This window comes from Hyperoodon ampullatus (assembly GCF_949752795.1).
Source record: "Hyperoodon ampullatus genome assembly, chromosome: 1".
Classification (NCBI taxonomy): domain Eukaryota; kingdom Metazoa; phylum Chordata; class Mammalia; order Artiodactyla; family Ziphiidae; genus Hyperoodon; species Hyperoodon ampullatus.
Genome location: NC_136914.1, coordinates 222053359 through 222283254, shown reverse-complemented (window position 1 = coordinate 222283254; position 229896 = coordinate 222053359). Strand labels below are relative to the sequence as shown.

The 229896-nt window shown below is 53.3% G+C and overlaps 2 protein-coding genes and 3 pseudogenes across 6 annotated transcripts; 3 read left to right on the top strand and 2 right to left on the bottom strand.

Moving 5' to 3' along the window:
• Positions 1 to 8231: 8231 nt before the first annotated feature.
• On the bottom strand, positions 8232 to 146076 carry LHPP (phospholysine phosphohistidine inorganic pyrophosphate phosphatase; the record flags this gene model as incomplete). 2 transcript variants are annotated; one of them, XM_079704854.1, is made up of 7 exons in its annotated part: positions 8232 to 8369; positions 97757 to 97848; positions 115619 to 115711; positions 116680 to 116743; positions 125180 to 125333; positions 128746 to 128933; positions 145952 to 146076. In XM_079704854.1, 7 exons carry the CDS (start codon positions 146074 to 146076, stop codon positions 8273 to 8275), a joined length of 813 nt encoding a protein of 270 aa, XP_079560980.1. The 2 variants fall into 2 exon arrangements, with proteins under 2 accessions (XP_079560980.1, XP_079560981.1); XM_079704855.1 differs by lacking the exons at positions 97757 to 97848; positions 115619 to 115711; positions 116680 to 116743 and having other exon boundaries at positions 8273 to 8369.
• LOC307070170 (large ribosomal subunit protein uL2-like) lies at positions 142680 to 143694 on the top strand (annotated as a pseudogene). The gene is made up of 2 exons: positions 142680 to 143470; positions 143623 to 143694. The product of its transcript is annotated as a large ribosomal subunit protein uL2-like (transcript).
• Positions 146077 to 160796: 14720 nt separating the features above from the next.
• On the top strand, positions 160797 to 163475 carry NKX1-2 (NK1 homeobox 2; the record flags this gene model as incomplete). Its single annotated transcript, XM_079716360.1, has 2 exons — positions 160797 to 161007; positions 162751 to 163475. The coding sequence occupies 2 exons, from the start codon at positions 160797 to 160799 to the stop codon at positions 163473 to 163475; spliced, it is 936 nt and encodes a 311-aa protein (XP_079572486.1).
• Positions 163476 to 177902: 14427 nt separating this feature from the next.
• Positions 177903 to 181777, top strand: LOC307058650 (NUT family member 2D-like; annotated as a pseudogene). Its single transcript has 2 exons — positions 177903 to 178055; positions 179867 to 181777. The product of its transcript is annotated as an NUT family member 2D-like (transcript).
• Positions 181778 to 209901: 28124 nt separating this feature from the next.
• On the bottom strand, positions 209902 to 212125 carry LOC307058641 (NUT family member 2G-like; annotated as a pseudogene). Its single transcript has 2 exons — positions 211157 to 212125; positions 209902 to 211042 (listed from the first exon to the last, which is right to left on the bottom strand). The product of its transcript is annotated as an NUT family member 2G-like (transcript).
• Positions 212126 to 229896: the final 17771 nt, after the last annotated feature.

The window sequence follows — 229896 nt, the reverse complement described above, 5'->3', positions numbered from 1 at the left end:
CTGGCCGGGCCCGCGGTGCAGGGTCTCAGCCTTTCACCAGCACCGCACCCACGCTCCGTGGAGCTGCCACGGCCGGGAGAGAAGCTTCTTGGTTTCGGTCTCCTTCCCCCTCTTTCCCGTGGGACGTCGGCGCAAGTGTCCCACCGTCCCTGCTGGGCAGTCCCGTGGCACTGCGGCAGGGCCGGCCCGCTCGATGTGCTGACCGCCGGCCCGGGTTTCCGCCCGGGCTCGGGTCCCTCCGCTGGGGTCACGGCCCTTCTCGGCCTCCTGCTCAGGTTCAGTCGGGGGGCAGTCGGCCCACAGCGCCCTCCCTCCCTCAGTCGTATTCCGTGCCTTCTCTCCCAGGTCTCCCGCTTGGGGCCTGGGCGGGGTCGGGAGAGGCTTCCTTCCGTGGTGACACCAGAACCGTTTAGCCTTAATGCCAAGTGTGGGGCACAGCAGCCCTGGGCTGCCGGGCGGCCTCCACATCTGGACTCTCAGGGTCCAGGGAACACCTCGGGGCGCTCGTTAGAGGCCGTCTAGTTGGGTAGACATTTGGTGGCTCTGTTGGCCGCAAAGGCAGAGCCACGAGCCCCTCCTGCGGCGTGGACGGCCTGGCCCCGGGCTCCCTGGCGCTCTGGGGGCTGCTCTGGCAGGGTCGGCAGCTGGCAGCCATTCTCCGTGACCAACCTGTCATGGAGCGTCAGGTGAGTGGAGCGATGTCACCATAAAAGGGCGACCTCTTGAAAACGCCCTCAGGAAGCAGGACTCCTGTGCAGGCGCACAGCCCCAGGCCCTGCGCTCGTTTCAGGACGGAGGGCGTCTGCTGGCCGCTCTGGGGCCCCGCAGCCTTCACGCGCAGGCTCGTTGTCGGTGGGCCAGGTGGGCCGGGGAGCAGAGGGTGGCGAGTGCCTCTCCCCGCCGCGGGCACAGAGCGAGACGCGCGCGCACCCTCCCCGGGCTCCAGGCCCCCACCCTCGCCCCCCCGACGTCTCCCTCCCAGACAGCTCCTCTCCAGCCCCGCTTGCACACATGCCACCTGGGCTCTGCTGCCTTGGAATCCGGCTTTTAGCAGCTTGGCGCCTTCCTCAGACGATAGCAGTTGGGTCGGCTTGTGAGCACGTGGCTCTCTTTCCCGTGAGGCTAAACACACCTGTGCGTTCTCTGGAGTTCGCTGCCGCGACACAGGCTCTCTCAGAGCCACTGCCCCTGCTCACCTGTTCACGGCAGGTGCCTCACGGCTGCAGGTCGAGTACAAGTGGTTCTCACTTTCTTTCCACTGAGGAGAGAGACAGTATTTGGGAAACTTTACTTAAACCGTCACTTTTTTACATCAAAAGCGAGGGGGCTCAAGTTCTCATTTATACTTGGCTTTTCTTTAAAATCAGCCGTTAAGATGCTTGCAGAAAACCCCAACTCCGTGGCCCCCCAAGATTGTGCTGAAAGCCTCAGGTTGTAGAGCGTAACGGGTGTGCGGGTGCTGGGCAGGTCCCTCCAAAGGCACGTTCCCCTGGGGAGCTTGGGGAGTCGGGCCAGGCAGCCGGCGGCTCTGGGTGGGGAAGGACGTCTCACCTGATCCCCGCTTGGTGGCTCGTCGTCTTAGAGCTGATCCAGAGGAGGCTGGGGCAGCTGTTTGGTGGCGTCCAGTGACCAACGTATGAATTCACAGAGTACATGCTGGCGCCTCACGGCCTCAGAAAGCCTGGGGTGGGAGGTGATGACACCTGGCCCGCACCGAGAGTGGCCATAGAGGGCGCACGCAGGACAGCAGTCCTTCCTGGGGAAGGACAAGCAGGATCCCACCTCCCTCACCCACCGAGAGGGGCGAGACTCAGCCAGGATGGGCCTTTCCTCGGGGCCGGGAGGGAAGGCACGTGGCGGTGGGTGGGTGTCACGGGCCTGTGGTGCAGGTGACGCCCTTGGAATCTGCCGGTCACCTCCCCGCTTCCCAGGCCTGGTGGCAGGGAAGGACAAGCAGTGGCCCCATCGTCCCCACCTCCCCGCGGGCTGGTCCTATCAACCCAAAAGGCAGAAGGGGTCCCAGCCCAAGGCGGGGTTTGGCCCTTTCCAGCCGCCTCAGCCCCTCTTGGCTGTTCTGCCCCAGCCGAAGCTCCTCGACAAAGCCCACGGCGGCAGCAGGGAGGGGAGAGGATGGCCAGTGACCCCGCTCGGAGAAAGAGCCGGCCTTCCGGTGGCTTCCTGTCGGTCTAGATTGAAGAGAGCAGACCTCATCCAGAAGGTGCTGCCACGCTGCCAGAGGCCCGTCTGTGCGCTGCTCTTCTGGCACCGGGAATTCGGTCTTGGAGGGAGGCTGCCTCTGACCCCAGGGGGCTGCCCCTGGGGGGGCAGCAGGCGGCCTGGCGGGCTCCCCCCAAGCCTCACTTCTGCTGGGGCCCTGCCTCTTGGAGCCCATGAACTCCTGCCTCTGAGGAAGTTCAGAGCTGGGAGGGAGGGCCGTGCCAGGCTGTCCGCCGGCCCCGGGGGCCCTGAAGGACAAGAACGGGGTCGTGGGTGGGGAGGGGGGTGCTTCCTGTCACGGGGCATCCCTGCTCGCTCCAGAGGGAGCGCCTGCTAGAGCCGCTGGACTAACGGGCTGCTGCCTGTGAGGGCCGGGCCGGGGGCCAGGGCCACAGCCTCGCCGTTTACATTACCGCAAACCCTCTTGCCTTACTCACGGTGGAGGCCGGGGTTCAGCCCAGGGCCCACCGGCAGACACGGCATCCAGGCCACAGGAGAGCTTGTTCCGATCATGCATACGAATTTTCATTCTCAGAAAGCCTTACTTTTCAGCAAAATTTTTGTAGCGGGAAAGTCTTGTGAATTTGTACGCGGAAAGAAAATTTAAATAAAGGAGAAGTCCACCTTAGAAAAAAACAAACCCAACATCCAAATGGGTCTCCCGGCAGGGTTGGTGTGTGCGTTTCCACACTCCGGCTGGCACTGCCAGGGGCCTCAGCGCAAGCCCTGGATGCCCCGCCACGGGCTCAAGTCGCGTGTGCTCTGGCCTCGGGGCCGGTCACCCGAACGATGACCGCTTCAGGCCCCGCGGCCTGGGGCGCGAGCGGTTCCCCCCAACCCCGGCGCTGGGGCAGCAGCCGGGCCAGGGCGGTGCCCCCGTGTAGGCAGTTGTGCCGTGTCTTGCCACGGCCACACAGTTGGCCAGACCCCTCCCGTTGGTGCCAGAGAAAACCATTCCTCTTGAAAGAGAAAAGAAGAGAAAAAGATTAAAAAAAAAAAAAAAAATCCCAGACCGCAGCAGAGATCTTGTAGCCTAGGTAGGATAGTCTGACCTTCTAGCATAGTCTCTTTGGCAAAGAAATTGTGTTTCAGTGTGGGGGGGCGATGCCCCGGGGCACGGGGACGGCGAGTCGGCGGTCTCTGGGGCCGTGTGCGCTTTCCCAGCTGTACCTTGTGGGCACTGGGGAGCCTCAGGAAGTGTGGCGGCCAGGACGGGCAGCGTTGGGCCAGGCCCCTGCCCGGGGCGAAGCGCTGGGTGCAGAGGCGCTGGGTCTGTCCCCCACCTCCACCCACCGCAGCCTGTCCTCCGCACAGGCCGCGGCTGTCTTGCACTAGAGCCGCTCTAGTCTCTCAGGAATTTGCTTGTTACTTTTACTGTGTAAATAAAGCTTCCTGGTTCAATACCCAGCTGCTGGGAGCCGGCTGTGTGCTTTCTGTTGGGTGTGGCAGATCGGAGGGTCCCCCCTCTGCCGTTGGGACCTTTCGCTCTGGACTGGCATGGGCGGAGCCTGGGCCCTCCTGTCCCCTCCGAGCCTCAGGGTCAGGTCCGTAAAACGGGGACAGTGGACATCTCAGAGCTGTCGAGAGGCTCAGGTGCAGGAGGCTGTGAGCGACCACAACGGGGGTGCTGGCCGCTGCCACGGCTGTGATCCCGGGGGCCCCCAGCACCGGGGCAGTTAGTACCTGTGTGTTCCGGGTGGAGATGCCTGCCAGGCAAGGCCACGCAGCAGCTGCTCCAGGATGCGCCTGGCCTGGAGCCCTGTGGGCCCGCGGGGCCCCCTGTGGGCAGCCAGGGAGGGGGCGCAGGCTGTGACCCCATGCTCCTCGGAGGGCAGCACGGCTCAGATCTGTGCTGCTCGGGCCGAGGGGTCGCCAGCGCTCATAGCTCAGCTCAGAGTGGGCTCCAGGGCACACGGTCCCTGTGCCTGGCCCCCAAGTCAGGGACCCCTCGCTAACCAAGCTCAGGAGACCAGGACGTTTGCATCCTCGAGGACAGGCTTAGGGAGGCTTCTGTCATTTCTATAACCCAAGGTTGGCCCACATCATCTGACCGCAGAGGTTTTGCCTGGAGATCTAGTAGGTCCTGAGGGGATGCCCCCTCTGGGAACGAGACACAAGAGCACCCCGTCCAGGCTGTTTTTGTTTTCTCTTTAGCAGCCGTTCCTTTTTCAAACAAAATGGTCCATGAACGTCTGGTTCACGAAGCAGGTGAAGCAAGGCTGCTGTGGCTGAGGCTGGGGGTGAGAGGCGCAGCCTTGCAGCCCCAAAGCCCAGGGGCCCCGGGACCCAGCCTCACGTCCCCCCATGACTGACGGGAGGCTTCCACAGAGTGGCCCCGGATGGACCTACAGCCCTAATAGCTCCTTACCTGCCCCCCTCAGGTGACAACCCTAGCTGTGCTCGGGTCTGGATCTGGGTCTGGCGCCGGCCCTGCTGTCGGGGCATGGCCTGGGTGGAGCAGCATCTCCCCGACTCAGCTCACCCAGTGGTGCCTCCCCTGTGGCAGGGGGAGGACACCGTCTTGGGCACAGGCTCTGGGGCTCACTGGGCAGCAGCTCAAACGCCCTGCCGTTGGGTCCGGCTGCAGGTCCCTGGACCTGGCCCCGCTGTGGACCGCCTGCAGCTGACACAGGTACCGTCTGTGGGCCACCAGGACATACGCTGACTCCAGGCAGCCTCCTCATATGCAGACAGGGCTTGTAACCCTCTCGGGGCTTAAATGAGAGAATCAACACCAAAAAAACCCCAGTACCACACCAGACAGACAGTCCAGTCCAGACTATGTTAAAACATTTATCTCCACATGGAAAGAGGGGTGAAGGGAATTGCATCCAAATATTAACAGTGGTCAGGCTCTGAGTGACTTGTGTGGTTCCTCTGTAAACTTTCCTGTTAATGTTCCTATAGTAACACATACTGCTTTTATAATCTTACTTTTAAAAAAATCAAAACTTTAGAAAAAAATGAGATGATACAAAGTGTCCAGTTTATCATCTAAAGCGGGTCAGTTCTGAGCGGGAAAGCGGGACCTAGTGGATACTCACGCCGGGTGGGAGGTGGCCCCGTGAGCACCCAGCAGGCACCCACGCGTGTCCCTCCCAGCGTCCCCACCCCTGTGCCCCTTCCTCCTGCCGCTGCCCGCCCGCTTCCCCGAGAGGGGCAGGCGTGGCCCAGCGGGTAGGCCAGGCCTTTGCAGGGACCTCGTTCACCTGATCTGAGGAGGAGGGAAGCGCCGCAGCTGCCTGGGCCCCATGGTGGGCACACACCTGCCGGCGAGGACTTGGACCCCTCAGCCTGGCTCCCAGCTCCCAGCGAGAGGATGGTGTGGATGTCCTCCCGGGGCCACGCCCGTCTCCTCTCCCGTGTGAGTTTGGCTGGAGCCGCCATTGCCCTGCCCCAGGGTCAGCCTGGGACTTTCTTGGGACCCGGATCCAGCCAGGCCTGGACTTGGAAGCCTCGTAGATGATAAACTCTTGCTGGATTAACCCAGTTTGAATGGGGTTTTCACGCAGGGCTGGTACCGTGTGGACGCTTGAGCTGGGAGATCTGGGGGTAGGTGAGGCCCTTGTGCCCCCGTCCTGCCCTCTTCTTCGCCCCACCTGTCCCTACCCCTTCCAGCAGCTCTGCTGGGCGGCCCCAGAGCCTGGAGTGTCTGCTGGCCCTGTGGCGGATCTGGGGCGCGTCTCCTGACCACAGACAGGTCCTCACGCCACTGCCAGCCCTGAACTCCAGCCCTACCCGTGGCCTGTGGCCCCGTCTATCTCTGGCCTGAGAACTGGGGGTGGAGAAGGAGGGTGGGCATCAGGCCAGGGCCCGACAGCTGGAAGGACCCAGGGGTGAGGTAGGTCATCCTCACCTCTGGGCAGCCCCCGGCGCGGCAGCAGGCCAGGGGTCAGCAGCCCCAGTGGGGCGATGGGGCACCCTGGCCTGGCCGGGCCTGGTCCCCGGCAGGGCTCAGGGAAGGATGAGATAGCTGAGGCTCGGGGGTACATGGCGCCCCCAGAGTAGGGCTGGACCTCAATCCTGAGGCACATTTCATCTCCACCGGGAGGATGCCAGGGTGCCCCTCGCCTGGAAAGTCACAGCCACCAGGGCCACCGCAGGTCATCCCCTGTGGAGGGATCGTGGAAGGGACTAGAAAGGGCGTGGGATGCAGGGTCAGACCTTGATCTGAGCCTCGGCTCTGCCCTTGCCAGCCGTCAGCCCATAGGCAAGTCAGTGTCTCTGCACCTCAGTTTCCTTGTCTGCAAAATGGGGAGATGACAGTGTCCACAGACCCCACGGCTCGGGGCGGGTGGGCAGCGTGTTCTCCGCCCAAAGCAGGGGTCTGCGCCTGCTGCCCCTCTGAGTCCCTCTCCGTCCTCACTCCCAGGCAGCAGCTCGCAAGGGGAGGCCCCGCTTGTCCATGGAGAGCGGGACCCCCCAGCCTCCTTCCTCCAGAACCAAACCGCCCTGCCTGCAAGCCCCTGCTGAGGACAGCAGGCAAGGGCAGCCCATGAAAAAGGAAAGAAAGAAAAGAGGGAACAAACCCAACAGAAGGCTGCAGGCCCGTCCCCGCACAGTCGCCTTCCGAGCCCCGGTGCCTGCTGCCCGCACTGCGCTGGTCACCTAACGAGCTGGAATTAGGGGACTCCATCCAGGAGCAGGCCATCTGCATGTTTGCCAGCTAACAGGCCCAACGCCCCTCCTCCCCTGCAAGCCAATGACCCGAGCCTGGCAGGGGGCCCTCTCATCTTGATGAAAAGACTCAGCCACCACCATTTCTTCCTAATCCTGATTTAAGGGCGGCCGGCCTGGCGGGCAAGGCCTGGGGACCGCACAGACCCCCGCCGGCCCTGGGCTCCCGTGCTGGGGACTCCTCAGGTTCAGGGCCAAGCTCATCATCTGCCTTCGTTGAATGGAAATCCTGTTACGGAAGATTCACGACTTCTTTCATGAGGAGTCTCCCAAGATGTGTCAGTGGGTTCTGGATGGATTTGGGGAGAAACAGAGCATTCAAGTTATCTGTTCTGCTGATTGATGCTGAAACCTGAAACTTGGGCTGTGAGTGAATCTGGGAAGCCCGCAGCTCACCACCCGCCACCTCGGGCTGCTGCGTGAGGAAGGCCCACGCTTGCCCTGTCCACCTGGTCCCCGCGGGGCCTCAGTTTCCCCCTCCGTTAAACAAAGGGTTTGAGGCAGGCGAGGTGTCTCAGGGCCCCGGCCCCCTGATGTGCAGGGCCTCAAGTCCAGGGCAGGATCAGGGACGGTGCCTCCTCCCCGCCGCCCGCCCCGCACAGTCAGAGCCAGAGTCGCCGCAGGTCAGGGCAGAGAGTTGATTTAACCGTTAGTTTCCTGGGGGTGACACATTCAAATCTACCGAGTTAAGGCTCCAGAAGGTACCCTCCACCTGCCACCTGGATTCCAGAGGTTACAGTTCTCGCTCTGAAGGACAGCAGTCTTTAAAGTGCCCCTGGGAGCCGCTCCGTTTGGGCTCCAGAGGTGACTTGGGATAGGAAAGGCGGGCTGCATTGTTTGGGGGGGTCGTGGGGAGCGCTGAGCGGTCCCTCTGACACCAGGTGAGGGCAGGGGCCGCTGGGCAGTCCCGGGGAGGCTGGCTCGGCTCCGGCCGCAAGGACTCTGCTCGGGAGTCCCCGCTTTCTCCAGGCGCCTCCCTAAAACTCAAGTGCTGTTTGAAAAGAGGCAGTGGGCAAACGCCTGAGTCCGATTCGGTAGCGCATTGAAAGGACTGGCCGACTGGAGAGCGAATGGGTTTGGGGGTTCAACAGATGGGCCCCACCTCCTGACTTCACCAGGGAAGCACAGGCAGGGGATGGGCCAGCGGGTGGGGATCAAAGTTCGCCCAGGAGGCTGGGAGATGTGACTGGAGAGGAGGGAGGGGGGGTCGGCAGAGGGAGACAGCAGGGGCCGGTGGCTCAGGGGCAGGGCAGCCCAGAACGGCCTGGCTGGCACCCTCTCGCTTGGCCGTCCAGGCCAGAGGGCAGAGGGCAGTGCCTCGGGCGGTCTGGGTACAGGGGAGGGTGGCAGGAGGCTAGGGGCCCTCCCAGAAGGCCTGTCACTTGTCCGCGTGCTGCAGCAGCAGGTCCACAGCCTCCGCAAGGTCGCCCACATACCCGTCAGCCTTTACTTCCGGGTGATGCTCGTCACTGGGCCTGCAGAGAGCAGGACCGTAGGTTAGTGGATCAGTGACCCCAAGGTGACCCCTCGGAAGCCACTGCCTCCCAGCACCTAGCACAGGCCTGGCCTTGCCCTCAGGAGACCTGCAGGCCCTTCTGTGCCCCATCAGGCAGGCTGGTCTTGGCCAACGGCTGTCCCTGTCCTCCCCACGCCCCAGGCCCGGCCGCCGCAACTCAAGAGCGCACACACCTCCCTCCTGACTGTCCGTCCACCTAGACTCCTCTCCGTGCCCCTCCTGTTGGAAGCCTGCTCGGAGCCCTGTGGTGGTGACCACTGGCCCCGGCTCTGTCCGTGCTGCCAGCAGAAGGATCTCACCTCTGAGAGCAGGGCCCTGAGTTCAGTCCTCCTCTGAGTTTCCTGCCCAAACCCCAGGGGGCTCATGTACCATCTGTTCAGCACCCTCAGAGGCTGCTCCCACCCAGCAGAGGAAGGCTCCTGGCAAAGCTGCTCTCTGGCTGAGATTTGGGGGGCTAGAAGCTCCCAAAGCCTTCATCCATCCCCTGCTGTATTCCCTGAGGTCCCGCTGGATGCGGAGGACAAGGGGAGCGAGACCACATGATGCTCGTGGATGCCTGTGGGGTCCATGCAGCACCAAGGGGGCCCCGTGTGGGGGCTGAGTCCTGAAGCAAAGCAGGGCTCCAGGTGGACACACGCAGGGGGAGGAGGACTGCCGTGGGGCTGGGGCCCCGGCCACAGGAGGGAGGAGGGGCTCGGGCTGGGCTCCAGGGAACGTCCCCCAGAGTCGTGACAGTTGCGGGAGGGACTGGGACCTCATCCCGGGGGCTGGGGGCAGCCTGGAGGGCTGTGAACCGGAGCGTGGGGTCCTGGCGACAGGAAGGGCCGTGCTACTGCTCACAGGCTGGAGCTCGGCGGGTGTAGGGGCCACTCCGACTACCCCAAGGTCTGACCCGAGCGCCCTGGGAAAGCACAAGTCACCCTCCCAGCACCGGGCCCTCACCTCGGAAGCTCCCGCCCTGGCCTGGAAGGAAGTGGTTGAACTTGGCTCTGACACCATCATTAAAGTCAAGTTGCCCCTTTGAAGGATTTGGCATCTATGAAGCACGTGACCCTAAAATGCTGTCCTGGGCAACGGCACCTTTTCTTTTAAAGAGCTTTCAGCCCAGGAGCCTAGAAGCCCCCTCCCCAGGGGCTGCTGAGGCCTGGGACCTGGGCAGGGGTGTAGGGGGAGGGAAGTGCGGACACTCCTTATGACTGAGGAGGGCCCCCCCTTGACTCTGCGCGGCCCCCCTTCCTGCTGTAGCCCCCAGGCACGGCCCTCCCACGTCTCACGTCATTTTCTCCTTCCATCCTCGGGGAGGAGGCAGGGGCCCCCCTCTGACAGGTGAGGAAATGGGGGCTCAGCGAGGTTCAGAGACTTGCTCGAGGCCATGCCGCAGGGGGAGCAGGACCGGCATCTGACCCGGTTCCTCTGATTCCCAGCGACACTCTGGGTGCCAGAGCCTCCAAGGGCATGCCCTGCCACTGGACGCTCCCCCCACTCCAGGAGGGTCACAGTGGGCAGCGCCCACTCCACGCAGAGGCCACCTACAGGTGCCAGGGCCGGCAGGCATCGCTCCTCTGGTCTTCTCGAGTGTGGCCACCCTGCGGCTCAGGGATCGACACACTCACAGACAGGTGCTGCGGAGGGGACGTGACTCCCCCAGAGGTGAGGCCCCAGGCATGAGCCTTGGGGACAAGACAAGGGGACGAGTGCACAGGGACCCTCACCACCACCCACAGGATCAGCACCTCTCTCGTGGCAGTGGAGGTGTTTTAAGGGATCGTTATTTTATTCCTGCCAGATCCAGACCATCTATAGTGAACATGGGAATTTAAGATCCACGTTGTTCTGCATCAGTGCTGAAATGCTCGTTAATAGCGAAAGGTTGTACGTGGCACACACTCTGGAAAACCATGTGGGCACCTACTTGTGACACACAATTCCACTCCTAGGTATGCAACACAGCCAAAGCGCATCGACATGTTCACCAAAGACATGTACTAGAATGTTCCGAGCAGCTTCAGTCGCAATAGCAAAAAGGCAGAAACTGCACAGGACAGAAACTCCATCAGCGGGAGAACAGAGAGACAGAGGGTGGTACGTGCACATCAGGACAGCACCGGACACCACCACCCGCAGTGAATCACCTGCCACGCTGCAGTGTCCATCCACTCCCCCCACCCACAGACATCACGACGGGCCGAAGGACCAGGCGCGAAGAACCCAAACCAGACGACCTGTTTGTATCAGGTTCGGGAACGGGTACGACCAGCCTCCCGTGCAGAGGCGAGGCGATGGTTCCTTCCTGGGGAAACGGGATGGGGGTGCTGGCAGTGTTCTAGATCTTGACCTGGGTGATGATTACAGGGGTGGCACATGTCGGAAACTGCATCACATTCTTCAGTTTCAGTGCACTTTATATGCACATAAACATGCATATGTAACATACACTTGAGGTATATGTTATACCTCGAAAATTTAATTAAAAAGGTCGCATATAATCTCACATATATAAGGTGTCTATCTCCCATCACTGCGGCTATTCTCTATGGCCTATGGGTCAGATTCCTCCGGCAGCCTGTTTTCGTACAACCCTTGAGCTAACAATGGTTTTCATATTTTTAAAACTTTGTAAAAAGAAGAAAATGTGCAACAGAGACCGCAAGTGGCCTGCGAGCCTCAACCAGCTGCCTCTTGGGCTTCTGCAGCAAGGGCTTGGGGAGCCCTGGTCCTGGCCGTCCACCCTCCATGGGCCCCTTCCTTTCGGTCCTCCCAGCGGTGGGCGCTCACGGCCTCCCGGCCGCCCAGGTGCTCTGTGGACAGCCCGTCCTGCGGGAGGGGCTTCCTCCTTGGGAACCCAGGCCTTCCTGGTGTGCAGACAACCCCTCCCCTGTACAGACTGAGGGGCGCCCCCTCCCTCAGGTCCTTCCGAAGCAGGTGGGGGAGGGGGTACGTCTCTGGGCGGCTCCACCTGAGAGGGGCCGGCCTGGCCCAGGGCACAGCGAGCTGGGCTGGCAGGTGGGCAGGAGGCGCCCTCTGAGAAATGGAGACGGAGCACCTGAATGGGCAGTAAACCCACCCCTGGCAAACCATCTCTCTGCCTCAGTTTGCTCATCTGTGCCCTGAGCGCAGCAGGCTCCACCCCTCACCCACCTGGTGACCTCGGGTGAGCGCGCACACCTCCAGGCCGCGGCGTCCCTGTCTCTAGATGAAGGTGATCCCGGGAGAAGCGCGGGAGACACGCGAAGCTGGAGGGGCCCCGCAGGCCTCGTGCGGGCGTTCAGCACGGTGGTCACGACCACTGAGGGCGCAGCCAGCCGTCAGGAGGGTACTGTGTGACGGGCAGGGAGATTGGCCAGGACCCGGCCTTGGGCCCCGCCCTGGGCACATAGGCTGCCGGGGGGACAGACAGATGGGACACACGGATACACATCAGCATCCGAGGCGCAGGGCCGACAGTGAGTTTGGCGGGTGGGGTGGGCGTGTGTACCCACAGGCATTGCCAGCAGGAGGGGCGGGGAGGCCGGGACCCTAGGGGATGTCCCAATGGTGGTACCAGCGCCCTGGCCCCCTGGCCCCTGGTCTTGCCTCATGCTGGCCTGTGTGCGTGAGGCTGCAGCCCTGCATGGCCCGGGATGTGCCCTTATGGGTCTCCCTCAGCTGCCCCTGGGGCTGGAAGGCAGCCCCGAGGCCCAGCTACCCGACGGGGCGGTGCCCCAGCCACCACTCAGGAGGGGGTTGTCAGGGGAGGGGGACATCTTCAGGCTGCACCTGCCCAGGCGCTGACACCCCTTGTCCCCGCTCTGTGCCCCCTCCCACCAGTTCCCATCAGATTCCTGACTTCTCTCCTCGACAGTGAGGCCAGTGGCTGCTCAAAGAACCGGAACTTCTCCCAGCAAAACCCCCCAACCCTGATTCGTCATCCCTGTGATCCCCTGGGCGGCTGGCCCAGGACTGTCCTCCTTGGACCTTCACCGGCCCTTGGGCCAGGTTTACTGTCCGGTCAAACGAACTCCACCCCAAGAGGGAAGAAGAAATCCGCCCATAAAATATGCTTCATAGGGCTTCCCTGGTGGCGCAGTGGTTGGGAGTCCGCCTGCCGACGCTGGGGACACGGGTTCGTGCCCCGGTCCGGGAGGATCCCACATGCCGCGGAGCAGCTGGGCCCGTGAGCCATGGCCGCTGAGCCTGCGCGTCCGGAGCCTGTGCTCCGCAACGGGAGAGGCCACAACAGTGAGAGGCCCGCGTACCGCAAAAAAAAAAAAAAAAGAAGATGCTTCATAATGAGATTCAAGGCGGCCCCACTCAGCGTACGGTACCAAGCTGAATGGGTACGTGGCTAATTACGTTTAATTACATATCATTTAAATTCAAGAATCCATTAAAAGAAAGGATTGCATTAGCAGCCGGCCGCTGTTTGCCAACACACAGAGGAAATCGTGGACTTTTATGTCTTAATTACGTGATGCTGCTGTGGGCTGTGGCTCTCAGGGAGCCGGGGTACATGGAGGGGACTCATCCTGGGCCCGCCCCCCTTGAAGCCCCCGAGGCAGCTATGCATGGCCTAACTGGGCAGGAGAGGCCTCCACTGCACGCTGGCCAGTGACCTGCAACCCATGGGGTCTCAAAGATGTCACACTACAGAAGCTGAACCAAGAAACCCAGCAAAGACATGCCCTTTGGCAGTGGGAACAGAAACAGAGGGTAATGGACAAAGGGGCCAAGAGACGCCCTGGCTTTGAGCAGACCCTGCCAGGACAGGGCTGCACGCGTGGGGAAGGAAAGGGAGAGGCGGGCACGGCTGGGCCGGGAGGGCTGAGACGGGAGCGGGGAAGAGACAGACAGGCAGACAGAGGACACAGAGAGACGCACACACACAGGAAGAGAGACGGAGGGAGGGAGGGAAGAGAGACGGAGGGAGGGAGGGAAGAGAGAGGGTCAGACAGGCAGAGAGACGCACAGAGGGAGGGATGGAGGGAAGAAGCGAGAAAGAGAAACAGAAAGGAGGAGAAAGAGGGCACATAAAGGGGGGGAGCAGACACCAGAGTCTCCGGGCAGAGAGCGGGCTGTGCCCTGATCGCCCCTCCGCCCCCTGGGACTTAGGAGAAGCCCCCTCTCCCTGCACCCACAGGCTCAGCTGCGGCTCGGCCGGGGCCCCCATGGGGGTCACGGCTGCGCCTCCCCTGCCCCAGGCCCACACAGGGTGGGCTCCCTGCTCTATCCCCAACCAGCTGTCTCTTCACTTCCCTGAGCCTCATTTTCCCCATCTGTAAGGTGGGCACACGGCCTGGCTCTCAGGGTCACTCTGAGAATGAAGCACCTGGCACCTCGCCTGCACGTGCCGGCCCTCGAGCCGACGCCAGGGTCGGCCTCCTGCCCTCTGCCCTCGGCCCTCCCAGGGCTCACTGTCCAGTCCCACACTCACAGTCGTGACAAGGGCTGGGAAGGGAAGAAAAAGGTGCGGGGTCTGAGGGAATTTATGGGGGGTTGTGCGGGGGTCAGGGAAGCTTCTGGAAAAAGGGGCATGAGAGGCTGGATCCCTGCCCCCGCCATCCATTTGAGCATGGCCCTCAGGTCCCTCCCCAAAGTTGGAGGCAGAGGCAGGTTCCCTGGGTGCTTGTATGGCTGAGGGGCATGCTGCCTCTGCTCTCCTGGGCTCCTGTGTGGGGGTGGTGCCAGGTGTCTCCGGCTGAGTCTGAGCCTGGGGACCTGTGCGGATCCTCCCCGTCTTGTCAACAGCTCCCACCTCTCCCTGTGTAAACTCTGCTGTGGCTCCCTATCACCCATGTCACAGCCCAGCTTCTCAGAAGAGCAAGCAGACAAATCCGTCCCAGCTGGGTGTCCTCCCAGTCACCCAGTGTCCAGGGCCCACGCTCTCCCACACCTCTGTCCACGCGACGTCCTGGAATGGCATGACCACTAGGTCCTGCTCTACCTGCAAACTCCTATTCATCCTTCAAAGCCTCACCCACTTGTTCCCAACTCCAACTCTATGCTCCGTGGCGAGCTGCTCTCTTTTTCTGAGCACCCAGAACGTGCCCGCCCCCGCCAGACCCTCGTACCATTCTGGCTGGGCACCAGCTGACCTGGGCTGCCTAGAGGGAGGGGCCAGGCTTCCTGCACCAGTGGCTGCCCACACAGGCCTGACCCACAAGGCACCCAGGAAGTGTCTGCCGACCAGTAAATGAACAAAGGCCCCCCCCCCCAACCCAGCAGGGCGCCGCCTGTCATTAGTTATTCCGCCCCCTCACGCCCCTGGAGCCGGGGGAAGGAGGGAATGACAGAGGCAGAGAACAAGGCCAATCTGTGTCGGCCTGGACGGCCTCACAGGGACGATCTCTGTACCGGCAGCTGGACGCCCAGCAAGGACCGCCTCCGGGCCCACCCGGCTCCGCCGACCGAGGGGACAGCGGTGCAGCCTCTCCCCGTGAAGTTCTCGAGGAGACGGCGCCGCCCACCACCAGCTCCCCACCTGGTCCGCTCCAGGGCAGGGCCGGCCGGGCAGAGGCTCCTGAGACCGGAGGCCACGGCACTGCCCGCACAGGGAGGGGCGTGCGTCCTTGTCCCGACTGTTATCCAAGGGCCGGCCACACCCCTGGTGGCTGAGGGCCGGGCACTGGGGCGGGCTGGCCACGTGGATTCAGGGAACCGGGCCGTGGCTCTGGGAGGGTGACGCCACCGAGACTGACGCCAACTCCGGGCTGTGCTGACGAAGTTGGAGAAGAAGGACAGAGGGCTTGGATTCCCGTGGGGCCGGAGGTGACGAGGCTGGGCCGAGGGCGTCTTTCCCTCTGAGCCCCCGGAGTCCCAGGGCCAGGGCCCGAGCGCTTGTTTCTACGACGGTACAGGCCAGAGCATGGCCTCCAGCAAACGCCCGGGGGAGGGTGCCTGGTATCTGCCGCCTCCCGCCCTCATCCACGCTTTTCTGAAGGCCGATTATGGGATTCCTGCCACCAGCCGTGGCCCAAACATGAGACCTGTGGCACGGGGCTTCCTGCCGTCCACCTGCTGGCCCAGGACGCTCACCGTCAAGACGGCAGCTTGCTGGGACCCAATGGGGCAGCCAGCAATCCCCGGCCTGAGCTGGCTGCTGGCAGGTGCCACCTCGCAGTGGGGTGGCCAGGAGGGTGCTCACTGCCACAGATCTCAGAGGCAGAACAGGGCGGGCGGGGCAGGCCCAGGCCTGGGCAGACACCCCGGGCACCTCCGGGAACCGCTGTTCCTGCTGTTGACGCAGAGACCTACGCAGGAGCTGCTCCCCGCGGAGCCCACGCCCCGTTCTGCTGAGGTCCGCGGAGCCCTGCTTCACAAGGGGACTCTGACCCATCCCTGCTTGCAGGGAGGCCGCCCCGGAGACGGGGACTCAGGCCCTGTGCCGTCCTGCCTGGACCAGTCATCAGCTCCAGCCTCGGATCCCTGTCCTCGCTCAGAAACCTGCTCAGGCCTCAGGCCTGTGTCCCCCAGCCCCACCCACCAGACCCTCGGCTCCCACCGCCCCCCCTCAGACCACGTGCCTGGGTCCAGACTCGGCCCGACACCTGGCACAGGCCAGCCTGGAGCCCCCGAGCCCCACCTGGGGACCCTGCAGCCCGGGGCCCCTCCTGCCACTGATGGGAGAGACCTGCCCTCCCCCCGCCCAACCGGCTCACGCAGACGGGCACTTCTTGGGACGCTTTAAAATCACAGAGGGGGAAAAATACTGAGATAAAAACCCAGGCCTAGGATAGTCCTCGCCTCAGGCCCCTCTGAGGACCACGGCTCCCTGGCCTGGAAAGGGAATGGGGACACACTTCTGTCGCCTGGGATCCCCCTTGAGGTCAGAGCTCTGCCAGGGGAGGTGGCCGCGCCCCAGAGCTCCCTTTCCTGGCGGGCGCCCGGGCCTCTCCCGTCCGTCTGGCTGTCTGCTCATCTGTAACGGGCAGGGGTGGGGAAGGGGCAGGGGTGGGCTTCCCCCAGAGCAGCCCCTCCCCCTGGGAGTCTGTGCAAATGAGAAAGAGGTGCGCCCTGGCGAGCCGGGCCCCTGACGGAACTAACGCCAGTGGACGTCAGCCGGGGACGGGACGGGGCGTCGCAGGTTGGCTGCCTCCCCCTCCCCCTCCCCCTCCCTGCAGCCTCTGATGGGAGGAGGATCTAAAGATGGGGGAGGGTTCCTGTGCCCCCACCTGGGGGACACACTCTCCTTGCAAGGGCACGTGGGGCCTGGGGTGGGCCAGGGGTACGACCCAGAAGGAGGGGAGGCCCACGCCTGTGTGTTCCACCTTGCAGCCTGGGCGGCACGGGATGCCCCTTTCCTCCAGGCAGGTGGCGCCCCAGGGCCCAGAACCCCACCCTGGCTGACCCATCCTCCAGCTGGCAAGGACCAGGAGTCTCTCCCACCAGAAGGAGGCACTTGCTGGACCAGTCCCAGAGGCTCTGAGCCCTGGTGTGTAACCCAAGGCAGGAGAAGGAAGCTGCCACCGACTAGAGGTCCCACCCAGCCAGCAGGCAGGCTCTGGGGATGCGGGCAAAGCTCACCTGGCTTGGGGGATGGGTGAGCCACAGACACTGCACCAGGAGGACAAGGGGGACAACTGGGCACTGGCCCCCACGGCTGCTGAGGGAGGGCTTTGAGGAGCATTTCCCATGTACCCTGCACAACGCCCCATGATGGGCACCGTGACCGGCCTGTTCTAGAGGTGATGACACAGACCCAAGAGGGGGAGGAACTTGCCTAAAGTCCCACAGGCAGTAAATGGCAGCACTGGGACTTCAATCCTCTGTGTCTGGATTTAAATCCGGGCTCATTTTAGGGATTCGTCCCTTGGCACACAGGACATACTCTGCATCCGGGAATCACTGATGTTCTGGTCAACCTCCGGCCAGGCCGAGAGCCCTGCGGGCAGGGGTGCACCTCACCTCTGGCTCAGCTCCAGGCCAGAGGCGGGCCCTTGGAAGTGTTTGCCAGCTTTGACTAACGCCCGGAGGATAGCACGGTGTTTGCGAAAAACCAACAAGGAAAATGAAAGAGGAAATGAACGAGGAAAACGGTCCACACTGGAGCTGCACAGCCTTCCGTGGCTGGGCGTGCCCAGGCAGAGTGGCAGAGAAGCCAGAACTCCTTACCTGGGCCTCGGGGTTGCCAGCACCCAGCGCCAGGCCTGCTCTGGCCAGGAGCAGCCGGGCAGAGGGCAGTGGGGGCCTGAGCCCAGCGGGGAGGGATTTCACCGTGGACCCTGGCACCGGCCCTGGGGCCCCTCTGCCCGCAGGGAGGAAACGGGCCTGTTTACGGCGTGTTTCAGCCTGGTGGCACCTTGTTAAACAGAACTGACCCGACGCGCCAGCTGCTTCCTGCACGGCCCTCACTGCCCATCGGCCGCAGGCACCTGAGGTGCTGAGAACAAAGGTGGGACACGCAGAGATGCGTGGGTGGTGCCACACGGCCGCCCACCAGCACATCGGCGGACTCGAGAAACTCCCTCACACTGACAAACGAGGTCCCTTGAGCCCCCAGCCCTGGCTGGAGCCCCTGCCTCAGCCTTTGCCCAAGTCCTATGCACAGTGAGGGCAGAGTCACAAACCGGTGGCCCCTGGACATGTCTGGTTGGGCCCGCATAGTGTTTTTCAAGAACAGGAGCTGGAAATTTCGCTTCTTTTGAAAATCTGAAAGGTTCAGTAACTATGGGCCGGGATTCCGCAGGCAAAACTGAGCTGCTGCAGTGTGGCAGCCGCTCCCCTGAGCGAGGCAAGTGGCTTCTAGTTGACCACACTCCCAGCACTCTCCATTGCCTCCCTATTCTTAGACCAGGCCCAGTCAGTCCCCTACATTTCCTGCCTGCCCCTGAGGGCCTCTGAATTTGCTGCCCTGCACCGACCACTGGCTCTCTGGGACTCATTTTCCAAGGAACGAGTCACCTCCTCTAGGAAGCCTTTCCCCAGCCCTCACCTCGGTTAGGTGCCCATTCTGTGCTCCGTGGCACCTGTGTCGACCCCATCGGAGCATCTGTCACTCTACTGTAGTTGTCTGGTTACCTGTGTGACGCTCCCTCCAGACTGTGAGCCCCCTAATCAGGGGCATCCCTGTGGTGGCCTTATGCTGGGAGCTGGCAGGGACAGGAACAGTCAGCCAACTGCCTGAGCGGACGGGCAAGTGGCCTCCTTTCTTCTGACCCGTCCAGGAGCTGTGTGTCATCACCAGGCATCTGAGCCCGAGCTGTCCTAGAAATCTAGGCGGGGGGGCCAGTCCGTCCCCATAGCCAAAGGGCGATGGGCAGAAAGGCGGGTGACCGAGGCTCAGGGCCTGGGAGCCCCCGCCTGGCCTCACCGTCCTGTTCCTGCCTAGAGCCCAGGCCCCAGCCTGCGGGGCACATGCAGTCTGGACCCTCACCTCCCCCGGGAGGCCCCGCTGCCCAGCCCCCAAGCGCCGGAGCTCTCCGTCTGGGTAGCAGTGCCAGGCCACAGAGAACCTTCTGGAGAACCACTTACCAGAATGAAAAACGCCCTCTCCCCCAAAGCCAGACTCTCAGAAGCATGAAAATGTCAACAGCCAGCCTGGGCCGGCCCTGTTGGTGGCCAGTGTAACTGAACCCTAAGAGGCAAGCCTCCTCCCCACACCCCAGGCCTGCGGGGCTCCGCGGCTTCACGCTAAGCAGGCTCCAGCGTCCGAGGACAGCGTCCTAAGCAGAGCTGCAGGGGCGGGTGTCGGAAGCAGAAGCGCGTGGAAGCTGGGGGCTGCACAAAACCAGCCGCGAGGGGTCTGAGGGGGTCTGGGCAGGGTGCCTGTCACCCTGCGGTTCCCCACCGTCACCAAGACTAAATCCAGCCCCCCTAACGCGGCCCATGAACTGGCTCCAGAGCCCGCCAGCCACCCGTCTCGCCCCTCCCCACGACCCCCCGGCTCTTGTGTTCGTCCTGCCCTGTTCCCCGAGCCGCCCGTGCCACTGCCTGGAACATCCTCTCACGCCCACTCCCCTCCGCAAGGCCCGACGCAGAAAGCACCAGCCCCACCATGGTCTCCAGGACCCACCCCACCCCCTGAATGAATGAATGAATGAACACCCCCATGGCCTCAGGGACGCTGGGAATCCAGTTGGGACCTTCCAGTGTCATGGGAAGAGCACCCCAAAGTGGGTGGCTCTGTCCATGGAGCAGACGTAGCTCCCTGGGAGGCAGGGAGCCCCCGGGGCACCCCAGGTCAGGCCTGAGTGGTCAGCCATCACACACCCCCGTGGCTCCCACAGGCTGTCGAATAGCGCGGGCGGTTTCTCTCTTCTTCCCCCTGTCTCGTTCCCAGAAGGCGTGTCGGGCCTGACCCCAGAGGTCCCTGATTACAGCCACACCCGGGCCAGGGCGCGGGAAGGAGCGCTGCGGAGGGCGGTGGGCTGCCTGCTGGGCCTGGCAGAGGATGCCTGACCAGGGGTTTGGACTGGGCTGGCCCTGGCTGCTGTGAGACCTTGAGCAAACACTTGGAGACCTGAGTCTCTTGTCTGTAAGTGGGGCTGAAAAGACCCCCTCCCAGGGCCGTGGTGGAGACGCAGGGAGATGATGCATGGCGGGGCCCACCGCAGATGCACGGCCTGGGTAGGGGGATGGGCGGCAGGCGCTGGACAGGGCTGGATGAAGAGCCCTCGTGGGCCGCTCTGGCCAGAGGGGAGGGCAAGGCCTCATCTGTGCACGGGAAGCCCACCTTGGGCTCGGTGTCCGGAGAGCACGTACCACCTGCTGAGAAGGTCCTGAGGTCCTGAGGACCACGAATCTCAGGGAGGCCTTCCCCAAGGGACAGCCAGGCCGCCCGGGACAAAGTGCTGTGCTCCTGCTCGGCGGGGGAGGGGCGAGCCGGGCAGCGGGCGATGCGAGACCTGCAGAGACGCCGCATGGCTGGGCCCAGGGACTCTGGACTCCTCTGAGAGGGAAGGGGCAGCCTCTGGGGGACGCTGACCCAGCTGTGCCCCCAAGCCTGCCCTTGCGGCCGCGTCTCCAAGCTGACGGGATGCTCTATGCATGACATTATTCATAACAGTGACAGTCACTGAGCGCCCCCTCCCTCGGGGACCTGGTGAGGGAACATACATGCTATAGCTGCTTTGGTCTGTGCAGCAGCCCAGGAGATAGGTGCTACTGCCCCCATCGTACAGCTGACAAAACAGAGGTTCAGAGAGGGTCAGTGGCCCGCCCGGGGTCACAGAGCAGGGCCGGCAGGCCTGTCTGCCTTCCCAACCTGCCGGAAGCACTGTCCAAACCCCACCAGGAGCCAGAGGGCTGGGCTACCCGGCGGCGGGCAGGGGTCCACCTAAAAAGCTCACTTAGGCAGAGGGACGGGCCTGCTGGGGGCTGGGCATCTGGCCTCGCAGCAGAGGAGCCCCTGACAGCTGTTCAGGATATTTTGATAAAAACATGTTGAACACCTGGTGTGTGTTTAGATTAAAACAAGCTGGCCCAGACCCTTCCGATGTGCTCTCCAACGGCCAAATTCCCCGAGAGGTCCACCTGCGCCCCGACCCGGGCCCACAGGGGCACAGGGCGGGGCACTCTCCCCTGCCTTCTCCACAAATGTCACACATCCCCCTCCTTGGGAGGCTAGACCAGGTCAGGGAGACCCCGTGGTTAGTTAGTGCAGCCAGCCCTGGGCCTGCACACCCAAGCTCTGGTTCTCACGAGGTGGCCCAGGAGAGAGGGAGGGCATGGAGAGGTGGTGCCCCTCCCAGTCCTGGGGAATGGGGGGTCGGACCGTCCCACTCATTGGAGGCCTGGTGTCATCTCCACCAGGCGCAGACCTGGGTGTCCAGGCCGGGGGAGCTTGTGGACAACGGGGGTTCCTATACGTGGGGCACCATGCTGGCACCGCCCAAGCTGTCCTGGGAGGTGGCACCCATACCACCCCCCCGCCCCGACAGGTGAAGAAGCCAAGGCTCAGGACGGGTGAGGAACTTGCCCAGAGCTCGTGGCAGAGCAGGGCTCGCACCCAGAACCTCTGTCAGCTCGGGAGGGACATCTCCTAAGGCGATGGGCCAGGCCGCACCTGCCGGTGTGTTTGGGGACCAGCGTGTGGAGCTCTCATCCCGTGGAACGTGCAGCCTGAGCTCCAAAGTGCAGCTTCATCAGCTCCATGGCTTCCCGGGGGCTCACGTGGGACTTCTGGTCTACCAGCCTTTACCTACTTTGCTACGCCTGTGCCACTTAAAAAGGGTCAAAGTCGGCACTTCACAAACCAGGAGGTCCCGTGGCCACAGGGAGCTCAAAGGTGCTCAGTAGCAAGAGCCACTGGGGATATGCAAATTCAGAGCAGTGCACCCCGCACACCCACCCGAACGGCCAGAGGTACAGCACCGAGGGCTGGCAGGACGTGAGCAACGGGAACTCTCACCACGGTGCGGCGGGGGGCGTGTGAGAGGGTGCGGCGTTCCAGAAAACGTTTGGCAGATACAGTATCTCCTAATGCTAAACACATGAATACGCGTGACCCAGGGATTCCACCCTGGTGGGTGCCTGAGAGAAGTGAGGCCATGTCCACCGAGAGACGTGGACAGGAACGTTCCACCAGCTCTGTTCATAGCGACCCTGAACAAGAAACAACGCAAGTGCCCATCAACAGCAGAATGAACAATAATTGTGATCCAGTCATACAATGAAACAACACACACCGGCGGAAAAGACCAGGCTCCTGCAACATAGAACGACACCGATGAAATAAAGAGTTGGTTTTTTTTAATGGCCCAGGTAGCCTAGAAAGGCACACAGTGACGTTTAGGACAGTGCCAGAGGCCTAGGAGTTTGAACAACAACAACAACAACAACAAAAACGTAGCTTTGAGTTCCCCGGCAGCCAAAGCAAAGAGGGAAACTCTGTAGGTTACAGAGAAGCAGACGACTGTCCATGAGGGACAACCTTCCCAGCAGCACAGACCCGGAGGGCCTTGCCCCTGCCCACGTGAGGGTACGCGTGGCTCATGCATGGCGAGGACCCGGCAGGGGGTCTCAGAAGCTCAGAAGATGTTCTTCCCTTACGAGCAGACCTCGGGCCCTCTCACCCCAAGGCAGCTATTGCGTGGCTCCAAGACTGGCTTGAGCCGCCCCCCTGACTCCCTAAGGTCTGGCTCAGGGGGTCGCTGGCTTGTTCAGCCAAGGTTTTCCTAAACTACCTCCCACGTGCTCCCAAGCTCCCGCCTGGACAGGCCAAGTTCAGAGCGGTCCCCTCTCCTCTGTGGACTTCAGATTCTCCACTCATAAACCCGGGGCTTCAGCTGACCTTCCTGGCCTCCTGCTCCCTCCTCCCATCTGGGGGTGGACACTCCCGCCTCAGGGGCCAACAGGAGACCTAGGCGGACGCTGACCCAGGACAGATGGTATGCGGGGTAGGGATGGGGGCGGGGATGGGTGGGCCGGTGCAGCGCAGGCAGCGGCAAAGGTCCCAGGAGCCAAGTGAAGTCTTAGAGCCTGTGTTTAATGAGCCCCACAGGGGGATTTTACTGCTCGGTTCCAATCCTGCACATCACAGGTCTCAGAGGGCGCCTGCAGGGTGGGGTGGCAGTCACTCCCTCCCTGACAGCCTGCTATGCACCCCCTCCTTCACTCAGCCCCCCTGGGGCCCCTGAGAAAAAGGACCCGCAGCCAGATCGCTCAGGACCTGCTCCTGGTGTCAGCTGTCCTCTGGCACCTCTGCCTGGTCCCCACCTGCCACTGAGCTCGGAGCGTGGGCTCCTCCCGTGCAAGGGGAGGGAAGGAGACCCTCCTGGCCCCTCGGAGGTCAGCAGGGGCCACAGTGGGGCGGGCCTGGAGGGAGCACTTCGCACAGGGGCCCTGGGCTGGTGCAGCTGGGGTGCAAATCCCGCTGGAGCAGGTGACTTCCCCTTGTCCCCATGAGGAATGAACAGGACAGTGTGCACTGGTCGGGCTGGTGATGAGGTGACAGTGCTGATGGCCATCACAGACCAGAGGCCAGGCAGTACAGAAGGGGCCAAATCGTCCCAGGTGGGCATCAAGAAACGCTTCCCGGGGGCTGCTCGTTGAGACTGATGCACCTGTTTACGAGGACTGTCCCCCCACGGGGGGCGGGTCTCATCAGCAGCACCCCTGCCTCCGGGACAGCCTTCCCGACCCCTGCATGTGACTCTGCAGCGCAGTGGCCGTGCGGCCTCTCTTTTTTGCCATGATGCAGCATGCCTGGGGCGCAGACACACTCCGCTGTCCTCCTCCTCCCCAGGGATGCAAGCTGACAACACTCTGTTGGAGGGGAATGTGGCTGTAGATGTTAAGATCCTTTAAAAGAATCAAGTTCTTCAGCCCCATTCCTGGAAATCTGTCCTAAAGACGTCATTCTAAAGAGACCTCATACAGAGCATGGCATGTGGAAGGTTTTCAACAAAAGTGAGCTGAACGGAAGGACAAAAGCTATAGGTACAATAGAGGTGCTCACGACAGCAAAGGAACCAGTCCAAACCAGTCCAACCACAGGGGAGTATGGTTTATCTGCTCCGTAAAATAAGATGCGGCTATGAACAAGGACCAGGGGGAGATAAGAGTTATACATGCACGTGACCGTGGCTACAGAAGGGGGCTGGCAGGAACGCAGAGGAGATAAACAGCGGTCTAAGCGAGGTGGGATAATGGGTAGGACCGTTCCTCCAAGTTCCCTTGGAGGCTGCAGTAAAGCTGTCTTAATCATGTACATAATAATAGAAGCAAAGTTTCTAGTTTTGTTTTGCCACCACTTCACCGGAGGTATTAAGGAAGCTGGAAAGTCAAGGTTATGCTCCAGCCCAGCCAGATAAACAAGAGGCACAGCGGTTCCACCTAGGTCCTGCAGCTCACCAGCCGTGGGAGGGCCAGCCCGGGCCAGCCCAGACCTTGGGGCCAGAGACCCAGCCGGGCATGGCAAATGCCACCAGCTCTGCGGAGCGTATCCGTTAATTACAGAGCGCCCCCAGGTGAGCCGAGGTAACCTTGGGGCCGGTGGTACCTGCCACGTCCAACGAATGCCACCTGGAGACCACCCAGGGCTGGCCTTCACCCCGTCCCCTCTGCCCACCTACCCACAGTGCCAGACAGGCCTGAAGCCATTACCCTAGGGACAGAGAGCACTGGGGGTCCACCCAGCACATCCTTGGTGGCACCTCCTTCAGGTCCACCTGGAGAAGGCTTCGCATCTCAGCCCCTGGAGAGGGGGAACACAGGAGTGGCGGTTTGCTTCGGGCCACCTGGCCAGCACGTGGTGGGGCTGGGACTCCAACGCTGGCATCTTCCCTGTACCCACCGGCTGGAACAAGCCCCAAACACAGTAAACGAGCCCCCAAACCCAGGAGCCGGAGGGACTTTAGGGTACAACCCCTCATTTCTCAGGTGAGAAAACTGAGGCCCAGGGAGGGCAGATGCTGGCCCGAGGCAGCCCAGGGAGGCTGCACAGAGATGGGACGAGTCTGTCCTTCCAGAGAGCTGAGCCGGCCACCTGCCAGGCACAGGCCCGAGCAGAGGGGGTTCCTGGGCTCCCTTCTTGCCAGGACTCTCACCACCTGCACTTACAACACAGGGCTGGGCATCGGGGAGTGGGCGCAGATGGGGAAACTGAGGCACGGTCTGGAGGGCCTGGAGAGAACCAGCGGGGAGACCAGCGCCCCTCCCCCGTATTTACTTGGCACCTTCCACCCCGGCTGGGTTCCCCGAAAAGCTGACGGACGCCACCTCATTCATCACAGCCCAGACAGCACCTCGTAAATGGTCAAAGCCGCCCAGTGAGGGGCCATTCATCCCGGCGGCGTGCCCCACACTGGGCCGATTGTGCGCGCAGGGACCCCGTCCAAGCTGCCCCAGCTCCTGGCGGGCCGCCGCGCCCTGGACGATTCCTAGACGGAACCTTGTTTTCTTCGGTTTCGTCTCCAGCCCAGGAGGACCAGCTGCTCCTCCAGAACATTCACTCAACACTGCTCTGATTTTCCTCAGACCCTGGTCCTGCCCCACGACTTACTGGGAAGCCATAAACCAGCCCTGAACAGTCTGGCCCTCTGGCCTCCAGAAAGCCCTGGAAGCAGCTCCCATCTGGCTGCGGGGCGGGGGATGGTGGCAGCAGCCCTCAGAGGCATTTGCTCAGTGATCCTCAGGGGGGCGCTGTCTTCTTTACAGATGGGGAAGCAGGACCAGAAGCGGGAACCTGGCTGATGGCAGCGGTTTAGGCTCAGGATTCAGGGGTCAGGGCGTCCCCCACGTTCGGGGAAGCCCCAGTGACTCATCTTCTCTCTCAACCCCCTCAGATCCCCTCTCCAGTGACCTTTGGGACTTGAGCCCTAGGCTCGGTGTATTTGAAGGGCTCAGGTTGCCAGGACTGGAGAATGGGCAGGCTGGTCTGGCGATGGGTGGAAGGAAGCTGTGTAGGTTGAAGATCCCGTGGAAAGTAGGGCCCCAGGTGCCGTCTGAAATGCTATTCCTTCCTGGGCACCCGATTCTGGGCACAGGGCCTGGCACTGCAGGAACACCGTCCCTCACTGGTCCCTCAGCCCAGGTGTGTGTCAGGACCATACAGTTCCAGGGACTGAGGCTTTACACTATACTTAACATCTGATAGGGCCCCTCCTCCCTCCTGACCCACTCCTCCTCCTTCCCACCTCCCCCCAGTTTCCTATGTACTTGCTTATTGCCATACAAACTTAAGAATTAACTTTTCCAGTGTGTGTTACAAGGTGGAGGAAGGTGTCTTAAGTTACCCCTAAACAAGGTTCTTCAGCAGAAAAAGCCTAACTTCTTCCTCAGAACGCTAGGGAGTAGACTGGGAAGTGCTGTCAGCTCCATTTCCAGAGGCCCACGATCAGACAGGAGATGAGAAGGCTGGTTCTCAGATCCAGCTGCTTATCGGAATCACCTGGGGAGCTTAGAACAATGACTCGTGTGTGTGGTATCAAAGCTGTGGGATGCAGCTAGAGCAGGACCCAGAGGGAAATTTATAGCACTAAAAACACTTACGTAGGGGACTTCCCTGGTGGCACAGTGGTTAAGAATCCGCCTGCCAATGCAGGGGACATGGGTTCAAGCCCTCGTCCGCGAAGATCCCACATGCCGTGGAGTAACTAAGCCCGCGCGCCACAACGACCGAGCCTGCGCTCTAGAGCCCGTGAGTCACAACTACCGAGCCCATGCACCAGAACTACTGAAGCCCGTGCGCCTAGAGCCCCCGCTCCGCAACAAGAGAAGCCACCTCAATGAGAAGCCCATGCACAGCAACGAAGAGTAGCCCCCACTCGCCGGAACTAGAGAAAGCCCGCGCTCAGCAACGGAGACCCAACGCAGCCAAAAATAAATAAATTAATTAATTTAAAAAAAAAATGCTTACATAGGAGGAAAGTTCTCAAATCCATCATCTAAGCTCCCACCTTCAGAAATCAGAAAAAGACGAGCAAAACAAACCCAAGGCAAGCAGAGGAAGGAAATAATAAAGATCAGAGCGGAAAACAATGAAATTGAAAACAGAAAAACAACAGAGAAAAATCACCGAAACAAAGGTCTAGTCTCTGAAAAGATCCATTAGGGATGCTGATGACTGAACCCAACCCCCGCCCAGAGATTTCCCTTAGTTGGTCTGGGGTTGGCCCAGGGGTTGGCTGGTCTAATCTCCCCGTGACGCTAATGGGCAGTGAGGACCACCTTGCTGCCACATGCAGACCACCTGAGGGCTGCCCAGCAGGAAGAAAGAGCGGCCTGCACAAATGCTGCCTCAGTTTCCACCCCTGTAAAACGAGGGAGGCAGCACAATGCCAGCCACTTGCCATGTTGTTCTGGGCAAGTCTGCTTCCCACTCTGGGCCTGTTTCCATCCCAGGCTCTGTGCTAGACCTGACATTCTCTGTCTGCGCTGCTTGGAGCCCCGGCTCCCGGGAGGGCCCTGGGGGCAGCAGGATGGGAGTCAGCAGCCCTGCCTCCTCCCATCTTCCACCAGGGGTGGGATGGGCCCCACCCTGTGCCCCGGGCCCTGGGTCTGTGAATGAGGCCCCCCAGCTCCGCCCCACCGTCAGGAGCCTCCACCCGGTGCTGTGGTGGCCTAAATGGCCCTGATCACCTGGTGGTGGCCAAATTCATCTCCTCCCACCATCCTGCATGGACCTTCCCTGCGCATGCTCTTTTCTCCCTGTAAGCCGCTGCCCCGGCTGGACACTCAGGACACATTTGTTCACCAGGACACTAACTGGAGGCTTGCTGGCAGGCAGGCCGTCCTCCTGCCCTGCCTCCCCTTTAATTAACAAGCCCAGACCCCGAAATAGCACTGCACACAACACCCACCTCGACCTCCCTTTGGAGGCCTCGTATTCTGCAAGCGCCACATCATCCTTTAGCGGCTGCTGTGTCCCCACGCAGGGAGCCGTGGAGACAGGAAGCCCTCACGCTCAGGTCAGGTGGAAACTTCGCAAAAGAACAGTGATCTTGGGCCTCAGGACAGGAGAGATCTTTTCTATCTGGGACAGGGAATCCCATTTTCTGCAAAGAGGTGGGCGACGGTGTTTGCTAAAAACCACGGGGTCTTCTCGGACGTTACAGGGCACAGCCAATGCCACAAGCCCACTCTGCCCTCAGTCTGTGCAGGATTATGATCTGGCCTTTGATCTATGGATGAGGAAGCAGGCTCAGAAAGGGGCTGTGAACCCCTTGGTCCCAGAGCAGGTAAGTGGCAGTGCTGGGCCATGGACCCACTCTGTCTCCCTTTCCCGTTGAGTCACTGGGTGCATCCCGTGGGACAGGGGCCCCTGGGCAGATGGGACGGATGCTACCCCGCCCTCCTACACCTCCCAGCCTGGGGCTACATCCCAGTCTCAGCACAGTGGCCAAGGAGTGGGAGTGGCTGTCTGAGGAAGGCCTGGAGATGCTCGCCTTTGCCAAGGCCCACGTCACACCTTGACTCAGAATTCTGGGCCAGGAAAAGTTCTCTTGGCTCTGATGGTGCCTTCGGAGCACAAGAAAGACCCCTCTGACTGTGTGTGCCCTCGCCACCAGGACAGGCAAGGCCAAGTCCAGAGCCTGCAGGGCGCCACCCCTCCCACCGTGGGGAAGAGGCGGGAGTATAAATATAGAGATGGATTATTAACTAGGTCAGGTTTTTAAGACATCACAGGCATTAAGAGGAATGCCAACAGGCACATCCAGCTGCAGCAAAGCCCGCATGGAAGGTTCCAGCATTTCCCCATGGCCACCCATGAGTACCTCCATTTCCTGGCAGCCAAGGGCTCTTTCTTTTGCTTAGACCACAGCTAGCACTTGCTCTGCAGCCCCCATCCCCGAAATGCTCAGCGTCCACACTCTCCCAGTTCCAGCTCATGTGCATTTGGGAGGAGAGAGAGATAGACAGACAGAGACGGAGAGAGAGTGTTATGTGTGTGGACGAATGAGCTGTTCACGCTATTCTTTGGATAGAAAGAAGGATTAAAACCCTGCAAAGCCAGTCAACTGCACATCTATTTTTCTAAGGGGGGTGGGGTGGGGATGGAGAGAACTTTCCTGAAAGAACTTGGCCTTGAAACATTAAGTCAAACAACTGGATTTGGCAGTGGCCAGCGTCCGAGCACTGCCAGCCTGGAGAAACTGGCGGCCCAGCACGCTGCGTCAGGCTTGGGAATAATGAATTCATTCAAAGCCGAGCCCAGAGGCTGGAGAGCCAGTGCACGCAGGGGGCCTGCAGATCAGAGAGGCTGTGGCACCAGGGACCCCCGGGTCTGAACCGAGAGCCTGACCTCAGCTCTGCAGCCGCCGGCCAAGGCTGCCCAGTAGGGAACCCCATAGATCTGACCCCACAGATGCGGGAGAGCCAATGGGTCTGTCGGGATGGAGAGGAAAAGGCATCGTTCTGGGCTATTAACACAGGAAGGAAGCACCAGTGGACGAAAATTACAGGGGCCAATCCCTAACTGGTGATTAACGTTAGAGGGGTGAGCCCCCCAGCACCATGGCCTTCCCTGGAGGGGGTCTCGTGTGCCTTAGCGGTCCAGCTCCTTTGACCCTGGACAAAGGGGACATGCGGAGCCCACGTGGCTACTGCCCACACCTTCTCTCGTCTGCCATCCTGCGTGGGCCCACGGGATGGTGACGCTGTGGTTTGAGCCCACGTCACCATTTTGAAGCTGAATTTCAATTTTTGCTGACTGGCCTTTGTCTTTGGAGGTGGCTTAGAAGCCAGAATGGTGGGCCCAGCTCGATCCAGCAATTGGCAGCTCTTGGAACAGATAAAAAATTAGGACCTGCGATGCGTGCTCTGAACAAGCCTGGCCGCCGCCAAGGAGGCGCCGTCTTTAAGCTCCGAGCCGCCTTCCTCAGGCGGGGGAAGGCGCCACCGCACACAACCCACCCATCCGACCGCCTGCGGGGAGCGGCCCCGGTTAAGGCCGGACAGACACTCCTGCACACAGCGTCCCGGAGGCTGTGCGGAAACCCAGCAGCGCAGGGACGAGGTTTTGCCCGGGTCTGTATGAGGCTCGGGGGAAGCCCGGGTCCTTGCGGGTGACGCCCCGTTTTCTCTCCAGTGGCTCAGCAGAGGGGGCACCACGAGATCATTTCAGAGCCCTCCCCAGCTGCGCTGCTGGGGGAAGCCTTGATGTGTGGACGCTCCGCCGTCTCATAAATAACCGCCCTGCTGGCACCACAGCTGGTCCAGAAAGCGACGTCTGGCTTTCCCTAACCTTCGCTCCTGCATCTTCGGCCCCCAGAGAACAACGCAAGCTGTGGGCCGGGCCCTGGGCGGGGGCTGCCCCCCCGATGCCCCGCCCGGCAGACCTTGGTGTGTCCCCCCACCCTCGGAGGGCAGACTTAGCCCCTGCGAGCTATTGTCACGGTGGGTCCTGAGGAGCAAGAACCCACCAATACGGATGTTTCTGTGCAGACATTTATAAAAACTTCTCTTTGAAAAAATTAAACGGCCTAGGGCTTCCCTGGTGGCGCAGTGGTTAAGAATCCGCCTGCCAATGCAGGGGACACGGGTTCGAGCCCTGGTTTGGGAAGATCCCACATGCCGCGGAGCAACTAAGGCCGTGTGCCACAACTACCGAGCCTACGCTCTAGAGCCAATGAGCCACAACTACTGAGCCTGTGTGCCACAACTGCTGAGCCTGTGCTCTAGATCCCACGAGCCACAACTACTGAGCCCAACAGGCCACAACTGCTGAAGCCTAAGCACCTAGAGCCCGTGGTCCGCAACAAGAGAAGCCACCGCAATGAGAAGCCCGCGCACCTCAACGAAGAGAAGCCCGCGCACCTCAACGAAGAGTAGCCCCCGCTCGCTGCGACTAGAGAAAGCCTGGGCGCAGCAACGAAGACCCAACACAGCCAAAAATAAATAAATAAATAAAATAAATTCAAAAAAAAACTTAAACAGCCTAGCTTGCTGCTCTAGAGAGCAACGCTTCAGGTCGGCTGGGGACGTGGTCACCTTGGAGGCGAGGGGACAGGTGCTGTGCCCCTGGCTGCTCTGGGCCAGGAATGCAGAGTCCCTGAACCCTAACACACGCCCATCCAGAGGCCCGTATTTTCTCAGCCTTTGACTCTCCCCACACGAAGCACTTGCGGTGTGGCTCGCTGAGGCGGGCGTGGGGGGTGGGGGCAGGGCTTCCCCTCAAGACTGGCAGGCGGGGTGGCATTGTTGGTGTGGGACCTGTAGGTCCGGGGGGCCCATCACTACAGAGCCTGGCAGCCCTGCCCCCAACCCGCCCCTGTGCTCAGCCAGGGCTTCGACTGTGCAAGGTCAGCACCAGACCCCGAGGTGTCTCTGGGATTTTCTTTTTTTAACTCAGCGTGGGTTCCGGCCTCTAGAGAACAAACAGCTGGAGCAAAGGCCCTGGAAGCAGAGCGGGGGACAGTGGTGACGGCGGAGGAGTGGGGAGAGCAGGGCCCAGCGGGGCTGGGGCACATCTCGGGCCACAGGGGCACCGGCCGGGGCACTGGCTGCTGCACCGGCAGGGTCACCTGCATCAGGCTTGAAGGAAGGGACGGAGAAGAAAAGCTGGTCAGAAAGGGCGAAACAAACATTCAGACCGAATTCAGGAGCAGAAGGTGAAGTTACTGGGGCTGCTGTGAAAGAAAGAGGACGGCTGTGGCCAACGCGACAGGGCGGGGCTGCCCCCGGGGGAAAGCTCCCCCTGCCACGCCGTGTTGAGTGAGGGGAGCCTCACCCTTCTGGGGGGTCCGTCCCCTGCCACCCAGGGGCCCACACCCCGTCCCTGGCTCCCACACATTCTGGACCCACCTCCCCATTCTGAGTCCCGCGTGGCCGGCACTCGGGCAGGACCGAGGCGAGGGCTGCCTGGGAGCCCTCGTAAAGCCACCAAAGCACTGACAGGGGCCACTTCAGGGCCCTCTGCGCCCAGGCTCGAGGACAGACAGCGGATATGGGCACTCTGCATGCCAGCTCCGATGCGGGCTCCAGCTGGGGCTATGTCTTAGGGGCACTGCTGGCTGGGACCAGGGTCCAGACATCAGCAGCAGAGGTGCGTGGCTGTTCTCCAGATACCTGGCTTCCCCTCTGAGTGCTGCCCAGAGTATCAGACTTGGATGGCACAGGGGTCAGAGCCTAGCAAAGGCTCTTGCTGGGCAGCATTTCTTACAGGATTGGGAATTCTTAGCTCTTTCTCCTCCTCTCCCCTCCCCTCTCGACAGCTCCCCCGGAACCCCTTTGCTCTGTTCACTGCTGGCTGCTCTGCGCTCTGCAAAGGTGAGACATACAGTCTCCTCTCTGTGTAATCCCCATCCATCCATCCATCCGTCCAGCCTCCCTCCTGGGGCTACATCAACACAACCACAACTGCACACTGGGGATGAAATCAGCTGATGTCTCCATTGCTGATACTGGTTTCACCCCAGAGAGAGTCGTGGGATCACGTTTTCTTTATGAGAACATAAATTAAGTGAGTTGCACACAGCCGCGTGCTGCCCTGGTCTATACTGACCGCACACGTGTCTCTCCAACTCCATGTTCAGTGACATCATGCTGGTGGCTCAAAATCAGCCATGATGGGAGAATTTACACCATGGCAAGTGGCAAGTGCTAACCAATCAGGACTTCCCCCCACCACTACAGAGCTAGTTGTTACATTTAAAGCACTTGAACTTGTTAGTTCTCCAAGTTAACTATGTTTCCTCATAGTTAAAAACAACTGCATGGGGCTTCCCTGGTGGCGCAGTGGTTGAGAGTCCACCTGCTGATGCAGGGGACACGGGTTCGTGCCCCAGTCCGGGGGGATTCCACATGCCGCGGAGCAGCTGGGCCCGTGAGCCATGGCCGCTGAGCCTGCGCGTCCGTAGCCTGTGCTCCGCAACTGGAGAGGCCACACAGTGAGAGGCCCGCATACCGCAAAACAAAACAAAACAAAACAAAAACAATTGCATGAGATAATGATTTATATACTTATATATAAATACGCCAGGGTTCACAGATGCATGGTAGGGCAACTTCCAAGGTAATGACAATAAAACTTAATTACTATTAACCCTGGGAAGGTCTTTTGAGATGAGAAAACCTTTAGTTTATAACATTTTTTGAGCCATTTAATATTATATTAGCAAGGCGGGGGCCATAGGAGAGCTGTGGCCTCTTTCTCACCTGTGGACCTCCGTGTAGATCTTTTCCTCTGCTGGAAAGCCTTGACCTCTCTGCCTGCCAGAGAATCTGCCTTTCCTTCAAGATTAGGATCAAATGTCACCTCCTCCAGGAAGCCTTCCTGGACTTTCACAGACATTGCTGGCTGTGCCCTTCACAAGCAAACTCAGTCCTTGGCAGTGTGGTGTCCCCAAGCCAGCCTTACCATTCTGTGTTGAGTTTGTGTCTCTCTTCCCCACAAACCTGGGGGATCTTCCAGGGCAGAGGCTTGTCTCGCTCACATTCATAACTGACCACAGTCCTCACTAGATCAGGTTTGGATGGTGAGGGCGATCTCCCCTGACCTTCTGCTCCCCTGCCAGGAGAGATGAATACCGAGGGAATATTTCGGGCCTTTCTCTCCATCAGCCCCACCTCTGGAGAGAGGACTGATTAATCTCACTGATCTCACCGCACCCCCACCCCACCCCCCGGCCTCTCATTTAGACAGAAAGGAAACAAGGCAGAGACCCATCCACAACATCTGGAACAGCTGCTGGGCTAGCAGGGGGAGGGGCAAGATCCTTCAGGACTTACCTGCTTCACTACCTGGGACCATTAGCATGTTAGCCTTCAGCTTAAGAACAATTTACTCTAAAATGCTTTCTTAAAAACACATCTAACAGGAATGCAATTCCAATTACAAGAGTATCAACAAGAATAAAATATTTAGGAATAAATGTAACAACAGAAATGCAAAACTTATACTCTGAAAACTACAAAGTATTGTTAAAGGAATTAAAGATCTAAATAAATGGAAAAGTATCCCACGTTCATGGAATGGAAGACTTAACACGGTTAAGACGGCAAAGTCCCCAGAACTACAGACTCAAGGCAATCACTATCAGATCCCAGCTGACTTATTTGTAGAAACTGATGAGTTGATTCTAAAATTCACACAGAAGTGCAAAGGACCCATAATAGCCAAAAAAACAATCTTGAAAAAGAGAACAAAGTAGGGTTCACACTTCCCTTTCTCAAAACTTACAATGCAACATTGATCAAGTCAGTGTGGTATACGACGGATATAAAACTCAATGGAATAGAACTGAAGGTTCTAACAGAAATAAAACTGTGTGTGTAGGTTAACTGATTTTCAACGAGGGGGCCAGGACCATTCAAAGGGGAAAGAATAATCTTTTCAGCAAATCGTGTTGGGACAACTGGATAGCCACATGTAAAAGAATAAACTTGTACCCTTACCTCACATCACAGGCAACAAATGAACTCAAAATGGCTCAAAGATCAAAATCACTCAAATGTAAGAGTTAAAAATAGAAAACTCAGAAGTAAACATAGGGGTACATCTTCATGGCCTCAGATTTATCAAAGGATTCTTAGATATGACACCAAGAGCAAGAGCAACAGAAGAAAAAATAGGTAATTTAGACTTCATCAAAATTAAACTTTTGTGCTTCACAGGATACCATCAAGAAAATGCAAAGACAACCCACAGAATGAGAGAAGACATTTGCAAATCATATATCTGATAAGGGCCTTATATCCAGAATAAAGAACCCAGAACTCAATGATAAAAAGACAACCCAATTTAAATATGGGCAACAGATCTGATATATATTTCTCCAAGGAAGATACGCAAATGGCCAGTAAGTACATGAAAAGATGCCTGACGTCATTAGTCACCAGGGAACTGCAAATCAAGACAATAATGATACTACTTCACCACCCACTGAGACGGCCAGAATCTAAAAGTCAGATAATAACAAGTGTAGGAGAGGATGTGGAAGAATCAACGCTCACACGATGCTGGTGGGAATGTAAAATGGTACAGCTGCTTTGGAAAACAGTCTGGCAGTTCCTCATATGACCTACACAGTTACCATATGAGCCAGCAATTCCACTCCTAGGTATATACCCAAGTGAAAAAAGCCAGCCACAAAAGAGCACATATTATATGGTTTCATTCATGTATTTCTAGAATAGGGAAATCTGTATAGAGAGAAAGTTGGTTAGGGGCTGCTCAGGGCTGGGGAGATGTGGGGAGGGTAGCTAAATGGTGAGGGGGGTACACGGTCTCTTCTAGAGGAGATGCAAATGTTCTCAAATTGACTGATGATGATGGTGTGTGAATATACTACAACCCCTTGAATTGTACACTTTAAATGGGTGAATTGTACGGTTGTGGATTATACCTCAGTAAAGCTGTTTTTTAAAGACCACATTTAAAGAGAGTGATAAAAGCTAATATGGAAAGCTGACATATGACAGAGGTGGCATTACAGATCAGAGGGGAAAGGGTGGGCTATTAAAAGATGGTGTTGGAACAGCTGGCTATCCACATAGAAAATAAAATTAAATCCCCCGCCTCAGGCCACGCACACAGGGCAAATGTGTGTGTATTCAGAATCTGAATGTGCAAACCCAAACTTTAAAACTTCTGGAGAAGAATGTAGAAGACCAGTTTTCTAACTATGGGGAGGGGAGGACGTCTTAAACAAGATACAAAATGCACAAACCATAACAAAATGAAAATGAAAACTGATCAGATTAATACATCTGATTATAATTCAATTTAAAACTTTTGTTCAACAAGACACCATAAACAAGGTGAAAAGACAAACCACAGACTGGAAATAAATGTTTGCAATACACGTAACTGACAAAGGAGCAGGAGCAGAATGTATAAAAGATTATTACAAACTACTTTTAAAAAGACAAGCATCCCGGGCTTCCCTGGTGGCGCAGTGGTTGAGAGTCTGCCGGCCGATGCAGGGGACACGGGTTCGTGCCCTGGTCCGGGAGGATCCCACATGCCGTGAGCCATGGCCGCTGAGCCTGCGCGTCTGGAGCCTGTGCTCCGCAACGGGAGAGGCCACAGCAGTGAGAGGCCCGCGTATCGCAAAAAAAAAAAAAAAAAAAAAAAAAAGACAAGCATCCCATGGTAAAGTGAACAAAGGATATGAATAGGTAATTCACAAAAAGGCAACTTGAATGGTCATTAAACACTGAAAAAGCGCTCAACCACACAGAAAGTACAGGGAACGCAAATTATATTAAAACAAGATATTATTACACACTTTTCAGGTTTGGAAAAATTTTTTTTTAAATAAATACCTCACGGTACAAAGAACTGGCAAGGATGTGGGAAAATGGGATTCTTTTCCACTGCTGAAGCGGACAGAGCCGGGCGCATCCACTTTGGCGTGATTGGCATATCTAATTAGTCAACCGTGAACCGCGTTCGCTGAGCCAGTTCTCCTGCTTCGGAATCAGGGCTTGGCTAAACTTCCCTGATGACAGTAATCACTGAAATCCTGTTGAAAGAACGAAAAGATTCCCCGGGTCTAAAACTCAGACCCACCAGGGACAGACCTGGTAATATGTATACTTAACAAGCTCTCTAAGGTGATGCTTATTACCCAGCAAGTGTGGGGAAAATTGTTCTAAAGAAAACCTAGCCCATTTTCACAGGAGGCATGCCAACACGGCTCACCACAGTATGATTTATAATCGTGAAAAAACCAGAAACCATCTACACGTCCATCAACTGGAGACTGGAATACAAATTGTGGGACAGCCATACATTGAAATGCTCCCACATAACTCCAGCCTCTTTCCTGGCCAGCCCTGAAATGCTCATTTCCAGAGGCTGGCCAGACCTCTAAATAAATATGTCCTATGTGTGATTTTCCCTGTTGGTGCCATGTTGCATGAATACAGCTGAGGGAAACGGGAAGGAGTTCAGTGCTGGGATTCTTCTACCTTTCCAGTAGCTGACTGTTTCCATAAGAGGCGGAGGGACCCACCCTCGCCAGCTCCATGATGGTGGCGGGCTGCCTAGAGCAGGAGGACCTTCTGCAGGAGGTGTCCCAAACCCTGGTGCGTAAGATGCTCCTCCAAAGAAGGGTTCTGTGGTCAGATGTGTTTGGGGATGCGGGCTGCCCCGCCCTCCTCAGCCTCACAATGCCTGTCTCCTTACTGCAGGCACCGGGGAGACCTGCCTTACAGAGACTCAGACGCAACGACAGCGTCGGGACACCTTCGGGGATGCGGCTGGAATCGTGGGCACATGAGCCTAAAGCAGCCCAGCTTCTCCCAGATTACTCGCCTGCAAAACCCTTTCCACGTGACCGCCTTTCCTAGAAATCCCTCTGGCCCTCGATGGGGCCTCCAAGCAGCCAGACATGGGTGGGACCAAAAATAAGTGATGCAAAGAACTCTTTTTGCAAAGGCCAGAACCTAAGTGTGTGAGCCATGAGTAGGTGGCGCTGGCGGCCGGGCTGCCTGGGCGGTGGAGGCGGCGGGGGCGCCGGGGCAGAGGGCACAGGCCCAGCCCTCCGGGCACTCACAGCTGCTGCTCAGGCTGCGCCAGCTTCAGACGCGCAGCCGAGCGTGAACTTCCTGCGGCCGGCGGCCCTACCTGGGTCCCCTGGGGTCTGTGCCCCCTCAGCACCTGAGTGCAGTTCATAAATGGCACACAGGAGATGTCCTTCCTGACCACCTCTCTCCTCACCCCTGCCCGGGACCCCAGGCCATGACTGTGCCCCGTGGCTCACCTGCCAGGGGAGGGCCTGGCAGAATGTGGGTGAGGCCCTCGGCCCCCGCTCGGCACACAGCCGGCAGCCCCGTGTGGAGGTGCGCCCCAGGAACCAGGGCGGGGTGACGGGGACGGGTCTGCCAAGGATTCCTGGGGGTGACACACCTGGTCGCAGGGGCGGGGGTGGTGGAAGGGAAAAGGAAACTGGACGCACGGCCCAGTGTGCGAGCATCAGCTCCTGCCCTGAGGCCTGGGGGCTGGGGGCCGGGCAGGCACTGCGGCAGTAAGGCCTTCAGGCCCCTCAGTTGCCCCCAGGGGGCACCGGGGATGGCTTCGCACTGGGGCAGAGACAAGCGGCCTGACCCTCTGAATCCTGGTGTCATCACTCCCTCAGCCGGCTTCTCCGGCTGGACCGGTGCTGGCGACCTCGGCAACGACGATGACGTGGCCTCGCCTAGGGAGCTCATGCCTGGGTAGGGGGGAGACACGCATGAACAGACCGTCACAGGAGCTAGAGTAGCTAATCCCAGCGTGAGGGGGCTGTGAGAGGGGAAGTGCCGACTGCTGAGAAGAGGATGAGTGAAGGCGTGTCCATGTATATGTGTCCATGTTGCGTGTGCATGCACGGGGGGGGGGGCATGTGTGCACGTGTGTGCGCACGCGCGTGCATATGTGCGTGTGTGCGCCTGTACGCGCGTGTGGGCATGTGTGTAGCTGTGTGCATGCACGTGCACCTGTGTGGGGTGGGAAGGAGCCCGTCACAGCCTCACCATGGAGTGGGGGAGAGAGGTGACCCCAGCGCCATGTCTCGAGGTGGGGATGGCAGGGCCAGGCCCGGCCTTGAAGGCCACCTGATGTCGTCTGAAGAGGGAGGGACGAGGGTCCGACGTAGGCACTCGGGCTCCCCGGGGCCCTGGAAACCGGAGGTGGCCCCCGGAGAGTGTCGAGAGTGACAGTTTATGAACCTAATTCAGTTTTTTCTTTGGATCAATAAAGTTTCCGGTGGGCTCATTCAGAGGATGTTTTGCTTCAAAGAAAAGGTCGGACGGAGGACAAAGCCGCATTGCGGGGCCGGGGTGGGAGTGCACCCCCCTGCCCAGGCGCTGGGGTGCGGCCAGGGGCCAGCCCGTCTCCGGCTAGAGCTTGGGTGAGCCACCCCGGCCTTGGGCCTCAGGGCCCAAGGGGGCCAGGAGCAGCCAGCCCACCTGGCTCATCTCCTGGTCAGCCACAAACTGGGCAGGTTGGCACCTCTCTGGTCCTCGATCCCCCAGCTCTAAAGTGGGGAGGATAATGGTTCCTACTTCTTACGCACTCAAAGGGGACTATTATTATTATTCAATTTCCCCGATCATTAGAATGCGAATAATAGTGCCTCTGCTTTGTCTCCTCTAGTGGTGGAAAGGACACGCACGTGAGAACTCAGGATGACAAACGCTGGCCGTCACCTTGACACGTGCAGATGGAGAGTTGGCCTTGGTCTGGCGTTCCGCAGCCCACCTGGGGCACAGGCCAGATTGGGGGGGCGGGCAGGCAGAGCTGGGGGCTCGTCGGCTGTGGAAGGAGAGAGCGGGGGACGGCAGGGCTCTCCCCAGGCCGCACAGACGCTAGCCTCCTGGGACTGGCACCCCAGCCTGGAGAAGCTCTCCCCAGTCCTCTGGCCATGCCCTGCTCAGGGAGGAAGGAGGTTTGTGTGTGCATGTGCGGGGGGCCCGGGAGACCCCTGCACCCACGTTCCTGGCAGGCCTGGGGGCAGGCTGTTGGGGGGGGTCTGGCCCCCTGCACCTCCTCGCTGCCTCACACGTCGTACCAGCACTTTATGTTCTGCCGGGTTCTTAACGTTTTTTTCTTTAAATATATTTCTGGGAAAGCTGTATTTTTACTCTTGTCCTGCCAGGTTTGTGTGCACAGTAAAATCTCCACATGAAGTCATCCTCAGCAGCTCATAATCAAAGCGCCGGGTGTTCAGATAACAAAGCGATTAAGAACACCAGGCCTGAGCGCTCTGGACAATGTGGAAATGACCAGTGCAGTGGGGATCCACGTTTTCCTTTGGCTCGTACCTCCGTTTGACGACCGGCTGACGGCTGAACATCGCGGCAGACGCACAGGGGCTGTGAGCCTCTCCGTGGGCCAGCAGGCCGCCTGGAGTCCTTGCCCCGCCCTGGGCCCTGCTGTCCAAACGCGTCCCCACTCCTGCTCACACCCCGACTGCACCAACAGCATGGAACACTTACTACTGGGAGAATTCTACTCGCTCATCCACGCGCATGACGGCTTTGGAGGCCAGGCTGTGGACGACGAGGACGAAGAGCCCCCCCACCCCGCCGCAGAGCAGGTGACGCAGGTGGCAGCGAGTCTGGGGGAAGCTGGTGCAGGGGGAGGAGAGGACAAAGGGGACCAGGGGCTCAGGGGAAAGAGGAACACAAGAGCCGCCTCCTCCTTAATCATTCTTCCTACAGATGCAACACCTCGATCTTGGCTTTCCAGCCTCCGGAACTGTGAGAAGATACATGTCTGTTATGTAAGCACCCCAGTCTGTCTAGCCCGAGCAGACTAGGACATGGCATCTGAGCAGAGGAAGGGAGGGAGCCCACGTGGCATGCCCCTGGGAGAACAGTGACCATTCTGTAGAATGTCCCTCAATTTTTTTGTTTTTTAAAACAGATGTTTTGACATACAATTCACATAACCACGTCAATCACCTATTTAAAGTGTACAAATCAATGGGTTTTGGTGTATTGCATTACTAATTTTTCTAAATCGTGGTAAAATATGTAGAACATAAAATTTGCTATTCTAAATAGCAATTTACTTTTTTTGTGTTTTTTGCTGTACGCGGGCCTCTCACTGCTGTGGCCTCTCCCGTTGTGGAGCACAGGCGGGCCCAGCCGCTCCGCGGCATGTGGGATCTTCCCAGACCGGGGCACGAACCCGCGTCCCCTGCATCGGCAGGAGGACTCTCAACCACTGCGCCACCAGGGAAGCCCAGCAATTTACATTTTTAACAGCACAATTCAGTGGCACTCATGACATTCACAATGCTGTGCAACCATCACCACTGTCTAGTGCCCACGGGTTTAAAAACAGCCCAACAGAAACCGTGTCCCCATTAAGCAATAACTCCCCATCCCCACCTTCCCCCAGCCCCTGGCAACCACCATCTGACTTTCTGTCTCTGTGAATTTGCCTCTTCTGGGTATTTCACATAAGTAGAGTCAGAGCATTTGTCCTTTTCTGTCTGCTTATTTCACTGAGTGTAATGTCTCAGAGGTTCATCTATGTTGTAACATGTGCCAGAAATTAATTCTTTCTATGGCTGAATAACACCATCATAAGGTGTGACCAACAAGGGATTAGTCTCCAAAATTTACAAACAGCTCAATGCAGCTTAATATCATCAAAACAAAGAACCCAATCAAAAAATGGACAGAAGACCTAAATAGACATTTCTCCGAACAAGACATACAGATGGCCAAGAGGCATGTGCAAAGCTGTGCAACACTGCTAATTATTAGAGAAATGCATATCAAAACTACAATGAGATATCACCTCAGACCAGTCAGAATGGCCATCATCAAAAAAATCTACAAACAATAAATGCTGGAGAGGGTGTGGAGAGAAGGGAACCCTCCTACACTGTTGGTGGGAATGTAAATTGGTACAGCTACCCTGGAGAACAGTTTGGAGGTTCCTTATAAAACTAAAAATAGAGCTACCTTATGATCCTACAATCCCACTCCTGGGCAGAGAGCTGGAGAAAAATATGGTCCAGGGCTTCCCTGGTGGCGCAGTGGTTGAGAATCTGCCTGCTAATGCAGGGGACACGGGTTCGAGCCCTGGGCTGGGAGGATCCCACGTGCCGTGGAGCAGCTAGGCCGGTGAGCCATGGCCGCTGAGCCTGCGCGTCTGGAGCCTGTGCTCCGCAACGGGAGAGGCCGCGATAGTGAGAGGCCCGCGCACCGCGATGAAGAGTGGTCCCCCGCTTGCCACAACTAGAGAAAGCCCTGGCACAGAAACGAAGACCCAACACAGCAAAAATAAATACATTAATTAACAAACTCCTACCCCCAACATCTTAAAAAAAAAAAAAAGAAAGGAAAACATGGTCCACAAGGTTACATGCACCCCAATGTTCACTGCAATGCTGCTTACAATAGGCAAGACGTGGAAGCAACCTAAATGTCCACTGACAGAGGAATGGATAAAGAAGATGTGGTACATATATATAATACAACGGAATGTTACTCAGCCATTAAAATGAATGAAATAATGCCATTTGCAGCAACATGCGTGGACCTACAGACTGTCATACTGAGTGAAGTAAGTCAGACGGAGAAAGGGAATGCGGAATCTAAAAAAAAGAGATAGAAATGAACTTATTTACAAAAAAGAAACAGACGCACAGACTTAGAGAACGAACTTATGGTTACCAGAGGGGAAGGGTGGGAGGAAAGGATACTTAGGGAGTTTGGGATTGACATGTACACACTCCTCTATTTAAAATGGATAACCAACAAGGACCTACTGTATAGCACAGGGGACTCTGCTCAATATTATGTAACTGAAATGGGAAAAGAATTTGAAAAAGAATAGATGCATGTGTACATGTAACTGAATCACTCTGCTGTACACCTGAAACTAACACAACCTTGTTAATCAACTCTATCCAGTATAAACTAAAAAGTGAAGAAAAAAAATATTCCATCATAAAGAAAGACCACATTTTGTTTACCCATTCACCGGCTGATGGACATTTATTTGGGTTGCTTCCGCCTTTCAGCCATTGTGAAGAACGGTGCTATGAACATCCGCGCACAGGATCTGTTCATTTCCCTGCTTCCAACTCCCTCCTCACTGTGGTACAACAGAGTCTTCCCATGTTTATGGGGAAGGGCACCGGGGGCTGCGGTGCCCTGCTCAGCGCAGTGTCAGGAGTACGCGATGTCTTACTGCAGCTGACATCCGCCTTCATCACTTGGCTAAGGTTGAGTCTACCAGAATCCTCCACTGTAAACTCCCCATTTCCCCCTTTCTAATTGCTAAATATTTGGTGAGGGGTAGTTTAAGGCTACGCAAATATCCTGTTTATGCTTAAACCTCCAAAGGGCTCTGTTTTGAACCTGCCAGGCTGGAGATGTCGAATGATGGGCTAGGGTGGAGGTCACAAGGCTACTGATGCCAGAGGCCGGGAGGCCCGGCTGCAGGCCGAGCTTGGGGGAGCATCCCTGGCTGGGTTTACGGTCACAGGCCTGGGCGGGTTGCCTGGTGGGGGAGAATGAAGGAGAGCAGGTGGCCTCAGCCAAGCCAGCCTGCAGCCTGCGGCATCTGAAGACCAAGAAGGAGAGGAGGCTGAGAAGGAGCCCCAGGGATGATGACAGTGTGCTGAGGGCCGAGAGGACAGCGCAGCCTCAGCAGGCGAGAGCCTGGAACCCGTCCTTAGTTCTTCAAGACGACAGGCCCGCAGTTCCCCCGCCACCGACCCCTGCATCTCTGCCTGTGCCCTCCCCCCTCCCACCCCTCCTCCCTCTCTGCTCCCTACGCACCCTACCTCTCACCCTCCAACTCAGACGCTGCATCTTCCGGGACCACTCCAGGTGCCCAGTGGGAGGTGACCACTCCCTTCCCTTGGCCCAGACTCCTCAGGACTTTGGTTGTGCCCTTGGGACAGCTCAGAGGCCAGGCATCGCTCGCCGTGAACGTAGACCTGGGATGCAGGTCCCTTGTCTGATCTTCCACAGTCCTGATGCCCCCACCACTTCTGCACACAGGACACCTCGTGAAGTTTAAAGCCAAAGGTAAGCCCCCAAGAGCCCTGAGTCAGGCTCTGCGTGTGGGAAGTTCTGGGGATCCGAGGTGACTATGACAAAGTCCCTCCCTGGGGGGGCGCTGCTCTGGGGGAGGGAACCAATCCCAAGGGCACTTTCCTGGAGGGAGATGAGACGGTGTGGTTCCTGACTCCCACTTTCCGGCAAACCTGTAACCCTCGGCACCGTTCTGCTGGTTTGGTGTAGCTGTGTGTTGAGAGCCATATGTCAAAAATGACTTTCTGGGCTTCCCTGGTGGCCCAGTGGTTGAGAGTCCACCTGCCGATGCAGGGGACACAGGTTCGTGCCCCGGTCTGGGAAGATCTCACATGCCGCGGAGCGGCTGGGCCCGTGAGCCATGGCCACTGAGCCTGCGCGTCCGGAGCCTGTGCTCCGCAACGGGAGAGGCCACAACAACAGTAAGAGGCCCGCGTACCGCAAAAAAAAAAAAAAAAAGACTTTCTATTCTGTGCAACAACAAATATTTTGGCAGGAGGGTCTCATCTGCTTGTCTTGCAGGTTTCACACACGTGCACACAGAGAACACATGCTGTCCGACGGAAGATGTAACTCACAGAGGAGCCAGCACTGGGGTGTTGAGTCACCTGCTCCGAACCAGGTGTGACCACGGACACAGCTCCCAGGGCACCGGGGCCGGGGTGGCGGACCTGAGCCTGGTGTGTGCACGGGCACAGCATGATGACCCCAGGCTCAGGGCAGCTGCACTGCGGCACCTGGGCCTGTGTGCCTGCAGGCTGTGAGGGTGGCTTTTTGTTGCCCATGTCTCAAACGTGAACCTGGACCTGTCCAAGTCTCAGGGGTACGAAATCACCGTTTGGGAAGGTAGAATCTCTGGTGTTTCAGGCTGGGAGTGCGAAGTTGCCCGGCTCCATCCTGGCTCTGAGACTCAACGCTCCGTAACTGGGAGCAGTGACCTTCCCTCTTGGGGCCTCGCTTTCCTCGTCTACAAAATGACCGAGATGACACAGGCGACCCAGAGTCCAGAGTTCCATGCTCTCACCCTGGTGAGAACACTCGGCAGCTGGGGAGGGTGGGGGCAATGGGACCCTCCTCCACTCCGTGGGATGACAACCCAGCACCATCTTTCTTGGGAGCAATAAGGCAGGACTTAAACTACATGTTCCCTCTGACCCAGTCATTCCATTTCTGGAAATTTGTTGTATTTTATTTTAATTTCTTTTACTTTTTGGCTATGCCACGCAACATGTGGGATCTCAACTCCCTGACCAGGGACCAAACCCATGCCCCCTGCAGTGGAGTCTTAACTGCTGGACGGCCAGGGAAGTCCCTGGGAATTTATTTTAAAGTAATAATCAAACAAGTATACAGAAATATGTTTGTGGTGAAATCCAGATCAAGTCTGGAGTTTAGTTAACCATGTATGTACCAAATTCGGTTTCTTAGTTGTGACAAGTGGACGGTGGAATGTAAGGTCCTAACAAGAGAGGAACCTGGGTGGAGAGAGGACAGGAAGCCTCTGTGACATCTCGGCGACTTTTCTGTGCCTATGAAATTATTCCAACATGAAAAGTTTATTTATTTATTTATTTTTGGCTGCCCCGGGTCTTTGTTGCGGTGCACGGGCTTCTCACTGCGGTGGCCTCTCCCGCTGCAGAGCACGGGCTCCAGGCGCCCGGGCTTCAGTAGCTGTGGCTTGTGGGCTCTAGAGCGCAGGCTCAGTAGTTGTGGCGCATGGGCCCAGCTGCTCTGTGGCATGTGGGATCTTCCCGCACCAGGGCTCCAACCCGTGTCCCCTGCATTGGCAGGCGGATTCTTAACCACTGCGCCACCAGGGAAGTCCCAAAAAGTTTATTTTTAAAAAACATCCACACATATGTCTATATAAGAATTTTCACCTCAACATTGTTTACAATAGTGAAAAAGTAGAAACAGCAATGTCTTCGAGTCTGGGAATTATTAAATACATAACAGCCCAACTGTGTCATACGTGCCTTGCAGCTGCAAAAAGACGGTGGCTCCATATACATCGAGGCAGACACCCAGGGTATATTAAGGGGGAAAACAAGATTACTGAACTTTATGCTTATGGTATAATCCCATTAAAGTAAAAAAGTATGTGTTTATATACACATAAAAGAGTCCAGGGGGACCTATGTCAAACGGCAACAGTGATGATTATCTCGGGAGCACGATGATCCAGTGGACGTATTTCCGTGTTATTGGAACAGGTATTTTCTTTACACTGTGCTTCCACTACTTTGTACAAGGGACCACCACCTCTCAGTGGACTTCTGCAGAGGCCTCCTAACCGGTCTCCCTGCTCCTGCCCTCACCCCCCAGTAACCTCTCAACACAGCAGCCGAGGGACCCCTTGCAAACCTGAAGTCATCTGTGTCCTCTGTGCAAACCCCACCATGGGCCACCCTGGCAGAATAAAAGTAGAAGCCCTGATGCCTCTCACTCCCTGGACCGCTGCACCTGCAGCCACGGCAGACGGCACCCCACTCCCGTGCACACTGCTTACGGTCTAGAGCCCCTCTTGTCTTCCCGCGTAGAACATAACCTGCCGATTTACCCTCGCCATCGCCCATCCTCCTCTGCTAGCCCGCGAGCCCACGCAGCAGGGACTTCAGTCTCCCCGGCATGCTGACGGCTTCCGAACACCCATCCCATGAGAGCTGGTTAAAGGAGTGAACTCAGAGGAAAGACCATGAAAATACTTCCATTTATGAGTTTCTTTGATATCACTGATGGGCTGGACTCTGTTACCACCAACACCACGACGACCCCTCTACCTACCGAGGTCCTCCTCCCAGGCATGTGGGGACACGGCTCCCAGGTAATGCGTGTGGACCTTCAGGGATGTTTGGGCCAAGGCTCAAAAGGTTCACATTTACCATGTTATGTTAAGTTTCTTGAATGGAAGTGAATACATTTAGTCTTCTCCTTACACAGGCTTATCCAATCTTTAAAAATGGCTGCTTGTTCCTCGAAAAGTTAAACATGGAGTCACCATTTGACCCAGAAATTCCACAAGCAGGTATATACCCAAGACAATGGAAAATATGTGTCTACCAAAAACTCGTACATGGAATTTCAGAGCAGCATTATTCACAATAGCCAAAGAGGGGAAAGAACCCAAGCGTCCACTACTTGATGCACGGATAAATAAGATGTGGTATATTCATGTGGTGAAACAGCATCCAGTCCTAAAAAGGAATTAAGTTCTCATACACGCTACAACTAACTGTGTTTTCAGGCTGCCCCGCCCTCCACATTCCCGCTTGCTGTGGAAACCCAGGCTCTCACCTGGCAGGTGTGTCCCCCTCACCAGACTATGAGGACGAAGAGGATCGGACGCAGGGCTCCCCGTGCCAAGCACACACCGAGCAGAAGTGCATCTCACGTGTGCACAGGACGCACAGGAATGTTCCGGTGCCCCATTCCGAATGGCCCCCAATACCCACGTCAGTATAATGGAGAACTAGCAGAAACTGAACAGCAGTGAGTGGACAATCCACGCCTACACACAGTCACGGGAGGATCTCACAGAGTCGGTGCCGAGCAGGACACAAGAGAGAGCTCACTGCGTGGTTCCATCTCATAAAGTAAACACGTGGAGTCAGGAAGGTGGTCGTCCTGGTGATGGGGGAGTGACAGGAAGGGGGAATGTGGGGACTTCTGGGGGCCTGGAAATGTCCTGATTCTTGACCTGGGGCTGGTTACTGAAATACGTTTCACTCTGTGAAAATACATCAAGCTGTGCACTTATGATATGTGCACTTCTCTCCACTATGTTATTTTTCAATAAGGTTAATTTAAAGGAACTTTAGGAAGAACCATGGAACATTATACAGCTACTGAAACCATGTGTTAGAGGTTACAGGGAGCATCTGTGTGCATGCTGACATGTGTGTACACAGTGTGTGCATGTGTGTATACTAGCATCCACGCGTGTATGCATGTGAGTGTGCTTGTACTCGGTGTGCCTGTGTGTCCATGTAGTGCCTGAATGCAGGCATGCTTGTGCCTGGGTACCTGTGCATGCATGTGCACTGGTGTGCGCACGGGCGTCTAACCCAGGAGAATATCACTCCTTCGACCACAGGAGATCACGAGCCACAGCTAGTAACACAAGTAGCCACATGAGGCTGCCCCGGAATATTAACCAACAGTACTGTCCTGTGTCACCAAGACTGCTGCTTTGTGGTCATCCGGGGATATTAAAAGACTCAAAACTGCCCACAGAGGAGACTATAAAGGACGCTTCCATTAATAACCATAATACTAGTTACTACATACTAAGCACTGCTAGGAGAGAGGCGGTAGACCAAGAACTGTACTTGTGTCTCTTCTATCCTATTATTTACACCCATTTACGAGCGGAGGAGACCAAGGCTGAGGAGGACAGCCAAAGGCACGCAGAGAGCAGCAAGCAGCTGGGCTGGGGTCTGACCCACCTGTGCCTCTGGTCACCACGAGCACGTGCTAACTCCCTGGTGCGTGTCCTCTCTCTCATTTAAGGAACATTTATCACGTCCTGCTCTACCCAGGCCTGTGGACACAGAGCTGACCAAGGCAGGACTGGCCCACAGGGAGCTTGCAGTCCACCGTGAGGACAGACCCAAGCACACTTAGCCCCAACAGAGGCTGGGACAAAGGGCTGGGCTGTCCAGAGGGTGGAGGCGCAGGGTCCATGCCCTCTGGGACTTTGAGACCAGGGCAGGAGCCCCAGCCCGGGCTTCCGGAGTCGCAGCGAACTGCCCTTTCCCCTTCCCCTCCCCTGCTGGGAGCTCTGCTTGGAGGATAAGGGAGTGTAGCCTGGGGGCCCTCACTCCTAGAACTGGGGGTCGTGAGGTAGGGCACTGCTCCAGGGCAAAGCGAGGCTGCCTGGGGGAATCCACCAGAAAGGGTATGGGGGCCCAGATGAACAAACTGCCCTCCAGGCACAGCTGCGGACCCTCAGACCCTTGGCCTCCCTTGCCGAGGTGAACAGCTCGGCTGCCCACGCACCCCTCACACTAACAGCCTCATGGTGACCTGGCCAAGCTTCTGCTGGGATCCCATTAACTCTGCACAAAAGACCCCAAAAGGTAGAGGCGGGCTGGTAAACTGGCTCCTGGTGGGGTCGGGGATTATCCCTAGTTTGCAGCATTGCTGACTGTCCATACTTCCAGCACGGCCAATTCAATTTACCGACACGACACGGCTGGCCAGGGCCAGGGAAATGCGCACAACTGACTTTTTTTTTTTTTTTTTTTAAGATAGACCCATCTTATTGATTGATTGATTGTTGCCGTGTTGGGTCTTCGGTGCTGCGCAGGGGCTTTCTCTAGTTGCGGCCAGCGGGGGCTACTCTTTGTTGTGGTGGCTTCTCTTGTTGTGGCGCGCGGGCTCAGTAGTTGTGGCTTGCGGGCTCAGTTGCTCCACGGCACGTGTGATCTTCTGGGACCAGGGATCGAACCCGTGTCCCCTGCACTGGCAGGTGGATTCTTAATCACTGCGCCACCAGGGAAGTCCCCTGACTCTTGCAAGCTGGGCCCAGCTGCTCCAGCACTCCAAAGGCCTACATTACGGTTATGCCAGCAACACACGTCACCTAAGCCAAACGGCTTAGTGTCCATGTTGGGAAAACCGGGGAGAAGTGGCCCCGAAGTGGGCCCAAGGTCTCCCAGCTTACTGCTCCACCAGAAAACAAGTAGCAGTGTGCCCCTGGGGTACAAGGACAACACTTCCGAGAGTGCTGTCCTGGGGGACCCAAGGACGCTAACTAGACTCTGGGTACCGGGAGGGCGCCTGGGTGTGCAGAGGGGATGTGATGGCATGTCCTGTCTCCAGGATCTGGCCCCTAAGAGACACTGATGAAGGTGCCACCCCTGGGCCAGGTGCGCTGGGGAACCACCGGGCTCAGCGCACCCGTCCCCGGGCCTCACCCGCTGAGCGTTGCATGGTGACTGCCCACAACAAATAGTGCATGGTGGCCAAGCCCAGCTTTGTGGCCACCCAGGGGCTGAGCGGGCCGCACTGAGCCCACCCCCCCAGAGGCCCTCTGTGGACAGTAGGGGTTCTCTCCACCTGGTGCCTTTGTTTTGTCAGGTTTCTGAAGGTATAAAGTCCAATTTTCTCCACCACACACAAACGCAGAGAGGCAGCAGTGGTCCTCCGAGCCAGCTGGACCCGCTGTAACCCAGTCCCTGGGCTGGAGCAGGGAGCTGGCAGGCACAGTCCAGGCTCTGTTTGCCAACCTCTTCAGCTGCTGCCCGGTGACTCTGAGCAAGGCCAGATGCCCCCAGGTCTGTGACTGCATGCTGGGACAGTGGGAGCTGGGCTTCCTCCCCGCCCGACGGACCCAGACGTGCCAAGAACTGATACCAGAAAAGACCTTGAAATTCCTGGATGAAGGTGGCCACCCAGGAAGCAAGGCAAGGGGCCGCCTCACTTCCATGTCAGGTCTCTGAGCACTGGGCCGCTTCCCAGTGCCAACTATGAAGGACAGATGGAGACTCAGCTGGCGGCTCTCAATTTAAAAATAGTGCCCTTTCTAAAAATAGGTGCAAAACCCAGAAACCCAGCTTGATGCGTCCCACTCCCCCCAAGCTAAACCGTAACCCTAAATCTAAATGCATGTCAGCAGAGAAAGACCAATAAGTGACTTCTCGGGGACAGTGACCTTCAAAGCTGGCCAGCAGGACCTGTGTTCTTTACTGACTTCCAGTAAAGGATGCAAGGCCCTACTTACTAGGCCTTACTTCTGCACTCGGTCCAAGAACAAGCTGACAAACAAAACCCTCTACCTCAACCAAAAATTATTTCCAAGGGAAGAAAAACGCCCTCCTTATTCACACTTGTCTCTCGGTGCCACGGGACGCTGCAGGAAGGGGCAGCTCGCCCAGGGGAGGCCTCGCCCGTCACCTGGTGTGCGGTTCGTGCACATCTGAGCAGAGTGTGCTTTAAGGATGCGTGGAGTGGGGCTTCCCTGGTGGCGCAGTGGTTGAGAGTCCGCCTGCCGATGCAGGGGACGTGGGTTCATCCTCCCAGTTCGGGAGGATCCCACATGCCGCGGAGCGGCTGGGCCCGTGGGCCATGGCCGCTGAGCCTGCGTGTCCGGAGCCTGTGCTCCGCAACGGGAGAGGCCACAAGAGTGAGAGGCCCGCGTACCACACACACACAAAAAGAATGCGTGGAGCTTCCAACGCCAAGCAATCCTCCCACACCAGCTGGCTGTCCTACAATCCAAGTCAGTTCTGACATTGTCTACCTGGAGAGAGTGTCAGCTCCCATGCTCAAGGGCTCAGTCCCACAAGACTGTCCCCCACCCAACTTCAGATACCAAGGTCCAAGTGGTCACTGTGCTTCTGATCTACCCGCTATACATCCGAGGTGCACACAACCACCTCCTCAGGGTCAATTAATTAATTCGCTAGAGCAGCTCACAGAACTCAGAGGAACATTTGCCTATGTTCACGGGTTTAGTTTAAAGGGTATTATAAAGGATACAGAGTGAGGTAGGAAGAAAGGGGCAAGGAGCTTCCACGGCCTCTCCCAGCACACCGTTCTCCCAGCACCTCCACGTGTTCACCGACTCAGAAGCTTCCGGAAGCCCATCCTTCTGGGTTTCTACAGAGTCTTCATTATGTAGGCATGAATGACTAAATCACCCCCCCCAGCTCCTCTCCCCTCCACTGGGGTGTTAGGGGGGAAATGAAAGTACCAACCCTCTAATCACAACGTTGGTTCCCCTGGCAACCAGACCCATCCCTGGGACTTTCCAAAAGGCACCTCATTAACATAAACTCAGAGGTGGTTGAAAGGGGTTTGTTATGAACATGAGATACCTTTATTGCTCTTTATCAGTTAGGAAATTCCAACGGTTTTAGGGGCTCTCTGCCAGAAACAGAGAGGAAGACCAAATATATGTTTCTTATTATAAACCTCAATGTCACAGAACCTAGCATGGGACATGTTTGGGTGAGGACATCACCGCTGAACGGAGACATGGGCTCCTGTGACAGCCCCTGCCCCACTGCTGCCTGTAAATTTCCTTCTGGTTTATGGGTTTGTGGGAGAACAGTCTAGAACAGGGGTGTCTGGCCTGTGAGGCCCACCACCAGCCATCTGGTTCTGGGATGTGCTTGTGTCAGGGAAGTGCAGGGAAAAGCCCCAGCAGCAAAGGGCTCAGAGCAAATCCCACCCCACCCCCCGAGTCCCTAGAACCCAGAGCTGTTGTCAGACGACTGTGCAGTGACCCGTGCACCCTATGAGCTCCCCCAAGAAGGGCCTTACTTTGCTCGTGTGGTTTCCTTTTTTAATGTATAACTTCCTCCATCATAAAAAATTAACATAGCCATATCACGTTTGGAACTTGGAGATAAGAAGAAAACATTACCCATAATTCCATGCATAGTGCACAGACCCACCCCAGACTCAGCACCCTACGCTGCAACCACCCTCTTCCCACTGGAGAACCAAGAAGGACTGAAGGAGACCAATGTTCAGACAGACAGACAGACAGACAGATAAATAACAGGTTGACTTCAATCCTCTAACTCAACGTACGTTGCCTTCCAGTCTCTTTCCCCCAACAAGCATGCGTATTCCACAATTGTCATGGCTCTGAAACAAGAAAGTCTGTCATCGGCTCCTGTCACTTCAGATTATATCACAGGCATTCTTCTGGGTTGCTACATACAAAGGGGTTCCCCCCCGCCCCAGTTTCATTGTTTTTTTCAGTAAACTTTTATTTTGAGATAACTGTAGATTCACATGTGGTTTCCCCTAATAATAACATCTTGCAAAACTACAGAACAATATCAAAACCAAAGTACTGATACACTTACAGTCAAAATATAGAGGATTTTCATCACCACCAGGATCCCTCATGCTGCCCTTTATAACCACACCCACCTCCCTCCTACCCCATCGCACACCTTAATCCTTGCCAGCCACTAATCCGTTTCCATCACTATAATTTTATCATTTTAATAATGTTATATACAGTGGATTAGACAGCACATAATCTTTGGGGATAGGCTTTTTTCACTGGAGATCTATTTACTGTATCAATAGTTTCTTTTCCTTGCTGAGTAGTATTCTGTGCAATGGATATACAGTTTAACTATTCATCCACTGATGAACATCTGAGTTGCTTCCAGTTTGGGGCTTGGAGAAAAACTGCTATGAACATTCATGTACAGGTTTTTGTGTGAATGTAAGTTTTCATTTCTCTGTGATAAATGCCCAGGAGTGCCACTGCCAAGTCCTGTGACAGTTGCATGTTTATTTATTTATTTAGGCCATGGCACGTGGCTTGTGGGATCTTAGTTCCTCAACCAGGGATTGAGCCGGTGCCCCTGGCAGTGAAAACACAGAATCCTAACCATCGGACTGACAGGGGATTCCTGATAGTTGCATGTTTAGATTTTAAGAAACTGCCAAACTATTTTTCAAGTGGCTGTACCATTTTATATTCTCACCAACAATGTCTAAGTGATCAGATTCTCAGCATCCTCTTCAGCATTAGCTGTTGTCATTATTATTTTAGCCATTCTGATAGGTATGTAGTGATAGCTCATTGTGGTGTTTTGCATTTCCCTAATGACTAATAACATTGAACATCTTTTTGCAGAGGTCCCCAACCTTTTTGGCACGAGGGACTGGTTTTGTGGAAGACAATTTTTCCACCCACCGGGGGCGGGGGATGGGATGGTTCAGGCAGTTAACGCGAGTGACGGGGAGCGATGGGGAGCGATGAAAAGCGATGGGGAGCGATGGGGAGCGACGGGGAGCCACGGGGAGCGACGGGGAGCCATGGGGAGCGACGGGGAGCCATGGGGAGCAACGGGGAGCGACGGGGAATGACGGGGAGCGACGGGAAGTGGCAGATGAAGCTTTGCTCGCTCGCCCGCCGCTCACCTCCTGCTGTGTGGCCCAGTTCCTAACAAGCCACAGACCGGTACCGGTCCGCAGTTCGGGGGTTGGGGACCCCTGTCGTTTTGTGTTTATTTGCTATCTGTCTATTTGGTGAAATGACGATTCATCTTTTTCAGTCTATTTTTTCCTCTTCTCACTGTGTAACCTCTATTTTTCTATCTTCGTGTTCACAGATGTTTCCTCTGTTCCCTCCAAGGGGCTATCAAGCCCATTCACTGCGTCTTTTATTTTGGCTACTGTACTTTTCAGTTCTAAAATGTTCGTTGGTTCTTCTTTGTATCTTCTACCTGCTGAGACTTTCTACTTTTTTGTTGAAATTTTCTATTGGTCATTTGTTTCAAGCATATTTGCAATTGCTTGTTGAAGCATTTTTAAAGCAGCTGCTTTAAAATCTTTGTCCTAACATCTGTGTCATCTCATTGCTGGTGTCTACTGATGGACTTTTCTCATTCAGGTTGAGATGTTCTTGGTTCTTGGTATGACCAGTGATGTTGTATTGAAATGTGGACATTTTGGGTATCATGGTATGAGACTCTGGATCTTATTTAAACCTTCTCTTTAGGCTGGCTTTTTGGGGAACACACAACTCCAGCAGTTGAAAGAGGGTAGAGCTGCCAGTTGGGGTAGAAATCCAGGTTCCCCACTGGGACTCTGTTGACACTGAAGTGAGGGTGGGGCGCTGGTTGCTGCTGGTCCAGGGTGGCAGTTCCATCCTGGCTGGAAGGACCAGGAATGCCTCATGATTGCTTCCCATATGGCCTCCATCAACACTGTGAGTGGGGGTGGGTGGGGGGGCCTTTTTACTGCTGGTTGGGGTAGAAGCACAGGACCTCCATGTGGTCACCACTGACCCCCAGCTGAGGAGCCCTCCTTATCACCCTGGCTCCCTACCTACCCGGCCTCCTCTGACACCCCCCACCCCAGTGGTGAGGGGCTCATTACAGCCTCAAGAAGGTGGAAGTCGGGCTTCCCTGGTGGGGCAGTGGTTAAGAATCTGCCTGCCAATGCAGGGGACACGGGTTCGATCTCTGGTCTGGGAAGATCCCACATGCCGCGGAGCAACTAAGCCCGTGCGCCACAACTACTGAGCCCACGTGCCACAACTACTGAAGCCCATGCACCTAGAGCCCAGGCTCCGCAACAAGAGAAGCCACCTCAATGAGAAGCCCGCGCACCGCAATGAGGAGTGGCCCCTGCTCACAACTAGAGACAGCCCGCGTGCAGCAAAGACCGAACGCAGCCAAAAATAAAATTTAAAATAAAAGGTGGGAGTCTAGGCTCCCCACTGGGCCCTTGCTGGCATGGATGGGAAGAGACCACAGTTTATTCTGTGGTATTTGGCTGGTGTAGAGGGGTTATCGTCTGTAAGGTTCTGTCTTGCTAGGCTGCCTGAGAGAGCAGGTTTCCGTGGGGGCTTTTCTGCTGTGCCCACTGGTGTTTCCGGGTTGCTGGCCTCTTCACTTCCAAGTCTGGGGTCTACGAAGCAAAGAGAAAATCCAGGGAACTCACCATCGTTTCATTCCTTGGGTCCTGCGGTCCCTGGCCGGTCTGCCCTCTTCTCTCCACCTTTCAGAGTCTTCTTATGTTTGTTTCCTAGCTAATGTCCAGGGTTTTAGCTGCACTGAGCAGGAGGAATAGGGAAAGGACTTCTACTCCATCTTGTCAGAAGCAGAAGTCTCTCCAAGTGCTTTTCATGGTTTAGATTTTTTTCTCTTGTAACCAGGGTGGGTCCAGGGTGAAGAAGTAGTGGGTGTCTGACGGAAGACCCCTCAGCTCCCTGTAAAGTGTTTGCTTTCCAGAAGAGCCTGGAGAGCTCTCGAGGAGCTCCTCAGGAAGGGGCTGGGCTTGGCATTCCCCCCATGGCAGCCCCTTCCTTGTCTATGGCCTTGACCGAGAGCACAGCATGCACTCTGCGTGCGTAATCACCAAGCTCCCATCATGGGGGGGTCACTCTTAGTGGCTAATTCGGCCTTTATTTTACTAGAAGGAAAACATGAGGCTATGGTGTTCCTTGTGCAAAGCCAATGAGAAGGATATTTTTGGATTTCCTTCTTCCACAGCTTCAGCTAAACCTCAGCAATCTGGTCTTCTCCCTGCAGCCCATATAGAAAATGCAGATGAGCCTATTTCAAGGCTGACAAGTACAGGCTGTAAAACTGTACGTAAAACACAATCTCAATTATGCTTAAAAATACTAAAAAAAGGAGGGAGCTGGAAGGAAATATGCCATAATGTTAATTGATGTTATCGGTGGATTACAAAAGGATTTTTTTTCAGCTGCTTCTTTTGGATTGTTCATAATTTCCAAATTTTCCAATGTGAACATATTAATTTATAAAATTAAAAACAAATTTTTAAACCAAAATAAAATCTCTCCCATGAAAAACTAACTAGTGAGTATACGAAGCCATCACTGGCTGCTTGTCTCATGCGGACCTGGGTTTATACCTTGAGATCATAAGCTGTGGTCAAGACAGGACTCTGGGGCCACTGCACGAGACGCCAACCAGATCCAGGACCTGGAAAGTGGAAATTACGCCTCTTCCCTGCGTGCCAGAATCTGCCGCACTGCCAGCCTCGAGGCTTCCAGTTTTGGTGGCCCCTCGGGTGGCAACACCACTGCAGGGAGTCACTCTGCAGCCACCTACTCTCCACGGGCCCCAGAGCCAGCACTACGCACCCCACACAGGCACCCTCAGGCCCCACAACAGACAGTCAGTGTCACCGAAGGACCAAAAGTGCAGTAAAACCCAGCACTGCCAAGAAACAACCTCTGCGCACCATGGGCTAGACCAGACTCGCCGAAGGAAGTCCTCCAGCACGAATGCAAAAGAACAGCTCGTTATCCTGCGTGAAATAACTCCGCAGCAAGGTGGCCTCCAGCCCGGGCAGACCGGGGCCCACGTGTGCCATCTTTACCAGCAGATACACCTTCAGCCCCACCATCACATCCCCTCTGTGGCCTTGGTGGGTGGCCTTCATGTCGGCAGGCAACTCAGGTCCTGGCTTCCCTGGAGGGATGTGGACTCTGGGGAAGCCAGCCAGCCCCCTGGCCAGGAGCCTGGGACCCATAGCCAGGAGAATGCAGAGGAGTGAATGCAGTCAGAGCCAGCTGGGAGGCATCGCCAGCAGGTGCCCTCGGACCCACCCAGACTCCTCCAGCAGATGGTCAGTGCTGCCGGAGAACCAGAAGGCAGTAAAGAACCGACACTTCCAAACTCCAGGACAGACTGAGCGAACATTCTCAGACGCACCTTCCGATGGTACCGTCTAGGGGAAGCCCACCCCTTGGGCCTCCTGGGCGCTGTCCTCTGCCGCTCCCTCTCTCTTCAGGCCTCCCCTCTTCGCTACTGTGGAAACCTTGCTCTTGGTCCCTCTGCTGTCTGGAAATGATCGTTAACTTCCTCTCATAGAGGCAGGGCCACCGCGGGACCCCTGTGCTTGCTAACAGCTGCAGAGAAACCATCAGTGGCCAGTCGGGAGAGCAGGCCCGGCCTGGCCATTGGCTGCGTCTTTATTTATAACTTCTTTTACTTCCAGTGTTAAGGCCCCGCAATTTCAACCGAAAAGGTCGAGAGAAAAATGAATGCCTTGACATTTTTTCCAAACATCCTCCCAAAGAGCGCTTGGCAAGAGAACTTGGTTTTGCTGAGAGCATGAGAACGCCTGTGGCCGCAGAGCCCTCCTTGGAGCGGATCTATTTTTGTTTGGTGAGACATCTGTGCTCCACTAGGCTCGACACTTGGGACTATAAAGGAAAAACAAAACATGTAAATGGGGACTAAAAGCTCTACCAAAATAAAAGTGGGTCGTGAGCCGTTCTGTCACATGTTGGGCGAGCGCGGGGAGCAGCAGCAGCGTGGCGAGTGCCCCCTGCCTGCTCCCCCCCGGCCCCGCCCGGTGCAGGGCTCTGCCCCGACGTCCTCCGGCAAGCCTTCCCAGGAGGTTCTGCGTCCAAACCGGGCAAACCCGAGCCAAGCGCCGCCCCCCACGGGAGAGGCTGGGGCCCCCCCACAACTGAGAGGGAGGCGAGACGAGTGGCTCAGAGCACGGACGGCCTCAGAGTCAGACTGCCGAGGGCTAGGCCCCGTCCGACCCCCCTGTGGGACCTTGGGCAAGTGGCTTACGCCTCCCACTGCCCTTGACCTTCTGTAGAAAGTGGGCTGTGCAGAGCACAAGGCATGAGCTGCACGTAGGCCCGCTGTGAGTGCAGGGCGGACGGCAGCTCCCTGGGGATGAGGAGGCCCAACAGCCCTGGGAGGACGTCCGCTCAGGGAGGACTCGGGAAGCCTTCCAGCCGCTCCCTGACTTGGGGCTCAGATTCCAGAAGGGTCACTGTGCCTCCCTCCCCCAGAAGGGCTCTGAGAACACTCCCAGGAAGCTGCTGGGCCCGTTCCCCGGGCCAGGTGGCCCGGCAGCTGCAGGGCGGCCCCCGAGGCAGCTGATGCAGTTGTCTGTCCAGCTGCGGCGTGAGAGCTAAGGGCCACGTGGCTGCTTCTCTCTCGCAGCCTCGTGCGCCCTTGACTGTCACCCAGAGTCATCTGGGCACCTCTCTCCTGTGACTCCGCAGCGTCAGGCAGACAGGACAGGAAGGACAGGGAAGAAGCAGGTACAAGAGGACAGGCTCCATGTGAGCACGGAGCATCCGAGGACACACTGATGGGACGGGGCCGAGGTCACACCCCTCAGCTACCTCCGTGCTTCCCCTCCCCGACTCCTGCACCCTCCCCAGGCTCCCTGGGCTCCCCAAGGTCTCACGTGTTCCCTCTGTGTGCCAGGTCACTGAGCCCCTGCCCAGCACATGGGCCCCACCACCGATCAGCCACAGTCCACTCCTGCACAGCTTCCCCGACCCAGTGCCCTCTGTGCCTCCTTCCCTGGCCAGCCTGGCCTAGCATCTCTGCAAGGTAGGGATGACACCTGGCCCACAACGCCTCCCCAGGGGTGAGCCCACCAGCTGGGTGATGACAAAGTTCCATGAGGCTTCAGCCCTACCCCAAGACCAGCACCCCAACCCTCCTCTAGGAAATGGATTTTACTAATGGACTGCAACTTACTCCGAGACAGCCATCATTTAGTTACACATCCTTGTCTCTCCAATTCCTGGGGACACAGAGGTTTGAGTACAAAGCAAACTACACGAAGCTATCTGTTGGCCTGAATTCCAAACACAAACAAGGGGGCTGGTACACACGTGTTCCGAGGTGCATCCAGCGTGCTTCTGGGGCTGCAGCACGTGCAGGCCCCCTGGGCCACCACCCCTGATCCAGCCGGCATTTGCCGAGCACTGCTGAGCACTCCCGAGGCCCGGATCTGCCGACCATTCGCTTGTACGTTCGTTCATTCATTCATCAACTCAAAATCAGGTCTGGAGTGGAGGCCAGCCCAGAGGACAGAGAAATGAAGGCGCCCTGGTCTGGGAGGCCAGGTGCTCTTGGGCTAGTGCGGAGAGGGACCTGTCATGAGAACTGTGACGAAGAAAAGAATGAGCTGTCTTGGGGGATCCGACGAGGAAATGCCTAAATTTCCCCCGTGGCACCAGGGAAGGCTTCTTGGAGGAGGCTGCACTCACAGGAACAGTAAGAGTGTGGGATCAGGGACAGGAAGAGAGCATTCCAGGCAAGGGAGGCCTGGAGTAGCCTAGCTGTGGTTTGCCTGCCTGGAACTCAGGGTGTGAGGTAAGAAGAAAGGACAATGAGACCAGAATGTTTGGGGGGGCAGTTCTAGGAGGACCTCAAATGCCAGGCCCAAGAGTTCAGGCTCTGCCCTTTGAAGATGGTGTGGCAGATCCAGGATGAGTGGCCTCACCTTATAGTGGAACCAAAGGCCCCCCGGGTGAAGGCCACAGTCTCCTCATGTCCACTGAATCAGACTCTGCACAACGCCCGACGTGGTCTCAGAGCCGCCTGTGCACCTTCCTCCCTCTCCAGTCTGATGCGGTCTGACCCACACTGCACACACTTAGCACGAGAAGCAGGTCGGAGAGGCATTTGCTGGGCACAGACCTCAAAGACCCTTCACCCAGGGCCACATCGAGAAGGAGCCATAGTCCCGGCTGGGCCACTCCCCAGCTGTGCTGTCTTGGGCAAGCTGTTTTCCTCTCTGTGCCTCAGTCCCCTCATCTGCAGAATGGGGATAAGGCAGCGTTTACCACAATGCTCAATAAACATTAGCGATTATGAGGAGACCAGAGGCGGCAAACTGCAACACCCATTCTGCCCATCACCCAGCTGCAGGATTTCTCTGGTTTTCCCTCTCCTTGCCTCGGCCTTGGCGCATCCAAGGGCCCTGCTGGCTTTTTTATCACTGCTTGCCGATCTAATCAGCAGTGCCGGGCCCCCAGCTGGTCTGACACAAGTTATTTAAGCACTTCACCCTTCCCTCACTTGTCTGGCCTCTTACAGCATCAGAAGCGAGGCCTGACCCAGCACCAGCGACATCTGAACCCACCCCCCCTAGGTGTCAGGCGCAGCACCAGGCCCATCACATCCACCCAGACCTCACGTAAACCGCGCGGCAACCGCAGCGGTCCTCACTCTACAGCCCAGAAAGTGAAGGTTTTCAGGGGCTGAGGAGCATTCCCAGGTCACAGGGCTCGAAAGTAGCCGAGTGGGGATTGCAACCCTGGTCAGTGTGACACCAAGGGGCCTCACAACTTTGAGTAACTGGGATTAAAATGTAGTCTTCTCGGCTAGGATCCTTATACACACCGACAGTCCCACACGCAGAAATTAATTTGCCAAAATCTTGTCGTCTCAGTATCTGATTGGATTAGAGGAACAAAAGAGAAGCATCTTCTCTGGAGAATAAATGAGCCATAGACTCTGCATTCCATCTTTGATGAAATGCATATTCCTCATTAAAGAAAAGCCTTGGTTTTAAAAATATACAATAAAGAATAAGAAAGGATATAAATATTCAATTTACAGAAGGAGAAAAAAATCAGTGACCAAGGAAGATGAAAAAAAACTCTAGCCTCCTCAGCCATCAAAGACGGTAACTTTCTTCTATCAATGGAGATGATGTTTTTTAAAAAAATATTTATTTGTTTGTTTATTTTGGCTGCACCGGGTCTTAGTTGCGGCCTGTGGGATTTTTAGTTGCGACATGTGGACTCAGTTGAGGCATGCATGCAGGATCTAGTTACCCGAGCAGGGATCAAACCTGGGCCCCCTGCACTGGGAGCGCAGAATCTTGCCCACTGGACCACCAGGGAAGTCCTGGAGACAGTATTTTTAAATGATGGTATTATTTGTTGGCAAGAATGTCAAGAAACAGACCACTGGCTGTACTGAGAGCACGACTGATACTGGGAGGGTCTGCAGAAGTACCACCACCCTCAGAACTTTGCACGTCCCCCGACCCAGCAACGCCACACGTGAGAATCTGTCTTAAGGCAAAAAATCACTAGTAAGTGCAAGGCCCTGCTCCAAGAATGTTCATGCAGCCCTGTTTACACCAAGGAAGAGCTGGAAACAACGGACTATCTAGCAACAGTGTGTCCACATGGAGCAGGATGCAGCCATTGAAATGGTGACACAGGAGGACGCTACTGAGGTGGGACGGCGTTTTCGAACTGGTCGCCGAAGAGAGGAATTTCAAAAGCAGCACGTGTTGGGACTTCCCCGGTGGCGCAGTGGTTAAGAATCCGCCTGCCAAGGCAGGGGACACGGGTTCGAACCCTGATCCAGAAAGATCCCACATGCCGCGGAGCGACTAATCCCGTGCACCACAACTACTGAGCCTGAGCTCTAGAGCCCGCGAGCCACAACTACTGAGCCCGCATGCCACAACTACTGAAGCCCGTGCGCCTAGAGCCCGTGCTCCGCAACAAGAGAAGCCACCGCAATGAGAAGCCCGTGCACCTCAACAAAGAGTAGCCCCCGCTTGCCGCAACTAGAGAAAGTCTGCGTGCAGCAATGAAGACCCAACACAGCCAAAAATAAATAAATAAATAAACAATACATTAATTTTTTTAATCACCTAAAAAAAAATACAGCGTGTGCTCCTAATCTCATTTGTGGACGGAATACGTAACCCACATACTCTGCACAGAAGGTGGACCTCCAGATGTTATCAGAAGTCACCTCTGGATGGTGGGCTGGTCCAAGGTTTACTTCCTTTTTTGTTCACTTCTCAGGTTTTCCTAAATTTTCAACAGTGAACATGAGCACAGGTTAGGGAGCTGGACGGCCTGAGTTTGAATTCTGCTGCTGCCACCTCACAGCTATGGCCTTTGACGACAGTAGGGATCAAAGGAGCCAGTGCCTGTAAGCAGTGGGGTCAGCATCCCCACGACGTCCCAGCAGTGTGACCTCAGGCAAGCGGCCTGACTCATCTCTAAGGTGGATAATGACAGCACCCACATTGTGGGCTTGGCACGAGGGCTCAGCGAGGCAACACATGCGAACAGCTCAGGGCAGAGCTGGGCCCGGAACTCAGGAGCTCAGGAATGCCCACAGTTTTATCAGTCGACAAGAGAAAATACAAATTATTATACTGAATTTAAGAAAACGGCTAATGGTCATGATAGGGACCCCGGGCAGGGTCTCCAGGGTGCAGTTCTCATCCCCCTCGAGAGGGCGGCTGCCCCCAGCATCCTGCAGGCTCTTCCTTCCGGCCCCCTCCCCATCCCCCACGAGAGACAGCGGGTAGGGGGCTCCCCTTGGGAGGGAGTGAGCACAGTGGTGATGAGAACGGCTGGGTTCAAACCCTGGCCCAGCCACCCCCTGACTGGATGAATTCGGGCCGATGACTCAACCTCCCTCAGCCTCAACTTCCTCATCCATGAAATGGACTAAAATGCCAGCTACATCCAGCTGCTGTTGGAATCCGCGAATGAGTCTGCGCGGCGCTTAGCCCAGAATCTGGCATACAGCAGGCGCTCGAGAAGTGATGACTGTCACTAGGATTTTCATCTTCTCCCCCAACGTGTGTGCGCCGCTCCTGAACTACCACCTGGTCCCCGTGGAGGAGTCCCCCACGTTCGTTTGTCTCATTCCTCCATTAAAGAAACTGGTCCTACCTGGCCATTTCCTCCAGAGTTTCAGAGTCTCTGAGCAGAGACAGGAGAGTGTGCAGAAATGAAGGGAGAAGGGCCAGTGCCGGGTCCCCAGGTTTACCGGACCCAGAGGCGCGAGGCGGGGAAAGCAGAGATGCGGCCCCGCTAACAGCCCACCTGGCGCGCCACGCCCGCCCCCGTGCCCTGCACCTCCACTGCTCCTGTCAGCGACCGTGACGCCAGCAACGGCAGCAGCGGCGCTGGCCGAGTGCTGACTGTGTGCCAGGCCCTACGCTAAGCTTTCGTGCACGTTATGGAATTCAGTCGTCATCTCCCCATCATGTAAAACAGAGTCTTAAAGTGGTTAAGTAACTTCTACCCGGCCAAGGTCACACCAGCTCCAAGTGGCAGAGGCAGGGCCTGCAGCCAGGCAGCCCAGGCTAAGGCACACTCCCCGCTATCTACGCCAGCACCCCTCCCAAAGGATGCACATGGTGCTGTCTAAAGAGCATCTGGTTCCCGGAGGACGGGACTGCAAGGACAACGGGACGTCCCCGTGCCCCCTGGAGCGCCTCCCTGAGCAGAAAGAGGGCAGGTTCTGCCTGCGGGGCCGCTGCTTACCTCCTGCTCCGGACGGGGTCGGGGGCCAGCGGGTGGGCCTCTGTGGGGCTCACCAAGCTGCACACATGACCAGGAACCAGGCAACATACAGGAAGAGGGGCAGTCCTGGCCCTAGCATGCAGCTGCTGAACTCTTCCTGGGGTTGGGCAGTGGTGGCGAGAGGAGAGGGCTGTGGTCTGGAACATTCTGCATCAGAGAGGGTTCCTTTTTCCTGGACACACAGATCTGGAGGCCGTGCAAAAGCCGTGGGCTGTGACGGGCATGTGGATTTCCGGGCTGGCTCCCCTGAGCACCGGCCCACGATGCAGCCCCCTGGGCGCTGGCTGTGCCTCCCTGGTCCTTGCACCGCCTCCCCGCCCCGCCCCGCCGCCTGCAGCCCCACACCCACGAGGCCCAACTCTCCGTCACTGGATGGACCTGGGGAGGGCCCATGGGGACGGGATGCGGGCACAGCCAGGCCAGCATTCGGGGCAGTCTCATTCCCACCCCACTTCCAGCCCCAGGGCAGTGCAGGGAGCACGGGTGCAGCCCAGCTGCAGGTGTGGGGCGTGGGGCGGGAAGAAAGCCCGGAGGTGGACCCTCTGAACCTCGCAAGGCTCGTCACCACCTCGGGATGAGCTAGGGGAGGAAGCTCCAGACACCCCGGAGTTTGGTCTTGCCTCTAGTTCAACACGCAGATTTCTCATTCCCTTTTCTCGAAGAACTGCTTTGTCAGGCTGAGTCTGTTGAGCCAGAGCAAACGCTGAGCGCTAGGGACAGCCGAGTCACAAGGATCTGGCTCCCCTGGTGCTACCGTCACCAATCGGGTGCCTATCACGGAGCCCAGGGGTGGTAACGGCGGGTGCTGACCCCAGCCCAGTGAGGTAAGGCGCAGCCACTTGGTACCAGAGGCCCACTGTGCTGAGTCAAAGAGCCCTAGGAGGCCACGGAGCGCTGAGCCCAGCCTCATCATCAACTCAGAAGGCCAGCTTAAAGGATCTTCCAGTAATTGCAAGGTTTTCTGTAAATGTTAACTACGGCTGCCTTAATTAGCACTGAACCCATTGACCTATGGATTATATTAGGTTTATAAGCGTAATTACCTTAACAGGCATATGGATTACAGTCATGCTCCTATTAAACCCCGAGCGTATAGCGTACGAATCAGCAGAGGCGGCCCCCCTAATACTCAGGGTCAGGCTGTTAAAACACTGGTGCTTTAAGGGCCCTACATGGGGCTGGCCCCTCACAGGCTCGGGAGCACTTGGGAGGCGGGAGGCGGGGAGGGAGGGCGGTCCACGTGGTCTCTGGTGTTTTCCAAAGGACGGCAGCCACACGTCCAGCCCATCTAGGCGTGAGATGACTGCAGGACGGGCTCGGGGGGATGGCGGGATGGCAGGGCCCGGCCTGCGAGGCAGCGACCGCAGGATTAAGAGCTGTGCCCAGCTTGGCTGCTCCCTGAGGACAGCCGGGAGCGCCCCCTCTTCCCCCAAGGAAATCAGGGCACTCATCAGCCCGTTAATTATGACTCTCAGCCCCTCCAGGCTGGAGATGCTTTTCTCTCCTTACCTCCAGAGAGCGGGGGTGAATATTACTGGCCCACTTTCCAGGGTGGGGAGTGGCAGGCTGCAGGGCCAGCGGGGAGCAGGAAGGCGGGGCCCCCTCTTCCGAGGGAGCGTGGGGAACCCCCACTGACAGCCTGGAGGATGGACGGGGTGACGAGGAGGACAGCAAGGAAAGGTTCGAGCAGACAGCGCAGCGGAGCAGGGGACGAGGACAGGAAGTGCCTGCAGTCGGTGGAGGGGACGCGAAGTGTCCCGGGGCCTCAGGACACGGGACCCGCTCACAGAGTCCGTCGGAAAACCCGCTGTCGGGACGCCGGCCGCGAGACCGCAGTGCTGCCGGCCCGGCACGCTCCCTGGACATCCTCCGGGCGTCCTAGCAGCGTGCAGGGGCCCCCTCGCTGGGGTGGAGGGACTGTGGCCCCCTCACAGCTGCGGACCTTCTCCTGTGGAGCCCAGCCCGGCCCGAGGGACCACGGGCATCAGAACTCCGGAGGCTGCAGCTCCCCGCCACCCCAGAGCCCCAGGAGCCCTTTCCGCCTTGGCTCCTGCGGCTCTGATGTCCCACTCGGGATGGTGTCGCACCACCTGGCCCTTACCTTCCCGTGGTCAGGACGAGGGAGGACAGCCCCCGGCGAGGCTGTGTGGGGAGAGGGCTAGCTGGGCATCCGCGCACCTGGCCTTCCCCTCCGCCTGGTCTCGGACGCAGGCGAGTGTTGAGGCTTGGGGGGGCTGCCCCCTCAGGTTACCCCAGAGGGCGGGTGGGCGCTGATGGGCACGACAGTGATGACAGAAGGCGCCATCTCTGGGGAGACAGGATTTCATGGAGGCAGTGGCTCCTTGTGGCCCCATTTTAGAGCTGGGTTATTAGAAGTGGAGGCCCAGCAGGGCTCACACAGAGAAGGTTATTCAGTGGTGAACCGGGCATCTGCATCCAGAGCTGGGTTCCAGATCCCACCGAGACCAGCCCTCTCTCTGGGGCAGCCCCGGCTCCGAGCACGGACGCTGCCCTGGGGGCACAGGGAGGGCAGCAGGGCTATGGGCGATGTGGGCCGGCAGGCCACGCCCCACTGCCCTGGACCCCTCTCCTGCAGCTGGCACTCGAGAACCCCTTTCCCAGACTCGCGGCCTGGAAAGGGGACGCATGACTCCTCCGTGACCAGTCGCTGTGGAGAGAAGTCGGGCACATGCCCCTGTGCACACACATCCTCACCAGCACGGAAGGGCCCTGTGCACATACACACGCTGAGGCTGCGCCATGGCAGTCGGACCACCTCCTGCACGTGCAGCACACGACGTCCCTCCTCCCACCTGCACACGCTTCTAGAAATCCTACGAACGAACAAAAGCAGCTGCACAGTCTGGGCACAAGAACTACAGAGACGGTGGAGATGGGGCCTCTCACCTGATGGCACGGAAAGGGGTGTGTCACGGTGGAAGGGATCATTCTCAAGCAAGGGCCCAACAACCAAGACCAGGGTCACCCAGGAGCCCCCTGCTCCGCAGCTGCCTGAGGGCAGAGGCCACAGGCACAGGTCGGGAGAGGGTACAGGGAGACCGGACTCCCTCTGCCAGGAATGAGCCCCCAGTCGCTGGGGGTGTTCAAGCCCAGCTTGCAGGCAGGAAGAAGGAGAGGGGTCTGTCCAAGCCCCAGGCCTCCGAGGGGCTGGGAGCTGGGCCATCAGCCTAGCACGCCAAGGTTAGGACATCTGGGCCACCCTGCAAGGCAGCACTGTCCTCGTGGCCAGCAGTTACCCTGCCAGATGCTTTACAGACACAGCGCAATTTGATTTGCTCCTCATAACACCTGGCAAAGTAGGCATTAGCATCCCCACTTACAGACAAGAAAGTCAAGGCTCAGAGGGTTTGTCACTTGCCCCAAACTGCCCGGGCAGGCAGTGACTGAGTCAGGATTCAAACCCGGGCCTCTTGACTCCAGAGACCACATCCCTCCAGGCAGCAGAGGCCGGCCTGCCTGGCAGACTACTCCATGCAGGGAAGGTCCCCTTCCTGCAAAGCACACCACTGGTCACCACCGGAATCCACATCCTGTGCCCCAATTAAAGGAAAAGAGTACCAATGGTTTCTTCTATGAAGTTATAAGGCTTTACAAATAAGATTAGCACTAAAAAAGAAAAGAAAGGCTTTTTTTCAGAACTAGGGCTTAGAAACTGAGTTCCTTCCTTTCCCTTAAACTTCTGAATTTAGCTAGTTATTCATCAAGGGGCTTTCATGTCCACGAAGCATTGCCGGGAAATTGTTTTGTAGGAAAAATCTAATTAGACTAGATGTTCATATTAGAAATATCACTTCCCATTCAGGCCTAAACATGCTAATCACTACTGCTACTTAGAAGTTGAGGGCTTCCCTGGTGGCGCAGTGGTTGAGAGTCCGCCTGCCGATGCAGGGGACGCGGGTTCGTGCCCTGGTCCGGGAAGATCCCACATGCCGCGGAGCGGCTGGGCCCGTGAGCCATGGCCACTGAGCCTGTGCATCTGGAGCCTGTGCTCCGCAGCGGGAGAGGCCACAGCAGTGAGAGGCCCGCGTACCGCAAAAAAAAAAAAAAAAGAAGAAGCTGAGAGAAGCCATGTGTTTAAAAATGCACACTTTCATTCTAAAATGTCCCCCTTCTCTGTTCTTTTCAGGGAGGCTTCAAGCCACCGACCTTGGCCCATGAGAAGGCCACAGCCGAAAGAGCCGACCTCGCTGTCCAGGGCCCAGGTTCCGGCCCAGGCTTTGCTGGACAAGATTCATGGCTCATCTCAGCCTGGGCCTGTCACTCGGAGCTCCAGACTTGAAAACCCATCGTCCGCCAGGGTTCTCCACCTGGAGGTCCGACATGCCTCTCCATCATAAGGAGGCCAAGGCAGGACTACCCACAGCCCCCAGCTGCCCCGAGGGCCCAACCCCTCATCCTAACCCCCACCAGCTGTCCAGGCCCCAAACCCGCAGCCTCCCTGACCTGCCTCCCCACCCCTCCCCAGCCTGCCAGTCTCCAGCTCTGGACTGAAATGTCGTCCAACTAAATGACACAACGTCTGATATTTGCTTCAATGAGTCTAGACAAGCCTGGCTAATGCTAACTGTTACAAAGTACCACAAACTAGGGGACTTCAGGCAACATGAATTTCTTCTCTCACAATTGTGGAGGCCAGGGGTCCAAAATCAAGGTGTTGGCAAGGCCACACTCCCTCCAAAGGCTCTTCCTTGTTTCTTCCAGCTTCTGGGGCCCCAGGCATTCCTTGGCTTGTGGCCACATCACTCCCACCTCTGCCTCATCTTCACATGGCTGACTTCTGTGTCCTTCTGTGTCCTTCTGTGGCTTCTCTTCTTAAAGGACACCAGTCACACTGCATTAAGTGCCCACCCTACTCCAGTGTGGCTTCAGCTTAACTAATTAAATTTGCAGGACTTCCCTGGTGGCGCAGTGGTTAAGAATCCGCCTGCCAATGCAGGGGACACAGGTTGGAGCCCTGGGCCGTGAAGATCCCACATGTCACAGAGCAACTACTGAGGCCACAACTACTGGGCCCGTGTGCCGCAACTACTTAAGCCACGTGCTGCAACTACTGACGCCCGCGCACCTGTCCTCCGCAACAAGAGAAGCCACCGCAATGAGAAGCCTGCGCGCAGCAACGAAGACCCGACGCAGCCAAAACTAAAATAAACTAAAATTTTAAAAATAAATAAATAAATCTGCAACGACCCTATTTCCAAACAAGCTCAGGTTCACAGAGCTGTGAGCACCTCCCCAGGGTGCACAGCCCTTCCCCTGGAACTGCTTCTTCTGGGGGCAGCCCGGCAGCCCTGACCTCTCCCTCACAGCCAGGGAACTCTGTCCTCTGAGGTGATGCTAGCTGGAGCCACGTCGGGGGTCTCGGGGGCCAAGGGGACTCTTCGTGCGCTCAGCACAGGCCACGGGGAGACCCGGAGTGGAAACCTCACCCAAGAGACTGGGGACAGAGGCTGCCCCCTCCTGCCCACTCAAACCTCCACCTGGGGACACCATGGGGGACAAGACGTGGACTCCTCCAGAACTCTTCTTTCCTCCACAAACACATTAACAGAACTGCTAGAATCATTAATAGGATCTAAAGTCCAAACCATTAAGTGAGAAAATGGAAACAGTTTTAAAATATGAAAACAGCTTTAGAAAGCATAATTTTTTGTTTGTAATGGGAAGAGAGGCAATAGCCCAAATGTCTATTAACAAGGGAGCTGGAGGAGTCACCAGGAGCACCCACACCCAGGACACGCACGAAGCCACCACAACACTTGGCACGTGAAGGGCCTGAGTTAGCACCGCTGCTGTGGACTTGGCGGGTGCCCGGGATGTGACGTGAGAAAAGCCGCGTGCAAAGAAAAACAGTTTGATTCCATTTTTAAAACAACAAACAGGACGGCCCCACCCCTCATGCCGTGTGTGTGTGTGTGTGCGTGTGTGTGTGTGTACACTTGGGCAGAGACAGAAGCATGGCAGGTTGTTAACACAGATTATTCTGGGATGGAGGTGGGAGGAGGAGAGAGGAGGGAGGGTCCATACAGAAAAATTTTCAAGACCATAGGAAAACGGAATAACAGGCATGGTGTAGTGCTAAGTGAAAATGTGGAGTACCTAATTCTAACCATAATATTATAAGCATCTAAAAACCGATACAAAGGAGACCTAGATGTGCACCTGGAGGGAGAATGGAGTGACAGGCTCGGGGGACTTTTGGGGAAAGTGATGATGGAGGTGAGGCTGGAGGCAAGCAGGACGCGTAAGGACCCGAATGCTCCACGGGCCACGGGAACCCCACAGGGTGTTCAAGCCAGGAGGCGCGTGATCGAATTTGCATTTTGGCTCCTTCTGGCTCCCAGGGAAGGTGGACTGGAGGATGGGAGTGGGATGGAGACAGGGGTCCCACCAGCAGCCACCGCCAACGTCAGTGTGACTGAGCTTGGCGCACGGGTCGCGGTGCATAGGAGGGACGAACGCAGTGTCCCAGGAGGGTCACTGCAGGACACGGTCTGGGTGAGCAGTGGCACTGGCAAAGGTGCCCGGGTAGGGGGAGGAGGCAGCAGGGGCCACGCGCTCAAGGACAGGCGTGTGTCACGTGAGGAGCCCCAGGTGGAAAGGGCAGGGAAGCGCCATCCTGGATGAGGCGCGGGAGCCGGGGGAAGGCCTCGGGGTCCATGGGGAGGCATGGCCCCCTCCCCAGAGTGGGCACCCGCAGGGCCAGCTGGGAAGGGGCCCTTCCCTGCTGCAAACTCCAGCCTCCAGTTTGCAGCAAGGTTTTCGGGAACAACGCGGCCAGAGAGCGTGGGTCTGAATCCCGCCCCTCGGCCCCTTAGCTCTGGGACACTGGGCAGCACGCTGTGCCTCTCAGAACTGCAGTGCCCCCGACGTTCAAGTGAGAAGAGCAACGGCCCCACTGGGTGGTTTATGATGACTGGGGGACCCAGCACAGCAGCGCCCATAGCCCCCGCGCCTGGCCCGGGCCAAGCTCTCAGAAAACGGGAGCTGTGACTCTCACTGTTGTCACCACCCTCACCCACAAGGGAGCAAGGCGGCCTGGGCGGGCACCTGTACTGTCGCTGCTGGCCATGTGACTGGACAAGCTGCTCAATCACTCGGTGCCCAGGTACCTTATCTGTAAAATGGGGGTGAAGACATCGCCTGACTGTGGGGTTTTTTTTTTTTTAATTTTTTTTCTTTTTTTTTTTTTTTTTTGTGGTACGCGGGCCTCTCACTGCTGTGGCCTCTCCCGTTGCGGAGCACAGGCTCCGGACGCGCAGGCTCAGCGGCCATGGCTCACGGGCCCAGCCGCTCCGCAGCATGTGGGATCTTTCTGGACCGGGGCACGAACCCGCGTCCCCGGCATCGGCAGGCGGACTCTCAACCACTGCGCCACCAGGGAAGCCCCTGACTGTGGGTTTTAAATGAGGTGGAAACAGGAGCACCCCGACCAGTGGAAGTGCTCCCTCCGTGCCAGCCACAGTCACCACTGTCGACAACACCCCTGCGAAGGCCCACAGCCAGACGAGAGGAGGCTGGTGGGAATTCCAAGTTCTGTGTGGAGAGGGGACTGGCCAGAGCTAAGGCTGGACTGGCAGAGGCCAGCCAAGGAAAGTCTAGTGGACGACGGAGCAAATGAGTTTTGCCTGGTTTGGAAGGCAGCAGGAGCCGTGGAGTAGTTCTGGGCAGGGGAGTGAACTGTAGATCTGAACATCCAGAAGGCAAGCCTGGCTGCTGTTTGTTTGAAGGACGGGGTGGGGGTGGGGGGTGTCATGGAGGCAGAAAGGCTAGCTTCCTGGCTACCCTAAACCTAATTTTGTTTGAGGCAGCCATGGCCCATTCTTAGGCAGAGAATCATGGCTGCCTAAGCCAGCTGTGACAATTCCACTGCCTTTTGCCAAGTACTTCCTTCCCGAGAAGCCCTCGTCAGGCAGGGTCACATGATCCAGTTCCAAAGATACATCTGGAAGTTAGGAAAGGTGGGCAGCAATGGGAGAGCTCTGCATCCATTTGAACGGGACACTCATGGGGGGAAAGCTCACTAGCACTGCCTTGAAGGTGACCATGACACCCAGTGCCATGGCAGCCATCTTATGACCATGAGGTAACAAACAGAATGAAAAGCCAACGTGCTAAGCAAGGGTGGACTTACCACAAAGACTCTTCAGTTTCAGGCCCCTCAATGGCACAGGCACCTTCCAGGGCCCCAGAAATATGTTCACATAAATAGTCATTTCTTAATTGAAGTAAAATTCACATACCATAAATCCATTTTAAAGTATACATTTCAGTAGCTTTTAGTGCATTCACAGTGTTTTGCAACCATCACCTCTTTCTAATTTCAGATCATTTCATCACCCCAAAAAGAAACTCTAAACACATGAGGTAATCTCTCACCATTCCTGGCTACCCTGCAGCCCCTGGCAACCACGAATGTCCCTTCTACCTCTACAGACTTGCCTGTTCTGGACATTTCCTATAAATGGAACCACACAATATGTGGCTTTTGTGTGTCTGGCTTCTTTCATTTAGCATAATATTTCCAAGGCTCATCCATGTCGTAGCACGAGTCAGTACCTCATTCTCTTCTGTGGCTGAATAACATTCCACTGCCTGGCTAGGCCACATTTTGTCTGTCCATTCATCAGCTGATGGACATCTGGGCTGTTTCCACTTTGGGGGTATTATGAATAATGCGGCTCTGAACATTCGTGTACACATTTGTGCGTGGACATATGTTTTCAATTCTTTCCAAACGAATTTTATATTCATTAAACTTAATGTAGTCTTTTTCTTAAAAAGCCCCTCTCCTGCAAGTTGCCTAAACTTCAGGCCTCAGAAAGCCTGGATTTACCCTGATATGAAGGCTGATGGATCAAAAAAGACAGACGAGACAGCCCTTGCTGAAGTGCAGTGCCAGCCCTGAGTCTGAGACTCACCGACTGCTTTCTTTGGTAAATAACTATCCCAATGGCTGAAGCCACTGCTAGTTAGTGTTTTTTGGCAGCTGCAGCCAAAGCGGTCCTGACGGGCACTGGAGGCGACTGCAGGGACCAGATGCAGGACACGAGAGAGGAAGCCTCCAGGATGACTCTGGACTTCTCTCGGTGACTTCTCAGGCACGAGTATGATGAAGTCATTCACCGTCTTATTATTTAGCTAATAATATGAGTGAATACTTGGCAGGTACATCCCAGCGCGTGGCAGGGGCCTCACACAGAACAGACCTTTGATAAATAACACGTGAGGGGCTGACTGCCAATCAAGTGGCCTGACGTGTACGGCACCCAGCACAGCTCCGGGCCCAGCTGGCATGAAGCGATCCTCCCCGCCCTGTCTGTGAGCCGCCACCCAAGGGGTCCAGCAGAGGGTCCCTCCCACCCCACACTGCTCCTACAGAGATGCCCCCTCTGCCCCCTACGGATCCCGAGCCCCTCAGGAAGCCGTGCACACCTTGGACCTTCCCACCAACTTGGCTGGGAGGACAGCCCGGCGAAGCCCGGTTCCAGCAGCACACTCTGAAACAGACGCCGCGTCAAAGCCCCCTCCCCACCGCCTGCCTCTTCTTGAAGTTCAATCAGAGCTGCGATCATCGGTGTCCAGAGCTGGACTTAATGAACGCCTAATGACAGCAGGGGCGGTTGCACTTTCTCCCCGACTGAGCTTCCCATCTCACTCGAAGCAGAATGACAATGTCAGCCTTAGAGACCCAAATTGCACCTGAAGATTTTGTATTGATTTTCAGAAACATAAGAAAATCGAAAACCACAGGAGATACGTTTAAAAAAAAATCTTCCTTTATCCTCCAAGCGCACACTTACACATACACTTAGGCACTCCGGCACACACACTCACACACACATATACATATACATGCCCTCTCACACACACACACGCACACGCACACACACATATACATATACATGCCCTCTCTTTCTCTCTCTCTCACACACACACACACACACACACACACACACACACACGGGTGTGCGCCCTGCTGAGTCTTTCACGCTGCCTGTGGATTTCAGCCCTTCCTCTTGGCGACCTGGGAGCAGCTGCTTACATTTCCAGGCTCCAGAAAGACCCAGCAACTCCCTACCCATGAGCTAACGATCAGAGCATCAGGACTAGACGAGTGGCCTGGCCACTAAAGGCCTCAGAGTGGGCGGTGGGCTGCCAGGGTCACCAGTGGTGAGCCACAGAGGGGAGAGGCAGGGCCCCGCCTGGAGGCTGAGAAGGCCCCTCAACCCCCCAGGAGGAGAAAAGCCGGAGGCTGACACAGGACTGCAAGATGGCCCCGAACAGGTGAGTTGAAACAACTATCTGTTGGGAGGCAGCAGTGGCCGCCTGTGGCACTTCCACCTCGGGCCAGGCAGGACTCTCGACTGCGGTAGGAGCATTCTCTCATTCACTCCTGTGACGCCCGTGAAGTCCTAACAATCCTCTATCCCCATTTCCAGAGGAGGAAACAGATGCCTAGGGAGGAGAAGGGCCAGGTTCACATCTGGCTCATTCACCTGTCCATCCCCAGAGCTTCCTGCAGGTACGGGAGCCAGGCAAGGGCTGAGGGCTTCTCTCTGCCCTGGGAGGGGGTCCCTGGGGGGAGGCTGCCGGCAGGGCTCCCCCGGGAGAAGCTCCATCATTAACTCGCTCTAGGTGCCCACATCCCTGGGGGAGGGACGCAGCTGGGAGCCACAGTGCCCCCAGGGGAGCCGGCCCACGTGTGCAGCACAGCGGTGCACACTGACTGCACCTCCACGGGCGCAGCCAACCCACGGGCCGCAACTCCACGGATGAGTGGAACAGCTGGCTCCCATGTACTGGTATCTGTGCCAAGAGGGACGGCCACACCCTGACCGAAGGTCTGCTGGGCACCGGGTGCATCACACCTGCGATCTCATTTACCTGGGAGGGCCTGGGAGGTGGCACCCTTCTCCCCACTTCAGAGGCCCAGCCAGCCGTAGAGCTGAGGGTGCTCAGAGCTCCGGCCACCCTCCTCGCCTCACCCCACACAACCTCATGGTGATAAAGCATAAAATCAGGTGCCGGGTCTCCTGCAGTGAGGGGCTGCCAGCCAGCAGACGAATTTGGGTCTGTTGGCCAATCAACTGCTGTGTTGGCCCGAACAGACTGGGCCAGCCTGATGCCAGCATCCCAAAGGGGGTCCTGGAAGGAGGCTGGGCCCGCCCAGCTCCCCAGAGACGCTGAAGGGGGAATGAGGAGGGGGCTCCTCTCTCCAACAAGGACAAACGAGGATCAGTGGCCCCCTCAGAGCGTGAACCTGTCTCGACTCGGTGGCACTCCTTAGATGTGCCCTGGCCTCTGCCAAGGTCAGCGCCCACCCAGAGCAAAAGTGCAAATGGGCCACTGGCCCCTCCTGCCCCACTGCCTGCAGAGCAGAGCCTGTAATTCCAGGAACACAGCGAATCCGACGACAGCCCCTCCCACAGACCCCTACCCCAGGACCGAGCCCACCTACGCCTCCTCTGCACTCGGTCCCCTGAAGCCCAGCCACGGCCCCAGGTGACAGCTGAGCCCCAGCCCCAGCTCTGCCCCCCAGTCCTGCTTTCCTGTGTGCCCACCCTCCCTGCCCACCCACATTCAGGCACCCACGCCTTACAAGGGACGCTGCCCTCCCGCTCAAGCACTCACTGCAGGAGACGCAGCCTCAGTCATTCACACCACACGTCTGATCAGGGGGTGGCGGAGGCGGAGTGGACCTCAGAGACCCCTCCACCCAACTCCTGCCTCTTCCGGTCACAGCAGGGCCGTGGTACCCCATCCCCTGCCCGCCATCCTGTACTAGGCTGTCTCTTCGTAGAAGCATCTGCCCTAAGCCTTACATCTCAAGGTGGAAGAAAGAAGATGGGGAGATGTTTTTGATCAGCAGTTTCTTTCTCTTTCAAGGGCTAGGTGGGCACTGAGGACCACTCCGGCCCCTGACTTGACTCGGTATGTGATTTCCTGATCCCAGTCTCAATGGGGACAAGGCAGGGCATGTGGCCGGGTCTGCGTGAGCCAGGGTCCCCCTGGGAAAACAAACATGCTCCGCCTTCTTCCTGCCTCGCCCTTCCCCCAGCTTTGTCCCTCTGGCAAACTCTTCTTCATCCTTCAGAGTCTCACTCAGGCTCCACCTCTTCCAGGGAGACCCCGATCTCCCTCCGGGCTAGGTCTGAATCCTGTGGGCTCGGCCCCCATGCCTTCTGGCCCCAGAAGGAGAAGCTGTCCCTGCTTCATGGCCTGAGAGTCTCTGCAAAGTCAGGACTCAGTGTCCCTCACGCTGAGCCAGCGTCTTCAGGAGCATCACACATGGAGTGCCTGCAGAGTGACTGAACAAGCCTGCAGCCGGGAGTGGCATCACTGCCCACCACAGATGCCAGGACGACAACACACAGCCCAACCACTGCCTAGCAGAACCTTTAAGAAGAGCGCACGCACCATGATTCCATTTATAGAGAGTTCCAGAACAGGCAAACCAACCTCTGCTGTTAGAGGTGGTCAGCGTGGTGGTTATCTCAGGGGTCAGGGTGACTGGAAGAGACCCAGCGGGGTTTCTGGGGGGCTGGGAATGCTCTGCGTACACAGGTGGGTTCACGCAATAGGAACTGAAGCTGTGCACGTAAGTGCTGGGCAACTCCCTGTATGTCATGAATCAGTCATAGGTTTTAAAAAAAGACCCCTGACCACAGGAAACGAAACCCCCGCCCAGGGGCTGCTCACCACCCCCGTCAGCCCAGCCGACTCTACGACTCAGGGGTGGCCGGTTCTCTGTCCCCTGCCACTGCTGCCCACGAGGGTGTGGGTGCAGGCCACCCCGGAGGAGGGTAAGTCCAGGCTGGCTGTGCCCCACCGGGCCCGGCGGGGCAGGAGAGGCACATGCCGACCCTCCCCTGGATCTCCACGCCCACCCCCAACAGACACTCACTCCTTGGACGATGCGGGGACGTGGACACTGGAGCCTGCCTCACTACCCGCCTCGCGCCCTTTCCACTGTGCCCCCAGCCGGCCTGCTCCTGGGCCCGGACACCCAGGGCTGGCAGGCTTGCCCAGAGCCATGGAATGTTCATGGGGGGGTCACAGTCCCCCCACGAACTGTGGGGTTCCCACTCCGTTCCCAGGAGACACGATGGGGCGTCCACCTTTCCTCTCCACCCAGGGGAGGGGTGGGGGAGGGACGTGCTTGACCCAGACCTTCTCTCTCAGGTTAGCCCGGGGCAGGGGCGGGGGGTACCTCCAGCCTGCCCTCCTGCCCTGCTGGGCTGGTGGCCTCCTAAGCAGGCTCCACCCTGCAGGGCTTGGCTGGGCGGCCAGTGGGTCACAGCCATGCCCGAGGGGGGAACACACTCAGATGCCAGTGACTCTTGGTCCGTTTTTTTTTTTTTTTTTTTTTTTTTTTTTGCGGAACGCAGGCCTCTCACTGCTGTGGCCTCTCCCGTTGCGGAGCACAGGCTCCGGACGCGCAGGCTCAGCAGCCATGGCTCACGGGGCCCAGCCGCTCCGCGGCATGTGGGATCCTCCCGGACCGGGGCACAAACCCGCGTCCCCTGCATCGGCAGGCGGACTCTCAACCACTGCGCCACCAGGGAAGCCCTTGGTCCGTTCTTAAACCCCAAACCATGCTCTATAAATAACTGCATCTAATACGACGTTTTTAAAAAGAAACAGGCAGAACAAAATGCTAATAGTGGTTCCCTCTGGGAGGTGGGATTATAGATTATTTTCTTCTTTGTGCTTTTCTGTATTTTCCAAAGAGGGCACTCATTGTTTATATAATTAGAAAAGTTACATTAATTTTTGAAAAGAAAAAAAAAAAAAAACATTGGAGGCATAGTCAGAAACATAAAAATGAGGAGGATTGACAGGAGTTCTTCAGGGTAAAAATGGCTTTTCATGGGCTACTGTGCTCGGGCCCAAACAGGCCCCACTAAGCCCACCCCACGGCAGATGAGAAGCATGAGAAAAACCCCAGCGTGCGCGCCACCAGCGGCAGCATTCTGTGCTGTGAGTGGCCCTGGCAACCAGGATGCTCCATCTTGAGATAAAGGCCCTGAGCCCAGAAAGACTCCCTGTTCCCAAGCTCCTGTCTCGGCCCTCGTGGGGCCCCCAGACTTTGCCTTGCTGGGGTATCTCTGCAGACACAGCCGCTTGGCACCTGCTTGTCCCATGGTGGTCACTATTCCAGGATGGAGGTCGGATGATGGGACCTCAGGCTGGCCTGGGCCGGCTGGGGGCAGCCAGGGGCTGGAGGACAGGCGGTGTCTCCCCCAGGTGGGTCATGAGTTCGGGTCCCTCTGGGGCATGCATCAGTCAGGGAGACAGCGGACCCCAGTGCTGAAATGCAGACACCCCACGAAAGTGAGGGGAGGTCAGACGAGATGCAGGGTGGGCAGAAGCATGGAGGCCATCGGGAAAGTAGCCTGCAGGACAGCGAGAGCACGAGGAACGGGCACGGAGGTTGGATTCTGGGAAAGATGGGCCTCCAGCGAGGCTCAGCCCCAGAAGCGCAGGGGGCTGGGTGGGGGCCAGGGAAAGACCTGTTCCCCCTGACCATCAGCTCCCCCAGGCTGGTACCTGTCCTGCCCCTCTCTCTGGTCCCCACGTGCAGAGGCAGGAGAACTTCCACGAGGGTGGGAGCCCCTGGGCGCCCCTAGATCCCCCTCGGTGCCATCTGCCATGGAGAGCCCCGGCCTGAGCACACAGACTGGAAACAGAATGTCAGGGTAGAGATCCCACTAGCTCCTGTGTGTCCTCGGACGGGTCCAACCACTCTGCCTTAGTTTCCTCACCTGTAAAACGGGGATATATTCGTACTTGGTTCTTGGGCTACTGTGAACATACTTGTAAACATGTCAGTAAATCAATGGAAGTCACCCTGCAGCTGAGCCCCACTGACAGCCCCATTCAGGGTCGCAGTCTGGTGCCGTGGAAGCCACAGGCACTCCTGGGCCACAGAAGGCATCCAGACCTCCCTGCTGGCCCCAGCACCAGCCCTGGGCTCCGACCGCCCATCAGGTCTAAATGCAGGTCACAGGCGCCAAGAGAAGGTTCGGAGGGCATATGCGTGATGATGGCCTTTGGTGACTCAGCCCTCGGGACCGCAGGGCCTTCCGGTTCCAGGAGTGTCCACTGGAGGTGTGTCTCAGGAGAGCCCCTCAAAGCCCCCTCGCTGCTTCCGTTGCATCTCGGCAGGGACCAAGTGCGGGTACAGGCTACCCTGCCACCGAGCAGATGGCAGCATCTCCCCAGCCCCCTGGGGAGGTGGCACCCCTTCAAGATGGGAAGGTGGGGGTGAAGGGGACCACCTCGCTCCGCCCTCCAGCATCACAAATTTGTGCAGGTAGCATTAGAATCCCCCTGGTCCCCAGTGTGTTCGAGGAAGCCCTTGCAACTGTACTGAGGGATGAGGTCACAGGAGCTCTGTGCTGACAGGACCACGATGCCCCCCGGGAGGCCTTGGTGCCCCTCGCAGGCCCGGCATGTCCCCATCCTGGGTCCCCACTGCTACTGTGCAGTCAGACAGGAGACTCGTGAACCTGTCTGCCATTGGAGCTGCTGCATAGACCCCACCAGGGTGCCCATGGTCCCCCCTCCATCAGGTCAGGGGCTAGCTGGGGCTGGCTCCTCCGTGAGCCTCGGGGTTCAGAATTTCCATCACAGGTGGCCACTTGGAGCCAAAAGCAACATTCTTGCAGGCCAGAGGGCCCCGTCCCTGGTCTCTCCACAAAGCAGCTCTGGATAAAAGTTCGCTTGATGGAGTTAAGCTCAGACCTAAACTACCATCTGGGCCCCGAGGGCCTGGTGGGCTGTCCCCTCCCCGTGGCTCCGAGCTCTCATCTCACAGCGGATGCATCCTAATCCATGGCTCTCAGGGACTCAGGCCCACTGAGTGGGCGTGGAGGCTCTCACACAGCAGGGCAGGCCTGGCGCTTGACGACTTTAGGGGCCCCCTTTTCCATAAAAAGAATTTAAATAATTTAACAGATTTCCGTGAGCCTCAAAAGTATCATGTATTTCTGATATGAGAAAAAATGTTAAAACATTTTCTTTGACCTTAAAAGTTTGGGTTTTTTTTTTCCTTCTAATTTTAAAAGAAATTAAAACACCTTCATGAGCCCCTTAAGGTAGCCGGGACCCCAGGCACTGCAACCCCTGGGTCCAGTTCCTGGGAGGGTCTGGAGCCCTGCCAGTGGCCAGAACCTGGGAGTGGGCTCAGGGGCCGGGAGAAGGGATGAGTGTCCACTATAAACCACCAGGCACTCTAACCCACGGCCTAGGTACCCACCCTGTGCAGACCCTCGGGGCTGCTGGAGAAGACGCTTGTGTTCCCACAGCCCTCGGGCCCCTAGTGAAAAATCCATTCAACTTGCCAACGGCAGGACGGAATAAGCAGAACAGGCTGGATGGGGGGCCATGTCCACGGAGTCTGGGGCGCCCGGTGGAAGAAGCCAGCTGTCCGAGGCTCCGTGCTCTGTACTGGCAACTTCCCTCAGAATGCTGTGCGAGCAGCTCCAGAGGTCAGAGAGCAGGGGCTCCAGACCACAGTGAAAGGCCCCTCCTGCGGGGGGCCTGGGGGGACAGGGTGGGGCCACATGCCTGGGCTGCAGGTCCCTGCTGGGGGCGGGGGCAGGGGGGAATCCTTGTCTCTGGAGGCCTGACAGCACAGGCACACCTGCTGCCCACCCAGAGCACCTCCTCAGACACCATGGAGGCTCCCACAGCCGCAGAAGTACAGCCACGCCACAGGGACAGTGGGGCCAAGGGCCTGGGAAGTCAGGGGTAACCCAGGGCCTCCTTCCCAGATGCTCACACAGATGGAACACCAACAGAAATAACAACAGCTGGTATTTGCCGAGGAGCACACTCACTATGTGCCGGGAAATGCGCTGACTGCTTTCAGCATAACACTCCGTCTGTCCTCCCTCCACCTGGGGCGTCGGTGCTCTTATTATCCCCATTTTAAAGATAAAGAAACTGAGGCCTGAAGTGACTGGAGCAGGACATGAAGTCAGGCGAGTGGCTCTGACTGAAGATGCTTTGCTGCCTCCCCTTGGGGAGCTCAGGGGATGTGGCAGGGCGGAGGGGGCGCGTTTCAGTTTCAACATGGCTGATGAGCCACAGGGAACACTTGGGGGGCCCGGTAGGCCTCAGGGGCACCCCACACTTCCTCCAGCCATCCCACTCCCCCCAGAAAGAGGCCCTGAATAGCCGTCCTACACTTCAAGTTGCAGCGAGCGTATCGCCTGCTCCCATTAAGGCAGGTTAAAAATAATTCAATGCCTACAATATTCTGAGAAATAAAGTGCCTTGAAATATCACGGGAAGGAAGTGCCTCCTTCCTTCACCTTGTTTCCTTGCAGAAATAAGAGGTAGTAAGAGCCGTGCTGTTAGCAGACCCAGGCTCTTTCTCTGTAAGCCTGAGTCAGCTTCCAAAGAGCTGTGTCACCTGGGCAAGTCAGAAGCCACTCTGGGCTTACTTTCCCGCAGGACGGAGTGGGAGGGGAGAACCCAGACAACTCCTAAGGGTCCCTAGACCTGTGAGTCTCTCAAGAAATGGAATGTCTGCACGCAACCTCATCATCACTGGTCTCTTCCGGGTCCGAGTAGCAAACTCCTAGCGGTCACCAGCATGGTTCAGCACGGACGTGTATGGCCGCTGTCTCAGGGGAAGGAGGCCTGTCCACCACCTCCCCTTCGGCCAGAGCAGCAGCTGCTCTCCTGAAGCCGCTGGATGTGAGCAGACCAGAGTCTCTCCTGTCCTCCCAGAGAACGCCCTGATGGGGCGAGAAGAGAGGGCAGCCGGGAGGCCACGCGGCCGGGAGGTAGGAAGGCAGCGCCGTGCTGAGAGCTGGGACGGCCCACGGAGCCGAGACCTGCAGATGGCGGGGAGCCCCTGCAGACGGCCGCACCCTGTGTGCTGAGTCCCGCCCTGGGCACCAAGGTGGGAGGTTCTGGCGTGTCACCCAGGATGGGGGAACCGGAATGGCGGTGCCCAGAAGAGGACTCAGTCAGAGAAGAGTCCAGGACCTCTGGAGCCCTAAGAGGGTCTTTCATCCACCATGGCTCCTGGGCCACACCTGCCCATATCATGTCTCTGCTCTGTGGTGGTACAAACCCACACACACTTATCTGAGGGCTAAAGAAGCCCAGCAGCTTTTGTTTACGACGCAGCCTGAATTACTCACACCTGGCTGATACCTCCAAAGTCTTGGGTAATCTCGGCCTCCACTCTCCTCAGGGCAGTGGGCACAGAAATGGGGTCCACAGGAGCAGGAGATGGGGAGCCCGGCCCTTGGGGCAGGCCCTCACGCTAGCCACCTGGCTCTCTAGCCTCGGTTTCCTCATCTGTGAAGTGGGCGCGGTGTGTTGGGTGAGATGAGGCCCAGCCATTATCTCTAATGGAAACGGCCTTTAGATGCATCTCTTGATGGACCAGTGGAAGGGTTTAGGGGGGCTCTGGGCTCCTGGCCTGGGGCTGGGCCGGAAGGCAGAAGAGACTCTGAGCCCTGGTGCCAACAGCCGTCAACAGGTCCCGGCCTCCCCACCTCACCCAAGTGCACAACCGGCTCCGGGCTGGCATGCCTGCCACCCACTCCCTGCGGCCCAATTCATGCCACCCGGAGCCTCCCACCTGGGTCCCCACTTCCAGCAACAACGAGGAGCCCTGCCACATGGGCAGAGCTCTGACACCCCAGCATCTCCCTGGGCCCCGTGATACCCTGAGCACCATGTTCCCGGGACCTCTCACGGCAGCAGGGAGACGGAGAGGGCAGGTGGGGAAACTGAGTCTGGGCAAGCTGAGTGAGGGCTGCGAGCAGGGCTCTGGAGTCAGACCTACCTGGTTCGACTCCCGGGCCCACGAGGTTGTCACTAAATGTCTCTGATGCTCAAAACCCCGAGACACATATTTACCCTACAGGCTTGCTGCACAGAGGAAAAGTGCTCGTCCTGCACCAGGTAAGCGCTGGTTTATTCTAGAAAGATGGGGACTTCCCTGGTGGCGCAGTGGTTAAGAATCCGCCTGCCAATGCAGGGGGACGTAGGATCAATCCCTGGTCCAGGGAGATTCCACATGCTGCAGAGCAACTAAGCCTCTGTGCCACAACTACTGAAGCCCGTGAGCCTAGAGCCCGTGCTCCGCAACAAGAGAAGCCACCGCAATGAGAAGCCCGCGCACAGCAACAAAGAGTAGACCCTGCTCACCGCAACTAGAGAAAGCCCGCGCACAGCAATGAAGACCCAATGCAGCCATAAATAAATAAATAAATAAATAAATTTTAAAAATAATAAAATAAATTAAAAAGATAGCTATTATTTTTATTACCACAGAGGACAAGAGGCCTGAGCCACCAGTGGGTGGTCCATAGCAGAGCCAGGGCCACAGTCCAGGTGCCCAGACCCTCACAGCTCAGTCCATCCACCTCTCAGCAGCAAAAGGAGGGCTGACAGCTTCCAACATGACCCATCAAGGGCCGCTGTCCTAACCCAATCCTGGCCTGGTTCTCCCAGGCTTGGAGCTGCCACACAGGATCTGTTCTGAAATCACTCAGGTTCCCAGTGGTCTTCAGTCAAATGGGGCCCTGGCCTGCTTCCTGCCTTCAGAAAGCCACTTCCAAGGTGGCAAAGAAGCTTTCCCTGCCCTCGCCTCCCCTCCCTCGGCCTCACCAGCCCTGGGCTCACAGGACCTCCGGGAGACGGCTGTGGGGGCTCTGGGACACACCAGCTGGTCCCACCACCGGCCCTGAGCTCACTCAGGCCGGCAGAGAGGAGCTGGGACACGAGGAGGCGCTCGTGAGCTGCCGTCCGGCCCTGGCAAGATGGGTCTGGGGCGGCCTCGCTGGGGCTGGACAAGAGTTTATTTAAACCATTTCAGGTGGAGACACGGATGGTTCGTCTTTACTGGCAGGTTCCAAAGAAGGTCAACTCCTTCTTCTCCCTCTTGGCTGACGCTGGCCAGAACAAAACAGGGAGCATCTCAGACATGTCGCCTGGATCCTGCCAGGCCCGTCACAGCCTCCGTGAGACCGACGAGGCCTGGGGGTGAAACACCCAGAAACAAGCAGAGGGACAGGCCTGAGCCCATTCGGCTGAGAGGTGGGGGCCCTGGGGCCAGAGCCAGTGGCAGCCCCCGACTCAGCCAGCCTCAGCCTCCTCACCTGTAAAAGGGCCCGGGGGTTGCGGGGCACAGGGGCGTAGTCGGGAGAGCCACGCTCCTCGAGCTTTTAAAGTAGAACTTCCACCCCAGCCCAGCGGAATTTGCAAGGAACCCCGATACAGACAAGGGAGCTGCTTGGGCTGAACCAGGGAAGGGTCTGGAAGCCCCGCTTGGTCCCCCTAATTCCCTGAGGGACCAGAGCAGGACTGGGGCTTGGGCCCCGGCCTAAGGACAGACCCCAAGCCAGCCGTTCTCTCAGCCCTGGGCTCTGAACTCCTCTGGCAGCTGGGAGCAGCTCCATTTGGTGCCGGCCCCCGGCCCAGCAGGACTTCACAGCAGGCACCTCTGGAAGCCAACGTGATTTAAAAATCTACTGGACTGGGCTTCCCTGGTGGCGCAGTGGTTGGGAGTCCGCCTGCCGATGCAGGGGACACGGGTTCGTGCCCCGGTCCGGGAAGATCCCACATGCCACAGAGCGGCTGGGCCCGTGAGCCATGGCCGCTGAGCCTGCGCGTCCGGAGCCTGTGCTCCGCAACAGGAGAGGCCATGACAGTGAGAGGCCCGCGTACCGCAAAAAAAAAAAAAAAAAAAAAATCTACTGGAGTAACCTAGAATGCTCCAGAAACAAATGGACAGTACTCATAGGTAACACTGCACACAGTGGAGGGTTCAGAGTACCGGCTATAGAGTAGACTCCTAGGGTTCAAAGACCGGCTCTCATCAGCTCCGTGACCTTAGGGCAACCTCTCTGATATAATAGGTTAACCATCCCATATCATTGTTTTGAGGGTAAACGAGCTAATGGAACAATCTCTGATGAAGTAGGTCCTGTGTCTGTCACTGTCACAATTAGTGTTTTCCCAACAACCTTAGGAAGGAAACACATCTACAGTGAGGAAGCTGAGGCACAGAGAGGTTTAGTAACCAGCCCACAGCCACACAGCTGAGCATACGGGGGCAGCAGGTCCCAGAGCCTGTGTGCTTAACCACTAGGCTCCAAGGACCAAGGTACACGAGGCAATACCCAGATCTCGTGAACATCTTTAGGTGGGACTACGTGCGAGTCCTGACTGCTACTTTACACGCCAGATCAGTGAGCTCTTCCCAGCCCTGTGTAAGCCAGAGCCAAGCTACTGCCAGAAACTATGAGAGATGTGTGGTCAGGGAGGAAGAGGACAGGGCTCATCACAGCCTCACCTGTACCTGCCCAGCTCACCTGCATCTCACCTGTAACTCCTGTGGGATCTCACAGCACCCCGCAGGAGCAGCAGCATGTTTCTCACAGATGGGAATGGAGCACAGAGAGGTGATGTAGCCCATGCAGCGTCACACGCTGGCTAGGTGGTGGCTCAGAGATGTCATCCCCTGCCACAGAGCCCAAAACCCAGGCCCTTCCCCCTTCCCCCGCCCAGGCCCCGCCCAGGCCTCCTCCCCACGCTGCTGCGGCTTCTGACGAGCCAGTGCTGCCCCCTCCCTGCCACCGGCTCCCTCTGCAATCTCACATGCAGGAGACTCCAAAAACTGAAAGAAAGCGCCACAGGGCCGAGGTGGAGGAAGAAATCCAGGCAGATCCAGCACCTGAGCTCCCAGCACGGGGGCAAAGACGGTGATGCCAATCTCCCGAGGGGCATCCGCTCCCGAAACTCGGGGCCACGCAGCCTGCCGCACCCGCTCCGGCTCAGCACGCCCTGGGGTCTGGAGGGCAATCCTGCCGCAGCAGGGGCTCTGCTCCGGCCGCCCAGCACCTCCGGGCTCTTGGCCATCCCCACATCCTGTCGCTCGGAGCCTGCCGTCCTGTGACCCCACGAGAAATGACATCAACCGGGGCAGACGCTGTCCCTGCTGAGCAGGCGACCCCCGGAGTGACACGTCCCCCTTCCCCCTGCACTCCGCACCTCAGAGAGTCCTCCTTGGGCACCCCAAGTCCCCAGGACACACGCTCCGTGCCCAACGCTGGGCTGGGGACCCTCCAGGCCACTCAGTGCCCGTCGCACAGTGCTGAGCACACGAAGGTGCCTGCGAAGCTGAGCGCCTCCTGGGTGCCCTCTGGGTGGCAGGAGCAGACGGCCTGGCAAGGGTGGGATGAGTCTCCATGCATGGGGGTGGGGGTGGGGGTGGGGTGAGGGTGGCGGGGTGGGAGCAGCTGCCCCTTGTCCCCTCACGGTAAGCCAACTGCGTCCTATGTAAAGAAAGGTCAACTTTGTTAATCCAGAATCTATCCTCTCGGAGTGGCCGGCCCCATGACATGCCACGCTCTGCCCGGCTGCCACAAGGTCGTGAACAGCAAGGAAAATCTCACGCGGTTGTACCTGCATGTTTCCCTCCCCCCATCCAAGTACGTAAACTTGTGAGCTCTGCCAACCATTCCGCCACAAAAGGGGAGGCTGGGAGCACAGCTGGGAGAATGGGTTGGAAATCTGAGGACGTGGGCGTGCATGTTCAAAGCGGTGTCCTGAACGCCCCGGTTCATGACACCCTGTGATTCGACCCAGGAGCGCGGGCCTGGCCCAGCCTGCCCCCAGGAATGCCCAGGCATCTGGAGGGTCAGGCCAGCAGCCTCAGCTCTCTGCGCTCTGCACACACGTGGTTTCACAGACCTCCCTCCCTCCTGCACCTGTGTATTCCTTCAGCTCCTCCTGCACCGAAGGTGCTGAGGATACTTCCCCCAAATCTCCATTTTACAGATGAGAAAACTGAGGCTCAACTGGTAGGTGGCAGAGCCAGGATTTGAGCCTGAGGCCCTCTGTCTTCGGAGCACGTGATCGCCACAGAAGCACCAGCCCAGGTGATACTCTTACACCACGTAGCTAGGCTTTCATGGGGGCAAAGGGACAACCTTGACAGACATGCTGGCAACGGCCCTGGAACACCTCTACCCTGGGCACAGTGGGCGGCTGCTCCCACCCCTCTCACCCCCACGCAGGCGAGGCAAGCCTGGGCGAGTCAGCATCTTCCCCGGAAAAGAGAAGACTTTCCCTGCCTACCCGGGAGCCTTGGGTGAGAACCACAGACGTGAAAATGGTCTGGGAAGCTGAAAGGCCTCTCCCGGTGGGGAAGACCGTCGTTACTCGGCTTAACAGACCGGAGTGTCCACCACATGCGAGGCACTGGGGCGGGGGCTGGTGGTGGGGACAGCGAAACTGGCAAAAACCCAGTCCTCTCACTCAAGGAACAGGGAGGGTAAGGAGGGAGACAGATCAGCCAGCAAGGTCTGGGGTCTTCCTCCCTTGTGGAAGGCAGCCTAGCGCCCTGGCATGGGAGGGGGCAGTGAGAAGGATGGCAGGCCAGCAGGGCCAGAGACTGGCCACATACAGGGGGACTGAGCAATTAGGAATGCAGAGAGAGAATAACGGAGGCAGTCCTCTCCCCGTTGGCGGACAAAGGTACAAACGTGCAAAGGCACAAGGCTGGGATGAGCCCTGTGGTGCTGGACCAGAATCAGAGGTATCAGTGTGAACCCATGGTTTTCTATGGGTACCGATAGGAACAGAGACACAGGGACGTGTGAACTACACATGCACACACATGCATGTTTCCCACCTCTGTCCACAGAGAGGCTCTGAGAGAAGAGACATCCAGAGGCAGGAGAACATCTAGCACCCTGGTCTTTTATTCTAAATATCACTTTCCACTCAAAGGAACGGGGTCTCCTTGGAGAAACGGCTGACTCCAGGGCTGATGCAGAGACAGAACACGATGAGACTGAAACATCTTTTGTGCCAGAAAGTAAGGAAGGGCTGGAGAATCGGTTGGGGCGGTGGTGGTGGGGCGGTTGGTGTCAGAAGTACACAGATCCAGCTTCAAAAGGCTGCCACTGGCCACACCAGGGACCATCTGAGCAACAAAATCGATTATGGTAGTAACAGATTATAACCCACTGGATTAAATAGGAATCCATGAGTCTGCACTGGTATAAATGAGTAAGCGGGGAGAAGAAAACATTCTTCCCTACAGCGGAACATCTATAACAAATGTCAGAACAAATGACGGAATTACTTGGTAACCATCATAGAAATAATTAACTCAAGAAGCAGCAACAGACATTAAAACCAGTGGATGAAAGTACGACGACGAATGGGATTTTTACTCAAAGTATCTCCCCACGAGCAGTTATTAATTACCAAGGGAAGAAAACCCATAACTTGATGTCACTCTATGGCAGCCACGTTAACATCATTGTCACTTGGGGTAAACTGACACCGCAAGCCTCCTAATTTGATGCACTGAGATGCACGCAGCATCACTTCTGTGATATTCTGGCCCCAAATGCATAACCTGGGTCATTTCACAAGGAAGCATCAGATAAAATGACCGTCCTGAAATCTTCAAAATGGTGGGACTTCCCTGGCGGTCCAGTGGTTAAGACTCTGCACTTCCACCGCAGGGGGCACGGGTTCGATCCCTGGTCGGAGAGCTAGGATAGGATCCCGCATGCTGTGCAGCGAGGTCACACACACACACACAAAAAGCAACACGGTCAACACGATGATAGTCGAGGCAAGGCCTTAGTGCCCCAGATCAGAGTCTAGAGACAGGAGCATGGAGCTGCTTGCCCCCGGACTGGATCTCCCGTCTACAGAGGAGTTAGCGGAATAACCGGTGAGACCTGGAGCCGGGTCTGGCTCTGGGAGAAGGATACATGGAATCTGTCTTCTTTGGAAATCTCCAAAAGGGTTTGGAAATAAGAAGACTATGGGAACTCAAGGGAGGGCCAGATAATTCTGCCGGAGGCGAGGTGTGTTTGGGGTGCAACAGAAACGGCACTGGAGTGGGAACCCACCCAGACCCCAGACTGCCGCAGGATCCCCTTGACCTTGAGACAGGCCCTCTGCCTCTCTCAGCTGCCCATACAGAGCCGGGGGTCCCCTAAGGCCCTTCCAGCTAGGAAGACCCTGGGAATTCCATCATCAGAGAAGACCTTAAGGAGAGCAGGATTCAGGCCAGCCAAGGACGGGGGTGTGGGGACGGACGAGAGGGGAGCCTGGAGGGGCTGGGAGGCCCCGTCTCCCCGGCACCCACAGGGGTGCTAGGAGGCTCCACCTGCCTCAGGCCCGGGATCCCGCTGCCAGGAGGGTCTCGCGCAGCTGCAGGAAACCCCCAGGCCCAGCACCTCCGTGTTCTCCGTGAGGGGTGGCAGGGGGGCGGTGAGGGCCCAGGGTTGGGGGATGGGCTGGGGAGGCCTGGCCCCCGTGTGTGCAGGGGGCCTGGGTGTGAGTGTGCGTGAGTGTGCAGGTGTGAGCGGGTGTGCATCCCGGCCCTGGCATCGAGGCGCCCTCTAGCGGCCCCAGCGGCAAGCGGCGTGAGGAAGAAGGGAAAATGAGCGCTGACCCTGAAGGATCTGGAAAGAGGCAGCAAAGCCAGGGGCGGAGACGACGGACAGGAGGACGGACACAGAGGGGAGAGTCTGGAGGAGAAAACAAGCCCTGTGCGCGCTCCCCTGGGATCCTCCTCCGGGCACAGCACGTCTTGGAGGCTGACCCCCTGCCCAACCCTCTCAGGTCTTCACCAGGCTCCTCCCTCCCCGGGTCAGAGGACGCTCCCAGATGACAAGGGGCAGGTGGGCTTGGACTGGACACATCCGGGCGGGCCTGGGCCTGCAGCAAGGGGAACCCTGTCCACCTTCTGAGCCCCTCTGTCCAGCGAGGGCTGACTCAGGCCCCTCTACCCGGACACACCCTCACCCACCACCCCCAGCCTGGGGCCCGCCGTCCGCGAGTCCAGACACGACGGCCCTGGACGCCCATCCCGTGCTGGGGCGGCTGGGAACCCGCCCTCGAGCGGCCACCCATCCTCAAGTCCAAGTGCGTGCGTGCGTGTGCATGTGTGCGTGCGTGTGTAAACCAGGGCATGGGACCTGAGCGTGTCGGGGTGACGCTGTGGGGAGGAGGTCACAGACGGCTGCGTATGCGTGGTGGCCGAGAGAAGGCGCTGATTTCAGTCGCAGGGACCGGAGCCCTCACCCTGATCCCTTCCGGATGAAACACCTCAGAGGGTGTCCTTGCACCATGCAGGGAGGCAGGAGGGGTGGAGCGCCCCCTCACAGGCCAGGGATGGGACCGCACTACAAGGACGGCTGTGTCCAGAGACTCACGGTCCTGCGTGTGAGCGGGGAGCCCGGCTGGGCCTCGGGGGTCGGGGCAGAGCTGTGCGTGGACTCGGGGGCCTCAGGGTACTTGGGTTGGTTTCTGTTCTTAACGAACGAAGTTAACACTGAAACAGACATTAAGTGTCTGTTTGTACTTTCAGGTTGTACTTTCAGGTGGTCTTTCTTCTTAAGAATTCCCCAAATTCACAAACCTATGGGGGTGTGGGTGGCACAAGCGTGCTTTAAAAGATAACTGTTGTTCTGATAGGAGTGCTGTACTTTCATCATACGATATTTAGGAGACACCCGATGACGCAAAGATATAACCAAATCCTGCGTAACAAGCAGCTGTCTTTCCTTCCCATCTCTGCTACTCATGCACCTACCTACACACCTGCATCTATACTTGTGGTTTTAACCGCTGGGCTCCAGCTCTGATGCTAACAGCCCAGGACCTAGAGGGGGAAGTCAGGCTTGAACGGCAGGCCCAGCTGGAATAACCGAGTACAAGTGCCCCTGCCCTGCCTGGGCCGCAGTTTCCGCAACTGCAAGTAGGAGGTGGCGACACGGACATTTCAGGGTCTGTCCATGGCGAACTGGCACCAGAGGTACAGAAACGACCTGGCGCCCACAAGTGCCCATTAAATGTCAGCAGACTCAGAATGGGTGTGCGGCTTTATTTAGCCCTGGCCTCTGGCCACTGCAGTGCCGTCTTCGGCCTCCCCAGCCGGAGGTCTGCCAGCCTCCCCGGGTCATCTCCAGGGACGAGGACTCACCCCTCTCCAGGCAACCCGTTCTATTTCGGGACAGCTCTGACGCACCTTCATGGGCAGCTTCCCCTGAGGTTAAATGAGGTTCCTTCCAGCACCTTCCAGTGCCCCTTCCCCCACCCCCACCCCATACAGGAGGCGATGGGAAGGCTCAGGGTTCGCTGGCTTTTCACCACAAAGCCAGCGAACATGTGACTTCTGGGGCTGCCACCTGTCCCCTCCCGCAGCCAGGCCCTTGGGTGTGGTCACATGACCGACCTCGGGGCCAGACCAGCTCAAGTCACGGCTCATCCTCACGAGGCCCCTTTCCTCGAGCGGAGCTGAGTGCAGAGTGCCGTGCGAGAGAACAAGGAGAGGAGGGCCCTGCTCGGTCCTGGGAGCCCCACGGCGGCCACTCTTGGTCGTTGAGACCCAGCGCGGGCTCGGAGCTCCTGCGAGACTGGGCTACCTGGAGGCAGCAGGGTGCGAGAGTGCTCAGGACACGGGCCCTGGAGTCAGGCAGAGCTGCGTTCGCATCCCGGCTCCCACGCTGGTGGGCTGTGTGGCCTCGGGCAAGTTACTCTACCTCCCTGGGCTTCCATGTCCACACGTATAAAGTGGAGTGAGAAGAGGGGCAGCCTCCAGGGCGGCTGTGAGCTTTAGATGAGCCGAAGCAAGATGCATGTGAGCACCTGCCACAGGCTCTGGCACGTGAGACACCCTCTGGGAGGCACTGCCCTGTTCTCACGTCTTCCTCGCCGGCTCGTGGCCGAGCGGGAACCATGACCCCGGCCTCCTTCTCGGGGTGTCACACGGTCGAGGAGCAAGTGCGAGCGGCAGGTCCAGAGCACGCACCTCCCGAGGTTTGTTGAGGGGCTCCTGGAACGTACTAGCTGGGTTCAGGGGGACTAGAGAACCTGCTGGGCCTTCCTCCATCCCGGTCCACCCTGTGAGCCGTCCAGGACCCCCCGAGTTACCTGCGGGTTCCTAGGAAGCAAGTTCCTCGGGCTAGGAGGCTGCTGACGGGGTCCTAACTGGACCCCCCACCGGGCCTTGTGGCCTCACCCTGCAGCCACCTCCTGGCCTCCACCTGGGACGCCCCCCTCAGCCTGGAGCCCCCCGCCTCAGCCGGCTGGTTTCTCCAAGCAGCGCGAGGACTCCAGCAGGGCTGTATACAGTTTGGAAACCTTTCCCCTGTTGCCCTGGGCATGAAGCAGCCTTGGTCAGGGACCAAGACGGATAGTGAGAGTCAGGTACCAGACAGTGCGACTAGTCTGTCCCCCAGCGAGCAGCCAGTCAGAGGGCAGGGAAACCCAACCAGGGCAGAGGAAGTGGACTCAACCCAGGAAAGCGGTGGGTGGGAGGGGGTGGGGAGACGGGCGGGTCTGGCCCTGCCGCTCCCACCCTGACCCGCCACTGACCCCACCACCAGTGCCCTCCCACCCCAGGCCCCTGGGGGTCCCTCCTCAGTCTCCCACAGGGCCCAGGGTCTAGGCAGACTGAACCGCTGGGGGCTGGCATTGCCCCCCGAAAGCCCTAGGATGCAGGGGATTTGGGAAGGATGGCTAAAGGGTTCAGAATGATGGAGTGGTGTCTACCCAACTGTGGTGATGGCTGCACAGCTCTGTGAATATTTGAAAAACTACTGAATTGTACGACATACGAGTTATTTCTCAATAAAGCAGTTAGCAAAAAAAAAAAACAAAAGAAGGCATATAGGCTCAAATCCGGGTGTGCCCCCATTGACTGTGTGACCCCCGGTGAGCTGAGGGACCTCTCAAAGCCCAGGGGTGCCTCCCACAACCTCTATCCCCATGCAAGACCGAGGCTGCCTGCTGGGCTGACCGGCTGGCCCACCAACGTTCCACGGTCGATTTCCCCGGAGAATGGTTCCCGGAGCCCTCCCCCAGCTGGCAGCCAGGACTGGAGTCCGAGGGACCCAGGGGGGAGCCCCCAAGCCCAGCATTAAGCCGTTCTCCCCAGCTGGGCGGGCTGCAGCCAGGCAGTAGCTGGTCATCTCCTGTTTCCCTGAAGCTACGTGGAGCCTCCTCCCCAGCTGGGAGCGTCTTCCAGAGGCCTGAGGCTCGAGAGTGTTCATCTACGAGGGCAGGAGGTCCCTCCTGGTGCACACATGGCAATGCTCCTGGACGGGACACAGGGATGAAGGGCTCCCACCCACGACCTCAGCCTGCAATAGCCTCACGGTGACAACTGACTGCTGAAAAATCAACACCCAGGATCACTCACTTCCCTCAAATACCACCTGGCACTAGAAGAAAAACCAATTTCCTTCCGAAGGGGAACCAGAGCCTCCTCTTAAGGAAACTCTTTGAAGTCACTGGCTGCAAAGTGACGAGAGACGGGGTCAAGGGCCACGCTTTGGCGGCAGCTGTGCCAGGAGTGCAGCCCTGTCGGGCTCTGGGTAGTTCCACTCCAGCGTCTGGTTCCACCATCAAATTCTCTGTACCCCGCATCCTTCAGCCTTGTGCAGAGTGCCTGGAACCTCAGATCCGTCAGCCCCATTGCCGGGTGGACAGCGACCACGGGCACCCCAGCCCCAGCTGAGCTTCGGTGCGGGTGCAGCACCAGTCCCAGCCCAGGGACACCTGGAATCCAGGCCCAAGAAACTCTCCCTTGTGAGTCCAAAACAACAAACTGCTTGTCAAGAACGTTCTGGGCTCATAAAACATCTCCCACCCATGAGTAAATAACAAATAAGAGAATACCCAAAGCAGGCTCCACGGAGCTGGATTATGTACACAGCGCGACCAGCGTGGGCCTGGGGCAGTGACGCCTGCCACCGTGCTTGAGAACCAGGCGCCAGCTGTGCTTTGCAGCGTGGAGTGGAGGACAGGGTGACGGGGGAAGCGTTCGGGGTGTCCTCGCTCCGCTTCTGGCATGTCTCCGGGAGGAGGGTCAGGTGGGGACACAAGCAGGTATGAAGGGACGGTGAGATGTCCCGACCGCTTCCTCCTCCACTGGGGACACGCAGGGCATCTGGCTCCTGAGAAGGATGCCCCTCACCTGAATTAGCCAGAATGGGGGTACACAGGGCCTGGCCCCACCCCCCCATGGAAGATGAGGCCTGTCCTTAGGAGAGAAGGAGGGGGGCTATGGTGCCTGGGGGTGGGGACAGCAGTCCTCCCAGACGAGCCCCCCATTATTCAGACACCGAGACCTGCCTGTGCCCTGAAGTGAGCCTGGGACCGTGACTCCTGCAGCTCCTCAGAGGCTGACCCCCAAGGGCTGGATGTTCCCAGTAGGAACACGGTGGCAGAAGCACCCACCTGGGGTAAGAGCACCAGGCGTGAGCCCAGCCTCTGCCTAACCTCACTAGATGGCCTTGGGCAAGGCTTTAGCCGTCTCAACGGGAAAGGCCTCTGGCAGCGGTGGAGCCAGCACCCTCTGGGTCTCCGGGACTCACTGCGACCATGAGGATGTGCCAGCGATGGTCACAGGGCCCTGTGGAGTCGGGATGGCCTCTTGAGGAGACTGGAGGAACAGCAGCCTCCTGGCCTCAGGCTGGAAGGTTCCGCCAGCAGGCCCGGTGCGTCAGACATGCCAGGAAGGGGCGGGTGGGGAAAACGCCCGAAAGGCCTTTACCTGGCGGCCAGGTGAGGGCCACACCCTGGCTGGGCTGGACCTTCAAGGAGGGCAGGTATGAAAAGAAAGCCTTGGATGGCTCTGTCTACAGCTCCGCGGCCCGGCTGCCCGGCTGGGCGGGGGTGTGTTTGCAAGCTGTCTGCCTCGGGAGCCTCTCTGGCTCCAAACACTGGGGTTGCTGGAAGGGATCCAGCTTCCTTCCTGCAAGGGGCCTGAGCCTCCCGCTGGTCCTGGTGGGGCAGGCCCTGTGAAGCCCTCCTTCCAAAGCTCAGGGGTTGCTGTGACCTCTCCCCACTCTGAGACTTCACACTTTTCTCTTTGGGCCATTTTCTGATAAAACTAGAAAGAAGCAGGCTTCCCTGGTGGCGCAGTGGTTAAGAATCCGCCTGCCAATGCAGGAGGCACGGGTTCGAGCCCTGGTCGGGGAAGATCCCACATGCCGCGGAGCAACTAAGCCCGTGTGCCACAACTACTGAGTCTGCGCTCTAGAGCCCGCGAGCCACAACTACTGAAGCCCGCGCGCCTAGAGCCCGTGCTCCACAACGAGAGAAGCTACCGCAATGAGAAGCCTGTGCACCGTAACCAAGAGTAGCCCCCGCTCGCCACAACTAGAGAAAGCCCACGCGTAGCAAAGAAGACCCAACGCAGACAAAAATAAATAAATAAATTAAATTAAAAAAAAAAAAAAGAAAGCAGCGAGGGGAATGAGGACATGGAAGGTCACAGGGAGGTCTCACAGCCATGGGAAAGTCCAGATCCCACACCCCCAGCAATGCTGTGGCCTCAGACAACCTCACGTGTGTGTGTGTGTGTGTGTGTGTGTGTGCGCACAACTAGAAGACGCTGGCCTGAGGGGCACCTGCAGCGGGGCTGTCCAGAGGCCCTACGCGGCCCCCTCCAGCCTCCCTCCCTTTCCAGCACCAGGACGGGCAGGACACGCGGGTCTCCCCTGGCTCAGCACCCCCATCCGGCCCTTGGCCTCAAGCCAGTGGAGAAGCCACGTGGCCAGGTATGAGCGTCAAGCTCCCTCACCGCACGGCCCTCTGCCACCTGTGCCCGGTGACAAGGCCATCCTCCACCAGCCTCACTCCCCCAATTCAGTCAAGGCTGGACCAAGGCCACCAACAAGGGACACGGTGCACAGGGCTGATGCCCTGCTGACCCATCCAGTGGCCCTTGGCTCCTGTGAGGCCACTCAGGGCCACTCAGAGAGAGACCCAGCACAGTAGGGACGCAGACCCTGCCCCTGCCCGGCTCATGTCTGGTGCAGACATGGGCCACAGGGACCTTCAAACCTAGTGCCGCCGGCTCACAGAGGTGGCCAGAGGGGTGGAGAGCTACAGGGGCAGGCAGGGCAGCCCCAGGGGGGAGGAGCTGGGCGCTGCCGGGTGACGCTGGCCCAGTCACCAGGGTGCCAAAGTGCCAAGGCTGCTCACTGGCCCCAAGCCGGCTACGTCTACAGAGAGCACCGTGCGAGGTGCCATGGAGATCTCGTGCACCGAGACTGCCATCTGCAGGGAGAAGGGGGCGGTGCAGGGGCCCCGCTGTCCACCAGAAATGCACGAAGTGCCAATGGATGCGAGCCGTGGAGGCAAGCTAGGACTTTCTAGTGGCCACATTAACAAAAATAAGAATAGGGCCTCCCTGGTGGCGCGGTGGTTGAGAGTCCGCCTGCCGATGCAGGGGATACGGGTTCGTGCCCCGGTCTGGGAGGATCCCATATGCCGCGGAGCGGCTGGGCCCGTGAGCCATGGCTGCTGGGCCTGCGCGTCCGGAGCCTGTGCTCCGCAACGGGAGAGGCCACAGCGGTGAGAGGCCCGCATACCACAAAAAAAAAAAAAAAAAAAAAAAAAAAAAAAAAAAAAAAAATAAGAATAAGCAGGTGAAATTAACACAAGTCATCAGGATTGCAACATGCAATCAGTGTAAGATATTATGAATGAGCTTGTCACATTCTTTTTCTCCCACTAAGTCTGAACTGTTGTGTATGTGCACTTTTAACACGTCTCAATTTGGAACAGCCACATTTCAAGTGCTCCCCAGCCATCTGCGGCTCGTGGCTTCCGCATTAGACAGTGAGGCTCTAGAGAGCGGCCAGGGGGTCCTCTGCCCGCTTTGTCGGCACGGAGCCCAGCCTCCTGTCCTGCCACGCGGCCTCCCCCTCCGGTGGCTCCATCACCACCTAACCTGCACTGAGGCTCTTCTCCCTCCGCCCTGCCTGCTAACAAAGGCAGATTTACAACCTCACAACAAACAAATCAAAAGGTCTGAAATCTTAAATACCTCCAAGAAAAGAGACGCTAAGCCCCACCCTCTCCACGCAGAGCCAGGTGGGGCTGCACTGGGAAGCAACAGCCGTCACCCACAGCACCGGCATCACCTCCCCGTTGCCGAGGGCTCCCTGTGCACCGCGTGCTAAACAGCACTTACCTACCGAATTTCCTCAGCAATTTAAAATGATGAAGAACGGTCATGGGGAGATGCCACAAAACATTGTTCAAGAAAAGGGCAGGTTGTGAAATAACATAATACCGTTTTTATAAAGAGAAAAACCCAAAATATTATCCTTACATTATCTACACAGAGAAGGCGGTCTGGAATGATCTGGCCAACTGTTGATGGGGTTTGTCTCTCTGGGAGACGGGGTGATGGAGGACTCAGAAAAGTGCCAACCCCGGTGGTGTAAGGTAGGACACAGCCGCCTGCACGCCCACCTGCCCGTTCGAGGGCTTCCCGACTGTGTGTGCGGACCTTCCTCAGTGACCCAGCGACCTAGTGGCATGCTTGGGGCCTGGGGCAGGGGCAGTACCTTCTCAGTTTATAGGGGCGTGGCTTAGGCTGGGCCAGAAAGACCCCAGCTGTGGCTACATTTAATCGAGACAGACATGTTTTTCTCCCTAAGAAACCAGAAGCAGCAGCCCAGCGCACAAAACTACACGGCTCTCACTCTTCACCTCCTGAGCCTCACCACCGTGCTCTCAGAAAGGAGGTGCCGCTCTTGTGCTCATGGGTCAAAGGTGCTCACTGAGCTAGGCTGGCTACTGATGGGGCGGCACCAGGCGCCGGGCGGCACCAGGGGCCGGGGAGCACTGCGCAGCAGAGCATCAACCAAAGGGCACCAAGTTCCACTGCTCAGCAGCTTCGGGGGAAGCGGGCACTGGGGACCTCGGGTTTCCAGGCTGGCCTCTGGGAGAGAATGCTGATGAGGTTTCGAGTGGGGTCTCCCTCACTCCCTTAGGCCGGAGAGAGCCGAGGAAACCCAGGAAACCCTCGTTTGAGGACCTGGGGAAAAAAGGAGGTCCATATTTCAGGTGTGCTGGGGGCTTCAAGGTGGCCTCTGGCACCCTGGGAGGTCCAAGAGGTGGATGGAAGGGACTTTCTGGCCCTGGACCTTAGGGGTACTGAGACTTCCTCACTCACTTTGTGTCCACCTACGTGACCCAAACCCAAAGGCCGCGTGTGTCTCTCACACAGGAACGGGCCTCGGAGTGAGGGTCAGGCCCTCTAATCTATTCCTCTGACCCCGTCTAAGCAGACCACCCAGGACTGATGTAATCCATCCCTCCCCCAACATCCAAATGCCCCAGGGTAACCATGTTTTAACTAAGTCTCTCCAGCATACACAAAATGGTACTTTCTCTGAATGGCGACAATCAAAACCATCTAGAATAAGCCAAGACAACACTGTGATGTCTGAGATACTCTCAAAGGCTAAGCAAGCCAGGCCCAGACACCGCAGGGCACATCCACACGCCCCCAACAGGTGCCCGTCAGCAACCTGCCCGAGGCTAGGCTGACTTCTGGCCCAGCAAAGGAAACACTCTGGAGACAGAGGTTCAACTCCAAAGTGTCCTTGACTCGTCCCTGAACACGGACCTGTCATCTCTAGGTGAGAGATGGATACGGTGGAGGAAAAGGAGGGAGAAGGTAACCAGAGGAGCTGGGCACCCAGGAGCATCCCTTCCGAGCACAGTGAAGCATCAGCCACGTTGGGGAGAGGAGTGCGGCCCAAGTTCAAGCTGGCTCTCTGTGGGAAGCAGGCGCAACGGCTGGCCAGAACCTTCCATTTGTTGTCTCCGCATTACACCCTATTCAAATCTCAGTTTTGAAACTCAGACCCTTTTTATCTACCACTCTCTGCTACAAAAAGGCATCCAGGCCCGTCCTTAGGGGACAGTTACAAAAAACTCATCAGATGCCCACATACTGCTCTTCCATTTGGGAAAAAGTAACCCCCTTTATTTTGGAGAAGAAAACAAACAAAAACCTGGTCACCCCAGGAATCCACAAGGCAGGCAGGCAGATGGCGGGCAGGCTGGCGCCAGGCACTCACCTGAACTTCCCGGTCCGCACCTGCAGCGCTCTCATCCCACACCGCTGGGCACCGCTGACGTCACCCACGATGTCGTCCCCGATCATGATGGCCTGTCGTGCAGTGAGTGAAAGGCACTCAGAAGTGATGTCAAGACAGTTTTCTTCCTGTGCTGCCTCATCTTTTTTGACATAATAAATCTCTTGACTTGATGCTTAAAACCACCACCATACAAAGTAAACGAGGTAGTATCGTCATCACATTGATTAAAAGTCAATGTACTTGAATATATCTCCCACTGCCCATCATGGGCTGCGGCTCTGAATGGTGCATATTTGGGCAATTTAAAATCAATCAGCGGGTATTAAAGTGATATAGTGCCACCAGGACACACGGGGAGGCTGACGCTATCTCACCTCTAGTCGAGCACAGGCTGAATTTTACCTTCAGCTAAATACTCTGTAACCAGGTTATTTTGCCAACCGTTGGTTCTGTGAAAACTAAGTAAATTTCTGGCAAATCTTTGTAGCCCAAGTTTAGGTTTTGCTTTCCATGCTGAAGTTACTACCTATGAAAAGCAACAACAACAACAACAAAAAAAAACAAAAAGAAAAAAGAGGGCTTCCCTGGTGGCACAGTGGTTGAGAGTCCACCTGCCGATGCAGGGGACATGGGTTCGTGCCCCGGTCCGGGAAGATCCCACGTGCCGCAGAGCGGCTGGGCCCGTGAGCCATGGCTGCTGGGCCTGTGCGTCCGGAGCCTGTGCTCCGCAACAGGAGAGGCCACAACAGTGAGAGGCCCGCGTACCGCAAAAAAAAGAAAAAAGAGCAAACAAAAATACACACTCTAACACACACACACACACACACACACACACACACACACACACACACACGAAATGCTCACAGCCTGGATATCATTTCAAAAAGCAGCCCCTCCCACCTGAAACAACTAGAGAACCAGACAAACCAAATGCAATAACAGTTTTCAAGACACTGGACATCAGGCAATGAAGGAGGATTCCTGAGACACAGGAAACAAATGACATGGATCCTACAAATGCCGCAGCTCACTGCCTTCAGAGCTTCCAGACTGTGAGCACAGAGAGGAAGAACTAGGTAGAGCCCAGACTCCCAGAACTGAGGACACGGAGCTGAGAGCTGGGAGACTAAGGCAGGGCGTCCGAGAAGAGAGGGCTACCTGGAGAACTGTGCAGATCTACAGAGGGTCCCCCCCAACGAGGCAGTGTGGGGAAGACTGCTAATGAGCACAGGCAGGTGAGGAAACCACCCGAGGCCAGGGAAAGAATCACACCAAACATTAAAACAGTGCCGGGACCTCACACAGGGCTGGGTTTAGTGTCTGTTCCCACCAGCCAGACTGGAAAATCTCGTAATTCACAGGGCACTGAGTAGCATTCTCAGAAGCATCTTGCCTCAGCAGTGAGGAATAATTAGCCCTAGACTAAACCCTGCTCTAGTGCCGCCTCCCAAACCTTCAAAGCAAGATCTGGGAGGATCAAATTGTTTCCAAGTGATTTAACTGCATCCCAGAACAAAGCACAAAAATATTTATTGGCGTATAAAAATATCTAGCACTCACAAAAGGTAAAATTCACAACGCCTGGCATCCAATTAAACAAATAATCAGACATGCAAAGATGACAAATATCACACACAGTGAAGAGGAAAATCAACCAAAACAGACCTGGAACTGACACAGATGTGAGAATTAGCAGACAAGGGCATGAAATCAGCTACTGTAACTGTATTCCACATGTTCCCAAAGTTGAGTAGAGACACATGGAAGGTAAAAGATCCAAATCAAGCTTCTAGAGGTGAAAACTACAATGTCTGGACTGAGAAAAAGAGAAAACAACACTGGATGAGATTAAATCCAGATTAGACAATGCAGAAAAAAGATTTATGAACTTGAAGACACAGCAATAGAAACTATCCAAAATGAAACACAGGGAGAAAAAATAATTTTTAAAAAATGAACAGAGGAATGGTGAGCTATGACAAAACTTCAAACAGCCTGGTGTAACCGGAGTCCCTGGAAGCAAGATGAGAGAGGGGAGACAGAAACAATATTTGAAGAAATAATGGCTGATGAATTTCCAAACTCAACAAAAATGATAAATCCACAGCTCCGAGATCCCAATCAATACCAAGCACAAGAAACATGACGGAAACTGTATCAAGGCACAACATAATCAAATTGCTCAAAGTCAGTGACAAGGAGAAAATCTTAAAAACAACTGGAGGGGGGGCTTCCCTGGTGGCGCAGTGGTTGAGAGTCCGCCTGCCGATGCAGGGGACACGGGTTCGTGCCCCGATCCCGGAAGATCCCACATGCTGCGGAGCGGCTGGGCCCGCGAGCCATGGCCGCGGAGCCTGTGTGTCCGGAGCCTGTGCTCCGCAACGGGAGAGGCCACAGCAGTGAGAGGCCCGCGTACAGCAAAAAAAAAAAAAAACAACTGGAGGGAAAAAAAAAGACATGTACAGAGAGAAACAAAGATAAGACATCAGATTTCTTGTTGAAAACATGCAAATGAGAAAACAGTGGAACACCACCTTTGTGGAGCACCATCTTTAAAGTACTGAAAAGGGGGAAAATGCTTACCTAGGATTCTATATGGAGCAAAATTATCTTTCAGAGCAAAGGTGAAATAAAGACATTTCCAGATATCTGAAGCTAAAAGACTTCATCACCAACAGATCCACACACAAGAAATGTAAAAGGAAGTCCTTTAGGCAAAAGGAAAATGGTACTTAAATAGAAATACGGATCTACACAAAACGGAATGGGCAGCACCAGAAAGGGTACCCATGGGCACAGGGTGACCTTTCTGCCGCTTCCCTCTGTTCTTCTACTGGCCAACTCCTAACAGTCTGTCTGGACTCAGCTCAGGTGACCACCACCTTTCAACCCCCGGCTGGGTTTGGGGGCTTCCCAAAACATTCTGTGATTACCCCCTTGCATTGCACGCACCTCCTGTGTTATAACGGTCCCTTCATTTACCTCTCTCCTCCAAAAATGTGTGAGTTCCCTGAGGGCAGGCTGTGTGCTGAACCTGGAGCTCAGCTGATGACCAACACGGGTTTGCTGAGTGAATCGGTGCTCTGAAATAAGGCATGGCTGTGCATGTCTGGAGATACTTAGGAAGTCCAGCCAATAGAACTAACTGCTCAGTGGTTACCAGCCAAAAGAGCGGGGGTGGGTGGCACAGTCCGCATCCGTGTTGCCGAAACTTTAGTCACCGGTGGGTGCCCATTCGACATATCAACCTATATTAATATTACTGTTTAAATTGATTCATAATCTTTACATAAATAAATGTGCTTTTTTTAAGAAAAAAGGAGCAGCCTCCCTGACTCAACTGCCACACTGATTAAAAGCTTCAAAATATTTTCAGGAAACGATCCTGCTAGCGGAAGAAAAGTCTAATGCCTCAGACACCAAATGCATGCCAGATATGCTCCCGAGTTCGATCAGAAATGTCCTTGGTGGGAGGTCAGACAGGCCTGACAAACCGGGCTCCCGTAGCAGGGTGAGTGTCCTGACGTTGACGGGATAGAAGCTTTGAAACTGACAGTTATTCCACAACTTTCCTCTGGAATTCAGATGCTAGGTAGGGCTAACCAATGAATAAATACATAAACCGAAACCAAGAAAACTAAAAATGGTGACCGTGGACTTCCCGGGTAGCACAGTGGTTAAGAATCTGCCTGCCAGTGCAGGGGACACGGGTTCGATCCCTGGTCCGGGAAGATCCCACATGCTGCGGAGTAACTAAGCCTGTGGGCCACAACTACTGAGCTTGCGCTCTACTGCCCGCGTGCCCCCAACTACTGAAGCCCGCACGCCTAGAGCCCACGCTCCGCAACAAGAGAAGCCACTGCAATAAGAAGCCCACGCGCAGCAACAAAGAGTAGCCCCTGCTTGCCACAACTAGAGAAAGCCCACGTGCAGCAACAAAGACCCCATGCAGCCAAAAAAGAATGAATGAATTAATTTTTTTTTTAAAAAGTGATGACCGTGAAGCATTTGCAAACCAGGGGACACATTCATTTGGACTCTGCCTGTGAGGAGAGGAGTCCAGATGGAATTTGCCTTCCAGCTCGGAGTGGGAGGGGTGGGGGGCAGTGAATCCAGAGGCAGGCCCTATGCGACTAGCAGACTGGACAGACTGAGCTCAATTCGCAGACGGGGCCAGAGCAACTGGGCCTGAATCCCAGCTCTGCTATTTGCTAGCCCTGTGATCTTGTGATCCACTTCAGTCTGTAAAATGGGTACAATTGGTGTGGTGTTTAAACAAAATCACACAAGTTAAGCATCAAGGACAGTGCCTGGATGTAATAAGTTATCTATGCATGTTTACAAGGAAAAAATATTAGGAAATGCTCTGTTGAGGAAACTCCTAATCTAATCCTATTGGAGACAGTCCACAGTCTTTACGACAGGGCTCCAGTGCCTCAGCTCCTTTGTATCAGGTCCTCTATAGCCAGGCAGTGGGGACACAGTGAGTCAGAAACACAGTCTTCATCCTTGTGAAGCTCCCAGTGGAAGGCAGAAGATGGATGTTCATGAGGTAATTTCACAAACACAGAGCCAGGACCTGTGATAAAGCACAGGGAGGAAAAGTGCAGGAGGCTGTCAGGCCTAACCTTGTGGGGCTGGTGGTGGTCAGGGAAGCCTTCCTGGAGGAGGTGAGGTTTTTAGCTTGGATCTGAAGAGCAAGAGGGGTCAACCAGGTTAGGGGGTATAGGGGAAGGGGTGAGAGCCTTCCCCGAAGAAGACACCACATGTGTGCTAATCTTCTACCAGGGCAGGCCACACAACGAATTCCCAAAAGCACAGCCATTAAGCCTGAAGCACATGTCCTCGGAAACATCTCCCAAACAGGACTTCAAATAACGAGGAATCATGAGGAGCTTGTGGACAAGGACAAAGACTGAGCTGGTGCGGCCCCAGATGCCAGGGAGGTAGTTTTAGGTAAACACGAGGCTTTTCTAACGATCAGCATGGGCTGCCTCAGAGGTACCAGGCCCCTGTCACTTAATATATTCCAGCAGAGGCCAGAGAGGCCTCCGTCAGAGAAGCTACTGGGGGACACTGGCCCCCGGGAGAGCTTGAGCAGGTGGCTGATGACCACCAGGGCTGAGAATTCTGCCAACTGCTGGGAGCCACCGCCCCTGAGAGACATACGACGTACCTGAAATAAACTGCACTTTGTCCCAGTGGATATTCTAAACTTGATACTTCTCACTAATTTCCTCTGGTCCTTCCTCCACCTAAACCCACGTTTCCCAATGTGTGTTATGCATACTGGTGATATACTATTTGATTTTAGGTAGAACAGGACATACATTTTTTTTAACAGCTTTATCGAAGTATAATTGCTTTACAATGGTGTGTTAGTTTCTGCTGTATAACAAAGTGAATCAGCTATACGTATACATATATCCTCATATCCCCTCCCCTCTTGGGTCTCCCTCCCCCCCTCCCTATCCCTCCCCTCTAGGTGGTCACAAAGCACTGAGCTGATCTCCCCGTGTGATACAGCTGCTTCCCATTAGCTATCTATTTTACATTTGGTAGTGTACATAAGGACATACATTTTTAATGTAATTGTTTGTATTTATTTTTAGAGTAATCTATTTATGGTGAGTGATTCTGGTCTTCCATTTATAGTAGGGATCGAAAGTTTTTTTAAAAAATACATTTAAGTTTATAAAATGAATCAATTTAAAGAAACATTAAGTAAATAATAGTGCCAGGGGCAAGTACCCAGATATGGTAAAATTGGGATTTTTTTTCCTAGAATGACTGATGCTGGGGAAAACACTGCCAAATCCAAATGGGTTTAATTTTCGTGTCTACAAGCTCCCATGCAGCTGCAGCTGTGTGGAAATCATCAATCACCCAAGAGAAAGAGCCAGTGGCGACGCGTGTTCCTTGAAGTGGGACCCGCCATGAGACCACTGCACACACACGTGAGTCTAAGGGTATCTGCAAAGCCAGGGTCACCTGGGCAACCACACAGCTCACCTGGGAGGAGAGGGCTGGGGCAGGTGGGCACCTGGCTTAGGCAGCCGGGCCGGCCACAAGCCCCAGTGTGAGATCCTACTTTGCCCTTCTCAAAGAGTTGTCCTGACACTGTTAGGTCAGCCTCTAAACATCCAGAGCATTCCAGCTTAGGACCCTGTCCATTGCTGCCAGGGGTTCCGGGGGCCACCTTGCTAGAAGGTTCCTTGGAAATGAAATGGTCTTCCTATGATTAAATGTCATGCCTGGCATTTTCCATGCTCTGGGGAAAATAAAATTTTGTGCATGCACACTTGGGCATGAAGCAGAAATTCCTCCCCGCCTCAGAACAGAGACTGCTGGGTCTGCCTGGGTGAGGACATTTTTCGGTGTGGCCCACGGAAGTGGAACCAGAGAAATCTGGGCCATCGGAGGAAGAACACCAGAAGCAGCAGCTATGGTTCTGCATGATAAGCCACTGGCCAAGCCCAGGCAGAGCGCAGAGCCGTGTGTGAGGGCAGGGGCAGGGTGCGGGGACCCAGTGGGTGTGCGGCCGCCCGGCGCAGTGAGGCTTGTCTGGGCCAGCCTGTGGGCTCCGCATACCAAAACGCGTTCCAGCCCCTGGGGATTTCACAGATTTACTATCGGTGAAGGGCAATCACCACGCAAGGAGGAGCAATTATTGCCAAATCATTTAGGATTTAAAAAATCACTGGCAAGAAGATAGAGGTCAAGAGGTGCGCTGTCAGGGGAAATAAAAAAACCCTACCTGTCAGGTCTGGGTTGCACTTCCTTTCTGACTGCAATATGGTTCAGGGAAGCTGGAGACGCACACCAAGAGGTCGGACTCCCACAGAACAGAGATCCAAGAGCCAGAGGCGGCACCAGAGCCCTTTAGGCAGGTTTTCTGGTTTGGGTTCAAAATGTAGATTCATTCATCCTTCTTAAATATTCGTCTGCCCGCCATGGTCTCCTCTTCGCCATCCTAGGTGCCAGGGGGCAGAACCCATTCCAACAGGTGGCGACGTCTAGAACGCAACTTCCAACGCCAAAGAGCTTTCCCAAAAAAGCCCACGTTTCAGGAAATTTCTTTTTTTTTTTTTTTTTTGGCGGTACGCGGGCCTCTCACTGTTGTGGCCTCTCCCGTTGCGGAGCACAGGCTCCGGACGCGCAGGCTCAGCGGCCATGGCTCACGGGCCCAGCCGCTCCGCGGCACGTGGGATCTTCCCGGACCGGGGCACGAACCCGTGTCCCCTGCATCGGCAGGCGGACTCTCAACCACTGCGCCACCAGGGAAGCCCATCATGAAATTTCTGATTATTCCCAGGGCTCTGCCAGGAGGAGCACTTCTGCCCCCATGGGGCAACGAACAGCAGGGCTGGTGGTGAAGGAGCAGTGGGCTTGGCCTGCACTTCAGCCCCGAGGGACAGACACCCCCACTTGGAGAGGCCTCAAGATGACACCTAGCATTGGGGAGAGCCCTACACCCTCAGCCTGCAGGCTCAGAGCAACCGGGCCCCCTACGACACCCAGAGGTGGCTCGTCACTAAGGAATTTCCCCCACTGTCTGACACATTCGTAAGGAATAATACCAACACAGCAAAACTCGAGGAAACTATTTTATAAAAAGTAAGAAACAATGGTGTTGGTGAGGATGTTGGAAAATGAGCACTAGCATATACAGCTGGTAAGGAAGCTGAATTGATACCGTGTTTCTGAAATAGAAACGAACACTGTGCATCGTGGCCTGAAAACTATACCTCTAGGATTTCTAAGAAAATAATTTAAAATATACAAAAGGACATATACATACAAGGGTGTTCACTAGGGTTAATGTACAAGAGGGAAATTGGAAGTAATCTAAATGTCCAACAACAGGGGACTGGGGAAGCACATTACGGTAGCAAGGGGATGGAAGGTAGCCTCGGCTAAAGAACATTATGGTGATCCCTATGACAGAACGCTCTGTAGCCACAAAAATTACTTTGTGGAGGTGCTTGAATTCGCACAAAGAAAACTGTTCCCAATATTAAGCCGGGGCCGGGGGGAGGGGAATGGGAATTGGGTTTCAAATAGCAGATACGGGATTATCCAATTTTGTGTTAAAAATGTACATACACAGGGACTCCCCTGGTGATCCAGTGGATAAGACTCCGCGCTCCCAGTGTAGGGGGCTCGGGTTTGGTCCCTGGTCAGGGAACTAGATCCCGCATGCCACAACAAAGAGCCCGCATGCCATAACTAAAAAGATCCTGCATGCCGCAACTAAAGACCCCACACGCAGAAACAAAGATCCCGCGTGCAGCGACTAAGACCCAGTGCAGCCAGATAAATAAATAATTTTCTTTTTAAATGTACATATACAGGAATTCCCTGGCAGGTCAGTGGTTAGGACTTGGCGCTTTCACTGCTGGGCCTGGGTTCGATCCCTGGTCAGGGAACTAAGATCCCGCAAGTCGAGCAGCGCAGCCAAAAAAAAAAAAGTATATATAGACACCAAAAAATTGGAAGGGTTAAGCATGATTTGTGTTATTGCAGGTTAGTGGAAGGATGAACATTTTTTTTCCTTGTACTTTCTGAACTTTATTCATCCCCTTAACAAACATGAGCTACTTCACAATCAGATTAAAAAATTGTGTTTTGAGGAGAACAAAATAAAATCTACTAAAAAGGCTTTAGGGGAGGAAATATCTTATGGAAAACTAAGACATGAGGCTCTAAAGCTCCCTTATGAGCGAGACGGGGCACCAGGCAGCCCCAGAGCTGGCATTTCCTGGAAACCCCCACCCGTGGCTGGATGAGGCACCACTCTGGCCCTCTATCTCCCGGGGCTCACACCGTCCCAGCAAGTGGTCCCTGAACTGACACCCAAAGACCATGCACACCGCTTGTGGGGAAGATGGGCCGGGGGGAGGGCCCAGCCCACGAAGGGGAGAAGATGGGCCTTCCACGCGCAGACCTGAGGGGGAGGAGGTCCCCACACGTTCACTCCCCACCCACAAGGCCTCCCCACCAAGGGTACAGACTGTCCCCATAACCCCGTAGCTACAATTAATGCCCTGAGAACTAGGGAGCAAAATGATGGGGCAAAGTCCATGTTTTATGCCCGGCCCTCTTTGGATAAACCCACAAACCTCGCCCCCTTTTTTGATAGGCTGTCCTGAGAGTCCTCACCTTCACCCCCCAAGATCTTGCTTAACTTTACTTTCTATATTCTGCCAACAAGACAGATTTTAATGTTTTTCACAACAGAAAATGATATTGCACTTCTAAATATGCCTTTTCTAACCTAAGCATTCTGCTGTGTTGCTGGCCCCTCCTTGAGAACTGGGGAGCAGCAGAGACCTGGAGGGGGCTGGGTCCCGGCCTCACCCCACAGCGGCAGAGTAATCCTGGCTTCAACAGTAGACATTCCTGTGACTGCTCCTCAGTGCCCTGGTTCTCAACTGGGGGCGATTTTGCTCCCCTGGGACATTTGGTAACATCTGGGGACATCTGTGGTTTCACAGCTGGGGGAGGAGGGCAGTACCCCCCACCACAAATAATGATCTGACCCCAAAATGTCAGTAGTGCCGAGGCTGAGAAATCCTTAACCTTAAGCTTAAGATGGGAATAAAAGTACCTACGACAGCGGATTGGAGTAAGGATTTCACCAAGTAAATGGGTATGTGACAGATCCTGGGTGTGCCCAGCACAAGTGCTCAAAGTATTCAAGATCCTTCCTCTCCAAGCCTCGGCTTCCTCATCTGTGAAATGGGCACCCCCAGCTTCCAGACTGCCTGCACACTGGCTTCTGGTGCTGACTAAGCACTCTGGTCTGAACAGACCCAATTTCCACTAAACCTGCACAATTTGCAACTGATGGAATGTCTTATGATGATGGAAAACTGCCAAAACCTTCACATCACTTGGGCTTTAGTATGAAGCTATAAAACCACCCACTGATTCAGAAGCCTTAAACCATGAGTGAGAATTAGGTATTTCTTGAAGTAGCCTTTAAGGTATGTTATTCTTTGCCTTATTACTGAATCCTAGAAAGGGCCTGGTTACCGCTAAGAGGTTTGAATTTCCAATCTATTAGAGTAATACCAGCAATCTGTTATTTCTAGGCTATTGAGGAAAGGTTAAAATGAAAATTGGATTTGGGGGAGTTATATCCATTCTGAGCACAGGTGGAAAACTCCTCGGCAGCAAGAAGCAAGTCTGGATCTGGGAAGAAGCAGTTATCGAGGGAAATGACTGGTGATAACTTTATTGATTAAAGCGGCTTGAAAATTTTAAGGTTTGTCACAGCCCGGCACTTCAGCAGCAAGACAGCCCCTCAAAGCCATTTTTCATTAAAAAGAGAGAAGCAGGAGCAGAGAATTATTACCTTGTGCATACGACACAGTTCATTCAAAATGGCCTTATTTTGAAATACTGCTTTAAAATGTCTACACATCCTGAGGCTCAAGCAGTATTTCAAAATGTTCTAAATTAACATTTTAGAAAAACGGTGAGGTGGGGTGTTAAGAACATGCAACTGCCACTCAACTGTGTGTCAGGAGGGGAGACAGAGACAGCATGATAATGTGGTAGGTAAATAAGATTCAGCTCTGCCATGTGCGCTCAGAGCCGCCAGAGAAAACAATTCCTTAGCGACCCAGGGCCACAGATGCTCGTGATGCCTGGACAGCACAGGGACCCCAGCCTCAGCAGACACGCCAGGAATCCAAGCTCCTAACCCGCCACCCCAGACTGCACGGCCCAGCATCCGCCAAATGAGAAGCCCGATCAACCTGACCCCCAGAAGGGCCTCAGCTCCTCTTTGGGGTGTGGGGAGCGCAGTTTCTCATTCAGAATGTAAAAGATATTGACGTGACCGTGAAAGTAACTGGAAAACACCAAATAAACAAACAAACAAAGGGGGGGAGGCGATTAACCAAGGTCAACTCTACAAAGACAACCAAAGATAACTAATGTCTTAATATTCAATTCCTCTGGTCTTAATTTCTAGGCAGTGACAGTTTTTTGTTTTGTTGATTAGGGAAGGCAGGGGGTTGGGGGGTCGCAGGAGATGGTTGTGACCACAGTGCTTACGTAATTCTAAATACTCAGATTTTTAACTCAGATTACAACAGTGATGTTCCTCCCACTCTATAACAAATGATCTTAAGAATTTACTCTCTCAAGGACTTCCCTGGAGGTCCAGTGGCTAAGACTTCGCCTTCCAATGCAGGGAGTGCAGGTTCGATCCCTGGTCGGGGGGCTAAGATCCCACATGCCTTGTGGCCAAAAAACCAACATATAAAACAGAAGCAATACTGTAACAAGTTCAATAAAGACTTTAAAAATGGTCCACATCAAAAAAAAATCTTTGAAAAAAAAAAGAATTTACTCTCTCAAATTCACCCTGTAAGTAGGATACAAATGTATACATAGTTGGTCATATTTAAAAAATGGAAAGATAAGCCATAATATTTATAAAAATGGCTATGATGAGAGATGGGTGGGAAGACAATAGAAGGAAAAGGACAGGAGCCAGACTTCCTTGAATGTATCTTGTTCCGTGGATTTAATTTCGGAACCACATGAATTTTTACATAACTATGAAACAAGTTTAAATGTTGAAAAACCAACTCCTTAAAAATTGGAAGTAAAGTGACTTCAAGGAGGGTCCTGTTGGTGACACACTTACCCAGAGGAATAATGGTAGCTTTAAAAAACAGTATTTCGGCTGTAAATCTCTAGAGGGATATAGTCTAAGCCATAAAAGAACTGTCGAAAAAAGAAATCTTAAACAGCACCGGTAATCAGCCTTATCATATTCAGGAATCAGCAGTCACGGTGATGCTGTGTCTCACAGTCCAGTCCACGGCAACCACAACCCTGACCCAGCCTTGGTGGCACTGATAGAACTGGTGGTGGCACCCACTCTTTTGTGTCTGGCTTCTCTCACACAGCATAATGCTTTTGAGATTCAAGACTCTTTTGTGTATTATGGGCTAAAACAAATGATTATGTCGGTATTCTCGCGAGCCAGGATTTTTTTTTTTTTTTTTTTTTTTTTTTTTTGCGGTACACGGGCCTCTCAGTGTTGTGGCCTCTCCCGTTGCGGAGCACAGGCTCCGGATGCACAGGCTCAGCGGCCATGGCTCACGGGCTCAGCCGCTCTGCGGCATGTGGGATCTTCCCGGACCGGGGCACGAACCTGTGTCCCCTGCATCGGCAGGCGGACTCTCAACCACTGCGCCACCAGGGAAGCCCCATTGCGAGCCAGGATTTTTGACATGGAAAAAAGGAAATACAGACACAAGATGTGTGATCCAGTAAAAACCCACAGGCCTAAATCTGGACCAGAAGTTTCAGTATGAACTCATTATGCACTTCATCTTTAAAGATACATATGTTTTCAACCCTTGTAGACTAAGTCTTGGAAATGATAACCAACCCAATAACAGTAAGAACGGTTAATTTCCCGACTATGGTTTCTAAATACTATTTTCCACTGAAGGTAAGCATGGCTCCTTGGAAGGATGACAGACTCTAGGCCTAGGGCAGGAAGTGTGCAAGGCAGGTGTTATCCTGTCATAACAGGGAGTAAAGCACCTCAGAGACCTCTGGGGTCAGGACAACAGGACTCAGAGGGCAGCTGGAAGAGGCTCCCACTGGTCAAAGATGCAATACTTTGAACACGAGTAAGTGCAATGGATTGGAACACGTCAAATATGCTTTTGTCTATTTATAGTGATATATGTAGTTTTAAACCTCCAAGGTATTGGGAGGGTGTTAGAGAATCAATCATTCTGAAAACTAATAAATAACAAGAAAGAAATAGGCATTTATCTGTAGTTTCCTATATGAATTGTACTTCAGGGGAACGCACAGTTCATGAGGCGTTTTCCTATACAGAGGTAATATCCAGAGAAATGGAGAAGGAATGACAGAATTCAAATATCACTATTTTGCAGCCCTTAATGAATGAATGGATACACACCAATCCCCGATGGCTGCTAACGCCACCGAAGGAGACACCCGGATGTTCTGAGCCTCCTAAGGGAGGCCACAATACCACCCAGAAAGCAGTCATCAAAAAACTGAAACAGAGGGCTTCCCTGGTGGCACAGTGGTTGAGAGTCTGCCTGCCGATGCAGGGGACACGGGTTCGTGCCCTGGTCTGGGAAGATCCCACATGCCGCGGACCAGCTGGGCCCATGAGCCATGGCCACTGAGCCTGCGTGTCCGGAGCCTGTGCTCAGCGACAGGAGAGGCCACAGCAGTGAGAGGCCCGCGTACCGCAAAAAAAAAAAAAACAAAAACTGAAACAGATTCTGCCTAAGCTTCTAGATCTAACTATCGACATTCAGGAAGCAGGGAGAACAGGGGAGCATGAGACAGGACACCATTGAGGCGCAATCAACAAAATCCTGGCTGTGGGAAACTCTACAGGACAAACAAGCCAGCTTCTTCTTCATAAAGCTGCAAGGAATACAAAAGGGAGACGCGGGTGGGGTCGGCGTGGGTGGGTGGGAATGGATAGATTAGAAAACACTTAAGAATCACACCGGCCAATCACAATGCGAGGACCTCATGTGGATCCTGATTCAAAGAAACTGCAAGCGATGTAAACACTTGTAAGACAATCAGGGAAATGGGAACAATGGCTGGATATTTAATGATATTAAGGAATTATTGTTAGTATTACTTAGTTGTGATAATGGCATCATCCATGTTTTTAAAAAGAATTCCTATCTTTTAGAGACACTTAGAAATACTTACAGATGAAATGATATGATTTCTGGGAGATGATTCAAAATAATCTAGGGGAGAGGAGCAGGTAGGAGCACAGATGAAACAAGGGGTTATTAATCTTCCAAGTGGTCCCAATGGCCAAATAGGGGACAATCTGGGCAACAAAATAACAACAGGAATGGATTGTGACTCGTGAAATAAAACAAATATCCTTAAGTACGTGTTGGAATAAATAAAAAAGTAAATGGGAGAAAAAGGAAAGCTCTCTCTTACAGTAAATGCTAATCAATACATATAGAGGGGACAATGGAAGTAGAAAACCGCCACTTGGCACCATGGTAACAACTGTTGCAGGTAAGAGGATGCTGAAATTAGGAGGGGAAAAGAATGTCAGGAGAGAGAATATTTACATAGCGTCAAAGTATTCCCCCATCAGATACTTATTAGTCACAAAGGGACAACAGTAACTCTGCGGTGCAGAAATGGGAACCTCTGACAGGTATCAAAGTGACCACAGCCTATAATGCGCAGAGTGCCCGCACATGCCTCCTGATGGGACACACCAGAGGGCACAGCACTGTGTCTGTGAAATGTATAACCAGAAATACATATGTCAGAAATGCATAACCTGAAATTAAATCATGAGGGAACATCAGGGACATACTACAAAAGAATTGGCTAGTACTCTTGAAAACTGCCACAGTCCTGAAAGACAGACAGACTGAGGAACTGCTCAGAATAAAGGGTGCTAGGGGGCGTGACACCAAATATAATGTGTCCAAAAACAGAGGGTCCCTGGGCTAGTCAACTTCTGCATCAAGGCTAATTTCCTGATTTTATAATTGTCCTGTGATTGTTACATGAGATGTTAGCCTTTGGGGAAGCTGCAGTAAGGACACAGGGGAATTCTCTGCACTATTTTTGCAACCTCTTTGTACGTGGGAAATTGCTTCAGAATGGACAGTTAAAAACAATTTTTAAAAGTGCTTATTAGTTGATAATTACTGAAGCTCACTGATGGGTACCTGGGGGTTTATGAGGTTACTCTCGCAATTTGTACAGATACTTGAAATGTTCCATGATAAAAAAGTTAAAAAGAGAGGTTTAAAACACAAAACAACCTTATTTGATTTGATTTTTTTTTTTTTTTTTTGAAATCTACATAAAAGACATTTCTGAGACAGCCAGGAAAATTTAAATATGGACTGGTATTAGATAATACTAAGGAATTACTATTGATTTTGTTAGGTAGAGTTTTTATGGTTTGGATTTTTTTTTGGCTAGGGTTTTTTTTTCAATGTGATAAAATAACATAAAATTTACCAATGTAACCATTTTGAAGTGTACAGATCAGGGGCGTTAAGTACATTCCCAATGTTGTGCAACCACCACCACCAGCTAGTTCCAGACATTTTTTACCAACCCAAAAGGAGACCTCATACCCACTGGCAGTCGCTCCCCATTCCCCCATACTCCCAGCCCCTGGCAACCACTAATCTATTTTATGTCTCTGTGGATTTGCCTATTCTGGACATTTCAAATAAATGTTAAATATATAAAACGTGACCTTTTGTGACTGGCTTCTTTCACTTACCATAATGTTTTCAAGGTTCATACACATGGTAGGATTTATCAGTATTTCATTCTTTTTATAGCTGAAATATTCCATGGTGACAATAAACCACATTTTGTTCACCCATTCATTTGTTGATGAACATCTGCATCATTTCCACCTTTTGGCTATTGTGAATAGTGCTGCTATGAATATTCACAGGTAAGTTTTGTTTGAACACCCGTTTTCAATTCTCTTTTTTTTTTTTTTTGTGGTACGTGGGCCTCCCACTGCTGTGGCCTCTCCCACCGCGGAGCACAGGCTCCGGACGCACAGGCCCAGCGGCCACGGCTCACGGGCCCAGCCGCTCCGCGGCACGTGGGATCCTCCCAGACCGGGGCACGAATCCGCGTCCCCCGCATCGGCAGGCGGACTCTCAACCACTGCGCCACCAGGGAAGCCCCCGTTTTCAATTCGTTTGGATGTACACCTAGGAGTGGAATTGCTGGGTCATACGATAATTCTACATTTAATTATCACGGAACGGTTTTCCACACTGGCTGTGGTTTTGATTTGCATTTCCTGAATGAGTGATGATGCTGAACAGCTTTTTTTGTGTGTGTGTTTTTTTTTTGCCATGGTTAGGTGTCTTAATGCATTGTCAAAAATGCATTAATATGGGCTTCCCTGGTGGCGCAGTGGTTGAGAGCCTGCCTGCCGATGCAGGGGACGCGGGTTCGTGCCCCGGTCCGGGAAGATCCCACATGCCGCGGAGTGGCTGGGCCCGTGAGCCATGGCCGCTGAGCCTGCGCGTCCGGAGACTGTGCTCCGCTAGGGAGAGGCCGCAACAGTGAGAGGCCCGTGTACCGCAAAAAAAAAACCAAAAACCATTAATGATGGTCAAAAGCAACCATCTCTTTTTGAAAGGCACACTATAATTTGAAAGGACAGGATAACATTAAGAATGGGATTTGCTTTAAAATACAACAGAAAAAAAAAGTAAATTTTTAAAGAGAAAGAAATGGGATAGAAGAAGGGAATGTGACAAAATCTTTTAATTGTTGAATCTGGCTGATGGATATATGAGGAGAATCACTGTTTCGTTGTCTCTGCTTTTGTATATATTTGAAATTTGTCACAATAAAACAAATGTTTAAAAACTGTCACTGTGGGGGCTTCCCTGGTGGCACAGTGGTTGAGTCTGCCTGCCGATGCAGGGGATACGGGTTCGTGCCCCAGTCCGGGAAGATCCCACATGCCGCGGAGCGGCTGGGCCCGTGAGCCATGGCTGCTGAGCCTGCGCGTCCGGAGCCTGTGCTCCGCAACGGGAGAGGCCACAGCAGTGAGAGGCCCGCGTACCACAAAAAAACAAAAACAAAACAAAACAAAAAAACTGTCACTGTGAAATGAAGTCATGAAAACCACGTTATTTATTCCTGTAGTCTTCACTCATTCAAAACACAAGCCTCTCCTCTCTACCAGCCTCACAGGGCATTTTCTAGGTGTTTCCTGGGGACCCCTGAGAACTGTATTTTCTGGCATCTGCGAATCTCAGGGGAGGTTTGGGCGCAGAGGTTCCAGACTTCCATGGCTTTGTGCTGTCTTTCTCTAAGCACCGTGAGAGACCAGCGCTCTAGACTGGAACACACATGGGAAATACCGGTCCAAGAATAAGGGAGCAGCACGGTGATCCTGGAGGCACCAGCCTCACCACAGGATGCTGACACTGTCCCCTGGTGCCGTGTCCAAAACAGACGGCAGGACAGCCCTGACGCCGGCAGACACATGCCCACTGTTTCTTCAACAATGCTATCAGGAACCCACCGGCCGGAGGGGACCCACTCACTCTACCTGGGAAGGGGAGGTGGGAGGGTGGGCACTGGGGACACTAAAACCATAACTGCCTTTTTTCCTTTTTTTTTTTTTTGCGGTACGCGGGCCTCTCACTGTTGTGGCCTCTCCCATTGCGGAGCACAGGCTCCGGACGCGCAGGCTCAGCGGCCATGGCTCACGGGCCCAGCCGCTCCGCGGCATGTGGGATCTTCCCGGACCGGGGCACGAACCCGCGTCCCCTGCATCGGCAGGCGGACTCTCAACCACTGCGCCACCAGGGAAGCCCTGCCTTTTTTCCTTTTAAGCTGTATGTTTGGAAGGCAACCTGTCTCAAAAACAGTTATAATGTAAAGGTGGCCAGATGCATGATTTTACTCCAACATGTTATTTTCATCTTGCTGTGTATTGTCTTGCCATGAAATATTTTTAATGTATTGATAGGACTTGTCAATCCTTATCCTTCCAGAGAAGAAACAAAAGTCGCTTGAAAAGAGCCACAGGCATTTCTTTTCCTCACTCTTATACTAATTAACCAGGTGGAAAGCATTCAGTGGGCCTCCTCTGCTGTTTTTCCCTCCTTCCAGTCAGATCAGCTCGCATGGGGGGCGAGAGGGAACCTTCTCGCAGGCTGCCTGAGCCCTCAAACCCATCTCCGGCGCCGAGGCCGCCCCGGGGAGCGCTCTGGGCCTCCCTCAATAGCTGCCTCCACACACGTGCTTCAGGACCAGCTGGCCTACCTGGTGGGCTTCCACCCTCATCTCCCGCAGAGCAGACTTGAAAAACTCAGGGGAAGGTTTCCCCACCACTTCGGCTTCGATACCACAGGCATACTGGGGAAAGAAAGAAGGACATGGCATGAGTTTGGGAGCAAGTACAGGTGAACACCCGCTCTGCAGTGAAATCCTCCCTCTGGGAAATCAAGGAGATGCCCCAAATGTGCACCTGCAGGCCAGGGGCCTCCAAGCGGCAAGACACATGGGCCGAGAGGCACACCTCGTAGGCAAGTGTCACAACTCCACATCGGGCTGCCCGGGATGCCGGGGGCACCCACCACCAGGCGCCCTGCCACCTGCCCCAGTGCCGGACCTCAGCAGGAGGCGGTCCGCAGCAGGCCACCCCGACGGTGCTCTCACCTGCGTTCTTGCTTCTCCTCCCTTCCCTTCTCCCCCGACCACCCCCAGCTCTGTCATAGGCCCTCCAGGGGAAAAGGTCCAGGGCCCCATCCGCCAGCCTGTCCGTCCCTCCCACCTGAGTGCAAGTAGGCAGGGACCAATGTAGCGGTGAGTACGGGACGTGACCTGGGCTGACCTGGGCCAGGAGCCCAGGCTGGGGCAGCTGGCTAGGTGTGAGTCAGAGTGGGAGCCCCATCTGAGCCCAGACTTGGAAACTGGAGGCGGGAACTGGGAAGGAGTCTAATCAGGACACATCCAGCTCAGGGTGCTGCAGATGAGGGTCAGGAATGAGGCGGGTTCACACACATCCAGAAGCCAAGAATCCAAGAGGAGAGCTGCAGAGCATGCTGGGAGGGCCAGCGGGGTCAGCGGCAGGTGGGACGGGCTGTGGGGAAGAGAGGGAGCGACTGCGGAGCATTGTGATGACCAGGGCAGCCGAGAGGCCAAAGCTCCAGAGGAGGGGGAGAGCCGGGCCTGGAGCCTCAAAGGGGGCGGGGGGTGGCGCCGAGTTGGAAAACACAGAAGGCACTCAGAACACCGAGCACACCCTCTTCTCCAGAAAGGCCAGGAACACCTCAGAGGGCCCTGAGACGCGAAGAGGGCCCGGGCAGGCCCAGCGCAGGTACCTCAAGCGCCTTCGTGTAGGGACCGACGTCCAGCATCAGGCCAGAGGTCTCCTTGTAGTAGCGTCTAGAAAAGAGCAGACGGGGACGAGGGGAGCTGAGCCCAGGGGCCTGGGAAGCGCCAAGAGAAACTGCCCCGTCCCGGTCCTGCCGGCTCAAGAGAGCTGAGTCACCGGCCAGGGTCAGTCCAGACGCCACGCTGAGAATGACCGATGGAGGTCAGCACGACAGAGCCCAGCGGTGGCCACCGTGCCTGGCGAGAGGGGGAGAGACGGTGAGTCAGCAACTCTCAGTCAGAATGGCCCCCTGCTGCCAGCCTCGTGGGGACCCCGCCACAGGGATTAACGGGGGACCCCAGGGGCAGCTGGATCCAGTTGCTAACACTGAGAAACACAAGTGACCTGTGTTCTCGAAAGGACAGCTGGTCCACAGAGCATGTGGTGAACCCCTAATTGCTAATAATTAACCCCTAATTGCTGCCTGGAGAAGAAAATTCCATTAGTTCCACAGCACCCTGCCGCATCTCCTAGTAGCTGGAGGTCAGGAGAGGTGCCAGGTCTCACAGGCGCCAGATGCTTTTAGGAGAAGACAACTATTTGTTCCCTGTCTCACTGGGGCCAAGACGGCTTGGCTCACAGCAGGGCCTCCCAAGACGGTTTCACATCTTCCCTCCTGTGAGCGCTGTGCTGAGGCCCAGCTGCCACTGCCTGGCCACCCAAGGCCACACGCAGACCCCTTGGGACACACGGTGACCAAGCCCAGTTCTCTCTGAGCAAAGCCATTCGATTATAAAGTGAGAAGGTAGTTGACTCTGTGCTGCTCTGAAGACAGGGTTAACGGAAACCCAGGACTGTCACCGTGTTTTCAGACCCGTCGCATCAGTTACCCTTCTCTCTCCCCTCAACCTTCAAATTTGGGAGACGTTAAATAACATGTATGTGATCTAAATGTCCACAGACATGAATGGATAAAAAAGATGTGATATATATATACACACACATATATATGTGTACATACACAAACACAAAATGGAGTACTACTCGGCCATAAAAAAAGAATGAAACAATGCCATCTGCAGCAACATGGATGGACCTAGAGATTATCATACCAAGTTAAGGAAGTCAGACAGAGAAAGACAAATATCATATGATACCACTTATATGTGGAATCTAAAAAAATGATACAAATAAACAACATGTATGTGGAAAAGCAAAGAGAAAGCTAGTGAAGCATGCTGACCTCAGGGTTTCAAATCCTCTTTCCACTTCTTTTTAACTGTGGGACTTCGGGTTGCTTAAGCCCTCTGGGCCTCAGTTTCCTAATCTGTAAAATGGGCAAAAAGAAACTCCAGTGCCTACCCTTATTGGTTGCTGTGAGGCTTGAGCAAAATAATGCACGCGAAGCTCCTAATATCATGCCTAGCACGCAGAAACTGCTCCAAAAATGCTAGAGAATATTGTTATAAAGAACTGCTCACCCAGACTGAGATGGGTAATAAGATATGAGCTGGGGGCACTTCCCTGGTGGCACAGTGATTAAGAATCCACCTGCCAATGCAGCGGACGCGGGTTCCATCCCTGGTCCGGGAAGATCCCACGTGCCACGGAGCAACTAAGCCCACGTGCCACAACTACTGAAGCCCACACACCTAGAACCCATGCTCCACAACGAGAGAAGCCACCGCAATGAGGAGCTCGCGCACCACAACGAAAAGTAGCCCCTGCTCGCTGCAACTAGAGAAAGCCGGGACGCAGTAACGAAGACCCAACGCAGCCAAAAATAATAAATAAATGAATAATAAATATATATTTTTTAAAAGACATATGAGCTGGAGAAGAAAGGATGAACACAGGTCTTTCCAGTCTGTGGGGGCTGAAGCCTGCTGTGTGCCTACTGGAAATGGTAGCACAGCTCGGGAGCTGCCCCAGGGCTGTGCCTTCCCTCCAGCTCTGCGGCTCCCAGGGACTCTGCCTGTCCCTCTGTGCCCCACCTGAGGCCTCCAAGGCTGCAGGAGCCTTGCTGCCCGCAGCGTTCACCCGGTGCTCAGGTGGAACTAGTGCTCTCCCACTCTGCATCCTCCACTGCCCACCTTTGGGAGCTTCCGTCTGGACGCAGGCTGGGCTGCAGGGCTGTAGCCAAACCCTTGACCTTGGCAAGGGCTGGTCCCCTGCTACTCACTCCTGTCAGTGGATTAGAGCCTGGAGCCCGATTGTTGACGCCATGGGGGCATCTCCCATCACGACAGGACTCGGTCTCCAAGTGAGCCCGGGCCTCTCAGCCAGGGTCCGAGGCTCTGTGCTCTTGGGGCCGTGCCACGAGGATGTGGCTTGGCTGGGATACCGCACACATGCAGCAAGGTACCTGGTAGCCAAGAGAGAACCGCCGCTGCTTATCGAGCTAGGACCTGCCAATGCCCCCGTTTTTAAAGGGTGACCCTAAATCACAGGCTTAGAGGTTCCTAATCTCATTTATCTTAACTCTGGAATCTAGACATCTATTTTGCATTTATACAGCCTCAAAATAGTGCTTCCTTGGGCTTCCCTGGTGGCGCAGTGGTTCAGAGTCCACCTGCCGATGCAGGGGACACGGGTTCGTGCCCCGGTCTGGGAAGATCCCACGTGCCGCGGAGCGGCTGGGCCCGTGAGCCATGGCCGCTGAGCCTGCGCGTCCGGAGCCTGTGCTCCGCAACGGGAGAGGCCACAGCAGTGAGAGGCCCGTGTACCGCAAAAAAAAAAAAAGATAGTGCTTCCTTTTCTTTTTCCACAATCAACTACTTTGGTGTGACGCTTTCCTCAGGTCATGGCTCCAGGGTTTCCTAGGTCCAGGGTTTGAAGGAATGGCCAAGTAAAGCAAAGTTTGCCCAAGAGGCAGAGGGAGATGCCGGGTGCTGGGGCCTGGGCTTGCCAGGGGCAGTGGCATCCACTAGCTCAGTCCCCCAAAACATTTAGGACGCAGCTGCCCCACACCCTTTGCAGGGGACGCTCTCAGACCCAGGCTGCTCCCCAGGGGCTCTCGGTCTCGGGGGGAAGCAGACAAGTCCACAGACTAATATAAAAGGGCAGGACATGGGTGACAACAGGTGGAACCCCATGCTGTGTGCACTCTGCTTGAGGAGGGCTGGACAGGCTGGGGACAGGGAGGCGGGGAGGCGGCCCAGAGAAGGACACATCAAAGCTGAGACCTGAAGGTCAAGGGGGAGGAATGCAAGAGCCCAGGCCCGGAGCCTCCCGGACTCGGCACCCTGCTGAGGGCCCCAAGGGCCGGACGCTGCTCTAGGCGCCCGGGGGTCTGTCAGGCTCTCAGGGAGCCACCGCCTCGTCCCCCATGAGATGCCCGCCGCGGGAGGGGCCGGACTGGGAGGGAGGGGGCTGGGGAGGGCCTCCCCGAGGACGGGCATGTTGAAGCGAGCCAGGCACGGAGAATGGAGCCGAGGGAGGAATGCGGCCAGCACAGGAGAGGCTTAGCCAGGCGCCAAGGAAACAATTATAACACAAGGCCACTCTGTCGCGACAGACACAGCTCTGTTTGGAGCTGAGGGCTCCAGGGGCCTCTGGCCCAGCGCAGCCTCAGCGCAGAGCGGCGTGGAGGCGGCAGGAGCTGGGGGCCCCTCACCTCCCCTCGGTAAGGCCTCCCGAGGACACCCACGCGGCACCCCTTCTGCCCGCCTCAGCCTCCCCCAAAATCTTTTTTCCAGAGTGACAGATACCTACCTGCGCTTTCTTAAATTTAAATTTAGTCCTGGTAGGAAGAACAAACTGAACATGCAGCAGAAAATATGCAGTTAAAACCCTGTCTTTGCTACACTGACTTTTAGAACCTAAAGAAAAAACTGACTTCCATAAATCAAAATTAGAGGACTTAGTATTTCTTTTTTAACTAAATCTGGCCTTGTTTTGTGGGGGTTTTTTTGTTTTTTGGGTTTTTTGGGGCTGTGTTGGGTCTTTGTTGCTGCACACAGGCTTTCTCTAGTTGCGGCGAGCGGGGGCGACTCTTCGTTGCGGTGCACGGGCTTCTCATTGTGGTGGCTTTTCTTGTTGTGGAGCACGGGCTCTAGGCGCGCAGGCTCAGTAGTTGTGGCGCGTGGGCTCCAGAGCTCAGGCTCGGTAGTTGTGGCACACGGGCTTAGTTGCTCCGCAGCATGTGGGATCTTCCCAGACCAGGGCTCGAACCCGTGTCTCCGACACTGGCAGGCGGATTCTTAACCACTGCACCAGCAGGGAAGCCCTGGCCTTGTTTTTATAGTGCCCAGAATTTGTCTTTATTTCTTCTTCATCCAGGAAAACAAAAAGGCACCTTGAAGGCCATCTGTTAGCTGAAAACATTTTTAGAGATACAGTAAATACTAGCACCTAAGTTAACTTTTTTTTTTATAAAGGCGCAGGTTATTCCCGAAACACAAGAGATTTGATATATTTATCTTTTGTTAATGGCATTATAAAAGCAACAGCAGGTCTGGTGAGAACCTGAGTGTTCTGGCCACAAAGAAGAAACTGTGGATTCTGGAAAGACAGGAAAAAGCCGGAGAGAAGCAGTCAGATAGATTTTATGCTTTATTTCTTTTGCCCTTCCTATTATTCAGCACAAACTCCCTTCAAAATGACCACTTGACCTTTCCCACAAGAGCCATTAACCTTCCATAGTCTGTCGCGTAAACAGCTTAATTTTCCGAGGGCAGCATGACAGAAGAAATTACAAAGGCAATTCCCACTCTCGGTCCAAACAGATGCCAAATGTAAATCACACCGTTTCTAGGAGGAGGACACTCTGCCCCAGTGCCCCGCCACCCTGCCTCCTTGGGGACTCCGCACAGCCCCACTCCAGTGGAGGACAGCCCCTCACCACCAGTGACCCCCACGTGGATACGACAGCATCTCTTCATGGGTCCTTGGGCTGTCCCAGGAAGCTATGACCTAGGCCCAGAAGCTGTTGGTCCCTTTCTCTGATTTTTGAGTACCCAACCCATAGCCTAAGCCAGAATCCCGAGCAGCTAGAGACCCCACTAACTGCTTATCTGGAAAACAAACACTTGCCTACTGTTGAATGTGTTACAGAATTACAAAGCTAAAAGAAACTGATCTCATTTTTTTTTCATTTTCAACAACATACCTATTTTGACTACTACCCCTTATCTGGAATAGTAACTTTTAATAATTAGAGACAATTTTAAAGAAAAAAAATTTAACATAAATGAGTTGTAACAGAGTTTCTTTTTTTTTTTTTTTTTTTTTGGCCCCGCCGTGCGGCATGCAGGATCTTAGTTCCCTGACCAGAGACCAAACCTGTGCCCACTGTGTTGGGAGCATGGAGTCTTAACCACTGGACCACCAGGGAAGTCACTAAAACAGGGCTTCTTAATTGTGTTGTTCTCTAGTGAGGGGTTGGTAACTTCAGGGATGCCTACAGGACTAACCCAGGAGTGTAAAAGAATTAAGCAGGCCAGGTTCTGTGGTTTGCAATGACCTAAACTGAAGAAGGTAAGGTTTGGAAGGGACTGTGACAGTTAATTTTATGTCAACTTGGCTGGGCCAAGCTCCCCAGATATTTGGTCTAACAGTATTCTGGATGCTGCTGTGAAGATGTCTCTTGGATGAGATTAACATTTAAATCAGTGGACCTGAGTAAAGCAGATTGCCCTCCATAACGTGGTGGGCTTCGTTCAGTCAGTTGAAGGCACAACCAGAACAAAGTCTGACCTCTCTGAGCAAGAAGGAACCTGCCAGCAGACAGCCTTGGCATTTAGACTGCAACTCTTCCCTGAATCTCCAGACTGCTGGCCTATGCTGCAGATTTTGGACATACCTAGACTCCACAATCAACTTCTCTTTATATACACATCTTCCTCAACTTACCATGGGGTTACGTCCTGATAAACCCAACACAAGTTAAAATATCGTAAGTCAAAAATGCATTTAATAAGCCCAACCTGGGCTTCCCTGGTGGTGCAGTGATTGGGAGTCCGCCTGCCGATGCAGGGGACACGGGTTTGTGCCCCCGTCCGGGAAGATACCACATGCCGCGGAGCGACTGGGCCCGTGAGCCATGGCCACTGAGCCTGCGCGTCCAGAGCCTGTGCTCCGCAACGGGAGAGGCCACAGTGGTGAGAGGCCCGCGTACCACAAAAAAAAAAAAAAAAAAAAAAGCCCAGCCTACCAAATATCATAGCTTAGCCCAGCCTACCTTAAATGTGCTCAGAACACTATATTAGCCTCCAGCTGGGCACAATCATCTAACGCAAAGTCTATTTTATAATAAAGCATTGAATATCTCATGTATTTTATTGAATGCTGTACTGAAAGAGAAAAACAGAATGGCGATCTGGGTACAGAATGGTCGTAAAGTGTATCAGCTGTTTACCCTCGTGGTCGAGTGGCTGCCTGGGAGCTGCCACTTGCTGCTACTTCCCAGCATCATAAGAGAGTATCCTATTGCATACGGGAAAAGATCAAAATTCGAAGTCTGATTTTTACTGAACGTGCAGAGCTTTCACACCATCACAAAGTCGAAAAATCATAATCCGAACCATCGCTAAGTCAGGGACTGCCTGTATATACATCTCCACATCCTGTTGGTTTTGTTTCTCTGGAGAACACTGACTAATACAGGACGCATTTTATTTTCATCATAAACACACTAGAATATTTGTAGCTCCGAAAAGAAATATATCCTCTCTTCTCTTTCTTTAAATCTTTCATTTGCCTATTTTGAAAGAGACATAGCCATGAAAAGATATTTCTCTACTATGAGAAAAACAACAACTGGTACAAGATGAATGGCAACCAACTCTGAAACTTGGAGAAGGGGCCGTAGGGCATGGTCGGGTCTGTGGAGCACCAGAACTAATGGACCAGTGGCTCCAGCCAAGCTGTGGTGCCCTCGGGAATGTGGGGCCAGTACTGCCAGATCTTCTGATTTCTCAGAGGGATCCAGAAATCTGGTTATTTTACGTAAAGTCTCCCCATTTTTAAAACATCCTCAAAAAAATTTAAGATCCTGTGTGGACCAAATGTCTGCTCTTGAATGTAGCCTAGAGGTGACAGAGCACAGGCTCTGGGGGGCACTCCTGGCCATGCTGGCACTTACAGATGGGGGGACCATGGCTTACTTCACCTCCCTATGCCTCAATATGCCCATCTGTAAAATGGCAATGACACTGCCTACAGCTCACAGGGTTGTGGTCAGAATTAAACACGGAACTACACAAAGTGCTTAGCAATGGCTGGCGGCCAGATAAAAAGCCCCCCTGGTGTAACCTGGAATAGCTGCCCTGCTCAGCAGGCAGAGGTAGGAAGTTCCCAATCACCAGAAGCACCTAAGCTGAGAAAGGCTCCCCCAGAGATGGCCACAGAATTCCTGCCCCGCACGAGAAGCTGGGATAGAGCTCCACAGCATCCTCGTGGTTCTAAACTCCTAGTGTTGCTTCCACTGAGGACAGATTAAATCTGCACAGCTTTCTGGAGAGCAGCTTGGCAACATACACCAAGAGCCTCAAAGATACACATCATCTGAGATGCACAAAGATACCGATCACAGCCTTACTTTGGTAGAAAACTAGAAACACCACAAATGTCCATCAGCAGGTGTTGGTTACAATAACTATAGGATAGTTATTTTTAAAAAATAACTGTAAAAAAAATTGATAGGAATAACCTCACCACAGAGACATCTACTTATTGTATGCAAAGTGGTTCACAAAATGTTTGGTGAACAACTAAAAATGCGTGACAGAAGTAGGTCAAGTTTGACACCGATGTTGTGAATACACGCGTGTGTAACAATCTCTCTGCACAGGACACCACTTGGAAGGACGTATATCAATACGTTGACAGTTGTTTTCTCATGCGGTGGGACTGAAAATCCTTTTTGTTTTCTTCTTTTTGCTCATCTGCGTTCTCTAATTTTTCTTCAGTGAACATGTGCTGTCTTGGTGGTAAAAGATGGTAAGAAAAAGAACCAACATGGTTTTTTAAAAGAGACAGTGAGGCTCAGGCTGAAGACTCGGACAAAAATGTGGGTCACAAAATCACAACTTTACACGGACTGTGCTGTGCGGCCAGAGATATGGGGCCCAGACAAGAGCATCCCACAGGCCCTCGAGCCTATTTTCTACTACTTAGGTGCCCCCTTGGCCCAATCCATCCAAGTCTTGTGCTGTATCCTGTGAAAATGCACCTAAACTCAGGACAGTCAACACAGGCCCCTGAGATCTCCAGGGGTCTCCTCTGCAGTGACCCTCCCCTGCCCCTGGCCTCTTCCAGCCTCAGGCCCGCAGGGAAGCTTGACCAACCAGCTCCTAAAGACAGGGAATTTCCTCAAAAATTATCAAAAGATAGGAATGAAGAAATGAAGGGAAAAAAGCAGGAAAAGGGGAGGGAAGGAAGACGGAGTCACCCTGCGTCCACCCCACACCCACTGTTCCCATCTTCTCTGCTGATTCTGTTAAGTCAGAGTCACACAGACCATGACCCAAAGTGGCCATAAACGACTCTCCCTGCAGCTGACTTACCCTTTTCCCAGTGAGAAGAGCACAGGATTCTCCAGCTCCATGAGCACCTGGAAAGCTTTATTCATGTTTTGATAAGAAAAGCCGTCTCCTGCATCTGCAATTACGACACAGTTTGGGTTGGACGTGTCGATCTGATCAAATTCTGAGCGGACTCCTGGTGAGACAGAGGGAGAGAGAGAGAGAGAGAGAGGAGGGAGAGAGAGAGGAGGATAAAGCTCCGGCTGACATGGCCCACCTCCCATCTCCTCCCAGGAACACTTGTGTCTGCCTCGTCTGCCTGGCCCTTTCTCAGATGCTCTTTCTGATCCTCAAGCTGCCATGAGAGGTGGGCAAGGAAGGGGTGCTATTCCCACTTTACAGATGAAGGAATTCTGGCTGCACACAGAGTGTGCTAGGATCCTGAAAGATGATGGGCCCACCCCTGGGACCCCCACCCCAACACCAGCATTACCCCAGAAGTTCCCTTAGTTCAAAACCATAGGCAGGAGACTTACCTGGTGGTGCAGTGGTTAAGAATCCACCTGCCAATGCAGGGGACATGGGTTCGATCCCTGGTCGGGGAAGATCCCACATGCCGCAGAGCAACTAAGCCCGTGCACCACAACCACCGAGCCTGCACTCTAGAGCCCTTGAGCCACAACTACTGAGCCTGCGTTCCACAACTACTGAAGCCCATGCGCCTAGAGCCCGTGCTCTGCAACAAGAGAAGCCACGGCAAGGAGAAGCCCACGCACCGCAACAAAGAGTAGTCCCTGCTCGCCGCAACTAGAGAAAGCCCATGCGCAGCAACAAAGACCCAACACAGCCAAAAATAAATAAATAAATTAATTAATTAATTTAAAAAAACCCCAAACTCAGGTATCTGTCAACAGGGAAAGGGATAAACAAACCATGGGACGTTCACTCAATAGAATGCCACTCCGCAATCAAGAGGAAAAGACCTACTGACACATGCAACCGAACAGTATGTTGGGTGAAGGAAGCCCTGCACACAAGGAACGGTTAACTCAGTAGGCCTGGGCTGCTCAAACCTTGCACATCCAAAAAAAGGCTGTCTTCAGATCAGGCCCACCACCACCTCCCGCGAGATCACCGCTGAGCCCTTGGAATATCCTGCCTGGAAAGAGCGCTTTTGTGTGCCTGGGGCCCTGGGCCAGCCACGCTGCGTCAGTTTGACACCTGGGGGCCTGGAGACAGAGTAGCCAAGGTCAGTCACACGGGCGCTGCATGCCTACCTGACTGACCCTTAATAAAAACCCTGGGCACAAGGCTGCAGTGAGCTTCTCTGGGTGACCACACCTCAGGCGTACTGTCACACATCGCGCTGCTGGGAGAATGAAGTGCATCCCAGCACAATGCCCCTGGAAGTTCGCGCCTGGATTCTCCTGGTCTCTGCCCATGCATCTCTTCCCTTCACTGAGTTTAATCTGTATTCTTTCACTGTAATAAACCATAACTGTGAGTAGGACGGCTTTTCTGAGCCCTGTGAGTCCTTCTAGCAAATCATCAAGCCTGAGGGTGGTCTTGGGAACCCCAAAAACTAGATGCTGTGTGATTCTATTTATATGAAATTCTAGACACAGTAAACTGATTTATAATGGAAAAAAATCCAAACAGTGGGTGCCTCTAAAGGGGTTGGGGATGGGGACTAATAGGGAAGGACATGAGGGAACTTTTGGGGTGATGGTAATGTTCTAGGTCTTAAAAAAAATACATATATATATATATATATATATTTTTTTTTTAGCTGCATTGGGTCTCAGTTGTGGCATGCAGACTCTTAGTTGCAGCATGCACGTGGGATCTAGTTCCCCGACCAGGGGTCAAACCCGGGCCCCCTGCATTGGGAGCATGGAGTCTTCTTACCCACTGGACCACCAGGGAAGTCCCGATAATGTTCTAGGTCTTGATAGGGGTTTGAGTTACACAGATGTGTGCATTTGTCAAAACTCAGCAAAAGTACACTTGAGATTTTTGTATTTCAATGCACATGTAAATTTTACATGAAAAGAAAAAACAAAACAGATTGAACTCTAGTTAATGATGTGAAGTGTTTAGGGGAAGTGTACCCATGCCTGCAAGTTACTCTGAGGTGCATCAAAAAGATAAAGATGGATAGATGGATGGAGGGATGGGTAGACATAAAATGAAGAAAATATAGCAAAATGTCACTGGTAAAATCAAGGTGAAGGTATTCCAAGTAAAATTCTTCCAGCTTTTGCTGGATGTTTGAAAATTCTCGTAATAAAATGGTGGGGGGAAGATTTATCGACAATAAAACTTGAAAAAGATTCAAAGTCTGAAAAGTCAGGTACACCTATGGAAAACACAGACGCAGGATTGCAGGTGAGGAAGAGCACCTGGCTTCCCCTTCGGCCTCTCAAGCTCTCACATCTGCCTGTTGGACTCACGGATGAACGATGCCTTCAAGGCAAACTCTGAGTTTCCCTCTCACCTTTGGTAGTTCCACCCCACCCCTCCGTTCGCCCTGGGGAGGGGAGGATTTTCTTTCTTAAGTTTTTCTGTTTCTTTAAGGACCTGTTCTAAAGACACTGGCAGGGATCCTAGATCACAGAGGAAGCATTTGGAGAAACATGATTTCTAAAGGCTGGGCATGTCGCCCTCGACTGGCGCCAGAGTCGTGGACTGGACGCCCGGACCTCCAGGGAGCTCCCTCCATCTCTTGGAGGCCCACCCCTGTCCGGAGGCGGAAGAGCATTCTGGTCTCTGCCAGAGGTTTGTAAATCAAAACACCAAGTGCAGAGGAGGGAAGAAGGCTCAGTGCAGCTAAAGAAAAGTGTCCTGAATTCTGAAGCGCTGCTCCGTCTCTTCTTTTTATCTTTTTGGCCGCACCGTGCAGCCTGTGGGATCTTAGCTCCCCGACCAGGGATTGAACCCGCGCTCCATGCATTGGGAGCACAGTCTTAACCACTGGACTGCCAGGGAAGTCCCTCTTCTTTTTAAATATTCAGAAGGTACCAGGTACTACTGTTCCTTCCTCTCTGTTCCAGCAAAACTCCCCGCTGAGGGTCAAAGGGGCTCTTTTCCTTCATTCAGACTAATATCAGGAAGTAAACCTGTGCCGTTTGCCGGACAGCAGGGCTGGTTTTCACAAATGTAGTTCAGAAACCTATGGACCTCAGTCTAGCTTTCCATCCACCCACCCCGTCTCTCTCTGTCTGTCTCTGTCTCTCTGTGTGTGTCTCTCTCTCTCTCTCTCTCTCTCTCTCTCACACACACACACACACACACACACACCAGAGGCTAAAATCTTGCCCCCTTGACAATTCCTTGCCACCTTGCTTCATCCTAGATCACAGAAAGCAAATTCAGGGTTTTCCTCTGAGGAGCCACCTGGAACCTGCCTCCAAACACCCTCCGGTACGAGGCCGGGAATGATGGGGCCAGGTCCCCAGCAGGGAGCCCACAGGTGTCAACAGGAGCCACGTGCTACCTCTGTGTCCTGCCCAGTGGTTTGGCCCAGGTGAGAAGAAGCCCCTCCCCAGCCCCCACCTGGAAAGGAGGCGCCTTCACCCCAACCAGGTCCCAGGGCCCGGCAGGCCTACCGTCGTGGATGAGCAGGTGTGGCCGCAGGCCTCGCTCCTTCAGGATCAGGCAGGTGGCAGGGGCCGGGGCGGTCACCTCGCCCTCTGAGATGTCGAAGCCCAGACGCCGAAGCATCCCCACCAGGTCCCCCCGGGACTTCTGAGACTCGTTGGTGCAGAACCTCACCTTCAGCTGGGACCGCTTCAGTCTGCAAGTGGGGAGACAGGTGGGGGGGCTGTCAGCAGGCGGTGTGGCCTCCTGCGGAGGGGGCTGGACAGGCGCTTCTCCGAGGGCGCAGGCCAGGTCGCCACGGGCCCCTGAGCTGGGCCTCGACTGAGCCCGGGGGTTTTGGAGCTGGAGCAGACCATGCTCACCCTCACTGCGCTTGACACAGCTGAGGCTCCCCCCAAGGTTCCCACCTGGCTTCCGCCCGCACCTCCCCTTCTGCCTGGGACACGTCCCCACCCTCCCCTGGGACACACTGCCTGCGCACACGCCAGCTCTCCCACACTCGACACCTCCTCCACCGCGCCATGCCGCTCAGCCTCGCGGGGCTCACCTCCGAGCGTCCTGGCTGCCCCTCTGGACCTCCCGTCACAACGAGCATTTCCACTTAGCATCTGAGCTGACTCTGTACGCTCACTTTCCCAAATACAAAGGTCAAGGGGCCAAGCTGAGGTATGTCTCCTCATCGCTGTCACTGAAGAAAGGTTTGCCAGCCAGAGTCACCAGGCACATGGGCGAGTGAACGTGAGGTGAGCCTGGGATGCCTGCAGCGTGTCAGCGGCATCGACATCCTTCCCATCCGAGCTCACAGGAGGCTCTGCATCCCAGCTGCACCTGGGCAGGCTCACCGAATGCAAAGCCACAAGGCTGATGCCTAAAGAGACCCCAATGAAATAACGTTCAACCCTCTACAGGCAGCTATTGAGCACCTACTAAATGCCTGGCTGGGGTGGGTGCACAGAAAGGCCACGGTGTCCACAGGCAGGGTCTCTGACCCCCAGAGCCCTCAGTCAGCAGGTGGGGCAGAAGACCACACAAAGGAAGGGGAATCGGGGATTGAGAACAGAGAGGTGCCGGGAAGGACCAAACAGGTGAAGAGACAGGGTGGCCAGGGAGGGTGGGAAGGTCGGGGAGGCCTCCCTGGGGAGGAGAGAGCTCCGGAGCTGAGACCCGAAGGGAAGCAAAGAGGCAAAGGCAGAGCGGCCGGCAGAAGGAAGCGGGGACCTGGTAAGCGTCAGCGCTGCAGGTGTGGCCGGGCAGGAGAGGAGGCCGGCGCGGAGGCCGAGCAAGGGGGCCAGCGGGCCGGGGGGAGTGAGAAGAGGTGGGCTGGCCACACCTCTGGCCCGGCCCAGAGCACACAGCCCTCCCTGGATGAACCCCGGGCCACCGCGAGGGAGCCTTCATATTTGGCGTCTGCAGAGAGCGTGGTGGGGGGCCGTGGAAGACACCAGGCTGCAAGTCAAGAGGCCCGAGAAACCCTAGGGAAAAGATGGAGGGTCTGTATGTCCCCTTCTCCAACCATCCTGTGGGACGCTGCCCCTACCCTGTCTCTATCCAGGTTTTTCTTTCTAACGGTAATCAGTATCTCCAATCGTCTCATTTCTGTATCTGTTCACCGTCTCTCTCCTGGACCCATGTGCTCCATGCGGTCAGGAATGGGGCCTGCTGGGTGCTCCTCAGCACCCCCAGCACTTCACACAGGGCTTGGCACATGGCAGGCCCCCGATAAGCGCTTGCTGAATGACTGAGTGATGGGAAGTCCAGATGACAGCTGGTGAGAGGGACCCTTCCTTAGGACCGCGCCTACTGCTTCCCCCAAGGGTGCCCTGATGGAAACAGACAGGATTCAGTGGTGAAGACACGCATTCCCACGTTACAGTGAGCTTTCAGACCCTCTGAGCACTGGAACGGACAGGTGCGATTTGGAAAAAAAATTGGCAGATCTACTGACAACAGGGCGAACGTAGACAGAGAGGCTGACAATGTCGTAATCAATTCTTTCTTAGTATTTGTCTTTCCTAATCAGGGGGTTATGAATTATCAATTACGTTTAGTGGTTAATTGCCCTTCATAAAGACAGCTTTTGTATTTTTAAATTAGGCAGTTAATACATTGTAACTAATAGCATCACCTTGTACATTACGGACAGATCTTCATTGACTGGTGCCCGGGATGTGCGATCGCACTCAAGTTAATGGAGCAGTTGAGAGAAGACGGCAGGGGGTGCCGGGGGACTAATTATTGCTAATGGATTATGATGTGACCTTCTCAGAACAGTGAGCAATCGGTGTGACAGTGAGATGACAGTGCCTCACATCTGCTATTCCAAACAAAACTTCGATGCCCATAAAAAAATGAGTAAATAACAGAACTCACTTCAGGACACTTCAGCCACTGTTCTCCTTTGAAATACAACATAAGTTCATCCAAAACACATGCTTTAAAATCAAAGTACTCGTTTTAGGATTGAATCAGTCCCTGGAAAGTGGTGGGACATGCTGGGGGAAGGCCCCTCCCTGTGGTTCTCTCCATTTGTGCCCCTGACTGCACCCCCTTTTGACTTTCTGGCACGAGTCCCAGGTCCTCTCTTCATTTTTCTTAATTACTAAAAATAACAGAAGTGTTCATTATTATTATTAAAATCGTAAAGTATAAATACAACAGTACACTGGACCTTGCCTTGGGGCTCAGTATCCATGATCTGATTTCATCCTCACCCCCTAAGGGCAGAGCCCCCTACATGCACCCCCCAGGGCCCGGTGCCTGGAGCACAGGGGGCCCTAAGCACATGTTGAGAAAGCAAGCTGAGGAGGCAAGAGCCACGGTCCCCGTTCCAGAGACGACAGAACAGAGGCTCCGGGGGGCAGAGACCTGAGAAGGTTGCTCGGCTTGTAAGCAGCAGGGCCCACGGGCCCGCGGCTGGCTACAAGGTGGCGGCCCAGGCTCTGGCCCAGGGCGGGAAGATGCTGGTGCTTCCCCAGTAAGGGAGGCACCCGCCGGGGCAGGCCCAGCTCGTCTCTGCTGGGCAGGAAACTGACACCTTCCCAGGGTGGGGAAGGGTGTGCATGGGGCACACCTGTGTGTGCACAGGGGACAGAGTGTGAGAAGGTGGGTCAGCACTGAAGGAGAGGCCCTGAATGGCCAGGGCTGTGGGCTGACTTGCGTCCCTCCCACAAAATCGTAGGTCGACTCCCTCAGGAGGTAACGAAGGTTGTTAAGTGAGGGCAGAAGGGTGGGGCCCTGACGTGACAGGATTAGTGTCCTTATAGCAAGAGACACCAGAGATCCCCCTGCGAGCACAGAGAAGAGGCCGTGTCAGGACACAGCAGAAGGCGGCCACCGAGCAAGCCAGGAAGAGGACTCTCACCAGAGACCCACCCTGCCGGCCCCTCGGTCTCGGATGCCTAAGCTTCAGAACTGTGGGAAGCTAAACCTCTGTGCTTAGGCCCCCAGGCTGCGGTATTCTGTTATGGCAGACTAAGACAGCCAAGGAACCAAAGCCTCGGCATCTCTTGGAAGGGTCTGCTGCCAGAGGTCAGATTCAGCCTCGGGAGGCCTGGAACACACGAATCCAATGTCAGGAAAGCCGGAGCCAGGCGTGGCTTCAGGGCCACAGCACAGTCTGCAAAGGGCCTCCCAAGGGGAGTGAATCCAAAGGATTTCAACATCGGACTGGGCCCAGATCCAGGACAGGCCATGTCACCCCATCTCCTGACACCCAAGAACCCTGGGCACAGGGGGCCTACCGCAGGGTCCTGGCAGCCCAGAGCCGGGTTCCGGCCAGACGGCCCCTCTGAGACCACGGCCTCAGTCCACTGCACCGTCCCCAGACCCCCCGAGAGGGTGGGTACTTGCCCCTACTTCCCGTGGCCGCAACGGCTCTTTGAACTGACCTTTACCTCATCCCGGAGGCCAGGACAAGCTCTGAGTGACAACGTCGCCTGATGCAATTACCGAGCATCACATGAACTGGTCCCTTGCAAATCACCTCGGACCTCACACATCTGCTGGCTGTCGGCATCTGCCGGGGGCGCTCACCCGAAAATAATGGAAACCTTCTCATTACCTCTCGTAGTAGGTAGAGGGCTAGAACGATTATTGGACATCCTGACTGACCTTGGCATTGCTCCACAGCCTGATGCCCTCTGGGCTCGCCGAAGAGGGGCTGGGCAGGGGGCGAGGAGGCTGCACTGAATAAGGCCCCTCCTAGCTTGGTCCCCACCCCACCCCACCCCAGCCATCTGTCACCTTCATCTGACCCTGAAGACCCTCTCATCACCCTGAGTCTTTGCCTTCACCCTCCCCTATGGCCAAATCCTACCCATCCGTCAAAGCCTGGTTCGTATGTCTCCTCCTCCAGGAAGCCCCCCAGACCCCGGCCCCTGCCCAGGCAGAGCCCATCCTCTTCCCACTTGGCTTTCACAGCCCTTGAAGCACAGCAGTGCTTTTCTATGAGAAGCACTTAACTGAGCCAAATTCCGGATTTGATGGGCCCACCTGGTAATGGAACCAAGTCATTCTGCTTCCCAGAGAGCTTCAGGAAGAAACCCCACGCTCACAGCCGACCCCGCCTGTGGACGGCACTGCTCCAGTGCCCATCTCTGATCCTTCCTGGTGCAAGGGTGTTAAAGATTCCAGAAGAGAAAGCACAGTGGAGCCGGAGGATGGGCCCAGGCACAAGGGTGAGGATCGAGTCACGCCTTCCGCAGGCTGAGGAACAAATGCCTAAGAAAGATGCTCTAACAGTGAGCGGAGGCCAGGTGGCCGAGAAGCGACCAGGAAGTGCTTCAGAGCCTGATGACTGTGGGCTGGTCCCGGTTCTGCCACTTAATGGCTGTGGGACCTCCACAAGCTGTTTCTTCTCTCTGTGGCTCAGTTTCCTCATCTGGAAAATGGGGACGATAACAGCCTCACCTTGTGAGGCTCCAGTGAGACCTGCAGTGTGCTTGCTCGGGCCTGGCCCACAGTAAGTGCTCACTGAACGTGAGCCGAGAACACCGGCCAGTGGCCGGCGGGCAGGCTCGCCCAACCTACTTTCCTCCCCGCTCTACCTGCCCCAACTGCCCAGAGCAGGCAGGGCACTCACCCACCTCGCCCCAGCCACCCTGTGACAAAGCAGCGGGGCCCATGGCGGCTGCCACAACCTCCCCTCCCCTGCGCTCACCACCTGCGCCCACGTGGGGCTCCGAGGGGCACGGGCTGGGTCCTACAGAGGGGGCATGTGTGGAGGGTCTGGGAGGCCAGGCTGATGGCGACTCCAAATCCCACCCCCCACCCCCGGGGGAGGGAATCCAACAGGACGGCGACGGGGAGGAACCCTCAGGCTGGGTGGGCTCCTGGGTGGGAAGGTGAGGCTGCAGGCTGGCAGGTGAAACGTGAAGTGACAAATGAGGTTAGCACCCAGAGGGGACGGGTGACTTCTCCCCCACTGCAGAGGAAGCAGGGTTTATTGTTTCTGATTTTGCTCATCCCTGGGCTGGTCTTCAAAAGAGCTGTGTGAGGTCCACAGGCCCACCCTGAGCTGAAATTCTGGTCTCCCACCAGAGCCACCTCTAGGTCAAGTAGCCTGGAATCCTCTCCTGAGACAGAAGAAGCTCATACCAGGAGGGAAGGGAGGTGTAGGGGAGGAGAGGGGCGTCTCCCCTCATTGCTGCCTCCCTACCCACGCCCGCTCTGCCCCTGGGGCTACAACCCAAGACGCTGCCTGATGCGGAAGAGGCCCCTGTTACTACTGAAATGGCCACAGCTGCAGATATGCTTCAGTTTCTCAGAGGAGGAAAGAACACCCACAACACCTCGGGGGGTCATTATGAACCGAAACTCGGGCGGCAACACCCAGCCGAGACCCTCAGAGAACATCAGCCTCAGCCTCCCCATCCCTCAGCATCAGGGTCTCGTTACCTAGCAGGGCTCCACGGCAGCGCCGGCCACCGTCTGATTTTGAGATCTGTGGCTGCTTTCCTTTTAGAAAGCCACAGAGATTGAAAACACACATTTGGAAAATTGAAACTCGCAAAGTGCCTATTTGTTCTAAGAACCCAATTTTTTAAAAATAGAAGGTCACACAGGAGCCCATGAACAGAGCAGGGGCAGTTCTGCGGTAGAAAAATACAGTCAAAAAGGAAGGGATGGAGGGAGGGAGGGAAGGAGGAAAGAAAGAAAGAAAAATATAGTCACACACACACCAAGGGGCACCCACGTGGATCCTGAGAGGGACCAGGTCCAGCTCCCCGTGTGCCCTGATGTAGGGCCTCAGCTTAGGGGCAGGGAGATGCCTTCTGGCTGGAGCAGCAACAGAAGGGCTTTTGGCCCATGGCTCCCCAGTTGCGGTCCGGCACCTGCACCTTGCACGTGCCCTTGGCCAGGCATCCATGGGCCAGACTCCTGGGAGTCTTGAGTCCCAACCATGAAATGGGGTAACAGGAGCGCCTAGCCTTCTGGCTCTCCAGGGTGGGGCACAGAGGACGCGCCCTGAGCCCTGCCCTGTGCTGGCATCACCACGGGGCCGCGCATGCTGAGAGACGCCAGTAAGGCCTTGGCCAGTAGCTCTGGCTGGGTCTGCTGCATCCCCTCCATCTTTCCACCGACCCACCAGAGGAGACATTTTGGCCAGGCTGACAGCCAGCCGCTAGGTCCCTGGAGGTCCCTCCCCACTCTCCATTGGACACTCTGCTGGGCAGACTGTGGCGTCAGGGTCCAGGCAAGAAACAGAGTCCAAAGTCTGGACGGAGAGAAGAGAACAAGAGCAGTGGTGACGCATGGAGGTGGCCCTGGCTGAGCCTCTCAGTCTGGGCTAGCCAGCCAGCGAACTCAGGGGGACAGCAACGAGGTCAGACAGACATCAGGCAGGCCTGAAGCCAGGGCCCTTATGAAACACGTGGCACACCTTCCACACCCGTGGCTGCCTCACCCGCCATCCAGTATGTTCTCTCTGACCTGCCTGGGCCTCTGAGCTCGGATCAAAGGGACACGCTGAGCTCACAACATCACTTTACTAGTTACTAATAAATTCAATTTAGAATGAAGTGCATGGGAATGTAGAAACCAGAGGAGACCTTGGAGATTATCCAACCTAGTGGCTCTTTTCGCAGAGGGGGAGTCTGAGGCCCAGAGGGATTCGAGGAACCTGAGGGCACATTTCTGGGAGCCATGGGTTCTCTGGTCCACTCCCCAGCCTTGGAAGGTTAGCCACCAGCTAGTCCTCCCCGGACGTGGTCACAGGCTGGTCAAGTGCTGGGCGCTGCAGGGGACAGAGCCAGGCATTCTGGGTAAGGTGGGAGCCCGGCTCGGGAAGCAGACACACCCTCAGCACCTCTGCCAGCTCGTCCCTGTGTGACCAAGGCTTGTCACCTAACCCTCTCCAACCTCAGTTTCCACATCTGTAAAATGGGGCACTAGCAGTAGCTACTTGACAGGACTGTCTTGAAGCACCCGGCATGCTGCAAATACTCAGTGAATGACAGTGAAGATGATGGTGGTGACCATGACAACCACATCTCTGGCAGGCCCGGGGCTGGGTGCTGGGGACATCTGGGCCCTCGAGGCAGGTAGTCGGACAAGAAGACAGATGCCCAGGGAACTGGGAGATCCGGAGGAGCCAGCTGGTGAAGGAGGCCTGCTGGACGGAGCCCAGAGAGCTTCGCCCGGGGCCACCATTAAGAAAGAGGGCAAAGTTCAACCCAGCAAAGGGAACCTGGGGTAAACCTGCGCTGGCTCATCCTGGCAGACATCCCGGAGCACCCAGGGCAGAGGGAGCCCCAACAGTAGTTCCAACAGCTCCCCACGAGAGGAAACTGAGGCACAAAAAGGCTAAGGAACGTGCCCAAGACCACATGACAACCACAGGGCAGAGCTGGGACTCGAAACCCAGGTCCTCGCCCACAAGAGCTGACACCTACCATCCTTTAGGGGCAGCACCTGCCCTGGTAAGGGTCTGGCCCCCACTCTCCTTCCTCCTGAGGTGGCTTTGAGCAAGTCCTATTCCTCCTCTATAAACAGGGCTGCATCCTGCCAGCCCCAGGGTGGTGGGAAATCACCCTGCACACCGCCACAGGCAGGGCCCGGGCAGGGCTTTGCCAATACGGCTTCTCTGTATATCCTTGGGGGGCTGGGGGATCAGGACTCCAGCTGTGGGCTCCATGAGTGACGCGTGCCATGCTCACCTGCTAATCAGCCAGGGCCTTCCGACCAGAGGCAGCATCTTTGGGATAAACCGTTCACTCTGCTCCAGAGCCCCCAGCCTGGCTGCCCTTGATTTCCATAGGGTGACCCCTGCCCACCGAGGCTGAGATCAGAAACCCAGAAACAGCCCTTGTCATGACAGTGGAGCCGTGGGTGGCTTCACAACGATGCCCCTCGGTTTCCCTCCACGCAAGTCAGGGTCACAGTTCTGTTTTACTCTACCTGAGGGCGGTTGTGTCTCCTTTAACTCTAAGAACAAAAATGGTATTTCACACACATTACTCTGTAACTTTTTCACTGACTATATGCAACATTCACCTCATATAAACTAATGTCAACACCCAACAGAGCTACCTCACTCTTTTTAACTGCTAAGGAATATTCTGCAGTCTGGATAAACCATAATTTATTCCCTTGTTCCCTCCTGATAGACACGCAGGTTGTTTCTAGCCACAAATATAAAATTATACACATATGTACTGTTGAGCTGTCCACTGCCCCAGACTTTAGTACTGTTATTTTTTTTTAACATCTTTTTTGGAGTACAATTGCTTTACAATGGTGTGTTAGTTTCTGCTTTATAACAAAGTGAATCAGCTATACATATACATATGTTCCCATATCCCTTCCCTCTTGCGTCTCCCTCCCTCCCACCCTCCCTATCCCACCCCTCTAGGTGGTCACAAAGCACCGAGCTGATCTCCCTGTGCTATACGGGGAGGGGGAAGGGTAAGCTGGGACAAAGTGAGAGAGTGGCATAGACATATATACACTGCCAAATGTAAAACAGCTAGTGGAAAGCAGCCGCAGTGGTTAAGACTCCGCCTTCCACTGCATGGGGCGCGGGTTTGATCCCTGGTGGAGATCCCGCCTGCCCTGGGGTGTGGCCAAAAAAAAGACACTTTCATCATTTTCACTGACTGACCTCATAATCGGTATTGCATATTTGAACAGAGAAAATACACACCATTCAAACATTGCTCTTTTATCTGTTTTTAAAATTGGGGGGATTCTACCTCAGATTTCATTTAGGAGATAAATGCTCTGAGGCGACATAAGTTTGAGACCACTGGCTCGGGATCTGCGGGCAACTCCAGCCTCCAGTGACCTGTGAACCAACAGAACATGTTTCTTGAGCAGCAGTGCTGCCCAAGGAGTGGGGGGTCGTGGGGGGTGTGATGGGGGGACCATGGAACTGGACGAGAGCCAGCAAGGGGAGGGGAGGCTTCTTAGAATCTCCTGCGTTTTGGGGGAAACACAGGGGAAAAGGCGTGGAAGGAGCTACAGGGTCCCCCTGGGGGAAATGACTAGGGTGGGGCTGGGGATGAGGATTTGGACTTTTTACTTAGTACGTTCCTGCGCTAGTGGGATGGTTTACAAGAAGGAAGCCACCTCTGCCTTGGGAAGCCTAAACCATGGATGTTATGAAACCAGTACTCAGCCTGGGAAGAGAGCATCGTTCTCTCACCTGGCCCCCAACTCTGAAGTCAGCCTAGTTCACCCGCAGAAAGGAAACGGCAGCACAAGTGACAGGGCATTCTCAGCAAACACACCTTGTCCAAGGTCCAGGGTGAGTCAGGAAAGCTGTTGTTGGCCTAAATGAACTCAAACAAACGGCCCGCCCCCTCTGATAGCCTTAAGAGCCTCCTCTGGCAGGTGCTGGGCCACATGGGGGATGGGACGAGGCAACGCAGGGAGAGGCTCCCAGCTCTCTCACAGTCACTCCTGGGCGGCCTGTGTCCCTGGGGCCCGATGGAGCCAGGGTGGCCGAGCATCAAGGAGGGCCTTGGTCCTAGGCCACACTTCAGACAAGTTCCCTGGCCCTGTTCCTCTGGCTCTAAGACCTGCTGGGAGGGGCCCGAGTAACAACAGGGTCCCAGGGCTCCTGGTGCCCACTGGAGGGATGGGTCGCGGGTCTGGTCGTCCTGGGTGGGAATTGCTTTATGAGGCTGCCCTGGGTCGAGGCCGAGCCTGCTTCCTTCCGCCGGCCGCAAAAAGGCTGGGCCGGGCTGGGCCCAGCAGATGTGCTTTAGTGGCCCGAGACAGGATGCAGTAAATGCCCACCCGCCTTTCACATGCAGATGCCTCTGGGGCCCCCCTTTGTGCTGACCAGCCCGGGGGCCGGCCCCTGCAGCCCCCGCTGTGCCCAGCCCTGCCTCTGAATGGCTCCCCTCGGGGAGCCCAACTGCCCAAGAATGGACTCCAATAAAGGGCCTGATGGGGGGACCCGGGCCGGTTACAGATGTCCCATGACCACGCCCACCCCCAAGTCCTAGCACAGTAAGAGGGCTCCACCTGGCCAGCACCGTGCCCAGCGGCTCCAGGAAGCCTGGACCTCCTGTTCTCCAATCTGGGACATTCCTGGCCCAGATGACAGCTGCAGAGCCCAGCTCACACATCACCGGCTCCCCATCGCCCTGGCGGCTCAGTCTCTCTCCACCTGACACTAGCCTTTCCGGGTGCTGTTGACACTGCTCTCCCCATACTGGACGGTCAGCTTCCCGAGAGCAGGGACTTCCATCTGCCCCACTCACTGCCCCTTGTCCCAATGCCTACAGCGGTGTTTTTAGTATAAAAGAAGCACTCAATAAATATTTGTTGGGTGAGTGCATGAATGAACAAGTGCATCTTTAATGAGAAGCAGTGTGGTACTGCGGGGAAAACTGGGGCTTGGCGTCAGGTGGACCGGGGCAGGGCAGGGGACAGGGGGCAGGAAGGGAGGGAACCCTGGCCCAGCCACTTTCTCCACTTTGGCCACTTCCCAAATCTCTCTGAGCCTCTGTCCCGGCTTTGAAAAGCGCTGGTTGTGAAGGTAGCTTGATCGTCAGTGACTGCTATTATGGTGGTCTGTATTGTTTTAAAAAGCAGAGCTAATACTCCCCATGTGCTCTGTGTCCCCAAACAGGTGGGAAACTTTCCAAAAACTTGAGGACACCTGTCACCACAGAAAGTCTAGGAAGAGAAGTGGTGAACCCCACCGGGGTTCCCAGAACAGAAGGTGCTGTTTGGGAACCCATGGCACTGGGGAGATGCCATGGAGGCAAACGTCCCCCAGGGCCCCGGGACCCCCATCACGCTGCCCCTCTGCAGCGCTGCTCTCCCTGGGAACTTCCTCTGAGCTCCCTTGTGACTTCAAAGCCAGCCTTGCATATCAAGGAGGCCACAGAGTGCAGGCTGTGGCTGCAAAAACTACAAAAAGTGGTGGAAGCCTGGCGTTATTCACCTTGGCCAGCAGGCCTGGCCCGGGAAAGAGCCGTGTCCCCAAGTCTGACAGCCCCAGGGAAACTCCAAAAGCAGGCAGATTTTACTGGGGGAAGTTGCCCACATACACTCACTGCCAGGAGGGTCTGGATGCTGGGCCCCGGGGGCCCCACAGGAGGGCATGGGCGGCTTCCTTGGGCCTGAGTGTAATCAGCTGGCCACTGGAGGCCGGGCCTAGGTGGAGGGACCTAGTCTTTAAAGAGCCAGCACAAGAGCTGAAGAGAGAAAAGGAACGTGGGTGAGAGCCAGAGGGTGCCGCAGCGTGAAGGGCCCAGGCTCTGCGGGTGCTGGGCTGCTAAGGGGCTTGTCAGTGAAAACCCCCCGAAAGTCTGTATAACTGGGAGCAAGGGGGTGAAGTGGGCAGAGGGAGAGAAGGGGCCACAAGGGTCACTCGGGAAGGCCCTGGTGGAGCAGGAAAAGGCACGGGGACGCGGTCCTGTGGCATGGAGTCCCGGGGAGGGTTCAGAGGGGCCAGGCCTCATCCTCCAGGACGATCAACTCCCCTGATATAATGAGAACTACGTCCCCTCACCGGAAACAGTCCCACACACTATGGGGAAGGCACTTCTCCCCTCTCTCAGCTACAAAACTGGCTGGGATGTATTTTAGGACTGTTAGTATATCCAGTTATTATACCGCTGCTAGATTTATACAGTGTAGTTGCTACCAAAGACACTCCAGCTAGATAAATCAGTTGAATTAAAGCAAATCAGGACAAACAACTCCCGGGGATCTGTTGGAAGATGCCAGCGCCAAACCCACAGAGGTTAAAGGACCAGGGATCACCCTCCTTCGAGTCACAGCCTGGAATCTGTGCAGGTGTATGTTGGACAGTGTATCAGGGGGAGCATCACCCAGGGGAGACTGCTAGAGAGAAGCCCCTGACCTCTTCCAATGCCCGCTTCTCCCTCAAAGGACTCTAAGTATGGGTCCAGCACAGCGGTTAGGAGTCACGCAGACCTGGGTTCCCATGGTCCCTGGGCCATCCCAGCTGAGACCCTAGCAAGCCCTGAGCCGCAGTGGCTTCAGCTGATTGAGGGAGATAACCTCCTCCCACCCCCACGCTGTTAGGGGGACTACATGACATAAACGGGGACGCCCAGCATAGAGGAAGCTCTATGAGAGCTGCCAGCTTTTCTGGTGCTGGGAGACGCCTGGAGCCTCACTGGCCCGGGAGGGGTGCACACCAGACCCACATTACTGACTGGAAACAAGGGCTCACAATCAGCCCTACCTATTCCAAAGCCACTGCTGAATCCACTCTGTGCTCCTCAGCAGAAGGTAGACGGGGAGGGACCGAGTCTCTGTCCATATCCTTGACCTACTTTATTTCTCAGGTTTTGAGGCAAAAATGACCCTGCTAAAATGCAAAGAACTTCGGGAATTCCCTGGTGGCACAGTGGTTAAGAATCTGCCTGCTAATGCAGGGTTAGGGTAAGGTTTAGTGTTAGGGTTAGGGTTAGGGTGAGCGAACAGGTAAGGTTTGGAGTATAGGTTAGGATATGAATACAGGGTATAGGGTATAGGTTAGGGTTCGAGCCCTGGTCCGGGAAGATCCCACATGCTGCGGAGCAACTAAGCCCGTGCGCCACAACTGCTGAGCCTGCGCTCTACAGCCCGCGAGCCACAACTACTGAGCCCACATGCCACAACTATTGAAGCCCGCGCGCCTAGAACCCGTGCTCCGCAACAAGAGAAGCCAAGGCAATGAGAAGCCCACGCACCACAAGGAAGAGTAGCCCCCGCTCGCCGCAACTAGAGAAAGCCTGCATGCAATAAAGACCCAAAGCAGCCAAAAATAAAATTAATTAATTAATTAACTTTAAAATTTTTTTTTTTTTTTTTTTTTTTTGCGGTACGCGGGCCTCTCCCTGTTGTGGCCTCTCCCGTTGCGGAGCACAGACTCCGGACGCGCAGGCTCAGCGGCCATGGCTCATGGGCCCAGCCGCTCCGCGGCACGTGGGATCCTCCCGGACCGGGGCACGAACCCGTGTCCCCTGCATCGGCAGGCGGACTCTCAACCACTGCACCACCAGAGAACCCCTAAAAAATTTTTAAGAATGAATGAAAATGTAAATTAGTTTAAATAAATAAATAAATAAATAAATAAAATGCAAAGGACTGACAAACCCATGTGTTGGTGAGGACACAGAGCCACGGGGACTCTCACATATACCACTTTGGGAAACGATTTGACAGCATCTTCTAGCAATGAACATATGCCTATCTTATGACCAGCAATTCCACTCCTAGGTCTGTACCCAGCAGAAATGCACCCATGCATTCACCAGACATGTTCTAGAATGTTCATGGCAGCACTATTCAAAATAACTGAAAACGGGAAACTACACCCCCTCAATAGAAGAACAGATGTGTACTTTACTTCAATATAAAGTTTTTTTTTAAGTGGCCCTGATTTTTAAAAAATTAAAAGCACGTACAACAGGAATTCCTATATCAACATGGGACGTGCTCTTTCGGCCGCGCTCCTCAGCAGACTGCTGCCATGGGCCGCGGGATCTGTGGGCAGAGGAAGGGCGCCGGCTCCACGTTCCGCGTGCACGTGAAGCACTGAAAGGACACCACGTCTCTGCACGTCGTGGACTTTGCTGAGCAACACGGCTACATCAAGGGTACCGTGAAGGACACCATCCACGACCCGGGCTGCAGCATGACCCTTGCCAAGGTGGTCTTCCGGGATCCATACCGTTTTAAGAAGCGGACAGAGATGTTCATCACCACCGAGGGCAACCACACTGGCCAGTTCGTGTACTGCGGCGAGCAGGCCCAACTCAGCATCGGCAATGTGCTCCCGGGGGTACCGTACCTGGGGGTACCATTGTGTGCTGTCTGGAGGAGAAGCCTGGTGACTGGGGCAAGCTGGCCAGAGCCTCTGGGAACTATGTGACTGTCATCTCCCACAACCCTGAGACAAAGAAGACCAGAGTGAAGCTGCCCTTGGGCTCCAAGAAGGTCATCTCCTCCACCAACAGAGCTGTGGTCAGTGTGGTGGCTAGAGGTGGCCGCGTTGACAAGCCCATTCTGAAGGCCAGCCGTGCCTACCACAAGTATAAGGCAAAGAGGAATTGCTGGCCATGCGTGCGGGGTGTGGCCATGAACCCTGCTGAGCATCCCTTCGGAGGTGGCAACCACCACCACGTCGGCAAACCCTCTACCATCCTCAGAGATGCCTCTGCTGGCCAGAAAGTGGGTCTCACTGCTGCCCGCTGGACTGGGTGTCTCCGGGGAACCAAGACTGTGCAGGAGAAAGAGAATGAGGGCTGGGGGCTCCATAAAGTTTGTCTTTTTCACAAAAACAAACAAACAAACAAACATGGGATGTGACGTTTAACTGTCATACTCATGGCGTGTATTGTGTGCCAAGCACTGCATCAAGGGCCATCGTGGCACCTGCCTGCACCCCTCTGCGCCCCTCTCCATCCCCTCAGGTGCTCCAGTCCAACACCGGAGCCATTCTTTATTTCATCTTCTCCCTGTTCCCCGCAATATCCAACACATAGGCAGGTCCCATTGGTTCTACTCCCAAAACATCTAATTCACCCCCTTCTCTTCATCTCCATTGCCGCCCCCTAGTCCACGTCCTATCATGTCTCCCTGGACCACACAAGGGTCTCCCAACTGGCTGTTCCCCTGTTTCCTCTGGAGCCCGGCCGTCTGCCCCACTGCCAGCTCACTCTCCACTTTGCAGCCAGAGATCTTCTTAAAATATTTTTTTTTCTGGTGCAGTATTTTTTTCCAGCACTTTTTGAGACAAAATTGACAAAATATTTGTAATTTGATATCTTGAATGGGAAATATATCCACATGGTTCAAAACTTTAAAAAATGTTTATAAGGCTTCCCTGGTGGCACAGTGGTTGAGAGTCCACCTGCTGATGCAAGGGACGTGGGTTCGTGCCCCGGTCTGGGAAGATCCCACATGCCGTGGAGCGGCTGGGCCCGTGGGCCATGGCCGCTGAGCCTGCGCTCCGGAGCCTGTGCTCCGCAACGGGAGAGGCCACAACAGTGAGAGGCCCGCGTACGGCAAAAAAAAAAAAAAAGTTTATATACAAAGTTACCGAGGGAAGAGCCTTGCTCCCATCCCTACCCCCAACCACCTAGTTCTCCCCAATCACTTGCCTTCCAGCTCTTCACAGGTTGAAGCTCTTCCCCCCAGTTTCCTTATACAAACACACCAGCAGGAACACATGCTTGCATTTCTGCCTCTTCCACCCAAAAGACGGCACAGTGTACATCCTGTCTTCACTGACAGCACGTCTACATGGCAGGCATGCTCGTTCTTTTTTATGCAGCATGGAATTCCGCTGTGTAGAAGGATAGACTGTAATACTCCCCTAGCGATGGATAGTTGAGCTGTTTCCAGTCTTTTGCTATTTTTCAAGGCACTGCCATGAAAGACCTCCCACCTATGTCATTTCTCGTGTATGAGGCAGTATGCTGATAGATAATGCCAAATGCATCTTCCACGAGCAATATAAGACGGGGTCTGCTTCCACAAACTCTCACCAAGAGAATGCGTTCCCAAAGTTGTGGATTTTGGCCAATTTTCTCAAATTGATGAAAAAAGGCATCTCAGGATAGTTTTACTTTGCACTTCTCTTATTCGAGTAAGGCTGAGCATCTTTCCTATGCTTTTCCTTTGTGTTTCTATTTGTTTTCCTTTCCTATGAGTTGTTTATATCCTTTGTGCATCTTTCTATTGGGCTGTTGATTTGTTGTTGTTGTCGATTTCTAGGTTTTGAGGCGTAGCTACAAAGGTATTCTCCTACTCCAAGATTTCAAAGGGAATCTCTCCTGTTTTCATTTACTTATATGGTTTCACTTTCTACATTTAAATGTCTTGAAAACATAAATCAGATCACACGACACTCCTGCCTAAAATCTTCAGTGACTTCTCATTGCACCCAGTATGGAATCCAGACAGCTCTCTGTGACCCTCAGGTCCCTGCCTGCTGTAGCCATGCTCACCCTCGCTAGTCCCGACTCGCTCTTCAGTTCCGAGTGCGTGCGATCTGCCGAGCTCTCCTCCGCCTCAGGCTTTGCAGCCACTGTCCCCTTCAGATGGAAGGCACTTCCTCCTCCACTTCACCCCATGCCCCCTCTTACCCTCTGGTTCTGCGATTCCAGTGGCAATTACAAAGCCCAGGGCCCAGTGGTGCCAACAGTGGTCCTGGCAGTGTCCTCTGTGCACAAGACTTGGTGGCAAGACGCCCTCCTACCGTCTAAGCAGACAGTCAAGGCAGTCCAACTGAATTACAATGCCAGCCACGTATGTAATTTAAAGTTTTCTGGTAACCACATTAACAAAGGTTAAAAGAAGAAGGTGGAATTAATTTAATATATTTTATTTAAGCTAACATATTCAAATTACTATCATTTCAATATGTAACCAATATAAAACAATACAATGAACTTTATACATTTTTTCTCACTAAGTCTTCGAAATCCGGGGTGGGTTGTACATTTACACCACATCTAAATTCAGACTTGCCACATTCCAAGCGCTCAAAGGTAAGGAGCGGGGCTGCCCTGTTGGACAGTGGCGCAACTCTAACCAGCAGAGGCCCGGTGCTCACCCAGGGACGCCGGATGCCTGGCACACCCGGGGGCTGCAGCGCGATTCTCCCGGGACCAGCCCTCCGCTCGCCGGGCGGGGCGGGGCCAGAGCAGCAGCCCCGCCCCGCCCCCCGGCAGCGGCCCACAGGACCCGGCTGAGCACAGCCCCGGGCGCTCCAGGCGGCCCGCGCGGCCCACTCACCTCGCCAGCGCCTCCACAGAGCCTGGGATCGGTGCGCCGCCGCCCTCACCGCCGTCGTACAGCACGCCTGAGATGTCGAGCAGCACCCCGCGCACGCCGGCCAGCCGCTCGCCCCACGCAGCCATTGCGTCTCTCCTGCACCTCGGCCCCAGCCGGCTGCTGGAAGCTGCGGCCGTGCTCGCCGCGTAGGGGTGCCTGGGAAGTGTAGTCCCGCGGGCGGGGCGGGGCAGAGCTGGTCCGGTGGGGCGTGGCCGGGCGCAAACCCGGCAAGACGGGCGCTGCTTCCCGACTCCCGAGTCACGCGCCCCCAAATTGGGAGCCTTTTCACCTGGAGATCAGTGGATAAAGGGTCAACCTCCCTAAAAATTAGAGCAAGGCAGATTGGGACGAGGAGGCAAACGGAAAAGTAACAAAAATTAAAGAGAACACGCAAGACCTTCATTGGTGTTTTCCTGTGGCCCGATGACACTCCTAAAAGCAATGGAGATAGTTGGGCCCACAGACTGGACAATGCTGCGCGCCTGAGAAGCAATGATAAGGTAACGAATCTCTAAAGACATGTCTGAAGTGTAAGCTATGATGCCAAAACAAGCTGGAAGAAAAATAAATGTTCAGGGACCGGAATTGTTCAAGAACTGATAAGATGGCTACTGACAGAAATATTATGCCATGAAAAAAGGAAGACTAGGTTACAACATGAAAAACGCTCATGATATAACATTGTGTGAAAAAGCAGAGGGACTTCCCTAGCTGTCCAGTGGTTAAGACTCGGCTTCCAATGCAGGGGGCGTGGGTTCCATCCCTCGTTGAGGAACTAAGATCCCACACACGGAGTGGTGCAGCCAAAAAAAAAAAAAAAAAAGCAGAATGCATGTATGTAGACCACTGCCTACAAAATAAGGCATAGGAATGGCTGAGAAGAAAATGGGAATATTGCAATGTGTTAGCCCAGTAAGATTTTGGATGAATTTTTACATTCTATTTAATGTTACATTGTTTTTGTAATAAATAAAAGTTGATAGAAAAGGGGAAGAGTTTCCTTAACTGCCCTTCTGACCCTTTCAAGTGTTTAAACTGAAACTTCAAAAAAATTGACTTCTAGGACTTCCCTGGTGGCACAGCAGTTAAGAATCCGCCTGCCAAAGCAAGGGACACGGGTTCGAGCCCTGGTCCCGGAAGATCCCACATGACGCGGAGCAACTAAGCCCATGCGCCACAACTACTGAGGCTGCGTTCTAGAGCCCACGAGCCACAACTACTGAGCCCGTGTGCCACAACTACCGAAGCCTGTGCACCTAGAGCCCATGCTCTGCAACAAGAGAAGCCACCACAATGAGATGCCCGTGCACTGCAATGAAGAGTAGCCCTGCTCGCTGCAACTAGAGAAAGCCTGCGCACAGCAACAAAGACCCAATGCGGCCAAAAATAAATAAATTTATTATTTTTTTAAATTGACTTCTCTTAGCCTGACTTAACTTTAAGGTTTCAAAAGAAGACCATATTAGGGTGGCCATTTTGTTTCAGGCTCTTGATTCACAGATGGAATGAAGAATTCATCAGAATATTAGAACTTTAACCCAGTTCAATGAATCATGCCTGTCATGTTGATAAGTTTACTAGGAAAACTGTGTACTCTGCTGATTTTACAGGAGAAATATAAAATATAGTTCCTGCCCTTTGCGGATTTACAATCTGGTTGGGGGAGAAATGAATGTGAGACCTCATTTTTTTTTTTTCTTTTTTTTTTTTTTTTGCGGTACGCAGGCCTCTCACTCTTGTGGCCTCTCCCGTTGTGGAGCACAGGCTCCGGACGCGCAGGCTCAGCGGCCATGGCTCACGGGCCTAGCCGCTCCATGGCATGTGGGATCCTCCCGGACCGGGGCACAAACCCGCGTCCCCTGCATCGGCAGGCGGACTCTCAACCACTGCGCCACCAGGGAAGCCCGAGACCTCATATTAGTCATGGTTCTTGGGCTTCCCTGGTGGTGCAGTGGTTAAGAATCTGCCTGCCAATGCAGGGGTCACGGGTTCAAGCCCTGGTCTGGGAAGATCCCACATGCTGTGGAGCAACTAAGCCCGTGCACCACAGCTACTGAGCCTGCGCTCTACAGCCTGTGAGCCACAACTACTGAGCCCATGTGCCACAACTACTGAAGCCCGTGCGCCTAGAGCCTGAGCTCCGCAACAAGAGAAGCCACCACAATGAGAAGCCAGAGCACCACAATGAAGAGTAGCCCCTGCTCGCCGCAACTAGAGAAGGCCCACACACAGCAAAAAAGACCCAATGCAGCCAAAAATAAATAAATAAAATAAATTTTTAAAAAAAATCATGGTTCTTAGCTGCAGACAATAGAAACTTCTCCAGCTAGAGGGGTATGTTTATACAAGGCATCAAGGAGCTTACAGGTTTCCAGGGGGACTGGGTAACCAAGCTCAGGTACTGCACAGCAAAGAGCCGTGCAGCTCTGAGAAATGCCCAATTTCATTGTTCCACTGAGAATACTGCCCCATCACTTGGCACTTAAGATGACAGGGACCTGATAGTACTGCCCCGAAAGAACCAAATCCACCCACCATACCTTCAGAGAATTCTCTCCACCTATGGTCACCATCTCACTTTCATCATGTCTGGCTTGGTGGAACCTAGTGCAACCTGCAAGGGAGTCTGGGAAATGCAGTGTTTGCATTCCAGATTCTGTGGTACAGGAACTGAGTGAGTCAGTCTGGATAATCTACCAGGATCATCATGAGCCATACATCCCCCATGTATTGAACTTCAACTCTGTAGGCTCAGTGGGTCCCAGGGTCCAAAAAGGTCTAAAGTGTGATCTTTGCCTTTGAGTCAAGACTGGGCAGAGAACAAGATGTACACTTTTAAGATTACTGATCAAACATGTGCAGAGTGCCAGTGAGTGACAGACACAGCCAAGACGATGGACTCTGTGGGCTGTGGAGGGCAGCTGTGGTTTCTGAGCAGAGGGGCAGCCTGAAATGGACCTTGAAGCATGGCTGGGCTTTAGCTTCATGCCAAAGAGGAAGAGGAGAAAGGGCACTTCTGCCTGTGGTGGTGAGTCCACGCATAGTTCTCCCTCTCCCATTAGCTGGGCATGACCTTGGGCAAATCACTTTCTATATCTAAGATTACGGAGACAGAATAATGGCTCCTTGAAGGTGCCCACGTCCTACTTCCCAGGACCTGTGAGTGTGTTACCTCACATGGCAAAGGGGACTTTGCAGATGTGATTAAGCTAAAGATCTGGAAATGTGACATTATCCAGGATGATCCACATGGGCTCGATCTGATCACAAGAGTCCTTATAAAGGAAAGAGGGAGGCAGGAGAAGAGTCAGAGGAGACATGACAACACGTCATGCCGAGGTGAGAGAGAGATTTGAAAATGCTACGCTGCTGGGCTTGAATATGAAGGAGCCATGAGCCACGAAATGCAGGCAGCCTCTAGGAGCTGGAAAAGGTGAAGAAATAGATTCTCCCCTACAGCCTCCAGAGGAATACAGCCCTGAGAACACCTTGATTTTAGGACTTCTTGCCTCTAGAACCGTAAGAGAACAAATTTGTGTTTTTTAAGCCACTAAGTTTGTGCTAATGTGTTACAGCAATAATAGGAAATGAATACAGAGACCCGAGTCTCTCACCTGAAGAATGACATGTTGGTCCAAGGCAACAGATCTCTCTAAGTGTGGGCTCAGACCTAACCCAAAAGTCCATGACCTTTCTTTGGATGTAACAGAAGAGCATAGTATAAGTTAGAGTTGTTTTGGCTGCATGTAACAGACATCCACCTATAGTTGCTCAACCAGATAGACTTACTCTTTCTCAAATATCAAGAAGCCAAGAGGAAGTCAGCCCTGGGCAGGTACAGCAGTTCCCAGGAACGTCAGGAAATAGTCTACTTCCAAATTTCTGCTTCACCATCCTTAGGCTTTCACATTCATGCTGTCAAGATGTCTGCTGTACCCCCAGGCATCATGTCTGCATTTCAAGAAAGAAAGGAAAGGAAAAGGGAAAAGGGCCTCTGACAACTGAGTCTTGCCCTTTATACCAGGAAAGACAAAAGCTGCCCCAGAATCCAGACCCAACAGATTCTTGTTTATATCTTTGGGGCCAGAGCTAGTCAAGCGGCACATTAACACTCCAGTGTTCAGGGATGTAAGAGCTTGGCCTCTTACATTTCCAATAACAAGTCTACAAATCATGTCTGAATTTCAGCTTAAATATGAATCCTTCCAATCCTCTTTTGCTGTAGTAGACGTGTGTAAAATCCTTCCAGACTTGCTTGTATTAGCTAGGACTCTTTGGTTGCCAGTGACAGAAACCCAGCAGCAAATGGCTTAAATTTAAAAGGAATGTATTGGCTCTTGTAACCAGTCTAGCAATGATGGCTTCCGATGTAGCTGGTTCTGAGGCTCGAATGGTGGAGTTCTGGGTCCTCTGACTCTCCATTTCCTGGCTCTGCTCTCTTCTCTGGGCTCACTTCCTTCTCCCCGTGTGGCCAGGCTCTCTCTAGGCAGTGGGGAGGGACGGCTGTGGCAGTTCCAGGCCACAGAGCCCTGGGTAAACCACATGGTAAAGAACATTTTCCTCAATTTGGCCTGATAGTTGCAGAAAGAACTCTGACTGGCCCTCATGTCCGTGTTCAGGGGGAAGAGGTACTGTGATGATGCAGCCTGACTTAGGTGCCGAGGAGGGGCACTTGAGTACAGCCTCACCACGGCCACATAGAATGGGGGAGGAATGCCCCCAACAAAAGGCAGTCTGAAAGTTTATGTTCTCACAGAAGCATGTGTTGAAATCCTAACCCCTAAGGTGATGGTTTTAGGAGGTGGGGCCTTTGGGAGGTGATTAGGTCATGAGGTTGGAGCCCTCATGATTGGGACTAGTGCCCTCATAAAAGAGACCCCCAGGACTTCCCTGGTGGTGCAGTGGTTAGGAATCCACCTGCCAGGGCTTCCCTGGTGGCCCAGTGGTTAAGAATCTGCCTGCCAATGCAGGGGACACGGGTTTGAGCCCTGGTCCGGGAAGATCCCACATGCCGCGGAGCAACTAAGCCCGTGCGCCACAACTACTGAGCCTGCATGCCACAACTACTGAAGCCCACGTGCCTAGAGCCTGTGCTCTGCAACAAGAGAACCCACCGCAATGAGAAGCCGGCGCACTGCAACAAAGAGTAGCCCCCGCTCAGCGCAACTAGAGAAAGCCCACACACAGCAATGAAGACCTAATGCAGCCAAAAAAAAAAAAAAAGAATCCAACTGCCAATGCAGTGAACACGGGTTCGAGCCCTGGTCCGGAAAGATCCCACATGCCACGGGGCAACTAAGCCTGCATGCCACAACTACTGAGCCCACGTTCCACAACTACTGAAGCCTGCGCGCCTAGAGCCCGTGCTCTGCAACAAGAGAAGCCACTGCAATGAGAAGCCCACACACCGCAATGAAGGGTAGCCCCTGCTCGCCGCAACTAGAGAAAGCCCATGCACAGCAACGAAGACCCAACGCAGCCATAAATAAATAAATAAATAAATAAATAAAAAGAGAGACCCCAGAGAGCTAGCTCATTCCTTCCACCATGTGAGGACACAGTAAGAAGTCAGCTGTCTGCAACCTGGAAGAGGGTTCCCTCCAGAACCCGAACATGCTGGCACCCTGATCTTGGACTGCCAGCCTCCAGAACTGTGAGCAATAAATTTCTGTTGTATATAAGCCACTGAGCCTGTGGTATTTTGTTTTAGCAGCCCAAAAAGACTAAGAGTAAGAAACCAGGAAGAGACACGGTGCAGGCAAGATTAGCATGTCTACTACCCGCAGAGACCCTTCATTCTGACCAAAGTCTGTTTTCCCTGGAAAGTGAAACCAGACCAAGGGAGGCCTACGTGAGCCAAGGAGTTCTGTCTTATCACGGTGGGCCTTAGTGAAAAAAAAAGTAGAGATCCATTGATCCAGAAGTGTCTCTCCAGCTTTAGTTCGCATTAGAATCACCTGGAGGGCTTATTAAAATACAGGTTTGGATTCAGGGGGACTGGGATGGGCCTGAGAACCTGCATTTCCAGCAGGATCCCAAGCAATGCTGATGTTGTTGCTCTTCAGATCTAGATCAGTGTTTCGCAAATTTTAAGGTGCATGTGACTTACCTGGGGGACATTATTACAATGCATATTCTGATTCTGTGGGTCTCGGGTGAAACCTGAGACTCTGCATTTCTAACAAGCTGCTGGGCCACAGACCTTCCTTTAAGTAACCAGGGTCTAGATTCTAGACTCCAGAATGACCTCTGGCAGCTCTGGTCATCTATGACTCTGTGATATTTTTTTTTGCTAAAATAATGTCACTTGGACTTTCTGGTGGTGCAGTGGCTGAGAATCCACCTGCCAATGCAGCAGACATGGATTTGGTCCGTGGTCCAGGAGGATCCCACATGCTGCAGAGCAGCTAAGCCCTTGAGCCACAACTGCTGAGCCTGAGCTCTGGAGCCCACGCGCCACAACTACTGGAGTCCGCGTGCTCTAAGGCCCGTGCTCTGCGACTGCTGAAGCCCGCACACCTAGAGCCCGTGCTCTGCAACAAGAGAAGCCACCGCAATGAGAAGCCGGTGCACCACAACGAAGAGTAGCCCCCGTTCGCGGCATCTAGAGATACCCCGCGTGCAGCAACCAAGACCCAACGCAGTCAAAAAAAAAAAAATCACTTTGCAGAAAGACAGCACATCCAGGATATTGCCCTCATACGTGCACGTTGTTAACAGAGGGGCTGATTGTCGAAGTTGTAAGTGATGCTCCTGGCCTGCTTCTCCCCTACTTCCGGTGGCTGCTCGGCAGGGTCTCCGAGCAGACAGTGAGGGGAGGCTCAGGCTATCTGCTCAAGTGCTTCTGAGCCACCTGGGCAAAGGTTTGTGGGAGATGATAAAGTGAGTGACACTTTCCCAGGATTTCCATGTTTCTTCAGCCTTTCTTTGGCCATGGAGCCTGTTCCGTGTTTGTACAAAGGGTGGGGAGCTCGTGGCTTTAAATCAGTCTCTGAGTTCTTAGGATCTGGCATTAGACCCTCAGTACACTCCCATGAGAGGCTTGTTCGTTAATAAGGTGTGGGCAGTGGTAAGGGGGAGCGGCAAAGCTCTTGTCCTCAGAGGCTATAGCAACAGTAGAACCTTCACCACCCCTAGGCCTGAGTTCTTACGACAACCGTAGAAGACCTGTAGCTGCAGGAGACCTGTGGCCTTTGGTTCAGGAATGTGGCCATTGCCGACCTGTAGCTGGGTGAAAGGGGAATAAATCACCTCTTTCCTCACATCTCTTCTGTCCCTGCAGTTTTCTTTTGCAAAGAGCACGGTTGCCCAACATAAAAGCATAAGGTGAGCAACAAACTCATGGGATTTCCCCTGAGGAAGTTGGATCCACTATAAAACTACATCCATAGCTAAACATTTCTGGATCTCATTCTTATTTTCAGCTCAGTCTGCACCCCCTCTTAAGGTGTGGGGTTTCCAATCTATCTTAATCAGACTGAGGAACGTTGGGTTTATGCTGTTAGGCCACAGTTTATTCCTTTCAGCTCTTCAACCTGCTAAGTGCCAGGTGCTAACGGGCACAAAGACAAATGCTGTGTGGCCCTGGCTTCAGGACAGTCTGAGGACCAGGCAGTCTGTATGCCAGGCAGGGTTCTTTGACCCCAGCTAACTGAATTCCAAAATGGGGGCAGGGGCAGCAAGGGGAGAGTTGGGAAGGCTTTAAGGCAATTTACAGAAGCAAAGGAAATGCTCAACAACCAGACCTCAGAAAGTACCAGAACCATCAACTCCAGGAGTGGGAAATAGCAAACGGTTTCTTTCAGGCCTTGCTGCTAGGATGAAGTGGCCCCAAGCCAGTGTCAGTCACTCTGCTTCAGATTCCTGCGGGAGAGAGCATGATTGGTCCTGCAGGAGGCCACTCCCACCCTGGGGCCCTTGATTGGCGATCCCACCACTACCACATGTAAGGGGGATATCTGAGCAAAGTCAAATTACCAGTACCAGAAAAGGGGATGAGGATGCCGATCCCGAAAAGCAAGAGATGTCCACCCGGGCTGGATGGAAGCCCACTGCCCACTCGCCAGGATCCAAGGGCTGGCCAGGGTCTCTAAGAAGGTAGCATGCATGGGCAGGGGACCCACACACATCTTACCCAGAACCTAGCCTGTCCAGGGACCAAGGCTGCACAAGCAGCTGGAACAGATAGTGAAGAGCCTGGCATTCAGTGCAGAGGTCTTTAGTCTTCACCCCACGAACCACAGTAGCCATGGAAACACCAAAACAGTGAAGGTGGGGTCACTTGACATATGCATGGCTGGAGTGGCAAACTTGTGACCCACAGACCTGTTTCTGATGGCCTGATTTTCAACACTGTGAATTGATTACCAGCATTGGAGATGTCACGTAAGAGTTCAGATTTCCGGGCTTCCCTGGTGGCGCAGTGGTTGAGACTCCGCCTGCCGATGCAGGGGACACGGGTTCGTGCCCTGGTCCAGGAAGATCCCACATGCCGGGGGGGAGGCTGGGCCCGTGAGCCATGGCCGCTGAGCCTGCGCGTCTGGAGCCTGTGCTCCGCAACGGGAGAGGCCACAGCAGTGAGAAGCCCGCGTACTGCAAAAAAAAAAAAAAAAAAAAAAAAAGTTCAGATTTCCAGTTTCTCTGAGGCAATGTGGAGATCTGGCAGCACTGATCAGCCTTCCTGCAAGGGCACCACCCACCAGCTGGAGCAGCAGCAGCCCTTCAACGTGAGTCACAGGTACTCCAGCCGGCCAAGGTCCCCGGCCAGCTGGCTTGCTCATGGAGGCCGAGGGCTGGCCCTCCGAGGGCTGGAGTTAGCATAGCCATGTGAGGTGAACAGCCTGCTGGGGCAGCAAGGCTGCAGGCAGGGAGGCCAGGAAAGGAAGATTAAAGGCATCAATAACAAAGGATGAAATGATGCCATTTGCAGCAACATGGATGGACCTGGAGATGATCACACTAAGTCAGTCAGACGGAAACAGACAAACATCATATGATATCACTTGCATGTGGCATCTAAAATATGATACAGGTCTTCCCTGGCGGTCCAGTGGTTAAGACTCCGCACTTCCACTGCAGAAGGAGCGGGTTCAATCCCTGGTCAGGGAACTAAGATCCCGCACGCCATTTGGTGTGGCCAAAAGTTTTAAAAAATAAAAATAAAGGGGCTTCCCTGGTGGCGCAGTGGTTGAGAGTCCACCTGCCGATGTGGGGGACACGGGTTCGTGCCCCAGTCCGGGAGGATCCCACGTGCCACGGAGCGGCTGGGCCCGTGAGCCATGGCCACTGGGCCTGTGCGTCTGGAGCCTGTGCTCCACAGCGGGAGAGGCCACAACAGTGAGAGGCCCACGTACCGCAAAAAAAAAAAAAAAATCTATATCTATATCTATATCTATATCTATATATATAAAATAAAATAGGATACAAATGAACTTATTTACAGAACAGAAACAGACCCACAGACATAGAACACAAACTTATGGTTACCAGAGGGGAAAGGAGGTGAGGGAGGGATAAACTAGGAATTTGGCAGGAGCAGATACAAACTACTATATATAAAATAAATAAACAACAAGGTCCTACTGTATAGTACAGAGAATTATGTTCAATATCCTGTAATAAACCATAATGGAAAGGAATACAAAAAAATATATATATATCTGAATACATATATATCTGAATCACTTTGCTGTATACCAGACACACACACAGCATTGTAAATCAACTATACTTCAATTAAAAAAAAAAAAGATTGAAGGCGTGACATTTGGGCACAGAGGTGGGGAATAGAGGACTTTGTCCCCTGCCTTGCAGGAAATCCCCCAAGAATGATAGATCCTACAGGTCTCCATTCACCCGGGAAGCAAGTGCTTCATTTACTTGCCAAGCTCTACCTTTCTCCCTTGTCTGTATTCTGCCTGTGCCTCTCTTTGTACGGTATGAACATGGCGTGTGATGCTCGTGGTCAGAAAGAGCCTGCATTGTGTCCCTGTTCCTTCTGTCTCCGTCCTTCCCCAAGTCTCTCCTCATATGTCCTCAGCTTGTCACTTGGCATTTTCCCCCCATTCTCTTTCTCCCAATGACATGTCTCTACTTTTCCAGATGCCCAGAGCAATTTGGTTTGCCTGGCAATTCCCTTCTCTTGGGTTTCTCCTGGGAATATCTTAAAACGTTAGAAACCACTGAATGTAACAGCTTCCAAAACTGCATCCCAAACCCTGCACCACGGTATCCTCCCAGGCAGTGCCTGGGCTCTAGTCATTTTCTCAGAGGTCCTTTTCCATATCCCATTTCTGTGTGTAACTTTGAAGGAAAGCCGTTCGATAAATGTCTACAATTGGACTTCACCCTGGGGCAGGAATGTGACTTCCTTGAAGAGAAGAACTTTACTGAACCAGGCTCTGAAATCTCACTTCCCTGTTCAAATCTCAACTTCACCACTTCCTAGCTCTGGGGTCGTGGGCAAACGTGCTCTTAAGCTTGGTTTTCTCGACTGTAAATTGGGGATATAATAGTGCCTGCTTCATGGGGAGGGTTAAATGAAATAACCCCAAATAAGCAAAAGCTTAGCCAAGTGCCTGGTCCAGAGCAAGTGCCCAAGAAAGAAGAGCAATTATTGTGAATACTAATTGTCGCTATCAGGACAATACCCCCTCCCATTGTTTTCTCACCTTCTTTGATGCTTCCTCCAAATTTCTGAAATAAAGAAATTGATTGCTTTTTTAACCTGTTGATTTCCAAAAAGAAATACTGATTTCTTAAAGCAAGATATATTAAGTAAACATATTTATTTGGGTTGCAGACTGGGGACAGGTGGGAAGGCTACACTTTGAGCTTTCACAAATCAAAGTCTCCGAAGTAGGTTTTTTCAGAGGAATACTTGCTCTGCTTGGCAGCCAGAGTTCAAAGCCCTGGGGGAAAATGGTAAACTAGCCTTTAACTGTAAATGAACTCTCCAGCAAAGAGGTACAGAGTCAAGTAAACATTTAACAACTGATTCTGCTGCTGCCAGTAGTTTCTTCTTAACATCCAGTGCCTCACCCCTCCCATTCTGCAGCCAGACTTCAGTTAAAGAAGTATGCGGTTCACTACTCCCCCTTTGTCACCAAGATGTGCCTTATGAAGCTGTCTCTTGGCATTAATGTCCTACCCCGTGGGCTGGCCCAAACTGCAGGGTTTTACCTAGAGAATTTAAGTTGTATTTTATTTCAGGAGCATAAGATTTTATCTAAGGTGCTTTAACACAGCTCCCCCTGCGTATACTGCAAATTCTCTCCATTGCTAACACTGTTCACGGCTCGGGCAGCAGCTTCTCAAGGCTGTGCTGGAATTATAGGCCACTTTGTTTGTGGAATAGCTCGGGAAGCTTGGCACCATTGATTTGCATCAGTGCCTCCAGAATAGACTTTGCCTTCTCCTTAAAGATACTATCTAAACTGTGAAATTCATTAAATAGCCCCAGAAATGGATCAGGTTATTTAACACGACATCCCTAATGGCGCAATATCTCAGCTGTCTGCACAGATAGTGAGCATTGTCTTGGATAGTGTTATCAGCCCAGGACACCCGCTATGAATATTGATCCCGAGCTTGTTACAGCCATCACTTGCCATCAGGGCAGGTCAGGGATGGAACCCACCTAGCATCAAAGCAATTTAAAGACAGCACTCAGGCGGAATTTTAATGCCCACGCCGAAAACACAAATCAACTCCATGCACAGGGGGAAAGGGGCTTGCTGGCTCTGGATCTCCTTATTATATAGGAACACCTTGTGTATAAATACACGCACGAGGACGTTAGCAAGTCAACCCATCTCCAAATTGTTCCCATATGAAGTCTCACTGCCTTCTAGTCATTTACAAAGCAGGTGGCCAGAAACACAATTCCCCAAGGCACTCCCTCCCCTCACCAAATTGAAGAATTTAACCTGTTCTTTGGGTGGGGTGCTTCTCTTTAAGTTGGGTGAATAAGAGGGAGCATTTTCTATTCCTGCAGTGTTGATGGGCGACACCGCGGTGTTTCTTGTGGCATCTGTCTCCAGATGCCAAGTCCTGAGTGCAAGGGTTCACATAACCTTGTGCTGCACTGAACACACATATCAGACATAAAGGACAAGGAAAAAAGAAAGACAACTAATAGGAGTTCTGAAAGATTCACAGTCTTAAAGCACATGGCCTTTATGTGCTCTTGACTTTCCAATTTGTTGCTTCTACTCTTTCCGCTCCTTTTCTGTATTTAACACCTGTGGACCTCAAAGGAAAAATGATTCATGTTATTTGAACAAAGTTTTTGGAGACAATTGATAAAGTGAAATGAAAATGACCCAGGTTTGGCCTGCCCTGGCTTCTGCGCCTTACATGTCACTCTGGTTGGGAGCATTCGGTGCCCTCTGGAATGCCAGCCCACCTTCCTGTGAAAGTGGTTTCAATATTTCTTACAGAACAGATAAGAAGAGGGACCATGAGAAGCCAGAAACGTCCATTCTGGAGCTCCCTTAAAGAGATCTATTTCTAGCTACATTGAAGAACCTAAATCTGAAAAAATATGAATGTGGGTGGAAAAATGTAAAAGGGGACTGGGATCAGTGGGGAGGGAGAAAGAAAAGAAAGATTTTTAAAAAAATTTTATTTTGTTGAAGTATACTTGATTTACAATGTCATATTAATTTCTGCTGTACAGCAAAGTGACTCAGTTATACATATATACATTATTTTTCGTATTCTTTTCCATTATGGTTTATCACAGGATATTGAACACAGTCCCCTGTGCTATACAGTAGGATCTTGTTGTTTAAGAAGGTTTTTTTTTTTTTTTTTTTTAAATCAAGTGAGAACTGGGTGAGAAAGAGTTGTCAAAACAAAAAACAAAGTACCCTATCTGTGATCTGGAAGGTTCTGTGATTGGTAATCCAGGGTCCTGGGTACCACGCTTTAGTGCCATGGCCACCTGCTTTGGTTTTCCCAAGGCCCACATTCCCTCTGATGGGAGGTGGTCCATGGGGCTTGGCCAGGGCACTTCCTGTTCTGATTTCCTTTTAAAAGCACAATCCATCTCTGCTTTAGGACTGAAGCTGGCTTGAATTTCGGCAGGGCTTTAAAGTCCCCAGGGAATACAGTGGCCGCCTCTGGGAGGGGCCACGAGGTTTGAATGAGAAAAGCTCCTAGAAGCTGGCCTGTAAGACCTTCTCTACAATAACGGAGGGGATTAACAGCACACGCCCCTCCCTCCTCCCCCACACACTTCAGTGAGAAGGTTTCCCCTCCCCTTCCTACTCCTACCTGACCGGACAATCTTAATTGCCAAGTCATTGTTTGGAAACCCCATGGGGCAGGGAAGAAAGGGACAACAGCCTTAGAGGTAGTTCTGGGCAGAGGGGTAGGAGAAGCCTCAGAATCTGCCGCTGAGATAAATGCTTAGCGCTCAGACTTCTCCCCAAACAACAAAAGGGAAAAAAAGAATGTTAAGAAGGGCCTGGCTGGTGGAAGCTTCCCCGAGGACTGATGTGCACCATCCCACGGGACTTGGTGGGGCAAATGGAAGCTTTTACAATTGTCTCTGTTCTTTGACCTTAAATCCAAACCAGGCAAACATCTTTTAACCTTTTTCTTCTTGGGGCTAGGGGGAGGGGAGTATGAGGGTCAAAGATGCAGCCTGATTCCCAGAGACCCAATATCTGTGCACATGATCAAATCTGTGACTCTGAAGAAGCCCTGAAGGGCATCAGGCATTGCGCTTGGCGTCTCTGCAGGCCAGGGCAGCCACCCTCACCTGGCTCACCTGCCCTCACCAGAGCATCTCACCTGGCTCACCTGCCCTCACCAGAGCATCTCACCTGGCTCTGAGACCGCAACCCGCAAGGTTTCCAAAGCGTCAAGTCATCTTCGTGGGGGCTCAGACATCTCTCCAAAACCCCTGCTGCCCTCTGACCTCCAGAGTGGAAGGGAAAGCCTCTGACACAGCGCGGGACTTTCTTTCGTTATTTCCTAGCGAGCAGGACGTACTGAAAAGAATAATGGTCCGGGAAAGAAGCCCTGGGTTCGAATCCGGACTCTGTCACCAACTAACAGTGACCCTGGGCAACGTCACTTCTCATTTTTGAACCTTAATTTCCTCATCTTAAAGCTGAGATAATAGTCTTGCCAGGCCACGCCCACCTACAGGGATGCTCAGAGGATCAAACGAGATCGCGCAAGTCTAAGGGCTTTGTTAACTGTAAACTGTGAGAACATGAGGGCTTTTAAATCCGAGGTGATCAGGTCTGAGGCCATTGCCGTGATTCACTGGCGAAGCAGGAGATGTGCTGAGCGTTGCCTTGAAGTAATCAGTGCTGGCCTCAATTGCATCTCCAATTCAAAGGCGGGTGCACTGGGGGAAGGGTGCAAATCACAGCCCAAGTCTGGGTGGGTGTATTGGGAGGATCTCCGGGACGAAAGCGTCCGGACTTCCCTCCCTCGCGCACCCCGAGTTCCCGCAGGTTGGGCGGAGGAGCGCTGAGCCGGCGGCGCTGTCCCGGCGGGAGCGCGCATCAGACTCACCAAGGCGCCCCCTCGCCGAGGCTAGAGGTCCCCGAGCCTTAGTCTTGGGGCTGCTGCGAGCGCGCCCTGCACTTGGAGGGGGCCTGGGCAGCCCAAGTGCCAATCCGCGCTCAGCCCCCCGCGGCTTCTCCACGCCCCCCTCCCCAGCTTCACTTGGCCGTCCCGACCCTCCTACCGGCTGAGAACTGCGGCCGAGCCACAGCCGAAGGCAAGCCCGAGCGCGGCCATCCCGGACTCCGCGCCGCCGGCCTCCGGCCCGCGGGCGGCGGGCATGCTGGCATGGCAGGACGGCGGGGCCAAGGCGGCTCCCTCCCACCACAAAATCTCCTTCTCGGTTCTGGACATACTGGACCCTCAGAAATTCACCCGCGCTGCGCTCCCAGCCGTGCGCCCTGCTCCCCGGGAAGCCAAGAAAAGTTTGGCAGAGGCCGAAGCAAGGAAGGACTCCAGCCGGGACCCGGCCCCGCAGCGAGAGACGCCTGGTAAGGATGAGAGGCGGCCTCCGGCCCCGGAAAGCCCCAGCTTACATGATGCGATGGGAAGGTGGGAGGGAGAGCCGTGGATCGGGTGAGTAGCCCTTAGCGGCGTCTTCCCCAAGGGGAGAAGGCACACAGGACCAGGCATGTAATTAAATTGACGCAGAAAGGGGGCCTCCAGCATCCTGGGTCAGGGATTTGTCACCGAAGCCTGTCCCTGCTCACCCGCCAAGCAAGCAAGGACCCCAGCTCTGATTTACTCGCAGAGGAAACTCTTACCCAGCGCCCACCTCGTCCAGGCTCATTCATTTATTGGGCATTTAATTGTCCCTTATGTGCCAGGACCTGGGCTAGAGACTGGGATAAAAGTCAGCAAAAACTTCGAAACCTGCGAGGTAGACAGCATCATCTCTCCATTTTCTGGATGAGGAAGCTGAGGCTGAATCATGTGTCCGAAGTCTTAGTAGGCAGTGAGGTCCGGTTTTCGCACCCAGGGCCCACTTCCAACCATCCAGAGACAGATGCAGAGACTCCGCTGCCACGCACGCTCACTCTCCCCAGACCAATCGTTGACTGGGCTGGGGCCGGAGTGGGGTGGGGTGACGGGAGGCTGTTGGTCGTTTGTCCTCGAAACCCTTTTGATTTAACCCCTAACTCTGGGAATTCCTTGGCGGTCCAGTGATTAGGACTCCACCTTCCACTGCAGGGGACATGGGTTCGATAGGATCCCACAAGCCGTTTGCGGCAAAAACAAACAAACAAACAAAACAACTCCTAACTCTGGAGGACACCTGATGATGGGGGTCCAGGAAAGTTTGTGTCTGAAAGGAAAGACAAAAAAACAGCAGGACCCAAGCTGGGTGAGGCGTGGGCACGAGGTTCCCTGGAAGGACGCCAAAGATCGGGGGCTCAGGTCAGGGAGAGGCTTGAAGTCTCGGCAGCTCCCCCGCTTCCCTTCGCCAAGTTTAGCGGTGATTGTCTGGGGCTCTGGGCGCCTCTGGCGGCTGCGCTTGGGCTTGGGCGGTCTGCCTGGTAATTGTTCGCATCGCCCCTCGCAGGGGCCGCGCTCCCCTTTCCCCACCCCCATGATCGATATTCTATTACTGGCGCCTGCATATCTCCTGCCCGCAGCTTGCAGGTACCGACTTCAAACCCCCTTTCCCTGTCTGATCCTAATATTGTTCGATTAAAACTTACCTTTAATAGATGACATCTATCGATCCGGCCCCGCACAAATCTGAAACTCTATTAACACGGCAGGAGAGAGAAGATGGGAAAGAGGGAATTTCACTTTAAAAGGGAGGAGGGGGCGCTTAATAACTTCTTTTTTAATTGCTGGCAGTTCCAGGCCAAAATAGGCTTCTAGGGACTGGGGAGACAGCCCCAAACGCGCTTGACATATAGATGTCTTAATGTACAACGATAAGGTTGTCCAATAAGGTTGTTATTTTTTCTTAATGTGGAGTGCCACTCATTCATTCGAAATACACTTCTCGGACGCCTACTAAGTAGTAGGTGGGTGAAGAGAAAGCGGGCGCTGCAACCCTAACTCCCACCTCCTGAAAAGGGCTTGCAACTAAGAGCGGTCGTGGGGGTGAGGGCAGGGAGCGCAATTCCGGAGAGGGTCAGGGCTGGGCTCTGGGTTGGGCGGAGAGAGCTGCCTGCTCTGGGGAGGACGAGGACCAGGTCTGGGGACCAGGACCGGCCGTGTAGTTCCGGGCTTCTGATCACCGTCCCCTTCTCCCCTAGATGCTGCGGGCCGAGGCGCCGGCTTGGCGTCCCCCCTGGAGGGCTCGGAGGCGGAGGAGGCGGAGGAGGAGGACTTGGAGGACGCAGGGCGGCGGCAGCTGCGGGAGCGGACTGCGCGCCTGCAGGAGGCCCTGACGCGCTCCCCCGAGGCCCGGGCCGCGGCATCGGCGGCGGGGGAGAGCAGCGCGGGCGGCCTCGCGGGCTCCCCGGGCTCCCCGCGGCCCCGGCGCCGGCGCTCAGAGCCCAGCTGCTCCAAGCCGCGGCGCGCGCGCACCGCCTTCACCTACGAGCAGCTGGTGGCCTTGGAGAACAAGTTCCGGGCCACGCGCTACCTGTCTGTGTGCGAGCGCCTGAACCTCGCGCTATCGCTTAGCCTCACTGAGACTCAGGTCAAAATTTGGTTCCAGAACCGCAGGACCAAGTGGAAGAAGCAGAACCCCGGCGCTGAAGGCGCGGCGCAGGCGGGAGGTGGCGCGCCCCAGCCTGGGACTTCGGCGGGGGCTGGCGGCGGCGGCGGCGGCGGCGGCGGCGGCGGGGCGGGGGCCAGCCCGGGTCAGCTGGGCCCGGCCGCGCATCCTTTCCAGACTTTCCCTTCCTACTCGGCGGCCAACGTCCTCTTCCCGGCCGCCGCCTCCTTCCCGCTGACGGCCGCCGCCGCCAGGGGCTCCTTTGCGCCTTTCCTCGGGCCCTCCTACCTGACCCCTTTCTACGCCCCACATCTATGAACCCGGAGGCCCTCGGGCCCCACTTCGTCCGGATTCACGAGTGATTGGCGTGGACTTGTGGTCCCCACCCCACGGAGGGGCGCCAACGCGTAGGGACTGCCCCCTCCTGGTGCGCGGGTGTCTGCGCGCCCCTTCCCTTCCCGCTGCCGGGAGGCGCCGCCAGAGGGCAGGGAGAGGCCGCCCGCCGACTGCCCGCCGCGCGCCTCCCCGCCTCGCTGAACCCTTGAATTCACGCGGTCCACTAAAGAGGGTCAAGGATCTGCCATCTTTAAAAGTGTCCGGAGACGGAGGCTGTCCTTAAACCTTCCCGTTTCTGGACCTTGTTCTTCACTTTCGGTCAGGCTTAATTCAGTTCAAGGGTTCTTTCTGAGGGTCTGGGTGTTCGGCGGCGCGGGGCTAACCCAGTGGCGGGGATGGGATGTCTCCAGAGGGAGACAAGACCCGCCCTCCAGCTGCTCACACCTAGGATGGAATCTTCAAAGGCTGTGGCTCACTCAGAGGGTAAGGAGCTTTCCCTTTTCACAGCTGACTGTTTCCCATTTCATACTCTATTACTGGCCCAAACCCAGCGATTCCTTCCAAATACTGAACAAAATTGGAGAAAGCTGAGTCTGTGAGCGCACACTGCCGCCGTGAAATGGCCTATTTTTTAAATGCATAACAGTCTACATTTTTAGGTCTTCGTTTAAGGTTAGGACTTGAGCGCAACTCTCGTTCCAAACAGTCTCTCCACAGGCTATTCCTGAGAAAATGTGTACCTGATTTTTCGGAGGAGACCGGAAGTTCTTTTGGGAAATGCAACAGCTTTGTTGCTAGACTTGCCTGCTGAAGTAGACGCACTTCCACACCACTGCAAGTTGGTTTTTTTTTGTTTTTTTTTTTTTTTGCTGTACGCGGGCCTTTCACTGTTGCGGCCTCTCCCGTTGTGGAGCACCGGCTCCGGACGCGCAAGCTCAGCGGCCATGGCTCACGGGCCTAGCCGCTCCGCGGCATGTGGGATCTTCCCGGACCGGGGCACGAACCTGTGTCCCCTGCATCGGCAGGCGGACTCTCAACCACTGCGCCACCAGGGAAGGCCCCACTTCACGTTTTGAGAACAGCTTTGATAAACCACGGCTATGGCCCCAAAAGCATAAAAATAACAAAGAGACAAATGGCTCAACTAAAATCTTGAGGTCTATGCATGAGGCTGCCCATTTGGGTGTGTAGTATTTGATACTGTGAAACTTCAGTCTTGGCTAATATGTCTGTCCCAGCAAATCCTAGGCTTCCAATAGTGATCGAACCCGGGGGAGAGTTCGCGTCTCCAGCACAGGCTGCAGTCATGAATTGGACTATTTTTTTAAAGCACAAACTCAACATTTTTAGAGCTTCATCTAAGATTCTGACTTGAAAGATACTCTGTTCCACACAGACTGTCCAAGATGGCACGGTGAACAAGCAAAAGGTCGTTAGGGGCTGTAAAAGAAATAATTTTGGGGTGTAAAAAGCTACCATGGAAGCAAAAGCATATTTACGATGGATTCAACTGCAGTAACTTAATATATGGATGAGCATTCTAACTGCTGCTTTTGTTATCTCCCTTAAGAATTAGTTCTGTAAAATTCTCTTGCTGGCTTTGTTTGGAATACCCTTCCTTTAGTTTTTTATGTGATATGATTTGTAGCCCGTATCTCAGAAAACCAGACCTCCCCAACTAGGTCACGTATGTTTCACTCTCACCTTTATTCAAGGACTTTAGGCCCGGTGATATCTATATGGATACCATATTCCTTGCTATTTCTTGGTAGCCTGTGTCATTAATAATTAAATTTAATGATCAGTGGCTTCTTGTAAAGTAAGAGCGTGCTGTTTGGTATTCTGAACACATGATATTATTATAACCTTGAAATATCTACTTCAGTTATTATCGGGAATGAGAAAATATCCCTTTCTTCCAAATTAAATGAAGATTTCACATTCATGGGACTCTCATAAGATTTGAGAATATGTATTATTTAATTATAATTTGTTAATTAGGCTCTTTTCCTTTTATTCTGAAGAAGAAAAGTGTCCCCAAACAATGCATTATGACTTTCTAAAAGACAACTGATGCCAGATGAGATTCAAAATGCAGTTACTATAGTTGAGAATATTATTTTATTCACTTTACATATCGATAAATATTCCTTCAGTAACTATTTCTCAGTTTCTCAAAAGCAACATTCCATGTATCCCAGTAGGCAATTCAAATACACAGAGGCAAGTCCTGTAACAAAGAAGCTGAATTTCTGTAAGACTCGGGAAACATTCTATTCCTCTCAGGTACCAGAATCACAGGAGACTCCATTTGGAGAGAGGACTGGGGAGGGAGGTGGGAGGCTTATCTGTCTTATGGACTAGCATGGAGTGCTATACTTCCTGACCTTTCTTGTTTCTTCAGATTTTAACAGAGTAATGCTCGAAGCGTGTGACTTTGGACTTCTGCTGCTTTAAAAGGCCCAGTGGCTTTCCAACCAAATTCTTAGACTCAATCTATTGATGTGTTTGTCTAATAAATTTTGTTTGTAATAATTTCTTGTTTAATTATTTCTTGTTCTTTATTAGCAAAGCTTTTAAATAATTTTATAATTATCAGAGGTTGTATATATGTATTCCCATTCCCACCCCCCACCAACTAGCATTCATCAATAGAGGGTATCTTTGCTCTAACACGACTTTTTTTTGTTTGAAAATCAATTTCAGGGGCTTCCCTGGTGGCACAGTAGTTAAGAATCCTCCTGCCAATTCAGGGGACATGGGTTCAATCCCTGGTCCAGGAAGATCCCACATGCTGCGGAGCAACTAAGCCCATGCGCCACAACTACTAAGCCTGCACTCTAGAGCCCACGAGCCACAACTACTGAGCCCTCGTGCCACACCTACTGAAGCCGGCACGCCTAGAGCCTGTGCTCCTCAACAAGAGAAGCCACCGCAATGAGAAGCCGGTGCACCGCAATGAAGAGTAGCCCCCCCTGGATGCAGCTAGAGAAAGCCCATGCGCAGCAATGAAGACCCAACACAACCCCCCAAAAATAAATAAATTAATTAAATAAATAAATTTTTTTAAAAAAGAAAAGAAAATCAATTTCAAAGCCCCAAAGACAGCCGGTGCAGATGGTCACTGAACACTAACAGTTGCTTTGTGGCTTTAGAATCTTTTTTTTTTTTTAAGATTTTTTTTGATGTGGACCATTTTTAAAGTCTTTATTGAATTTGTTACAGTATTGCTTCTATTTTATGTTTTGGCTTTTTGGCTATGAGGCATATGGGAGCTTAGCTCCCCAACCAGGGATTGAACCTACACCCCCTGCACTGGAAGGCAAAGTCTTAACCACTGGACCATCAGGGAAGTCCCCCTAACACGACTTTCTTAAGTCATCTTTTTCAGACCCTTGCTAGATACACACATAGTGGCTCCATCTGTAAGCAGTATACACAAACACACATTTAAGGCCATTTCCATAGTGAAAGCAAAGCATCTTTACAGAATTTTAATTAGTGGCTACAAATTAAATCAACACCAGGTTTCCAGGACATTAACTTCCTAGCCTTACTTTACAAGTTCTGAATACCCCATAAAGAGTCTGGTAGATAACTTTTCAGACTTGGGCCATCCACTGGTCATAAATTTCTGATGTTAAAAATGACCATTTTAAAATCAACTTATTTACAAGCCAGAAACAGACCCACAGGAGTGGGGGAGGGATAAACTAGGAATTTGAGATTAACATATAAAAACTACTATGTATAAGAAAACATAAACAACAAGGTCCTACTGTATATCACAGGGAAATATATTCAATATCCTGTGATAAACCATTAAGGAAAAGAATATGAAAAAGCATATATATATGTATATATATATCTCTCTCTCTCTGAATCACTTTGTCGTATACCAGAAATTAACACAACATTGTAAATCAACTATACTTAAAAAAAATTACCATTTCAGATTCCCACTTGAAAACATGTAGCCAGGGAGTCTTATTTAAAGGAGTGATTAGGGCTTCCCTGGTGGTGCAGTGGTTGAGAGTCCGCCTGCCGATGCAGGGGACGCGGGTTCATGCCCCGGTCCGGGAAGATCCCACATGCCGCGGAGCGGCTGGGCCCGTGAGCCATGGCCGCTGAGCCTGCGCGTCCGGAGCCTGTGCTCCGCAACGGGAGAGGCCACAACAGTGAGAGGCCCGCATACGGCAAAAAAAAAAAAAGGAGTGATTAGAGAGCATTTTTACATCGAGAGACCCCCCCCATGAGACCCCCAACCATTTTATGGGCACAGATCAGCTTAGTGTATTTGTTTTTTTAGGAATGACTCTTTTTTTTTTTTTTTTGTGGTACGCGGGCCTCTCACTGTTGTGGCCTCTCCCATTGTGGAGCACAGGCTCCGGATGCGCAGGCTCAGCGGCCATGGCTCACGGGCCCAGCCTCTCCGCGGCACGTGGGATCTTCCCGGACCAGGGCACGAACCAGTGTCCCCTGTATCGGCAGGCAGACTCCCAATCACTGCGCCACCAGGGAAGCCCAGGAATGACTCTTAAGAACCTATTTAACTAGCTTTTTAAAATTATGAGTAGGCTAGCATAGAAATTCTTCAATACATAATTAATACATTTAAAAACATAATTCCATATGGTCAATTGAGGGGAAGCATCTAAGAGTCTAAGGGGAGGTGGGAAGACACAGATTCAGAGAAAGAGAAACAGGGAAAGAGAAAGGCCCCCTTCTCCCTCCAGCGGAAGGAAAACTCAGGAGCCGGGTTGTGGAGACAAAGGGGGAGACACCCAGTAGGGTTGCTCTGGCTGCACCTAAGTCCTCCTGGTTCCCTTGGGCTGTGGTTTTCAAGGACGAGGTGAAGGCCCCTGGCCTCTGAGTGGTTGGGTTCAAAGCCATCTCCACCCCTCAGTCGACAGATGAACTTGGCAAGCTCCCCATGTCTCTGGGCCTCAGTTTCCTCACCATGGTGCCTGGCTCGGAGGACTGCACAAGAGTCTATGTGGAAGGCATTTAGTTCAGTGCCTGACACAATGAGGCAGTTATTATCCCAGCTGAAGCTGGAAAGGACATTAAAGATGCTGAACCTAGGCCAACCCCCTCCTTTACAAAATTTTATTACAGTAGAATAAACACAGAAAACGGAATATATCAGATGGGTACAGCTTGGTGCATCTTCACAAACAGAACAGCTGTGTAATCAGCACCCAGATCAAGGGCAGAACATTGTGAGCACCCCAGGCCCCCTGTGTCACCTTCCCATACCTCCCTCCCCAAGGGTGACTGTTGTCCTACTTCTAACAGCATGGATTAGCTGTGCCTGTTTTTTCCTATTTCCAACGGAATGTACCTCTGTGTCTGGCTTTCTTGGTCCAACATCATTTGTGAGTTCCATCCATGTTGTATAGTGTTGTAAATTATTTATTCCTATTTCTGATTACCTATTACTGTATACACTTGCTACAATTTATTCATTCTTACTTTGATTTTGTTTTTGTTTTTTTGTTTGTCTGCTTTTTTGGCCGCGTCATGCAGAATGTGGGATCTTAGTTCCCCGACCAGGGATAGAGCCCATGTCCCCTGCTTTGGGAGCGCAGAGTCTTAACCACTGGAAGTCCCTATCCATTCTACTGTTGATGGATAATCAGATACTTTGGGGCCATTTTGATTAAACAGTCTTATACATGTCTTTTGGTAAATAACATCTTCATATTTCCATTAGGAATACATCTAGGAGTGGGGTTACTGGGTATGCATAGGTCTAGCGTTAGCAGATACTGCCCATCAGTTTGCCAGCGGTTGTTGCAATTTACATTCCCACCTGAAATGAATGAGTCCCAGGTGTGGCTTCCCTGGTGGCACAGTGGTTAAGAATCCTCCTGCCATTGCAGGGGACACGGGTTTGAGCCCTGGTCCAGGAAGATCCCACATGCCGCAGAGCAACTAAGCCCATGCGCCACAACTACTGAGCCTGCGCTCTAGAGCCTGTGAGCCACAACTACTGAGCCCACATGCCACAACTACTGAAGCCCGCACACCTAGAGCCCATGCTCCGCAACAAGAGAAGCCACCGCAATGAGAAGCCCACGGACTGCAACAAAGAGTAGTCCCCGCTTGCCACTACTAGAGAAAGCCCAGGTGCAGCAATGAAGACCCAACGCAGCCAACAGTAAATAAATAAATTTATTTAAAAAAATTGGTATATTTAGGTAACCACAGGGTTTGGAGCTGGGCCCCAAAGTGGGGACTGCATTTTAAATAAACCACTCTCCCAGGCAGCGGCTGATCGCACTGGGTCCTCCTCTGCAGGGTTTCCCCTGGCCAAGAACACTGGGGGCAAGAGACGACAGTCCACAGAAAAGAGCTGAGTGGGCAATCTTGTAAAATTACTTATTTTAAAGAATCGATTCCCTTCTTGTGACCTATTCTCTTTCGTGTGTACCTAATACATTTACAACGGGGGCCGATGTTCTCTTTGCTTCTAAATAACTCGCAGATCGTAAGGTAGAAGGGGCTGCATCTGGGGGAAATTTAGACAACACTTTCAGAAGTCCATACTCATGAGGTCTAAAATGACCACAAATACGCAGGAAGTTTTTTTTTTTTTTTTTTTGCGGTATGTGGGCCTCTCACTGTTGTGGCCTCTCCCGTTGCAGAGCACAGGCTCCGGACGCGCAGGCTCAGCGGCCATGGCTCACGGGCCCAGCCGCTCTGCAGCATGTGGGATCTTCCCGGACCGGGGCAGAAACCTGTGTCCCCTGCATCGGCAGGCGGACTCTCAACCACTGCGCCACCAGGGAAGCCCCACAGGAAGTTTTTAAAATAACTGTTTTCAAAAAAAAAAAACCTGTTAAAAGGAAAATTTAATCCCTTCTTGAAAGTTCTATTTATCCACTAATGCATGTTTTAAGGGGTCCTAGTTCTGCATAGGGAGTTCTTTTTGGTACATCATCATGGCTGACTAAATCAATTTAAGTTCCCAGGAATCCAGGATACTTAATTCCTCTACATCTCTACAGAGAGAATAAAGCTAAGCAACCCTACTTTGATCCTAAAAAGCTCCTCTTATCTCCAAGCGAGATTTTGATGGAATCTTTTTAAAGACATTAAAATTCAAGCAGATCTCTAATTTGAAGTTAGCTTCCTTCACTTTTAAATCTTCCAAAATATTAAATTAAAAAAAAATTGTGTTAAAATATACATAACATAAAATTTACCATTTTAATCTAAGTGTTTGCTTTAGAGGCATTAAGTAGATTCACAATGTTGTGCAACCATGACCTCTATCTAGTTCCAGAACTTTTTCATCACCTCAAGCAGAAACCCTGTACCCATTAAGTAGTTACTACCCATGCTCCCCACCCCTGCACCCCCAGCCCCTGGCAGCCACTAACCTGCTTTCTCTATGGATTTGCTTATTCTGGATATTTTATATAAATGGGATCATATGACATGTGACCTTTTGTGTCTGGCTTCTTTCTCTTAGCATGATGTTTTCAAGGTTCATCCATGTTTTGGCATGTGTTAGTATTTCATTGCTTTTAATGGCTGAATAATAGTCCATTGTATGGATAGACCACATTTTGTTTATGCATTCATCAGTTGATGGACATTTGGGTTGTTTCCACCTTTTGGCTATTGTGAATAGTGCTGCTATGAACAACATTCATGTACCTGTTTTTGTTTAAACGCCTGTCTTCAATTCTTTTGGACACATAACTAGGAATGGAATTGCTGGGCCATATGGTAATTCCATGTTTAATTTGTTGAGAAGCCGCCAAACTGATTTCATCTGTACCGTTTTACATTCCCACCAGCAATGTACGAGGGTTCCGGTTTCTCCACATCCTTACCAACACTTATTATTATTATTAAAGTTAAAACCATCCTAGTAGATGTGAAGTAATATCTCACTGTGGTATTGATTTGTATTTCCCTAATAACTGATGATATTGAGCATCTTTTCACGTGCATGCTACCATTTGTATATGTTCTTTGGAGAAATGTCCATTCAAATCCTTTGTTATTTTTTAATTGGGATCTTTGTCTTTTTGTTGTTGAGTTTCAAGAATACTTTATATATTAAAAACACTTATATCCTTTACCCCTTATTTATTTTGTACATTATAGTAAATATATTGTCCAAAGATTCCCTTCTCCCTTCCTTTGCACAAATACATATTGGGTACCAGCTGTGTGCCAGGCACTACTGTAAACTCTGGGTATGCAACCGAAAGACTCTAGCTGGGCATGAGAGAGAGGAATAGGTGAGTGAAAGTCACAGACTGGTGTGCAGTTGGTGCAACAGAATGTGGAAAATGCCATGACCTTCTTGTCAGCTCTTCTGTACAAAGAAACACTCTTCCTGGCATTGATGTCATTTGGAATTCAGGCTGGAAACATGCTACTAATTTCACCTTTGCCATGCTTATGCTGTACAGATCTGGTTTGTGTCTTAGAAAGATCTCCTCAGGCATTTCTAACTCCCAGAGTGTGGCAAAACACAACTAACAAAGAAGTTAATGGTATTACCAAGATAAGTTCAAAGGACCAGCGTTATTTGTTTTCCTGAGATAAATCATAACTGCTTTTTCACCCTATGAAGTTGTTAGCTTCCAACATGGTTTTCTAAAATCAGTTGAAGTAAAATGACCTTCAGTGGTTTAGAGAAATCTGTGCCTTCCTGGTAGCAAGATCCCACGTGTTTATGGAGTATAAACCCATGTAATACGATCTGCCAGCTGATTTCTAATTTTTCTTTCAACTCTAGAAGGCATAAATACTATGTTTGAATAACAACTTCATGGTAGGACAGATATAGGATGTTTTGTTCTCTCTCTCTCCGGAAGCTTAAATATTTAGCAACCACACCTGTAGAAGTGTCTTGGGCCCTTGAGGCAGGTACTTATTTCCAAGGCTGTATCAGAGCTTACATAATTCCTCTTTGCTTTCTCTATGTCAGGCAGTGTCCCTGGGGGTGGAATGGTACAACACATCAGATCCCCTCCCTCCAGTTCTACATTTTTAGTGCAATAGCCTTTCAGCTCTTTTGATCTCATACCTTTCAGAATAAAAATCAGTGAGTCTGCATGCCCAATATAAGTATTTGTTTAAGTTGTATATGCGTTCTCCCCTGTTAACTGATTATTTACGTGGCAAAATAAAAGGATTTAAAAGGATACGATAATGCATATTTAAAAGGATAAGATGGGACACAGTGGCGCAATGGTTAAGACTCTGTACTCCCAAAGCAGGGGGCCCGGGTTCAATCTAGAACCCACACGCATACTGCAACTAAGAGTTCACATGCCACAACTAAGGAGCCCTGGAGCCGCAACTAAGGAGCTCGCCTGCCACAACTAAGACCCAGCGCAACCAAATAAATAAATAAATATTTTAAAAAATAATAAAAGGATGAGATAATAAAATTAAATAGAATTTATAACATTTTCTTCCTGCATATCTCTATTTCATCTTACACCTCCTTCCCACTTTTTGGAGACTGGTGTCCTGGCAGACAGGATGATTCCTGATACACTGCTTTTCTGCCTGGGTGGCCAGATCCTTTTGTAAAAAGGTGAGGCCACAGGACTTCCCTGGTGGCGCAGTGGTTGGGAGTCTGCCTGCCAATGCGGGGGATGCGGGTTCGTGCCCCGGTCTGGGAAGATCCCACATGCTGCGGAGCGGCTGGGTCCGTGAGCCATGGCTGCTGAGCCTGCGTGTCTGGAGCCTGTGCTCTGCAACTGGAGAGGCCACAACAGTGAAAGGCCCGCATACCGCAAACAAACAAACAAAAAAGAAACAATAGTGCAGTAATAAAATAGAGCCCTAGTTCCTCCTCAAGGGATATACATAACAATCTAATACATATCCTTGAGTTGTTCTATGGGAACCAAGGCCCCCACCCAGGTGGAGGATGGTTAACTACTTGCTAAGACCCCAGACTGGTCAGAAGCTAGGGAATGATGATATTGATCTTTTCTGACCCTCAGGACTAAAGTTTAGACTATAGACCTTTGCCCCAATTGTAAGCTGAATCCTCCTCTACTCGAGCCCCTTCATGAATATGCACATACTGTTCAGGCCCTTTTATGAATATGCATGTACCCTTAGCTTAAACCCCCCCAATTTTGCTGTTCAGGAAGACATTAATTTGGGAAAGATGCCACTGTTCTCACTTGCTGCAAATAATAACTCCTTCTTTCTCCCGATCTTCGGCTTCGGTAGGTCTTTTGGCTCAACACCCCCTAAGAGGGGAACCCAGTTTTTGGGTAGAACTGCTGGGTTTTGTTTGTTTGTTTGTTTCTGTTTTTTTTGTTTTTTTTTGCTGTATGTAGGCCTCTCACTGTTCTGGCCTCTCCCGTTGCAGAGCACAGGCTCCGGAAGCACAGGCTCAGTGGCCATGGCTCACGGGCCCAGCCTCTCCACGGCATGTGGGAACTTCCCGGATGGGGGCACGAACCCGTGTTCCCTGCATCGGCAGGCAGACTCTCAACCACTGCGCCACCAGGGAAGTCCCAGAACTGCTGTTAAATGATTGAGCTATGTTTTCACTTCTTGTTTAGTCTAATTTTGTTTTACTCTTTCATGTTTAGGGGTAGTCCTATTTTTCAACTTTTTCAGAAGTTTGGATAATAAACTTTACTGAATTTAAAATGATTTGAAAGGAAATCTCATAATAAAGAAGCTATTGGTGATTTTGCAGAGTCACAGAAGTCATTTTTTCTTTCCTGTCATCACAGACAGATAAAATCAGTAAAAATCAACTACTTAGAAAAATGATTATGTACTTGGATGACACAGCAATGGAACATTGCTCTAAGTTTTCTCACTTCTCGCAATTTCTGCACCATTTCATTGCAGGGACCGGCACCAGTCCACAGGCACAAACTGAGTAGACTGCTTTATTGACTCTCCTCCGAGCCCTGGACTTAGAAGTCTTAGCCTTGAAACTGGAAATGTAGGACAGTTCTCTGACCCAGCAATCTCACTCCTAGGACGTTATCTTACAGATAAAGTCACGAAATGTCAGAGATAAGGTTCTCTATTTTGACATTGTTTGCAATAGCAAAAGATTGGAAATAATCCAAGGGTTCAGTAATATGGGGCTATTAATGCAGGTATAAACAAAAGAATGAGGGTGACCTCTCCACATTGACACAGAGAGCTCCAGGGCATATTAAGAGGCAAGGTACAAAGAGTACATACGACCTGCTGTCTCAGGTGTTATAAAGTAGAGGAAATAATGTCATGGTTATATTTTTTAAATTTTTTATTATTTTTATTTTTTAAAATATTTATTTGGCTGTCTCGGGTCTTAGTTGTGAGTCTTAGTTCCCCCTTGGCTAAGAACGGAAGTGCCCACACCACCCAGATCCTGCTGAGTGACACCTGAAGTGGTGGTCAGGGCTGGCTGAGAGGGCCATACTTACCATATGACCCAAAAGCCCACTCCTAGGCAATTAACCAAGAGAAAAACTTTTCACAAAACACGTATGTGAATGTTTTAGCTATCTTGTCCACAATTCCTAAATATAGGACTCTTGAGGTTATCCAATTTTCTCGAGTTTGTCATTTTTTAATTGTTCTTGGAATAACACTATGTATACGTATTGTTTCACAGTCTAGAGTTAATATTTTACCAATTCAATAAAATTCAGAAGCCTTACATCCATATAGATTCTTTTACCTTCCACTCTTTGTTATAGCTGTCATATGTGTCACCTTTATATGACTTGAACGCCATCCTCTGAGACTGTGGTATCCTTTTTTCATACATATACAGGGAATTCCCTGGCGGACCAGTGGTTAGGACTCAGCACTTTCACTGCCGGGGCCCCGGGTTCAGTCCCTGGTAGGGGAACTAAGATCCCGCAAGCCACACAGTCGCGGCCAAAAAAAAAAAAAACAAAAAAAAAAACCTCATACATATATAAAATAATGTAAGAGGATAATTTTTCCAGACATGTGCCATTGTTGTTGCCCTTCCTTTGTTCCTGAAGTTGCAAGCTTACTTCTTTCTTGTGTCATTTCACTTCAACCTGAAGAAGTTCCTTTCATGTAATATTTTTATAGCAAATTGTCTGGTGATGAATTCTCTTAGTTTTCTCTCATCTCCATCAGCCTTCGTTTTGGCTTTTGTTTGGCTTTCAGTCTTTAAGGATATCCCTGCTTTAAGGATATAATATCCTGGTTTGGTCTTTTCCTTTAATACTTTAAAGATGTTATTCCATTCTTTTCTGGTCTCTATGTTTTCTGATGAGAAATCACAGTCTTTCAAGTTGACATTCTGTGATGTATAACAGGTCGTTTTCCTTGACTGCCTTCAAGATTATTCTTCACCTTGGTTTTTTTTATCAGATTGTGTGTCAGGGTGAGGCTTTCTGAGCTTAGATCTGTGTCTCTAAATCAGTGATGTTTTCAACTATTCTTTTCCTCATATATTTTCTTCTGCACCTTTCCTTCAGACCCTCCAACGGCACAAAAGGTAGAACTTGCAATATTGTTTCACATGTCTCTGAGACTTAATTTTGTTCAGTCATTTTTCCTCTTTGTTTTTCAGATTGTGCCATTTCTATGGATCCATAAGTTTTCTGAATCTTTCCTGTGTTTTCTCTGTTCTGTTATTCAGCCCATCCAGTGAATGTTTGCTTTTGGATATTGCATGTTAAGTTCTAAACTTTCCATTTGCTTCTTTTTCATAGTTTTTACTTCTCTGTGAAGAACTTCTTTCCATTAATTTCAAGAGGATTTACCTTTACCTCACTGAGCATGGTTGTAATGGATGCTTTGTCTGCTAATTTCTCCATGTGGATTATTTCAGGGCTGGGTCTGTTGATTGCCTTTTTCTCTTGAGAATCGATCACATTTTCCTAGTTCTTTGTATGCTCTGTTGTGTGGCTTTGGGTGGTATCCTGGAAAGTTTGCTTATTATGTTTCGAGACTCTGGTTCCTATTAAAATCCTCAAGAGATTGTTATTTTTTCTTTTTCTGTTGTTTTTATTAAGCAATTCATGAACCTATGGTCAAACAGGTATTGTGCCTTGTCTTCTGAGCTGTTCCAGTCTTGGTGCAGTTTTCAGGACACTGCTGTGCTGTTTGTGTCCACATGGTGCACGTACCACTTGGGGGTTAATCTGGGAATTGAGTCGCAGTTTATACTGTAGTTCACTTCTGCAACCCTCTACTCTGCCTCGTTGGGTCTGTCTGTGCATTAGACTCAGGGGGATCCCAGGACTTATGTTGGCTCATACACAGACCTAAATAGTCTCCTCTAGCTCTCTCCTCTTTGGGCTTCTACCCACATTCTCAGGCTTCAGGGGCCCCTCCTACATGTTCCTCAAAGTGTTTCAGCCTCCATGCTCTCATGCAGTTCCCTATGGCCAGGTTGACCCTTCAGGTGAAATAGCAAGAGAAAAGAAAGGAAAATAACGGGCATTCCCCCACACTCTTCCGACAATAGGAGCCTCTTAACCTGTTCCTTTGTCCAGAGACACAGGCCATTTCTCAGTGAAGGCCTCTGCCATCACTGAGGTTGCAGGGGAGATGTGGTAACTGGGGAGAAAAAGACCAATGGGGATGACCCCCTCACTCCTCAACATGCAAGCACCACACTTTCTCACTTATCTGCCTAGAAATTAAAGGTTGATCCCATGGTTTTAACTTTCAGCTGCTGCTGGACTTTGCGTGCCTTGCGTAAGCTGGGAGACAGAGGCAGGAAAAAAACCACCATAATCACCCTGTTACGGGCTGTTATTCAACTTTGGACTTCCAGGCCCCATCTGCCTGTTAGTGTTCATTTCTTAGAGTTTCAAGTGCATGTTTTTGTCCTCTATCTTGCTCCATGCGGCTCTTGAGCCCTTGTAATATGACCACATTTCTCGTGACACGTGTAAAAATTCTAATATTTTGCAGATACCGAATTAAAAATCTATTATTTACATTGACTTCACCATTTTCATTTTCCTGGTGTGTTCATTAGAAAATTTAAAATTACATATGTGCCTGGCAGTATGTATTTTTTGGTGAGCAGTGATCCAGAGGATGGAAATGTATGCCTCCTTCGACTCCTTAAACTCAACCCCACTCTGGGGCAATGTCCCAGCCAGGCAGAAACTGCAGGTGGAGCTGGAGACCTTGAAAAGTTTGGCTATACTTCCAGCTCAGCCCAAAGCCCAAGGATGATTCTGGACTTTCATTCTGACTCGTGCATTTCAGATCTTTCTGGGTTTGGACCTGGCATATATGTCCCTCCCAGGCTGCCCTGGCTGTCCATTCAGTTGTCACCCCAGCAGGATCTGGGTGGCTTGGGCACTTCTGGATTTTCTGTTTTTGTTTTTGTTTTGCACTTCTGTTATTAGCAGCTCTCCCCTCCAATGTTACCAGGCGGGAGGGCAGGCGGACGTACAGGCGCAGATGCCAAAGCTGCCACCTTGGGCGGCGGCTGCTGAGCCAGGTACCCTGCTCTCCGGCTTTCCCACTCTGGTGGCCGGGGACCCATCCTGGACAGTTAGAGCTGCCTGGGGTAGAAGGGGCAGCTGCCCTGGCAAGAAGCTCATCACCCTCAAGGCAAACACCTCCAACCCTCAGACCCCGGGAGATTCAGAAGCGCTAGACGGTCCAGGCACGCATCCTCACCTGTGCGCCCCAGGGCCTGACGTGAACTCTGCGCATGCTCCACCCCTCCCTAACCTACTGTGCCCTGCAAACGCACGCCCATTGTTCGCTCACAGGTTGCAGAGCTAAGTTCCAGCAACAGGCCAAACAGCGCGCACTCCGCTTTTGGCTGAGTTGGCAGCGGAAGGAGAGTGCTCGGCGCCCAGCCTCTGTCCAAGGACCGATCTCACCCAAGTCCTCTACGGGCAGTTACTTAGGTAGGTCCTGCCCCTCACCCCCGCCCCGGGCACTGGGGGACCAGCACCTGCCAGGAGGGCTCGGCTGTCCCCAGCTCGCTCCCCGCGCCCACCGACTTCCCGTGGCCGGCCCGGGTCACCCAGCTGTCTATGGCCGGCTATCCACTCGCCGGCCAGCCCACAAGTGTCCAGTGACTCTGCATCTGTGCTTTGCCACAGAGTCTCTGAGACCCCATTCTACCATCCCGCAGGCCCTGCGCTCCTTTCTGGGGCTCCATAAGGACCATCTGCAGGCGAGGCCATCGGAAGAAGGCGGTGATGGATGCTCTCACCTCCATGATGTCCCGCAGCTCAGTGTCCGCAGTGGACACAGTCACTGTCAGTGTGGCGCGGGGGCAGCCAGTGCCGCCCACGACACCCAGCTGTGTCCCGAACTGCAGCACAGAGCAGACGGCGTTGAGGGCCCTGGGAGAGAGCGGGAAAGGGATGGCCAAGGACCAGAGAAGCGGCCCCGATGGCACCGGGGGCGCACGATCTGCATTTAGGCCCCTGGGGGTCTCTTTATTCGTGCCCAGGCCTGGACCCCTGCAGAGAAACCTCCACGCCAAGAGGGCAGAAGACACTTCCAACAGGACACTCCACACCTCCTGTATGAGCTCCTGCCCTAAAAGAAACGCCATCACGAGCTCGTATAGCTCCACCCGAGGATTCCCGCCCGTGAACAGTAGGAGGGGTCCCGCCATACCGCAAGGGCTGCCCCAGAAGTCCTCAAAGAAAGGGAGCGAGGAGGGCCCTCCGTCGCCCTCTGCAGCTCCGGTGGTTTCCCAGAGGAAAAGCCAGCCTGACAAGCATGCAGAGACAACAAGAGGGCAGAAACGGCCCTGGAGGGACTGCTCCCCCACATTTGCCAGTCCCAGGCCCCCAAAACGCAGGCTTCCTCTGCTGCCGCACAGGCGAGGGGAGCCTCTGAGGCTGCGCTCACCCCCTCAGCTGGGTTTCCGGGTCACCGCCGCAGACCTAGACTCCGAGAAGGAAGCAGCGCTCCGGCGCATCAACAGTGCACTGCGGGGTGAGACCTAGGCCGTCGGGGGCCTGGACGCCACGCAGCCTTCCTGTCCCTTCCCGCTGCCTGCCGCAGGGGCTGCTTCTCCACAGAAAATGTTTCCTAGTTATTTCTATTTTAATACGATCATGGTACATTAAAATGTGTTAGTGCTTGCCTGTGAACACTAAGGTCACTTGATTTGTAATTTTCTATATTGTTGTATATTTTTGTGACTAAAGGCATTACTTGGGGGAATTAAAAGAATATCTTGAAGCGATTTTGGCTTTCGATCTGCCAAGCAGCACCTGCCACCTGTCATCACCCCCGCATTCCCTCTGCTGCCAGCTTTCCCCAGGATGCCTTTGGTGGCTAATGGTGGCTGTGGCCCCAGTGTCCCTGGGGCTTGCAACCTCACTGTCCAAGTCAGGTCACAAGGGAGGCCAGTGCAGGCCCCCCAGACTTAGACCTTTATCGTTACTCAGGGCCCCCTCAACTGGAGCGCTCCAGGGGCCCTCAGTGGGAGTGCTGCATGTCCTGCACCCGTATTCTTAGCAACCCCTGCGATGGAGACCATTGTGACTGCTCCAGCTGTTGGAGTTACTCAGGCTGGCAAGGGAGGCTGGACCCCAGGCTTTCCTCCTCAAGCTCCACCACCAGCTGCCCAGATGGCCCCTAACATTCGCCCAGTGAACTCTGGGCCATGGCCACGTGGCATTTCCAGGGAGGGCAGCCTGGACACCAACCAGCCCTACGTCTCGCAGGATGACTGCTCTAACCACCAGAGCGTGGACAGTAACTTCTGACGTTGGCAGCGCCTCAAGCCACTGGCCCGGAGACACCTTCCCCAGAGTCCTGAAGCAGAAGCTCTCTCCTGCTTTCTCATGCCAGTGCTTCGATCCCTGGCCCGCCTGAAGCCCACCATGAAGCTGGAGGAGGGACCGTGCAGGGCCGAGCAGGAATGGCGGCGCAAAAGCAACGTTGACCGGAAGATCTACTACAAGATGGCGGAAAAGTTCATGGAATTTGAGGCCAAGGAGGAGATGCCGATTCAGAAGTTGCAGTGGATGCAGTGCGTGCAGGGCCTGTCTCTTCCAGCCCAACCGAAGCTGGATCCTCGGGGACCCCCAGCCCCGAAAGTGGGCCTTCAGCCAGCCACCCAGGTTCCCACTGGAGTTGAAGGCAAAGCCTGTGCTCCCAGGATGTCCAGCCCCAGGGCCCAGCCCTCCGGCCCGAAGCCACACAGATCCCAGCGGCCCCGGGAGCCCACGGCACCCGAGGAGATTCCCAATGAGGCTGTGAGGGAATATATTAACATCATGGAGGTGCTGGTGGGGCCCGTCCACACAGCCACAGGCGACTCAGATGCAGAATGGGGAGAGGACGGAAATGAGCTGAAGCAGGAAGAGGACGGCACCTACTCAGACCCGGGCTTCTTGAGCTACATTGACAAGCTGTGTTCCCAGGAGGACTTTGTCACCGAGGTGGAGGCAGTCATTCACCCTCAATTCCTCGCAGATTTGCTTTCCCCAGACCCACAGCTGGATCTCTTGGCCCCAGAGAAGGAGCTGGAGCAGGAGGAAGGGCTCACCCCCGAAGAACTGGTGCAGAAACGACTCCTGGCCTTGAAAGAGGACGAGGGTGTGTGGGCAGCCCCGAGTCACAGTGCACCCGGAATGCGCTCAAGTCCTTCTGAGTCCGACGCCGGCCAAGGTGCCCAGAGGCCCGACCAAGACCTCCATCTAGGGGTCAGTGTTGAAGCCTGCACACCACAGATTGATTCTGAGGCTCTTCATAGGCTCAGCCAAACAGACACTGACCTGTGCAGGCCCAAAGTCTTTGTTCCCTCTCGAGGACATCAGGAGGTCTCTCCATTCAGGGCCGGACGGCCCTCCCCTCCCCAGGGTAAAAGGCGCACTGGTCCTCTACTGGGACCCAGGGATGCATCTGTTCTCAGAGAGGCCTCTCCTGTTTGGGAGGCCCGAGGGCCCAGGGACGGGTGCAGTGAGGACGAGGAGGAGCTCTCCAGCCTGGCCATCGTCTCTGGCTCTCTGCAGAGCCTTATGCCTTTCTGGCTGTCCCAGAGTCCTGTGCGTGCCTCAGGCCTGGCCTCCCCTGGAGGTTGGGGGGCCCAGAAGGCTCCCCAGCCCCCCTCCCCTAAGAGAAGAGGCCTCAGCCCAGCTCCACTAGCCGCTCTCAAGTCGAGGAAGTGGGCACTGTGTGGACGCCCAGCCGCTGCTGAGAAGCTGCCCATCCCCGGGGCTGGCCTCAGCGTCTCTGGGAGGCCAGCCTTGGCTCTGGGGCTGGCTCACCCCTCACAGCCTAGAAAGAGAAAGCGTGACCCGTTTGTCACAGAGAAGCGTGGGTGGAGGAAGAAGAAGCCCTGCAGCCAGTAGGGAACAGCTGGGCCGGCCCTCCAGGGCGAGGCCCCAGGACAGCCCCCAGGGGAGCCTAGGGCTCCTCCTCTTCCCAGTGCTGATCCTGGATGATGTGGGGGGAAGGGAGGGAGGGCAGGACCACCAGGGTGGGGAGGGGCAGCGGGATTGTGGGGGGTTAAGGAGGTGGGCGAGGTGGGTGTGGCCAGGTGTGGGTGGGAACAGGACCTTTCGAGTGATGTATGTAAATTGTGAATAAAGATAGTTTTGGTGGGAAAAAAAAAAAGTTAAACACAGAGGTACAATATGGCCCAAGAACTCCACTCCCAGGTATATGTCCAGGAGAAATAAAAAAGATATGTTCACACAAAAACTTGTACATGAGTGTTATATTGTCGTATCATTATTCATAATAGGCAAAAAGTGGAAACAACCCAACTATTCGCAAAACTGATGGATGGAAAAATAAAATGTGTTATATCCATACAACGAATATTATTCAGCCATAAAAAGGGTGAAGGACAGATACATGCTACAACCTGGATGCACCTTGAACACATTTTGCTTACTGCAAAAGTCAGACATACAAGTCCGCACATTGTGTGGTTCTATTCCTATGAAATGTCCAGCATAGGAAAATCAATAGAGACAGAAAGACCCAGGGCTGGGGTGAAAGGGGAGGAGAGAATGAGAATGACTGATACTAGGTATGAGGTTTCTCTTGGGGATGATGAAAATGTACTGGAATTAGGGATGTTGATTGCAAAACCTGAGTATACTAAAAGCCGCCGAATCACACAGTTTAAAAAAATATGTGAGTTGATGGAATGTGAATTATATCTCAATAAAAAGCTAATATGACTTAACATTTTTATGGTCATTACTCTTGATCAGTTTCATGATGGAATTCCCACAGTGACTTCAATGGAATGGCTTGTATGGGATGATATTTGAGGCTCAACCCTTTGGGACTAGATGTTCATTTTGAGCTGTTGAATGACGGTGAGGGCCAGCCAGTATATTTTCTTCACTGAGGATCAATCCCCATATGTATTCTTGGTTTGAATCCTTGTCTTTTTCTCTTCATATTCCTGAAATGAGTTCCTAGGAAATACATTCACAATAGCGAGAGGTGTTGACATGTTCCTGGCAAAAGTCTTAACTAATTCACAGGTCAAACTTCAGATCTCCTTATTACTAGCTGCCCGGGGAGCCCCCTGAATCAAAGTAGGGCTTACAAAGATGGACCTTGCATTTTAGCGTGCACTTAAAATACCCAACAGGCTGATCGCATGGGGAAAATAACTTTATTTACATGAGACAAGTACAAAGTCAGCACAACACAATGAGGGAGAGTATGGGTGCTGGTGCCTGATGGCCTGAAATCAAATCCTATTTGAAAGCCACGTGTACCTGGGAAGGTTAGTTACTTAGCCCTTCTGTTCCTCAGTTCCCTGGTCAGTGATATGGAAATATTAATAGGACCTGCTTATTTGTATTATGTTCTGAGGCTAAAAATTAGTAAATACAAAGCCTGAAGATAAATGATGGGTACTTCATAAGTGCTACCTACAGAAATGTTCATGTATTAAATGCCTGGAAGGATAAGCAGGTTGTCTCCAGAAAGGGCACCTAGGAGGCTACAAACAGGAGGATAGAGCCTACTTTTTCACATTGATGACATGAGTAAGAAGTTTTAGAGCTCATGGAAAGAATATTATTTCTTGTGATGCACTGTGGGGTGAGCAGAGTAGGGGCTGTGACCCATATTTTATGGTTCAGGGCACTGAAATTTACAGAGATTGAGTAACTTGCCCAGAGCCACAACACGGATGAGTGATGGGTCTGAGGCAGGGGAGGGAGTTGATTCCCTGGGGATAGAGATTCCTGAACATATGGACATGAGATCATGCCCTGGATACACAAACCAAGAGCTCTCCTCACTTCCTTTCCCACGTCCTCCTGCCCCAAGGATGCTGCATGGAGACAGTTGGTACTCGGAAGAGGTGTCTGGCCCAAGAGAATGGCTCAAATCTGGACCCACCTCCTGGCTCTACGTTTCAATCCCTGACCCCAAATACAATGCCTTTCCCCCAAATGAAGACCCCCTGATGGACCGGGGCATCCAAATACGTGTGCATCTCCCCTCCCTTCCCCCTCAGCACTTGATTCTAGCAGCTGATTGGCAGTGAGACTTCCTGGTGGTCAGGTGACCACCCTGAATGACCAGTAGTCTACTTGACTCCCTAACTGACTCAGAACCCAGGACATTCCAAACCAACTGCCCACAGGACAGTTGCACAGAGAATGAGCATCATCTTCAACTGACCAAACCTGGATGATGAGCAGTTAATATTCATTAGCTGGGAACTGGGTCTACTGGGCTGGTGTTTTGGTGGCTTAACAGATGACGTTTACAGGCCCCCAGGGTCTCACTGACTAGAAACTGACCAGTCGTCTGAGCAGCTTGGACTAAGGCCTGGCTAAGAGCGGGCAGTGGCTGCACGGGCTCTGAGTGGGCACCTTCCCTGCCCAATCCTCCCTCAGCCAGATCCAGGCTCTGCTGTACAAACTACAGCCATTACTCCTGGATCTACTTACTGGTATTATTTCCACAGTACCTTCGATGGAGTGGTTAGTGGGGGTGCTATTTGCGTCCCTACCCTGTTGTTTGGCCAGATACTGATTCTGATGTGTCTGAACCACCGCTGCGGATGGCCAGCAGATTATCTTGATCACAGATGATATACTTGTGCATCCTGTGTTTAATTCCTTTATAATTTTCCTTTTCTTCTTGGTACCCGAGTCATGATCCTGTAAAACACAACAAAAACTGAGAGAACTATTGATATGTTGCTGGGAGAAGACCATGCGGAGGTGTCAATTCATTCCCAGGCCACACGTCTGTTCTCTTTTTTCACCAGCCTCCTAGGGGAGTCTAGGGGAGTCAAGTGAATCGAAGCTGGGCTTGAGAAGAGGGTGTTGCAATGTGGTGTGCACTTACAATAGCCAGCAGGCTGACTGCACGGGGACATGACTTTATTTAGTGAGATAATATAGAAAGGGAGAACAGTACTGTGACCGACAGAGTGGTGGCTGCTGCCTGATAGTCTGGATTCAAATCATCCAGGATGCCACAGGAACCTGGGAAAATCATGCAGACCCTCTGTCCTCAGGTCCTTGTTCTGTGATAATGGAAATGTTCATAGTGCCCACTTATTAGTATTACATGAGGAAGCTTAATACAACAAATCAGGTAGACCCTGACGAAAAATGATGGGCACTTCATAAGTGCTACCTAAGTGTTCAAATAGTACATGTCTGGAAGAATAAGCAAGACATGTGGTAGTGCTGCCTCCAGAGAGGGGACCTGGATGCCACAGGCCAGGGCAGTGGGGAAGGTTATGGGTGTGATGCTTTAGAGCTTGGCAAGAATATCTGTCATCATCTCCTTTGATCCCCACATCAGCCCCGTGGGGAACTCACGGCAGGTGCTGTGATCCATATTGTATGGTACGTGGCACTAAAATGTTGAGATTTTAAGTGACTTTCCCAGAGTCGCAAAGCTGATGACAGATGGATGTGGGACAGGAATGTAGTTGGTTCCCTGGGACGGACATCCCTGAACCCCTGAATCCTCTAGATGGTGCCCTGGACTCCTGGGCCCAGGGCTCCCCTCCCTCCATCCCCCCAATCCTCCTGCCTGCCCCATGGTTGCTCCAAGGACAGGAGGGGTCTGAGCCAACAGGAGGGCCCATGCCTGACCCGCTGCCTCCCTTACATGTTGATCCCTGACCCCACAGCTCTTCAATATCCCTGAAAGAAGGTCCCTTGAAGGATCAGGGGGTCCCATCTACGTCCCTCCTCCCTCAGCATCTTCACACACCGGGTGAGCCTCCGGGTGGTCTGACCAGTGTCGGCTTCTCTCCACGTGGCTCAGAGCCCCGGTCTCTCCAAGCCAGCTGCCCACATGGCACGTCTCTAACAAATTAGCTGGGCCTTCAACAGCCAGCCCTGGATGCACAGTTAGTGCTGATTAATGACAGTGGCCTGCTGAGCTGTGCTTGGTGGTTTAGTGGGTGAAGCTCGCGGTGCCCCACTGTCGCCTGACTATTGACGTGAGCACTGTCTGAGTAGCCTGGGCTGCGGCCTGGCTCGGGAGGGGCCGTGGCTGCACCGGCTCTGAGGGCACACCTTCCCTGCTCTTCCTTCCTCATCAAAATCCAGCCCCTACAAACTCCTCATCCCTCCCTAGACCCTGCAGTGGCACAGGAGAGAGGCCCATGTCCTCCTAGAGGGACCCCGCCATAGCCACAGCCTAGAGACCCCATCCCAGGACTGTCTCTGAGGATGACCCAGGCCCTCCTAATCTCTGTCACCAAATGTTCATTCCACTAACCCGATGGCATTGCCCCTTCTCTCCACGTTCCCAGGCAGCGCCCAAAGACCCAGTGATCCTGTCCATATCAACCACTGGAAATACCGCCACGAAATCCCAGTTTCCTTCCTTTCTGAAAACCTCTAGATTTAGACTGCTAATATTTGTGTTTGGATTTTGACATCGACATTCAGAAGTGTTTAGCCTGTAATTTCTCCTGTCCTGTAATATCTGCTGCTGGTATGACATCAGTATTCTCCTGGTCCGATGAAAGCAGTGTGGGTGTGTTCCCTCTGTATCTGTTCTCTGGAAGAGTGTGTAGGAGACGGGCATCATTTCTGTCTTAAATGTTTCGTAGAAATCAGAGGAAGCCACCTGGGCCTGAAGTTTGTTTTGTGGGGATATTTTTTTTGCATCTCTTTCTAATTGAAGTTTACTTGGTGTATTGTACAGTGCACAGATCTTAAGCGTAGAGCTCTATGGTTTCTTTTGAATATAAACACATCTGTTACCAACACCCAGTTCAATATACAGGATGTCCCCGGCACCCAGGCAGCCCCCTGTAGAAGGGGAGAAGAATAAGTGCTAACTTTTTCGGTTCTAAGAATGAAATCAGTTACTCCATGCATATTCCAAGTGCAGTGATTTACACACAAACAACTCAAAATTAGTGTGACAGCACAATCAGAAAGTAGTGGAGGGCGCTGGAGGGCTGGGAGAATCCAGTCCCTTTGGGATTTCCACTGTGGAGGTCTGGGGCCAGAGTAAGCAAGCTGAGAGGAGCTTCTCAGAAGCATCTGGGCTTTTACAGAGGGAAAAACTACTGCTCCCCAGAGTGGAGCGCCCATTGTAATTCACTGAGGCCTCCCTTTGCGGAGGGTGCTTTTCTATACTTGTGTATTATTCTACATAGAAATGTTTTTAAAGTAAACCAAGGAGGAGATCAATTTTGCTTGATGTAAGAGCCTCCAGTGTTAAAAATAAGACATATACCTAAATCTAATGCTAAATCTGTACAGCTCAGACAGGAAGTAACCGGCACTCACTAGCTGACTCAGGAGCGGGGAAGGAGCAGAGAGGCAGCCCTCCTTCCTTGGCCTCGTGTCTCATTTAAGCTGCCAGACGCTGCACAAGCTCCATCCCCTCTGAGTCTCAGGCTGAGGCCTCCAGGTCAGGGTCTTCACAGGTGTCAGACCAGAACCTGCCACACAAAGGCAGGGACTGGAGTCAGTGGGGAGGTGGGCTCCCTGGGGTCGGTGTGTGGGACCCAGGGGGCTACTCAGACCCTGGAAGTGACTTTGGGCCCTGACATCCCCAGGGCACTGGAGCCTGTTTGCTGCTCTTTGCCAAGTGTGTTCTGGTAGCAGGGAGACATGTCCTACAGGGGCGATTTAACCTGGGCATTTGGCCAGGTGGCGTTCAAGTGACTGATCTCCTGAACAGTGAAAGTGATGCAGAGGAAAGGGGAGGCTCTGGGGCTCCAGGGTGAAGAGTGTGTGTCCTTCCCACCTGGGCGCTCTGAGGAGTGGGAGGTCTGATGACACAGGTGGGAGTAGTGACCCTGTCCCTCCAGCCCTACTCAACCCGACCCATCAGGAGACCTGCACAGTGGAAATGAACAATTAATTGTTAAGGCACATTTTACCCCCAATAATTTTTTTCCTAACATCCCCACCAAGCCTTGCTTGCTTCTTTCACTTTAGAAAAAGATTATTCAGTGGTAATAAAAAAATAAGGTTTATCGCCTAAGTACTCCAATGTGAAAAGGTTATAGAAAACGCTGCTATGTAAAATATAACGAGGGCTTCCCTGGTGGTGCAGTGGTTAAGAATCTGCCTGCCAATGCAGGGGACAAGGGTTCGAGCCCTGGTCTGGGAAGATCCCACATGCTGCGGAGCAACTATGCCCATGTGCCACAACTACTGAGCCTGCGATTAGAGCCTGTGAGCCACAACTACCAAGCCCACGTGTGACAACTACCGAAGCCTGTGCGCCTAGAGCCCGAGCTCCGCAAAAAGAGAAGTCACTCCGGGGTCTGAGGGTTGGAGGTGTTTGCCTTGAGGATGATGAGCTTCTTGCCAGGGCAGCTGCCCCTTCTCCCCCGGCCGGCTCTAACTGTCCAGGATGCGTCCCCGGCCACCAGAGTGGGAAAGCTGGAGAGCAGGGTACCTGGCTCAGCAGCCACTGCCCGAGGTGGCAGCTTTGGCATCAGCGCCTGTTCGTCTGCCTGCCCTACCGCCTGGTAACATTGGAGTGGAGAGCCGCTAAGAGCAGACGTGCAAAAAAAACAAAAAACAAATAACCTAGAAGTGCCCAAGCCACCCAGATCCTGCTGGGATGACAACTGAATGGACAGCCAGGGCAGCCTGGGAGGGACATATATGCCAGGTCCAAACCCAGAAAGATCTGAAATGCACGAGTCAGAATGAAAGTCCAGAATCATCCTTGGGCTTTGGGCTGAGCTGGAAGTATAGCCAAACTTTTCATGGTCTCCAGCTCCACCTGCAGTTTCTGCCTGGCTGGGACATTGCCCCAGAGTGGGGTTGAGTTTAAGGAGTCGAAGGAGGCATACATTTCCATCCTCTGGATCACTGCTCACCAAAAAATACATACTGCCAGGCACATATGTAATTTTAAATTTTCTAATGAACACACCAGGAAAATGAAAATGGTGAAGTCAATGTAAATAATAGATTTTTAATTCAGTATCTGCAAAATATTAGAATTTTTACACGTGTCACGAGAAATGTGGTCATATTACAAGGGCTCAAGAGCCGCATGGAGCAAGATAGAGGACAAAAACATGCACTTGAAACTCTAAGAAATGAACACTAACAGGCAGATGGGGCCTGGAAGTCCAAAGTTGAATAACAGCCCGTAACAGGGTGATTATGGTGGTTTTTTTCCTGCCTCTGTCTCCCAGCTTACGCAAGGCACGCAAAGTCCAGCAGCAGCTGAAAGTTAAAACCATGGGATCAACCTTTAATTTCTAGGCAGATAAGTGAGAAAGTGTGGTGCTTGCATGTTGAGGAGTGAGGGGGTCATCCCCATTGGTCTTTTTCTCCCCAGTTACCACATCTCCCCTGCAACCTCAGTGATGGCAGAGGCCTTCACTGAGAAATGGCCTGTGTCTCTGGACAAAGGAACAGGTTAAGAGGCTCCTATTGTCGGAAGAGTGTGGGGGAATGCCCGTTATTTTCCTTTCTTTTCTCTTGCTATTTCACCTGAAGGGTCAACCTGGCCATAGGGAACTGCATGAGAGCATGGAGGCTGAAACACTTTGAGGAACATGTAGGAGGGGCCCCTGAAGCCTGAGAATGTGGGTAGAAGCCCAAAGAGGAGAGAGCTAGAGGAGACTATTTAGGTCTGTGTATGAGCCAACATAAGTCCTGGGATCCCCCTGAGTCTAATGCACAGACAGACCCAACGAGGCAGAGTAGAGGGTTGCAGAAGTGAACTACAGTATAAACTGCGACTCAATTCCCAGATTAACCCCCAAGTGGTACGTGCACCATGTGGACACAAACAGCACAGCAGTGTCCTGAAAACTGCACCAAGACTGGAACAGCTCAGAAGACAAGGCACAATACCTGTTTGACCATAGGTTCATGAATTGCTTAATAAAAACAACAGAAAAAGAAAAAATAACAATCTCTTGAGGATTTTAATAGGAACCAGAGTCTCGAAACATAATAAGCAAACTTTCCAGGATACCACCCAAAGCCACACAACAGAGCATACAAAGAACTAGGAAAATGTGATCGATTCTCAAGAGAAAAAGGCAATCAACAGACCCAGCCCTGAAATAATCCACATGGAGAAATTAGCAGACAAAGCATCCATTACAACCATGCTCAGTGAGGTAAAGGTAAATCCTCTTGAAATTAATGGAAAGAAGTTCTTCACAGAGAAGTAAAAACTATGAAAAAGAAGCAAATGGAAAGTTTAGAACTTAACATGCAATATCCAAAAGCAAACATTCACTGGATGGGCTGAATAACAGAACAGAGAAAACACAGGAAAGATTCAGAAAACTTATGGATCCATAGAAATGGCACAATCTGAAAAACAAAGAGGAAAAATGACTGAACAAAATTAAGTCTCAGAGACATGTGAAACAATATTGCAAGTTCTACCTTTTGTGCCGTTGGAGGGTCTGAAGGAAAGGTGCAGAAGAAAATATATGAGGAAAAGAATAGTTGAAAACATCACTGATTTAGAGACACAGATCTAAGCTCAGAAAGCCTCACCCTGACACACAATCTGATAAAAAAAACCAAGGTGAAGAATAATCTTGAAGGCAGTCAAGGAAAACGACCTGTTATACATCACAGAATGTCAACTTGAAAGACTGTGATTTCTCATCAGAAAACATAGAGACCAGAAAAGAATGGAATAACATCTTTAAAGTATTAAAGGAAAAGACCAAACCAGGATATTATATCCTTAAAGCAGGGATATCCTTAAAGACTGAAAGCCAAACAAAAGCCAAAATGAAGGCTGATGGAGATGAGAGAAAACTAAGAGAATTCATCACCAGACAATTTGCTATAAAAATATTACATGAAAGGAACTTCTTCAGGTTGAAGTGAAATGACACAAGAAAGAAGTAAGCTTGCAACTTCAGGAACAAAGGAAGGGCAACAACAATGGCACATGTCTGGAAAAATTATCCTCTTACATTATTTTATATATGTATGAGTTTTTTTGTTTGTTTTTTTGTTTTTTGGCCGCGACTGTGTGGCTTGCGGGATCTTAGTTCCCCTACCAGGGACTGAACCCGGGGCCCCGGCAGTGAAAGTGCTGAGTCCTAACCACTGGTCCGCCAGGGAATTCCCTGTATATGTATGAAAAAAGGATACCACAGTCTCAGAGGATGGCGTTCAAGTCATATAAAGGTGACACATATGACAGCTATAACAAAGAGTGGAAGGTAAAAGAATCTATATGGATGTAAGGCTTCTGAATTTTATTGAATTGGTAAAATATTAACTCTAGACTGTGAAACAATACGTATACATAGTGTTATTCCAAGAACAATTAAAAAATGACAAACTCGAGAAAATTGGATAACCTCAAGAGTCCTATATTTAGGAATTGTGGACAAGATAGCTAAAACATTCACATACGTGTTTTGTGAAAAGTTTTTCCCTTGGTTAATTGCCTAGGAGTGGGCTTTTGGGTCATATGGTAAGTATGGCCCTCTCAGCCAGCCCTGACCACCACTTCAGGTGTCACCCCAGGAGGATCTGGGTGGTGTGGGCACTTCCGTTCTTAGCGACTCTCCCCTCCAGTGCCGCCAGGGGAAAGGGCAGGAGGACGCAGAGGCGCTGCTGCCAAAGCTGCTGCCTCTTGTGGGAGCTGCACAGCCAGCAACCTTGCTCCACTTTGCTGGGCAGGGACCCCGTCCAGTACAGTTAGTTCCCCCGACAGCACTGGGGCCAGGCCAGGGGAGAAGGGCCAGCTGTCCTGCCAGGAAGCTCATCACCCTCAAGGCAAACACCTCCAACCCTCAGACCCCGGGAGATTCAGAAGCGCTAGACGGTCGAGGCGCGTATCCTCACCTGTGCGCCCCAGGGCGTGACGTGTACTCTGCGCATGCGCCACCCCTCGCTAACCTCTTTATTGCGTCCCGCAAACGCAAGCGCCCTGTTCGCTCACAGGTTGCAGGGCTATAAATACCAGCAACAGGCCAAACAGTGCGCACTCTGCTTTTGGCCGAGTTGGCAGCTGAAGGAGAGTGCTCAGTGCTCAGCCTCTATCCAAGGACCGATCTCACCCAAGTCCTCTACGGTCAGTTACTTAGGTAGGTCCTGCCCCTCCCCCACGCCCCGGGCACTGGGGGACCAGCACCTGCCAGGAGGGCTCGGCTGTCCCCAGCTCGCTCCCCGCGCCCACCGACTTCCCGTGGCCGGCCCGGGTCACCCAGCTGTCTATGGCCGGCTATCCACTCGCCGGTCAGCCCACAAGTGTCCAGTGACTCTGCATCTGTGCTTTGCCACAGAGTCTCTGAGACCCCATTCTACCATCCCGCAGGCCCTGCGCTCCTTTCTGGGGCTCCATAAGGACCATCTGCAGGCGAGGCCATCGGAAGAAGGCGGTGATGGATGCTCTCACCTCCATGATGTCCCGCAGCTCAGTGTCCGCAGTGGACACAGTCACTGTCAGTGTGGCGCGGGGGCAGCCAGTGCCGCCCACGACACCCAGCTGTGTCCCGAACTGCAGCACAGAGCAGACGGCGTTGAGGGCCCTGGGAGAGAGCGGGAAAGGGATGGCCAAGGACCAGAGAAGCGGCCCCGATGGCACCGGGGGCGCACGATCTGCATTTAGGCCCCTGGGGGTCTCTTTATTCGTGCCCAGGCCTGGACCCCTGCAGAGAAACCTCCATGCCAAGAGGGCAGAAGACACTTCCAACAGGACACTCCACACCTCCTGTATGAGCTCCTGCCCTAAAAGAAACGCCATCACGAGCTCGTATAGCTCCACCCGAGGATTCCCGCCCGTGAACAGTAGGAGGGGTCCCGCCATACCGCAAGGGCTGCCCCAGAAGTCCTCAAAGAAAGGGAGCGAGGAGGGCCCTCCGTCGCCCTCTGCAGCTCCGGTGGTTTCCCAGAGGAAAAGCCAGCCTGACAAGCATGCAGAGACAACAAGAGGGCAGAAACCGGCCTGGAGGAACTGCTCCCCCACATCTGCCAGTCCCAGGCCCCCAAAACGCAGGTTTCCTCTGCTGCCGCACAGGCGAGGGGAGCCTCTGAGGCTGCGCTCACCCCCTCAGCTGGGTTTCCGGGTCACCGCCGCAGACCTAGACTCCGAGAAGGAAGCAGCGCTCCGGCGCATCCTCGGAAGCCTGGCTCCTGACTGGCCCGCTCCTGCCGCTGCTGCGGCTTCCCTTCCCTGCTCCATCTCTGGGGGGCCTGATGGGCAGCAGCGAGGAACCCTGTATTTGAAACGGCAAGCTCCAGCCTTCGCCTGTGCTCCAGCACCCCCAGCTAAGCGCAGCCGCGCACAAGCATCTTCTGGGGGTGGTTGATCCACCAATTCCACCGTGGGCACCCATGCCAGCACCCAGCTGGGTTTTGGGAGCGGAGCGGCTGCCCAAGATCTGAGCTGCATCTTTTCAGCTCTCAGCGTTGTAGCAGGAACCAGGGGGCCCCCGAGCACCACACATAGCAATGGGGGAAGCGTGGGCCTGAACTCCGGGGCCCTCCTCACCAGAGCTACCCCCATGGTGACCACGGGACCCAGCAATAAGAATAAACGTCGGTTTGAAGACACTACTGCCTCCATCTTAAGTGACATCCCTGGGGGCACACCCAGGCAGGGTCCCCCTACTTCCAGCGGAGGGCCCAGCCCATGCCCAGCCAAGGCTGCCTTTAGTGGCGTGTTGGTTCCGGCCTCTACTCCTAGCAGCCTCACCTCCGCAGTGGGCACAGCAAGGTGCCGCCTTGCTGTTAGGGCAAGGCGCTTGGCTGGACATAAAACCACTGGGCCATAGACCAAGTCATTCTCCTCCAGGCCGAGATTCATTATTACCTTGGGGTGTAAGAGGAGAAAGTTGACCTGAGCCAATAAGTTCGGGGAGGGTCCTCCCAGGCTGGGCCTCGTGTGGACCCTGTTTTGATGTGAAACGGATGTCTTAGCCCTAACCTCTGTAATCCTGGAGCAAACTGGGCACCCAGAGATACAGCATTCCGTTCCCACCCCCGGCCTGCAGTCTTCCCCCCAAAGGTGGATGGTTTGAGGCTGTTGTCCCATCCCTGCGGTCAGAGTCCTCAGGACAGTAAACAAGAGGCCCTAGGCTTGTCCCCTTCAGTCCTGGAACAAGGGGATGCCCCCTGTTGCCTGTAGCTGACTCCTCCCCCTCCCTGTTTTCCTTCCAGAACCCTGGTGTTGTCTTCATAACTTATAATAAAGATTTGTTCTTGTTCTTTTGCATAATCCTCACATGTCTGTGATCTGTAGATCAAGTGTGGAAAAGCACTGGCTTGTGTGAGCGGTGACATGGAAAACCAGACCTGTTTACAGTTTCCTGTGGACCCACTCATAGGGTGTGGAGAATAGCACAATGTGATGGCTACAACGACTGACCCCTGAATATTAAAAGTGTGTTTTGAGTTTAAGTGATGCAGCCCAGGATAAAATGAGCCCAAGGTAGGGATAAATAGGGAGGATCATCCTTGTCTGTTGGAATTGCTACTTCTCACCCACCTCTGACTTGGAGGGGGCTAGGTCATCCCGAGTGTACAACAGGAGCCCACACTCCACACACTAGTCTTTTCTAATGCAGCATATCTCTTCTTTATTTTCTACATTGTTACTTTTAGAGTCCTAGGCAAATCACCTACATACATATCTCCCCTAAAGAGTATGGGCTTGGCATCAAAGTTTCTGGAATGGGTCACACAAGGAAAGCTTTAATTCTAGGATGTGACCTCTAGGTAGGGACGATTAATCAAATCATTGGCCGAATGACTGAGGTCAATCTCCAGCCCCCTCCCCCTCTCTGGAGGTCACTTTGACTTGAAGTTACAACCATCTAACCCTGCAGTTGGCCTTTCACTCCCATCCTAAAGCCATTCAGGGATCCAAGATGAGCCACCTCTTTGGCCTAACAAAGGCTATCTTAGCATGCAGGAAATTCCAAGGATTTTTGAAGCTTTGTGCCAGGAGCCAGGGACAGAGACCAGACACCATCTTTATTATACTCTAGGATGTATGTCCAAATTTATCAAACTGCAAACCTTCAGTATGTACAGTATACTGTATGCTAAGCACACCTCAATAATCTGGGACAAAATACTGTTGCCCTCCAGGAAAACATTCACAGAGTTCTAAATGGACAAAACTGTGGCTTCAGAATCACTATTACTGAGACATTAAGTATTCGTTTAATAATAAATCTCCAGTCTGAGTTGGCCTTTACGTTCCCCTCATTTTGGTTGATCAAATACAAGAAAAGAATCTCTAACTATTTATCTGACTTATGAAAAATGGGAGGCTTGAGAACCTGGGGGTATTCTGAAAAGTTGTACGACCAGCAAATAGGGAACCAGGCCCTGTCGATTAACCCCTCAGTTCCAAATCTTGTGGCCTTTCGCTGGTGCCTCTGCTTCTCAGGACAGACTCTAAACTTCTCCTATGAGTTTGGCATGTCAATTATGACTTTAATCCTGGTTCTCAATCCTTGTGTGGGATGCTCAGCAGGCCTGAGATTGCAGTAATCCCAGCCCTCACTCCTTCAGATACTTTAACATTAAAGGGGGACTTTCTCAAGGATGCCTCCTTCCTGTCCCTCTCCACATTCCCAAAGCTTCTTTTTGTTATTACAGGAGGCTTCAGAATTAATCCTCCCCCATCTCAGCTGGACACTGGGGCAGCATTCCTTCCTTTTGCAGGAGCCCCAGGTGAACCCACATGTCGCACCCAGTTCTGGAGGAATCTGAGAAAGGAGGATCCTCCAGGGATAAATGAAGGAGCTTCACTCCAACTTTCACCAGCTAAGGTCTAGTATTTTGCTTCAGAAAATGTTGCCAAGAATAGGAAATGCCATTCTGATGTGGAAAATCAGTCTCCTGTCACTTATGCCAGCCCTGGTTTCTGTGTGCTGGGCACGAAACACTGTACAGAGATCTCCTTCAGGGACTGAGCGTCAGGGCAGGCACTGGGCTCCCTTCCTGGGAGGGTGAAGGGGAGGTTATGCATTGCAAGGTGGGGGGAGGGGAGCTCAGCAGTGGGACAGGAGCATCGCCACTCATGTCCCTGTCACACCTGCCAGAGGAAATAGGGTCTGGGTTTCTTCTGAAGCCTTAGCAAGTAACAAGTCAAGGGAGTTGTTTGAAGTCAAAGCAAATATAAAATGAGGCAGGGTCTGACTTGAGGATCCTTTTGTTTCATGGCTCCTGTGTGAAATGCATGGCGTTTTAATAGAATTTGATTGTCCTACAGGAGTGTTGATATTTTTCCCCACAAAATAAAAAGAGGAGACTAGGGTTTCCCTGGTGGCGCAGTGGTTGAGAGTCCGCCTGCCGATGCAGGGGACGCGGGTTCGTGCCCCGGTCTGGGAGGATCCCACATGCCACGGAGAGGCTGGGCCCGTGAGCCATGGCTGCTGAGCCTGCGTGTCCGGAGCCTGTGCTCCTCAACGGGAGAGGCCTGCATAACGCAAAAAAAAAAAAAAAAAAAAAAAAAGAGAGAGAGAGACTACTTGATTAAAAAGATCAATTATTCCCCCCAGAAGCAAGTTTCTCATAACAAGATTATCCTAGAAATCCTTCATCTCTAGATCACAGATTCCCAGGGGGTGCTTGAGGGGACCCTGGCCGTGTGTGATTAAAGGTTACAGCGAGCAGCTGCCCAGTGGGTTCCATAGGAGACATCAGGGCCCAGAACCTTGGGCAGGACCTTGAGAGGGAAAAGATATGGAGGGACACAAGAAGGACCCAAGGGCACCCAGGCCGTGGGAAGGAAGAGGGGTGATAGATTCCAAAGTCTTCAGATGGGAAAAATCAGTAGAGCATCAGCACCTGTGTCCAGCCATGGCCATCTCTACCTCTGTGCTCCTTCCATGTGGGGATGAGGGAGGATGAGGTGCAGTGGCTGCAGTGAGGATAGCAGGGACATCCACCTTATTGTCTGCAGAGAGGAGCTGCCTTCCTATTCTGTTGTCTTCTCTATCGACTGGAACATACCCGGCACTTGGCATCACGGCAGTTGCTGAGAGTCAGAGAAGAGGAGTGAGGCCTGACCTGGGTCAGCAGGAACGGACGACGGGGTCCGGCCAGAGACAGGAGGCTCTGAGACCTCTCCTGCCTCATGCTGGGACAGGGACCAGTTTTTACTTTTCATCAGCTGCTAGAGGTTGCATGACTACTCCTCCTTTTCTAGACAATATTAACCAAGGATTTTCCAGCCCAGAAAAGCATTTAAACTGAAGAGAGCTCACAGCATGTGGCCAGGCAGCTGTAGAACGCTCCAGGTGCAGTGGAGGTGGGACGGGGCACAGGCAGTAGCACCGGGCAAGCTCAGCGAAGACATGACGATTGTTCCCAGAGTTGAGGTGGTCCTTGCTACTCTTCTCTAGGACTGAGGGGCATCACTTTGAGAGTTTCTTCGAAATCGTCTTGGAATCCTCAGGCCCAAACTCTGTGTCCGCCCACTTGTGGGGACAGGAACCTTGGACGTAGGTGACCACTGCAAGGGCGCTGCCTGTATCTTCCTCATCAATTCTCACCCCAGGGGTCAGCCTTGGACAACCCGTCTTAGGCCTCATAAATGCCTAATGTACATCCCCCCACCCCAGACTGGGATCCAGTTCAGGGGTGGAGAGGGTCCCTCCTCAGCTTGTCCAGGCCTGCTGGGTCCACACCAAGCCAGGGGCCTGCCCAGGTTCTAATCCAGATCAGGAATGAGACGGGTGGGCTCCTGAAGCCTCCCTCCCTCACCCCTGACCCTGCTGTTCTGATTACATCTAGGACAGGTGTGCCCGGCCTTGCTCTGCATCTCTGCTGACAGGTGGGCCCCCTGCTGGGAATCCTCTAGGACCTGGGTGTTGACCTTACTGTCTGTGTCCCCAGGGCCTCACTTAATGCCTGGCACGTGTGCGTGAGTCCAGGAAGAACCTACAAATGCATGGTCAGATAAGACCAGCAAACTATACTTACAAGGAACAAGTTGGAGCGGGGTAGACTATGTCTTCCTCATCTTTGGATTCTATAGCTGTGACATCCAGTGTGGTGTTCCCTTGCCATATTTGCCTGTTTATAACTAACTAATTAATTAATTATAAATAAAATGAACATTCAGTCCATCCATCACAGCAGCCACCTTTCACGTGCCTCATAGAGTTATGTGCGAGTGGCCACTATATTCACCAAGGCAGAGAGAACACGTCCATCCTCACAGGACACTGTCTTGTGCAGCTGACCTGATCTGGGCACAGGTCTATTGGTTGAACTCATCTAATTCAAAGTGTTTCAATCACAGGTGGAATTTCAGGTTGATCAACTTGCAGCTGAGAGTGGTACTTATCCGGTGGGAATTGGGGTGGTGAGAAGTTGGAGAGGGACCCTCTCTCTCATGAGGAGGTTTGCAGCTATGATCTTGGTGAAGGGCTCTGGCTCCAGGGAGCCCAGGGAAGGCTGAGAACCCAGAGGAAGGAGCCGGGTGATGCCGAGTGAGCCGGCATGGCCTCCACTGGAGTAGAAGGAAGGAGTGAGCCACTCTGTCTAACAACCTTATTGCTCACGTTTGTGTTTCTAAAGAATGGCTTGAGGAGAGCATATGTGACTCAAGCAGTGAGGCGGAAGACTCTCCAGGTAGGGAGCAAGGCTCAACTGCTTTAGTAGGCTGAGGAAGAAGGGTGTAAAATCAGAAGGAAGAGGAAACGTGGAGGCTTATTTTGTGTTTTCCGTATTTTAAAAAATAAATTAATTTATTAATTTTTGGCTGCATTGGGTCTTCATTGCTGTGTGCGGGCTTTCTCTAGTTTCGGCGAGCGGGGGCTACTCTTTGTTGCGTGCGCGGGCTTCTCATTGCAGTGGCTTCTCTTCTTGCAGAGCATGGGCTCTGGGTGCACTGGCTTCAGTAGTTGTGGCTCGTGGGCTCTACAGCGCAGGCTCAGTAGTTGTGGCGCACGGGCTTAGTTGCTCCGCGGCATGTGGGATCTTCCTGGACCAGGGCTCAAACCCGTGTCCCCTGCATTGGCAGGTGGATTCTTAACCACTGCGTCACCAGGGAAGTCCCATGTTTTCTGTATTTTAACGACCTAATAGGAAGAGGTGTATTACGTCTGTGGGCTTTGCGGCTGCTGGGTGTGTAATCACCTTTCCTTGCTTTGTTATCGAAGATGATCATTTCCAGGAGACCAGTGCTTGCTGCCTTTGCCATTGCCAAACACCAGAACCTTTGCTTACGTTTGGCTGGCATCTCTTGGGAATAAAGCACAAGTGTTATTGGGTTGGGGTTTGGGGGTTGAGCTGGGATGAGGCCATCTGGTGGGACACGGCTCCCTCATGAACACTTGAACCTGGAGACACAGTTCTTCGTGTGCGATCCCGGTGCTGGGTGAGAAGCAGACGCTCTCCCTCTGCACAGTCAGGTCTTGTGGCGGCACCTTCATGTCCTGTCCTCAGGTTTACTCCTGCTTTAAGGGCGCTCCCAGGGGTGGGGAAGGTTAGAGGTGACGTCCTCCCAGCTTCCTGCACGGGTTCCTGGGTCCTCCTGGAGAGGTGAGGGGGGAGCACACCCTGGAGCACATTTCTCGCCTCCACTGCTCACCCACAACCCAAATCCTGGGACCAGGAATGAGACCCATGTTCAGCTGCCCCTCGAGCCCCTCCATGGCTGGCAGGAATTCTTGAGGATGCTGTGAGGGGTTGCCGGGCTGGCCCCACACACTTGTCCTCATAGCCCTGCTGACCTGGTCCTCTGGGACTGACCTGCCCCAGGACAGAGTGTCTGGGAGGTAGGGCCAGGGGGTCGCTTCTCCTCTCAGAACCCACTGCTGCAGCCAGGCAGCACTGCCCCTGCTCCCTCGTACCCCAGCCATGCCCACTCTGTGCCCTTCCCCCAGGCCGGTCCAGTTCCCCTCCTCCCCAGTCCTTCCAGGACTCCGGGAAAATCTAGCAGGTACTGTTTACTCATGTGGGCATATATCCTCCTGCTGGAGAGCCCTTGTTGCATCACTTGCAGACCAAGAGAATTTGGACAAGTTACTTTACCTCTAAGCTTGTGTTCATCCCCTCTAAGGAGCTAGAAAACTTACAGGGTTGTTGTGAGGACTAAGTATCTAGCAAGTAACTAAGGTCATCACCTCAGGCACAGGACAGATAAGTTGTATGTGGAATTGGCTGCCATCCTCTCCCAGGAGGCCCATCAAAACCCTAGGTCTGTGACAGGTGCTTCCTGCATTTGGTTGGATTGGTTCATCGATCCATTGATTGATTAGGGAGAGTGGCAGGATACCCACGATTGTTCCTGCAATGTTCCCATAGGTTGGAGAACAATATGGTTGGTGGAGGTTGTCAAGGAGAAGGGACTTTAAGCCGACAAGGAAAGGAAGAATTAAGGAAGAGGAGGGAGCTGGGAGGAGGGCAGTGTTGTGCACAGAAAGCCGTGGAGATGTGACTGGCTGTTGGAGGCACAGGAGGACACAGGCATGGCTTCCTGGTCATAGTTACAGAATTCGAGGGCTGGAAAAGTGTCGGAAGCCATCCTGGAGCCATTGCACCATGACAAAGTCATGAGCAACGGAAGGCGAGACTGCAAGGCAGTGCCGTGCCAGGAAGGTGGACTACAGCTCCGTTGTTATGTTTTATGATAATAAATTTACATACGGGGCAATTTGGGGGGGATGTTGCTCCACGTGAAAGAAAAATTCCTCTAGGACTCCCCCTCCTGAAACTACCACAGAATGGGAAGTACCCACTAAAGCCCCGGGGAAATGGGTAAAGAATTAAGAGCCTGGAACTAAGGGGATGTTTTTATGAAAAACACCCTCTAGTATGGAGTTATGGCCATGGGCCGGAGTTCCTGATGACGACATAGGAAATTTATGGTTCTATTATAAAGGAAGATTAATTATAGAAAAACAAATGACTAGAGCAGAATTGATTGCCAGGATAGGGAGAAAACACTGTCTCAGTTGAAGGAAACAACGAGAAAGAGCATGCAGGTACATTGTAAATATTTTCATGGAACCATTGTAAAAGGTTGCTCATGCAAGAAGAAAAATAGGAACAAGTAGCTCCAACTTTTACAATTGAAATAATCATATAACTGCTTGGCTTGGTTACTAAGAAACTACCTGTGATTAATGGGAACTTGGGGAAATATTTTTAATAGGACATCTAGAAACTAGGGGATATTTGTTTTAAAAAATCTTTATAGAACATTTTGAGGTTTGATTGTGCTGATTGTTTGGCCACGTACCTGGTAATGTAATCAACTACAATATATAAACCTGTGATTGTAAACAATAGAGGAAGAATGAAGAATAAAGAATGAGAAAGAGAAACATACAATGCTGATACTTTAAGAAGTGTAATAGAATTATTTCCTTCGCCGACGCTATCCATCCCTCGGGTATCCCTGGACTCGCTGGAGCTGGACTCCAGCAGAAAAGGGGCCCTAGAGATCCTAGACCCTCTCCCTCATTGCAGAGGTGAAGCCATCAAGGCCCTGGGAGAGATGGGGACAGAAGGGGTCCCGAGTTCTGACCTTGACTCTGATTCTCAGCTCTCCTTTCACATGCCCGCACCCCCAGTATCATTGCTGTCCTTGGGCACTAAAATACTCGTTTGCCGACAGTGAAGACTCTGAACGGGAGGGCAGCGATCTGCATGTAACTTACTTACTCTTTCGTCTCCTTTACATTTTCTCTCTTTTCTAATCCATAAGCTGCTTTGTGTAGCTCTTCCCGGTCCCCTCCTTCCCTCTTTTTAATGATTCTCATCCAGAAGGACCTGTTCTCATCCAGGCACTTGAGGTCCTGGCATCTTCTATAAAATCTGTACAAACCCTCTGCAGCCATCCTCCTCCACTTTCCTAGCATTGCCCTGGCTCCAGAGTGCCCACCCACCACGCTGTCTGTATCACTGAATCGTGTTGAGCAGCCCCGAGTGCCCCCCTCCCTGGGGCAGGAGGCAGGTCGGAGTCAGAGGACTGGGCCCACCCTGCTGGAGCCACCCCAGCCCCACCTGTGAAGTCTGGCTCTGCCCTGGGCGCTTCTGACGTGTGCCATTGTTTTCTCTCCAGCTGTCGAGAAATTCTCTCCTACTCTTAGAATGAAGGAAGGAGATAAAGCAGAAGAATAAGAGGACATGGGAGTATGAAACAAGTAAACTGCGGAGGGGAGACACATAAGGGCACATGGGCTCCATTGCTTCCTAACTTTCTTTCTGGCACTTTGGTAGAACCAGCAAAACTGAGGAGCACACTGGGGTGGCCAGTATTGCATGCAAGGAGACAAGAGGATGGTAGAAATCTATGCAGACAAATGAAGGGTGCCCTGAGAACATCTCTCCTGAAAGCGATAACCCACTCCACACAACCTTTTAAGGTTGCTGGGCCAAACCCTCCAATGGCTCCTCCATTTGGAGGAGAGGGCTGTAGGTTACTGTAAGGCCACCTGTGCCTGACTCCAGGCTGCGTTGTTCACGTCATACGCGTTTGTAAGTGTCTTCCAGGATTTATTTAATATCTTGGTAGTGCGGGACCCAGCTCTGTTCCACCAACCCCCTTAACATCAACAGGGGGCATCCCCCACTCAGCGGCTGAATGCTAGATCCACTAACATTGGATGTGATGAGATAGCATGGCGTGGTCCTGACCCTCCCCCTCCCTCAGGCCTCCTAGGAAAAGGGTGAGAAGGACAGAGGCACCTGGGACTCCTTCTCATGCAATCAGGACAGCTCACCTGGGCCAGCTTGGAGCCCTGTCTGCCCATAGTAGTCTCAGGATCAAGTAGGGGACTCTGCAGGATCCACACCCAGCTGGGAGGGAGCCAACCCCTGGGGGCCCCTCAGCCTCTACAGAGCCCTGCGGAGGGCCTGAGTTACCTCATGGCAACGTTTCTCAGGCTGAGGTTCTGTAGATTTGTCCTATGTATGTAAGAACAAAACACACACACAAAAATGGAAGGAAACTCAATGCCATGCGCATTTGGCATGGGGGGCAGAATTATAAATTGCTTATGTTTCTTTAATTTCCAAATTTGTAAATAAGTAAAAAAAATTATATATTTGATTATAGTTCATTTTTTATTTATTTATTTTTTAATATTTATTTATGGCTGCATCAGGTCTTGGTTGTGGCATGTGGGATCTTTAGTTGCAGCACTTGGGATCTTTAGTTGTGCATGCGGACTCCTAGTTGCGGCATACAAGCTGTTAGTTGGGGCATGTGGGATCTAGTTACCTGACCAGGGATCGAACCTGTGCTCCCTGCATTGGGAGCACGGAGTCTTAGCCACTGGCCCACCTGGGAAGTCCCTATTTCATTATATTTTATTTTATTATTTTTTAAAATAAATTTATCTATTTATTTATTTATTGGCTGCATTGGGTCTTCGTTGCTGAGCGCGGGTTTTCTCTAGTTGTGGCGAGCGGGGGCTACTCTTCATTGCGGTGCATGGGCTTCTCATTGCGGTGGCTTCTCTTTTTGCGGAGCTCGGGCTCTAGGAGCACAGTCTTCGGTAGTTGTGGCACGTGGGCTTGGTAGTTGTGGCTCACAGGCTCTAGAGCGCAAGCTCAGTAGTTGTGGCACATGGGCATAGTTGCTCCGCAGCATGTGAGATCTTCCCAGAACAGGGCTCGAACCCTTGTCCCCTGCATTGGCAGGCGGATTCTTAACCACTGCACCACGAGGGAAGCCCTCATTATATTTTACATAGCAGTGTTTTCTATAACCTTTTCACGTTGGAGTACTTAGGCCATAAACCTTATTTTTTTATTACCACTGAATAATCTTTTTCTAAAGTGAAAGAAGCAAGCAAGGCTTGGTGGGGATGTTAGGAAAAAAATTATTGGGGGTAAAATGTGCCTTAACAATTAATTGTTCATTTCCACTGTGCAGGTCTCCTGATGGGTCGGGTTGAGTAGGGCTGGAGGGACAGGGTCACTACTCCCACCTGTGTCATCAGACCTCCCACTGTTCAGAGCACCCAGGTGGGAGGGACCCACACTCTTCACCCTGGAGCCCCAGAGCCTCCCCTTTCCTCTGCATCACTTTCACTGTTCAGGAGACCAGTCACTTGAACGCCACCTGGCCAAATGCCCAGGTTAAATCGCCCCTGTAGGACATGTCTCCCTGCTACCAGAACACACTTGGCAAAGAGCAGCAAACAGGCTCCAGTGCCCTGGGGATGTCAGGGCCCAAAGTCACTTCCAGGGTCTGAGTAGCCCCCTGGGTCCCACACACCGACCCCAGGGAGCCCACCTCCCCACTGACTCCAGTCCCTGCCTTTGTGTGGCAGGTTCTGGTCTGACACCTGTGAAGACCCTGACCTGGAGGCCTCAGCCTGAGACTCAGAGGGGATGGAGCTTGTGCAGCGTCTGGCAGCTTAAATGAGACACGAAGCCAAGGAAGGAGGGCTGCCTCTCTGCTCCTCCCCCGCTCCTGAGTCAGCTAGTGAGTGCCGGTTACTTCCTGTCTGAGCTGTACAGATTTAGCATTAGATTTAGGTATATGTCTTATTTTTAACACTGGAGGCTCTTACATCAAGCAAAATTGATCTCCTCCTTGGTTTACTTTAAAAACATTTCTATGTAGAATAATACACAAGTATAGAAAAGCACCCTCCGCAAAGGGAGGCCTCAGTGAATTACAATGGGCGCTCCACTCTGGGGAGCAGTAGTTTTCCCTCTGTAAAAGCCCAGATGCTTCTGAGAAGCTCCTCTCAGCTTGCTTACTCTGGCCCCAGACCTCCACAGTGGAAATCCCAAAGGGACTGGATTCTCCCAGCCCTCCAGCGCCCTCCACTCTTTTCTGATTGTGCTGTCACACTAATTTTGAGTTGTTTGTGTGTAAATCACTGCACTTGGAATATACATGGAGTAACTGATTTCATTCTTAGAACCGAATAAGTTAGCACTTATTCTTCTCCCCGTCTACAGGGGGCTGCCAGGGTGCCGGGGACATCCTGTATATTGAACTGGGTGTTGGTAACAGATGTGTTTATATTTACAAGAAACCATAGAGCTCTATGCTTAAGATCTGTGCCCTGAACAATACACCAAGTAAACTTCAATCAGAAAGAGATGCAAAAAAAATGTCCCCACAAAACAAACTTCAGGCCCAGGTGGCTTCCTCTGATTTCTACGAAACATTTAAGACAGAAATGATGCCCGTCTCCTACACATTCTTCCAGAGAACAGATACAGAGGGAACACACCCACACTGCTTTCATCGGACCAGGAGAATACTGATGTCATACCAGCAGCAGATATTACAGGACAGGAGAAATTACAGGCTAAACACTTCTGAGTGTCGATGTCAAAATCCAAACGCAAATATTAGCAGTCTAAATCTAGAGGTTTTCAGAAAGGAAGGAAACTGGGATTTCGTGGCGGTATTTCCAGTGGTTGATATGGACAGGATCACTGGGTGTTTGGGCTCTGCCTGGGAACGTGGAGAGAAGGGGCAATGCCATCGGGTTAGTGGAATGAACATTTGGTGACAGAGATTAGGAGGGCCTGGGTCATCCTCAGAGACAGTCCTGGGATGGGGTCTCTAGGCTGTGGCTATGGCGGGGTCCCTCTAGGAGGACATGGGCCTCTCTCCTGTGCCACTGCAGGGTCTCGGGATGGAGGAGGAGTTTGTAGGGGCTGGATTTTGATGAGGAAGGAAGAGCAGGGAAGGTGCACCCTCAGAGCCTGTGCAGCCACGGCCCCTCCCGAGCCAGGCCGTAGCCCAGGCTACTCAGACAGTGCTCACGTCAATAGTCAGGCGAGGGCTTCCCTGGTGGCGCAGTGGTTGGGAGTCCGCCTGCCGATGCAGGGGACACGGGTTCGTGCCCCGGTCTGGGAGGATCCCACATGGCACAGAGCGGCTGGGCCCGTGAGCCATGGCCGCTGAGCCTGCGCGTCCGGAGCCTGTGCTCCACAACGGGAGAGGCCGCAACAGTGAGAGGCACGCGTACTGCAAAAAAAAAAAAAAAAAAAAAAAAGGAAAAAAATAGTCAGGCGACAGTGGGGCACCGCCAGCTTCACCCACTAAACCACCAGGCACAGCCCAGCAGGCCACTGTCCTCATTAATCAGCACTAACTGTGCATCCAGGGCTGGCTGTTGAAGGCCCAACTAATTTATTAGAGACGTGCCATGTGGGCAGCTGGCTTGGAGAGACTGGGGCTCTGAGCCATGCGGAGACAAGCCGACACTGGTCAGACCACCCGGAGGCTCACCCGGTGTGTGAAGATGCTGAGGGAGGAGGGACGTAGATGGGACCCCCTGATCCTTCAAGGGACCTTCTTTCAGGGATATTGAAGAGCTGTGGGGTCAGGGATCAACATGTAAGGGAGGCAGCGGGTCAGGCATGGGCCCTCCTGTTGGCTCAGACCCCTCCTGTCCTTGGAGCAACCATGGGGCAGGCAGGAGGATTGGGGGGATGGAGGGAGGGGAGCCCTGGGCTCAGGAGTCCAGGGCACCATCTAGAGGATTCAGGGGTTCAGGGATGTCCGTCCCAGGGAACCAACTACATTCCTGTCCCACATCCATCTGTCATCAGCTTTGCGACTCTGGGAAAGTCACTTAAAATCTCAACATTTTAGTGCCACGTACCATACAATATGGATCACAGCACCTGCCGTGAGTTCCCCACGGGGCTGATGTGGGGATCACAGGAGATGATAACAGATATTCTTCCCAAGCTCTAAAGCATCACACCCATAACCTTCCCCGCTGCCCTGGCCTGTGGCATCCAGGTCCCCTCTCTGGAGGCAGCACTACCACATGTCTTGCTTATTCTTCAGGATATTTACTATTTGAACACTTAGGTAGCACTTATGAAGTGCCCATCATTTTTCGTCAGGGTCTACCTGATCTGTTGTATTAAGCTTCCTCATGTAATACTAATAAGTGGGCCCTATTAACATTTCCATTATCACAGAACAAGGACTTGAGGACAGAGGGTCTGCATGATTTTCCCAGGTTCGTGTGGATTCTGGGATGATTTGAATCCAGACCATCAGGCAGCAGCCCCCACTCTGTCGATCACTGTGCTGTGCTCCCCTTCTATATTATCTCACTAAATAAAGTCATGTCCCCGTGCAGTCAGCCTGTTGGCTATTGTAAGTGCACACCACATTGCAACACCCTCTTCTCAAGCCCAGTTTCGATTCGCTTGACTCCCCTAGACTCCCCTAGGAGGCTGGTGAACAAAGAGAACAGACGTGTGACCTGGGAATGAATTGACACCTCCACATGGTCTTCTCCCAGCAACATATCAATAGTTCTCTCAGTTTTTGTTGTGTTTTCCAGGATCATGACTCAGGTACCAAGAAGAAAAGGAAGATGATAAAGGAATCAAACACAGGATGCACAAGAGTATCATCTGCGATCAAGATACTCTGCTGGCCACCCGCAGCGCTGGTTCAGACACATCAGAATCAGTATCTGGCCAAACAACAGGGTAGGGACGCAAATAGCACCCCCACTAACCACTCCATCGAAGGTACTGTGGAAATAATACCAGTAAGTAGATCCAGGAGTAATGGCTGTAGTTTGTACAGCAGAGCCTGGATCTGGCTGAGGGAGGATTGGGCAGGGAAGGTGCCCACTCAGAGCCCGTGCAGCCACTGCCCGCTCTTAGCCAGGCCTTAGTCCAAGCTGCTCAGACGACTGGTCAGTTTCTAGTCAGTGAGACCCTGGGGGCCTGTAAACGTCATCTGTTAAGCCACCAAAACACCAGCCCAGTAGACCCAGTTCCCAGCTAATGAATATTAACTGCTCATCATCCAGGTTTGGTCAGTTGAAGATGATGCTCATTCTCTGTGCAACTGTCCTGTGGGCAGTTGGTTTGGAATGTCCTGGGTTCTGAGTCAGTTAGGGAGTCAAGTAGACTACTGGTCATTCAGGGTGGTCACCTGACCACCAGGAAGTCTCACTGCCAATCAGCTGCTAGAATCAAGTGCTGAGGGGGAAGGGAGGGGAGATGCACACGTATTTGGATGCCCCGGTCCATCAGGGGGTCTTCATTTGGGGGAAAGGCATTGTATTTGGGGTCAGGGATTGAAACGTAGAGCCAGGAGGTGGGTCCAGATTTGAGCCATTCTCTTGGGCCAGACACCTCTTCCGAGTACCAACTGTCTCCATGCAGCATCCTTGGGGCAGGAGGACGTGGGAAAGGAAGTGAGGAGAGCTCTTGGTTTGTGTATCCAGGGCATGATCTCATGTCCATATGTTCAGGAATCTCTATCCCCAGGGAATCAACTCCCTCCCCTGCCTCAGACCCATCACTCATCCGTGTTGTGGCTCTGGGCAAGTTACTCAATCTCTGTAAATTTCAGTGCCCTGAACCATAAAATATGGGTCACAGCCCCTACTCTGCTCACTCCACAGTGCATCACAAGAAATAATATTCTTTCCATGAGCTCTAAAACTTCTTACTCATGTCATCAATGTGAAAAAGTAGGCTCTATCCTCCTGTTTGTAGCCTCCTAGGTGCCCTTTCTGGAGACAACCTGCTTATCCTTCCAGGCATTTAATACATGAACATTTCTGTAGGTAGCACTTATGAAGTACCCATCATTTATCTTCAGGCTTTGTATTTACTAATTTTTAGCCTCAGAACATAATACAAATAAGCAGGTCCTATTAATATTTCCATATCACTGACCAGGGAACTGAGGAACAGAAGGGCTAAGTAACTAACCTTCCCAGGTACACGTGGCTTTCAAATAGGATTTGATTTCAGGCCATCAGGCACCAGCACCCATACTCTCCCTCACTGTGTTGTGCTGACTTTGTACTTGTCTCATGTAAATAAAGTTATTTTCCCCATGCGATCAGCCTGTTGGGTATTTTAAGTGCACGCTAAAATGCAAGGTCCATCTTTGTAAGCCCTACTTTGATTCAGGGGGCTCCCCGGGCAGCTAGTAATAAGGAGATCTGAAGTTTGACCTGTGAATTAGTTAAGACTTTTGCCAGGAACATGTCAACACCTCTCGCTATTGTGAATGTATTTCCTAGGAACTCATTTCAGGAATATGAAGAGAAAAAGACAAGGATTCAAACCAAGAATACATATGGGGATTGATCCTCAGTGAAGAAAATATACTGGCTGGCCCTCACCGTCATTCAACAGCTCAAAATGAACATCTAGTCCCAAAGGGTTGAGCCTCAAATATCATCCCATACAAGCCACTCCATTGAAGTCACTGTGGGAATTCCATCATGAAACTGATCAAGAGTAATGACCATAAAAATGTTAAGTCATATTAGCTTTTTATTGAGATATAATTCACATTCCATCAACTCACATATTTTTTTGAACTGTGTGATTCGGCGGCTTTTAGTATACTCAGGTTTTGCAATCAACATCTCTAATTCCAGTACATTTTCATCATCCCCAAGAGAAACCTCATACCTAGTATCAGTCATTCTCATTCTCTCCTCCCCTTTCACCCCAGCCCTGGGTCTTTCTGTCTCTATTGATTTTCCTATGCTGGACATTTCATAGGAATAGAACCACACAATGTGCGGACTTGTATGTCTGACTTTTGCAGTAAGCAAAATGTGTTCAAGGTGCATCCAGGTTGTAGCATGTATCTGTCCTTCACCCTTTTTATGGCTGAATAATATTCGTTGTATGGATATAACACATTTTATTTTTCCATCCATCAGTTTTGCGAATAGTTAGGTTGTTCCCACTTTTTGCCTATTATGAATAATGATATGACAATATAACACTCATGTACAAGTTTTTGTGTGAACATATCTTTTTTATTTCTCCTGGACATATACCTGGGAGTGGAGTTCCTGGGCCATATTGTACCTCTGTGTTTAACTTTTTTTTTTTCCCACCAAAACTATCTTTATTCACAATTTACATACATCACTCGAAAGGTCCTGTTCCCACCCACACGTGGCCACACCCACCTCCCCCACCTCCTTAACCCCCCACAATCCCGCTGCCCCTCCCCACCCTGGTGGTCCTGCCCTCCCTCCCTTCCCCCCACATCATCCAGGATCAGCACTGGGAGGAGGAGGAGCCCTAGGCTCCCCTGGGGGCTGTCCTGGGGCCTCGCCCTGGAGGGCCGGCCCAGCTGTTCCCTACTGGCTGCAGGGCTTCTTCTTCCTCCACCCACGCTTCTCTGTGACAAACGGGTCACGCTTTCTCTTTCTGGCCTGTGAGGGGTGAGCCAGCCCCAGAGCCAAGGCTGGCCTCCCAGAGACGCCGAGGCCAGCCCCGGGGATGGGCAGCTTCTCAGTAGCAGCTGGGCGTCCACACAGAGCCCACTTCCTCGGCTTGAGAGCGGCTAGTGGAGCTGGGCTGAGGCCTCTTCTCTGAGGAGAGGGGGCCTGGGGAGCACTCTGGGCCCCCCAACCTCCAGGGGAGGCCAGGCCTGAGGCACGCACAGGACTCTGGGACAGCCTGAAAGGCATAAGGCTCTGCAGAGAGCCAGAGACGATGGCCAGGCTGGAGAGCTCCTCCTCGTCCTCACTGCACCCGTCCCTGGGCCCTCGGGCCTCCCGAACAGGAGAGGCCTCTCTGAGAACAGATGCATCCCTGGGTCCCCAGAGGGCCAGTGCGCCTTTTACCCTGGGGAGGGGAGGGCCGTCCGGCCCTGAATGGAGAGACCTCCTGATGTCCTCGAGAGGGAACAAAGACTTTGGGCCTGCACAGGTCAGTGTCTGTTTGGCTGAGCCTATGAAGAGCCTCAGAATCAATCTGTGGTGTGCAGGCTTCAACACTGACCCCTAGATGGAGGTCTTGGTCGGGCCTCTGGGCACCTTGGCCGGCTTCGGACTCAGAAGGACTTGAGCGCATTCCGGGTGCACTGTGACTCGGGGCTGCCCACACACCCTTGTCCTCTTTCAAGGCCAGGAGTCGTTTCTGCACCAGTTCTTCGGGGGTGAGCCCTTCCTCCTGCTCCAGCTCCTTCTCTAGGGCCAAGAGATCCAGCTGTGGGTCTGGGGAAAGCAAATCTGCGAGGAATTGAGGGTGAATGACTGCCTCCACCTCGGTGACAAAGTCCTCCTGGGAACACAGCTTGTCAATGTAGCTCAAGAAGCCCGGGTCCGAGTAGGTGCCGTCCTCTTCCTGCTTCAGCTCATTTCCGTCCTCTCCCCATTCTGCATCTGAGTCGCCTTTTGCTGAGTGGACGGGCCCCACCAGCACCTCCATGATGTTAATATATTCCCTCACAGCCTCAGGGGGAATCTCCTCGGGTTCCGTGGGCTCCGGGGGCCGCTGGGATCAGTGTGGCTTCGGGCCGGAGGGCTGGGCCCTGGGGCTGGACATCCTGGGAGCACAGGCTTTGCCTTCAACTCCAGTGGGAACCTGGGTGGCTGGCTGAAGGCCCACATTCGGGGCTGGGGGCCCCCGAGGATCCAGCTTCGGTTGGGCTGGAAGAGACAGGCCCTGCACGCACTGCATCCACTGCAACTTCTGAATCGGCATCTCCTCCTTGGCCTCAAATTCCATGAACTTTTCCGCCATCTTGTAGTAGATCTTCCGGTCAATGTTGCTTTTGCGCTGCCATTCCTGCACGGCCCTGCACGGTCCCTCCTCCAGCTTCATGGTGGGCTTCAGGCGGGCCAGGGATCGAAGCACTGGCATGAGAAAGCAGGAGAGAGCTTCTGCTTCAGGACTCTGGGGAAGGTGTCTCCGGGCCAGTGGCTTGAGGCGCTGCCAACGTCAGAAGTTACTGTCCACGCTCTGGTGGTTAGAGCAGTCATCCTGAGAGGCGTAGGGCTGGTTGGTGTCCAGGCTGCCCTCCCTGGAAGTGCCATGTGGCCATGGCCCAGAGTTCACTGGGCGAATGTTAGGGGCCATCTGGGCAGCTGGTGGTGGAGCTTGAGGAGGAAAGCCTGGGGTCCAGCCTCCCTTGCCAGCCTGAGTAACTCCAACAGCTGGAGCAGTCACAATGGTCTCCATCGCAGGGGTTGCTAAGAATACGGGTGCAGGACATGCAGCACTCCCGCTGAGGGCCCCTGGAGTGCTCCAGTTGAGGGGGCCCTGAGTAACGATAAAGGTCTGAGTCTGGGGGGCCTGCACTGGCCTCCCTTGTGACCTGAGTTGGACAGTGAGGTTGCAAGCCCCAGGGGCACTGGGGCCACAGCCACCATTAGCCACCAAAGGCATCCTGGGGAAAGCTGGCAGCAGAGGGAATGCGGGGGTGATGTCAGGTGGCAGGTGCTGCTTCCAGGGTGGCCAGTGCTGGGCGCCAGGAATGGGTGGAGGAAAGGGCACTGCCGTGAAAGTAGACAAGGAGGCACCGGGGTTCATGGTGACATCCGTTCCCAGCACTGCAGATGCTCCTATTGAAGCCATCCTGCAGGCTTGGGCACGGACTACTGCTGCCTGGTAGCCTCATGAGAAAAGTCAAGACCACGAGCCAGAGGGCGACCTACTTCAGCAAACGCTTGGGATCCAAGTAAAGGAGGGACACGTTTGAAAGTAAACAGGAAAATGCGGGCTGAAAGGTTCTGCCGTGGGGGAGGGGCAGAGGGCACGTGGGTCGGGGTGGCGTGGGTTGGGGGGACATTCCACGAGGTCTCTGGCAGGTAGGCAAGAACCGGAAGTTCCTTCCACCTCCCACAGTGGCAACACAATTGGCGTGTTCCTCTTTAGGCAGTTTATAAACTGTTTTTTTGATTCACGGCACCGAGGTTGAACATGACAGTCCCTTCCTTTCACGTCTTTATCCATCAACCTTGTTTTTTTTTTTTTTTTTTTTTTTTTTTTTGCGGTACACGGGCCTCTCACTGTTGTGGCCTCTCCCGTTGTGGAGCACAGGCTTCGGACGCGCAGGCTCAGCGGCCATGGCTCACGGGCCCAGCCGCTCCGTGGCATGTGGGATCTTCCCGGAACAGGGCACGAACCCGTGTCCCCTCCATCGGCAGGCAGACTCTCAACCACTGCGCCACCAGGGAAGCCCCCCAGTTACTTTTAAATCATCACCACAGCCCTATAATTCAGAGATTTAGGTGAAGTGACTTGCCCAGGGTCACATGGCTAAGTGAGAGTCTTCTGGGACCAACAGTAATTTTTGCAAAGGCATCTCTTGCTATACTTAATCCCTGCCACCATCTGACACTCACATTCTTTCTTTTTATACTATTCTGTTTCCTTGGGTCAAAGAATCCAACCCCTGAATTAAGGTTAAATAGGAATTAGTGGCAGATCAACAGCCAAAATCGCTTCAAGATATTCTTTTAATTCCCCCAAGTAATGCCTTTAGTCACAAAAATATACAACAATATAGAAAATTACAAATCAAGTGACCTTAGTGTTCACAGGCAAGCACTAACACATTTTAATGTACCATGATCGTATTAAAATAGAAATAACTAGGAAACATTTTCTGCGGAGAAGCAGCCCCTGCGGCAGGCAGCGGGAAGGGACAGGAAGACTGCGTGGCGCCCAGGCCCCCGACGGCCTAGGTCTCACCCCGCCGCGCACTGTTGATGCGCCGGAGCGCTGCTTCCTTCTCGGAGTCTAGGTCTGCGGCGGTGACCCGGAAACCCAGCTGAGGGGGTGAGCGCAGCCTCAGAGGCTCCCCTCGCCTGTGCGGCAGCAGAGGAAACCTGCGTTTTGGGGGCCTGGGACTGGCAGATGTGGGGGAGCAGTTCCTCCAGGTCGGTTTCTGCCCTCTTGTTGTCTCTGCATCGTTGTCAGGCTGCCCTTTTCTCTGGAGCTGCAGAGGGCGACGGAGGGCCCTCCTCGCTCCCTTTCTTTGAGGACTTCTGGGGCAGCCCTTGCGGTATGGCGGGACCCCTCCTACTGTCACGGGAGGGAAACCTCGGGTGGAGCTATATGGGCTCGTGATGGCTTTTCTTTTAGGGCAGGAGCTCACACAAGAGGTGTGGAGTTTCCTGTTGGAAATGTTTTCTGCCCTCTTGGCGTGGAGGTTTCTCTGCAGGGGTCCAGGCCTGGGCACGAATAAAGAGACCCCCAGGGGCCTAAATGCAGATCGTGCGCCCCCGGTGCCATCGGGGCCGCTTCTCTGGTCCTTGGCCATCCCTTTCCCGCTCTCTCCCAGGGCCCTCAACGCCGTCTGCTCTGTGCTGCAGTTCGGAACACAGCTGGGTGTCGTGGGCGGCACTGGCTGCCCCCGCGCCACACTGACAGTGACTGTGTCCACTGCGGACACTGAGCTGCAGGACATCGTGGAGGTGCGAGCACCCATCACCGCCTTCTTCCGATGGCCTCACCTGCAGATGGCCCTTATGCACCCCCAGAAAGGAGCGCAGGGTCTGCGGGATGGTGGAATGGGGTCTCAGAGACTCTGTGGCAAAGCGCAGATGCAGAGTCGTTGGACACTTGTGGGCTGGCCTGCGAGTGGATAGCCGGCCATAGACAGCTGGGTGACCCAGGCTGGCCACGGGAAGTTGGTGGGCACGGGGAGCGGGCTGGGGGCAGCCGAGCCCTCCTGGCAGGTGCTGGTCCCCCAGTGGCTGGGACGGGGGTGAGGGGCAGGACCTACCTAAGTCACTGCCCGTAGAGGACTTGGGTGAGGTCGGTCCTTGGATAGAGAGCTGGGCTCCGAGCACTCTCCTTCCGCTGCCAACTTGGCCAAAAGCAGAGTGCGCACTGTTTGGCCTGTTGCTGAGACTTAGCTCTGCAACCTGTGAGCGAACAATGGGCGTGCATTTGCGGGGCACAAAAGGTTGGGGAGGGGTGGAGCATGCGCAGAGTTCACGTCAGGCCCTGGGGCGCACAGGTGAGGATGCGTGCCTGGACCGTCTAGCGCTTTTGAGTCTACCGGGGTCTGAGGGTGCAGCCTTGCTGTTAGGGCCCCCTCATCACCAGCCCAGGGCTTGGCTGGACATAAAACCACTGGGCCATTGACCAAGTCATTCTCCTCCAGGTTGGGATTCATTACTTTGGGGGTTAATAGGAGAAAGTTGGCCTGAGCCAATAATTTTGGGGAGAGGCCATCAGTGTCCACCTCCTCCCAGGCTGGGCCTTGTGTGGACCCTGTTTCGATATGAAACGGACATGTTAGCCCTAACCTCTGTAATCCTGGAGCAAACTGGGCACCCAGAGATACAGCATTCCTTTCCCACCCCTGGCCTGCAGTCTTACCCGCAAAGGTGGGTGGTTTGAGGCTGTTGTCCCATCCCAGCAGTCAGAGTCCTCAGCACAGTAGACAGAGGCCCTAGCCTTGTCCCCTCAGTCCTGGAACAAGGGGATGTCCCCTGTTGCCTGTAGCTGACTCCTCCCCCTCCCTGTTTTCCTTCCAGAACTGTTGTGTTGTCTTCATAACTTATAATAAAGCTTTGTTCTTGTTCTTTTGCATAATCCTCACGTGTCTGTGATCTGTAGATGAAGTGTGGAAAAGCACTGGCTTGTATGAGTGGTGACATGGAAAGCCAGACCTGTTTACTGTTTCCTGTGACCCTGCTCATGGGTTGTGAAGAGTAGAACAACAAGATGGCTATATTAAAAGTGTGTTTTGAGTTTAAATGATGCAGCCCGGAATAAAATAGGCCCAGGGGGAGGGGTAAACAGGGAGGATCATCCTTGTCTGTTGTAATTGCTGCTTCTCACCCACCTCTCTGGCCTGGAGGGGGCTGGATCATCCCAAGCACACACCAGCCACCCATACTCTATACGTTTAGTCTTTTCTAATGTGGCAGTTTCTTTGACTTTTTTTGTTTTGCTTTAATAAGTCTTAGGCAAATCATCTACATACACATCTCACTCAGAGAGTATATGTCCATACAACCTAAAGCAATCTACAGATCCAGTGCAATTCCTATCAAAATTCCAATGACATTTTTTACATAAATAGCAAAAACAATCCTAAAATTCGTATGGAAATGCAATAGACTTCAAAAGCCACAGCAATCCTGAGAAAGAAGAACAAAGCTGGAGGCAACACTTTTCCTGATTTCAAGTTATACTACAAAGCTATAGTAATCAAAATAGTATGGTACTGGCATGAAAACAGACACATACACCAATGCAACAGAATCAGGAGCCAAGAAATATATCCACACACATACAGGCAACTAATTGACAGTGATCCAAGAATACTCAACAGGGAAAAGATAAGTCTCTTCAGTAAATGGTGTTGGGAAAACTGGATACCCACATGCAAAACAAAGAAACTGGACCCCTATCTTACACCATTTGTAAAAATTAACTTGAAATGGATTAAAGACTTAAATGTAAGACCTGAAACTGTAAAACTCCTAGAAGAGAACATAAAGAGAAAGCTCCTTAACATTGGTCTTGGTGATGATTTTTTGGGTATGACAACAAAACCACAAGCAACAAAAACAAAAAGCAACCAATGGGACTACATCAAACTAAAAAGCTCCTGGAGAGCAAAAGAAACAATCAACAAAATGAAAAGGCAACCTAGGAATGGGAAAAAGTATTTGCAAACCACATGTATGATAAGAGGTTAATATCCAGAATCTATAAGGAATTCACACAACTCCATAGCAAACCCCCCCCAAATAATCTGATTCTAAAATAGGCAAAGCAGGGGACTTCCCTGGTGGTCCAGTGGTTAAGACTCCACGCTTCCACTGCAGGGGGCACGGGTTTGCTCAGGGTCAGGGAACTAAGGTCTCGCATGCCATGCAGTGTGGATAAAGAAATAAAATAAGCATAGCAAGAGTAGGAAACAGCTAAGTGTCCATCAGCAGGTGAATGGATAAAGAAAATGTGAGAGAGATATATATAATGGAATTTCATTCAGCCTCATAAAAAGAAGGAAATCTGCCATTTGTGACAACACATATAGACCTTGAGGGCATTGTGCTAAGTGCAATAAGTCAGACGGCGAAACACAAATACTTATGAGATCACATATATGTGGAATCTTTAAAAAAAAGAAAAAAAACCTCGCAGATACATAGAACAGACTGGTGGTTGCCAGAGGTGGGAGGTGGGTGAAATAGCTGAAAGTGGTCAAAAGGTACAAACTTCAAGTTATAAGATAAATAAATCCTGGGGATGTAATGTGTTGTGAAGTGACTATAGCTAACAATGTTGTTGTATATTTGAAAGTTACTAATAGAGTAGATCTTAAAAGCTGTCATCACAAGAAAAAAATAATTTGTAACTACGGGTGGTGATGTATGAAAAGCCATGGAAGAAGCTTAAATGCATATTGCTAGTTGAAAGAAACCAGTCTGAAAAGATTACACACTGGATGATTCCAACCATATGACATTCTGGGAAAGGCAAAACTATGAAAACAAGAGGACATGTGGCCCCAGTCAACATCACTGTCTCTCCTTTCAGGAGCCTCCAGATGCTGGAGACCTTCCCTCCTGAGATCCAGATCTTCATGAAGGACTCCAACAGCAAGAGGACATGTGGCCCCAGTGGACATCACTGTCTCTCCTTTCAGGAGCCTCCAGATGCTGGAGACCTTCCCTCCTGAGACCCAGATCTTCATGAAGGACTCCAGCGGCCAGAGCAAGCTTTATGCCACTGACCCTGATGACTCCATCCATGACTTGAAAGAGAAGATTGAAGAGGCTGGAGGACTTTACATGGAGGATCAGATACTCAGGTTCCGGGGCCAGAAACTGTGGAATCAATAGCTTCTCAGACCTGCACATCAAGGATTGTGACACCATCATGCTCGTTAAGAGAGGCCCCACATCCCCATGAGTGCCCAAGATCAGGCTGTTCATTTTGTAGACTTCTATGGTCCTCTCCCCCTAGCTCACCCCTTTCTACCCAGACTTCTGTGCTCTTTCTGAAGCATAAATAGAAACAGAATCCTCTCCTGCTTAAAATCCTCCAATGGCTCCTATTACCTACAGAATCAAGTTCAAGTTCCTTTGCTTGGCATTCAGGGCTCTTGACCGTTTAGCTCCTGCTGACCTCTCAGTCTCTCCTTGTCACTCTCAAAAAAACACCAGACGTGGCCAAACAGTTGCAATTCCAGAACACTGAATGCTGGCTCACAACTCCATGACTTTGAGTCAACTGTCTTTCTCCCCCATTTTGTCATCTTTCAAAGCTCAAACCTCTAAGTTACTGATTCTCAAAAGTATGGACCCCAGACCAGCAGAATCAGCATCATCTGGGAAACTCTTTGAAAAAAAAATTCTCAGCAACTACCCCAGAATTACCTGAGTTAGGTTCTCTGGTAGTGGGACTCAGCAATCTGTGTCTTAACAAGCCTTCCAAGTAATTCTGAGCAAATATGGAAGTTCCAGGGAGTTAATACCCCAGGGGGTAAGCCTGGGCCCATTGAAAGACAGGAACCAGCGAGTGCATACTACCCTCCTCCACCTCTCAGGTGGATAATTTGGATGCACGTTCCTCAAAATTTTTGGAGGCATTTGCTCCTTACCCATTGCTCCTTAGACAGTCCCCAGTGGGATCAACGCTCAGCTGCCCACAGTAGTGATCAATTTCATGATATTTATTGGACTGGTTTTTCCTCCTTCTCAATCCCCCACACCTGTCCCTTGGGATCATTTCCCAAAACGAGTCTCATGCAAATCCTTGTCTCAGGCTCTGCATTTAGAGGAACACAACCTAAGAGAAAACCCATCCTTATGTGCCTTCCTCCTTCCTAAACCCTAGCCCACACCCTTCTAACCACTAGCTCTTCCCCCACCCCCATAGAAGTGTGCCCAACTGGATGGCATTTCTACAAACCATAAAGCCAATACACAATCGACTGCATGTTCCCTTTTTAAATCTTTTTTTGTTCTTTTTTTGGCCAAGCTGCGAGGCTTGCAGGATCCTAAATACCAGACCATGGATTGAACCCCAGTCCCTGGTAGTGAAAGCCCAGAGTCCCAACCACTGGACCACCAGGGAATTCCCCCTCTTTAAATCTTGAAAGCTGCTGAACTCCCAGATATTTCATGAAAATGAATCAAAACTAATATGTAAAGTCTATTGAGCAAAGTGGTGGCTACCAGTGGGGAGAAGGAAGCGGGGAGGACCAAAATAGGAGAAGGGGATTAAGAGGTACAAACTACTGTGTATAAAATAGATAAGCTATAAGGATATACCATACAGCGCAGGGAATAGAGCCAATATTTTATAATAACTATTTTTTTCAAAGATTTATTTACTATTTATTTATTTATTTTACTTATTTTTGCCTGTGTTGGGTCTTAGTTGCAAGATGCAGGATCTTCATTGAAGCATGAGGGATCTTTCATTGCAGCGCATGGGCTCTTCATTGTGGTGTGCGCACTTCTCTCTAGTTGTGGCCTGCAGGCTCCAGGGCTCATGGGCTCAGTAGTTGTGGCGCGCGGGCTTAGTTGCCCTGTGGCCTGTGAGATCTTAGCTCCCCAACCAGAGATCGAACCTGTGTCCCGTGAATTGGAAGCAGATCCTTTACCACTGGATCACCAGGGAAATCCCTATAATAATTTTAAATGGAGTATAACGTGTAAAAATATTGAATCACTATGTTGTACACCTGAAACCGATATAGTGCTGTAAATCAATTATACTTGAAAAAAAATGTTTTCAACTAAGACGTAAGGTCTGAATGTTTATTGTTTCAATAACTTGTATATTGCCTTGAAGCTCATTATCTGTCATTATAAACATAGGGCAAATGTTTGGAATCGCCCTTTGTAGTCGACTTTGGTTTGCGAAATTGCCACTGCTCTTTAAACAGTTATAATATAGGACTGTTTAAGGACCAAGCACTACCAAACTCTGAAAATATGGAGACTTTTAGAATTTATGTAATTGAAAATGTGATTCTTTCCATTTGGGGTTAGCCAGTTGGAAAGTTTAAATTGAAACGTGTCATGATTGAGGGTTTTTTTTTCCCCCAAATGGTATTTAAGACAACAAACACCCTCCACCCCACCACTTCGTCCATCTAACACCTGGTCTTTCTCCGCCCTTTCACAAAGTTCTTGAAAGTGTTATCTACACTCCTGGTCTCCACCCTCCTCACCCAACTTACTCTTCAACCCCGCCCCTAAGATCTGGCTTCTGCTCCCAGCTCTCCCTTACATTTCACCAACAATGATCACCAGTAGCCTCTTGGGTGCTTCTCAGACCTATTTTCCTGAACTTATCAGAAGCATTAGGCAATGTGGACAACTTTTTTAAGCTCTCTGGCTTAAACAGCTACCCTTCTAGACCTCCCCACTTCCCATTTTTCCTTGAATCTTCCTCCCTTTGTTAATGGTACCCTCCATCTGTTACCCAGGTACCCAAGCCACAGAGCTGATAGACATCCTTTCTTTCCCCTCACCTCCTACCTGTAGTCACCAAGTCCTGTTCACCCTTTCTCCAAGGTAGACCTAGAATCCAATCCCTTCTCCAGCCCAGTCCAGGTCACCTTTCCTCTCACCTGGACCACTGTATAGTGTCCTGACACGTCTCCCTATATCTACCCCTGCCCCCTGCAATCCATCCTCCCCACAGAAGCAGCCAGACCAATCTTTCCAGAATGGTAATTTCACCTCTGGTCGCTCCTCTGATTTGCCACTGCCCTCAGGACAAAGTCAGCACAGATTCACCTGATATTTGACCCAGTGGATCACTTTCTCTTTCCTAGAACAATGTTTCCACTTGGCTATCAAAACACACTCCTGATTTTTCTTCCACCTCCCTGGCTACTCCCTCACATTCTTGTTTGCCGGATGCTTGCCTCTCCCCAGTCACTTAATAATATTAAGTGTTTCAGGGCCCAGTCGTTGGTCCTTTTCTTGTCTTGCTCTATACTCACTCACTTGGTGATATCATCCAGCCTTATGGCTTTAAATATGTCTATGCTGGTAATTTGTATCTCCACCCCAGATTTCCTCCCTGAAATCCACTCAAATATGCAACTCCCTACCGCACTTGGATCTCACTAGACACTCAAGTTCACCTCCAAAACCGAGCTCCCGATCTTCATGCCTACACTGTACCCTTGCCCAGTCTTTCCCTTCTCAGTTAAGGACAATTCCATCCTTCCAGGTGCTAAGGCCAAAAGCCTTAGAGTGGTCCTTGACTCTAATCTTTCTCTCACATCACACTCTATCCATTAGCAAGACCTTTTTATACTCAAAATATAGCCAGTGAAATGATATGATGTCTGGGATTCACTTCCAAATAATACAGGAGGGGAGATGTGGATGGAGATATCATTGAAACAAGATTGTCTATAGGCTGGGACTCCCTGGCAGTCCAGTCATTACGACTCTGCACTTCTACTGCAGGGGGCACAGGTTCGATCCCAAGTTGGGGAACTAAGATCCCTCATGCCGGGTGGCCAATAAAAATAAAAATGGGCAGAGGACCTGAAAAAACATTTAAAAAACTGTCTACAGGTTGATGATTGTTGAAGATGGGGGATGGTACATGGAGGTTCATTATATTTTCTACTTTTGTTCATGTTTGAAATTTTCCATAATAAGAAAATTGAATCATACACTTCTCCCTACCTTTCACTGCTACCATTCTGACCCAAGGCACCACATCTCTTGTCTGGACTGTTGTAGTAGCTTCTTAACTGAATGCCTGCTTCTGCTCTCACCACCACTCCCCACCCCCTGCTTTTAATCTAATCTTCCCACCAACAGTCAGTGTGATACTGTTAAAATGAAAGTACAACCATGTCCCTCTTCTGCTTGGAACTCCCCAGTGGCTCCCCATTTCAATCAGAGTAAAAGCCAAAGTCTTAATAGTCTTCAAAATCCTACACAATTTACCCCCCACCCTTGTACTCAAACCTCATCCCCTCCCACTCTCCCCACCTTGATCATTCCATTCCAGTCACACTGTTATTCCTCAATCCCACCAGGCATACTGCTGCCACAGGGCCTTTGCACTTGCTGTTCCTTCTCCCATTCTTTTTTTTTTTTTTTTAATATTTATTTTTTTCTTTTTGGCTGAGCCGGATCTTAGTTGTGGCACATGGGATCTTTCGTTGCAGCATGTGGACTTCTTAGTTGCCGCATACAGACTCTTAGTTGAGGCATGCATGTGGGATCTAGTTCCCCGACCAGGGATCGAGCCTGGGCCCCCTGCACTGGGAGAGTGGAGTCTTACACACTGGACCACCAGGGAAGTCCCACCTTCTCTCATTCTTCCCTCTGACATACATACAGCTCACTCTTCGCCTCCTTCATGTATTTGCTCAAATGTCTCCTTTTCAGACCTTCCCTAACCACCTTCTTTGAGACTGAACCCCTAAACGTTGCCATTTCTCACTCCCCACACGTAGTCGGTACCTTTTAACCTCTTTCCCTGCTTTATTTTCCTGATGAGCACTTATCACCGTCTTAATTACTATAATGTTACTTATTTATCCTATTTATTATCTGTCTCCACCACTAGAGTGTAAGCCCTCTGCAGTCCAAGAATTTTGCCTATTCACTGCTGTATCCCCAGGACGCCTGCCTGGCACATAGCAGGCACTAAACAAATGTTTGTTGAATGAATGGCTTTCCGAGTTTCAATCCCTGCCCACTTGTCCAGGCACAGCTCTCACCTCTCCCCTCCCTGCCCCCCATGCCAACGTGGATGTGACAGCCGAGTCCTGGCACATACCAGGATGATTCACACTTCTCAGCCTTATCCTGTCTTGTGTCCTGTGTCTCCTGGCCACATTCCCAGTCTTTTAAGAATCATCTCAAGCAGGTGTCCACTGACACCACAGGTGACCCGGAAAAAACTCTCCTGCCTGAATTTCCACCAGGTTTCTGTGCCCTCTTTTCTCCTAGTACACAGGACTCTCTGTGTCTCCTCTGTCTCCCCCACTGCTCTGGGAGCCCCTGGGGCAACAACCACGTCTTATGTTTTCTTCTTAGCACAATGTCTGGCACCCAGCCAGCATTCACTAGCTGTACAGTGAACGAATAATAATACTTGCATTTACTTAATGTTTTCTCTGCTAAATGTTCTCACGCTTAATCCGCACAACCGATGGGGTAGGTATTATTCTTAAACCCATTTTAAGGATTATTTATGTGAGGATCAGAGAGGTTAAGAGTCTGGCAAAGGGCAGACTGGAATTCCAGAATTTGTTCTGCGGGACCCTAGAATTCCCACAGTTTAGCCCAACCTCCAGCGAGTCCCTGCTCTTAATGAGCCTGTTTCGGGTGACAAGGTTGTGGATACCATCCAACTCCCATCTCCTGGGGGAGTTACCTTTCCCAGGGCCATCCTCAAGCCAATCTCAGTTTCCAAGTTGTAAAAGGGGAAACTAAGAGTTGAGAAACGAAACCTACAGCAGAAAGAGTGACTAAAAGCCCTGCCTGTTAAGGTGGTTTCACCCAGTGTCCCTTGGTGCCCCAACCGCAGTGAACGGCCTCTAGGAAGAGGACCCCCTGGTCAGCCAGACACCCCTTGTTTCCTCTCCACTCTGGTCCTTTATTCCACAGGGTGCTGGAGGTCAGCTGAGGGGGAGTCCCCTTAAAGGAGAGTGTGTGTGCCAGGAGCTGGGTAGGTGTGTGGGTATATATCTCGCCACCAGTGGTACTCTCAAGACAGAAGTGGCAGTGCCCCCGGAGCTGTTTGTCACCCCAGCTTCCAGACTGAACTCCTTCATGGCTCACTGTCTGCATCCCAGCCAGGAGTGGAAAAAAGAGGTGCTGGAGACAGTGCAGACCGTGGAACAGTTCCTGAGAAAGCAGAGCTTCCAGGGGGAGCATGGGCTGGACCAGGAATTCGGGGTGCTGAAGGTGGTCAAGGTGAGACTGGTTCCCTCCATCCCCAGGCCAGGGCTGGGCAAAATGCAGCTTGTGAGTCTACATCCCTGAGGATGCTGGGACCTCTTGCCTCGTTATCCTCAGCCCCTGCTACTGACATCGCGAGACACTCCATCCCAGTGCACTGCTGCCTTGAGCAGAGCAAGTCCAGTAAGGAAGCTAATAATAATAGTGCACTTTTTTGGATGCACTAGCCTAACCCCTTAACATGTATTATGTCTAATTTGTGTACCCTGTGAGGTATGTACTATTCTTTTCCCATTTTACAGATGAGCAGAATGGAAACAGTGATTTAAGATCCATAAAGACCAAATGCGATGCAAGGTCTCTGATTGGATTTTGGTGTGAATGGACCATCTGTAAAATATAATTTGGGAACAATTGGGGAAATGTCAATATGGCCAGAATATTAAATAATATATATAAGGGAATTGTTTTTTTAAAATATTTATTTATTTATTTTCTTGGCTGCGTCAGGTCTTAGCTGTGGCAATGCGGGATCTTTTGTTGCAGCATGCGGGCTCGGGCTTCTCTCTAGTTGTGACATGTGGGTTTTCTCTCTCTAGTTGCGGTGCGTGGGCTCCAGGGTGTGTGGGCTCTGTAGTTTGCAGCACGCAGGCTCTCTAGTTGAAGTGTGGGAGCTCAGCAGTTGTGGCACGTGGGCTTAGTTGCCCTGTGGCATGTGAGATCTTAGTTCCCCCACCAGGGATCAAACCCGAGTCCCCTGCATTGGAAGGTGGATCCTTTACCACTGGACCACCAGGGAAGTCCCAGGGAATTGTTTTTTTGAGACATAATAGTTTTGTGGTTATGGGGGAAAATGTTCTCCTTTGTTGAACACAAATGCTAAAGTATTTAGGGACAATAGTCCTTAGCGTCTGTAATTTACTTTAAAGTGACTTAGTTGAAGCAAATATGGCAAAGCGTTTAGACTTGTTGAATCTGACTGGGTGGATGTATAAGTGTTAATTGTATTCTCTTTCTATTTTTCTGTTTAAAACTTTTGATAATGGAAAATTTTTTTTAATGGAAGCTCAGAGAGGTGAGGTCACTTGCCCAAGGTCACACAGCTAGTGGTGAAGCTGGGATTTCAACCAGGATCTATCTTACTCCACTCCAGGCTGAGCTTTTTTACCCCAAGCCCTTCCTGCAGCTGCCTCATGTCACCTCCTGTCCTAGCTAGGATAATAATGCAAGAAGGTCAAAACTAGAAAGGTGTGATGAGAAAAACAAATTTTGAGGAAAACAGTTTTGTTTTTCTGAGTGGCTGCCTAGGCATTTTACAGTATGGTGACCCTACTAACACCAAAAGTTCAGAGTCTGGACTTTTAGATAGGTTTCGGGTATCCCCACAGGTTCCTGCTTTGCCTTTCCTGGTGGAACCTTTTATTTTTTAAAAATTTTTTAATTTTTATTTATTTATTTAATTTATTTTTTTTGGTACGAGGGCCTCTCACTGTTGCGGCCTCTCTCGTTGTGGAGCACAGGCTCCGGACGCGCAGGCTCAGCGGCCATGGCTCACGGGCCCAGCCGCTCCGCGGCAAGTGGGATCCTCCCGGACCGGGGCACGAACCCGCGTCCCCTGCATCGGCAGGCGGACTCTCAACCACTGTGCCACCAGGGAAGCCCGGAACCTTTTAAAATAACCACTTAGTGGGCTTCCCTGGTGGTCCAGTGGTTAAGACTCTGCGCTTCCACTGCAGCGGGCACGGGTTCGATCCCTGGTCAGGGAAGTGCTGCATGCCGCACCGTGGTGCCAAAATACATAAATAAATTAAATTTTTTAAAAATTTAGAGCTAAGAGGGTTTAAAAAATTTTTTTTAATTAAAAAATATAACCACTTAGAGTTAAACCTGTGAAAAGTTAGTAACCTCTGCCCCAATCACCTTGTAAGTAAGTACTAGGTGCTTGCTACCTTGCTCTATCTCCTGCTGGTTTGTGACCTGGGGCAGAGAACTGCCCTTACCCCGGCTCACGGCATCCCCTTGCTTCTGGGATCTGTAAGTAATAAATCTTTAAAAAAATTTTTTTTAAATTAATTTTTGTTGGAGTATATTTGCTTTACAATGTTGTGTTAGTCTCTGCTGTACAGCAAAGTGAATCAGTTATACGTATACATATATCCCCTCCTTTTTAGATTTCCTTCTCATTCAGGTCACCACAGAGCATTGAGCAGAGTTCCCTGTGCTATACAGTAGGTTCTCATTAGTTGTCTGTTTTTGAAAGTAATAATGACTCCACTCTCTTTGTGTGGGTGTATTGAAACTGCACCTTTCCTCCAAATGACCCCATGGGTTTCATTTCCCCACAGAGGGAGTTTGGATGCTGAGGGAGCTACCTGCCCACCGTGTGTGGGTGGCTTGTGCCCCCTGGCCAACGAGAAATTAACACTTTATTTGGGCTTTAAACCCTCCCCCCACCACTGAAAATCTGGTGAGCTGTGCTGGTCCACATGAGTGAATGCTTGTCCTTGGGTGTGAATAGGTTTGGACTGAAGCAAGTCATGAAGCCTGTTCTAGAACGCTCTTCCCTCTCTGCCTGTATCTTACCAGAGGAAAAGGTGGGAACGGCAGCGCAGGCACAGCCTTCAGTGGGATGTGCTCTTCATCTGCACCCAGGGTGCCATTCCCAACCCTCTCACATGGGGCAGAAATGCTGAGTCCGAATGCAGGTGGAGAAAGGAAATGGCAAAGGAAGAGGAAAGAGAAGATGGAGGAATCCTGCACAGAAGCAGGGCCTGTCACATAGACTTGGGTCACAGGGAAGAAAGAGGTAGAACCACCACACCTGGTGTTCCGACCCTCTCTCTGACTGTGACTATCACTCCTGGCTGTGAGTCCATGGCAAGTTGATTAACCCCCAACCGCCTTCCTTTTCTCATCTGTACAATGGGGATAATTATACTAGTCCCCCCACCTCAATTAATGGGGGTGAGGATTAAAAGACACTGTGTGTATAAAGGGCTTTCAGTGGTGCCAGGCACAGCAAGGGTTCAACTGGCAGCAGCTGGGTCATCATCAATGTTCCTTGACTCCATCCACCAGTGGAGGTAGCCGACCTGAGGTCTGATGCATCCCTGGCAATTCCACCTCCCAACCTGGAGTGAGAAAGAGAGAAGGCAAGAGAGTTGGGGGACTTAGTATACCAGAGGCCACGGCGCTGGAGAGCAAGTTTAGGATCTCAGAACATCAAAAAGACCCTTTCAAAATCATCCAGCTCAGGCTCCTTCAATGCAGATGGGGAAGCTGAACTCCAGGCAGCAGAGGAGATGATCTAAGTCAAGTAGAGCAGAAGGAAGAGAGATATATTGCTGACTTCCTGTGTGCCAGGCACCACGGCAAGCCCTTGGCACACATTGTCTTATCGAATCCTCCCAATCACCCAGTGACTCATGTGCCATCATTACTCTGAGGTTCCAGATGAGGGACAGCGTTCAGGAGGATCATGCAAATGAGAAACAGGGGCGTGAGGCAAGGTCAAGGTCAGGCGGCCCCGTTCCCCAGCCCTTGGTTCTCATCCACCAGGCAATCCTGTGCCCCCCTTTTTATTTTTATTTTATTTTATTTTTTAGATATTTATTTCTTCATTTATTTATTTATTTAGGCTGTGCCAGGTCTGAGTTGCCGCAGGCGGGATCTTAGCTGCGGCATGTAGACTTCTTAGCTGCGGCATGCATACAGGATCTAGTTCCTCAACCAAGGATCAAACCTGGGCACCATGCACTGGGGGGGCGGAGTATTACCCACTGGACCACCAGGGAAGTCCCTGTGCCCCCCTTTTTAATGTCATGAAATTATTCAGACATCCGCCCCCCCAGAATCCTCCAGCCACCACCCTGTGGAGGATGACTGTTCCCTTGGAGTGAGGATCACTCTGCAGATAAGGCTGAGTCTCAGAAGTGAGGCAGTGGAGTAAATAAGAAGCGTGGGCTGTGGAGTCTGGCTGCCTGGTTGGAAGCGCCCAGTGTGTGACCCTGGACAAGAGGCTTGTCTCTCGACATCCCCTCTTTCTCCCCTGTAAAGAAGGGATGTTAATGCTCCCCACCCGGACTTCCCTCGTGGCACAGTGATTAAGAATCCGCCTGCCAATGCAGGGGACACGGGTTCGATCTCTGGTCAGGGAAAGATCCCACATGCTGCAGAGCAACTAAGCCCGTGCGCCACAGCTACTGAGCCTGCGCTCTAGAGGCCCCGAGCCACAACTACTGAAACCAGCGCGCCTAGAGCCCGTGCTCGGCGACAAGAGAAGCCACTGCAATGAGAAGCCCGCGCACCGCAATGAAGAGTAGCCCCCGCTCACCACAACTAGAGAAAGCCGGCGCGCAGCAAAGACCCAATGCAGCCAAAAATAAATAAATAAACAAATTATTTTAAAAAAAGGAAATATTCCCTGCCCATCCCTCAGGGCGGTGGCGACCATCAGTGGAAAGAGCCTCAGGGATTGCCTGGTCCAGGCAGGCACCACCACGACATTCTGAGCCTGCTATGTGAAAAGCTCAGGTATTGCCAGGACCTCATGAGCCTCCAGCTCCAGGACCTGAGGCTGGTCCAGGGAGTCCCCTCTGCTGTCGCCTTCACCATCCAGTCCTGGGAGACTGCGGAGCCCATCACTGTCACCATCGTGCCAGCCTACGGCGTCCTGGGTAAGGGGAAGCCCACCAGACTCACACGACCGCCCTCCCGGGGGACCCACAGCTTCCTCACCTCTCCTTCGTGGCCACGTGCAGACACCTGTATTCACCCATTCAACCTATGTCCTGTGCTGGGTGCTGGGTGACCACAGTGCCTGGGACTGATTCAACTCTGGCTGTCTTGTGGCTCAACTTAGGAAACAGATTTATCAAAGAATCACACAGATAAGTATATGATCTGTGAGGAAGTGAGAGCCATGGAGGGGAAGGAGTAAGAGCAACCCCGGGCGCTTCTGGAACGTTTACCATGGGGGTGGGACCTGTCATTGTCTGTGCTTTCCTGGAAGCAGAGCCTGAGACAGGGATGTGAGGATAAGCAGTCCCAGGAGAGGCTGGTGGGGAAGCAGGGGAGTGAGACGGAAGTGGGGAGCACGACGAGGTGCAGGTTGAACTAGTCACCGTGCTGAGCAGCTGGGCTTGTGCCCTACAGAGCTCTGGGAAAAGTGCAGAGCACATCTCCCAAGTGGGTTGTCGAGTGTTTCATCCACCAGTTTCCCATCAGCCATCGGCTAGGGGCTGCTTCCCGGGAGCACCGATGGCACTAGTAACAGTATCAGCTACAAGCCCAGAGGATCCAGCTTTCATCTGGTGCACCGGCTCCTCTTAACTAGAGTGGCTGCTGGGAGTTGCTCCATGGAGAAAGTGTCAGAATTGGGATCCCATCTGAGCCAGAAAGAGACAGTGGGAGGCATTAGTGGTAGTGATGCACGCCCCAGCCTTCAGCAAACGTGCTCTCTGAACCCAGCTTTCTTATATGGAACTGGTCCTTCCCTATAGTGATGGACGCTTCGTATAAATCGCTGAGAGATCCAAAACAGACATTAAGGGAAGCTGAGGGTGACGGGCACATCAAGAGAGGACAATAGTCCTTGAGTAGCCTGAGGAATAGAAAACCCACTTTAAAGAAAATGTATTTTATTGAAGTCTAGTTGATTTACAATGTTGTGTTAATTTCTGCTGTACAGCAAAGTGAGTCAGTTATCCATATATACACCATTATGTTTTATCACAGCATACTGAATCTAGTTCCCTGTGCTGTACAGTAGGACCTTGTTGTTTCTCCATCCTATGTATAATAGTTTGCATCTGCTAATCCCACACTCCCAATCCATCCCTCCCCCACCCACCCTCCCCCTTTGGTAACCTCAAGTCTGTTCTCTATGCCTGTGAGTCTGTTTCTGGAAAACTCACTTTTGATTCTCCAGAAGGACAATCAAGAAGGCAAACTGTTAGTCTCTTAAGCTATGTGGTCCCAGGTCTCCCTGGAGAGATACTCCAATAATTACCAGTCTCTCCCCCATGGACTAGTCAGCAACTTGGGGCTTCCTGAGCCCTCACTCTCTTCCCTTTGCCTCCTCTCTCCTCAGGGCCTTCTGTTTCCAACTCTCATCCCTCCCCAGAGGTCTATGTGAGTCTGATTAAGGCCTGCGGTTTCCCTGGACATTTCTCCCCATCCTTCAGCGAGCTGCAGAGAAACTTCGTGAAACACCGGCCCACCAAGCTGAAGAGCCTCCTGCGGCTGGTAAAACACTGGTACCTGGAGGTGAGGAGGCTGCCAGGCTGGGGGCAGGAGTGGAAGATGGAGGAGGGAGGGGAAGAAAAAGGCAGGAACCATATCTGTCATCTCGGGAAACCGCACCAAGAAGCAATGGAGGTGGGGTGCGAGAGAAGGCTCACCTTTTTTTTTTTGCGGTACGCGAGCCTCTCACTGCTGTGGCCTCTCCCGTTGCGGAGCACAGGCTCCGGACGCGCA